At 42.4% G+C, this 212,328-nt stretch overlaps 8 protein-coding genes and 6 non-coding genes across 23 annotated transcripts; 6 read left to right on the top strand and 8 right to left on the bottom strand.

The window, feature by feature from the left end:
- Positions 1-5,183: 5,183 nt before the first annotated feature.
- Positions 5,184-30,046, top strand: LOC128301317 (protein spinster). 4 transcript variants are annotated; one of them, XM_053037726.1, is made up of 8 exons: positions 5,184-6,368; positions 23,151-23,508; positions 23,584-23,910; positions 24,737-24,998; positions 26,754-26,852; positions 26,932-27,226; positions 27,765-27,916; positions 28,251-30,046. In XM_053037726.1, exons 1-7 carry the CDS (start codon positions 5,975-5,977, stop codon positions 27,914-27,916), a joined length of 1,887 nt encoding a protein of 628 aa, XP_052893686.1. In that variant the 5' UTR covers positions 5,184-5,974; the 3' UTR covers positions 28,251-30,046. The 4 variants fall into 4 exon arrangements, with proteins under 4 accessions (XP_052893686.1, XP_052893687.1, XP_052893690.1 ...); XM_053037727.1 differs by lacking the exon at positions 24,737-24,998 and adding an exon at positions 24,067-24,328; XM_053037730.1 differs by lacking the exon at positions 27,765-27,916.
- A 3,967-nt stretch (positions 30,047-34,013) lies between these two features.
- On the top strand, positions 34,014-35,621 carry LOC128300746 (sugar transporter SWEET1-like). The gene is made up of 3 exons (XM_053036923.1): positions 34,014-34,910; positions 34,981-35,100; positions 35,172-35,621. Exons 1-3 carry the CDS (start codon positions 34,455-34,457, stop codon positions 35,280-35,282), a joined length of 687 nt encoding a protein of 228 aa, XP_052892883.1. The 5' UTR covers positions 34,014-34,454; the 3' UTR covers positions 35,283-35,621.
- On the bottom strand, positions 35,495-37,019 carry LOC128300747 (peptidoglycan-recognition protein SC2-like). The gene is made up of 2 exons (XM_053036924.1): positions 36,842-37,019; positions 35,495-36,778 (listed from the first exon to the last, which is right to left on the bottom strand). The coding sequence occupies exon 2, from the start codon at positions 36,656-36,658 to the stop codon at positions 36,092-36,094; it is 567 nt and encodes a 188-aa protein (XP_052892884.1). The 5' UTR covers positions 36,659-36,778; positions 36,842-37,019; the 3' UTR covers positions 35,495-36,091.
- Positions 37,020-39,120: 2,101 nt separating this feature from the next.
- LOC128301846 (peptidoglycan-recognition protein SC2-like) lies at positions 39,121-39,693 on the top strand. The gene has a single exon (XM_053038493.1). It carries the CDS (start codon positions 39,121-39,123, stop codon positions 39,685-39,687), a length of 567 nt encoding a protein of 188 aa, XP_052894453.1. The 3' UTR covers positions 39,688-39,693.
- A 1,349-nt stretch (positions 39,694-41,042) lies between these two features.
- Positions 41,043-47,528, bottom strand: LOC128303029 (protein spinster-like). Its single transcript, XM_053039882.1, has 5 exons — positions 47,520-47,528; positions 42,927-42,980; positions 42,818-42,847; positions 42,555-42,744; positions 41,043-42,298 (listed from the first exon to the last, which is right to left on the bottom strand). The coding sequence occupies exons 1-5, from the start codon at positions 47,526-47,528 to the stop codon at positions 42,168-42,170; spliced, it is 414 nt and encodes a 137-aa protein (XP_052895842.1). The 3' UTR covers positions 41,043-42,167.
- Positions 47,529-48,627: 1,099 nt separating this feature from the next.
- On the bottom strand, positions 48,628-93,976 carry LOC128305745 (serine/threonine-protein kinase mig-15). 6 transcript variants are annotated; one of them, XM_053043332.1, is made up of 18 exons: positions 93,608-93,976; positions 79,943-80,008; positions 66,669-67,113; positions 66,357-66,599; positions 66,170-66,281; positions 65,883-66,099; positions 65,538-65,768; positions 64,482-64,502; positions 62,613-63,016; positions 61,363-61,564; positions 57,122-58,183; positions 54,339-54,467; positions 52,207-52,995; positions 51,968-52,123; positions 51,628-51,798; positions 51,405-51,554; positions 51,114-51,323; positions 48,628-51,043 (listed from the first exon to the last, which is right to left on the bottom strand). In XM_053043332.1, the coding sequence occupies exons 1-18, from the start codon at positions 93,674-93,676 to the stop codon at positions 50,870-50,872; spliced, it is 4,851 nt and encodes a 1,616-aa protein (XP_052899292.1). In that variant the 5' UTR covers positions 93,677-93,976; the 3' UTR covers positions 48,628-50,869. The 6 variants fall into 6 exon arrangements, with proteins under 6 accessions (XP_052899292.1, XP_052899295.1, XP_052899293.1 ...); XM_053043335.1 differs by having other exon boundaries at positions 52,207-52,455; XM_053043333.1 differs by having other exon boundaries at positions 54,339-54,464.
- Positions 69,723-69,795, bottom strand: Trnav-aac (transfer RNA valine (anticodon AAC)). Its single transcript has one exon. It is a non-coding gene; the product is annotated as a tRNA-Val (tRNA).
- A 3,724-nt stretch (positions 93,977-97,700) lies between the features above and the next one.
- Positions 97,701-210,071, bottom strand: LOC128304718 (calcium uniporter protein, mitochondrial). 2 transcript variants are annotated; one of them, XR_008287423.1, is made up of 8 exons: positions 209,667-210,071; positions 182,796-183,027; positions 110,656-110,884; positions 105,109-105,214; positions 103,962-104,063; positions 103,687-103,890; positions 102,702-103,603; positions 97,701-101,239 (listed from the first exon to the last, which is right to left on the bottom strand). XR_008287423.1 is itself a non-coding variant. In XM_053041931.1 (7 exons), the coding sequence occupies exons 1-7, from the start codon at positions 209,811-209,813 to the stop codon at positions 103,304-103,306; spliced, it is 1,320 nt and encodes a 439-aa protein (XP_052897891.1). In that variant the 5' UTR covers positions 209,814-210,071; the 3' UTR covers positions 101,246-103,303. The 2 variants fall into 2 exon arrangements, 1 of the variants encoding a protein (XP_052897891.1); XM_053041931.1 differs by lacking the exon at positions 97,701-101,239 and having other exon boundaries at positions 101,246-103,603.
- Positions 175,847-181,706, top strand: LOC128304717 (protein javelin). The gene is made up of 3 exons (XM_053041929.1): positions 175,847-178,579; positions 179,489-179,968; positions 180,380-181,706. Exons 1-3 carry the CDS (start codon positions 177,508-177,510, stop codon positions 181,471-181,473), a joined length of 2,646 nt encoding a protein of 881 aa, XP_052897889.1. The 5' UTR covers positions 175,847-177,507; the 3' UTR covers positions 181,474-181,706.
- On the top strand, positions 184,419-184,491 carry Trnav-aac (transfer RNA valine (anticodon AAC)). Its single transcript has one exon. It is a non-coding gene; the product is annotated as a tRNA-Val (tRNA).
- Positions 184,824-184,895, bottom strand: Trnah-gug (transfer RNA histidin (anticodon GUG)). Its single transcript has one exon. It is a non-coding gene; the product is annotated as a tRNA-His (tRNA).
- Trnah-gug (transfer RNA histidin (anticodon GUG)) lies at positions 185,518-185,589 on the bottom strand. The gene has a single exon. It is a non-coding gene; the product is annotated as a tRNA-His (tRNA).
- Positions 185,990-186,062, bottom strand: Trnav-aac (transfer RNA valine (anticodon AAC)). The gene has a single exon. It is a non-coding gene; the product is annotated as a tRNA-Val (tRNA).
- Positions 189,410-189,481, top strand: Trnah-gug (transfer RNA histidin (anticodon GUG)). The gene has a single exon. It is a non-coding gene; the product is annotated as a tRNA-His (tRNA).
- Positions 210,072-212,328: the final 2,257 nt, after the last annotated feature.

The raw sequence follows: 212,328 nt of genomic DNA, 5'->3' as shown, positions 1-212,328 counted from the left end.
TTCAAATATCTATCTAATTTATTAATTACAATATTGTTTAGTATCTTAAATAATATTTAGTTATAAGTCTATGATATTATATTATAATATTTTTTCATTTTTTCTGTCGCGTGTTCTTTTAAATTTTTTTACATCTTTTCGTGAATATTTTTAATTTTATCATACAGGTTTATTTATTTTCTTTTTCTACGCTATTTTATACGCTGGTTTTTTCACGTTTTATGTTTCCGACTTTTCCTTTATAGTATAATATAAATTATTTTGCTTGCTTGCTATTCCTTTTGTCTATTGTTCTCATCTCTAAGTCATTACTATGTCTTTATTATTTTAAAGTTAGTATTATTAGTATTGGTATTATTTTTATTTTTCATTTAGTCGAATTTCTTCCCATTACCATCTTCCTTCGAACGATTGATTACGATCATTAGTGATGTAAGACTGTTGATGTAACACTGTACATATGGCGAGCAATACAAAAACTCAACCAAGAGACGGATAAAACGTTGTAAATTTCAGTAAATCAAAAAAGGAAACACAGTTTTAAGAAAACGTTTCATTAAACCTGTACATAGCGTGGTGCTGCAGCCACCTGGCAAGAAAGATACCCGTTACACTCCTAGAAAATCGAATCGAAACTAATGGATAGTATGTTTCCTAGACACCGCACGATGCCCCAAATGTACAGCAAAAGAGAGATCACAATAGTTTCCAATCCCCCGTATATAAGGCCGTACACAATACCACATAACTTGTAGCTAGCGTAAGTGCATCAAGCCGTATTGTTTAATCACATTGATGTAATCGCTTCAGAAAAAGAGATAACGAGATGGAAAAGTACCGTAATATGGTAGTGTTGTTTCTGACTTAAACAAAAGCATCACCCATTCAGTCACGAGTCAGTACTCCCAGTACTTGTGGAGCGCTGTCAAATGATTTGAAGTAGTTGAATTAGCTAAATTTTGCTGTTAGCTTGTGAAAATGTTTGTTTCAATTTACTTTCAAGAGAAACATTTGAGTGGTTTTAGAGAGCGTAAAACAAGGTGTTCCCTGCAACAGATCGTAAAACGATTCAAATTTCTTTAAGAAGCAAAACTAAAAGCAAGCACAAATGTCTGACTATACCGTCCCTTACGTTTCGAAGCAAAAAAAAACACAAAACAGGTCTGTTCAGTTGCAAAAGTTCCTACTACCGACTACCGAATCGTATTGAAATGCGGTTTCAAGTCAACTGGGTTTTTATCGGGGGGGGGGGGGGGGGGTAAATAGTAATGTCTGAACATATGCCCTGAGCATCAGAATGTAAGTTATGTTACTGCAAATGTAAGAAAAAGTAACAAAAAAACAACTATCTATATAGCTTAACACAGATGGAACTGGGGAGAACCATGAGTTCCGATAGGAACATATTAATTGTAGTTAAGCCAACATTTACTTACACACATCTTATTTGTTTGAACAAACGTTATTATATGTGTCCCTTAACATCGACAGACGAATTCAGCTGTTTGGTTGTAGTTAATGTTATAATTCAGTTTCTGGGTTGTATTTCCTAACTTCTCACTGTATTTATTACACAGTACAGTTCGCGAATTTATTTCGATTTGAGTGCTACGTATTTCCACCTTTTTGGATCCAACCTATTCCAATGTTCTTTTTCCATTTGTTTTGTAATTCCTTTTGTTTTTCTATGCTTTATAACTCAAATAGTAATTATATTTCTTATATTGGGTGTACAAGTAAGTTGGTATAATTTTTGTTTAATTTAAACAATTTAAGTCGTTTTTGTGAAAAAGTTGTTAATCACAGCTTTCAATCGACGGATTTGCTATCCGAAACCAAAAATTTCAAATAATGGATTTTAGACCAAAATGAATTCTTGTCTATAAGGTCCAACAGCAATTTTCGATTCTCTCGACTACAAAGATCCTTATATTAGTAATAGCGTTTGGATGCTATTCTAACCTGAGGTTTTTTATCTTTCTACTTGAATTTTCAACTTTTCTGCCAGTCGGTTTGAACCACTCAAGAGTCGTAAATTCACCAATACCCTCTTCACAATTTCACAATTTTCCTGGAATTCCGTTAGATATTCCGAAATATAATGATACAAAATTAGCAGCAAATGTCCATGGCACAGGAATATGACACACGAGATCTATCGTTTCTGTGCGATAGCTCTAGCTGTTGTTTAAACCCTGACAACTTACCTGGATACCCAATACTATTAATTGTTTGCTTTATTGCTGTATTGCTGATTTCTTTTCATACTTATATCCATGTTGTATGAATTTTCTCTTTTTCTTTAAACACTTTTCCTTCTTACACATCTCTTTGTGTTCGGAACAGTCATTCTTTCATCACTTTGTATTACTTTCCAAACAATTTGAATATACATGATAACTTTACATAAAACATAAAGGGATCACAGAAAATGGTACAAGAGCTTTACATGAACTTAAACGTAAGAGATGAAATAAATAACCATAAACGATGATAGTTCCGAGGCGATGGTATTTAAAAAACCCAAACTATAGAGCAAAACCAAACAAAGATGAAATCTAATTCGATAAACAATTAAAGCACAGCTATTAAACGCCACAGCGAAAATGTTATACACATGTAGAAGATGCTAAAATGGTTTGATTTTGAGAATAGTATTTTGAACCAAAATAGAGCAAATGCTTTTAAGATGCACCGGCGGCAGGTGTGGCTGAAGTGGATAGCAGGCGAAATGGCGCATGTTCATCTTTATGTAGTTAAAACAGCAATGAGCTAGAAACCGATTTTCATTCCCAATACTTTTAAACTTTATGTCTGTGCGATAGAGCTAAACCATAAAGAAGGATAGAATGCTACACCACGGCGTACACGCATTCCTCATACGGAATCAAACAATTAAATTAGACAAAACGTTAGTGCGAAAACTTTATTCCTTTAATTTTGTATCGAAATTTAAAATGTGAACAGTTGACATGTGACATAGTGCTGCAATTTATCCACTTTTGCATAGCGAATTAGATGAAAATCAGCAGGTAGTTTGATTACTTTCTGTTTCCTTTCTTGAGTGCGGTTTATTGTTAGTGATAGAGGCAATATCAAGTAAACAATATTTAGCGTAAATTCGTAACGGTAACGGTAGCAAATTACAGCTAGAATCTATTCATTATTGCCAAGGCTAGTAAAATAAGTAAGCTCTAGTTCAGACGGTGTAAAGTATAAACAGACAAACCAATCCAACAACTTTCTCCATTAGTCGACGAACTGTACATACAAAAATGTAGCTATGAAACTATGCCGAATAAGAAAGCGAACATAACAAGTGTTAAGAAAACCACTAAATCATAAGTAAAAACTTTCTAATAATCGATACGAGATAAAGAGGTCAAGAGATGAAGTTATAATCTGCTTCCATTAGCGCATTCGCAATTCTTTTTGCCACCTCGGAAGGGGAAGTTTAGGCGCTATACCAATCAGAAGTGCAGTAGAATCGTTCCGGCACGTTTATTCACCGTTAGCAAACTGATTCAAAAAGGAAATATAAACCATATAAGTATGCAAATTCTGCAAAGAAAGAAACAAAAACACACACTCATACACACATGATAAAGAAAGAAAAACATTTTAAAAATTGCCAATGCCTCGATGGGTAGGAAGCGAATGGTGGATGGATTATTCATATTTAACCAATTGGCGCCTAAACACAACAACATAATAAATAAATTGCTCTAAAAAATGGAACAAAAACACACACACACACACACACACATTCATCGGAGCGGATAAGTGGAGCAGATACTGTAAACTATTCCACACAAGTGCAGCACCGTAGCGATTATCGAATGTAATCAATTATATACTTGAACACAGCCGAAGCATGTTCGGGGTGAAGGATCTCTTTAGTTTGAACATTCGTTTCGTCATTATCAAAATGTGATACATTATTACGATTAGTCGTGCTGATGGGCGTGCAACCGTGCAACAGCAGCGGACGCGGATACAGAAGCTCGCATACTAGATACCATTACTTAACACTCTAGACAAATGAAACACGAAAAGTCGGTCGGAAAAATGGGGAAGGAGGATGAAAAGGAATGAAAAAAAACCGTATTCCAGGGTCCAGTAGAGCAGAGATCCTGCGAGTGAGGATAACGAAAATGTAAAGTGCATTGTAGTATATATGCGATGTGCGCCGTGTAAAGTGTTTTCCTTTCGATGGGAGAAAAAAGGCAGTCAAACATACTAACACACAAACACACACACATACGCACAGAACAACCACACTCATTGTAACAAGCAGCCGCGTGCGGGGAAATGGGCGAAAGGAGAGCAGCAAACCGTAATTTGCTGGAAACCAAAATCCAACATTTATCAAACTTTATTATAATAAACAGAGATATCGTAGTGGACAAATACGTTTGCTCGTTGTGCGGTGTTCAGTTACTGATATGATGATAAGATCGATTTGTGTTTGGGGCGTTTAAATTGTCAATCGATTGAATATTGTCTCGAAGACTCCAACAAGACACGAACTGCAGCATCTTGATCCGTATCAAGTAGAGCTACAGCTGTCGGAGATTGGATGTAGTGAATGAGAGCAACCATGAACCGAATATGCTGGACGGAAAAAGAAGGCAACTTTCTTAAATATTGCAAGGGGGTAAATTAACAATTATCTGTTGCAATTATAAAGAATTCTTTAACCGTTTTGTAAGCTATTCACTTGAATTGTGCAGCTTTTTGTATAGCGTAGCTTTCGAGCAGATGATCAGATTGTGAGCTTTCGAGCAGATGTGCGTCGCTTTACAATATTCAAGCACGTGCACACTGGGCTCATACATGTGTCTAAATTATTCCGTCAATATTTCGCCAGTAGTTTGTTTTGTTTACCAAAATCATTTCCTATACGAATGAATGTATTTCCTACACCACAATTCAACATTTAATCTTTTAAAGACATTGTCCAAAGTCATTATCCAAATCGATTGTTTGGTATTTGTATCTCAAACACTTTTTTGTCCTAGGGTTGTTGCATGTTGCATTCAATGTGCTTCGAGTGAACATCCGAACTACGCTGTTTAAACGTACGTGACGTACGACAAACACACGACACGGTTCCACCGGATTGTCGATCGCAGGCAAATCCGGATAACCGAGATTTTAAAGCGTGTGCACTTCTCGTGGCAGTAGGACGTGGTTGGGCGCGTTCCTTCCGCGTAAAAGAATTTCTGCAAGCCACCGATTCTGGACGTCCCGAAGTGCTACAGAAACGGCCAACAGAGCCGGCTTATTGACGAACACCAATCGCTACACCAGAACAAAAGTTTTTCGTACATACCAGTGCAATACATATCATTGTGCTCAACGCGGTTACCGAGTGTGCAGCACCAGCGGCCTGGTTTTTTCGCAAAGTGTTTGTGTGTTTACATGTGTGTTAGTTTGGTAAAAATAACCTGCAAAGGGTAGAATCTTTAGCGGTACCCGTCTTTAGCGAGCAATATCGTGCAACCGAGCAGGCAGGGTTGGAAAACGCGGACGGGCAAGAATTTCGATTTCCCGGCTTCTTCTCCCTGTGTTGCCTGCTACACCAACACCGCTCAAGCTTTTGCTGGCTAATTTTGCGCGTGCGGACGTGCGTGCGTGTGTGTGCGTTTGTGTGTTGTTTACATTGTGACGCGTAGTTAAGAAGAAAGTGCCGACGCTGCCGCGTGTAGGATAAAGCGAAGAGTAAGAGAGAGAGCAAAACAGCGAAGCATTTCGTGTAACAATATCGTACGATCGCCCGCTGGCCGTTTTTGCCACATAATCACTTTCCTTACGCACACGACGTATCGAGTCCCGGACCCCGGGGGCGTTAAGAGCGAAGAAAAGCATCACAGAGCTACCTTTCGTATCAGCAGTTGTAGCCGCCATCGCTCAACATCTTAGGTAGTGGAAAAGTACCGAATTTTGCGGTGCGGCGGTGTCTTACATTCGAATGCCTTCCAGTCAGGGTTATAGCAAAGTTGCATCGGAACCTCCGATCGAACCATTGGACGGAACAGTCAATATGCCTTCCGGAGGTAACACTAGTGCGGCATCTGCCATGATGGGGACAGTACCTTCCGGTGCGGGTAGTGGCATTCAGTCCAATCCGGCCGGGAAGATTCCAGCCACCAACTCACAGCAACGCCTAATGCCCACGGATTCCGATTCGGTAACATCGTCCATGGACGAAGGTGAACTGCAAGTGGCAAGGGGGAACCAGCACGATGAAGATACGGACACAACGACAACAGCAACCGGCACGATCGGTGCCAACGCGTGGTTCACGGTGCTCGTGCTATGCTTTGTCAACCTCATCAACTACATGGATCGGTTCACGATTGCGGGTAAGTGGCACCGTTTGTCCTCTCCTCTCATTACTTGCCTGTCTTACATTTCATTCTTATTTGCATGTCGATATAATGCTTGGATGGAAACCCGTATGGGGTCGTGCCGAGCCGCTTTTCGGTGACTCACGCAACTGCGGACGATGTGTCCCAGCAACAGGTTGCCCCGATGGGAAAGAGAAAACCTGCAGACGAACCGTGGATGGGCGCGTACCGCAATGCATTCAATTCTGCTTTGAAGTTAATTCCTACTCGGGGAATGCATCCCGAAGCGTATAATTAATGGGCGCAACATGCGGGACGATTTTTCGGGTGGTTCCCATTTTGTTCCAACTTTACTGCAATTTGCGAGGAATATTGGTGGTGGTGGGTCCCGTGGGTGGGTTGAATAGTGGTTGTGTGCATACATGAATGTATAAGTAACGACACCCAAAATTTTCCTTTTGTACACCTTCATACGACGGCGTATGTTTTATTGGCAAGAGTTCATTTCTCAAGATTATATGAGAATGTGGTGAAGAGGACAAAAATGTGCAAGGCGTACACCAAAAATATTGTCTTTCTTCGTGAGAAATCTGGGACTATGTAGGAGAAGCAAATCATGTAATCATTGTGATCTTCTCCGCAGTCTTATCTTCAACTCTCGGTATCTACAGGCATATTGTGTTCATAAAAAAAGAACCCTCAACAGCACATGCAGCAGAATCCAATCGGTTATCATCATTGAACCCCACACAGCCGATAACTTTTGTCAGTCACGCTATATTTCCAATTCTGAACCATCAATTCAATTCATCGCCCTTCTTTGGGTTTTTTTTATAGCAGTTGCATTGTGCGTTTATATTGGGACATCGGCTCTTAAGCACACTCATTTTTTCCAATTAATACCCCAACCGCAGAAGCCCTTTAAGACCTTTGGAAGCAATATCTCATCATAATTCCTTCTGCGTCCCACGTTAATTCCCACTGATGCTTCGGGCCCGGTACGCCCCGGTGCACTGCAACACGTTCTATACGTGGCTTAGTTCTTCGTATGGTGTGTGTTTTTTAGAGGAAAACCACATGCAATGTAATGTGCTTTTTCCCCCTTTTCGCCGTAATATATTATCCTCGCTGCGTGTCATAAGTTTCGCCCAGTTTGAAGGGAGAGTTCTTTTTTTTCTGCTCAAAATCCCCGGCAACACTGTTAGATTAAAATTCACCCCGTATGTGAGCGTAGGGTCAGGGAACAGACTATCGCTAAACAAATAACGATCCTGATTATGGGTATTATAATGAATGCGTTTATCTTCCACCGGGAACAGCAAGATCTCTGTTGGTTAAATTCGTTATCGAACGATTTGTTCCGACCAACGATCCTGACCCTCGCGTTTTAAGGTTCGTTGCGAGTGTTCCAGCCTGGGCGGGGATTTTGTTTGGAAAGGTGGTGTGTAAGTGCAATAAATTGATGCACAAACACGCACTAGGGCGCGATATATTTATTGGATAACGTGTCTTTTGTGTGCAATATGTTTCCCAATGTGAGTCGAATTGCAAGAGTAATGACTTTACATGACACGTTTGTCCCCCTCTCCGACCCTTCACCAGAATCAGAATCGAACTATAGTCTTATGAAATTGTGCACGCATCTGTGCGCCACGGTTGCTAGAGTTCAAATTCCCATTTGTCAGTCATAATTTTGTCAAATCGTCCCGAGGGCGTTCCGTTTTGATTGCGGTTGATTGAGTGTTGAGCGCTCACTCTCCACTGTGCGCCGTTTACTCTTTGCTTAAGATCGTTTATTGCGTGATGGCGATAAAGGTGTTTTTTCTTCCTTAATCTTTGGAGAGCACTCCAAAAGTTCAACGGTGAATTGCACTGTTTGTTTTCGTTCCATTCGGAAGGACGCGCGCGCGGACTCACTGTGGACACTTTGGAAAACTTTGGAATAAAATTTTAGCTTCCATTCTGATTACTTATAAATAAAATATCTCCAATTATTTTTTGTAGATATATTTAAATTATTTAAATAATTCCTCTGCTGTTTTGTATTTTGTTAGTATAGTAATGTGTAGGTTCTGTATTGCATCTTCAAACTGGTTAGCACTTCAGCTGCATCTAATTGGATTCACTTACATAGGCTTTCTTTGCCAAGTGCCCTTGAGATTCACTTCACTTTCTCCTACGAATGTATTCTCGTACAAAACCTTGGATTAATTAGTAGCAGCGCTAGAACGTTATCCTCCAGCACACTGGAACTCATCGTGTGACTTTTGGGACATGGAGAAGTCAGAGAAGTGTTTCACTCTCCGTTAAACTACAACTACACTACACATGCACCGTGAACTAAAACCCTCTTTATGTTTATATTATTTTAGCTTACATCCGTGGAAGCAAAGCATTGATGCAAATAATCGTGAATCATCTGCAGGAAAGATTAAGCGAAAAGCAAACGAATATAAAGAACATACTCACTGTGTCTACATGGTCCTCCGAATTTACCCTTGGCTGGAGGCGTACGTTATTGTCTGTGTTGGCGTACGAGATGACGCGATTGCATGTCCAATTAAGAAAGTTGTCTCCCAGTGCAAAACACACCGCGATATACGCATGGGGGATCATGGTTTACCGAGTGGGCCACACGCGAGCGCATTGTTTTGTATTCCCATTCTACCGCTTTATCGTGATCTGTTCCGGTGAAAAAAAGTGAAATGATTTCATTACTTATCCCGGAATGGCCTTGAGCATTTGGGCACACACACACACACACACACACAGTTGGTTTAGAAGGAAAGTTTGTCCTGCTATTTCATTCATTTTTACATTCCGGTCCCATGGGTTTTCTTGCCCATTTGCGTAATTATTTACCGGGAATACCTTTCACGGAATTGCAATGTGTTTGTCAAGTAGCCGGGGACAGAAATACCTTTTTTCCCTTTCGAAAATAAGGAAATTTTGCCAAAAAGGAAAAAAGTATCAAGTCCGAATACTAATTGGGCAGCGTCGAAATGTTGAAAAGTAAAAGCCCAATTTCACTTGACTAAACCCCGCGTCGTACTGTTGTTGTATCGGATTTAATTTCTCTCCCGGCTGTGATGGATAGAGTAGCACTATCCATTATTCGACTTCGATTTTCCGGTTGGTTTTATTTTGGAAAATCATCATCAAGAGGTTATTTTTGGGTGCTTTGGTTTTGGTTGAGCTGCTCCGGAGCATTGGATGTTTTCGCGTAGTTTAGCAGCCCGTTTTGTGTCCGATCGTCACTTTCTTTTCCGGGGCGACTATAGCTGCTATTAGCTGACGGAGCAGCCATGTCTCGTACGATACTTTTAGTTAGACACAGGCAGAAAGGTTCATTTGCTTACTGCAGGCAACGTGAAATGGCTTCAAACAGGTCTATGATTAGCTCTTGCTAAGTGCTAAAAAATGCATAAACTCTCTCTCTACCGTACCATGCGGGAGATGGCGTCTTTTGAATATCTTTCAATGTCACACGTTCCATCGCATAAAAATTCCATTTACCTACCGCCAAATGAATGCGGAGCAGCAGATGCACGTACCTCGGTATGGATGGTCGCCGTCGAATAAAAACAAGCAGCACCGTCACCGTTACCGTCATAGTCTGACTATTGCTGAGACTGCTTTCGGCAGCGACCTTGTCCGGAATACGGCTATTCCGCAAGGTTCGACAAGGTGCAAGTTTTTTTTTATTGCCATTTGTTGTTTTCACCCTGTTGCTTTTAAGGGTGTATGTCGACCGCGACACGTTTCACGTATGTGTCGGGTCTGGCTAGCGCCAACTTTGCGCGATGAGCTAGTAATGTTTTTCGGGGACTTTTTTATGGGACATGATGTATTTTTTTTTTCGGTGATAGCGTTGCGTGATGTGAATAGAGTGCGAATATTCATATGTTGACAAACCTGCTAATTGGATGGACTGGAAATATTTTAGCTTCGCTCGAAAGAGTTACGATGTCCATTAGACGAAGAATACCCAAGACGTAAGGGAAAAATAAGGAAGTGAAGTAGTACATCTTATCTTTTTTCTTCGTGGATTCCTCTCAGTCTCAAGAACTCTTGAGAACATTCGATCGTTCCGTATGTTTTCGTAATCAAATATACACCGCGCAAGGTGTTTGACTAACGATTTCTTCCACATTTACGCTACGTGGCGGAAGATTGGCCTCTCGCTACGAAAGCCATCGGTTTATGCATGTCCAACTCCAACTCCACCCGGCTATAGAAAGCCATCTTTATTTCTTCATCACCTGCAAAACCGACGTTTTTGAGACGAAGTCCTCAACTAAAGGGGTAACTTTTCTGCACAAGTTGCACCAACAGGCCCAACATGGCCACTGTTTGCTTTTGGCTTTTTCTTCCTCTCTGCCTCTAGATGGGTGGAATGTTACGCAAAAAGAAAAGAAGTAACGAAACAGAACAGACAACAAACGTTTTGGCTCCATTCGGCGTATGTAGGCAAGGTAAATAGAGGCGCAATTTTATGGGCGCAATCATGCGAACGGAGAGGAATGTTCGCGAACGCAATCGATGGAGATGTATGTGTCAATAATGGTCGTCGATCGGTCGTCCGGTGGTTTATGGAGTTGGAGCTTTATTTACGTATGGTCGGTGTTTCGTTTGCAACGTTTGATCGTACCGGGTGGAGCCGCAGGTGTAAAGGAATATCCATGAGGTTTAACTTATTCCACAAAAGTGTAACCAATAGTCACGATAAAGATTGGATCAAAACAACGCATTTCAAAGATCCCGCAATCAGCTTAATGTGACAGGGTTTGATCCCTTCGGTGAGGAACATCTTTCTATTCTTTCTATTTCTGTGATTCCCGAGCACAGGATCGCCCATCGAGAAACATAAATTTATCCTTCCGGACATTGGATTAAATGTGAATGTGAAGTGTGGGCATAAATTGGTTTCTATTCCTCTGGAACAACACCCACTGGTGGGGTAATAGCTTATCCATAACATCAGCTAGAGTTCCCGGTGTTGTTATCCTGTTTAAAATTCTTTCCTCAATATCCCAACATATAATGCTATGCTTTAATTTTACGGTTGTTTCGTTGTGCCTACTGGTTCTTAGAGAACCACCGGTGAAGGCATCGAAAACTGCAGCCCAAATGCATTCAGACGTAGGGACAGAGAGAGAGAGAGAGAGCGCGAGAACTGACACATCGCTGAGATCTTTCCATTCCCACTATCGTTGCTCGTGATGTGGGCGAGATGCATTTCGTACGATGCACCCGAACCACCCGGTGCAGAGGTGAACAGAACAGAAACATAAATTATCTCTAGTTTAAATTAAATTCTTCTCCCGCCTTAATTCTACGGGATCTTCGGCCGATCTATCGTGGGTGGCGGACAGCCGTGGTGTGGTGGCTAATGCATTTTTCCTCCTGCTGCTGTCAAGCTGTGGGTGCGAACCTCCGGGCGGCTTACCGCTTCCCAATCGTCGATCAATTTAAATCCTGTCTTGCTGTTAATCTATTCTTCTTCACATTTGGAGCGATATGGAATCCATCGCGACATAAACCATCGACCCCAAAGCCGGGTTTTCACCGTTGGCCTCATCTCATTACATCATGTCGTGGCGCATGTCGACTGTCACTCAACTGTTTCTGGGCTGTTTTTGCGCCTGTGGTCTATAGTTGTGTGGTGCATTATTTTTTACGCGCTTTCCTCACGTTTTGTAAGCTTGTTTGGAACACTAATCCCCTGGTGATATGTCTCGACAGGATCTTCTGCTGAGCAATGGTTTATTTGAACGTTTATTTTTATTTTACGATTTGAATTTGAAAGGTTTTGTTTGAGGTTGATTTAAACAACACAAAATAAACAACACTTGGAAGCAATTGTTGTTTGTTTTCTATGAAGAACTCGAAATTCCCTCCCATCAACAATCAATACATTATTTCTTGATTGTTCTTCAAATTAACTTAAGTTTATAGACTTCGATAAGTTTTATAAACACACCTAAAATGGAGTTGATAAATCGGCAATCGAAAATAACTCCCAATGAGCGAACCTAATCTTTTCCCATTTGATATCATGGTGCAATCATGGTGAACAAAAGGTGCATCGTTAGCATTTCTTTACAAACATCCAAATCGATCCTCACGGCGGGACGTCCGCAATAGATTCCCGCATTAACATTCCGACGACCATCGGGGGAATAATGTTTGACTGGTGTCACATTAATGGCATGCCAGAGAGTTGCAATTCCTAGACGTAGTACGGTATCGCGTTACGTGCGTGACAGCGCCCAGTCAAGTAGTAGGCGGATGGACAAATCTTTCTATTCTACCGATCGAACCGGAAAAAGGTTGAAACATTCCCAACGTCTAACCGTATATTGGTGCATATTTATTTAAGAGACGCGGACGCTACATTTCGACTGATCGTAGCTCCTATGTAACCGTATCAGCTTGACGTTGTTGAATACAATATTTACAATTCAATCGATCGCATCGTGCGGTGTTCAATTACTTGCACGGCATGAAGCAATCTGTGTCGAGGGGGCCCCTCGGCTCATTCGTCACGAGAGCTGTTGTTTCGATTTGGTAATTTATTTGTTGAATGTGTTTGTGTTTATGAAAACATCGATGCGATAGAACGCTGATTAAAGTTTGAACGCTGAACTGTTTGATGAAAAAAAAATCGCTGCATCAAACAAAAAAGTATCATGTTACTTTTATGAAAAAAATATTAAAATTATGTAAATTATGTTAATATTAACAGCAGTGCTTAGTGAATCTTTTGCTGAGAGTCATTCATATGAAGATATCAATATTTTAGTCATTCCATTTGAACATTCACAGAATCATAAGGATCATGAATCTACTCGCAAAGGATCACGAATATCTTAGGACTATTTTAGGCAATTTTCAAGTTAAACGTTTTAAGGATTCTTCTTCAAATAATTCTTCAACAAATAAGAGCCCAAAGATCTCCTCAATTATTTCATCCTGTGTGGTTTACAATCATTCATCGATAGTGTTTGGGGTGGCTCGATGGTGTATTAGTAATCGTCGCCAGTCTTCACAGGACAGGACCAGTCCAAAAATCCCAACTTAATAGAGATTCAAAGTCATGCATTCTGGACAAAAATTCATCCCGATCCATGAATTTAAATAAATAATAATTTAATTGTACGATATACTAATACTACGGTCAGCTTTTGTTGTAGTACTATTGCAAAAAAAGTTGCCCCATCATCGTAAGTTCAATTGCTGCCTCAGCAACGTATCACTTGCATCACACGACCATATGATTGCCAGGCAATTAAACGTTTGATAAGCGACAGGCGATCGCGCAAAGGAGAGTTGAAGGAGACGCGTTTTGTTTCGGTGTACTGTTCCTACCACACGCGGTATCATTCGCGCAATCGTTGCTGTCCATATCGGACGCGACACCGGGCACCGCAAACAACGTGTCTGCGTGTGTCGCAACGCAAGTCTTCGGTGCGACTGGCGCATTCTATTACGCGGCGTTTGATACGGTGAGCAACAATTAGCGATAATTATATCATCATCCACCACGGGTGCAACTCGACGCCGCGTAGAAACAATTTATAATAACACAAAAAAAAATGGACGGGGAGCGTAAAGGAGCCAAAACAAAGCTCCTCCGCACTAGGGGCGATGTGGTGTATTTCGATGCAGAAAAGGTTTATTTTTACACTCACACCGATCAAATACGATGATTGCAACACCCGATTGGAGATGCAAATATGCACGTTTCGCAGATAAGTTTCTTGGTGTTTTGTAATCCCACTGCACTGTTTTGAATCACATCCGGTGCGCCAATGCGTGTTCTGTACGCTCTCCGTTTGCGTATAAATACTCGCCAAAGCAGCACGGCCAAAAGACTGAGAGGGAAGTTGTGTTTGAACGGAAGGGTTTGCTTGGAGTTCTTTTTTTTTGTATGCTGTAAGGGTGTGGCTCATTGCCTCCCCCTCCATTGGAGATAACGTTAGGAACAACGGGTTTGGAGATGGGAAATGAAGTTGCGCCTCTCCCATAATCAGGGGGCATCGAGGCCCTACACTGTTCCGGTGTGCAATCAAACATCGTACGATACGTGACGTGGTAGTTTACACGAAACCAATCGGACTTTCAGTCGATTGCCACGCATTGTGTGCGACGTAAGCCGCGGGACATTCACCACTCTCTCCACCACTTGGAGGACACACAAGCAAGGCATTAATGAGCGCGCCGACACATTTCTTTTCGTGACTTCTGCTCGCGACTGTTCCCTTTTTGCCGTTCTTTCCGACACCGTGCGCATCCTGGACACAACCGGTCGACGTTTGGGGCTGCGAAAATGATGTGAGTCACGAGCTGCACTTGGATGGATGCAAACCGTGGAAGCTATTTTGGTATCGCTGAAGTTTTGGATAGATGTTTGTTTTTCGATTAATTTAAGATTTTGTGGGATTTCGCTTATTTCCTTCTAGTCCGTTATCATTTTTACATCTTCATCGTCGCCAAAAACTGTAATTTTCTTGTTCTTCATTACTTTTTCTCTTCTTTTCTTTCTTTGTTTATTTGAATTCTATTTTATAAGTTCATAAAACATTGTTTTTCTTTATATTTAATTTATTCTTTTAATTTTTAAATTTATTTAAATAAGCTCTTACGCTTATTATTATTTTCTTATTACTTACTGTTTTTTTTTTGTTTTCAAATACACTTTCCATCATAAAATTAATTTAATTTTCATTCTCATTTAACTTGTTATCAGCATTTCAAGTTTTGCTTCCTTTTATTACGCTTATATTCACTGTTTAAAATTTTATACTGACCGATGTTTTTTATAAAAAAGTTACAAGTTTTTTTTGATAATCGTAACATAAGTTTAACATTTGTTTTATTTGATCTTTTGAAAATTCAAATCAAAACATATCGCGATAGAGACCGTATAATTACAATAAACAAAACGGTTTTCTAACAGTTCGCTATCGAACAGTTTGTTATTCAATCGTGTTGCATGGCCCTATCATACGATTCATTCACCGTTTTCCCCGGCATCACATCAGCATGGCTCACGTGTTCCAAGTATTTGTCTATGACAAAGGTCTCCGCTCCACAGAGTCACGCCTGCGTACGCTCGTGTGCCACAGTTTGGTTCAGCATCGTACGATGTTTACGAAAACATTGAATCACGCGATGATTCGAACGGTTAGAATAAAGTATGGGATGTGCTGATGTGGTGACTAATGGATGTCTACGTTACATCAAGGATGTTGCCATTTGTTGCTGTGTTGACGCTAACCGAGGTGGTTATCAGGATCATCCGTACAAATGGGGTGCTGAGAGGTTAACAAGGAGTTCCGATTGTTCTAATGTGAATATTCTACTGATTGACCAACATTGCATCACATCAGCTAACTCTATCTCTCTGCTACAGAAAACTCTGTTCAAACCCCCACACGATTTGTATCATGTGTGTGCACCAAAATCTCTCTTTCCTCAGAACTGGTAACTATTTTTAAACGTCATTTGAAATGAACGCTCGCGAATAAGATGCAGAATGCTTCGCATCCATTCTGTGCATATCCTTTCCGGTCCCTGAAACTCTTTGAACCGCGCGAAAATCCGGCATGATCCGGTAATGTACGCAAGGCGATCGTATATTGGATCGCTTGAATGCTTCCTGTGCTGCAGCACCTACAGCATAGGCTTCGCCACATTCTTTAGGGGCAAGTTTGAGTAATTTTAACCCCACTCTCCGGCCGGTTTACCGGTTTATGCACGCTCTCGCTCTCCGTACATCAGTTGTGTGGCGCAACTTGGGGTTTTTACGCACTCTTAAGTCGGCAAGAGAGCCGCCCAGCGGGAAGAGAAAGACGCATCTGAGTTTGCAAACACTACGGCCGTGGAGCTGAAGGGATGGGAAAACCTGGGCGCGGAATCAACCGAAGGGAAACAGACAAACACAGACATACGCATACAACCACATGGGCCCAAACATCCCCCACAACTGTAGCTTCCGAAGTGGCGCGATCCGAAATCGACCAATCGGCGTACGATTAGCACGGAAAGCATGACGTCACTTTTTGGGGTCCGCGTCCGATGCGGCCTTCCCGGTGGCGGCCCTCTTGTAAGCAGTGATGCCGTCCGTTATTTCAAAGCAGGGCCGGTTTGTTAGTTGCTATTATTATCTTTGGCCGTGTTTAAATTGTCGGTATGCCATTATTTTGCTGTTGTTTTGGGTGTTTAAAATTGGTCCGCTTGCGAGTTTAGCTACACTTGTCTCTTGTGTTCATTCTCACACACGTATTCGCACACGCTTGTTTCTCAGTGTGCTTTACGTTTGATGATGGGAACACACTGAATGGGACGAAACCCGTTCGTTCCGAAAGGTCCACAACGCTCCGGAGATAATTTGTGTCGTGTTGGTGATGGCGCCGCCACCCTCAAACACTAGCACGGCGGACCGTGGGGTTGGTGTGTCATCACAACCGAGTAAAACACGTTTCACGTGCTGTGACGCCCGTCGTCATTACCTTTCGAGTTGGCAGAAGTAGTGACGTGTCTAACCGTGTGGTTGAGATATTCAAACCACAACAGAACTAAGCTCAAGTTTCGCTGATAAGAAGTGGGGGAGTCGAGGCGATGTTAAAATGTCTAACGCAATGTCTAACCAGTTTGTGTCAGTTCGAGTCTGTGGCACTTTTTTTCTATTTCTTATTTTATCATCATCATGCGGTAATTGTTGTACCAGATTTATGGATTAAAAGATTAGGGAGTGTTTGTGTTTCGTTCGCGTTTGTTAGAATCCGGAGCTGCGGAAAGTCAAACGTAAGTGTAATGATGATATATTGCGTTTGGGCAAACTTATATCACAATCAAGAGTTCAAGTGAGATAAGGTATTGCTGTATGTGCATGCAGGTTTTTTCGTAACTAAAATTATTTATCAGCCTAAAGGGGAGCTATACAGTCAACAAGATCTTAAAGATCGAGTACGTCTTAGCGCGTTATCTCAGAGCTTAAGATCTAGGGAATATCTGGTACAAATATCAAATCTATCCACAAGTCATTAAAGTTCCAGCTCATAGAGTAAACTACTCGGTAATAATTCCGGAAATCCTGGAAGACTTTAAATAATGTGGGCGAAATTGGTGACTAATGCCAACTGCTATGTTCCTACTTAATAACTATTTCCTCATTTACCTTTGAATGTGTATACTTTCTTGTGAAAATGCTGTGCATCCAACGATTGAGGCAGTTTAAATTGGGCATTTTGAAAAGAGCCAATCAAGATCACCTTTTTTTGTTGAGCTTCTGAGTGCACATCCTTTTCTTTAATAATTTCTACTTTTTGGGATTCCCAAATAACTTCAAGAGACCTTTGATGAGAACCTGTCAAAATGTTGTAAGGCTATGCTTGACTTTCTTTTCCCTTAGTTGAATAGATATCGGTTCTATCGTGTTGTTCTACATAAAAACAATAAGGCTAAGACAATTGTCCAAGTTTTTGCAAACTTTTAAAAAATTGGAATGCACCCAAATACTTTTTGTAACGATCAATCACACCAATGCGCCACAGCGCGTTACGTATTCGTTCACGCTTGGCGAGAAATGCGGTCGAGATTAGCGGTGGCGAAAGCGAAAGATGAAGTTATGTCAAATTTATGCTCGATCCATACGATGTGGGTCAGTCCATCTCGTACCGGTGGTAGCCATTTTGGCATTTAATTTCAGCTCCCTTTCGGTACGGTATGGCGCGAGCTAATAATAAAATGAACTTTATTCGCATCACCCTCCGCTTTCTCTCTCACACACACATGGTTTTTCCTATGCACCACGATTTTCGCACGATGCAACATGGCGCAAATGTGGAGATTATGTAAGCGCGTAAACTCCCGAACACCCGAAAACAAAAACACCTGATGAGACGCATGCCGTATCGTCGTTTGTTTGCGACATTAGAGAGTCATCTTTAAGGACAGTGCAACATATGCATTGAGAGTAAATTAGCAAATACTCTAGCTGGTAACGTCAGCCAGAGCAAACACCTTTCACTTGTAGCGATTTGTTGCAACTTTTCTTGCACTAGTGTGATATTAATTAGCCTCCGGTCGCAATAGTTGACTAGTGGACAGAACATTGCTCGGGTGCATTACATTACATTCTTCTCAAGGTGAGATAAGATTGTTGGCCTTTCGTGGCACCTACCCTGGACACTTAATGTAATGGCCTCCCTTCTTTAGATGGTTCCAAAGAGCCGACCGGAATGAAGATTACGAAAGCAAACAACTTGTGGGGACTCAACCATGCTGTAATGGAGTCACGGTCGTGGCATGTCTTTTGCAATGAATCAATCAAACGCAGGCCGTGGGTATGGCTACTTCAAATATCAATCCACACACTTGATTCACCGTTGCGTACTTAAGATGATCCCGCATCTCATGGAAGTAGTTACGTTACGAGGAAGTGGGAATAAATCATTTTATTAACACGCCAGCTGTAAAACATTGGAAAAAGGGTGTGCGATCCACTCTCCAAGAGCTTGCGGAGTCGTGACGGTGACAAGTGCTATTGATAGAGGCACACCGGGTTTTCCCTTATGCTGTTCATCCTAACAACTGTGTAGAGAGCATTAAATAACGAAATGTTGAAAGTTATCATGGCACCGGTTAATATGGATATCATGCACGCAAGCCATAAAGTCACGGGAAATGCTTCAAAAGATCAAGAATTAAGACCAAGGGGAAGATCTTTGGTTTGTACTCGATCAATCATCAGTAACGAGAACTCTTCGGTTATATCTTCCGGAGATCCGGACCACTGTGATGGATTCCAAACTGCAATTAACGGCTCCAACTTTGAAGATGCCTGTTTCTTCGTTACAGCCCGATGCATCTCATCGGGGTGGGTTTATTTTGGTTGGCCTCTTCTCCCTTCCTGAAATAGCGCTGGAAAATGGAAGCGAAAGGCTTTCAATATTTCTCAACACTTGCAGCCAAACAGAGGAGGCAGCTCAATAGTTATGATGTAATGTCACTCTTCGCTGGTGGGCTTTAAAAGCAAAGAGAAAAAAACGCTTCTTTCCCTTTCCTGGTCTGTTTGAAAATACACCAGAAATATGTGGGGTTCTTCGTGTCATATTTTTCACCTCCTCCAAATTGAAACCATCCGCTACTGGAGGTTTTTAAGTCAATAAATCGAATGCCGGTTTATGCCGGAACAGTTTGTTGTGTTGTGTTGTGGACATCGGTAAAAAAAAGATAAATATGTTCCATTCGACAGTGGCCCTTAGTGTCGATCGAAACGTCAATTTGAAGGAGATCGCTTCCGTGCGTTTGTTTAGATTGCGGCGGAGTGCATCTTTCACGGGGATGTGATGGAAACCAGCCGCAACTTTTGCTTACATTTTATTTCGCCTTCAACCTGTCTTCCTCCACGGACGCTCTCGTCACGTTTCATCTAAATAAAGTCAAATAATCCGTATCGGTTCTTCCGTTCCGAGTGTTCGAACACCTACCGTTTGTTTTACAATGAATGTGTTCTTTTCCGTGATGATTTTCGCCCTTTCTTTTACCAGTGTTCATGGTTATGCTTTATGGAAACGCATTTCTTTCAGCGTTGTGGCCGCTGCACGCCGTTGCATCCGTGGCGCACATGTGTCTCGATCACGCGATCTTGATCGTACCATGTGCTGAAACATTTCTTGTGATTTTTTTACACGCTTTGTTATGTTTTAACCCTACTTTTGCTTGCGTTCATCAATGAGGATAAAAAAAATGCGTCGCTCTGCTGCTAGCGTTAGAAAGAAGAGATGCCTTTCAAGGTCCTCTCGTATCGTATGATCGACCATGTTTGCAATCAACACACACACACCTTCATACATTTGGCGGACGTTTTGTTTATCTGCAATGCATTGGAATTAATTAAACGAATGACTCAGAAATAAACACACCCAGTCCCCACCACGCAACTAGCATCTCTGTAGTGTGGCTGGCAACGAACCAAAACGATCGTCTAACGCGCAATCATCATAAAAAGATTAATTCACACCCCGCGGACACCGGTGATCTTCAAAACTGGCCAAGGTCAAAATTTCCAATTTTTCGTGTGCCTCGCGAATTCGATCATAATTCAATTTGGTGGGACTTTTGTTCTAACCTCTCGCCGCATCTCGGCACATCCAATTTGCCAATTACTGCCAAATGGCGTGTGACGAACCAGAGTCGTTGTCGTCGGGTGGCCCTTTGGCAAATTGGACGACGGGTGTTCTTTCCACCGGGCGGAGGTGAATTGCTGGATCAATTAAATTGAAAAGACAAATTGCCGTGTCCATGGGTACATCATTCCACCGGCGAACGCCTTCTACTGTACTTCCTCCGTTTGAGTGTGTTGAATATTTGCCATGACTGTTTGCTCCTTCTATTAACGTGTATACGACACTTTCCCAGACCGTAATGTGCCAACGTGATCGACTTTGGTTGATACTGGGATCGACATTAGGTCAGCTGATACTTGTTTAAGAATTCCCCAACTATTTCCGGACACCGTTTGATGACCATATCTTGAGATCACCGCATATCTTGCAGGAAGGATCAGTACTAGTGATATACTTACTCTGAACTCTCGGGAGAACGATGAGGTCACATCTGTGTTAAAGCTTGTACCATGATAAAGCCAAGATCATGGCTGCAAGACTTGAGATCTTTATTAGGCTCATTGCCATTATTCGGATCAAATGACTCATTTTAAATGACAGATCAGTAGAACATGAGTTAAACTTTTCGTTTATTTACAAGTCATTAAAAAAATAACTTTTATTTTTCTTCACTTAAAGCCTAATTACAACGACTGTCTTCGACTATGGTTAAACTGCAACTGTTCTTCATTTCGGAGCACTTGTTGGCTGCTACCTGCTCCGGAATGCACGGGAATTGCTGGTGCACGGTTCCCACGGTGACGCAGTCACGTTGCGGATCGGGTGACTGGGTGTTTGATTTCTAAGCATGGCCGGTGTTGTCTATCGGCTGCCCTTGGGTCTGCAAACGTTGCTATTTTTCTGTTTCGTTGCCGGCCGGGAAGTTACTGTGTTCTAACTCATGCTTCCCGACATCTTCGCTACGAACGTGAGACTTTAGTTTGAAAAATTCTTCAACCGTAGTAATTACGTTTGTTTCCGTGGTGGTTAACAGAACAAGTTAACAGATAACGTTTTAAATGTGGTCCAAAGACAGAAACATGTTGGATTTAAGCTCCTGAAGGCAGGAAAGTAGCAAAAAAATCTCTGGAAAAAGAAAATGAAGTAAAAAAGGAAGAGTTGTCTAAGGTCGCAAAGAGGTCGCCAAAAAGATAAAAGAGGACTTAGAGTATATTAGAAAGAGGCAACCACCCCCCAACAGTCATGTTTCATATTCGTATTGCTGTTAATATTATCATCAACATTATTGTTTCACCATTCGCTAACGCCGTTCAAACCGCGTTCTTCACCGTAGATGATGCAACCGGTGTCATGCCACCGGCATTGCCTTGGCCATCCTTGTTTTTTGTTTTTTGGCTGCGCTTCGCAAAAGAAAGGAAATAAAAATAAACTATTCACGAAACTGTCACCGGTTCGTTCGGTACATGTGTCGGCGCAAGGTAGTGCGCCTTCCTTCGACAAAGTGTCAGCAGCAGGGAATGGTTTCGAACGTTACGCCGTTTGTGACTCTCGTGCAGAGGTTAGTCAGTCCTTCAAAGGTTCAAAGGCGTCTACGAGTGTTGTCTGTCCTTCCTGTTACATCGCGCGATCTGATCATCCGATCGTGAGGTGTTCTCGTTTTAGTTTTAAAGAAACGACGTAACTAAACACAAAAGTGCCATTTTATCTATAACGCTTCGAATAGTAAATACGTGGACAGAAAAAACCTTAAAACTAAATCAGAACTAAATATCTCTGGATTTTATATTTATTCTTTATCAACACAAGAACCTCAAGAGAACTGACATTTCTGGATCGCTTTCTTTAACATTTATTTACACGTGGCTGAATATTCAGTCCTGCGTACCGGGAAAGGATTGGTCCGGATGGGATTTTGGACCGTTCCTGTCGTGTGAAAATCGACGCCAATACCACCGGGGAACGTCCCCACTGTATAAAGCAGCAGATCGCCTAAGGTTAATGCGTAACAAAACGGGTGGAAAAGAAGTCCAAGAATCATGTGAAAAAAGGCACCAAAAATTGAATTCATTGTACCGTCAACCACAACTTCGAGTTATTTGCCATGCACTCGATCGTACGATGCATTTGATGGACATGAAAGGATGCGTATTGGAGTGTAGAGTTCAATGCACAGCATATTAAACGGCTGCTTAACCCTGTCCTGACCGCTGCAATGCTTAATTCGTACGAGAGTGTGCAAATTTGTTCCATTTACTGTAATGAGTTGTGCCAGTAAGCCTGCTTTTATTTCATTGAACTATTTTACGACTGGTTTTGTTGTAAAGATTTGGCTTTAAAGTCATCTTAAAATAGGGTTTTTTTTTATTTGCTACCTACGTGCGTCAGCGGAAGTAATGTGCCGAAAACAGCGCACTTTTCGGCGATTCGTTCCATTGTGGTTTCATCTTCTTTAGCTGGCGCATAGCGTGACGTACGCTGCAAGTCTCATGACGATCAAACTCTTCTTACATCCCGCGAGGTGCTTTCCATTAACACATCTCACTGTGGTTCCATTCGATATACCGATCGATGTGGAACCTTTTTTCGCGCTAACCCACTAAATAATGATGCTCTATCGCAGATGATTAACGCCATTGTTATGTGCTTTGCTTCGTTTCAGGTGTGCTGACAGAGATACAGGATCACTTTAATATCGGTGACGATGAGGGTGGCCTCCTGCAGACAGCGTTCGTGCTATCCTACATGATTTTTGCGCCAGTGTTCGGCTACCTGGGCGATCGGTACTCCCGGAAATGGATAATGGTGCTAGGCGTTTCGCTCTGGAGCACGACCACCCTGCTCGGGTCGTACATGCACCAGTTCGGATGGTTCATCACGTTCCGTGCGCTGGTCGGTATTGGGGAGGCATCTTACAGCACGATCGCGCCGACCATCATCTCCGATCTGTTCGTCGGTGAGATGCGCTCGAGGATGTTGGCACTGTTTTACTTCGCTATTCCGGTTGGATCGGGTTGCGGGTAAGAAATGACCCATGAAAAACTTTCCTGAAGTGCCTAATTCACCCAATGGTTCTTTTCCGTGTTTTCGCGCAGGTACATCGTTGGAGCTAAAATGGCAAGCCTTATGAACTCGTGGGTCTGGTCGCTGCGTGTAACGCCGGTGCTCGGTGCGATCGCGGTCGGCCTTATCATAATGCTGCGGGATCCACAGCGTGGTCAGAGTGAAGGTACCCATCACATGGAGGCGACTTCATACAAGGCGGATATCGCCGCGATCATTCGAAACCCTTCGTTCATGCTGTCGACGGCGGGCTTTACCTGTGTAGCGTTTGTGACTGGTGCGTTGGCCTGGTGGGGACCCAAATTTATTCATCTTGGTCTAATATCCCAACCGGGCAATGAACATATAACACTGAACGAGTAAGTATCAACCCCTACGTCTGCAGGGGTGAAGTTTACGGGGACACGCCTCGTTTCCCGATTTATTTTCTTTTTAGCATTTTAGCGCCGGGAAGAAGAAACTGTGACTCGCAAAGAATTACCATTACACGCACGTAACGCTATTTTTTCGCTCAGTGTATCGTTCCACTTTGGAATCGTAGCGATGCTGGCTGGTTTGATCGGTGTGCCGCTCGGCACATTGCTGTCGAACCGTTTGCGGGCCTACTACGACCATGCTGATCCGGTGATATGTGCTGCCGGACTGATCACCAGCTCACCGTTCGTTTACTTTGCACTGGTGGTGGTTAAGTACAGTGGCAGCTGGTGCTTTATACTGGTGTTCTTCGCCGAGGTGGCACTCAACATAACGTGGCCGATAGTGGCCGACATGCTGCTGGTAAGGAGCTCGGTGAACATAAGGATTGGAAAAGCCTTACCCCAAGAGTGCACGCGATAACGAACACGATGAAGATCGAGCCAATAGGTCCTCCGTTTGTTTTGTGGGTTGGGAAGTCATTCGATCCTTTTAAATGATAATTTAAATCACTTTGCTTGCCCTTTTTACAGTGTTTTCAAAATTAATCAAATTTTCCTTTTTCTTTCTGTTTCTTTTTGGCTCTCGTTCATGTATTTACGATGTTATTTACGATTATTTCCATCATCATGTATCCATCATGTGTTACCATTCCGTTTTGTTTGTCATATTTGCCACATATCGTAACGCGTGATCTTCGCGACTCCTGCCGTGACAATCTATGCTCCTGGCTAATGTAATGCGAAAATAACCCACCAAAAACAAAAAAAGGGTATCGTTCACATTCGGTGCCATTACGATGACGACCGGCATCATCGGTGTGCCGTTAGGATCGTACCTGTCCCAGCGCTTGAACGTGAAATCTGTGAAGGCCGACCCGTACATCTGTGCGGTCGGTTTGATGCTGAGCTCGCCGCTGCTGATCGGCGCGATGTTCATGGCGCCAGTGAATATATACGCGACGTACACGCTTATCTTTTTCGGCGAACTCGCCCTCAATCTCAATTGGGCGATCGTAGCGGACATTCTGCTGGTAAGAGACACAATCACCGCATTCTCCGTACTGTATCTGGTCATATCTGCTGCTATGTACATCTGTCACTAGCGTACTACTTTCGCTGCTATTAATATTGTTTCTCTCTGTCTCTGCACCTACAAACCGACAACACTACTACTACTACTACTACCACTACTAGCTGCGTGCGTCGCCTTAACGCTGCTTTTGTGTGTCCTTTTTGATCGTCGGTCGTCCCGTTTGCAGCACAAACACACACACACACTCACATGCACGCAGAACACTTTCGCTTCCCTTTTCCAAATCGAAACGTTGTATAAAATCGTTGGCATTGTAATATGTTGGTTGGTGATGGTTAAACGTATAACCTTTTTTTTAAGTTGTGTAAATATTAATCGAATTTAATCGGTAATGAAAACCATGCTGAAAAAGATTTAGGAAGAAAACACATTTAAATGGCTTTGAGTTCGCAAGAAATATTTTCTTGAACACTATCCGGCAATAATGTGCCTTATTTCGTGCCAGTTCGCAATAACAGTCACGTTTTGTATCTTTAATGGAAATCTAACGGCAGACAGTCGCCGGTGAAATTAGTTACTTCCGGGTTCTTTACCACCGACGATTTCTGTTTTTCTCCCCTAATAAGTTTTCCTGAATAATTCTTCCTCGAAGCAGTGTTGGTTGAATTTATTGCAGGGGAGTTGCATTAATTTCAAGGACTCCAGGCAACGTTCAATTTCCGGTTGAGCAAAGCTGCGTGTTGTTGTTCCTGTTTTGGTTCAACTACCAAAAACCGAAACCTTTAACCCTTTGTCTTTTCCATATATCTATTTGTATTTGATGTTTTATTAAGAAAAAATACTTCTATATTAAATTAACTTCTTCCTTTTTTGGTGAAAGTACTTTTATGTGTAAGTGTGGGTGTGCGTGTGTGCTTTACAATGTAGATTTGTTTGTGTGTGGTTTGTTGTAACGTTTCTTCATTAGAGCTTTAACTGCAAAAGTATAACCCCATTCTAATAATTTAATCATCTCTGAGAGCTTCCAAAACATTCGACGGCCTGATCCCACCGGGCATCCGGTTCAGGCAAGTGCTGTTTGTTGAAGTAATTGTACACGGCAACAGCCTAAAACGTACCTTTTGAGACATATTTTTGTATGTTTGACTATTGATTATTAAGAAAGGAATCTCTCCGACTCCTTCATTCTACGATCGTCCCTACTTGCCCAATTAAAACCGCTTTCAATCGTGGAACACTTCCGTCGTTAGCTCTGGTGCATAGATTGTCACGGAAGGAAGGAAAGATCTACGGTTTCCGTACGTGTTTTGGCTACATTTAGCAACATGTTCTTGTAACCGTGACGATGGCAAATCCACCACATAAAGCCATAGCGTGATTCGTTCTGTACATTTGTTTATATTGTTTTTTTTATAGTTTTGTTTTTGATTTTTACTTCGACCGTTGACAGAAGGTCGATGTTTACTTGCGTTTAAAAGTACCAATTGAAAACGGCAACGGGTTCGATCGTTGTCTGTTCTGCCGTTGTTTCACGCATTCTTCTCTCGAGTGCGTGTAGCGCCATCTGTGGGCCAGTAGTGCAAACATCAATGTCTCATGAGTTTGAATGCTTTTCGTCTCAAAACGGTTCGTTATCGTGAAGCTCTCAGATAGGCTTTTACTAATCCATTTTATGTTGACATTTATCATTTATCACTTATGTTTTGCAAATTGTACCAGGAATTGATGTGTTTGCTTTTACCTTATCCTACAGTATGTTGTTGTGCCAACGAGACGATCAACCGCGGAAGCTTTCCAGATTCTTATCTCCCATGCATTCGGTGATGCCGGCAGTCCATATTTCGTGGGTGTGGTAAGTGTTGCAGCCATCCAACAATAAAAAATGGAATCTAAATCGATAACTTTTCTCCTTGTGTTTCCCACCCTTGCAGATATCGGAAGCGATCAAACGAGTAATTCGTGTGAGTGCTGATGCATTATCAGTCGATACGTACATGAACCTCGAACCCACACAAACAATAGCCGTTCTGTCGCAGCTGGCCGAAAATTCCACCGTCGGGCTGCTCCAGTCCGTACCGGATGATGATCCACCGCTGATCAAGTTCCGTGCCCTGCAGTACGCATTATTTAGCACCTGCTTCGTGGAGATCCTTGGGGGTGTGTTCTTCCTGATTACAGCGATATACATCGATCGGGATAGGGCACGGGTAGAGGCTGTTGTACTAGGTAAGAAGAATGGTGTAACACGCCACTTAGACGGGGTTTGCTCCACGGTAAAGATTCACTCAATTTGTGCCGTTCCGCTGTCACATAACGCTTTCTTTTGCATTCGCTTGTTATTGCCAATTCTCACGCGGTTCTTTATTTTTAATTCTTTTCTTGAACTTTGCTTCTTCATATTCGCTTCCCGACGGGGATGTGGATGGGGATTCTCAAATTTTCATTACCGCCATATTCATGGATATGCTACATTGTGCTACAGGCTGTCAGCTAGAGCTAAGCGAAAGTTCCGCATCCGACGGTAATGGTACGGACGATGGACAACGTTCACCCATCGGTCCCGGTACGAGCGGTACCAATGCATTCTCGGCATCGCCCGTGGCCGCTTTCTAACGGCGGGAACAGACGAGTGAAGTTATCTAATTGGTGGTGTCCTTCGGTTCGTAACGTCCACTCGCTGCCCATCGTTTCCCTGAGTTCCGCTCATGTCCCCATGCAACTTATCTGTGATCCATGACCCACCAGCTTGACCCAACAGCCACAGAAGTAACGTTACGAATCGAAGACTGTTCGAAGGTGGTCGCGGTTGAAGAGAAGTCCAGTTCAAACACTTTGTACCTCAACTACGAACACATTCAGACAGTTATTACAGCGCCGACTAGATCATTTCCACTCTCCGTACTTCATGTGCTTTAGGTCAGTTTGCTCGTTTGTTTACAAATTGTCTGTACTGTATTTGATTGTTGTTTTTTTCACCATTGTGTTGATAATCGTATGTTCGTTTATTTAGTTAACGTGGTCGTGTAGACTTTTATCATATTTATTGTATTGCTATCGTGGTCCTCTTCATTTGGTCCTTTGTAGCATCTTTGTTCTTGAAAGGCTTGTATGTTTTTCTTTCTCGTTTTGCTTCTAACTGACTGATAGTCTTGTATGTATTACAACTCGTTTTGTTCCGTTTAAATGTGTCGTAGAATAGAACATACACACACAAATTACGTGTCTAACGATGCTTTTCTTTACATTGCAGATAACCAATCAAACAATACTTCAGAGCACCGATTAGGAGGATCGTTACCAAGCGTTCAAGAGGAAATCTAGAACTGTTTAAATCAAGAAATTGTATAATTTCTCATCGTGATAAAGCGATTGGGGTTTGCGTAATGGTTGCATTTCGACAGCTGTCACACCTAACGAGCAAAAGCTCTGGATCGGCATCCGCAAAGATACCTCGGTTCCTAACGTCCACATTGCCGATGTAGGTTTGATTATACCAAGTACAGAGAAGCAAAGCGAAAAACAGAACTGAACTCCAACTCTTTTCCAACGGACGAAGTGCCGGCTGTGGAATTCGACTTGATAAGTGTGTCAATACCAACACCTAGACCGTATTTAGATATATACATATATATATGATAAAGTTAAAGACCTTGGCATGGATGGGTTAGTTTCCGTTCCGTTGTTCGGAGTGCACCTTTCTCCAAACTTACTCACACGGAACTCACGCGTACTCACCAATGCCGGTTCGTATCATCACATTACGATCAGGTTAGATTAAGTCACCAAACTCATTTTTCTTCTTCCGGAAGATTTCTACCAGAAACGTAGTACGAGCGTAGATAATTTGTGGCGCTGAGCTATTATGCTAACCCAGGAAAATAGTTTGTTAATTTCTACCGAAGAATGTAAATAGCTCCACTCACCCAAATCGATCCTAATTCCCGCGTGTTATGTTTAGCAAGTAAGAGTAGTGAAAACCAATGAACGAAACTGTCGTATATTTGCTGTTCGTTAGTGATCCTATTATTTTCTCGAACCTCCTGTTAATGTGTTACAACATATTGCAAGGGCGTGTGAGTGTTAAGCGTGAATGTGCAACCGGTTAGGTCTTACAGTATGATAATGAAATTAAAATAGTGAACGCTCAGAAGAACATAAATCGCCAGTGCGCTATTCGGTGGGAGTTTCTAGGTGTGGCGGGTTATACGAAAGCAATAGTCTGTGAAAACAAATGATGGGGGCCATTTATTGTTGGAAAAGTTTTCTAACGATGCAATGTTTTAGGATAAGGGGTGACGTCCATTTCGGCTGTTGGTGATGATTATTCAAATTGAAAAGCGTTCGAAAGGGAAAAGCAACACAAAGCAAACGTTTTAAGCGTTAAATTTGACTGAAAATCAGAATAAGGAATAATACGTACGTGTGATAAAGGTGCTAAAATGGCTCTAAAGCTGCACAATGACACAATTTGGAAAGGGGGAACAGCGTTTTGGAGTGGCAGTTAATGAGGGTTTGCTACCAGAATGCGAACTCCATCTGTTACAAAAGACTGCCCGTTATGGTATATTTCCATATTGCTTCATCCATTTTTGCTAGCATTTTTCCCGGTGCTAGTGAGTGAAGATTTGATTAATCTTTTCTTCATTCATTTTTTTGTTAAATTAGTAAATTCTTGGTGTTTTTTTTTTTGTTTTGGCGTTAGCAAGAAAAGAAGTTATAATATGTTAGAATTTATACAAAACTATAGAACACTCAATCACTAATAGGGCGGGTTTGGATAAACCATTTACAGGCGTGAACTATCGTTAATTATTGGGAAACGGTAATTTTTCTAAGGTACAGAGGAAAGGCCGACAAACATTGTAAAACAAAAAGAAGACAACAAACAAACATTATTTATTATTAGATTCTCGTTAGCCTTTTTCTTGAACCAGAGAGGAGAATGGAAGATAGTATAGACACAATTGAAAAAGGAAGGAAAGTGGAGGATGACTTTATGCATCAGAATGAAAAAAAAAATAAAATAAAAAAACCAATAAAATAACCTCCACGTGTTCCACTGTTTGATAGTATGTGATATTTATTATGCTCTCACACTCCATGATATCATGCGAAAGCGGAACAGCTATACGCACGCTGGAGGGGATTTGATGTCACCTCTCATGATGTCATGCTCTCTTGTTATCCGAAATCAAAAATCGACTCGTTTGTATGGAATTTCGCATCAGCCGACAGTTCTGCTATACCGGTACTTCCCCTCTATGTTATTATCGTGTGCGTGCTTATCAGCACATGGAGAACCTTATGGAAAGAAGGCGTGGCATCGCTCTCACTTGCACTGGCGGTCGTTCTCACGAGTTTGGTTGTATGCGATAGCGGTGGTAGCCAATGTATTACAGGATCGTCTGTCACGCTCGCTGGAGGGGAATTGATGTTACCTCTCATGATGTCATGCTCTCTTGGTGTTGGAAATCGAAAATCGGCTCGTTTGTATGGAATTTCGCATCTGCCGACGGATTCACGCGTCCAAAAATTGCACCAGCGCTGCGTTTCATGTAACAAGAGAGCATCCAAATCAAGAGGTGGTATTCAACCGGATGACTACAGGGTGGTTGGAAACAAATGTAAGCACAATGGTTTTAAAAATTTGCATTATAATTTTGTGTAAAAATTTAAGTGAGAATGTAGCGAAATTAAGTGAAACTAATGGTATTATTTGTTGCATGTTTGTAGACTATGATGCGGTTGTTATTAGCTGCCGATAAATTCATTAAAGAATGCTGATAATGTTTGTGGTTCTATTCGTGTGGTTTTATTGAAATTTTATGTTTATTCACTGTTTTGACAATTGTCTCAACAATAAACGGTCTGAAAAATCGTGCAGAAGAAGATTTGATATTTTTAACATAGTTTTGTTATATTTTTATAACAAAACATTCAATATAAGTAAGAAAGATCACGATCATATGTGGGGTCTACATTGTTGAGGATAACAAACCATCCGCTCTTCAGTGGTGTTATTAGCCAACAAAACGTATATTCTTTTATTAGTATTATTAAAAACGTAAAGATAATAAAATAGTTAGCTGATACCGGATTGTAATAACCACCCTGTAACAGTTCTGCTATAACGGTACTTCTCCTGTATGTTTTGTCGTGTGCGTGCTTATCAGTACATGGGGAAAGTTAGGGAAAGAATACGCGTCATCTATCTCATTTGCACTAGCGCTCCTGGTCTCATTAGTCTGATTGTTAAGCTTTCCAGATTCTTATCTCCCATACATTCGGTGATGCCGGCAGTCCATGCCGGCAGTTTCGTGTGTGTGGTAAGTGTTGCAGCAAGCCAACAATAAAAAAAAGGAATCCAAATCGATATCTTTTCTCCTTCGGTTTCCCACCCGTGCAGATATCGGAAGCGATCAAACGAGTAATTCGTGTGAATGCTGAGTCACCAGTCCGTGCCGGATGATGATCCACCGCTGATCAAGTTTTAGGACCTGCAGTACGCATTATTTAGCAGCTGCTTCTTGGAGATCCTTGGGGGTGTGTTCTTCCTGATTACAGCGATATACATCGATCGGGATAGGGCACGGGTAGAGGCTGTTGTACTAGGTAAGAAGAATGGTGTAACACGCCACTTAGACGGGGTTTGCTCCACGGTAAAGATTCACTCAATTTGTGCCGTTCCGCTGTCACATAACGCTTTCTTTCGCATTCGCTTGTTATTGCCAATTCTCACGCGGTTCTTTGTTTTTATTTATTTTTTTTAACGTTTCACAGAAGTCACGTTACGAATCGAAGACTGATCGATGGTGGTCGCGGTTGAAGAGAAGTCCAATTCAAACACTTTGTACGTCAACTTTCAACTTCAACGTTCAACTTTCAACATTCAGACAGTTATTACAGCGCCTACTAGATTTCCAACCTCCTGATTTTCTCGAACCTCCTGTTAATGTGTTACAACATATTGCAAGGGCGTGTGAGTGTTAAGCGTGAATGTGCAACCGGTTAGGTCTTACAGTATGATAATGAAATTAAAATAGTGAACGCGCAGAAGAACATAAATCGCCAGTGCGCTATTAGGTGGGAGTTTCTAGATGGGGCGGGTTATACGAAAGCAGTAGTCTGTGAAAACAAATGATGGGGGCCATTTATTGCTGGAAAAGTTTTCTAACGATGCAATGTGTTAGGATAAGGGGTGACGTCCATTTCGGCTGTTGGTGATGATTATTCAAATTGAAAGTGTTCGAAAGGGAAAAGCAACACAAAGCAAACGTTTTAAGCGTTAAATTTGACTGAAAATCAGAATAAGGAATAATACGTATGTGTGATAAAGGTGCTAAAATGGCTCTAAACCATGTACAGGCGTGAACTATCGTTAATTATTGGGAAATTTTTCTAGGGTACAGAGGAAAGGCCGACAAACATTGTAAAACAAAAAGAAGACAACAAACAAACATTATTTATTATTAGATTCTCGTTAGCCGTTAATGGATTATTGTGGTTTTATTTAATTTTTAAGGTAATTCACTGTTTTGAAAATTGCGTCAACACTGAACGGTCTAAACAATCGTGCAAAGGAGAATTTGTTATTTTTTAATATATTTATGTTTTATTTTTGTAACGAAAGATCATGATCATGTGGGGTCTATATTGGGGGTTGGGGTTATTAGCCAATAAAACTTGTATTATTAAAAACGTAAAGATAATAAAATAATTAACTGACAACGGATTGTAATAACCACCCTGTAACAGTTCTTCTCCTCTATGTTATTATCGTGTGCGTGCTTATCAGCGCATGGAGAACCTTATGGAAAGAAGGCGTGTCATCTATCTCACTTGCACTAGCGGTCGTTCTCACGAGTTTGGTTGTATGCGATAGCGGTGGTAGCCAATGTATTACAGGATCGTCTGTCACGCTCGCTGGAGGGGAATTGATGTCACCTCTCATGCTGTCATGCTCTCTTGGTGTTGGAAATCGAAAATCGGTTCGTTTGTATGGAATTTCGCATCTGCCGACGGATTCACGCGTCCAAAAATTGCACCAGCGCTGCGTTTCATGTAACAAGAGAGCATCCAAATCAAGAGGTGGTATTCAACCGGATGACTACAGGGTGGTTGAAAACAAATGTTAGCACGACGATTTTAAAAATTTGCATTATAATTTTGTGTAAAAATTTAAGTGAGAATGTAGCGAAATTAAGTGAAACTAATGGTATTATTTGTTGCATATTTGTAGAATATCATGCGGTTGTTATTAGCTGCCGATAAATTCATTAAAGAATGCTGATAATGTCTGTGGTTCTATTCGTGTGGTTTTGTTGAAATTTTATGTTTATTCACTGTTTTGACAATTGTATCAACAATAAACGGTCTGAAAAATCGTGCAAAAGAAGATTTGATATTTTTTAACATAGTTTTTATAACTAAACAATCAATATAAGTAAGAAATATCACGATCATATGTGGGGTCTACATTGTTGAGGATAAAAAATCATCCGCTCCTTAGTGGTGTTATTAGCCAATAAAACTTATATTCTTTTACTAGTATTATTAAAAACGTAAAGATAATAAAATAGTTAGCTGATACCGGATTGTAATAACCACCCTGTAATAGTTCTGCTATAACGGTACTTCTCCTGTATGTTATTATCGTGTGCGTGCTTATCAGTACATGAGGAACCTTATGGGGAACGAATGCGTGTCATCTATCTCACTTGCACTAGCGATCGTACTCACGAGTTTGATTGTATGCGATAGTGGTGGGCAATGTATTAGAAGATCGTCTGTCACGCTCGCTGGAGGGGAATTGATGTCACCTCCTAAAAATCATGCTCTCTCGGTATCCGAAATCTGAAAAACGGCTTCCGATAGGAATGGTTCAATAGGATTTCATCGGTGTTTTCAAACGAAAAGTCCTTATGGATTGATTGTGCCTTTTCGTTTGACGTTTAGCTTTCGATGAACGTCTAACTGCTCATCAAAACGTATTTCTGTTTGTAAACAAACAGAATTCCCGAGCAGAAGGGGTGTAAAACGATTCTCTCCACGAATCCGGTCTGTAGAATTCAGATCAGTTGAAGGTGGTGTTAGCCGATTAACATACCCGTCGTCCCGCTGCAAATTCCGTTTGGGCCTTCTAGTCCACCGCGTTAAACAACTTCAAATCGTCAAATGTTCGAGGCCAACACTTCACTGAGGTGCGATTGGTTCCCTTCCAAAACAACCGGATCTTCTCGTGCTGTGGAAGTAAGCTGGAGATAATCTTGCCCGCTTATCAGACACCCTGCGGGTAGTTTGATTTAGAAACGAAAAGTAAAAAGTGGCAACGGTTTAATCTTCGACGTTCGTTAATCATTCACCAACCCCGTTAATCATTCAAACGACTCGTTACGTAAGATACTCCAAATACGATCGTTTGCTGATCCCCATTTCTTTGAGGAATTCGACCACGATGGATTCCATCGCCGTTGCGCTGCAACCGTACAAGGATACGGTCGGATTGACGGCGGCCATCGTAACGGTGGTGCAGTTCTTCAGTGGAGTGTTGGCCTTGAACGAAATTCGACGCCAGGGTAACACCAAGGGCTTTTCCGTGTTGCCCTTCCTTGGTTGCACCGTGTTCTGCCTGTTGAACATTCAGTTTGGCCAGATGCTGCGGGACGACGGTATGATTCGTGTAAACTTTATCGGACTGGCGCTGAATCTGCTGTACGTGTGTGGGTTCTATCTGTACACGGACGGACCGCGGAAGACGGCTGTTTGGGGTCAGATTGGGTTGGCCGGTGCGTTTACCGCTGGCGTCCTGTCGTACGTGCAGTACGAAGATCCGAAGCTGGTCGAATTCCGGTTCGGTGTCATTCTGACCGGATTGCTGTGGAGTTTAGTCGGTATGCCGCTGCTGGGATTGGTAAGAATGGTTGTGGAGAGAATCGAGAGAGTATTTAAGAATTACCTTATCATTTAATCCTTGTTTCCAGAGTGACATTCTGAAGAACAAAAGCACGGAAGGGCTTCCATTCCCGATCATCTTTCTCGGTGCAGTTGTTTCCTTCTGCTGGCTACTGTACGGTATCATTCTGCGCAGCAACTTCCTAGTGGTATGTATGCCGGGGCAAGTGCAATCATTTTCTACGCGAACATTTCTCTCACGCGTTACAACTCATTCAAGGTACAAAATTTGATGGCGCTTGCGCTGAGTGCGGTACAGCTGTCGCTGTTTATCATCTTCCCATCGGGTGCAGTCAAACCTCCGCCAAGTCCGGCCAAAAAGCGCAACTAAAGCAAATGACTAAGCTACAACGAAAGCTGAACGGACGACAATAATTCCATGCTCAAACAATACGTGATGTTGGTTGGTACAAGAAGACACACGAAGACAATAATAACTTTCGAATTAAATCTGCATCTAGTATGAATCTTAAAATTAGAATCTAAATTTAATGACAATAAGCAGACGGATTAGTGTTTACGAGAATGTTTATACGTGGAAAAGGAAACTATTGTTAGATTTAATTGCCTGTTAACTACTCTTTTCCATCGAAATGTAAGCAACTGTTCCATGCTAGTTGAAGCTATTTTGAAACTAAATAAAAGTCTAACAATTCCATCTTTATATTAACTTTAATCGCAATTGTTTTGGCAATTATTGTCCGATTGTTACTGTACTGGAGAAAAATTAGCAATTTCTACAATACTCCAATAGTCAAGGAGTTCCTCGCTTATACCACGAGCCATTGAACGACTTGAGTCTTTTGATATATTAAGGATTTTCCAATACTCTTATGAAGCTTCCTAACTTCATGGTGAGAAGAAGTTGAGCCTTTGATTCGATAGCAATAATAGGTAGTAAGGAAGATATTCGGACACTATCATTACAAGCGGTCTACATTTACGCCAGAGTCTTATCGTTCCTCATTAGGAATAAAATTCCCTGAGTCATGGTATTACTCTGTGAGTCGCTCCGAAACGTTAAGTGCATTACGTCTACGCAATGAAACTACTCGCCGTACGGTTTTGTAAAAGAGATATTTCTTACGCTATACTTTAATATTTATAAACAGATTTGACACAATTGCACACAACCAGTCTTTAGACGTTCGGGTTGAAGCGGGCCCAGTTGCGGATCTCGTTGAAGAAAGCGTTACCGGGGCAGGCAGTAGCGACGGCCTGTCGGTGCCCAATCAGCCAGTAGTTGTTGGCGATATGGCCGAGCGAGACACCGCAGCTGATCAGCTGCTGGGCAGCGTTGCGGGCGGCCGCATTCGGGATGCCGTTGGTGAACGTGCCCATCACACCCATACCGACCGAGCGATCGTTGTAGCCGGGTGCGTGCGCTCCCTGACGGCCCCAGCCGCGGCCCTCGTACGCCGCACCGTTCTCGCCGACCAGGAAGTTGTACCCGATGTCGGCCCAACCGTTGCCGTCCATGTGGAAGGACTGGATGTTGCGCATCTGCTGGGCGCAGGCCGCATCCGTGGTGCAGTGCGCACCGGCCGTGTGGTGCATCACGACCCACGGCGCCGGACGGATCGGCAGCTGGGAGGTGCTGGCACCGCGGGCTCCCCACTGGGCGCGGGTCACAATGCGCGGACACTGGGCCGACACGCCCGCCAGACAGATGGCGGCCAACACCAACACGGACGCGAACTTGTTCATCTTCTTGCCTGTGTAACTAGCAACTAACCCGGTGAGGAGGACTTCCAACGCTTCACTGTAGAAGGTGGGCGATGTCGGGCAGGTCTTATATACTCCGGTTCGGCGCCATTATCAGGAACGCTAATTGATCGCTTTTGTTAGTAGATTCCTTATCGTAATCGAACAGCCAAAAGCTCTACTCACGCGCTAATCATTCACGGGCGTTGTTAAAGGCGAATATTGAACCTATCTCCCGTGGCTCATTAACTTCTTCACTCAGGAGCTCCCTCTGCGACACGAGAGTAGTCTTCTTCGTCACGCCACCAAGCCCTACGCACGATAGGAATCGATGCGATAAGCAGCAAAGGTGGATTTTCCCAAAAAAAAATGCGTGTCTTACAACCGTGTGCCAGACACTTCCGATACGGCGTACAGGTGAGGATGTGCAATGCCTACCCCCCCCTTCTTCGTGCTAAGAATTCCAAAGTGGCGATCTAATCGGGAGAGCGACCCGCTCCAAAAAAATCCCCGCCGTGCGTGTGTGGGAAAAATAGATGTGGGATTCATTAAGCAAGTTCACCGTTAATGTTGCACGATAAGATAGTGGAAGATGCACCCAGAAAAAGGGACACTAACTAGCGGCTGCAGTTGCAAACCGATCTGCTGATCGTGTAGTTCGTGTAGCTACACATGTATGCAAACAGAGTTGTGTTTATTGGGATGTTCCCATTAGACAAGAGGTCCCCTTGTCGAATGGGGAACAACCGTTGCGTTGTACTTTCGCAGTGGATAGAGACACAGTGGACAGGAGTGGTAGAAGCGATCCCACAACGCGTATTCGTAATCTTTACCGCTTGAAGTAGTAAGCTAAAACTAATTGATCCCGACAGCAAATTGCTTTAAAACAATGAATACAATGAACGGCTTTATGGTGGTTCTGTAATGCTGTAAACCTCTCTGTGTAATTCACAGAACCAGTTGACCCAGTTCGTACCTATTTTAAGCTCAAATTAGTCTGTTAATAACTAAGTATAGACAAGGACCTGTCCTATGAGCTGTGGTCACCTTTACCTCACTCAGTTGTTGTGTAGTAGTTTCATACTTATCCAACTCCTAGCTCAATTATTTAACCTTGATTATTTTAACATTTTGAGAGGGATGTCCTCACTCGAACTGGTCCCTCTATTAAAATACTCTTTGTGATTTACTATCAAGCGGCTATAATGACGAGCTGTATGAGCTGTACGTAGGACTCACTGCCGTATAGCGGATAAGATTCCGCTGAGCTGGTCACGTAATGAGAATGACACCGAAGGACTCAGTCCCGTAAAGTCCTTTCAGATCGTCCACATAGACAGGAGACGAGAGGATTTGAGTGATGACGTTGAGGCGTCTACCAGAAAGTCCGGGATAGGTTTCGCTTCATGGTAAATCTCTCTTAGCACCACTGAATTGTTGCATACAGAGTCCACCCTGCAGCGAAGATTCATCCGAGCCATCCTATCCTGTTCGCTGTCGACTTCTTGGGCAAGACTCCAAAGAAGACGGACATTCCCACTTCCCTTCTTGCTTTATCGAAAGTCTCCCTTCCCAGGGTCGGGATATTCCATTCCCTTCTAACGGCCATGTCTCTTTATGTCTTATCCCTCGCTGCCTTAACGATGGACCACCCTTATATATCCCATCGCTATCGCTAGTGCCATCGGACTACAATAGTTCGTATCACCTGTTCGAACACAACAATGTTAGATTGAAGAATGGCACAAACGTAACATAGATCCAGTAGTAAATGGTCTTATTTAATCACGAAGCTTAAGGGTTTGATTGAAAGTCCTCCAAATAATGATAATACTCCGTCAACTCCTAAAGAGACTATAATAGCTCATTCTAATTATGCTATTCCTAAGCTCACCTATTGCGGAACTGAGTTCCATTTGTTTGTTGTCCAGTGCTATAAAGTCCAATCCACCACATAAAGGCTACCTACAATGGGTGTAATTATTAGGCCCCGATAATCGTTACTAACAGCGGTGAATGTGACCAGAAGTATACTTTACAAGTCGGTAGCATTTTCTTAACGACACATAAGCGATGAACCCTACGTCACTTACCGTTTCGTCCAATTGGCCCTCGGATTGGTTGCGCTATCTTATCGATAAATCCACCGACTCCGGTAGTCCTTGCGGGAGTCCGAACGGTTCCAATTCGTGTGTTTATGGCTAATCTGATCCAACCGGCTTTATCGTGCCGGCCACATACCGCTGTGACGTTGTATCGGGCGATTTCCGCACGGCACGCTCCAATTTTTGGGGTTCTTTGCAGGGGTAGCAAGATTCGAGCAACCCGGGGATGGATGGGTGGATGGGTGTCTGGTGCTACGGCGATAATGGATGAAGGCATGACTATAAAACCTTCCGACCTCGGTCAAGCAAGGCTACATTTCCACCGTAACAATTACGACGTCCAGAAGTGTTGCTGTAAAGATGAACAAGTTCGCGTCCGTGTTGGTGTTGGCCGCCATCTGTCTGGCGGGCGTGTCGGCCCAGTGTCCGCGCATTGTGACCCGCGCCCAGTGGGGAGCCCGCGGTGCCAGCACCTCCCAGCTGCCGATCCGTCCGGCGCCGTGGGTCGTGATGCACCACACGGCCGGTGCGCACTGCACCACGGATGCGGCCTGCGCCCAGCAGATGCGCAACATCCAGTCCTTCCACATGGACGGCAACGGTTGGGCCGACATCGGGTACAACTTCCTGGTCGGCGAGAACGGTGCGGCGTACGAGGGCCGCGGCTGGGGCCGTCAGGGAGCGCACGCACCCGGCTACAACGATCGCTCGGTCGGTATGGGTGTGATGGGCACGTTCACCAACGGCATCCCGAATGCGGCCGCCCGCAACGCTGCCCAGCAGCTGATCAGCTGCGGTGTCTCGCTCGGCCATATCGCCAACAACTACTGGCTGATTGGACACCGACAGGCCGTCGCAACTGCCTGCCCCGGTAACGCTTTCTTCAACGAGATCCGCAACTGGGCCCGCTTCAACCCGAACGTGTAAGAACGAGACTGGGAGAATACAACCAATGTTGGTGGCCTATTGTGAAATATAGATTTTTCTGTAAGAGCATAATCTGTCCTGTGATCAGTGGGTCAGTGATCGGAAAGAAAGCGTACCAGACATGATCAATCCCCTCCAATTGTTCCACACGAATTACTCGTTTGATCGCTTCCGATATCTGCACGGGTGGGAACCAGAAGGAGAAAAGATATCGATTTAGATTCCATTTTTTATTGTTGGCTTGCTGGTAATACTTACCACACCCACGAAACTGCCGGCATGGACTGCCGGCATCACCGAATGCATGGGAGATAAGAATCTGGAAAGCTTAACAATCAGACTAATGATACCAGGAGCACTAGTGCAAATGAAATAAATGACACGCATTCTTCCCCATAAGGTTCCCCTTGTACTGATAAGCACGCACACGATAATAACTTACAGGAGAAGTACCGTTATAGCAGAACTGTTACAGGGTGGTTATTACAATCCGGTATCAGCTAACTATTTTATTATCTTTACGTTTTTAATAATAATAGTAAAAGAATACAAATTTTATTGGCTAATAACACCACTAAAGAGCGGATGGTTTGTTATCCTTAACAATGTAGACCCCACGTATGATCGTGATCTTTCTTACTTATATTGAATGTTTAGTTATAAAAACAAAACAAAACTATGTTAAAAAATAACAAATCTTCTTTTGCACGATTTTTCAGACCGTTCATTGTTGAGACAATTGTCAAAATAGTGAATAATCTTAAAATTTCTATAAAACTACACGAATAGAACCACATACATATTAGCATTCTTTAATGAATTTATCGGCAGCTAATAACAACCGCATGATAGTCTACAAACATGCAGCAAATAATACCATGAGTTTCACTTAATTACGCTACATTCCCACTTAAAATTCCACACAAAATTATAATGCAAATTTTTAAAACCATTGTGCTAACATTTGTTGTCAACCACCCTGTAGTCATCCGGTTAAATATCACCTCTTGATTTGGATGCTCTCTTGTTACATGAATCGCAGCTCTGGTGCAATTTTTGGACGCGTGAATCTCAAACTTTTCGTTGCGCTGATGCGAAATTCCATACAAACGAGGCGATTTTCGATTTCTGACACCAAGAGAGCATGACAGCATGAGAGGTAACATCAATTCCCCTCCAGTGAGCGAACAGCTGTTCCGATCTTCTAATACATTGGCTACCACCGCTATCGCATACAACCAAACTCGTGAGAACGATCGCTAGTGCAAGTGAGATAGATGACACGCTTTCTTTCCATAAGGTTCTCCATGTTCTGATAAGCACGCACACGATAATAACTTACAGGAGAAGAACTGTTACAGGGTGGTTATTACAATCCGTTGTCAGTTAGTTATTTTATTATCTTTACGTTTTTAATAATACAAGTTTTATTGACTAATAACCCCACCCAATATAAACCCCACATGATCGTGATCTTTCGTTACAAAAATAAAACATAAATATATTAAAAAATAACAAATCCTCTTGCACGATTTTTTAGACCGTTCAGTGTTGACGCAATTTTCAAAACAGTGAATTACCTTAAAAATTAAATAAAACCACAATAATCCATTAACGGCTAACGAGAATCTAATAATAAATAATGTTTGTTTGTTGTCTTCTTTTTGTTTTTTCAATGTATATCTGCCATTCCTCTGTATCCTAGAAAAATTAACGTTTCCCAATAATTAACGATAGTTCACGCCTGTAAATGGTTTAGAGCCATTTTAGCACCTTTATCACACGTACGTATTATTCCTTATTCTGATTTTCAGTCAAATTTAACGCTTAAAACGTTTGCTTTGCGTTGCTTTTCCCTTTCGAACACTTTCAATTTGAATAATCATCACCAACAGCCGAAATGGACGTCACCCCTTATCCTAAAACATTGCATCGTTAGAAAACTTTTCCAGCAATAAATGGCCCCCATCATTTGTTTTCACAGACTATTGCTTTCGTATAACCCGCCCCACCTAGAAACTCCCACCGAATAGCGTACTGGCGATTTATGTTCTTCTGCGCGTCCACTATTTTAATTTCATTACAATACTGTAGGACCTAACCGGTTGCACATTCACGCTAAACACTCACACGCCCTTGCAATATGTTGTAACACATTAACAGGAGCTTCGAGAAAATCAGGAGGTTGGAAATCTAGTAGGCGCTGTAATAACTGTCTGAATGTTGAAAGTTGAACGTTGAAGTTGAAAGTTGACGTACAAAGTGTTTGAATTGGACTTCTCTTCAACCGCGACCACCATCGATCAGTCTTCGATTCGTAACGTTACTTCTGTGGCTGTTGGGTCAAGCTGGTGGGTCATGGATCACAGATAAGTTGCATGGGGACATGAGCGGAACTCAGGGAAAGGATGGGCAGCGAGTGGACGTTACGAACCGAAGGACACCACCAATTAGATAACTTCACTCGTCTGTTCCCGCCGTTAGAAAGCGGCCACGGGCGATGCCGAGAATGCATTGGTTCCGCTCGTACCGGGACCGATGGGTGAACGTTGTCCATCGTCCGTACCATTACCGTCGGATGCGGAACTTTCGCTTAGCTCTAGCTGACAGCCTGTAGCACAATGTAGCATATCCATGAATATGGCGGTAATGAAAATTTGAGAATCCCCATCCACATCCCCGTCGGGAAGCGAATATGAAGAAGCAAAGTTCAAGAAAAGAATTAAAAATAAAGAACCGCGTGAGAATTGGCAATAACAAGCGAATGCAAAAGAAAGCGTTATGTGACAGCGGAACGGCACAAATTGAGTGAATCTTTACCGTGGAGCAAACCCCGTCTAAGTGGCGTGTTACACCATTCTTCTTACCTAGTACAACAGCCTCTACCCGTGCCCTATCCCGATCGATGTATATCGCTGTAATCAGGAAGAACACACCCCCAAGGATCTCCACGAAGCAGGTGCTAAATAATGCGTACTGCAGGGCACGGAACTTGATCAGCGGTGGATCATCATCCGGTACGGACTGGAGCAGCCCGGTGGTAGAATTTTCGGCCAGCTGCGACAGACGCTATTGTTTGTGTGGGTTCGAGGTTCATGTACGTATCGACTGATAATGCATCAGCACTCACATGAATTACTCGTTTGATCGCTTCCGATATCTGCACGGGTGGGAACCAGAAGGAGAAAAGATATCGATTTAGATTCCATTTTTTATTGTTGGCTTGCTGCAACACTTACCACACCCACGAAATATGGACTGCCGGCATCACCGAATGCATGGGAGATAAGAATCTGGAAAGCTCAACAATCAGACTAATGAGACCAGGAGCACTAGTGCAAATGAAATAAATGACACGCATTCGTTCCCCATAAGGTTCTCCATGTGCTAATAAGCACGCACACGATAATAACTTACAGGAGAAGTACCGTTATAGCAGAACTGTTACAGGGTGGTTATTACAATCCGGTATCAGCTAACTATTTTATTATCTTTACGTTTTTAATAATAATAGTAAAAGAATACAAATTTTATTGGCTAATAACACCACTAAGGAGCGGATGGTTTTTTATCCTCAACAATGTAGACCCCACATGATCGTGATATTTCTTACTTATATTGAATGTTTTGTTATAAAAATATAACAAAACTATGTTAAAAAATAACAAATCTTCTTTTGCACGATTTTTCAGACCGTTTATTGTTGAGACAATTGTCAAAACAGTGAATAATCTTAAAATTTCAATAAAACCACACGAATAGAACCACAGACATTATCAGCATTCTTTAATGAATTTATCGGCAGCTAATAACAACCGCATCATAGTCTACAAATATGCAACAAATAATACCATTGGTTTCACTTAAATTCGCTACATTCTCACTTAAATTTTTACACAAAATTATAATGCACATTTTTAAAATCGTCGTGCTAACATTTGTTGTCAACCACCCTGTAGTCATCCGGTTAAATATCACCTCTTGATCTGGATGCTCTCTTGTTACATGAAACGCAGCTCTGGTGCAATTTTTGGACGCGTGAATCTCAAATTTTCCGTCGGCAGATGCGAAATTCCATACAAACGAGCCGATTTTCGATTTCCAACACCAAGAGAGCATGACATCATGAGAGGTAACATCAATTCCCCACCAGCGAGCGTGACAGACGATCCTCTAATACATTGGCTACCACCGGTATCGCATACAATCAAATCCGTGAGAACGATCGCTAGTGCAAGTAAGATAGATGACACGCTTTCTTTCCATAAGGTTCTCCATGTGCTGATAAGCACGCACACGATAATAACATTGAGGGGAAGTTATTTCTCTTTCCTGCACACGTGTAGGGGACACGTGTTTTTTTTGTTACCTCTTCATTGTGATGCTCTCCTGTTGTATAGGAACGCAAAAATGGTCTCCCTTTTGATGCGTAGCTCGCTGCCAATCTCTGCGTTTGTATGGCTCTCTCGTGTTACTGTTATCATTTCGGATTTAGAATTTTCGCATTTTGAAAATCGCAGCGGCGGATCTGTTTGAATCGTTGAGGTATGTTCAAAACGAAGAGTGCCTTTAGAATTTTTCCATGTAAGCTTACCCTAAAGTGTGATTCATTTCTTTCAAAATTATTTTCTCAAAAAATTGATTAAACTCCTTCTAAAACCATTAAAGAAAACAAAGAGTACTACCGACACAGCCACATCATGAGAAGCACCACATACAATACGATCGTTTATAACGTTTTTTTTAAATTATATTTCATAAAATCACATCTTTAGCAATCAAAAACCAAGAAAATGTGTACCTTTTGCTTAAAAAATTGGATGATAAAACATAAATACAAAGAAAAACCTTCTCAGGCGACACAATTCTACTTGTTGACATTGGGTTTATCATGTCATTCACAGTTCGCTTTTGATATAAAACAAAACTCACACACAAATACACGCAATCAACTCCATCGTAAAGTCGAACCATGAAGGTTCTAACGCGTTCTGGAGGCGTTCAACAGCAAGCGCCTATTTCGCGCACGACACAACTCGCGCGAGCGCATGCGCGCAATGTTCATAATTACACCCCAAGGATCACTACTCGTCGTCAATCGTCAGAGCGCTCAAGGATGTTTGGCGTCATGCGGGTCGGATCGGGTGAGTGTTTTGCGGCCCGTGCGTCGCGTCATACACAATGATTGGACCCCCGTTTGAAGTACTTAGTGTGTAAATATCAGCGGACTTAACAGCTCTTACGTCTTCAACCACAGCGCGCCACAGGGGAATAATGGCGACTACTAGAATTCGCTTGCAAGGGTGTTATCGGTCCGGACGTTCCACCAGGGCTGTTGTGTAATCTGCGCGGGAATCACCATCCCATTCGCTCGGTATGACGGCACCAAGTAGAAATTTTAGAACTCTCCTTAACGCACTCATCCCGTCTGCCAGCTGCGGCGGGGTGGTGTATCCAATAGAATGGGGACCGATTGAATCACAACACGCAGCAGAACCGTTTTGTCCGAAACCGGAGGTACTGCTCAAGTACAGCAAGGCACGCGCAAGGCATCGGCAGAGCATACGCAATTATCGACCTTTTCCGCCTCAAGTAGATGCCGACACACACGCGCGGGAATTAATGTTACCGGCACGATCGCAAGCTCGCAACAGACTGCACGCAACAGTCCACAGCATTCGCGCGTTCGGCGTTGGTTTGATCGCGCCTTGCTGTATGCCACCCCTTCCTGTGTCGGCGCGCCTCTGTATCACAGTGCCATTATCTTTACTTCCCCACTGTTTGACGGAAGTATGATACGCTTCGGCGGCATAGAACGCCTTGTATGTGATGACAGATAGCATGCACCATTTCAACCACTGTGTTAAACGATCAACTAATGGTGGCCTTAACAATCCACCCCTAGGAGAAAGTACTTGTGCATTGTAGCACTTAAACGCAACCCCCCCGGAATTAATGGGGTCAAATGGGAGCGATCTATATAATGTGAATTTTGGAGCCTATAATCTTAAACTGGTTTCTCACTCAGTTGTCTTAAAACGGTCGTTGACACGTACGACTGCTGCAACCCGGTTGGTGAAAGGGAAACCACTTTCTGCAATCATCCTTTTTGGGCCTTTTTTGGGGGTATGGGGGTTGGTTCTTTTCTTTTTCTCGCTTTTTGTTTTGCTTCGTAAGTCGGGCTTTCCGCTGTTGATATTGACTTTCTCCACTGGACATGGTTTGCGAATGTTGGGCTGCTGTCGGTTCTGTCTCACCCGAGGTTTGTTCTGACAGAGTGGTGTGATCGCGAACTGATCATCACACCTGTTGTTGTCGCCCCAAAATTTGGTATAAGAATTCTTTTGCGGTTGATCGTAGAAAGATTATCTATCGATGGAGTGGGTGATGTTCTAAATATAAGGTGGGATTCACTAGAAGATTTATGTTAGATATGTTAATGTTGATCGTGAAGGAAATACTTCAACATTAGAAGCTTTCCACGATCAAGCATTTAAAAGGAAGTGTGAAATATGTCTGCGGCTCTGGATATATTTCCTATGAGAACTGATTCGAGAACGATTCTTCATTCGAAAGGCATAATCCAATCACATGCTGGATTAAATGGACCCACGGGCAGCTATCGTTTTACCAATCGCAAAGTCCAGGTTGTGTGCATGCCATACACACAACGGAAGAAATACATATTCATAAAGGGACCTTTTCCCATCTTCCACACCTAGCACACGGGGATGATGAAGAAAAAAAGAAAACACATATTAGAGGAAAATCATATTCATAATCCCCAGGCCGCATGATTTGATTATCTCATATACTGTGTTAACAGTAATGGATTAATAAAACGTCGTCCGGAAATGTGTGTGGGATTGATTTTAATAGTACTTGCATGAATGTTAAAGGAATCTGTTGAGGATCACTTTTTACTGAAGATTCGTTCGAATTGCTCTTCTCAAAAGATCGCTAAAGAAACGCTAATGAGCGCAAAACTTACTAATCTTAGCTGGACTGCATTGGGTCCATTCAGAACAAATAATCTGCTTAGTTAACTTCATAGCTTTTGATAGAATAAATACTCACTGGAGCAAATAGGGGAATATCTGAATACACTTCCGTTACAAAGTAGCTTGCAAGTACATCCGATCGATTGATCAAAACCCAAGTGCAGTTTCGAGTCTAATCTCCATCGAGACCAAGGTCACAGTAGGGCGCGGTGTTTACCATGTAAATTAGTAACCATGTTCAACACAACCCCCACTACTCCCATGAGAAGGGCCGGTCGCCAACGGTTGAGTGGCAGTTTAAACTCGAACGTGTAGTAATGCAAAGAAGATGAATGTTCAACATTCAATATCAAATTAAATTAATCCCTGTAACGGTTGGCTCCTTTACAATCTGGATCTATTCATTCTCATTACGCTATAAGAACTAATTGACAAGTCTAGTCTAAGTCTTCCTCCTAAAACTCCAGATCATATCAGATTCCGATATGGCATCCGACTAGATGCCACAATCGGTCAATCTGCATTGCTTGAGATGTTTTAATTACTTTTCGCCTTTTTACTATAAAAAAACAATAATAAAAATATACGTACCATTAACTCAGCGTGTCGTTTCCAATATATCAGCTCTTCACGGTGCCCAGAAATTTGTACGATATGTGATGCGTCATTGTAGGTATTTCTGCTACTTGTGTCCTTGTGTCATCGTACCATGCGGCAAGTGTAGGCGAATCGAATCGTCGTGCACATATCGCTTCAGGACTTACATTTTTCTTGCCGATAGTTTTATTTCCCACTGCACTTCTGCCGCTGCTGTTCTATACACATATATACCTCATTCATCGTATCGTTCTCGCTTGTTTTATGCTTCCTGACCGCACACCACCATCATCATATGCTCTCCATATTCCCTACAGGCGGTTTTTTTTTCTTTTGTTCATGCCACATGTTTCCCAACCGTGCAACCCACACTCCTGTGTTCTAATTCGTCCTGTTTCGCTTCCTATTTCCACTATCGTCATGCTTACACATGGTTGCAGCACTCGCTCATCTTCATCATTCCATCATTTGTTTGTTTGCCTTCCCAAATCATCTTACTTGCTAATTGGGTTTTTTCCTAATTCAAAAAACAGAGAGATAGAGAGATAGAATGATGTTTGTGGATGCATTTTTGATTGTATGTGTGTTCGGTGTGTAGCTGTGTATGTATGTTTATGACTGTTGTTTTGTTTGTTTGTTTGTTTCTTACGTTCGTTTCTAATACGTGTTCTAATGTAGGCGAATGATTATGTGAATGATAACATGCACACACGCGCTCCTCCTCCCTTTGCCTTGGGGGGTAGGCAAATTCCATGTTTTTTTTTCTCTTACGTTTTCTTTTTTGTTCGTTTGTGTAGTGTTTCTGCTTATAAATTGGAAAATCGGAGCACAATGCCCACCGCATATGCACGTTCAATAACTTCCGCCCCACCCGCCCCGGCCAGGGCGGGCGGGTTTATAATGATAAAATAAACCCCGATCAAACTAGGACGCGATCGCGATCAAAGTACGGTTTCGTCTTGCTGTCCCATTCCTCTTACTGCCCGCTCTGTTGTCGTTCCTGCTCCTATGTACTACTACCTTCGGTCTTACTTGTTCTTACAGCTTCTAAAGTTTTTATCCCTTTCGTTACAACTTTCGGCGAGTTTTGCCACGCACAATGTGCGTTCCCCAACCCTGCATTAATGCTTTCTACACACTTTGTGTTTTACTACGACAGATCATCCATCATTCCACGGAGCACACGATACGATCTATACCTTACTACCTCTCCCTGCATAATGAAGGTGTGTACTACAATTTTCGAGTTCACTTTTCATTTACTTATGCTTTTTTTTTACTTTCTTGCAGCAAACTTTTTATACTTCGAGCTATATAAGTGAGAAAGGGGAAAAAAATAAAATACTATCTTCTGGATATCTTTATATATGTATATATATATATATATATAATAAGCATATGTATACTTAAACAAACGAAAAAAGAAAACATAAAGATGAGAAGCAAAAAACAAAAAGCCCTAAAATTGAAAACAAAAATAAACTATTCCTCTCTCTCTCTCTCTCTCTCTCTCGCTCTCCTCTGCGAACCTTATGGAGCGTGGTATACATTTCGCTTTCCAACGCTGTATAACTAGTTCCGGTGTTAGATTGTGACCATAGTCCGAACGACCTTTACTTTGCTTCCCTTTTTGCTCTTTGTTTGGTCACGAACAGATGGCAAGTGGCTTGTGTTTGTATGGGGGTTATAGTTCCTCTATACAAACGCCACCGTTCGTTGGCGCGCTGTTCGCGATCAAGCTATCACGCAATTTTCTTAACTAACAAATTTTCCTGTGTTGCGCACTATCTCGTTTGCAGACTTCAAAGTACGAGACATAACGGATGAACGAATGTTCAATGTGAAGGAAAATATATATGAAAAAAAAATCACAAATAATTAGTGAAACAAGTGTGAAAAAATGAAAAGAAAAAAATAGAACCCTTGCGCATACACACATACACACGTGCCTAAACAACTGTCCGTTATATCTATCCTCTCTCGGCTTTCATTAATGTACGTCACTAGTTTGCACTAATCTCAATTATGGGGTTACCGCAAAATTGTATCTGCCATACCATGATGATGAAAATGAAACCATTCATTTAGATACAAAACAAAACAAAAAACACACACACAAACACAAAATGCTATGGCGTGAATGATTGTTGCACGATAAGGATAGTGCTGGGAGTGAGTGGGAAAATCACACGGTTACGGACCACTCTGTACGAATTTTGTAATTAAAATTTGATTGTAACTTTGCTATCGGTCACTACAAATGTGGGTAAAAATGGAAAAGAGGATCTTGAAACGCTTGAAAGATTTGCTATACCAAATCAAACATGCCTTCATTTTTGCGCACCATTCCGTTTACACACACACCCTTGGTTGGTTGTGCACGATTCTGAAAACAAGGGATAGTATCATCTACACACTCGACCGATATCACGCTAGTAATTGCGAAAGAAAAAAAAAATAAACAAACGGAAAAATCCACTACTAGAACCTTTTCTTCGCCTTTCCATGATACCTGATACGTCGTCTGTCCCACACCTGTTTCAAATTTGCCTACCAACCCTCGCGTGCCGCGTGCTTTGTTGTGTATCCTGCCTATTTCGATATACCACTACACTCGGTCGCCAGGTAATGGTTGATTACCCGTTGCTAAAAATGCTAACCTGAATAATACAGATGACCGGGGGGAAAATGCCCAAAATCGATACACACACTGACACGTGGCACAACCCAGATGTAGGAATTACATGCATCGTATAGCGGGGGTGTTTTGTTGTCACAATCGTGCACCAATGGAGGCCCACACACAGCCAACAGCAATCTAACGGAGATGGGAATCGGGAGGGGAGAGATTCGGGAGCGAACGGGTTTGCGGATTACTGTAATACTGGGAAATGCGTTCATAAGATTTGCTGTTGCTGCTACTACTGCGCTAAGCAGATGGAGACAACAACGATCTTGATTAGGTGACGCTCATAATCTCACCCCTAATTTGCACAAAATGCGGTGCAAAACAGGGTGTGCGAGTGTGCCCCACATATCGGTGTGACATTCCGCTAATAATGTTACCTAACTTGGTTATCTATTCAGTATTCTACCTCTGCTATCTGCTGTTTCTCGCGTCGTCTATTATTCGCTTCTGCACTTATGCTTCTGTTTTTCTGATTTGTTTGTTCGGCTTGTTTGTTGGCCTTCGTACGGCTTTTAATAATTAGTTTACATAATGTGTTTGCTACTATTTCTAGAGTAAAAAGGTTTTCCTGGCTCACTGTACTTGATTATTACGGTTTTGTTGCTGCTAGCGTGTTTTGCTTCGATACTCGTGTCTTGCTTCTATTCCATTGTTTGTTTGTTGTTGTGTGTATGCGAGATGCTTTGGGGGACACAACACTTGTTGCATTCAAGGGGGGGGATTGTAAAAAGAATGTGTTTTTGCTTTGTTCTATATCTCGTCGTTTCGCTGCTAAACACACAACACGCAACATTTTATCGATTTCGGCTGTCACTCGTCCTGTTTTCCTGTACTCTCACACCGGGAAATGAGGGGGGCCACGCGGTGTATATGTATGTGTGTGTGTGTATGGAGTTTACCAATTGGCCATGCCCGGTTTGTTCAGCGTCATAAAGTAGATCTGACAGGACGAGCCGCCTTTGGCACTGCTGAAGAAAACCTTGTCGTTCCGCTCGCAAAGGAACTTGAGACGTTGCGCTTTTTTGTGCATAAACACACCGTCCAGGTGGCCGGTTTCTACTGAGCGAATCTGCAAATAAGACCAGCATTATTATGTATCACACGGCAACACAAACGTCTTGAGCACACGGCTTACTTACCTCGATTGCTTTGTTGCCCCAGCCCATTATTTGACCGGTACCGATGTACGCAACGGAGGTTGGCATTTCGCCCCACTGCAGCACGATGTTCTTCGATACGCGGCCCATCGTGTTGACGTAGACACCCTCGTTGTCGTAGCACAGCAACAGCTGCATACCGTTCGAGTTCGGCAGTGTTACGATACAATGTGGCGAAATTGGACCCTGAGTCTGAAAGGTGTAATATGGCAGAATGCGATTAAAACGGAAATGCCGGATGGTCCGTGGTCAAAATCTCCCGCGCGTACTTACATGCTTAGGAAGATAGATATCGTAAACGGTTGCCGAATCGAGATCGACCGCATGGAAACCTTCCGCCGACCCGTAGATGACCTTTAGCCGCGTCTGTTCCTCGACCGTCAGATCGACCAAAAGGGGCCGATGCATCAGTTCACCGAAGCTCTAAAAGAGTAAGAATGTTACCTTTCTTGTGGGTTTTTTTGCACCGGGAAGTAGATCCTCGACCGATGCTTACCTTAAATGCCATAAACTTATGGTAGGGCTTCGGGGCCCAGGCATAGATTTCGATCGAGTCTTTCAGAGCGATCACAAGGAATTTAATTCGCTCGTACTTGACGATCTTAAAGTGCACTGCACCCTGCAGATCACCGACATTGATCCAGCCGTTGCGACGTTCCACTTGTTGCTAAAAAATAATTCAAACCAAAGGACATTAGAACAATGGTGTTGAGAAGAAATGAGGTCGTTTTTAAACATTTCTTCTTCTCTTTCCAAATCGAAATGGAACATTGTAAATCAAATGGAAAAGATCCTAGAAATGATCCCAACTTTCTTTCTGAATTCTGGATACTTACATCCGTCAGTCCATCCGTGCGCAAGATCTTCGACTTGAGCCAGGACAGGTAATACACGCGGACACGATTCTTCTTGCCCGAGATGGTCACCAGAATGTTTTGTCCCTCGAGCACCTCCATCTGCTGGAACCGTCTACGAGATATCAGCTGGTAGACCTGAAGGAGAAGAGTTTGTTGAAGTTTTGATTAAAAATGGCCGGATTAGTGAAACACTTCAGTCAGCCCTAGACTTTTCTTACCTTGCCCTGTCCGGATCGATCCAGCAACATCAACCCATTCTCCGTACCGATCAGCAGGTTCACGCCCCACAGTGCCGCACAAAGGATCTCCGAATTGAAGCGCTTCTTGTACTTCCGAATTTCGGGCGTATCGCTTGCCGCATCATGTGACGTCGGTGTTACGTTCACGTTCACATGGCTTTCGCGGCGCGATGCGGCCGGCCCGCCTGACTGTGCGCCGAAGCCAAACGTGAGAAAGCTGCGCTGCTTCTGTTGCAGGGCCAGCGAAAATGGCGACACCGGTAGCGGTTGTTGTTGCGTTTGTTGTGCCGAACCCGGTGATGATTGTTGGTGGTGGTTGTTGGCGTTCCCATTAGCACCGGGAAGCAGATGCACCGGCATTGTTCCCATTGGCAGATGGTAATGTTGCAAAGGATGTTGTTGTTGTTGTTGTTGTTGGTGGTGATATTGTTGATGGTAGGGAGGAGGTAGTAAATGATTGTTATTGAGCAGTTTATGATTGACGACGACGACGCTACTACTACTATTACTACTACTGCTTAGGAGTCTAGTGTTAATCGAATGATTGGGACTGTTGTTGCGGGAGGACGACGAGTTCGACACGGTCGAATGGGGCGAAGCGTTCCCTTTACTGCCCGGTGTGCCACTGACCGGGCCAGCGGCGCTCAGGTTGTTGGTGGTGGTGTTGGTTGCGCCGTTCGTACTGTTTGGAGCTGGAAGGAAGGATTTGGAATGCATGCTACCAGGGACGAGGTTCGACTGTACGGAGGAATTAACCGCCGCCCGATACTTTTAGTTGGTTGGGCGCGTTTAGTAATACGAGATTGCGCGTGATGGTTTTGGTTTATTTTTACGTTAATTCCATTGTTAAATGGGGGAAGAGAAGGTTAAGTTATTTTATAATCATTCGTTTTGCATTTCAAAGCATTGCAAATTTGACGTTCACAAAAAAGGTACGCGGTTTTGTAGTGGTTGTGTGTGTCAGTAGCGGAAGTTGTAAAATAAAAGTAAAAGAAAACAAAATTAGTAAAATGTTTAATTTTAAGGTAAAAGAAACATATTAAGAGAATGAAAACAAAAGCAGGCAAAAAAAAGGCATAAAATGAGAACAAATAAAACCAACAACCAAAGGTTAAACAGAGCGTAAGAAGCAGATACATGACCAGTACCAAAAGGCATAACGCGCGTAATTGATTGTTTTAAAGACAAATGTTTGTATATTGAATGAAAATTATATTTTTTAAGTTTATTTTTTAAAGAAAATTTTAGTTACAGTAAATATACTGGCAAAGAAGAGAAAATTATTGATTTAGTATAGTGTTGGTAAATCTGATACAGATTCATTGGCCTGAATACAAGACCTTGAATCGCTAGTGTGAAGCTTTATGAATCATTTAGTATTGAATAATAAAAATGGAACTTTAATTTCGCTATAGCTTTGCAGATTTTTCAATACACGAATTATGATTCGAATTACGATTAACTGAAGATTCATATAGCAAAAAAAATGTTTCCAAAAGAGTTATGTAACACAAAACTACTGAAATCCATTATTTAATGTGGCATTTAAACATATCATAAATTTGCTGTTAAATAAGTGCTTCAAGCCGATAGAATACTCTAATATGTTAATGTAATAAGCGAATATTTTGATTATCCTAAACTAAAATAACATATAAAAACAATTGAAGGAACTTGATAGAAAAAAAACATATGCGCACACACACACACGGACCAACGCGAACCTGTAACCACCAACAACCTTGAAGAAACTATTGATGAAATCCGTGTGGAAATATCACCGTGGCAAATGAAAGCAGAATTACTGTAAGGAAAGCTGGATTGGGATAAAGCTCTTTGAGCTTTTGTGACAGCACTATCCAAAGCAGACAACAGTGGTGATTGTGAATGGCAGAAATTGAAACGTGAGGAATTGCACGGATATGAAGGATGTGTGTAGCCAGTGAGAACAGCTTCTTAAAGCAGGGAAGGATGTAATAATAATGCTGTCGGAAGCGGGAGTAGTTCGAATGTCTCATGTGCGCTTAAGAGTATTTGGGGAAAGAAAGCGTTCTGTGGAGATATGAAGCATCCACCATGTAATGTTGCTCCATGCGGCTCCTTACACTTACCTCCTCGCTGGCGGATTTGTCATGTCTCGGAGGTGTTGCCGGTGATGCTTGACTAAGTAGATCCGGCAGGACGCTGCTCGTTCGCTGCCCGGGCGTACCGAGGCTGCTGTTCTCCCCAGAGCGATTCTTCTGCGACCAAGCGTTAGTGTACCGGTGGCAAATGCATTAAAGCGTTTGAGATGTACGTATAAGCGTAAGATTTTTCATTCGTGTCGAAGTTTATGCAGCGGAACAATGGAAGAAAAGAAACAAAATCATTAGTGATCGATGTAGCTGTAAACCCGACCCAACATAAGATCGCACGGCATGTATGTATTACAGAACACCGATTGACACGTGTGTGATGGATAGAGAACAGTGGTGAACATAAACAAATATGCAAGTAACAGTAAGATCGTACTGAAACAAAACACGGAAAAACGGAATCGAAAATGGAACGTGATACTTTGGTATTGCAAAGGAATTGCAACGTAAGAGATTGAATTTTAGATACATTATTAATAATTGTATTATTATTTGTTATAATTATTAGGTTGTTACACAAGCGGCAGAGTGGGTGTAGTAGTAAAAGCAGGAATAAGGAAACAAAACAAACCCAGAGAGCAGGAAATGAGAAACAGACAGAAGGCGGATAGAATGAGGAGTAAGTAACGAAAGTATAAATGTTGAAAATGAGTAGAACACTTCCCATCGCTCATGGGGTGTTGTCTCTGGAGGGTGTCTCTCTGGTGTCACAAACTCGATTGGTTGCACAGCAAAGCGTTAGAAAAGTTAACTTAAGCCCTTTTTTATAAAAAACGGTATGTCTTTTTACTGTTTGTTTCCTTTTGTTGTGCAACAGTAGAAAATGAAACACAGACCCTATATACAGATATAAACGTGCTTTTTACACATGAAGTTAGAACATATGGTGCTGGATCAAAATCAAAATGTACACCGGAAAATAGTTACGATAGAGAAAAATAACGCCTCTCGTTACACCGTTTCAATGAAACAAAGTCTCTGTCTGAGAAACAAAGGTCACTATGATTTGCGATACTTAAAACTTAACAACACATCGACAAACGGATCGAGCATCGACGGAAACAGAGTGTCCCAGAGTAACGACTGCAATACAAATGGTGGAAGTTTGACGTAATATAACCCTTCGGAAATGATATACGACAGCAAGTTGAAATAAAATATCGAAAATTGCTTCCAATGTGTTGTTGTTGGCTAAGAGTGAAGTGCAAAAGTCGACGAATTGGCCACGGACGCCAGTGGCTAGTGTCGGCGAGAATGTAACCTAGTAAACAGGGTCCAGAATAATGTCTGACTGTCTGAGATTAGTACACTACAGCATCACAGATGGATTAGTACGAACAAAAACAGTACATAATACACATAATACGCACACATAACATAAACATAACATGATTAACACTGAGGTGAGCCCAAGTAAACGTTACACAAACATTCCGTTACACAACAGAGGTTTTGGGGTAGCAGCATGCAATTATTTACAATTTTGGCTTATTGACAATATACACAGATCACGCATCTGAACATCTTCTCGTACAACTGCATCTTCTTTATAATCATTATAGTTAATTCTCCTAATGTCTTATCTCAATATTGCGCAAATTTAACGAAGAAATAATAACTCTAACTAAGCTTTTCTCTAACTTAAATGTTTTCTCGTTTTTGGTGTTGAATTTTAAATCTTCGAGACATCTGTTCTGAAGTTAGTAAAATTGACCCTTTTTCCAGTTCTTATAAACTAACATAATGACAATAAAAATCCTTCATAGAGCGCTATTTTGTTTTAACAATTTTCATAACTTTATCAAACAAAACTGTCAAGTAAACATGTCTAACGAGTGAGTGTAAAGTTCTTTTATACATGATCTTCTATTAACTATACGAAACTTTCTCACACTTGCAAAACATTCAATTAATATCCATATTTCATGCGTTCTAGTAATGATGATTAACTAAGTATTATTCACCAATGATGCACGATGATGGAATGCTGTCAGAGAGAGAGAGAGAAAGGGAGCGAGAGAAAGTACGATAATGAAATGCTAAACGTTTCGGGTTAGAAACACTGGCACGGATATTAACTGCGGCTAGTAAGAGCGTACACATTGAACGTGTGTGTGGGGGAAGGATAAGAGCAAACGGGATGGAACGAAACAAAACGACTGCAGCGGCTAACAAGGAGTCATTTCTTGGCCCGGACGCACATTTCGGGGTGGTTGGCGTTGTGGTACTTGTGATGGGGGTAGTAAGGATTCGTTCCAATTTTACTTTTCTTTATTTTGCCGATAGTCCGTGAAGGCACACGTACACCATCAACACATGTCCAGCAGCAATGCAAGCAGAGAGGTTCGCATTGGCAGGGATATCTGAAGTTAGCTAGTTGATATATTTCGTGCAATATAACTGAGCTTAGGAATCGTCTGACAGTGCTTGAAACAATGAACGTTAAGAAAGAAACTTGAACTGAAACTTTTGAGCTGATGTCTTTGGCCACGACCGCCTCACACCAATTAGATTCCGTCTTGTTCCATCTTTCATGCTAAAATACTTTTAGGTCATTAAATAGGAACGATGCCAAATTATCCTTTTCTGCGCTTAACTTCCTTCTTTAATAGACTGTAACATCTACTCGCGACCTCTTCCACTCCTGTTTGCAAACTGCCCGAATCGAGGACATGTGAGAATAGCACACGTGCCCTCACACGTGACTGTCTGTGTGTCAGTATGTGTGAGTGTATCAATGTGTATTTGTGTGCTTTTACCTGTTGACCGTCAAGCAGCAACAGTTGCTGCGGCCGGTTCGGCGAATTACGTACGAAGATTACAGATTCGGTTTTTTCGCGCCGCGGACGCAAGAAGTCCATGTTGCGTGTGGTCACCTGCGACCCTGCCAGCGGACTCTGCTGTCGGCCGCTAGGATTCCCACCACCAACACCGCTGCCGCTACCACCCTCGCTTGCCGTTCCACCGCCAGCACTCTGCAGACCGGAGCGCGGTGGAGTTAGACGGGACGATGTGCGCCGCTCGTCATCACTGCCGGACGGATTGTTGAGCGAAAAGTTGGTCAAGATTGGCTCGAACTTGTGGCGACTGCTGCGCGAAAAGATGGCACTGGAGCGTTGCTGCTGCTGCTGTTGCAAACCCTGGCTGGCTCCTCCGCTGCCACCACCTCCCGGCGACATTGACTTAGCATCCGCAGACGCTTCGCCCAGTATCGCCGAGTGACGCTTGGACAGTGGGAAAAAGTCCGAATTTTCGCGCCGGAATGCACGGGCAAAGTTTAGCGGCAGTCGCGACGAATCCGATTCCTGGCGTTTGTGAGCTTGCTGCTGCTGCTGCTGCTGCTGGGACGATTGTTGCCCACCCAGGGCTCGCGAAGGCGAAGAAGCCTTATCCAGCTGTAACCGTTGGCGGGCAAAGATTTCATGCTTAACGTGTTCCTCCAGCCGGATCTTGTTGTTCATCTCCTCCACCTTGCGCTTCTCGGCGTACGCCAGATTCAGCGGTTGCTGCTGGTATGGTTGCTTCATCGCGCAGGAAGCGGTCGAGTTGGCAAGCTCCTTGCGGGTTTTGTTGTCGATCGCGTTCGTGCGCAGGCGCCCGTTCGAATCGGCCGGCGAGTTGGAGGAGGACGAAGACGTTTTGTCCGACATCGAGTGACGCTGGGCCGGTTTCGGGCGCTCGTTCGATGGGAAGAATCTTTCGAAATCCCAATCACGCAACAGCACGGCTTCATCGCTTTCGGAGTGGGTCGTTGAACCGGTCGACGCGGAAGATGAGGTGGTGGTCGTCCCAATCGATGAGGATGACTTATTGTCGAAGTTCTACGGCAGTTATATGAAAGGCGAATTGTTTGTTTTGTTTGTTCTTTTTTTTTTTGCAATTTTGGTAACGCTTTTGACTTAATGTTTGTGATGTGATGTTTAAATTTCGAAAATCCGATCGAAGGTATTTTCTAGTCCTACACATTTCAGACAAGCAGCGACAGGTGAAGTAGAGACAATCTACGAATCGGCTTCTCCATGTCGCTGTTATACAATACTTTTTCTTCCTGGGATGTGACTTTTATGAGATGGAACTAGCCGATACGGACCAACGGTACGAAGTGAATCATGATATCAATACGAACGATTGTGTGTGCTAAAGAGATGTGTGGAAGCATCATGAGACGGGATCGTCAAGGGTAAAATGATCAAGACAAATGGACAGAGAGAGAGAGAGATATAGCAAGAGGGATCGACTAATATGTATTACAACAATATCAATAACAAATGAACGATGAAGTATGCTGTATTACCGAGACCAAACAAATAAAACATTCAGTAGCTAAACAATGCACTGCCAATAATAACGTAGTCGAATTAGTCAACGCTAGTATAAACGAGAATATGAATCGATTTGGAGTACTGCGAGAGATCAGCCACAATTACTACTATATTCTGATTGTCTTTTGTATTTATTTCGTATTCTGCAACTTAAATCGCAATTTAGCTACTTTTATATGTGTGTGTGTTGCTAATCATAATAGAGGTACGGCATAATGTGATGATAACATTTGATCCGATTTTGCCTAATCTACAATGATGTGATAGGGAAAACATTCATCTCGAACTCGAACGGGCAAGACACTCCAAGCAACTGGAGCTCTTGTTACAATATAATCAGGCAGCAACAACAACGGCAACACAGGGCGAGCAATGCAACAGAGAGTTTAACGAATTTTAATATTTTGTGGATTGTGAAGAGAAAACAATAAATCGAACCAATCGTCAAACAGCGAGGTAAACAACAAACCACTACCATTTGTATCGCACTGTATGTATTTGATGGTACTGACATTATTGAGCATCTCCGATAAAAGGGGCTCCACAAAAAAGGGCATTAGAGGCATGGCGGCTGGTAGCAGTGGCGCGATGAGGCAGCAGCAGCAAGAGACAAGCATTAAACATTAACTGCACGCGATGGTGTGAAATTGATTCCGTTAAGCTGCGTTAAGCTTTTGTAGCGAAGAATTAATCAGTCACTGAGAGCACACGAATAATGTTTACCATTGCATTTTAATCAAATAGTGGCAAAACATGTCATTAAAAGCGATCGTTTGTTTTTTGGTTCTTTAGACGACCAAAAATGAAAAATCCACTGTGGTGTTCACGGTTAGTGAAGCACCTGAGATGTCCAGCGTTTTCCAATGTTATGATGCTACTCTAGACACTATGTGATGTGCTTATAGCTTTGCGTCATCGACACCGAACTCGTCGGTGGTTTAATGCTAAGCGGCACCGATCTTCAAACTACAGGATCTCGGTAACAAATCCCATCCCGAGGATCATCGTTCATTGCCTACTCCAGAGACTTTGCAGGACAGAGATGTCACACATGTCAGATCTTCAAGACTGTCAAACCTGAACAACCTGAGAAAAAGCTTTACAGTGTGTCAACCAATGGAGTTGCGCGGACTCTTTTCGCTTGCATTAAATTCACCAATACTGGAGAATGATGTTTCATAGAAAAATGGAAACACAGAGAGCGACATACGTGTGTTAACCAAACATATCTTCCTAAATAAATGATAAATGACGAGCCTAAAATAGAGAGACAACAGCAACCAAAAAAGCCCAAATAACCGAAAACGACAGCCCCCATAAACGAGTAGATTATAATATTTAAAAAAACAATTTAAAACACGGTGCTGTTTACCATAACCAACCAGATAAAAACTACTATCGGTAACAGAAACAAATGTCTAAAATTAACAGTTGGGGATGCTCTTAGTCAATGATCTTTTTATACATAATAGTGTAATGCAGTGGTGTAAATATAATAGGGCTATAACTTTGTACATCAGAACACGTGTATGCAGTAAACAATAGGAACGGATGCAACCTTAAACGGTACCATAAACCAAACTGAAACTATCTACCTGCTAATTTTAAACGGGAGAAAAAGAAAGAAATGTGAAATGAGATATCACAACGGGCAGAAACAACCTAGTAATCTTTTTATAAAAAAAAAACATTAGAGAAAGGTTATAAGAAAACCCAAAAAAAATGGAATAAACACAAAACTAAGAATAGTGCATGTAAACGGTATGCCAGAAGAAAAAACAGTCTATGCGTCGGCACAAGAACGTGAAATGATAAAAAAGAGTTTCAATTTACTAAACAGTTCACGGTTTGCAGTTCGAAATTTTTCCACTTTAGATTGAAAATCTAAACCACACACACACACACGTGGGGTGTGAAGGTTGGTTCGATTAGGTAGGAAGAGAAAAAAGAGAAAGAGAAAGCAACGTATCATCAGACAGATACCAACGCCGGAGTGTGTCGTAGTTATTGTATGCGTACTTTAATGAGTGATTTTTTGTTTTGTATCTAAAACTAAAACTTATTAAACGATAGAAGTAGCAGGAATAATGTAGGGGGGATTTAGCAAAATGAATGAAATACGAGCGAATGGATCCGAAACATAAATACTGCCGGTAACAGAAGATGAGGGTTTTTTTTTTTGGTTCTGATTATTGGTAGGAAACAAATTTATCGAATTGTTAACCGTTGTGACGTGGAACAAAGCAAAACGCGAAACAAAACAGAGCGTAAATGTAAGATAGAGAAAGCGGTTGGAAAAATTAAATTGTGTAACTTCTCGTCTATAACATTAGAAGAAACCCAAAATACGAAACTGTTCAAAACATGGGAAAATGAAGCAAATCAATGGTAGAGTAAAAAAACTCACACACAGATATTGATATTGAAAACAACAACAGAAAGACAGACAGTGAACTTGTTCTATATAGAACAGGAAAGAAGACAAAAAAAAACACATGATAACAGAGAGAATGAAAGTGCGCAAGAGGAAAACCGAAACATTACACGAGAATGCCGGAACGAAAAAACTAAACCAAAAACAACACAACGCAGAAACGTAGCGAAAAGGTAATATAAAAACCGTAAGTGAGAGATTGAATGAATATAGCGCATGGCGAAAAGGTGCATTGGTTACTTACCCGCTTGATGAGTGTCCCGTCGCCCTGTGCATCATCGTCGTCCGGCGTTGGTGGTAGCGGTCGGTTCGGAGGTCCACCACCGCCGCCGCCGCCGCCACCCGGAGGCGACAGGACACCGGCTCCACTGCCACCGCCCGCTGGCGTACTCGACGACGACTGATTGTTCTGGTCGGTTTCGGCGAGCACTCCCAGGCCACCCGTCCTATAGGAAAATTCGGGACTGAACATAACGGAAATCCAAACCAAACGAAAACAAAACGAAAGAAAAACCGGGAAGGACAGAGAGGCGAAAAACAAACCAAATGGGGGAAAAGAAAATGAGGTGGAACGGGTGGGCGAAAAGTGGACGAATTGAAAATGATAGATATGAGAGAGGGTAAAGATTTTGTTGATGGTGGATCCAGTAGTGTGGATGTGCGAATCGTGAGGCGTGAATGAATGATTGGGGGGGGGGGGGGGGGGGAAACAACAAATGAAATCGTGATCAAGTGTCCCGATAGGATATGTTGAAATGATAGATTTCCAGAGGTACAAAAATGAAAATTGAGTTGAAACATGATAGTAAACATAAAAAGGATCGAGAGAGGTGAAAAGACAGACGTAATAATGATAACTGGTTAGTGATGAGCGATGGTCGTAATGTTTCGTTGTAGTTGTTTATATTAACTGCGCTATAGTCAAATCAATGCACCGAATGAAATGTTTTTATGCAGTGAATGCATAAGCATTCAATATGTTTCCCAATATTCTGACATTTGTAAAATTTTGTTATAGCAGAATTTAAGGCGTTATTTACTCGACACATAGTCGAATGTATAGATAAAATTCTTCTGTCGAAAGGATATTGACTGCATGCTAATTTACGAAAAGAATCTTAAATAATTTAGTTACTAAACAGATCAAATAAATCAACATTAAGTTGCGAAAAGCAAAACGACATTTGCTCAACTCTTCAGTGCACTGATTTGACTACATCCTGCAGCATATGTCGGGCAAAATGTATGATTGTTTCTTTTGATTTTCGCCTTCTCTCCTAACACACGCTCATACAGCACAACACGCGACTGTGTGCCCATAAAGCAGTGATTTAATGGGACCAACACAGCATTTAAAAAAACTCCTAAACAATGCAGCATTAAAAATAAAGAAACACCGGAGCGCTCGTGTAACGCATCCTTTCCTCTATCGTAATGGTGCCGCCATCGTTCGGGGTTTTCGCACACACGGGTTAGTGGCATCGGTATACTTACAGTGGCATCGGTGGATCGCTGGCCAGAAGCGTGCCGTCGTTTCGTGTTCGGCCGTTCGGTTCCTCCGGTTCCGAGTCCGAGTCGGAGCTTTCGATCGGATCGAGCGGATTGATCGGTTGCGGATGATGGTTATTGTTATTGATGTTGCCGCTGCTGCCACCGCCACCACCATTGCTGCTGTTATTGTTGCCGTTCGGCGCGATGGCGGGTGCCTTGCCGACACCGCTAGCACCAACCCCACCTGCACTGACCTGTTGCTGCTGTGACGCTTGCTGACCAGGCACGGGCGGTCCGGGCTGGGGGCGATTGTTCCGTGGTGGCGCCTCCGGTTGCGCTTGCTGCGACTGCTGCGGGGGGGAGGAGACGCCCAGTTCGTTTAATTGTGCGGCCAACATGTCCAATTCCTTGTTTCGGTGCGTAAACCGGCGAAGGAATGTTTCGGGCGTGATGTGGGGTGTGGGTGTTTGTTGACGATGGACCGGGTGTGGTTTTATGATCAGGATGTTTAAGGAGCGGGTTTTTTTGTTGTTGGAAGGAATCATGTTTGTGTGACGCCACAATATCGTTTTTGTGCAGTGAGCAAATCGTAGTTGGGAATTGTCATTGTCATCATTTTGTTACCATCAAACAGGGGGGAGGGCCAAAATAAAACCGACGTACGTAAGAGAAAATTCGAATGAAGAACCATCGAGCAAACGTTTTTTTTTGTGCCATTATTGTATGTCAAGGTGCCGGGTGCATATGACACGCATAAGGGACATAAGGAACAAAATGGGATTTGTGGAAGAAAAATGAAACAAAAAGAAAAGTGTGTAGAGAAAAATCACCGATTAATATTGATTTGCGTGAGCTTGCGGTGCGCTATGGCGTGTTTAAAACAAAAAGGTACATATATTATTAGGAAACGAGTATATAAATCGAGCCGGAAGTTAAATAAGTATCCCGGTCGAAATATATTTCCTATTAAAAGCACATTGAAAACCATATTTTATTTCAAGCAAAACTTAAAGCATCATACGAGGCGTTTGGGATAACAGGCCCCACACAAACATTAGATTGCGCAAATATAAAACAAACTATAATTGCACATCCAGTCAAATAATGGTTTTAATATTATCACGATGCAGTTGGTTAATGTTTTTAGCGTTTCAGTACTCAGCGGTATAGTTAAACATGTTATCGGCATCGGAATTGTTACACACAGCATTAACAACATCACACGTAATAATTTTTGAGGGGGGACAGGTTAACATAAGAATTAAAATTAAGCGATCGAAACAAGAAGAAGGATTATATGAAATATAAATAAAGGATAATTAAAACATTTGGCATTGTTAAAGGACTTGTCTTCAGTTTTCAGAAGATGGAATGGAAGATTGATCAAACAAACAAGGAGAATATTGCAATTCTTAAACACACTTGTCTGTAGTTCGTTTTGCTCTAGGCGATTATTCGGCTTATCTCTTCGTTTTCTAGTATGGTCACATCATCAAAAATGTCTTTCGTCAAACGTTTCAATGGTTAAATTAGCTTTGCAAATTTTGTCTTTTTTGAATGAATGTAAAACATATGCGAATATTATCAAACCAGCTAGCAAAGCGTCTTGAGTCTATTGTACAATAAATAAAACAAGTCTAGCACAGTACATAACACTTAACACAAGGCGGCTAACTTGGAAGGCATGAAAGGTAAAGTCAGAAGGTCCGATAAATATGGCGTAAAAGCGTTTCACAAAAATAAACCTGGAAGCTTCACGACAAACAGATAGACAAACAAACAGCAGACAGTAACAACAGTACAAAGGATAGGACAGAAGCTTCAGACGAGGGATATTAATAGTAAAAGCAGAGAAATGCAATGAGTGCTTACCTCAGGTCGTCTCGGTGGCAGCTGCAGGTTTGAAGGTAGCACGGAATTAACCGCCATGTGCGCGATGTGATTGTAGTGACCCCATAAGACCAACAGATCAGATAGAAGGGAGCGATCCCACACCATCAGCATACGGAACAACGGATCATGCCGCGATCAACATCAACAACAACACGAACGCAGCATACACAGCAGCAACACAACATAGGGGCGCGGATGGGACGATCATCACCGTCAAATTAATCATATGTACAGTACGATGATTGTGGTTTCGATCGAATGCGTTTTTTTTTGGTGTGCATGTTTATGTGTACATTGGAAACGCGCGAAAGTGTGTTGAAATTTAAGAAACAAACAAACAAAGTTTAGTTACATTCAACATAACGTAAAGGTGTACCGTAACGGTAACGTTAAATCAAAAGCAGCGTGGAAAGAATTCCGGTTTTGTTTCGTTCGTTCGAGTAAAAGTGTGTGTGAGTTTGTGTATATATATAGTGTCCACATTGTTACAAATAATGTGTGTATCGGTAGGTGCAAAATGCATCATTATTCACAGTGCAATTGTGTGTGATAGAGGAATTTTGTACAGTGATTTGAAATAAAAAGGAAAATTAAATAGTTTGAAGCAGAAAATAATATGGAAAATATCCTATCTGTGTGAGTACGTGTCGGGCACGGATATATACAAAGATTCCTGTGTTCTAATTGAAAGTAAAGCGGACGGGAACGTAAGAAATATTGAACGTTCAGCTAATTAAATGAAACATTATCATAGTACACAAAGGCTAAGAAACGTGAAACAAGACAGTGAAATAATAAACATGAAAAAAAGAACGACTAACTTGAACACTACACAGACAGTAAACAACTATATAATGCTAGGCCTAGGCAGCGACATTGTAACATTGTGGTTAAAATAGTCCGAGATGTCAAGTCAGACGAGTCGCGCGTTTGCGTTTACGTTCAGTACGATCGTTTCTGTTTCGTTCACAGGTCTGGTCAAGCTCAAGTCGACATGAGTGCCATGCGCCACTCATGCATCGTCCCACTACTTACCACCGGTTTGAAGAAGTTTTGCTGATTGCGTGCCGGTTGTTGCGGCGTCTGTGACGATGGCTGTTGTGGCTGGGAGGACGAACCGCTGCCACTGCGCGGTGTCGGTGGCAGTGGTCGGTTTGCATTGCTGTTCGCCGGCGGATCCGGTACCACTATCAGACGCTGCGGTAGCTGTGGTCTGGATGGTGGACCCGGTTCCTCTACCGGTTGCGGTTTACTTCGTTCATCTCGCTACGATTTTTGGCGAGGCAGGGCAAACATTTGAAAGCAAAAATAAACGATTGCACGATCAGTACAGATTAAACGAACAGAGAGTACGTATATAGAGAGAGGCGTGTGTCTTACAGGTTGTGGTTTCTGATTTCGGTTCGGTGGCTGCTGCTGTTCAGGGTTCTGCATTCGACCCTCCTGTATCTGATGGAACGTACGTCGCAGCGTATCGTTGCCCGGTGCCTGAATGATCGAAGATGGTTCGCCAGCCGTTTGTCCGTCGTCGTCGTCATTTTCCGATCCGGAATAACGATAGTCGTCGCGTTCCTTCTCCTGCTTACGCTTCTTACACCTAAAAGAGGGACGATCACAACTTGTGTTAACTTGGCAACGCATCTTTAAATGAATAGCCGACGCATTACCTATCGATATGATCTTTAAGCTGTATTCTAACTTGTCTTTCTGTTGGTTGCTCTTTGATGAAAGGGTGCTTCAGTAACTGCTCCGTGTAAGGCCGTTGATGGTAATCTTTCACTAAAAATATAAATAATAGACACTACATTAGCAAAGGCACAATAGATGAATATCAACTTATCAGTATGAACTTACCCAGCACCGTGTCGATGAAGCTGTGGAATTTTTTCGACCACTTCTTCGACTTCATGCGCGGTGGTGGATTGCGCGGAATTAGAAAGAGCGCACGCATCGGATGAAGATCGCACAGCGGTGGCTGTGATTCTGCCATCTCGAGCGCGGTAATACCTAGTGACCAGAGATCGGACCGGTTGTCGTACGTTGCGTCCCGGTTTTCATCACAAGCTATGACTTCCGGTGCCATCCAGTAAGGAGTACCTGTTCAGCGGATGAATGGATTAATTAATTTACCGATCATCCCACCTCTGCTTGCTGTGCGAACTTTACCAATGAAAGTGTTCCGCCGGCCGATGGTTTTGTCCAGCTGGGCCGAGACACCGAAGTCGACCAGCTTGACCTCCGCGTTGTCGGTCAGCAGCACATTCTGCCCCTTAATGTCACGGTGTATCACCTTGTTCGTGTGCAGGTAGCTCAGACCGCGCAGAATCTCGCGACAGATGTACGCTATCCATTCCTCCTTCAGGCTCTGGCCCTTGGTCGACTTTACCAGATCGGTGACGGAACCGGCCCCGCAGTACTCCATCACCAGCCACAGCTGGTCGTCTTTGCCGGCGGGCGTCTTTTTGATAAATGCACCATAGTATGTGGCAATGTTGCGATGGTTGGAATATTTCTTTAATACGTTGATCTCTAGCTTGATCTCTTCCTCTTCCTCCTCGGTGACGTCCATCACCTTAATGGCAGCGAGTTGTCCAGTCTTTGTGTGGCGACCCTGTACGGATAAAGATAGAAAAGGGTTTGAATGTTAGCTAACGATCGGACACGGTACTTTAATACTACTGAAATCACTACAAAACGTAGGTGGCAATCGTTTACTTTTTATCACCAACATTCCACCACCAATGGACTCCACCCGCCGTGGCGGCATTCATCCACACTGCGGACGCTTCACAGGGTAACAAATTCACACCATTTTGGGGTTGCCCACAGCACGGCAAAAACAAAAATCTTGCTTCCCAAAATGATACCAAATTGGAATATTATCCAAGAGAGTGAAAAAAAAATGCAACCCAAACGATCCTAACCCGGGTGGGCGTTATGAGAAACCAACACTTGCCGTTCGGGCATGTTCCGCGGCACACGGTTCGATTGAAGCGCGCCGTGTATCGATCGGCCCACACCGTTGAGATCCCTTATGTCTCATTAGCGCCCTCCCATGCAGACCCAGCAGCGTGCCAGCAGCGGGCCAGCAGCAGATCGCAGAGACCGCAAATGGTTTGGATTTTTTGCTCGCCCACTCATAACTATTATTATCAACAGCCAAGCCAAGACCTGCGCTTCTATCGACAGCCGTGTGCTGCTGCTTGATCGATGAGCTCTAACGTGGTGGAGAGATTTTGGAGGTATTCAGGATCAACGGCCTACACACAGCTTCACGAGCAACAACTTCCAGCTGGCAAACATCAGAAGACTTGGTTTCAATGCCACCGGGAGGGCAAATTACACATGCGCCGATAGCTTTAACGACTGTGAAATATTGCAATCAATATCCTATATCAGTTAAATGTGGGCAGAGGTGAAACTCTTGATAGGATTCCTGTGAATTGACAGCGGACGGTGATTATTGACGGAGTTTCTACGATAGCAGAGCGTATTAGAAAACATATCAGCACTTTGTGATGTACAATAAAAATCAATGTCCCTTTAAATCTACATAATGCTCCAACTTTATCGGTGATGATTTCTGGAATTCTTCAACATCTTGAATTTTCTGGAAGTTCTGGAAAAAAACCTGATTCCTTCTAGAATTGGAAGAATCTTGGTCTATCAACAAACGGACCCATTATCACCCTTTTAACCTCTTGAAAGAGATCATCTTCTACCATGGAAAGGGAAGAAGGCCGGAAATTTTGGTTTCCAACATCCTCATCTAACAAGGCGCAAGAAGTGCAGTCTGTTTCTTGACGTTCGTTTCTCCGAGTGAAATACGCTTGCTTCCCTTTAAACAAGTGTTGGTAACATGGGCGGTAAAGCTCTTGTTCGCGAATGTATAACCTCGCCCATCATCTTCACCTAGAATTCTGGCCTAGAGAGACGACTGGGGCGCCTAAAATGCACATAGACGCCACAAAACGATGATGATGATGAGGATGGTAGCAGAGCATGCATGAGCACTTACTGCAGTATGTTACAGCCACCGAACGCGCGGGATGGAGAGAACGAATGCAGACAGATTGCAGGCGGCCACACCGGGGGCAAGAATGGTTCCCCCCGCCTAGTGCCAACGAAAATTCCATCCATTTCGCTTAAAGAGGAAACATTTAATTATGCGCGCTCGAGAGCGCACCGAGCTTAATTCAATTTACTTCAATATCAATTTTCGCGCTCGATTCTTGCTCGACCTCTTCCACTACCAGGCGAAAAAAGGGCCCCTCACCACCCGTGAAAGGAGGCGAATCCAGTGCAGGTCAACCAGTAGATCACGTGTGCCAATGGAAGGAACACCAGGCAAGGTAGAGGAGGCGGAATTGTTCGGAGGGAATCTACGAGCGCCAGGCAAGACGCGAATGGCGAACATGTCGACAGATGCACCGCATATATGCACCGGCACAGCAAGCGTAAATAGTTCGCGTAATGCATTTTAGCACTTTAGCGCTGTGGTTAAATCACTCCACCATCTCCTGCTCGGTAGCTGCTGTTGTTTACTTTGTATTTTCTCAGAAGAAAAGATTTTAAACTTTCTTTAACAAATTGCCAACTATTTGCTGACTAAGACAACGGCTATTTAAGCGTGATCTTAAGTTTTCATTGAAGAATGGTTTCTTCTTGTGTGATTAATATTTTTATTCGCCACTTTTATAGGCTCTCTACACATGGGCTCCTGAAATAAGGTCAGATATGGAAGTGTTGGGGGCCTTTCGGCAAAAAAACAGGCTTCAACAAAATCAAGCCTGTCGAAGGATACATACACTTTAAGCTCCCCTCGTAAGCCCACGCACGAACACTTGTTGCACACCAACGCGGAGGCGCGCGCGCTTGGCATTTCTCTCAGTGGGTGTCGTGCCACGGCGTCCTACGCAAAAATGTGCGCTAATTTGCATAATCGGTGGTGCTTAGAATGACGTACGTTGTAATGGTGCGCTGGTCGCAGCATGGGAAGGCTCGAAACAAATTACAATCTTTTTCCGTAGAGCTAAAAACGATATAACGGAGATAGTTTCATAGAAAATGACTACGATTTATCTCATTTCTATATCTCGATAACAGATAATAGAGAGAGAGATCTATATATTATATCTCCATATCTCATTTCTAACTGTCTTATACTTGGTTGGAGATAGGGGATGTGATTGATTAACGAAGGAAAAAAGTTTATTCGCATGTTTCCGCCCGGGATCGAACCGGGGGCCTTCCGCGTGTTAGGCGGATGTGATAACCACTACACCACGGAAACTGCTATACTAAGACGCACTTGCGCTTGCTATACTTTCCAAGAAATAAGGTCAAACCCAAACCCAATGCAATGCCGCGGATCAGGGTCTCCCCCCCACCTCAGCCACACTTTTGGGGTGGTGGAAGAAAAGCTTCAAGCACCACACATCCATCTATAAAAAGCAACAAATCCCACCCTTAAATCCCCAACCACTCCACAGCCCAGTCCACTGCACACCGCCCAGTTCATTCATGAGGCCGATCGGTTTCGGTAGTGAAAGGCCCCGCGGTCTGATGGACGGATGCCAAACAAGCGCGTGTTGTGCTGCTGGTGGTGGTGGTGGTGGCAGTGGTCGCTGGCAGACAAACATATTTCACGAACCATCGGCGTGGCGCCAGTCGGTGCAAAAGTGGAATGAGCATGACAAATATTTTCCGACAAAAATTGGGCTATTTGAGCGCGAAACGGTGCACGCCATTGGCAATGGCATCCTTACGCCATCCCTACGGACACTTGACAAGCACAAGGTTCTAATTTTGGACAGCCTTGAGGTGTCGTCACCCGATGCGAGATAGACAAAATTCTTTGAAAGGAAAATTAAGTGTTATTCTCTGGAGCAAGAAGGTGGCTTTATGGTCACAAGTAATTGATATTAGATGTTCTTTTCCTTTCCACACACACACAGGCACACGACGACGCGTAGGATGGTTGGCAAACAATGTTGAAATTCAACATTCGGCTTTGCGCAACTCCCAATAATAAAGTTACTTTAAATATCTCCCCCGTACACAAAAGGAAAAACCCGGCGTAAACATAAAAATGTACATTAATATCAAATAGTCATATATTCATAACATCCCAACCGAAAGTGCGTTATTTTAATGACTTCTTTCTTTTGCGCGGCTTCACCGGCAACAGGCACGAGAAAAGCACGACCGGCGCGGCGGCGCCGTGTTGTTGTCTGTTAGGCTTTTCCCGTTTCACTCTCTAATCACTTCGATAGTATTTTAATGAAGGTTTAATGTCCCTTAGAGAGGCACCCGCAAGGTTCCGCCGAGCCCGAGCACTCTTATTACCGGGCGTGCGAGTGCCAGCCGGCCGGCCGGTCCCCACCCCGCCGGGGGCCGGGTGGTATAATCGCAAGCACGGAGCAGCGAAAAAAAGCTGAATGCAACCTTCATCTTTTCGGGTTTGCACACGATGGTATATAATTTTATTAGCAATAGAAATGCGCATGCAATCGTCTTTCTTTCCGTGTGCGGGATGATGATGGCCGCACACAACAATTGCAACGGAGAGCACGGAGCAAGCAAGTTGTTGATTTTGATTTGGCGAGGCTGGAAAACAAAAGGCTGGAAAAGTGAAAACTTACAATTTGCTCTTCTTTTTTCCCAAACGCAACGCGCAAAGAGACGAAGACGGACGGTTCCCTGCATCACAACACAACAATTAGAGGTAGGCGGCAGTAAAACGGGTGGTCGGGGCAACAATAACAACAACCGCTTTGGGGGACGTGGCGTGGTGTGGCGCAATGGGAAACGATTCCATCGGGGAGATTTTCTTCTGCTTTATAATTAGAGTGACATTGAAAAGCAAAAGTCATTTGATGCAGGCATTGGCGCAGGAAGACGAACCAAATGTAGAGACTTTAACCTGCAGTTTCAGCTTCAGAGATTGCAGATGGATGGCCAGATATTGGATTAGATATTTTAGCTTTAGTTATAAAATAAAAACTTCAAGTTTTATTTCCATCCAACACGAATCAAACTCGATCATATCGAAGCACTTTGTTCCACATTATTCAAGTGTTCCAGTAAACAATCAGGGTCTTTCCCGCTGCATTGTAATTATTAAACGGGGAAATTCCCTCAAAATTAGAATGTAGCTCATCCTTTTTGTTTTCCAATGACTAAGAACTGCATCGAACTGCTGTCCCGCTTATCTGATGCGTGATTTCGTATTCCCTTTCTGCTCTTTGTTTCGCTATGACGACAACTGCTCGGTTTAGCTTTCACGCAAATTTCCCAACCTTCGGGATGGTTTTCATTTAAAAACGAATGCATTATTCAAGCGTCCAGTCCACAGCGACCGATCAAGGGTGTAGAAGGACCGGTATTGGTGGAGTGTCTTTTTGTTTGCATCTAACCGTGAGTGATAATTACTTTAAAAATCAAAACTTCCTATGACGCTATGGGATTTCCCCTTAGGTAAATACGGAACAGGTTTGAATATGTAATGCACAACGAGTTTTGAGTGTAAGTGAAAAGTAATAATTTCTTCAGAGGTAACACGCAAAAAAAAATGTGAAAAAGATTCATTGACAATTTTATTGTAACGATATTTTTTTGTGGAGTTGGACGAAACAAACTTTTGTGTGGTACTGCTTTCAACACCTTCAGATTGTCATCGAGAGATTAAAGATTTGTTTATAAGATATATAAGTTCAGTTTGTTTATATAATTATATAAGATTTTCAAATTAATCTTAACCGAGGATCTGCCATGTGCTCCTTTAGAAGCTTTAAAATATTGTTTTCAAGGCTTTCAATGCTAACGTTCCTGGACATCCCCAGATGCTCATTGCCGTTTAGTTCTCTAATGGCATTGAGCTGAGCAGATTCAGAACATCAGGTAACATAAAATTGATTTATGTGAGAAAAATATTTGTATTTGTAAAACTGAAATTTATCCCATACACTTAAATAATTTCCACACCGTCCAAAACATCCATTTCCACTTATTATTTATTGTGCGTGGCCCTTAATAACGCAGTAAAAAGACACATTTCAATTTTCAATCCTGTGCGTAACGTTAGATTAATCTTTTATGATGAAAACATGATTAAATAATAATTCATGTTCCCTGTTCTGCGTAACCGTAAATGTACGGCAAAACCAAAGGAGAAAAACCTTTCAGTCGCGCTAAGCAGGAGAATAATTAAATTCTCGAATAAATTTATTTCCCCTGCTCACGTACCACCGCTTTAGTGATTCGATTCGGTTTAAAAAGAAAGTAAACAAACGAGATAACTTTGTCGATTTGTAGCCAAAATAACATCTTCTTCGAAACCACTCCAAACGCCGTCGTATGACCTTCCCCAGGCCCATTTTCACCCAAGATTACCTCGGCGGATGGAGTGGAATCTAATGTTTGCCTCAGTTCCAAACCATCGTTTCTTCAAGATCTGTCGTCCCTGTCTCCACCACCACCGCATCTCGCCATTGTGTTTCATTGAAGGAAAATTTGTGAAAATTCGACATTTCAACTCCACTCTCTTGCCTAACGGCCCTCTCGGACACACACACACAGTGTAGGCGCAGAACAAAAAAAAGGCGGGTAAGAAGAAAAGCAGATGAAGCAGACCGCCGCCACCATCACGAGAGGCGTGAATAGCGTTTCCGATCATTATGCTTAATTTTATTCCGGACCCGAGGACGGGGGGGCCAGCAGGCCAGTAAAGGAAACTTTTTCGAGTGGAGAAAATCAGTTTTCATTTCAGTCCGCAACATACCTTTTGCTCGCAAAAGCATGGTCACACACAGAGGGCAAAAGCATACCAGCAGCGATCGCGATGTGGCCGAGTTTTGCATCGTCTTGTCCTCACACCTTCACCTAGCCGCGGGCGTTGTGGCTGCATGATTATTGGTCAAATTGAAAGGAAAGGAGAGAAGAAGACAAACAAAAAATAGCATAGGGGCACACCACCCAGCCAGACATTAGCGATAATGCCTCTGTTGGGGTGTGGCATACTGGCACTGACACTGAAGAAGATGAGCCTGGGCAATGCCGAGCTGGGAGCGCCATCGAACACATCGATTAGATGCAATTAGAAACATTAGTCGCTGACCCCATGAGGAACGTTTTCTTTCTCCTCCTTTTTTCCGTTGCTTTTTTTGCAAACAAAATAGGTGAGAAGCGAGATGATTTATACATGTTACGTCTTCACTTTCCGATGATGATGGAGAACGGTATCTTTAAGGTCACTGGAAATGGGTTTCACAAGCCGACACCACCCATCTCTTAATACACCTTGAGAAAGCTATTCAAAGTCATCATCTTAAGATTATTTCAGAACGTTAGAAATATATTGTGTTGTGTTGAGTAAGTAAAAGTGATACAACCATCGCCAGAAACGCGGTGAAAGAAGCGAATGAAACTTCCCAACAATTCTCCGAACCGAACCACAACCGACCAATTGACCCGACCCACCATGACCATCTTTTCATATGCGGATGGTATATCTCTATTGATTCAGTAATATTTGGTATCACATTTTGCCTAACGCTCTTCATTGGAGCAGCCAAACGAAGGCCAAGCGAGCGCCAGAGAGGACTGATGGTAACCTCTAGGGTCAATATTGTAATTGAATATATAAATTGAATCATTATTCTCGACGCGTAACAGACACCGAGCAAAGCATGGCTTGACGGGACCAGCAAAGTAAACCCGAAAATGAAACGATACAGGCACAAGTAATGTGATGATAATAATAATATTTTCCAATGTACAAATATAATTGTCGTTTGTCTGTTTACTGTTTCCTTAACTCTGTCTTAGGCTGTACTTAGTAAAGTAGAAATAGCACGACTGCGACATGTGGACAAACAGAGAACATTTATAGCTCTTTTGACACCTTGCTTGAGTTAACCTAATGCCGTAGTATTCTGGTTGGAATATTCACATCAAATAAGGTGTTTATCTACAGCAGCAGTGTCACAAATATGATTAAATTATACACATATACAAGTATATAAAATAGAAGTATATATTAAATACAAGTTACACACATTTTCATTCACATCAAGAGAGTTCTTAATCAGGCACATCTGCTATCTACGATCTGTCATCGCATGAATCATGATTTCACTATAGTACAGTCAAAGAAATAACAAGTTTGCGTGTTATATACACAGTACACACTAGAGGCAATTTAGTGCTGAAATCGTGCCGCTAATTGCAGCTCACCAACACACGCTGCACTCAACTGCATCGGGTCGGGTGCGCGATGAATCATATTAGTATCTTCCTCCCGGTGATGATCTTTGCTTGAGCTTTTTTCTTTCTCACACCATTCCGCTGCAAGGGCCAAACAGGGGGCTCTGTCTATATATTGTTTACCCATACCCATCGCGGGAGACACGTTTAAGCATGCAAAAATGGCTAGAGCTAATGCTTGCATTTTTATCGTCCCGTGAGAGACCGGCGCCATACCATCGATCGCCCTGTAACACAGCGGAGGAGATACGTTACCCCGTTGCGGGCGGAGAGGGCATCGATCGCAGAAATTAATAACGAAAAAAAAGGAAATCAAAATGCAAATAAAGAGGGCGCACAGAAACGGACGGATAAAATAGATTGGTCTCTCACAAATGCATGTTAATGAGCAGTTGTTGCTCGAGTCACTGTGTGCGCGGAGGAACCCACGAAGCTAATCTTTACCGAATGTGTTTTGGTTATTGGCTACTCAGCTCAAAGCAGACAAAGCTGCATGCAAATTATGATTCCTATTTCAATACCTCTTAAAGGGTCCCCCGTCTTAATTTAAAGTCCCTCTTTAAAGCGCATCAGCGACAAGCAAGACACATTGTTGAATTCTAACTGCTGTGGCCCATTTTCGGGGAAAACTAAAAGCAACACCGCATGTCAAGGTTACTCCCCGAAGCGATGCACAACTTAACACAAAAATCGGTGAATTCGGGTGACCTCCAGATGTCGAAACCCCCAAAAATCCCACGAAAGAAATCAAACCACTTTAATGGCAAACGAAGGTCGTGGTGTACCAGACGGCTTCATTTGTGCCAAAAATGCCAAACGAGTCCGACACCTTGCAAACTTTCGGCACTGCCCCGGGAGTGATCTAGCTCAGACCCTTGGAGAAATACAATGGCCGTTCGCTGAGTTCAAACAAGGGTTTCGGTGGAATGTTGGGGCTCCATTATGGGGCTCGGACTGACGTCCGAAACGCGTCTTATTCTAAGCACTCTGCTCTCTATCGTTGAGATTCACGGGGCCAATTGGCCAAACGGATGCATTTATTATAAAGTTTCGCTACCAAAACCGGTCCCAGACCAACACACGTTCTCTACTCCATCAGGGGAGTAGAGAATGTGTCTGCCTTCCTTCCCGTGGACGATGACAGGTCATCTTCTTTACATACACTCCCCATAACGGAGCCTGTCTTGCAGCTTTTAATGCTCAGCAGAAGTGGGAGGAATGTTGGATGGACCACGGTAGCGGCGCCTGACGTTTTCCAGTTTCTTGCTTAGAATGCTTCGATGCATATCTTTCCCGCTGGCGCAGCGCTCCGGTTCTGGACCGGGGATCGATCCGATCCGGACGCAACGGGACAAGGTTGGGCGGCTTTGCGATGATGAGGGCAAATATCACACACCCGCCACCGTGTTGCACTAATGCCTTCCAACAACGTTAATCCACACGTTAATAAATGCGAACCCGAAATGAGGGACCTGGGCCGAAGCAATAACTGGTTTGTTGTTTGGCGTCGCTGCTCCGGTTGCCGACCAGGTGGAAAATTGACCGCAAGAAGCATTCCCTTCGGTTTCGGAGAATATCGTACCGGCTGACCTTTCAGCGGGGTTCACCACAGCCGGCACGGAGTTCCATCACTTTACTGCCATAATGTATTCGGCCACGCGGAGTGCCGTAGATTGAGCATCGGGGTAGGTGTCTGGGAGCTCGTTAGAAAGGTATTTTAATGGTGCCTAACCGTACCTGGACATTGTGCACATGAAGCGTATTAGGAACGCACCGAAGAACGGGTGTACATTTAATTGCTGTTTGCGATGAAAACCATTGCATTTTATAGAATTCTACTTCTAAAAACAGCCATTTTATGACGTGGCATCTTCAAGGCATCGCAATAAACAGAATACAGTGAAGCTATAAGTGAACAAATCTTGGACTAAAACCTTACCTAATGGCTGTAAGAGATCTTCAAACATTCAAACCCCCTTCTACAGATAATTAGTTTTTAACGCAATCTCCAACAAAAACCCACGTTCTAAACCACCATTTCCTGGTGGCGGAAAAACAAACATACAGAGTCAAGGATGCGCCACTATTTCCATCCTCGTTTTTACTGCATCAAGGCGAACTCTGTTGGCTGTACTCTGGGATCATAAAAACGTAAATTATCGATACGGTAATTATCGTAAAAAATACGTGCACAAAAATAGAGATGCTCAAGGCGGTCGACCCCGCTACCGCACAGTGCCGAACTGCCGAACCCGGGAGAATTCAAACCACCAAGTTAAGAACCGCTTTCCGCCTCCCATTCCAAGCAGGCACTATATTGATGACGACACGGGCCAACAACTAGACAGACGTACATCTACAAAGCGCTGGGAACTCGTTTTTCCAGTACGAGGTAGTAAAGCGCTTGTGGGGGAACGCTATTCGAAACCGGGACCGGGGCAGGTTCGCTCCACAACGAAAATATCGACTAGCGATTGGGGAACACAGGAACGCCACCAACACGCAACAGTAGCTAGCGACCGGCCGTTGGCGTTGGCATCTCCGCACACTCTCGGTGCGCTCTGCCACATAGCCATCAGCGTCATCATCATCATCATCCGGCATCGAACGGACAACTCCATGCTGGAGCGTCGAAACCGGGCGAGACGACACACTCGGCGACCAAGTTCATTGTCCCGAGGTTCTTGTACGGGAGACCCCGCAGCAAAGAACGCAATCACACACACACACACACCGCTTCAATCGCGCATAAGCATTGAATGAGCCCCCACGTATACAGATAGCGACACGCGCGATGTTCGTTCCTGTGGAGGGGAGCTTTATCGTTCGGTTCTCTTCTTTTCGCTCAGTCTCGCCCTTCAAAGATCTGACCACAACATCATGCTTGCAGACAGTGCTGCTGCTGTGACGATGAACCAAGAGGACGACGACAGTTTGTTGTTGTTTTTTTTTGCCCAACTGCCTCCAGTGCGATGCTGTATGAACAACACAAAACCCCTTTGCAAGTTGCTATTGCTGTGGTGGAGCATATATCATGATTACAACAGACGAAAAAAAATTCACTCGAAATGCACAGAAGGGGTTGAAATTGAACGTTTCGTTTTTATTGAAAACAGTTCAATACTTTAAGGGGTTTGCTGGTGGTTTAAATGTCCATTGTGGTGAGTATTTACGTTCACAAAACGCTATCGCTTGCATCGTGTAGTTAGTATTGAACAGACATCTATTACAAACACGATACAACAAGACCTGGTGATGATGCAAGCTACCCCCATTAGCTAGATAACAACGAGGAAATATGATATCTTATCGAGGTTTGTAATGCACCAAACTCTTATCATAGCATGCATCTAAGATGGATCGGAATGGAGTTAACGCGGTTAATGTACTGCTGTTGTGGAAACATCAGACCCGCAATTTTACGAGGTGAATTCGGTATTTCATTTAGCTAATTTCTAAGTTGTATATATAACGAAGTTTTACAATGTCAATACTGAAAATGTCTGAAAATGTTTGCCTCGATGATCGGTTAAATACAACGAAGATCATTGATCAAATGTTATCTGGATCGGTCTCTTCCCTAACTAAGAAAATGTATCCACGTTTCAAACGTCTGACGTCTAATTATTATTTTCAAACGTCTGATAAAAAATCACTCAAGCTTATTTTTGTATAAATGAATAAAAAAAAGAAGGATAGTTGAATTTTTCAAAGAAAATTAGTGTCAGAATATATCTGTGATCAAACACCGGTGTAGCCTTGACTTGACTTGGTGTACTCGTTTTGGGTAATTCTAAAAGTTCATTATTCCGTTCCTGTTATATTGTCGAACTAATTTGTGTATTTCCTGAACTAGAAATCATGGAATTCTAGAAATTCATGAAAACACTTTCTGTAATAAATTCCTTTAAGTATGCATTTAAAGTAAATAAAGATGATGATGAACTTCTGTTATACATCTAAATTATAAAATATTATTTTGTTGAAATTACTTTAAAAAAAAAGCTCTCAACGACTGACCAAGATTTTCTCTGCTCGAAAAATCATTCATAATAATAATTTAGTTTTCGTTTCGATAAAAAAAACAGTTCTTCTGAGTTTGATTCTGGCAAGTAAGGCACCCAAGATACATTAGATCGTTATCCCAGTGTAGAAGATAGAAAGTTTAAATATGATTCACAAATTGATTCTTCGCTACAATGTTTGCAGTAACAATTTGCATCAAAACTCTAGATATCATGTCAATAACCTAACTGTTTTCCGTCCATTGCAATACTTCCCCAGACTAATACTGACTCATCGAACAATCGGTCAAAGCAAAAAACAAGCCGAAGAAACGCATAAACAATCCCGGGATGAGTCATGAGGCACTAGAAATGCACGGCTGCACGCACATCCGCCCAAGAGTGCAGCAGCAGCGAACACAGGGAAGGCATGTCATTCAACGGCATACAGATGCAATAGTGCAATGTAAATGTGAAGCAGCAGCAGCAGAATCGAGTTCATCAGGTTCATCTATCGATCATTTTCGGTTTTCGTATTGTGCCCCACTGTGGGGGTTTTGAAAACATTCATGTACATAACAATTCCCGCTCATCTGCTTTCTACGGTTTTCAAACAGTTCCATCCATACGGCGCTGAAATATGATCATGTTGGAGGCAGGATCGCAAGCGCATCCATTACGGAAAGGGCACTGGAAAGAATCAGCCCTTGCGCTGAAAAGGCAACGCAACACACTCGCTCCGTGGTCGGAATTTATATTTAGCACCGAACGAACACCGAATGTATTTTCACGTGCGCGCAGAACTCCGTTAAGAACTGTAAGAGACCCACGGACGGATGACGATGATGGCAACGGTCGGCTACAGCACTGACTGTGTGTCGTTGGAGACCGAAAGCAGGGCCGCCAATAAGCCTACTTACGCGCACCAATCTAAACAAACTGGCCTGCGCCGTAACACATCTTAATGGGCAGACGCCTCTCGGGGGCATTTTCTTGCACGAGTGCGCCCCAACTGTGCGCTTTGTGCGGAGAGAGATGTTTGTAAATAATCGTAACGCGCGGGGCCGTTTTTTTCTGTGGCGGTTTTCAACGCGCTTGTACCGGGAGAGTTGTTGTGCGTGGCTCATTACACCAAATTACAGCAGTGAAGAACAAACAAAAAAACCTTACCTTGTACACCTGTCCGTACGTTCCATTTCCGACGACTTCGATCAGCTCAAAGATTCCAGCAGGATCCTGTAACGAAAAGGAGAAAGGAACAAAGCTGTCAGTAAAGCAACATTTAACCATTTTAGCGATTTTATCACAACGACAAAGTTTCCCGGGCTTGGTTAGTTTGCTCACACAGAAGCTGAGCTCAATCCTCACCTCATCTGGTTGCAACAAAAGAGAATGCAATTTACACCGCAATTTCCTTCAGAAATTCCCCCCCCAAGGGGGTAGAAGAAAGAGTTCAGGGATTAGATTTTAAGTGCTTTGGCGAAGAACGGTACCAGGCGAGGAACGTGCCCGGAAGGTGGAACTGCCCATTTACATCTTTTCGCACCCCCGATTCTGCACGGGGAAAACTGGCAAAAGAGATTGGAACGAAGCGCGCAGCAGGCGGCACGAGGTGTCCATATTTTCATAAGATTTTCCTGCGGCCACAGTTCTTCTATCGATTTCGCTACACAACCATCACCACACATGCTGCTGCACACACCTGCATGCATATATGCTTGCGGTTTGGAAGAAAAATACACCGCTGACGCTACACGCTGCTTCCTATTCCGGCGCAAAGGAAATCGAACGTTGCGGTTTTATCGATGTAAAACGCGCTTAACTGCATGCTGTTGCATGTGTGTGTGTTTGGGGAAAACTAATATCAATTCGCAGCTTCACACCGCAACTACCACCTCCTCCTCCTGCTGGATGGTTTCTGCGTGTTCTAGAAGCGAATTATGTTTTGGTAACCTAGATCGGGCTCGGAGATCTCTGAATTCTCCCTGGCAGAGGAGCGCCCGGTGGTGGTGATGCTGCTGGGAGGGAAATTATGCCGATCGCTAGGCACAGGGGTGGGTGAGTGATGCTGCTGTATGAAAAATCAAATTTTCCAAACCCAACACATCAACCCGAACGTGGGGAACGCCTCGCTGTTGCCTTCACATGTAGATATCTATCTATCGAGACGCAATAGTTTGGGGAGGTCGCTATGGCAAGGCGGCGGGCACGTGGCATGAAGGCAGAAGGTTTCAATCAACGCTGCGGTTACCACCAGACTACGGCTTGGGTGAGCAAAGGGGATTCGTCGAAAGATGGACACCCATCTCCCCGAGGCACAACCGAGAGATGGTGGTGGGGCGGAGGAGCTAGGCGAGCGAAAATTGATAAGACCTAGTTTCTAAAGCGAAGCTGCGTCCGAAACAACTAGCACGCATAACGTGCGGACACACAGCATCATCCATGAATCATTACGCACCGTACTAGCGCGCATGGTAACGAATTGTGTGGCTGGTAATATTGGTACGCATTTCACGCCGTCTATGCACAACCGAACCGGATTTATAAAGATGAAGCCTGAACCTTTTTTTTGTATTCCGTTTTTTTTTTCTATAAAAGCTTTCGGTCTGTTGGCTGATATTCACCTCCCCCAGAAGCAATGAGTAATGGTAACAACTGCAACAGATGATTTGGCAAAACAGTCATTAGATTAGACCAACGAAGCAGTTGATAAGGAAGGATTATCTAAAGCTGGTTGTGGCGGAATACAAGACATTAGGACACAACAAGATTTATATTTTTTACTGTTTTGCAATTTTCCTTTTACAAAATTATATTAAAAGACTCAAAAAAAAGTTAAGTTCCGATCGTTTATCTAAATTAGATTGTGACAAATTGATTATATATTCAACGTTTAAATTATCTTCTGTTCCTATTACTCCTATTACGTTCTTATTACTTATTTTCCCAATATTTTGCCCCTTTGCTTGGTTTGGTATATGTTGACTCTTTGTTAACTTTAAACCATACATGGAGATCGACTTAAAATTTTCTTATAATTTACTTACTTATAATTTTCGAATTGTTTCTTAAAATTTGGCGTTTTTTTATTCCGGGACGATCTGTACCCTTTTTTTAACAAACATGCTAAGCTAAGCACATAATTTAGAGGATAAAAGAAGCTATAAATTATTTATAGCTTTATAGTACTTTGATGTAAAAAAATAAATAAAAAAACCCATGATCTAACATACAAAAAAAAATTAAAATCCACACAGAAATCTATCAAAATTAATAGCAAGCTGTGCAAAATTGTCAAACATTATAAATCAAATTTAAAAATGGATTTTACGACCAGGAAGTGACGAACAGATACACAGCTTTAACAATTTTACAACCCCCCGCAGGTCAATAAAGTAATTTAATTTCCTTTTATATGCTGTCGCTAGCCTTGGGTTTTGCCGGACATGCCCAAAAGCAGTGCCCAGAAAACAAAACCCCAGAGGGTGAAGGTTTAATACAGGCTGTTTAATACACCAATTAAATTGCGATTGACCTGCGGAAGAATAAAATCAAACGAACAATGTCGATTGCTCTGCCCAAAACAAGGTGTAATGGCCATCAAGCACACAAACACACACTCGCAATGCATTGGTCAAGGAGAGCTTTTCCTAAACGGGACCAATCTCCATGTCCATGTCCACAATAATATATCCACCTTACCCCGTGTACAACGCTTCAATTCAATCACAATAAAAAAGCAAGTGCGAATTCACATCCGAGGGCGGAGGTCACTCACGCTTACAGAAACAAAAAATAACCAGGAACAAATAATTCACCCTCGATTACGTGACCCACCTACAACACACTCCCACTCCGATGGCGGGTGCATATAATTCGGTATTGTTTTTCATGGCATTCCACGCGCCAGATCAAGCGCGAGGGATTGGTCACCCGAATTGTTCCATCTTGTCCAGTGTGTTGGTAGGTGCAGCACAACAGACACCCCGCCGCCGCACGTGAAGGTTTCAAGGTGAAATGCCATGATGCAATCGTGGCAAGGTGGGTGGGGGGAAACAAACAAAACAGTTGACCTCTTACGTTGCCGAACAAAAAACATTACGCGTACGTACGGGAGGAGTTGAGATAGATTTACGCGATCGGAAGACGCTTTTGGAGATTGTGGCCAAAACCGAATCGAATGAACATGGGCCATCCCACACGAGTATGCGATGTGGGGGCTATAATAAGGGATGGGTGTTATGGACTACCGAGGTTGGCCCCCGTTCCTGAAGGGGGGGTGTATTTTGGGGAGGACAGATCAAATTGTTAATGGGTGCTTGGGGCATTGAGGTCAATGACTATCATCAAGCTATTTGCATTACAACAAAGCCTCGAGGACCGTGGCCGGTGGAAAACCCATCACGAATCGGGGGCTTTCAACAATAAGCGATTGATTTGCTTAAGAAAAGAAGAGAAAGCTATCGAAAGTTATGCTTTTTACTAATTTTAAAAACAACCTAAACTGACTTCTCTGTTTAATTCCACCTAAAGCATCAATTAATTTGTCTATTTTCAGGAACAAGTTAATTTCTGGCCAAAATTACACAACACAACCGCTGCGTTGAAATCCCCAAAGGAGATGAAACCATTCCCTTCGGTAGCTTCCCTGGGCTACGATGGGCGCACTCCCGCATAATCACCCTGTCAATTTACTAAATCGATGGCCCGCGACGCATAAGAAATGCGTATCGAAGTGGGCACACCGATTAAAATATTCATAATCCCACCATCCCGTATCGCCATATCGGTGCGGTGTGCGGTGGAAAGAGATACAAAACCCCCACCCAGGCCGGGCCGGGTGTATTGTGCCGAAACAATTATAATCTTATCACTGTCCAATAAATCAATAATTAACCCAAAAGAAGACGTGCTGCTAACGTGGGACGGCCATGGGAGAAAACTCACCATCCGGGCGAAAAGGGCGAACGGGCAACTCTTTACATTTTGAACTCCCTTGCACGATGTAAGTGGGCTACATCACGATAAAAGCTGAAATTGACATCGTAAACTATCACTTAGCCGACCCATATCGTTTCCCCCTAGCAACACAAACTGAGAGGAACAAGGGATCTAATTTTCACCTCATCCAATAAGTGCCGCTTGAGCACCACGAAACGCCACTCTCGGCCCCTTTGAAACACCAGCCGCCAGATGATTCAACGGAGCGAGATGTTTCCTTCTAGTTCTACATCTTCATTCACGGTACAAGAAATGGGAAGACGTCTAATAGATCAACTCTAAAGAAGAGAGGGTCACCAATGAATCAGCATCACGCGCTGTTGTCGCGCTGCAAGCGATTTGTCTCGTCGAACCAAACGCGTTTCAAAGTTGCGTTTGTTTTGTTGCTTTTAATCCTTTGTCAGTTTGGTTTAGTTTTCTGTTTTTGTTTTGCTATTGCATTCCAATCCGCCAGCCAGTCACAGTTTATTAAACTTCGAGCAGCAGCCAGTGAGTCAACGTACAATGGTGACAATTTGTTTGGATTATCATTTAGCACACCGTTGGTGAATTGCACACTTATCGCAACCGTAAGCGATACAAACTCATAGAAAAATCATTACAAAAAAGAATCCGTAATTGTTTTTTTTTTGTATGTTCCCGGTGGCAACCACATCAGTCAGCTTGAGTATTATGAGAGGATTTGTTTGTTTTGAATTTACACATAAAATGATATCCAATGTAATAATTGTTTGAATTTTATTACCCTTCCGGGAATATACGAATTCCTGCTTCGGATCACGCGGATGTATCATACAACAGAAACCAAACAACGTGCCAGCTTCAAGTTTAAAGCATCCTCACGTTTCTTCCCACACGGGGAGAGCGGGGGGTATATAAAAGGGAAAAAGGGGAAGACTTTTTTTCATCTTTCGCCTCTTATCAGCTCACTACTTCACACTACACGCAGTTAGCCGCCGCTGCTGCTGGCATCGTCTTATCTCGTCGTGACTCTGTGACCGTGTGTACTCAACCACCACCCATCGTGTATCAACTCTGCGGGGTAGGACAAAAGCTGAATGCATTTTTTGTTGCTTGTGATTTTGTTTAATTCAAACAGCTCATGATATGATATGTGCTGGATCAAAGAACCACCATCCCTTCCCCTTCGGCTAGCTTAGCAAACGCGACGCGATTGAAGCCAAGAAAACAAATGGGCTTATTGTGGTTTAGCTCGCTGCATGAGTTCTAGAGGAAAAAATCTCAAACAGATGCTTGTTTTGTGAAAATGTCGCCGTCCATGATGACAGAGTCCAACCTTAGGCTGATTGTAAAAAAAAAACCTGGGGCGAATGATCATGTAGAGGTATTAATACCATGAACAGATTTTTTTATGAATGGGATAACTATGAGAAGTTAATTAACGATAATTATCTTATTTTAGCACCTACTTCACGTTAAAAATAGAGAATAATTACACGTGTGCAGCGAGTGTATTATAGTTTAATCGTACAAGACGAATATTCAATCTTTCATGATTCAAAACACACTAAAAATAAATTAAATTAATATAATTTTTTGTTACAATTTTTAAATAATAATAATCAACGGAATTTGTGGATCCACTCGTTCCGGAAAAAAACATGTATTAAAGGTATTCATTTAAATTATTTTTAATAATTATCAGAATTCTCTACATAATGCACTGATATTTATTTCTAGCTTTCTTTCTTCGTAGATCACAAAATATACCCTATTCTTTCTTCGTTAGAACGGCCTGGCCGTATCGACTAAAATATACCCCTTAAGGTGACGATAAAATGTAGAAACCGATTAAATAATTACTGTGCCCTTTTTGCACAATTCGTAACTCCGAAAAAGGGAGTTTCTTCCATTTATAAAACGTTCCTTCATTATTCAACAAATGAACCGCCACATACAACAATCCACTAGGTCCACAAAAGGTAGGAATTTCAAAACACTGTGTACGTGATTCATTCATTTCCAGTGATACTATTGATAGAAGCAAAAAAATAAAATCAAATGTGTTGCACGTAGCAAAATTCATTGTAACCCATTACATCGTTTATCCATTTTCCAGCAGCACGAAGCAATTGATTCTAACTGGAAAATAAATTACATAAAATCAAACTGCCCCTTCCGACACACACAAATACGTAACAGTGCGTGAACTCTATTGTGCATAAAACGGTGTGCGCGCTTCAAAGGCAAGGACGCGCGCGAAAAAATGCACAAGGCAATCACCCTTTCGCGCGATGCGTCCCAAAAATGGAGAAATACAAACAGGCCGCGACGTGACCGTGTCGGGGGGATGATGCGGGGAAGGAAGGTAGAAGAAAATTCCGCCAAGCGGCGCGACCTCTATCATTCGCAATCGAACAAATGGAAAGAACAACACAAAATCTGTCCGAACCGAACGAACTCACACTCGCACGGTCGACCTTGGGATGATAAATGGCGCAACAAACCCGATCGGTGCCGCGGCTCCTTTATTCGCACAAACCGTGCGCATCCGCCGCCGCATGTCTCCGAGAAAACACGTTGAATCACCCCTGAATCGATCAAGACGGGGTAAGAACCGTAGGAAACACTGACCGATCAGCAGAGAGGTGTGTTTTAATGTCAGGTCGGTCGGTGTTCTGCGATAAGCACCTGAAGCACTGAAGGTAGAACACGCATTGTTCAATATGTGAATGAAATTAGCGATTGCAGTGTAAATAAAAGGCCTATAATTGTATGGGTCGTATCTTTTTAATCGATACGAATGGAAATTTGACTTCAATATCTACACATTTCATAGAAAATCTTTGAAATGAAAGATGAAAAATATCGATTTCGTAACTAAAATAATCAAAATTTACTTCAAAATAATAAAAATGAAACTAAAAAAATCGATCAAGAAAATATAGGTTAAGAGCTATGAACAAGCCAATAAAGCAATGCCATCCCCGCTCAACGCGTAAGGCAACAGGAAAGCAATACTGAGCCATCAAGCATCCACCACCCCGCCAATCTAAAGGTACACACTCAATTGTTATGAAATTGTAGGCTTATTTATTTATTCACTTGCTTGCTGTTCTTCGATATTGGGCAGGATTTGTTTTCCCCGGGCCATAACCCTCCAGCAGCAGCGTCGGGATCGTAAATTTTGCACGAAACCCCCATGCGCCCGCTCACGTCACGACGTAATCCGCAAAGTGGAGCAATATAAGTGAAAAAAAACACACATTGCGAAAGAATAAAAACAATACCATTACGCACACGCGTTAAGTGTAACCAATGAGTGCAATCAATGAAAAGTTTCGAATTGTGATAATTTTATGGCTACAGTGACATAATTTTGTGTGGCATAGGTTGTAGGTTCCGATGAACGATCGGTCAAAGGAATGATTATCTGATGATTAGTGATTGGAAAAAAGTAAAACTAATAAAGACATAATAGATAAATCAATTAAAATAAAAATAAATAAAGAATACGTTAGAATGTTGTAATAAAAAGGAAACATTGTTGTAATAACTGATGATTGGTGATTGGAAAAAAGTAAAACTAATAAAGACATAATAGATAAATCAATTAAAATAAAACAAATAAAGAATACATTAAAATGTAATATTAAAAAGGAAACATTGTTGTAGCAAACACGATCACCAAAGAAATGAAAAAAACAAAAACAGTTACAACAAACGATTGAATAACATATGATGTACAGCAACGGAACAGATCGCACAGTAAACAGTATATTAATTTCGAAATAACATTCAACGACATGTCGCTAATTTTTGCTCGTTGCCGGGGCGGTCACGGTTCCGCTTCCTTTCCGCGCGTGAGAATTCGCGCACAAACACAATAAAAACGGAACTAAAACAGACCACCAGACCACACCGCACACAACGCCGCCCAGAGTGTGTTTTGTTTGGTTCATGTCGCATATGCGTATGTCATGGTTAAAATTAGTTCCACATCACGGCGATCGGACGCCTCTCGCTTGCCTAGACCGCGGGGGACCTCTTCGATGTTTGTTTTGGGTAAGGCAAAAGGGCACATAAAAAAATATAAATCTCACTCAAGTAGCGAAATCTCATCTCCCACAGCACGAAGCAACAGTCAGCTTCGTGATCGTGTCTACCCCGCCCCCTCCACCTTCCTTCTACAAATTGCCACCTTAAATAGAGGAAGAATGCTCCGAAATGGAACCTTGAGCTAGTGTTTAGAACAATGTGCCAACGCTTCTTTGCCATCGTTTGCTGCCGGGTGGAGTTCTCACCCCAATTCAACCCCAAAAAGAAAAAGGAAACGATAATAATTCGATCAATTGAAGTGGCGTTGTCTTCGTCTTTCGGTTTGAGCATGCTGAAAACACCAATTAGCCGGGGGTGGCATGAGTCAGAAGAAGTATCTTTTTCTGAAGGTCTTGGAGAAATCAACATGCCGGGGGAGGGATGTGATGAGCGCTGGTTGATTTTTTACATTAGAATGGTTTTGATGGCAGTGGTCGGCAACCACTTCGTCTTAGGTCATGGACCTATATGAGATATGTTGCTCTAATGCTACGCCTGGAGGACATGGAGTTCTTCTAGTGTGGTGTATTTATAGTGTTGGTTACCTTAAATTAGTGCTAAATTGTAGAATTTAATTAAGAGCACATTAAAAGTTCGTAAATCTTATATTATACTGAATTGTTCGTAATAGAAGATAGAAATATTTGTGATACAGTTTGACCCCCCGTTTGCATATCGAGATCAGGTTGTTGTTTGAAGATGTCTAAATTCTCATGTAATTTTAATGTGTTGCCGATGTTTCCTTGTTTAAATATTTTAATATTTCTCACATTACTTAGAACACTTTGCTTGGTTATTTTTTGCTGGGTTCAAAAACCGAACATTTAGGAACTTGTTTCATCTTTCTACAAAATAAATAAATAATTGAACATATCTTTAATGGACTACTATAAACCTCAACACATCCCTTAATTGTAAAAGTACCAATATTTCCAAATTGGCCCCTCACAACTAACGCAGTGTTTAATTTAAGATATTTCGCATCTCTGTTTTAAAAAAAGTTGCCGACCACTTGCCGTTTTGAGGGAAATTAAAGAAAAGCATTACGATGTATATTTTGCAAACAAGCAAAAGCCCAGCTAATTGATCATTCAAATGGAAGTATTTCGAACCAATGTTTGTTTGTCACATTCTCCAAACCTTTGCAACATCATACTTTGTTTGTAAAAATGGCATTCCACCCATAAGCCAATTTGAATGATAAATATGAGCTCATCTTCATTGTCAGCTGACTCAACAGTAATTAATCTACGGGCGGGTTTTTTTGTCGTTCCTTAATTGCACAGCCGTTATCTATGTTGTGCGAACTGAACAAAAAAAAACAGTGAGGGGGGAATAAAATTCCAAACATTTACAACAAAAATAAAAAACCCATATCCCCTCGTTAAACAATCTCGTCTTCAAATTATTCTCACTCGCTGAAAGAGGAATTATTTTTTTTGCTTCGTTTAATAAATCAAACCAATTGTATTTCATGGATAACGACACGCTCGCCCATCAAGAAGTTGGTGTGATCGGCGTGTTGTTGCACAGCGGCGATCCAAAATCCAAATAATTAACAAAAAAAAAAGAATGTTAAAAATATTCGCATTCGTTACAGCGCGTCCACAGATTTGACACCGGATTAAAAGGGTAACTAGCAGCAGCCGGAGAATACAAAACTATTTTAATGAAGAAAAACAAAAGTACAGTGCCGCGATTTGGTGTTTGTGTGAGTTATTTTTCCCTCAAAATCCCATGCCATCCCCCGTGTTATATATTGTGTGGTTTTTTTTTCAGCTTTTCATCTTCCACCTCCCTCCACACCTTATTAATCGATTCGCTGAGAAAAGCCGGTCGGTCTGGGAACCGAAAATGTCCATCCATTTGGGTTTGGAACGTACCGACCCGACCTACGGGCATAACTTTCCCGTCCATCGGTGGGACGTGGTGGTGGGAAAGTTTGCTCAAAGACTGAAGGAAAACAAAACAAAACAACACAAAAAAGCGTCGACATTAAAAACTATCTTATCGCATTTTCCCTGCAGCCACGAAATACCTTTTTTTTCTGCTCACCATGCGAGTCACCAAGTTTTCCGTCATTTTTCCACAGCCCCGGGTGGGTTGTTTGAACTCTTGGGAAAAAACGACCTCACTTTTCCGTTTGCAATTCTACCTCTCGGCCCACAGCCAGGGGTCAAAGGGAGCAGCCTCGAGCTGGAACCCGTTGTTTCGAATAGTTTCATAATAATTAGCAGGCACGAACTTCTCCCATCCCGAAGCAGTGCAACATCCCGCCGGGGGCAAGCAGAAGAACACATTTGGTCGGTGGTTGGGTAAGAAATGATGCTCACAAATCGAGGCAGAATCGGCGCTTGAAGAAGCAGTGTTGAGTACTTTTTTGGCCAAAGTTCCGTTTCTGAAAGGCTTCGCACTAACACACCTCACCTCCACATGGCTCTCGCGCGCGCGTAGCTTAATGATGGCGCGTGCGCGAGCGCATGATCTCATTTCCGGTGGGAAATTTTCCGCTTTCTACCTCGTTTTTTTATTTCGCTTCTACCACCACCGCTTTGAGTGCGGTTCCGATGAAGAGCGTGCGGTAAACAAAATCGACACACAAATGTGGAAACCTACCGTCCGATGGATGTACGAAAGCGTCACAACACAACAGAGGAGATATTGAGTCAGCAGAACACGGTAGGGTGGTGGTGGTGTGCATTTTATTTCTTATCACAACCATCCAGAGGGATTGTGGTGTGGTGTCGTCGCACGAGACGACGATCGGCAATAAAATGCCGTTTCGTGTTCGTTATTGACCATCGGAAGCCAATTCAAAACGATTTAAGGGGGTAGTATACCATCGAAGATTTAAACATTTGTTTTTCTTTTAAAAAAAATTATTAGAGGGTCTACTTTACCTTTAATTAATTTTGGAGCTCATGAAACACTCCATTCTCAAGTGTCAGACCGGAAAGTGAATTAATGTCTAAAGGACCAAAACTTCAAAATAACTTCATGTGTACAAAGTTGACGGACCTTAATAAACCTTATTCAATTTCCGCTAGTGTTCTTGAACACTATTTTGAACATTTACTTTTAACTTTCGTAGTTAATTCGAAGATAATGTCCAATTCATACTTATCATTATACAAAATCCCAAAAAAAGCATTCCTTCGAATTGGGCCACCACAGTGTACTACCCCCTTAAGGCTTTATCAGCAGTTTAAAATGCAGCTCGAAGGTTGATTTCTTCTACCCTTTTCCAAATTACACGTGCTTCACCCAATTTTAAAGCGTCTTGTAATGATAAAGCACTGATCCCCCGCCGTCCCATCAGTCACATGGACGCACATTTGGGATGAATTATTTGTCGTAGCATAAATAAACTCTTAAAAACACACGACGAAAATACCAACAAAAAAAAAAAGCGACAAAACGAAGGAATAACAACACATCGCTAAAGCATAAATTCATCTTTCCGCTTGTGCCGGACTCGTGTCACAGAACGCTCGTGTCTTCTCCTTAGCGGCCCCAGCTGTTGTTGGTGTCCGCGACACACGCATCATCCTCGCTTGCGCAAGCTTGGTGTGCGCGGCTTCATGTTTCGGGTGGTTTTTATTTTATTTCCCTGGGTTCGCGCGTTACGCCGGGTTTTAAACCACACCGACCGGGGGTCGCTTGTACCGTTTTGTTCGGTGTTTCATCTTCTAAAATGCACACACGATTTGCTTTCATTACCATCGGCCACAAATGATGTTCCGAGGGGGATTTGTATGTTTTTCTTCCCCCAGCAAACACCAAACCTCAACCCGCGCGCGATCATGGCGCGATCTTCTCGACAGTTTTTGCTTGCGTTTTCATTCGTAAACCCATAAATACACACACACACACAACCGATGTTTTATGTTATCCTTTTGCTTATGTTCAATTCATCCCTTTGCCCATTTTGCCCCGAAACGCAGTTGCATGTACGTGACGACATGTGTAAATCCGTTTGTGTCTTCTCGTTGCGAAGGAGAATAAGAATCGGAATGGATTGCTTTGGAATAAGGACTTGTGTCGCAACTTGTGTAGCTACTTTGCCTTCAGAAATATGTCGAAAAACAAACAGAAAAAAGGCAAAGGAGAACGAATTGGAACAAACCAAATGGAAGCTAGAAGTTAGCGCAGAGGCGGAAAGATTCATGGGTTTTAGCATTCGTTTGCTTGTACGTTTTCCAAACAGACGTTGATGGGTGCATAAAACGAGCGTACGATTGATGCAAAAGAGTTTGTGGAGACACATTTATCAAACGTAATGTTTTACCAGTAACATCAGACGAACATGATCCAAAAAAGAGGAGAAAGGGTTCCGTATACATCTTTGTCCACACAAATCCAAGAGATAATTCAAAAATATTAAACCAAACTTCGTGAAGTAAAGGTTTCAATATTATAACAATCCCACACGAACCTCAATAATGAATTTTAAAGATTTAGTGCAACTTAAATACTCTTTATTTTGGCTCTAAAGGAAAAAAATGCATTAAAGTGACTTGGATTTGTTTTACAATTATCACCAAATCGATAAAATAGTCTGAGAAACGAAAATCTATTTTAAAACTAGGTCTTATACTCGCAGATACTTTAGACAAAGTATTACGATGATTTTTATACGTGTCATTGGAGGTTCTGTTATCAAAATACTGCTGAAATTGAACGGTCGTCTCCTCACATAAATACGTCCGTCTAACGAAGTTCTAATCTAAAGACTCCGCTTTTATTCATGCACACACATAGAGGCATCGTCAATTAAAAGAAAGTCGCCTTCAAAATTCATAAACAAAATGAATTAATGAAATGGTTTAAAAGTGTACCACGTGCTGCTCCCCCTCAACAACGGCCAATTACCAATCCAATCTCACTTGAAGTCGCTCCGATGACGCCATCGTCTTCGACCACACTAAAAACCCCACCGAGGTGGGTCTCCAAATTCCACGAGTTCTCAAACGAAACCGCACAAACGGTGTTCAACAGGACGGAACGCAACCCGCCGGGAGGAGTTCAAGGTCATTAAATCAACAGTGGACAATTTCCGGTTCCGGTTTCACAGTTGGACACACACAACGGCCGGGTCTCGAACCGATCAAGTGTGAAAATAGCACCATGACTGCAAATGAAGCGTGCCACTTCTTAAGGGTATTCCTGAGGGCAAGAGTGACCACGCTTTGATAGACCTTATGCCCGGAAGCAGTTCCGGTCAAATTGTTGATCCAGTAACGTGCTTGGTCAGAACTTATGCCCGATGGATAGTAGAACGTGTGAAACAATAAAACTACATTCTTGAACGAATTAGCTGCCTGTGACTTTATCGTTGGCAAAAAGATATAAAAACTTCCCTCTGCACCTCGAGAGCGAAGAGAACCGCAAAAAGTAACGCACACAAAATACGTATACGTGCGAAAGAAGAACTGTCACATTCTGACAAGAGAGTTGGAGTATTGCCCTTCACCCCACCGGCACACTCTTTCTTGCTGGCGTTTTTTTTTTTTGACAGTAGGGATCCAACCACACCTTAAAAAATCAGGGGAGCATGAGGGCATAGGAAACGACACATACACGCGCACATATACATGCACGTGCGCGCATCCACGGGGACGACGATGCATTTGTGATGATGTGATTTTAATATGTGCTGACCAATCTGGTCTATGGATGCACATAGGAAGCGATGGTGCATCACGCCGACTGCAACAACATGCACGCCTCCCCCTCTTCCCCTCCCTATCCCAACAACCCCTCCCTACCACTTACCTTTAGTGCGTTCAGATCGATATCATCCAGCGAACAGTTCACGGACGGAGCCAGCATTTGGTGCGCCATTTTGACGTCTACCACACTCTACACACACACACACACTCCCCTCTTCCCCCACTCGTTAATATCTACCGTCTCTTTTACTCGCGCGCGCTCTCCACCCTTCTGTAGGCGAAGGGGAGAGTATTGTGCGTCTGTCAAAAATGCTGCGCCTACTACGCGTTGCTGCCTCCCGCGGCGGTCCCGCTTGACAGATGTACTGACGTACTGTCAGGCAGAAAAGAAACCGAAACAAAAACGGCAAACGCGCACACACTTTCCTCTAACAATTGGGTTTATCTCACGCACTTTGTTTCACATTCGCTGTATTCCGTTGTGCTGTACAGAAGGGAAGAAGAAACAAATCAAATAAGTAACAAAATAAAAAAAACACGTTTTTATGATGCGACAAAGCCAGTGTAACAAATGCATCTTCTATTGGTTTCACGAACGAATGCGTTGTGTTTGTGTACGCACACACTGATAATGATCGCTAAGGAAACGATTTTTTTTGCTGCAAAAAAAAACCGCACGCACTTTGCACACAACACTCCTTCTTCGACGCATACACGCAAACACAATCAACCGGCTACGATATTTCACCAACCCACGGCACACACACACACTCAACGTAGAGGTTCGCTGCTGACGACAAAAGGACCTTTTAGGTTTCGGTAGTATATTTCTTTCGCACACAAGCGCGCACGTGTACACGCTTTCGCTTTAGTATCCTGAAACAACACCCCTCCCTCACATGCGCAACCCGATGTATGTGTGGTTGTGTCAGCAATGATTGTTGCGGAAGTAAAATGCCGGAAGCGAAATGCACCTTGAAATTCATCCAGGAGTAACATTTTGAAGATAAAAGATAATACACAAACATACATTCTTGACAATTTACGATTAAAGGGAATCATAATATTCAATTAAACAAAAAAAGCACACACTTTAAGTAAACAAAATGTACCAATATTCTAAACGTGTGTTGATATTACAGAAGGACAAAAAAATATGCGCAACTACACACGCATACCAGAGTATGCACTGAAGTAAAGTACACAACTCTTGTGATGATGACAGTCATTGGGTGTTGAAACGATTCGTTTGTTTTATTTTGCGTATCATTTTAATAACACAATTTTGTTTACTTAACAACACTTCCATTTCATGATTTCGTTACACTACAGTCACTACACTTATACCATCCTGTGACGAAAGACGGCAAAGTTCTTATTCCCTGTCACACCAACCGTGAATCACCAAGGCAACACAACACACCAGAGCACACGATCGCGATCAAGCAAACAATAGAACAATCACGCTCGAGAAAAGCGGTGTGACACTTTGCGGGTGGAAGACAACTAGAACAGATATTCAAAAATTCGTTACAACCGGAACTACCTTCAATTAGTCCAGGGTAAATGTTGCCGGTGGACAACTCGCGGATGTTCAATCGATAATGAAAGAACGTTTTAGGCAAGGACTGATGAAAACATTCACATGGTCGGAGAGAATGAGTAAGAAAGAGAGAGAGAGCGTTGAAACGGTGCGCACCTGAGAGGGCGAAACCGAGAGAAATTTCGCCAAGATGAGACATGATTTGCGATGATGAAATACAAGAGATGTAGCAGAAAGGCGACTCGCAACCACCTACACACACACACACTGCGAAGACGAGATTTAGCACAATGCGTGCACACACACACGCACAAACCGTACGAAGCAACGTTCGTATTGTGGTGTTTTCTTCCCGGTAAACACGCTACATCACTAAATGTTGCGAACAATAGTAAATTCAAGTTGAATTAAAGGAAAATATCCAAACTTTTATTTACCCCACGCGTGCTATGGGGAAAAACTTCCATTGAAAAGAAAAGGAAAACTATTTTCCTCGCAAAGGCTGCATCAGCAAAGAGATTCTGTCAGTGTGTGCGTATGTGTGTGACAGACTGAAGAAGGCAAAGAATTTAACATTATTTTCCACTTGCCAAGCAAAACCTAATTATCGGAACATGAAATACGCACACACACACACATATAGATAAATCTTTATGCACGCACAATGCAACAAAAGAACCAAAAAAAACACAGGGCTAGGAACATCAAAAACGCATTACGATACGATTGATACGAATGTGTGTGCGTGTGGCAGAGAGTGATCCGCGATAGCGCAACTCAAATGAGCAGGTTAACTTTGATTGAAAAGAATCATCTGCCCTCTCTCTTTCTTGCACGCGCTCAGCCACGCTGCTCTCTGTAGTTCTTTATTCTAACTTCACCGTTTCGCATCGTTCGTGCTCACTCTACCGAACGGAATTCTTCCATGTTCAAGAGCAAACACCCATCGTATCACACCACTACACACACGCGCACGCAATACACGACAAGGGGCGACGGCGAAACTTTTGTCTCGTCACATTCGTTTTCTTTAGCACACCAAGTAGGAAAATATTTTCGCACGGATATTACATTTAAAACTAAATTATTCCAATATACTACTTATGAGCAATGTGGCCACATTTTAAATCACTCTCCCGCCACCCCACACACACACAATGGCGCGTTTCGTTTTGCGGTGAGCTACGCACACACACCGGAGCTGGCTCAAGACTGAAGAGACGAAAACGACAAAGGGAGACAGGAGGGTTTGATAGAAAGAACATGTTTTTCGCAGTTTTCTAAGCTAATAAGGACATCGAAAAGGTTTGAAACATGGATCCAATATTCAAGAGGTATTGAATAGGAGTTTCCACAATAGTAAATTACACTAGACACTCCGTTTGGTAGAATAAAAGATCAATTTTAAACACCCAAACACACACGCACGCACATACGCAATCTAAGCTGAGATGGGGTTTGTGTGGACACACATCGAATCCTTTTCGTACGCTATTTTGTCTACGTCGATTATTCGCACCCGTGTGCCAGAGAGGGCCAAAAGGATCGAAAAGAAAGAAAAATCTTCCACCGATTGCAGCACACCACACACAAAAGCCGAAAAAATACTGTATGTGCAAACGCACACCCGCACGCACGAAACTACAACGCGGTACTAGTGCATTATGAACGTTGCGAACAAATAGAATATTACACACAGCACAGTATGTTTCGTACGCGGAATATAACAATTACGGAGCATAATTTGCTCAGCACTATTCTGTGTGCACCGTTATTACACCGCATGAGAAATCGACATCTTTTCTTTAGCTCGTTTTCCTTACGCACCCACTAACACTCACCGACTGCTTGCTCTCGACTGAATCCGTATGCGGATCAGGTCATCTCATCGTTTGCGATCGGAAGCCATTTTTCAGAGTGACATGCGGAGCGGGTTCGATCAGGGCGCGTTTTGAGAGAGTGATTTTTTGATGTTTGTAATTGACAGTTTGTAGTTTGACAGCAAGGGAAAAATAATTAATTTCTTTTTGCAACTGGATATTAATAGTTAGACAATTTGGTGGAAAGGATAGCATTTTCTTAATATTTCTGCGATGTTGTCGTGAAATGTAGCTAAAATTACATTAAAATTGTTTCATATGAATATGATACGATGCAGCGCCTGCGCTGCTTAAACGCTGTTTAGAGGGTACGGAATCATTGTGCCTTACACGTTTCATACTGGGTCCTGCTTAATCAATGAGGACCACAAAGTATTTTCCAACAAGTGTGCAAAACGCTTTCTACGCTCAGCAATCAATGTAAAACAAAAAATATTTTATCTTAAAAGCACAATTAGCGCAATGAAAACAAGACATCACGTGTGTGCCCATCTCCACCATATTCTCACGAACCACTGCTGTCATTTCTCTCTCTCTTTTTCGCGGTTTGTTGTGAAATGTCCAATTGCGTTTAGAATGGGAGAATTCAGAGGTACAATTCAAAATGACGGTTTTTATTGCAGATTCCGCAAACTACAGTCAGTTATGAGTGTTATTGGTGTTTTGGGCTCAAACGCGTCATATGATATAATACAATCATATAAAAGGATTGCGTACAGTCATCATTATGCTCGTTGGTGTTATGACACATGGTTTATTTTATTTTTGTTTTTATTTTCATTGAGATAGCATTTTCTTCCACAACGGTAGGTAACATAATCGAAACTCTTTTCAATTAAACACAACTCAAACTTCTTCGTAGTGCCCGGTAGATTATTCACGGGTCAGAGACTCAGGAAACAGGGGAATTAAAACACCCGTATCAACGGAAACTGTGCGGCATTATTTCCAATGTCTTGCAAAAGACGAACATCCTTTAACACACACACACAGACAGATGACTGCGTAAAGTTAATCGTGTCCGAAACAGGTGGCTCATTCTAATTTGAAATTTCGAGAAAACTAAATCACCCAACCACCCGATTTCTTGTCACACGTATTTGGGAAACAGTGTGCAATCACAGCGTGCCACACACCCACCAGCAGAGATTTTGTTTTTAGTTGAAAGCACGTTTTTTTTCTTCTTTACGCGTTTAAGACGTTAAATCCACCCTTCTGGGGTTGTTTAGCGGGTTCCAAAAGAAAGGAAATGGTAAATAGCAACGGTTAATAGTGTGTAGTTTGTTGTGTTTCGTTATTCATACTATAAGTTTTCTCAGTAGGGTTAATGTTTCTCTTGCAACAACGACACACGATTTGATCGTCTGTGTTGCTTTCCTTTCTTTTAGTAAGATCACTCTTTCGTACGCTAGCCTACGTGGGTAAGGAGAGGACAAAAAAAAACAAGAGAGGCCCTTGTGGCCTTTCAAACGTGTTTAGTAGGATTGTGCGCACACTTTCACGCTGTGAACGATCGTTGGAAACGAAATTTTGCCTATAAGTTTGCAAACGCAATATATCCGAAATTCACTTTCAACGATCGCATCGGTAGTCAATAATTTTCACCATTCTGTCACTACCTCACTAATGGCTTCCTTTCCTTCCTTGTGCGGTGAGAACCTTTAGCCAATATTAGTTATACTACCGGCATTAATTATATGTACAAACAAATGTCCTTTCGTCAGCCATTTTCACCCTCATCGGCGATAATCCAATAAACGGTTAAACAAATGGCAAACGCGCACGGTTAACGCATAGTTAAACCGACACGACTTAAAACCGGGCCCTGCCTCATTCACTAGAGAGGGGCAGTATTGATTAGCGAATGAGTTTCTGCGTTGTAAGAGATTGCTTGCAATTGTTGCTTCTTTTAAGTCATCCGCCGCGCGTCGTCACATAAAAGGTAAGGTTGAAGGAAGTTGCGAAACACGCGCTGGTCAGGTTACTTTGTCCTATCGCTTATCTGTTAAATTTGTTAGTTCCTCTAGTGTTTCTGGCTTTGCCTGGTTTAACGGTTGAAATCGTGTGTGCGTTTTTGTTATGTACCTCACTTCCCCCTTCGTTCACTGCTGTTGCTTCGCTCGGTTGCTTATTAATACTTTGCGGATATATTTTAAATTGAACTTTTCACCTTACGGGCAAATACTTGTTACATCTCTTTCCACTGTCACACTCTATCATACTGTGGTGTCTTCTTTTGTATTTGTATTTTGTTTGCTGACTATTTTCGCTTCATTCATCTGATTTGCAATCTGATTTCCATTTTGTTCTCCTTAAGCACAGTTTCGGCTAAATCAATTCGCTTGTTTTCTGTTTGTGTCTTGCTTGTTCATGTTCCTTTTGCATATTCATCTTCATTTTTAGTAGTAAATTATATTATTCAGTTATTATACACAACAGCTTTGCCTTCGTTTCGTTGCATATTAGTTTTTCATCTTTTTTTCTTTGCCTTTGTTTTTGCAAATATTGTAAGACTACCTTCTTTCCCAGTGAACCGTGTTACTTCTTCTTGAGAATAGGTAGTTTGGTTTCAACATTTCTCAACCGCTCCCCATTTGTTCTATTATTTTTCTTCCTTTTTTCTATTCTACTATCGCTGGTTTTGCTAAATCTTATTTAATCTCCCATTAAAGGTAGTAATGACTGCGTGCGTGGGTAAAGTGGAAAACCCGCACCCGGTTGTTATTCACTAGCTTCTAAAGTTTAGAGATAGGGACAAAGAGACGGATAACCATTTTTGTTCGTGATTTTCCTTCTCGCCAAGAGGTAAGAGAGTGAATGGGGTACGTGCTTGTAGTTTTCATGTTTCATCTGCTGCTTTCTTCTCGATCGATTCTCTTATTTCGTTTCTGGTTTTTGCTTGGTTTTTGCTGCTTATATTGGCACTTTTGATAGAAAGGGTTGTTTAGTTAAACGGGTTACACTATCGTTGTTTAATACTCGCTTGTTGCGTAGGATGCCGAATGTGGGTAAGTTTTTGAACAAAGGGTAAGAACAGTAAGGGGCGGTTTCGTGCCGCATTCAATAGTATGTTGGTGAAATTGGAAGAAGAATTATCAGTTAACCAGTGATTCAGTTCGATTTTAGCTAGCTACAAAAACCTGGGAGCACCGGGGAAAAAGGCAAAATGCGTTAAAGCGAAAGTTACAAGGTACGAACATTCCCTCAACAAACAGCTACAAACAATCGAAGGGGACTCCGAACCGGAAAGATATGTGGTGCTAAAGGTGTGAAGAACGGATGTGTAGGCCAAGGACTAATTGGAGCTCGACAAGTGAGTGTAAAGTGCTACAGATACCGCCTGGTACAGAGATGCCGATAAGAGAGCAGAAACGTTACCAGGACCAGGGCGCTAGTCAACAGTACGCAGCTAGAGATTGTTTTCTGTGCTTTTTTTTATAAGCTATATAGGTTTAATAACATGGGTAAAGAGTGTTTGGAGAAAGCTTTGAGGTTTAACTATTTCATATACGCGATTCGAACTATTAAGAGTGAAGAGAGATAGTGAAAGATAAGCCTAATTCTCTAACCAGCAAGTGGATTGCCCGCTTGGACAGATAGAGGAAGTCCCAGCGCCTCCATGTCCCAGCTGCTAGGGATGGCTGATTATAAGGTAGGGTTTCTTTTTTAAAAATGGCTCTAAAAAGGATTTATCAAACGTTGGTGGTGGAACGTGAAGGTTTTCCCACCACCAATCGTGAAACGATCACTACAGTTCGGTTGGTCACAGCTTTAACGATAGATTCTGCATGTGCTTGTGCGTGCTGTTTTGACTTATGTTTGTTTTCACTCGCTTCGAAGGTAGTTTTAGTTATTTTTCTATCCAAGATTTTCGTTCGATTTTGTCTAGTGGAACTGTGTGTGTGTTTTTTTTTGCACTTGTTTTTCACACGCTTAAGAGAGTGTTTTGCTTCTATACTCGTCCTCTCTCGTCGAAGTTTCTGTAAGCTTAAACCTTGAAGATTTAAGTTACGCGTTGAAAGATTACTAACTCTAATACTGCTATAGCTATCCGAGGCATAGAAGAAGGGAGATTTTTTGTTTTGTTTGTTTGTTTGTTTTCGTTTCATTCGCATTCGTTAAATACAGCTTAAAGATTGTTAAAGCCTTCTGGAGGCGTATGAAAGCTTACCGTGTATTAGCAGTGTTTCGCTCCATTTCCATTTGCTGCGAGTTTGTATGGGAAAGCTCGATGTTTTAGATTTAGATAAAGCAGTGCCATGAATTTCGCCGCCAGAATCGCTACGTAGGAGGTTTGCTTACTATTATGCGCCTAAAACAAAACGAGAAACAACAAACAAGTTCATCAACGGGGTAACTTTTGCTTCGGGCACAATCTAGATTCCTTTCCGTTTCTATTCGTCGGATTTTTTGTTTGCTCTCGCACGGAAGGCAAGACGCTAAGATTAGTGTTAGTGATGAAGGTTTTGCGTATGACGGTCCGTTTCGCTAGAAAAGTGGTTTAATATTAATTGGCCTTAGCCTGTTTAGTTTGTAGCAGACCCCTTTTTTTCCGATTATTCACCGTGCGATATCAAATTGTCGCCATTTTGTGTTGTGCTTCATGTTACTTCAAAAGTATTACGTTAACTGTAGTTCTGTTCACAACTGTAAATCCACTCCCGCTTTCTCTCGCGCCTGTTTTTCATTTTTCTTCCTTACACAACCGTACACTTCCCCTTTCTTTAATTATTTTCTTACGGTTACTAATTTTCCAAATGGTAACTTAATGATTTTCTTCAAGTATTTTTAACTTTTGCTCGGTATTCGTATTAGCAAATCGGGCAAATAGTGATTCAATTCTCAATTAACCACTAGCCTAATGTACACGCCATATGTTCAACAATATGTAACAATTCTAACTCGTTTTTATGAGAACAAATCAATCAGTACAACACAGTACAAAGGTTAAAGTAGATAGGCGTGAGTGTTCGCGCAAAGTTTATGTATAGTTTTCTTTTTAAAAACAAAGGCACCAATAATGCTGAATATGTATTTGTATAGCTCGATTATTACCCTAAACCGATTAGAGACAGAAAGTTAAGTGTATCACCTTACTCCAAAAAAACAAAACCAAACATAAATGATACCTGTCCACCACGGAGAGTAACACCAAACAGAAACGTAAACTATAAAACTAAAATTAAATGGTCGCTTTATTAAAACCCCAATAATAAACTAGGAAAAAAACATACATGTTAAAAGCGTTTACACTTTTCTAACACACTGCGAAATCGTCTGTCGGATGTTGAATTGTAAGTGCCGCCCTCAGATCTTTCCATTCCACCTGAATCTCGCACGTGTGCGTTGCAAAATGGCGTTTCTTAAAACAATAAACTCAATACAAAACAAATGACATTCGGCTCTAGGGTGAGATTCATTAAACTGAGGCACTATTATAACCATTCGGTAAACAAACACACATACAAATACACACACACACACACACACACATCAACTAACTAACAACATTCGATTCGTGATAGGAAAATGCACATTGCACGCCTCTCCGATGCTGCACGAAACCCTGTGTGTGCGCTGTTGCATTTGTGGGGAGAACGTTTGTGAGGTAATAGTTTGAAGTATAAGTTAACACTGAGGGTACACTTTATAAGCCTTGCTCCAACAAATATATAAAAAAAAAAACACAATGAGTAATGTAATAAAACGAAACAATGTTACGGTGTAACACCGTCAGCTCCGTGTAACGGTCAGAAACGTAACACGAACAGTACCTTTTAATGTGGTGATGTGTGCGATAAGTACTGACCCTCCAAACACAGAAGGTTGTGCGCGCGTTTTGATTGTGAGGCATTAAGTAGTAGTTGTGGCAAGGGCACCTTTTAGGCACTCGAACCGAAGCATTATACCATTCTTTTCCCAATACGCGCATTGTATTACGGCCACGCGGAAAGTCCTTATGCGGCCGAGGATAGGAAAGCACTCTCGCTAGCGCTGTTTTTGATTCGATGGCGGGAAAAAGCTTACATCGAATCACTATTACAGTACACACCTCGTGGTTTTTTTTGCGTGGCCCGCCATATTCATACACGCTTTTGTGCGCTTTTTAATGGGTTCCGTGGGGTTTTAATCGATTTTCCCAGCGCTTTTGTTACCTTGTTTCGTGATTTTTAAAATTGATTGTTGCTTATCCGAGCTGTTTACAACCATTATCGCGCCCCATTCCGAGCTATTCTTTTGCTCTTTTAACTCTTGGTTTTAACATTACTGCGTCCGCATCAAAAAAGACTTCTCGCTTCGCTTCTACGATAGTCCCACGCACACACACACACACACACATCATACAAGCAACTTTATGTGGTCCGAAGTATGCCTTTTAGTGTTTACTCTTGAGCGCACCACCGGCCGCATCGACCACGGGTTGCATTTCAAGCGTGGCCTTTAGCTGTTGCTTTTTCGCCAATGCAATTTCGCTCGCGCTAAACGTTTTGGTCTTTGGCGGTGGTGCCGGCAGATGCATGTACAGTGGATCACGCAGCCGGCGCAGATCGTGCTCGATTTCGGCTATTTGTCGCTTAATGTCGTTGTATTCGGCCAGATTAACGCCCGCCTTCTTTGCTGCCTTGTGAAGCGTGATCAGGTGCTGACGATCTTTCACGTCCGGTAAGAGATATTCCTAAAAATTTACACAAAAAAGCGCCATGATAAATATTGCTGCTACACGTCAAGTTGCCTTCAGTTCCTCAAGGTTTCACCCACCTGCTTGGTAAGGACGAAGTAAGCGTACGCAGCCATTGCCGTACCGTACGTGACGAAGTACGTCACCGGTTCCATAATATCCCAGGAGTATTCCCACCAGGTTAGCCGGGCGAGCACACCGAACTGTACCGACATCAGACCCAATCCGACCCAGGTTAGGGCATTCGTCTTTCGTGCCGCCTTCTGGTCCAATTCGTTCTTTTTCTGCAAGAAGCAAAAGCAATAAATTAGTACCGCTAGGCCTTTTCGCGTGCGCCTGGACACCGTGTACTCACCGCTTCCAATGGGCCAAGCTTCTCGTTCAGCTGCTCCAGCTTGCCGTTAAGTTCTCGCTCCTTTTGAACCTGATGTTCGCCCACGTGCAGTGCTTCGTACAGCTGCGGGAAAGCAAACGTTAGAATTGGCTATTTTTTGTTTCGCTTTTATTGTTCAAACTAATAATAAAGGAATTGCCAATCCCTACTCAAACATTTCAGAGTTCCTGAGGGACCGAGGTTTAATTTGTTCGATGGAAGCGATTAATTAGTGGAAACGATTAAAATGCGATATCCTTACTTTCAGCGAAGGAACGGTTGGTAAACTAGTGTTCGTTGGCCCCAGGGTACCAATTCGATTGGCAATTCCCCCGCCTAACGTTTGTGTCCCGGTTGGGTTGGGTTTACACAGTTCAGCTGTCAAATTAGATCGAACCTTTTAAAACGAGCCACGATTCGAAACGAGCGCGTGAAGAAGGGGTCTTGAAAAGTTGAGTGAGGTTTAAAATATGTTTTAAATGGTTTAATTTCAAATTACGCTTAAAAGACTTTCCCACGCATATGAGACTACTTTTGCTCTTTTGATACTGTTAGGCTCATTGTGTACTTGCTACAAAGGCCGTATCACCGAGAATACAAAATGAACTGTTTCTAGACCAACAGTAAAGGACCAGAACATCCTTTACTTTCAGTAAAATATAAAATTCCTTTAAGATCTTGAAGATTTTGAACTTGATGCATAGAATTCCTGTTTTATTTCATCACTAGCACTTGAATAGCTTCCAAGTCAATAAGACACTTTGAAGCTTCTTTTAACTCTTCCAACTCCAATAAATCCATTTCTACTGCTGCTTAAGCAGCGAGGGAAATTGAATAAAAAAATACGATCCACAATTCTATACCACAACAAAATGCAATACCACTGTTCATGCTATTAAATGGAACAAGGTAACAACAACAGACATTCGAGCAATAGAACAGGAGAAATTACTCAGTTCCGTTTATTTATTGCCATCAAAACCTTCCATTATGTTTTGGTTTTTCGCTTCCTTGCCACAACGATGGATTGCATTTATGACATGAATTTTCCATTCATTTGTGTCCGCTGTGGAAAAGCAGTGGAAAATAAATAATAAAATGAAATTCCCTCCCGAAAGACGGTTCTTACCTGTGCCACGAGTGCCTGTACGTCGCCTAGTCTAGTGATTTCTTCTGAGGTAATTTTTTCACGTTTCGGTGGCTTAACGTAGTATTGTCTGTCGTTCAGATGCAGCCTGCAATGAGGGGATAAAAGATTGAAAGAGAAAGAGAGAAAGAGAGATAAGGTTAAAGTTTCGCAAGTAGTATAATTTAATATCCACATCGATACCCATCGATGAGATAGCTATTTTTTTCGTACTTTAGCTTCTCTTTGTGACACTTTAAACTAAACGGATTAAGTTGTTCATCCATCCGTAATCCGCCAGATTGATCTCAAAACAGAGCGTAAGATAAACAAACGGTGGCGGGATGATCAACGCACCCCGTCCCCATGCACCCACACCCGAATGGGGCTAGCGAATGAAACGCATTAATCCTTGTTCAACAAAATTCTATCAAAACGTGAGCAGCATTCAATGTGAGTGTGGCGCGGTACGGCACAGCTGCACTCAAGCACACCGATCCGAAATTCATTTTTAAATACTTCCTCCGTGAACAACCGGGCGCCTCCATTGGAAAGCTCGAACGCGCTTTTTCACGCTACAACTCCACACACACTCACACATTACCAAAAAAATGATTAAAAAAACATACACACACACACAAACACTAATCGACCCTTCTCACACAAAATTTCCTATCTAGTTTCGATGGGAATACCAGGTGCGATGTCGGTTTTTTTTGCTCTCCTCCTTCGGTTACGGAAACTTTTCATTCTCCTTCTAACCGCAACACCGAAACGGAAAGCGTTTGCAAATGGGATGGGAACACGCTTTTCGCTGCGGAAGGAAATCCGTTCATTCACCGGCTCTAAGGCACACCGTTGCCGCAATGAAGCGGAGAATGGGAAATTTTCACGTGGAGGAAAATTATTTAGAATGTGCTTTTCCTTACGTGTTCTTGCTCAACAAACAGGATGCGTCGTGTGTTTTGAGGGTTTCGGAAGTTTAACGAAGATGTTAGATCAAACGGAAGCATGCGTCGATGCGGAATTTCCACCCTTTCTATCCAGATAAATTTGCTTCAAGGATGAAGGGGGAACCGGTTGGAATTTATGGAAGTGTACTAATATCTAAAGCACCATAAAAGCATTAAGCACGATTGGATTGCATTCTAGTCAACATTTTCCGACTTCCTTTCCTTGTAGTTCAATTTATTGAATTTTCCGACACACTAAATCGATCTTCGTGTGTGCAGAATTCTCGAAAAGCATCTCATCCATCCGAAAGCTTCCGAAAATTTACGCTAAGAAAGCTGTGGTTGGCTTTACAAACGACGCTCATTAAAGCATTCCCTTCAATACGGGGAACACATTTACATTCAGCTTCTCGATCTCCGTCACACCCCGTTCGGTGAGTAATTACTGTGCGACGTGTGGTTTGAAGATGCATTGACTTCGACCATCACACGCCCACTTGATCTCGCTTGCACACCCATACGAACCGAACCGGACGAATCGGAAAGATTTACGATGCAATTTTAAGCACCCGTATCTTCGGCTACGGTGCAAATTTATTTCACGCCTGGATTTCTTTTTCCGACCGGCCAAGGATGTGCTTTTCTATACCGAAGCAAACGTGGGAAATAAACACATAAATTGCCCCCGGTTGGGTTGTGTGTAATCGCTGCAGAAGTGGAAAGCTTTCCACCGAACGATCCTATTTTGGGGATGAATCGTCCTCAAGGAGGATTGCAATCGATCAAGCCGGGCTGGGATTAATGGCACGGAAAGTGTGAAACAGTGGACTGTGGATGGCAAAAGCATTGAAGTGAAAGATTAGCCAGTGCGGTTGACAGCTAATTAATGTAATGCTTGGCCGGAGTGTATTCGATTGAAACTGGCTCGAAAGGAGATATTTGGTCAATAATGTGGAGAGCGAGAGAACAAAAAAAGGGGATTCGAAGTGGATGCTGTCACTTGTCGCTGGGAGATTATGATGGATGATGTTGCTAGTGACTGTGAACCACAGCCACTTACCCTGATGAAAGCATTGTTTGTTTTGATAACTTGTTGTGATTTTGTGTGCGCTGTTGCTTGCTATCTAATCTGTTATCTGCTGCAGTGTCCGTCACAAAAAAATAATTTATTACTCTGAATCTCTATTATGTAGCATTAGAGATTCGTGAACTTGTAGAGTTAAATTTTTAAATATTTTTGAATAGCTGAAACATAATATTCCATACCCTCTGGGATGAATGTTTATTTTGTCAAGTACTGCTACTACTTAATTGAAATTTTTAAACTAACAAGAATTTTTCAGTAACATACACGAAGTATTTACTAGAATTATCTTTTGCTTTAGCGCCACTTCTAAATCTTTGTCAATTCACAAATTGTTGCGGGCGAAGATTCGATTGAACCCAGCAATAATGGTACGTTAAGTTTACGCTAGGTGGCGCTCGCAGCTACTAAGGGATCGTGCTAGGTGATTGATTATTCGAGAACGATTGCAGAATGCAAAATGAATATTTGAGGATTTATGAATGTTCTGGGATACATGAATTATACACGAATATTATAGGATATAAACATGAATTTCCTGATATTAAAGAGGATCGCGAGATAACGAAGACTTCATGAATCTCCAGAGATTAGGACTTTTCAGACATTTAAGAATCTCCAAAGAGTGATGAGCCTTGAGAGATTAAGTAAATTTTTGTAGAGTCTTGATTCGAATGACTCTTTTCCATAGTTTCTTTAAGCACAGCACTATAAGGTTTAAATATATTAAAAGTTTACATTCACTTTATTAATTGTTATGAACACATTGTTATACATCAACCCATACAACAGATTTAGCTTTCAACCTATCAGTTAATATTTATCCTAATATACTTTTGATCATATTGAACAAAAAAGTTAGTTACTAGTCCCGAATAAATGTATCGAAAACACAAGTCGGTGTTGCGATGTTATTGACAGCCGGGACCTGTATTGGGCGAACGATTCCACATTCCAGGAACACCAATCATTGGGATTATTAATTACATCCTGCGTACGCAGCTGTCCACACACGCCCGAGGTCGTGGGAAAAGCGATAAATTATAACAATCAAACCCACGACCGCAACCCCGTTACGCTCGCAGAAGCGTTCAGCGTTGCCAAAACGAAGGAAAAAAACATCAAACACTGGTTAGGGTTCATAAAGGAAACAAAAAACGAAAATACATACACTGAAACGTGCTTCCCACGGGGAGAAAACAAATTTCAGCTACTCGATGGAACGTACACGATAAGAAACAGGGCCCATTTTCGGATCCCGCGGACAATGGAACATTCATGAAAAAGGAAAATCTAAAGCAAAACTCATGGAAATTTCCCCGATAATCCGGACCGAGTGGTTATGGGCGATGATTTTGCCAAGAGGTGGATAAATATATTCTCGTGAGTGAAATAGCCACCCACCCACGTCCAAGTGTGTCCCACCAGTCGGCACTGTAAGCACTGGTTTTCATCTCGAACGCTCACGAACTGGCGGATTTTTCCAACCCCAGACCGGAATGAAATTAATCCACGGTGGTAGGATGGAAGGAATCGCCCCCTGAGAATGTGCACCATATACCGGATAAAACCAACTAACCATCGGGTCCAATCAAAAAACCAATCTGATTTTGACTTTCACTTCCAACCGATTGCACCGGTCGGGCGGGCGGGCGGGCGGTCGGGCCAGGTGTTATGGTGGGAGATTATTCAGATGTGGACCGGAGCAGGGACGGAGGAGCATGCGGTGCGGCGGTACACGGTTTAGTTATCCGAGTCCGGTCCGGTGGATGCCGATGGATCGATGGATTTCCTTCAGCGGTTAGGTGGGAAAATCTAACCCCCAGAGGATGTCGGGATGAGTAAAATGAGCAGACAATTTTCTCACCGCACCGTTTGCCGACAATGGACGTGCCACGATTTGCCTTTTTGCAGGCACGGACACGAAGAAAAGGCAGTATTTCAGAATCGACCGAGGATCAGTGGCAATGGGCAGGGTTGCTAATATTAAATTTAGCATACGGATAAGAAATCACACAGAAAGTGACAGTTTTCGTTTCGGGCACGATTTCGCAGATAAAAAAATGGACAAATGGTTGATAGTGTGGTGAGTTTACGCCATGTTATCAATTCAATTGGTTTTGACAGAAGGTTGCGGAATATGTCGTGAAGCCCTTGCCCTGGTTTAGATGTGAGATTTTTTTTTGTGTATAATCATTCGGGCATTCTTCTGATAATACGGCAAAAGAGTCGTCATTGTCAAGGAATAAACAATAAATATGAATATTCCAACAGTTTCAACATTTATGCTCCACAAGTTCATATTGTCCAACGGGGATTTTTGTAGAATAAGAATATGTTTACACTTACACACTTTATATCCTTTTCGATCTGGAAGTTTCGATCTGGAATCTTTTACACAATTTCTCACATCTATTCATTAAGGGTTATCCTAAATAAGATCTTACCATAATCATATCGTTTGATATGATTAATTAATTAATAATTAGTAATAAATAATTTAGTTCATTAGTACAATTCGCAACAACATCCAGATTATTTCAGGAACAATAGTGCAAAATCGGAATCAATCTGGAAGAACCTAACCCAAACGAAACCGGATGAAGCAGGGAAATCGGGAAGCGATTTGTTAAATAAATAATATGGTTTGTCTATGACGTCTCCTATAGTTCTATTACCACTTTAACATCGTTAATGCGACACCTTAAACTGATGCCTTCCCCAAAAACCCTTTGCATTTCGTGCATGCAATCGGCTACGAATAATGGGGCTCATGTTCCGTTTGGAATAATTCTGCTTAATGAAGAAATCCTTCCTGTACCCCATCTACTGCATCACACCGGCACATCGATGGTAATGAAAGTTTTCTAATTTAATTGCAATTCCTCAACGTCAACTATCTTAAGGCAAAACCCACTTGCGTCTTACCGCTGTTCTTAGCTGCCCCGTCAGCGGAAGCAACCGTGACAGTGAAGGAGAAATCGGTTTGCGATCGGTTGTGCGAACTGTTGAATATAGATGACGTTGCGGATTTGCTGTAAAGTGAGCTTTGCCTTACGTTTCCGTCCGATGCTGTTCGGAACAAATCGTACTTGATGTAAAAAGTATGTTTCAAGAAATGGAGCGAGGAGAAGAAGCTATAGAACAAGCGTTTTAGCTTCTTGAGGGTAACTTAGCATTGCACTGGCAAGAAAACAGTGAAGACAAGGGTACAGCGTGACGCCTCGAACCATGTAACCGAGAAAGAAACCGATAAGGACCGTCGTCATGTTGGAAAAAGGGAAATTTAATCAACAAAGTGCATCTTCTCTCCGTAATCATTCAGAAGAAAGGCTTTAGCTACTTCAAGTTTTCTAGCGGACAGTGGGCAACTCACTTGTCACAATCAAACGATTTCTTTAATAATGGTGTGCGGTCTTCAAATACAAACCACCGGAACCTAATTTTATTCCACCTACCATTATGAAACCTGGCGCCCGGTTACAGAGCTTTGTAAAGTATAATTCCACTCACCAAAACTCGTCGTCCATCAGGTTCTCGATGGAGCAAGCGGCCGCTATCCGGACTCCCTCACGGTTAAGAATGGCTGCCCGGTCGATGCCACGGTCCTCCATCTTCAGCATGTCGAGAAAGTCGCCTACACAGTGCGTTACCGGTCGCAGCGTGAACTGGCAGCGTTCGTTCCGCGAGGGCAGTGGTACGGTGACGTGGGGCAATCCGCGATAGTACCGAACGCTTACTTCTGCAAAGGAGAGCAAAAACGGGGAAAAAGAGAAAAACAATGTAGTCAATCGAACACGCACTACGCGTCGCTTCCGAGGGCGCACTCGGAAAGGACATGTTCGGAAATCTGAAAGCTGTAAGAGTGTGTAACTGTTTGATTTTATGACAATTTTTATACCAACACATCAGATTTTGTAGTTGTATGGAGTCGTTTAGGACATTTTGTTAATACAAAGATATTTGGCTCGAAAAAACACTTTAGACTAACAACAAAAAATAATTATTAAATATAAAACTTTTAAGAAACCCCAATTTGTTGAGAAAAAGAGCAAAAACGAGAAACAGTATAAGTATAAGACAGTATAAGATATACAATAAATATAACGGAGGTAAAATTAAACTGCCAAACAAAGTAAAAAAAGAGGAATAAAAAATATTTAAATTTTTGAATCCAAACTAATAAGAAAATATTAAACAGAAAACCTTTAACTAAACCCCAATTTGTTAAGTAAAAAGAGCAAACAACAAGAAACAAAATAGAATAAGATATAGAATTATAATAACAGAAATTAAATCAAACCGCCAAACAAAGTAAAGAAATAGAAGGACTACATAAATTTATGAAACATCAAAATTGTTATAAGTTAGGAGAAACAACAAAGAGCAGATATTATTTCCATGGATTCTTGAAGCATTCCAATCCAAATAACAATGCTTTTTGGCTAATCAAAGGTATGACCCATTCACACGTTCTCGAATGGTTCATTTTCACCTTTGTGATCCCATTGAGTGTGAAATACAATGAGAGAAAGAAAATAAAACAACATTTCCACAGCATGTTCTCCACACACATGTTTTCTCCTTCCTTCTTAGCGTGGCAGCAACACACAGTCCCCCCAGCCGTTCGCCAAAAGGACCCGCCGAAAGTTGTTCCTGGGGGTTGTTCGTATTTGTTTAAATCCCATTTTCCGTACACTTCCTGCTGTCATTCTCGGTTGAGTTTGTGGGAATGAATAGAAAACCCGCCACACTGAAGTGGAAAATTCTATCCACCTGAAGAATGTGCCCTGACGGCTCCGAGCGGCGTCTCTCCGTGACATGAGTCATTTTTCATTTTTCCACCATTTGTCCTGTACATTCCTTTGCTTTCGCTCACCATTTGCCGGTACGGGACCGTTACAGGTGCAGGGGTTTCCTTGTGCCGTTTGGCGGTGTTTCGTGCCACGGCAGGATATCAACATTGTGGCATTTTTATTTCTTTTATCGGCCAATCTAATCTCGTGGCTATTCGGCTGATTAACCCGCCACAGGACGGATGGGATTTCTTGCCCGGGCATGCGAACAGCGGCCTCCCAAGGTGCACGATAGACGAAGGACACCAGTCAGGAGTGGAAACTTTTCAACCCCTCCCCAAAAAAGGTCCCGACGGTTACGGAGCAAACATACGCGCGGTCGCAAATAAAATGAAAAAAAGCTCAGTGACTTGGGTGTTTCTGAAGCATTTATTTTGTGCTTCACTCTGTACACCTCGACCATCGGGCCGGCCGTTCGAACGGGACCGAAAGTATACAACAAACAACGAAGAAATAAAGCATATTTCCAAAGCAACACGGTCCGAATTCTTTGCCGTTTTGAGTTGCTTTTCCAAGTGCGGTTAAAACTTTCAGCATTTGATCGGAGAGATTATCCCGCAACAGGAACCGTTTGTTGGCTTTCGTCCACTTGCCAAGGCAGAGGTTTGGTTTATAAATTATGAGTTACAGGACATAAATTTTGTAGTTTTAACGATGTTACGATAGGCAAACGGTGGTTGGCAATTGATGCTGACCCAATGACCCGTGCGGAACTAGGTCCCTTAATAAAATGGGTCCTTTTGATACGCCAAAAAGGACCGAAAGTATATGAATGCAATTACTCAGCAGATAAGCAGGATTACGGGTTTCGTAAGCTGGTGGCGCTTGTAGTAAATCACGCTTGCACAATCAGGAGTTAATTAGTGTTTATCAAGTAACTCGAGGGAGTTGATGAGAGATCTTTCATCGTGGCATAAAGCGCTTTAAGATTACAGATTTTTTTGTGGTCAGTACACCACCAGTTAATTAAGGAATGATGTTTTTACGGAAACATTTAAATAGACATGAAGACAATAATGATAGAAAACCATAACATAAAAAAATATGAAAACATAAATCAACTATTTAATATCAATATAAAACATTTTTGAAATGAAGAACTAAATAGAAAAATGATTTCAAAACATCCGAGAAATATCAAGAATCGCACGAATGTCAGTAAAAAACATCAATAACAATCAATAAATAATAATACATTAAACACAAATATTGACAAAATATAACCGAAAGTCAAAATAAAAAAAAAACTAAAACTAAACAATAAAACTAATAGAAATAGAAATAGGCAAAATAAACAATAATATGTCATAGCCGTTCTTGTCGAAACATGAAAAAAGATAGAACAAAATATTCCACACGACATAACACTAAGCCACGCAACAATTTTAAGGATAACATCGAAGTGCTGTAAAACCAATTTTTACGACACTAACTTTCTGCTCTGTTTCTTTCTTCAATTATCCTTCGTTAATCGATTTTTAGCTAGCACGACCATGCTTCAAGCATCGGAAAAACTCCCAAGCCAAGCTCAGACGGAAAATATGCTCACGATAAAGTAAAAAAAAGACGAAAGGTTCCTGATGCAGATGATGCTGAATCAATTAAAGGCTTCCGAAAATAGATGAAGCAAAATCCGGACTCCACCAACCGAAACAAAAACCTTTAGACACACTCTCACACCGATACGGTACACACACACACACTCACACAAAGCTATCAAAAAGAGGAAGGTATTGGTTGGATTTTTTCTCTTCTCGAAGTGATGCTCAAGGCGCTTGGCGAAGGTGTACGAGAAAAAGGAACAGCGTCCGACACCAGGCATAGCAAGCAGCTACCACCAGGTGTTTAAGCTTAATACGACATAAAAAAGCTAAGCAACCGCATAAAGTCGATGCGCGACTGCATCGACTGTTTGGGCGCGAAGGTGCGCCCAGGTGGGCGTTGGCGTGTAAAACATCACCGTCGACAACGACCACTACCCACTGGAGGGGGGAGAAGCCCTTTGCAGAACACCTTCATTTTTCCACGTTTACCATCCCACCGATGAAGGATTTTCCAGCCCACGAGAAACTCCCGCTGGTGGGAAGGAGACGGTATGATCTAAAATATAAAAAAGCGCCTGCGGGAACTGGAGCTTGTAGGTTCTTCGGTGAGCATGTCATGTTTTCCGGTTATGGCCACGATGGTTATGTTACGGCACGAACGCTCGGAGGCACTGGTGAAACGAGCGACACTCGGTGAGTGAAAGAGAAAGCAAGATACGAAGGATTTTCTTGGGGCGCTTTCCACGATCGAGAATAAATACACTATCGAGCCAGGGGAGAGAAGGTCAGACGGGAAGGATGTAAATATCAACTTTGGCTAAGCTTAAGAACCTACTCGGGGACAGGTGGGAAAATTGACGCTCCATGCTGGGTACAGCAGGAAGTGTACTTCAACACCCAACAAGCCGTCGCTGGCACCGAGCCGCCGAAGCTCGTATGTTAATTGTTCAGGGCCACAGTGTGGTACCAAGGATGATGGTTGGTTAAAATTGGAAAAGCATGACGATCGAAGCTGCTCACCGAGAGCAAGACAGAGCGCACGGAACATGCCCATATGTGCACGGGAGAAAGGCAGATATGTTCAATTATTAAATTAGAAAGTATGACACACACACACACACATGGCATGGTGATGAAAGCATGAAGTTCCGCCGCATTGGGAAGATGGGTGGCAGTACTTGTCGATAAGGGTCGCACAGTTTTAATGAAATTGTTTTCTACATGTTATGTCGAAAGAACGGCAGTGTGTGTGTTCGGTGTGTATGAAGAGATGTAATAAAATGCTCGAACCCACGAGCGGAGACCGCACAGGCTGGCAAAAACTAATCGGATAAACATTCGGTAAATAATACATTTAGTTTACGTGCCGGTTTTGAAACGAGCTGATGAAATCACATACTTCCATTATTTTACATCCCCGAACACGTTTTCGCTAAGGGCGAATGGTTTTTTGGATTGCAGCGTTGCAGTAATTAACGCAAGCAGAAGTTATATTGTTAAACATGATGACGGAATGCATTTAAACAGCACCAACTTTATATAAATAGGAAAAGCAATTTAAGCAATGAGTGACTAATGCTTGAAACGGAACGATTTAAGCATGTAAATTATTAAAAATACACATAAATACAATCTACCAACACATTGAACATAATAAGTGGAAAGGAAAATTAGTTATAAACATTGGAATAAATCAAAAGAAAAGATATGAAAACAAATACAAACAAAGCACATCAGGGAGGAAAGAAAAAAATGTATAAAATATTTGTGGATTCGATAGTCAACAAACGGCTAAATAAACAAATAAATATAAAAGATTAAAAAAGTAAGTTAAAAGGAAGAAGAAAAGTTATAATACAATAAACAAAAACACTGTAAAAGTAAACAAGCACAAACGAGAAAAATTTAAACGAATACCAAAACAAAGCAGCAAATAAACACATATTTATTTACAAATTTATTATTTTTTTATTTTAAATAGAACTTGGGAATTGATTGAATTGAAATATTAAAATTTTACTAAAACAACAAAACGTTTATTTAAAATTCAAGAAGAAGTAGATTACAGGGCGACAAAATTAAAGAACAATTTGTCTACGAATGGAAAATAAATTAACATGAAAAATAACAGTAATAAGGCAAGCCAAACAAATGTATAAATATGCATAAAAAGTGAAAAAAAACGAATCCCAAATCAGATAAGAAAATGAAAAATAAATTTAAACATCAATTTAAAATTGTTTCAACTTTAACAACATAGAAAACCATAAATAAAACACTAACTGGATAAAAAATTAATGCAATGTTGCAGGAACAGAAACAATTGAGGAAGAAAATTATACATTATAACATCGACAAATGTTCATGAGAAATAAATTTCAAAATGAATAAAATAAATGAAACTCATAGGAATAATTACTAAAAACAAATAATAAAACTATTACTGATATCGAAATAAATGAGAAAAACTTATTTAACATAATTGTAAACAATTTCACATTGAAAAGCAGCCAACAATTTAATTTTCGTATAGATTTCCCTATTGTTTGCCGTTCTTGTTATACCGTTAGACCAGTAGCATTGATAAGCCATAATCAAAATGGCAAATTTCCCGCTAATGATTCAATCCCTTCCAATACTTCCGCTCTAACGGGTTATCGATATTGATCAGCTGGAGTTGGCAGTGCTCTTCCTCAGTGCAAACACTGCACAACAATTCCCCTTTTCCCCCGTGCCGCTGATGCTATTGCACTAACGGCCAATTGGCAATCGGAGCAACGGATGGTTTTACTCCCGAAATCAAATCACCTCTCGGTGCAGTCGGAAAATGCATCCACAACCAGCAAGGAAGAAGCGAGAGATATGTTTGTTTTCGAAGAAGGTGCAAAAACGCAACCGGCCCTAAATGCACATCTATTAAAACATTATCGGGCTGCGCTCATTACCCGTGTGCCGTTTTACTTCAAATTGGAGGTGCGAGGGTGTTTTCCTTGCCACGGGGAAGGCACGACAAGACGGGCAAGGTGTGTGTGGCCGTTGCACAAAAATGGGTATTTACTAAACGCATCTCCAGGGCCGGGAAGAGGTGTGTGGGTGCATGCATTCATAATGTTCCTCCCCGGATTACTGGAGGTGTACTTTCTGTGTTGCATGCAACGAAGGAAACGAAGGAACAGAGCATAGCAAACAGATAGCAAAAAATAAAACAGGGTGAAATGGAAATAGCACCACAAGGTCTGAAAGAAGTTTCCAATAGCGAGGTGCAAAAAATAAGGGAGATAGAGTATTCACTTCTTGTGAAACACTGCCGCCTCAGCTGCTTCTGGTCCTCCGCCACTGCGGTGCATTCGTGCCAGTAGACCGATACCAATCTCGCCCATTCGCAGCAGTAGGGCACTGGTGTTTATTTGATGTTTCGGCCATAACAACAGTGAACGAGATGTGCATGCTGCATGCATGCACACAACACCCTCCAAAACATACCCAACACACCCAACAGCGGCAGCGTCTTCCACGTCGGCTGTCGGTTGCATCGGTTGCCCGGTTTTGTGCAGGCGATAACGAGCATCTTGCTTCGCACACACCGTGTGTGCATTGTGCAGTAATGCTGATATTATCTAGTTATGATGCATCGGTATGAGCATTTGCACGGGGCCAGACATAAGCCACGAATGTGTGTATCGCTCGTTGGCATTGGTGGTACGGGTGGTACGGGCTTTGCTGTTTGATAAGAACGAAACGGGAAAGGAAGTATAACTGGACTGAAAGTGCATTGATTGAATATTTTCTACGCGAGCGATGGATAACGTACTGCAGCATGTGAGCATGTCTTCATATTGTTTATTAAAATATTACCACGCAATATAACAAATCCTCCATTTTAATGCTGGTTCACGCTGTCAAACAAGTTTTAATAAATTTTGTTTTAAATTAATATTGACAGATAAACGAAGTTTCGCTGTTCGCAAACTGTCATTGCTTATTAAACAAGCAACTTCCGGGCAAATGTGTTGAGCGTCTTGAGCGACAAAAAAACAATTAATAGTTGAGATACTCCGCTAAAGCTTTAGATTACGCGCGGCTTCCGGGCGAGGCCCGAGATGAATCGTTTCTGCCGTCAAAAGATAGTCCCGTGTTTGCAGCATACCTTTCTACGCTTCAGGTGGGGGGCAAAAACAATAGCGCAATAGGAATGTGCAATCGCTGTCTGAGTGTCTTTTCTGCCAAAAGCAAACCGGAAAGTACACTCGAAGGGCGGAAGAGTCCTTGAGCGAATGGAATGAAAGTTTTGTGCCTGCTTGAAGGACTAGGACACTGAGAATTGATTCTTCCGAAGGTGCAGAAACACGGCGACAAACAACAATGGGTGATATGGGTGTTCCGAAGAGAAGTTTATTAAATTTGCGGCTCGTTTAAGTACTATTTTTCCCTAACAATGCGATTACTCAGAAATGTATGAAATGCAACATTTAATAATAATTTTATTGGAACTCTTGAGAATGTAGCTTACGGACATAATCCCTTTCCAAAATCGTTGAATGCTGTCCCACATCCGAAAGGGTGGATAACCACAAACATTTGATTTGGAAGATTGCTTCTACAACAGCAACTGCATCCGGCCCTTGCGGGCCGAAATATCTATCTAGGTTTTACGGTATTTTCACCCTGCTAAAGTACTGCCCGAGCTCCTGCAGCAGAACCACTCGGCTACGGGACAGAAATTCGATAGTCCGGAACGCAACGGTAATGCTTCATATTCTCGCCACCGTACCCACACCGGTAACGGACTCTCGGACTCTCATTCATGAAAGGGCCCTCCCTCCTTTCCCTGATGTGGCTAACTAATCTGCTCGGAAGGGTATTTTTTTACGATCGGAATGTACCGTTCTTTGCTTCTGCTTGCTGCATGCATCCCATCGAGCTGTGTAGAGCCGAGAGCATAATGCACACGTCATTGGCACAAATGGTAATGCCGGTGGCCTGGAGCCCGCCAGCCTGGCCGGTAGTGTTGTGTGACGTGCGTGTCTGCACCAGATTGCAGCAATCTAAAATTGTTGCCAAATAGTTCCAATGGCACCGGAGAATGGTGGGGCGAGAGAATGTTTTCTTAGCTCGCAAATTTCTAGATTGTTGGTATGAAGAATGTTTTCGGGGTATAATTTAGGTTTTGGGATAGTCTTTACCTTGATGACTTATTTTTTTATAGTTCTTTACCATGTTTATATTTTATAAGGACAATGATTTTTATTATCTGACAAAATGGTTGAAATTATTAATTTTTGTATTCAAGAATGCATATCGGGCATTTATTTGCAACAAACAATTCGAGATATTATAGAGTTCTGAAAATTGTTCGATTTGTTCTAAGAAAAGAAAGAGTAGTCCAAGAGTTCATCATGTTAAAGAAAACTAAACGTTGATAACTTTGAAAACTTTGATAAAAAGTTGTCAAGTAAACAGTTTCTTTCCCAACGACGCCATTATTCAATTTTCCTAGGAAAATACTACACAAAATGTATTTCTTATCCACGCCCCGCTCTGACAGTAATGCAGTTGCATCACACATTATCGCACAGCAGACCGGAAGCCATATTTCGCCTGACAAACCAATTCCAGAAGTCCATTTCTCAATAAGCTCGCCAGCAAGCTGAATGCCTAATTTATCTATCTGTCGCGTCCTGTGTTGTGCAAAAGTCACAAGCGGGTGGAAAAAGCACCAGCACCAGTACCCTCGGAGATAACAGCAGTACTGCAGCAGCAAAATCCACTCACCAGCGAGCATGGGAGTGCAGCAGATACACATTTTTCATCCCGGCATGTGCAGCACAGCACACAAGAAAACATTAACGGAAGAAGAAACCAGCAGCTTTTGGCTTATCCGTCTTTAGCTGTTACTGCGACCGGCAACTTCCTCGCCGTACATCATTATTCTTGCACTGCACGGGACAATACAACACACAGAGAAAAAAATACGAAGGATGCATCTAACCTAAAAGCTCGTCTGTTACGTTGCATTACCTTTAGAAGTGCAGGGCGTTGAGATGTGTAACCCTGAGGATGGGTATTTTTTTGTATCGTTGGTTCTTGCTGGTTGGGTGGAAGATTTACTTAGTTTATTTTTAGGGGGAGTTGGAAGGAACGTGTAATCCCTCTCGGTATATTGAATGGATAGAAAAGTTGAAGTATCGTTTTTTTAGAGATATAAAAATAAAATATAATAGACCACATGTAATTAAAAGCTGGCTTCATGAACTTCAACTTTAACAGGACAAATCGATATGTCATTAAAATTGAACATTATGCCAGAGTAATCTATTTGCATAAAACATTGCATACACTTGTGCACGGTGACGAGCGTTAATTAAATCATTTCCACGAAGCATCCAGGGTGGAAATGGTTGAAGCATCATTAAAACTATCCTTATATCGTAACACTCACATCCATCGCGGACAATAGGCTAGCGTGACCCGTAATTACACACCCATGGTGGGCCTCTAAACGTGGGAAAATGATTGACCACATAATACTGGCTCTGTTCCGCGATTGATTGGTGTTTGAAGATTGATCAGCTATCGTTAGTACGTTAGTGATTGTGAGCGGTTGTAATTAAACCACAATTTACTGGATCCGGTAGCATAATTATCTTCAAAAGAGGAAAATAATTGGAGTATTCTATTTACATCTTACAGGATATTCTAACTGTTGATATTCTTTTGTTTTTAGCTACTTCAGATTCTAACTTTAAATAAATGTTTTTTTTTTCGGAAAAGAACTATTATCACTAGTACCACGATTATCAAAACAACTTCCACGTACTAAAGCTTCATCAAATTGTCAAATGCACAGCTGCTTAAGGTTTTCCACATGCTTACAACAAAGAACGTGAAATGGCCGTCGTAAAATAGTTAAATAGCTTCCCCGCAGATGAATGGAAAAAAAAAACTGTACGGCTTCCCATCCCTTTAACTATTCCAGATCAAGCGCCCACGCAACAACTGGCCCCTCGTAACAACTACCAAACAGAGGCTCAAGGGTTATCTTGCTAGGAGCGGCCTGCCTACTAAAAGACTCCCCGGTGGGATGGACGGAAGCGAGCGCTTCCCACCGACCACCGAAGACAACTCACGAAGTCAGCAAACATGCCCGAAAGCCTCTAGGAGTTGTTGGGAGCACGGACAGGAGAACACGTATACACACACACACACGCAGGGCACAAGTGCAACCCTAGTATGCCGGGTCCAATTTTTACGGTACCCACCATTATCCCTTCGGTTAGGGATACTCGCTGAGTCGGTCGGTACTCTTTCGCTGAGGGAATGGAAAAAAGCTGGTTGGCCAACCCCGAAGCAAAACCAGAAGTAGGTCCTTTTGGTTCTACCGGGTTTGCTTTTGTTTATGGCGTTTCCGTCTGTTTTCTTGGAGGTTCTTGTGCCTTTGTTCCTACCGAATATAAGGGGATGTTGGGCTGTCGAGTCGAAATAAAACAAAAAAAAATACTAAACACACACACACACACCCAAACCCACATCAGGATATAAAGGAGGCTCTTATCATGTTTAGGCTGTGTACAGTGCACTTTTCCGGCGTTTTTCTTCCTGCTTCGGGGTGGTCTTAAGGGTGGGTGGTCAGCTTAGCACGGGAAGATCATCATGAGGGGTTTCTTTTTCCACCAACAAAGGGCTTCGGTCCGGTGCGATTTGTGTTAAGCGAAGCTGGTTTGCAGCTGCTGGAATGAGACAACCCCTAAAAAGGGGGGAAACTAATCTATAGGAAGCGACAAAAAAATAAATCACATCCAAGTCATCAAACCAGGAGGAACTACCACTGGAACCGATTTGGACGAATTTTCATTACGTATGTTCACCAGTTTTGTGGCTAGTCTGGTACCGGATCGGAAGCTTGTGGGTTCCCTGCCCCCCATTAAATCAACACAAACTTCGATGACAACTGAAATTAGGTTTTCTGCTATTCCGAACCACCATCACCACCGTCGGTCTCGAGCTCGAGCACGATGGGAAAACAGGGTTTGTATTACGTAAATTTATGGCACGTGTAAGGAACAATAACATAACTTTGTTCGCTGACGCTGTCGCCGGATAGGTTGCAGTTAGTGAGGGAAAAGGCACCGGCGGTACAGAGAATAATTGAAGTGTGGAACTTTTGAAAAAATACAATAATGCAATGTGCCACAGGGAGTGGAACGGTATTAAAAGCAGGACATGCGACCGGTCCGTTGTTGTTTAAAACTTTGCCAACCAGATGTACCGGTATCCGCTAAAGTTGTTCATTTGCGTGTCATTTGCAATCCGTGACAATTTGTGATCGGTACTAGAATTTCCAGGGAGGAAGCGAAAGCATCTGTTGCATCATTGTTGGGCAAGATAATTCGCTTGTTGAGAGGAAACAGCGGGAAGGAAACTTTGCGTAATGAAACAATTTTCACAGCGAGATGTGTCGCTGAAACTCTCAAATCACTGTAAATAAATGGACAGCAATAATTATATTTTAAATCGATTGTAAAAGAAGAAATTGTTTCCATCCTGCCTTTGACGTACGCAAGTTTAAGGGGGTGGTGTACTTTGAATGTTTGTTTTATGATATTTTCTTGGCTTAACAAATCTTTTAAAAGAGTCATCGTCGGAAGCTTTACAAGAAATTCATGTTCGTTTCGGAGCCGAAAGATGTGATAGTGTCGCATTGCTTGGAGTAAGAATTATAATTAATTTAATTAATTATAATTTCATAGAATTATAATTTCCAAAGTGAAGGATAGTGATTATTAAACAGATAAGCTTGAGGGATTAAGTACACTTCCTTGATGTACCCCAGACATTCTAACTCTGTAAGATCTAGCGACTAGCTAAGATTTGAACCAAGACAAGAGTGGTTCATCGGAGCCAAGTTTGTAAAATTTTGGTACTTATTGGTTTACGGAGACTACAGTCAAAGACTACCTTGACGAGCTTTTTGTGATCTTCATCGATCAGCAAGTTTCAGATGCCACTCTGCCAGAACTTTTATAAGCTGTAGACAGAAAATGGTACAGCATCAGTATTTTTTCTGTGCCTTGCATTTAAAATTGTAATACCTTAAAAACCATTCTTTTTTGGGCCTCCAGAGTGTACGATCCCCTTAAGACGTGGCGTAAGCTCCTGATAACATATAGCTTTTCGATTTTCGATGCCAAAAATTGATGAAAAAAAAAAACCGAATCCACACGGATGGATAAAAACACCATTATAAAGTCACACACCACATTAAAGCGCTTCGTCCAAGACGGGTTCTTTCCGTAGCGATCCTTTTCTAATAATACTCTCGACAAGTTCAAAACCCCTGTAAAATGGATTCCTTAACCCTCCCCAAACAGCTTTCCGCACACGCCCTAAGGATTTCCGGCACGTCGTTTGTTTCCGTCCAAGCACATAACGACGTCGGAAGATAAAACGGGAACGGGGTTTTTTTTTGTTGCTGCCGTTCATTTCCCGTTTCCTTCTGGCCAGAGCCAGAGCCCGAGGGCAAATAGGTTATCATTGATCCGGACGGCCGGAAGCACCCGGGAAGCCGGGTTTCGATGTGGAAAACTGTGGAACGTTTGGAAAATAGAGAGCTGATAGGCCCTGAAGTGTACTGAACCACCCGGATCCGTTTTGCCCAGTCGACCCGACTCGGGCGAAGCTTGTTAAATACGATGATGTTACAGATTTTCGTGTAAATCCCTCGTTGGCGTGGAATGTTTGTTTTTTGCCGATCCCCCGTGCGGTGACACGACACGATCGCAGCAAGGATGAGACAAACTAATTAACAGGGTGAGCGAGTTGACCGGTTTGCTGTTGCGCCCGATGGAGTCGATGCTAAGTCGGGATTAATTGTTCCCACTTAATAAGATTAAATGCCTACAAGGGTAACACATCAGACCGCGAAGGGGGGTGTTGTTTGCCATCAATCAAAAATAATGTTCTATATTAAAGTATCGCTGCTAGCTCGTTGGTTTTATTATGTTCTAATTAAATCAAGAACAACAAAAAAACACCCAAAATTAATCAATTCTTATCCCCAAAAACACTCACTCAACATTATTTCTTAGTTAATTGGTCGGCCGACTAATGTCGACAATGGTAGCAAATCGGTTTTAATTAAATAATAACGGTCGGTAAGCTACAAATGGTTGCTAAAGAAGCGTTCTTTCTTGTTGCAAAGCTGTGTGGTTTGCAATACCGAATAGTTTCCCACTCCTCGGTATGTTTTGTCTCCCGAGCAGGCCAACTTTCGTCGCAATGCCGGTGCTGCAGCAGGTGCTGGCCAGACCACAAAGTTAACCACCGAAAGACCGACGTACGAAACAAACTCCATCGAACAACCAGCGGGAAAGGAACTAATTAAGAACTTTTCAAGCAGCCAACGAGCAGGATCTCGTCCGCTGTCAACGGAATCGGTGTCGGCTTGTTTAGTTCTGGAAGGCGGCAAGCAAGTGCTGTCCATCTGGCAACACTTTTCACCAAAAGACAATTGCCCTTCCGAAAGCCCACCGCCCGGGCAATGATGGATGGATGGCGCAAAACAAATCCTGTTCAATGTCGATCCCAGCCCATCATCCGCAAAGGATAGCATCGGTGTCCGTTTTGCGCACCAGGATAGAACATCCTCCGACACCGTCCCGGAATGTTCGGCATCCCATTCAGCAAAGAATTACGACACGGTTTGAGCATCCACTCTGATGGACAGGCAAATTTCCGCATTGTCCTCACCATAAATCAACAACCTCGAAAGTGATGCCTGAAGAGCCTTGTTCCTGCTGGTTGGTCGTAACATCCTGTGGTTTTGCGGTTTCGAGAGCGTCTTTTGATGAAGATGTGCTACGGCAAGTGGTTGAAGGCACTACCGGGCACCGAGCGATCCGTTCCGAGGCCGGTTCAGCAAAGTTGTTTTGCAAAACAGCGTCAAAGAGTGAGACATTGTGATTTTTACCTTGAGCATGATTGGATTTCGGTCGGGTATGGAGTCTACGAGGTACTCGAGCTTTTTGGGCGAGAGTTTCGGATCACACAAGATGGATCGATTAATTAAGATTGAGCTTTGCAGCGCGGCGAATGGAGCGGCGATAAGCGAATTATTGTGCTTGAATTCAGCGATTCGCTGGTTTTGGCAAGTTAACGCAGAGCCCTGGCTGGAAGAAATGAGGTAAGCATATTGTGTTGGAATTTTGAACTGCAACCGCTCAATCACTCAATCATAAACAAAAGAGTCCTTGAGCATGCAATTCGGTAATTTTGGGCGTCTCCTTGAGGTTGAATTTAAGTTGTTAATATTTAAAATGACATACATAACCACAGGATGTTCGAAGATTCTAGTGTTATTGATTGATTTCTCCAATCTTCTTGCTTTCTTTTTCTCTTTCTCTTTTTCTTATCGCTCTATTTACTCTTTTTTGTGACTTTTCAATTTCCTCTTCTATTTGTTTCCTATCTTTTTGTTCTTCCGGTTTAGTTATACTCGTTTGTTCCTGCAGTTTTCTTAATTTCTTCTTATCGTTATAGTGTTTTGTTTAGGGCTACTTTAGATTTATTAATTTTTATCATGGTACAGCCCGCGAGGCAAACAATATGATCAAATAATAATCATAATAATAAGAAGAAGAATTTCTCTATTCTTTGTTGAAAAATAACATTTCAAAAGAGTTAGCAATACGGTCAGGTCGTTCTTAAAGAAATAAAAAAAAACATTTCAAAAGAGTTTGGTGTCAGGTTATTCAAACCCTGTTCAAGCAATTTCCTTGGGAAGCAACTTCAACTCGATAATAAAACAATTTTATAATGGCTTTTGCATTTATGCAACGTTTAGCGAAACAAATGACGAAAGTTTCCTATTTTATCATGCATTTCACGTAAAAATATACATGTATTTAAGACGAATCCCTCAGTTTCTTCGCCAAGAATTCACCAGGAAACACTTGTCCCATAAATACGCCCACTTCCTCTACGGCGAGAAAGCTAACCCGGTGAGGAATAGCGAACCACCTACACCATCAGTGACTTAGACCGAAAGTTCCCAACATGCTCAAAACCCATCTTTCTACCTTTGCGACGCTTACCAACAAATGAATTTCGTGTAAATTTGCCATCACTGATTGACTTTCGCGCTAATGTACCCCGGCGCCCTAACCGTGCCCGGGCCTCCCGTCGAGATCTACTGCCGCAGCATGAACTGCTAATCATTGCCGGTTGTAAGATGAGCGTAAAACATCACCATCACCATCAGCTGAGCGATGTCGGCGATGATGGAAAAGGCGGCCACATTTGTTCGCATTGTCGCTAGAGCCTCGTTGCGTCGGAATCGAAAATTACCGGCCGCTGCCGAGTGAAGGGAATCGCTACCGCCACCGTTTGTCTTGCGCCCTATATGGATGCGGGATGCGCTTTCGCGAGCATTTATGATGCGATGTGAAGCGTTTGAGTGGTGCCGCTTATGTTGGAGCACTTTTGGAAGTGTTCGGGGTGGCCTTATGCTGTTGAAGCGCGGCAAGGTACAGAGGTTGAGTGTGGGGAATGGCTTTTTGCTGGTAAATATTAGTAGCATAATGTGGCACCCAGTTTTCGAGTGCTGTGACTTAAGTATTGACTGTTATTGAATTATGGTATTTATTATCAATTTTTTTAATCTTTCAAATGCTCTTCAAGAGATGCAGTTTTGTTCAGATCAAAATCGCTATACAAATTTTAGTTGGAGGCGACGCATAACGTTTCCATGGTAACATTATTTCCAACACCCATGGATCATTTTTTTGTGTGCAACATTTTTGATTTCACATCTCTTCTTTAAACTCCTTTCTTTCAACGCCTTCTATGATCCCCCTCTATGAGCCAACAATTTATTTTTCGATGTATACTTTGGTTTTACCAAATGGACGGGCAATTTGAGAATTTTTTTAATTGTTGTCCTTGGGTATTAGCGCGATTTCTAACAGTTTGCGTTCGGATTCTTTACAAAATTTTCAAAAAGATTTTAAATTTTGGTCGGTGATACAGTGTGAACGGTTTCGTGTCGCTACCATCAAGCCACTGGGCCGCCCCAACGCTTTCAAGTGCCAAGTGAGCGCAGGACTCGCTATCCTGATTAATATATATAATATATATATATCAAGGACGACCAGAAATGGTCATTGAATCCACGAATATAGCACTATAGAAAATAATACCATGTTTTACAACAACTTATAAAGGTATTTAATAAGCTGTTTTACTGCTTGATTCGCTGCATTTTTTTATGTTTTTTACTAACAGAATTGAGAGAGTGTTTCAGAAGCAGTTGCTTTTGTTGTTGTGCTATGTTGCAGAAAAACTCATGTGTAACCAGTGGTACCTGAATGGGAATACCTACGTGACCTTAGACATATGCAATCAGTTGTAAGATTCCAATTGTGAAAGTCGTCGACTTTCGATGAAATAATGTGCAGTGCGTACGAAAAGCAGGATAAGGGGTAGGGGTATGATGTGACGCAAGATTCTTAAGAACTGCTTAAGTGTAATTTGGAGTACTCATGTTAAAATGATATGTCACCGCATATGAGCATCACAGTCCAGGTGGGAGCTGAGCGCAAACAGGACGTGTCGTATATTTTTACGATACATTTCATTCGTGATAACTGACCAAGGTTCTGGACTATTCAACTACAATGACCAAATTCTAAAACACGATGCAAGATGTCCAGATCAGACAAATGGCTATCTCAGACTAAGAGACGAAGCCGCTAAGGCACAATGTCTGTGAAAACCTAAAATAACAAGAATTGCTCTATGTGGCTTGGAATATGCTTTGCCGAATAGTTTTTTTTTATGGGAGCCAAGGTTACATCCAAGCCAAGGCATCTCGGGAGATGTGAAATTTGACAAATTTTTAAACTAAATGAAATAAAATTAACAACATCCACCAATTGGGAAGAAACCCTCTTTTTAAATATCTTTGAGTTTACGCACACAACGGAATTCTGTTGCATAGCCCTGTAACCGGGCCGATTAGCTAGTATGATGTAAATTGAAAGATTACACAACGTACAATACCATATTTATATTATGTTTAGTAAGTTATCTTGTCTGACACCAAAATCTAAGGAAATTTTAAGATTGTACCACTAGAATATTTGCAAAAGATCCTGAAAATCTGGCTTGTAATAAAATCTCTTTAATTTGGGATAAATAGTGCTTTTTTATGAAGATAGTATATGTTCAAGTAATAAATAAAGATAACGTTCAATAAAATGCACAACCATAACTTCAGGGCATTTCCCATAAAAGCATAGATAAGATTGTGTTTTCCCAAAATACACTTGGCAAAATCTTCCACAAATTTCGCGATGCCCCTTCAGGGGGTTAGATCCGCTTCGCAAACCTGTACAGTCAGTTTCGTGCCGTGCGTCGTGATTGCATGAGGTAAAATATGCACAATTCATGAGCACTTTCTTCGTCGGAGATTTTAGCCAAACACCGCCAAACGAACAAATTTTCGGTGAAAGAGAAGAGCCTTCGAGTGTTTCGCGGAGGGATTCGCGAAAATTTTGCCCCGAACCGGGCAACAGGGCGGGAAAAATATGAGCACTGAAATAACAAATTGCAGCACGAAATCGCACTGGATGGACACGATCACGTGGCTTTTAGCGCGGTTTGGCGAGAAGTAAATAATTGTTTTCATTTTCCCCATTATCATTAGGGATGGTAATTTCGATCACTTTGATCGCACTGGTTCGATCGAAACGGATGCGAGTGTGGGTTAAGATAAATGGGAGTGATTGGTGGGTGGAAAGCTATTGAAGCATTTGGACGAGAAAGAAGTTAAACGACGAAACATAGATTAAATCATTGAACAGAGGGGGCGCTAGCATCAATGATTTAATGTACCGAGGGTAAGTTCAATTTCATACACCATTACCGATCGAAAGGTGAATTTGAAGATCATGGTGGATGATGCTTTTTTGCAGCGAATATAGTGAAAATAATCACTCGATCCTCTCCGAATGCTGATGGTGCATCAGTTCCCTTTTTGGTGACCCATATAAACCACACTCGAACACTGCAGGTGATGGTGGTGATGGCGCTGCTGCACGTGGATTGATTTCCGGACACCATCGCAACCATCGTTTACAAGTCAATAAAAGCCTGATTGCATACCAGCGAATTGCCATGTGGCGAGATGCAAATCACAAACGGATACATAGTTGCGGCAGAAAGAAAAGCACTCTCAAAACTCAACAAGCCTGATCGGGGCCAGCACAGGAATAGCAAAACAGCACACACCCACTGCAGATCTGCATCCTCGCATGCGCTTGCCCCACTGCAGATCTGCATGTCTCGTATCGCACCGTACCGGGGAAGAAAAATGGTAGCGAAAAAGGTATCCGCTAGATTCATAAATTAAACGATCGAATAGGTGCAAGTCCGAAACCATTGACGGTAAGTCTGATGCATTTCCAGACGAGAATCGTGTCGTTGGTGGAAGATGAAAGAAAAAATCGGAGCAGCTGAGTGTTAGAGGTACCGTGTTAATGATACTCCACCGAACGGAATCCATTTGGTTAGGTGCGACTATGATGAAGAAGCTTTTACTAAACGGCACTTAGGTGTCTGTCTAATGGATAAGTCTGTGGAACATTAGGAATTAGACAATCGTACATTGAATAATTAATCTTTACTTTTCACTGCGGAGTTTTCTTAAGAACCATTACTTAATTTCAGGAAAATTACTTCAAAACCAGGTATTATTTAAATCAAAACAAACTGAAACATGAAACCATAAACATCAAGAACATAGGCATGACCATGCACATTACACATTAATCAATGTTTTCATTTTCTTCTTTTATCTTTTATCTTCTCCTGTTTTTCTTCTTTTTTTCTTTTTTCATATTTCTTCTCGCTTTATTTGGTTTATTTGTACACTTTGTTCCTTTGCTTTTTTTTCTTCCCTTCTTGCTAATTATATCTCTACAGTTTTTTTCAACTTTTTAATTTTTTTTCAATTCACTTTTTCAATTCTACTTCTATTTCTATTTCTGTTCATTCTACTTATTCTTTTCTACATCTTGACTTTTATTTTTTGTACTTCTTTTATAACTTTTCTTCTTTCTCCATTTCTATTTGCTCTTTTTCACAACTGTTCATGGCCTACCAAGAGCATAATTTTAGATGAAACGTAGAAATTACAACAATAGCGCCAGAAAACCCTCTATACACTTATCAATTCGCATTCGACCAGCTGAGCGTCGTTTTCCTTCTCAATACGCGCATCGCACACGCTAATCTGGCCGATTCGCTAAAGTTTGACATGCGAAAGCTCCCGATCGACGGATGGATGGAAAATGCGCCAGTGAGTGAACGGAGTGAAGTTAGGGTAGTAAAACACAAGCGTAAGCCTCAAGAGCAAAAGAGAGCAGGCATGACGAAACAACCCGAAAGGAAAGGCGCAAATGGCGTCGTCGAGTGCCGGGCGGCGGATGGCCGTCTGCCGTGACGGAGGAACGCTTTCGCACCACTAGCGTCGCGGGACCACCGGTCCGAAAACCGGGCTGGTGCTGCCGATGCGCGGTTTTAGTATATGTTTACTATTCGATTCGATCGGTTCTCCCAACGCCGTGTGTTGCCGCGTCGCGTCGAGTCGAGTCGGTTGCTTCGGTGCACGTGCACAGATCGGCAATTTGAAATTGCAGTTTCGGGAGCTGAAAGTCACCGTTTCCAAGTGTTTCCGTGCTAGGGGGTTGTGGTGTGATTAACAGTGTGTGTGTGGCTGTGGTACGTACGTACGATCGGGTGATTAAAGCGCATTTTGGGGAAAATTCCCCAAAATCTGACAGTGTGCATTGTTGTGGGAAAAAAACATCATTTAGACAGTGCAGTACCGTGAAAGCTTCTGGAGGAACAGTTTCTGAGTGTAGATTATGCAGACAAAATCGATCAGTTGTAACGGGTGAAAATAAATAAATTAGAAACAGTGTAAGTGAAGCAATGCGCATGTGAAAATAAACAATTAATGGACTGGACTGTCAAGAAGTGCACGAATAATAAAAGTACGCCATCGGGTGTGATACATTTATGATCAATTAAATCGTTCCGGACATCGCTAGGATTCTGATTAAATTCTCTGTGAGTAATAATAAAAAAAAATATTTTTGTTTCATTCATTTAAATTATCTGATTACGCAATCTATAAAATTGATACTAAGATGGTGACAGTAAAGCTAATGTAGTTTAAGTTAAATTTGCCAAATTTGCATTATCGGGGCGATGTTCTGCTGACTTTATTTGAAAATTTAAAGAACGAGTAAGAAGTAAAAGATTTAGAGAGGAACTGCACCGATTGAATTGTTTTATTGATAATGGTCTGATAATGAACACGGAAATTAAATTTGGTAAACAGAAATTATCAATAGCTTTGACCCTACTTGTAGAGGCCACCCAACAGGCTAAGCTACAGAATGAAGAATATTAAAAAGGTTCTAATTCCAAGTACACTATTAAGACACACTTTTTGAACTCATGAGTGATAAAATTTAACAGTTTTAAAATCCATTTTTATATACACAACTCGCTGAGATTATTGGCTGAGAACATAATCGCTGAGATTATGTTCAAAATTTTTTTATTTCTAATTGGGCCACAATAAGATGGCTGACAAGTTTTCCAACCCTTGTGTTGATACAAAATATCAAACAAATTTGCTGTTTTGGTACAGTTTCCATACATGCCCTAATCTCGCTTTCTAATACAATTTAGCAGACATTACGTATTATTATATTCATGGAAACAAGGAATGCTAAATTGATTCCTTACCTAATCTACACCGATTCAGTGCTGGTAAAAAGCAATCAGCATCATGTTTGCAATCGACCATCAAAAAGGACACATAAATTAAAGCTCCTATGAAAATATGCAAAGAACAACCTTCCAAAGGTTAACAGTTCGCCGAAGGATCACCTTCAAAAGTCTACCATAAACCTTTAGCAAAAGAGACAGAGGAGAAAAAAATCAATTTAAACCTTAAAACAAAACAATACGAAAGGACGCACCCGAGTTTCCATAAACATAAGATCAAACCAACCAGAGTGGTAACGGAAGAAAATTTAACGACCAAAATAAAAACATAACAAAAACACATTAAATGCACATCAAATCACTCTTGTTGGGAAGGTGTGCGTTCGTCGTCGTACGCACCGTGCTCATCCGTCCAGATCCGTCACACGCTGACCCAATTACTGGTTGGGTGACTGACTGGCTGGCCGGGCAGAGCGTGTTTCTTTCGTCCAAATTTCCTCGCCCTTCGCCATAGCCACCCTGCTGCGGCTCGTTTTTCTTGCTTCTACCCTTACCAATAACACACGCTGTAATTACCTTGTGGCGTGTTGTTTTCCCTGGGCAGGAATAAAACCGTCGCGCCAAAGTGCCAAACGATATTTCCAATCAAACGGAATCTTCTGTCTTAAAAGTCGCTTATTTTCTTATGCAACTTTTCTATGTAAATGTATGCGTCTTTTTATCAGGAAGGAAAGAGCAAGGGAAGGTGCTTTTTTGCGTTCAATTCCTTGTCCGCGTGTGTGTGTTTTTTTTTTGTTCGTTGGATTGTGTTGTTTAATTCGACGAGCAGTGCAAGCTTGCACTGTGCCGGGTAAGGAGGTTCCATCTATTTTTTTTTTCGAAGGAGAAAACCTAAGAAACATTGAGGGCCTTCGTTTGATTCCGTTTCTGCCTACAATTCGACGCACTTCACTGACCAAACGCAACGCAATGTCGAAACGGTAGTTGTGGGCTTTTCTTGTATGTCTTCTTCCTTTCTTTCTCCCTCCCTCTCTGTATCTCTCTCTCACACATCGATTTGCTCTTTTTCTCTCTGTTACATATCGATCATTTTCTTCGTTCGGCCACGCAATGCTTCGCCAACCAGCCGGTATGTGTTTTCCGTTCTCTGCCTGTATGACTCCTGGCGAGCATAATTAATACATGTGCCGTTCAATTAGCTGTATTTTGCTTCTTCTTGTGGGCCGATTTTAGCGTGTGTTGTTTTTTTTTTCGCTTCCTTCCTCTTGTGATTTCTTCCTTCACCAATATGGCACACTGAAGGGAAATCGCTGATTTGCCGGAGGATGCACTACTATCGTCCAACCATCCAGTAAGGAGGAAAGTTTTGAGTAGTTGAGGTAGGTTCCCGCCCACAAAAGCACTAACTAAGGGTGGCCACTAAGGGTTTTTTGCACGAGTTACTCCCAAAGTTTGGGTATGTAGGTGTGTGTGTTTTTAAATTTAAATGCCAAAAAAGAGGTGACCCGGAAGAGGTACACAGTGTATTATTCCAGGAAACCCGGGGAAATATCGGAAAACGAGAGAGTTAAAGCCAACCGGCACAAACGTACAGTACTCTACATATATTAACTAAGAGAAGCGACCCGGGTGAAAAAAAACAGAACCAACCCGTTTTTGGCAAACGTTTGCTTCCAGTGGCAGTCTCCCATGAGGCAAACGAAAAAAAAAGGATGTTGAGCAGCATAAAAAAAAACGGAACAGCCTCAAAACCAACCAAAACTGCCGTGGTGATCTTTTTTTCACTCTCGTGTGGGGTTGCATTTACAACTCAAGCGCTCCATTGCACGGAATAAGTTGTACTTTTACGGTCGACACAGTGTCTAGTAGCAGGGCGTTGCTGCAGCATTTGGCGTTGGGCTTAGCTGTAGTAGCTTGCTCATTTTTCTTGCTCGCTCTTTTTTGTGTTTTATGCTACAGAAACGGTGGAGATTTATGGTTTTTATGCAAAATAATAATAGTTTCTGCAAACTGCATAGAAGAACTTTAACAAGAATTATGTTACGGTTTTGTATTGGAAAAAGGATATATGCTATAAGGAATATGGCCAATTATTTTTTGAGGACTTTTTTATATTTTAAAACTTAAATAGATATTTAAGTTTAATAATTTGTGTGTTGTGTTGTTTGTCTAAAAACTATTCGCAATAAATTTAACAATACTATCCGTGTGCAGTGTAAACTTTCTATATATCAAAATTACTATACACCTTACTAAACGTTACTAAAGTTCTGAAACGTTTTTAGAAACGATCAAGAGCCATGGTATTATACTATACTTCTCTGATAATGTGGCACGACGAAGCAAATCGAATGTAGAAGCAAATCTTTGTGAGTAGGGTTGTCCGGTGTCATTCTTGTGACATATACTATTATGATCATACAACTACTCATAGAATTCGCGATACAAGCGACACGCTTGTATTTAGCTGAGCTTTGAAGCAATTTTATACCAAGATCATATTTCAGAGATTTATATGAGAACAGAGTTTTCCATTTCAGGATTTTGGAGAACATAACCATCGTTGAGACGTGATGAAGTTGCCATTAATTCAACTATGTGTTGACTCGCATTCAAATTCCATTTTGAAATAAATGAAAATTTCTTGAGAAAGAAGTAACGATTTGAAAATTTCATATTTGACAACTTCAATTTGATAAGAATATTAAACTTAATCTAATTTCACCTCTTGTATTCATAAAGTCCTGTAAATGTTGTTTCAATTAATCCAACCCAATTAATAACTAAAATAGTCGTAACATTAAAGCTTGATATCATGAATAGTCGTTAATTTTAAACCAATATTTGTGCAATCAAGACGATAATTTGCTATTGAAAACTGCACACACCGGACATGACACTTAGGCCTCCCATAAACAATCAAACTTGTATTACCTTGTATTAATTGAGCAGGATGGAAATGTGGCTGAACGGGACAATTTACTCACTTTTCCGCCCCTGTTGTTGGTTTTGTTCTATAAAATTAAATTTCATGCCAAACCAACTTCACCAACCATTGATTTCATTTGCTGAAGGTCAGGGCACGTGTCCCGCTCTTCTTTTTCAATAAAAAACACACACACACAACACCCCGGATCACCCTCGGTGAGTGTGGTTCACAGCGAAGCAATAATTCGCGTTATGACTTCATTCAAAGGTTTATTGCTTTATTTGAAACTTTTAAACCATTTACGACCGTGCTTCCCTTTTACGCAGCGCGGACCATATTTTGCCATTCGTTCGTTCCCAACGCAAGGTGAAACATTTTGTAACCTTAGTGCAAGGTCGCGCGAAAAGCTGTCTGCCCGGGGGAGCAAACAGAAACAGCAAAAGGAAATGCACTTTTGTTTAGCCAAAAGAGAAAAAAAAATTACAAAACCCCGAACCATGCAGGATGTGGCGTTAAATTGGCTTTTCATGGATGATCGTTGGCGAGCGTCGCACACGGTTAGCATGTTTCCAATCGAACGTTACCGGCGATCGGATTGAAAGCGGTGCAAAACTGCGAACCGAAGCATAGCGCGTTCATCAAACATGCACAAAAACCTCACGAAATGATGTGTGGCCGTCATAAACCGTTTTTGATTCATCCTTTATGCTGGCTTTGTTGGTATGAAATATACTTGTGCGCTGGCTGGTTCCGATGAAGAATGTGGCCACGTTTGCTGTAACTGTTGTTTTATGGTCATTAAAATATTTATGATTTCAGCAAACGGTGGGTACGAATGGGTGGCATTTATGCATACGCACGCATCCTAAACCTATCGATCGGTAACAAAATATGAACTTTATTAAATGTTTCACATGTTCTACTGATGGACTGTTTATATCCCTTGACAAAAAAAGCTGACTTGTCAGAGGGTTGAGTTTAATGTTTTGCTATACATAATATGCACAATATGTTATATTAAAATATGCTTCTTTGAGTAATAAATCACTACGAGAGCACTCCAATTGTTCACACAATTAAACATTAACGAATACACTTTAAACACAAAAGTAAAAGTTTTCTTATCCTATTTACAGGTGGCACACCCTTCAGCGAACAAGCACCATTCGGTTTCGGCGGGTTTTTCTAACCCACCCGCACCGCACCCGGCCGCACACCACCTCGACCCGGGCACAGCCAACGCCGGGCCCGACCACGGAAACTCCAACGAGACGGCACGGGAAAGAGCGCGCGGCTCTTTACACTCGCGTGCAAAACGTGCAAAATTCGGAGAAAACACAAAAAACCGTACCGGCTCCACTTTGGGCTATCGTGGTTCAAGCGGCGACCACTCTTCAACATAGGTTCTGGCCAGAGTAACTCCCTCTGCCATGGAGGAGCTGGAGTGGGAAATCTACGCGGCTCACAGAATAAAAGTCGACGCAGGTACGTTAACGGGCAACGTCCGGGGTGGATGGGGTGAAAGGATAAGGATTTTCTTCCGCTTATCCGACACGGTTAGTTTGGGGCTTGGGACGCGATCAAGTGTTTCCGTTTCCCAATTCCTTAAGGAGGTAGAAAAAGTTGGTATATGGATATACTTGTCGGTGAGGTGGGGAGTGTTGCGTCGGGAATGAAATGTATCGAAGAGTAAAATGTTTACTGCATCATCTTGGCGTGACATCTGAGGTAGTGTTGGTCCGAACTCATTTTTTTGTTTCAAAACTTCAATATTTTTATATTTCCTTTTTATTTTATCTAAAAATTTTGCCATGTGGATGGTCTAAAAAAATCTACACACTAACTTTTACAATGTTTTTCTAATTACAAAATCAGCATAACTAGGGAAGGCTTCCGAAGTCCATACCATTTGTCAGTATCAGTTTGTCATATCAGTTTGACAGGACCGGTCCAAAATATCATCCTGACCAATCCTCCGTACGCAGGATCTCGACTTCTTATCCGACTACGTATAAATAAAGAAAGTCAGAAATGGCCGGCTTAGACCTCTTGAGGTTGTAGTGCTAAAAAAGAAGATGAGGAGGATTTGTTAATACAAATTCCCCTAAATCGTCAGCAAAAATTCCACATAACAGGAATCAAGACGAAAAATCAGGAGAAGACTCAAGATACGTATCAAGCGTTTTAATTTGATTCATAAAAAAATCGTGGATCCAATATAAATTTGGTCCAATTCCTCTGAAGCCAGCTATGGAGTTACTACTTAAGAAAAATAAGGAAAGCATCGACTTCAATAGTCGATTATACCGAGTAAATAGTAAAATCGGTAAGAAAAAAAGGAAAATACTATGCCCATTCAGGTTCGATAAATTTATAACTTTATTTCGGAAAACCCAATACAGAAGTCTAAATCAAAATGGGAGAAAGAAATAATTTCTAAATATTCTGCCTGCTCTCCCAACTGTTTTTTTTTTCATTTCGCCATGCCTGGCTATCAACCACACAGTATTAAACGCTAGGCTAGCCGTTTAACGTTTATCCAGTGATCCTTCATCGAAGCACGAAAAAAAGCACTCCCTTTCTCGACTCCGGAAACACCGGAAACACATAGCTTTTCACCACCACCACCCGCAAAGTAATGAAGGTGTTTTCTTATTTTGTTGCTTGTTGCGTCTTGCGGTGGAACAGTTATTTTCTTCCAACGTGCGTGCGCGATGTAAGGAGGGTTCGGTCGGAGGCGAACCGGTCCAAGGGATTATCGAAAGGTTGCCGCACATTTTCCGATGAATATTTTATTCCACTCGATTGTCAACCACCCGAATGGTTGAAGGCTGGCTAGTGAATTTGAAGGCATGAAAACTCCCCCGTTTGTAATAACATGTTGTACGGTTGGGTGCACCTCCCCGTGGTAGCAAATGGGGAATCGGATTAGTACAGCTTTTCAGGTGGTAATGCCACCCGTGGTGGTAGTGACCTTCCTCATGTAGAATGTACGGTTTTAGCCAATATATTTCCCCGGGTGGATGATAAAGGACGACGATAGGAACTAAGAACACGAAAATCATTTTTTTCTGTTGTGCTGCGCAAGCAGTTAATCGAATGCTTTTTTATGTGCTTCTAAATGATAAATCCCTACGGGATGTTGCGTTGAGACAATGAATTATGACTGTTATACGCATTGCTGTATTTATTGTTCGAGGGAAAATGAATTGTGTTTACGAGCCTGGCTGCTTAAATGCCGAGGCGAAACATACTGTGACGTAATATAATACATAAATGTTATTGTTTCTTTGTAAAAGAGGCACAATTTATAAAAAAACTAAATATTAAAAATTACTTCCTTTCATTAATAGAAACTATTAATAATTGCCCATCATAGCATGATTCACTTTGCTGCCATTTTGCTCCGTTACAATCTATTTACCGTCGCGCATTCCGACTGTTGGTAAATAGAAAATGAAGCGATTATATTTATTCACAAATTAATACCGATTGAAAACTCGGTATCGGGGTCTTTACAAGATAATTGATGCACACCCTCTATAACCCACTCGGCCCGTAATCACACATTACCAAGCATAATGGCCAACCGGATTCATCAATTAATCGTGGCCAATCAACTCCATACACGCGGATCAATAGGAAAGCGCAAACCGATTATTGCCAATGTATGCCACCCACCCAACCAAACAACATCGCCGAACGGCGCATCTCACCGAGCAAAACTGTATTACAACTTCGCATCTGTCCGGGCATCTCGGGCTGTTGTAATGTGGGGCTTTCGCTTCGTTTACAGTTCCCCAGTCTGGGCATGCCGATTATTAGCTCGTTGGTTTTTTTTTGTTGCTCATTCCTTTTACTCTCCGCACACGGTTTTACACCTTCTTTCATTTTCATCATCCGGGACCGTGAAAAATGGTTGAGGCAGGTGGATGTGCAGCAACCGGCCGACCGGCGTGTGTGTGTGTGTGGTGTTGCTCTGATTGCTAATTAAACTACCGATGGAAACATTTCGTTTCGCTCTCTCACACAATCCCCCCACCCCTTCCCCCCTCCCCACAAACACACGCGAGGACAGTTGGTGGCGCCGGCTTTTGTGCTACCGCAACGCCACGCTATATGCGCTGCACTGATGATCTTCGCCCCGATTTATTAAATCAACTCACGTGCCAATTCTGACGCTCACGCTCTTTTTTTTCGGTTACCATTTTTGGCCCTTTCCCTGCACGCAAAGCGAAGCAAAACGGTGGCAGCCGCTGGGTGTGTGATAAAAGCTTCTTGTTTTCTTCATTCCGTTTCGCTATACTTGAGTTTGACCGGTGAGTGTGTGTTTTTTTTTCGTTTCGGTCCCGGTGGACACCTGGGCAAGGTTTTACTTTCCGCCCAGCGTGGAAAATACAGAAAGCGCGCGAGCTTCGTTAATCAGCTTCCAAGTGTGTGCATCCGGCGCTCGTAAGGGATAAAGTGGTTATTAGTCAACACGGCGCAAAGTGCATCGCCGGGCACGAATACACCCCCGCCTGGGCTCACTTTGTTGTCTCGTTATGCCGACCGGTAAATGCCCGGTGTGCTTCGAATGGCACACATTAGTAGCCGGCTCACGATTGCTCTCGCGTGGGACGCGTTTTTGGTCGTTGTTCATTTTTGTCAAATTTTCGTCACCTCCTAATGGGAGCGAAAAAAGCGAAGTGGGGGAAAGAATAATAAAGTGGAAAAACTGAGCAGCCCAAGCAAAATTAACAACAAAACTGTGAAGGATTTGTTTTTTTTGTATTACAAATTGGTCTAACAAATAGTGTTTTACCGTTTGGTGCTTTTCTAGGCTTTAAAATGGAGTGATTTTGTTGCAGGGGACCACAAATTGATAGTATTTTCAAGATTGTTTGCTAGTACATCTTTAATAGTAGATGTACGCTGTGTATGACAGCTGTAATAATATATTACTGTTGATTTAGCGTTGTATGACAGTTAAAGGTTTTTATGCTAAGTCACTATATAACAGTTATATCGAGATGTCACTATTGTTAAGAATGTATAACAAAATACCTCACTCAGTATCCAGATGCCAAGGTATATATTGTTTGCAAGAAACTACCAAGTGCTCCGTATAACAGTTATACTAGGATATTACTATTGTTAAGTCTCTATATAAAATAATGTAATGGTTCGATTTTGCATTTTAGATTTCAAGATTAGGATTGTTTTAAAGTACATCTGCTGCTGAGTGTTCTGTATACCAGTAGTATTTGAATATTACTATTACGAAGACGCGATTGTTCATGATGTCTATACTAAAATTGTTCGCTAATAGGTTTACCACTAAATGTTCTGTATAACAGTTGTACTACTACATCTCTATTACTAAGGCGTTGTATAACAAAACTCCGTATTCAATATCCAAATTTAAAGATCAAGATTTTTGGCTATCACGTTTCTTCTCTTAGTGCCATTAGTAAGACTCTTTATAACAAAACATCTTTTCTTTGAGTATTTCACCCGTACATGATTTGTTCGCCTAATAACAAAGTTTAATGTTATGATGTAATCAAAACAGCTACAATAGCTATACATTTTAGGTTTCACAAAAGGTACCTAATAATAGCTTTTCGACGGTTTAGACGGCTATCGTTTCCCAATTCCAGCATTAGACGGGGGTTCACCATCTACCCAATAATGTTCAAAAGATTAGAGTCAAATATCTTTCAAAACATTTACTGTGTTTACTTCATTCACACCTTTTGTCATGAAGAAAGTAAAATGCTAAAAGCACTTACACGCGCTCTGGTGAAAAATTGCCCCTAAGGGCTGCCAATGATGCCCTGGAGGGCGCTGACAAATTCGTCACCCATCTAGACGCTTACTGTCTTCAATTATTATGCACAAACCGTACATGCGTCACACCGAGCCCCGACTTAACGCTGCCGAACTGGAAAACTACGCACGTAACACTCACACACAGCAGCGATGAAGAAATAAAAACGTACTTCCTTTTTCCACCGTGCGGCCATTGTGTGTGCGGCGACGATCGCGCACGCAAAAGAAATAAAAGTAAGAGCGACGGTTGGTCATAATTATACTAATAACACCTTATTCTTGATGGTGGCTTTCACACCGGACCACCGGTCCGGCATCGGATTTGTCGTAACAGAAATAGGTCGCCGCGCGTACACGAGAGCGCACAAGGTGAGAGACCAACTTCACGCTTCTTCATCATACAACCTGCGTTCGCAGCCGCTTTCTTTCGGGTTGTGCTTTTTTCGTTAACATGCAACCGGCACCTGAAAACGGAAAGCGCAAAAATACATTTCCATCACTTTATAACACCACAACGGTCTGGACAAAAAAAAACACAACAACATACCAAGCCAAGCCAGCGAAAATTTGTCAGCGTCGAAAGATATCGTCACATTTTGGGGTTTCTTTTTCTGACCTCTGCACGGTGTGGACATTGTGTTTCCTACATTATGGATCTGTATGACAATGGCTGGTGAGAAGTCTATCGGGCAGATCAGGAAGGCTTTTTTAGCTTTTAAGCCATCAACATGTAAAATTAAATAGTACAATAGCAGGCCAACAGAAGGAACTGTGACCCTGTAATCTGCCGATAGTGAAGGAAAGAAAGATGTGATAAAAATCGTAAACTTCCATCCCATATCGGTGTCAAGAAAGTGATAGAGATAGTTTTGCATCGCAGACTATAATTAGTTACGAGCAACAACAGGGATCGACTAATCGATGAAGACTTAGAACAAATAGAAAATCGTTCAACGGGTACGAACAAACTTTCGTTAAAAGTGTTGTAAAAGTCGTCGAAATTAACATCCCATAACGCTTCTTAATAATGTGCCCAAATGTAGAAACTATTCTTCTAACAGGACAGCGACAAAGGCATTATTGCTAACGATGTTGACCTAAATAAGGTTCTGCAAAGATAGACCCGATCTCGAACTCATCGAACTGTGAAACAGAACCAAAGCAAACTACTTCCAGCACGCATGGTCCGTAAGTGGTACTTAGGGAAACTTCGCGATACTACTTCCCGACAGCACGTAGTAAGATTTGCTTGCCATCCGAACTTTTCACGTATGTTAAGCATATTACGAGCGAATTCGAGTACCAAATTCAAGCTCCGATAAGTTTCGAACCCCAAGCTCTGTGAGAACAATGTACGAAACGGCACCATATGTACGCTTACCACCACAAACCGTACAACACATACGCACATTCTGCCAATTAGTGCACGTTTCGAGATCGACGACTACCACGTACAGGGGCACAGAGCAGAAGCAGGATCGGCAATAAATGTAATGTTCGGATCGTTGACGCTGTAGTCAAAGGCACCGTATGGTGGCGAGTAGTAACCAGCATGCATGTACAATTTGAGCAGAGAACCGAACGGAGTTTTGCTATGATATGCACTAATTGACAATTATTTAAATGCAATCTTGACTACAGCCCGACATCGGAGCGGTACTGCATCGATGCACACGGCCGCTACAAGATGTGATTCTGGCAAAGGCGTGCTGTAAAGGAGGACGCATCATGTTAAATTTATCGTTTCGCTTGAAATAAGCCATCATACTGACTGGCTGCTTGACATTACACGTTCAACGTGTCCAAAAAGCTCTGTGATTAAAGCAAACAGTACAAAAACCGGCGATCCAATTTGCCAAACAAGAACAAGCATTGACCGATCATTCTGATGGCTTTAACTTCGCTCGATTCGTTTCCTGTGGGCAGCCAAAATGTAAATCTCATTTCACGAAGCTTAACAACGCCGAACGGGCAACGGGAGCAGCAAGCAATGTGAAATGAATAATGACTGACAAATAAAACATCCAGCATCCAGCACCAGCGGGGATGAAAACACTGCCAATTACACGTACCAAGGGTGTGAAAATGCTCGCAGTTATTGATAGTTTGATTTTTCCCACCTACCCTAGTGTGTATGCGTGAATCACTAGCCGGCAGCCCCGAGGGCAAGAGTGGAACGGAATAAAAGCAGATAATCATTACTCATCATCACTACCCGGCTTCCGTCGCTTTTCGAGTTTCATAATGCGCAAAGAAAGCGGATGTAATCTTCACACCACATGATGCCACCGTAGCGAACACCGTGCTGGGGATGCGTTTGGGTGATCGGAGTGACCATTATCAGAATGATAAGCGACAACTGCGTGCGATGCCACAGGGCGATTGGTACAATTCGCTACCATTTTTCAGGTCATTCATTGGCTCGGGAATGGACCTCAGAGACCGTGCTTCATACGTCATAAGTTCAGCACTGCCTGGAGGTGTCGTAATTCAAAAGGAATATATCATCTCTCTTTACTCATTTTGCTTCCCTGCGGCTAGCTGAAGGTATGCAACCCGCACCACACTGATGAACACACCAGCGAGCTATCGGACCGAAACTCACCACAATATCGAAAGAGCGCCTAAATGTAGGCAACTCAATGTACACGCGATGTGCACTGTCAGCAGATCGAATTGATTCGAATGGCGGTGATAGATTTTTTTGTGTTATTTACCATTACGAAACATTTTCATAACGATGCAACTTTGTTTTTTCTCTTCGGTGTTGAATAGGTGGAAATATAATTTAGTAGTCAAACGCAGGTGCGCATAACGAAGTACGCTTACGTTCTTCAAACTATCCCAGTGAGTAAAGCGCACTGTTGGAGTGGTGTGTTGAAGTCATTCGACGTCCCGACTAGTTTTTCAGGATGCTATCGATTGGTTTCGCTTTGGGATGCTTTTACATATGATTCATACCTGTAAAGAAAGAGAGAAAAACGGGAACTTTAGTGACATTGTAGTACGTGTCGGAAAGCAGAAGGTTGAACTTTTTCGCACTGAGAGCGAAACTTTACCTCTCCTCAAGTAAGGTAAAATAGTTTTTATCGCAATAAATTCAACAGACCGGGAGGGGGGTTTTTCCATCGTCTAATGTGAACTAAAAAGTAGTTTCATTTCTTATCACGAAGAAAAGTTTAACGGTTGAAACGACGGAACATTTCCCTTGCATGCAGAATGGTGTCCTTGTCGGTGTGTTAAGTAGTGTCTTCTGGTGGAACGTTTTTGTCCGCTTTTAAGCATCCGTACACCATGCTGCAGGACGGTTTGACTCATAAGCTAACAATTACCTGTTTTTTTTTCTCGAAAAGCTATCTAATAAACCCAGCGAGATGAAATATTGCGGGTCAGGTGCATGCGCAATTGCTCTCCCAATTACCAGCAAGAAATATGTCAATTGAGAGCGTCGGCTGTGCTGTAAAACGATGATTGACAGCGATCAACACAGCTAAACAGGCCAAAAGTGGCATGAAAAATTCAATTTTTCCTCACATGATTGATTTTCCTTGCGATTTGACAGCGTATATAGGGCGGGTACGATCCGGACTATATAAGGAAAGGGTCGATAAGCAATCACACACACGGGGGATAAGGATAAATCTGGCTGGGGAAAGGAATTAGCTTCCCGCTTCTTCTTCGCTTCTGCTTGCTCGACAGTTTCTCTTGCGGATTATCTACCATTTGATTGAAACAGCTCGTGACTGGAGAGTTCCTACCGCTATCCGCTGCTCAAGGTGTAGTAGCTCATCATCGTGCTGCGTTCCGCTTCAAAACTGAGTGTCCGATAAGCTGTCGGCGCTGTTGGCAGCTTAATTGAGGCACTTCCGGGCCACAGATTCTGATGGAAGCGTGCCACACACTTAGAACCGGGGTTGGTTCCATCGCTGATAAACCACGTCCCATCACCGTTGGGTGAAAAGCGTCATACGTGGTGTGTTCTGTTCCCTCGGGTGGCCATGGTTCTCGAGCCTCATCGAATTGAGTTTCGCAAAGTTTTACCCATGTGCGTTGTGACGATGTTGGAACAACCGTGGAAAGCTTTCCAGCTGGTGGGGCACGTCTGCCTAGAGACCTTGCTTCCGCGTGTAAGGAACCGACCGTGTGATTGCGTTGCTCAGTGCTGAGGTTTCCGCGTGCCAGGAAAATAAAGAAGTGAACAAAAATGGCGAACAAAAAGCGAACTGGCTTACATGTTCTCGGTGGTAAAGCGAAAAGAACCAACATACATTCTATTGTTTCAGCAATGTTTTAGAAGTGCAAAAAGTTAGATCACGACCCGCAGAATGGTATGCCCGTGTTGGTGAATTAGATCACGAGCGTGTGATAAGATTACAGTAGAGTAGAGCTATTATTTTTCTTCCTGCTGGGAGAAAAACCAAGATGTGCCCTTTGAAAGAAAGTAATGGTACTGAGGCACTTTAAATTAACTCATTTGCATGATAAAAACCAAGCACAATGAGAACCACAAAGTGCCTTCAAGAAGTAAGCATAACGAATCTTTGAATACTAATCTTAACCAAAAGAAAAAAAACAATTTCAACGCTTTAATTAATTTTTAAATATTTCCATTCTGAGCACAACTTTTGGTACATAATTTGCTAACAGGAGTTCATCCGTTTCGTACAACCATTAACAAGATGCACGAAATCAACCTTTTCGTCACTCGTGTAGAGTATTTAATTAATTCTTCGAAGAATTTCACCGTAAGCAAAAGGTGCACATACTTCCGTTTCCGCTATTTTGTGTTTTTTGTTATTTGCACACCGTTTTTTTGTGTTTCGTACAATTGTGCAGAGAAACGGATAAAAGAAGTCCAAAAAAAAAACTCCCAACAAGAATTTTCATTAAATCCCAGTTTGTACGTGGAAAGGATTATGGGATATGGTACGTTGTTCTGGAGATCCTAGCTGGGGAGCAGGAAGCAATGGGAAGAGATTTTTTCTGACATTTTCAACGAAATGCTTCACTTTATCCTTACCAACCAACACGTCTATCAATTACGCCGAGTCCTAATTGGTAATGCTTGAAAAACTTCGCCGTAGTGGCATGTGGAGATCTAATTCCCCAAGAAAACCAGTCACTGTTAGAAATCACCCCGAAGTACACAGTGTGGATAGATTTTATCATACACTTTTTTTTAAAACAATGACCCAGTATGCGCTCTCTGCACTCTATATGTATATGCGCGGTGCCAAAAAATAATGTTTAATTAATTGCACACGAGCAACTTCATTGGATGAAAGACGCTTTGAGGACCGACCATTTTTGGTCGCCCAAGAAAGCTCCGGCTCGGTTTGGGAAAAAAATGTTGGCAAAACATTTTCCTCCCGTTTAAACTGCATTTTGTTTCTAATTCGCTCTGTTTTTTTTTTTCGCATTCGCATGTGCGCCGGAAGTTCATCGGAGAAAGATGGACGAACGATAGCCGAATGAAAGTAGAACGATCACATAAATTGTTCTGGTCTCTGGCTGGTCGTCGTTTCGGGGCAGAAGCACTCCCTGCAGATGCACCGAACGATGGACGTGATATCATAAATTCTCTTTTCTCCTTTTCCATTTCACACACCCACACACACATGAAACGAGGGAAAAAAGAAAATGCTAAAGCGTACAGTCTGACCCTGCAAATTTCGACCAGCAATACCTTCGGGCAAAAGAAATGCTTGAGGTTGTTCGGAAGACAAAGCGTGAAAGTGCGCCAAAGCATGGGCTGCCGTTAAATATGAGAGATAGTGTAGTACCGCCCAGGGTCAGCACTGCTATACAGTGCCCTCCTGGAAAAAGTCGGTCAAAAGCCACATCGAACATGGCCCGCTAGCATTTAAGGTGATATTATCGAGTGAGAAAAAAAAAAAAACAGAGCAGGAAGCTTCCACCATCGAGCGTGAATGAAGGAAAGTTATGGTTGCGGACACATACACCCAACCCACCCACGACGAGCGGGTGAGGAGTCGGCCGAACATCATCCCAGATTTATGATTCAATTAAACTAATAGTTTTAGCACAATAGACAACATTCCCATACGCACACACGAACGGCCGGTGAAAGGGAGATGTCCCCGCACCATTCATTGTGCTGATAGCCGTTTATTGCATTTTTATTTTCTTTATCGGATGAATTTATAGTTGCCCCAAACACAACGGGGCAACAGGGCTGTGTAACCTACTGATCCCTATAGCGCTCGAAAGCGACGACAAAACTGTCATTGTTACATACTCCGCAACACAAACACGTTTTTACACATCATTTGTCTCGCCTATTGCATACATTTAGGCGCCGAGATGAGCAAAACTTTAATTTTTAATTAACTCACATTACACACATGGTAATAAACACGACATAACGTTTTGTTTGATTGCACCCTGATGTGCTGTTTGCCCGGAAATGCCCTCAGATAAAAGAACGTATTGGTTTAACAATAGTGAAACAATGGTAAAAGCGGAAATTAAAAATGACACCTGCAAAAACAAACCTGGTGAGAACACGTCTTTGTTTGGTAGCACAATCGGCTACCCGTCGTGTTCATACGTTCCATTTTGTTCGATCATCTTCAAGTCAGAACGAAGGCCCTTTGGTCGGAAGATTCACCAACAGCACATATCGGGACCGTTGCATCTGTGATGCACCCTTATCGATAGCGTGTATGTCGTTGTGGTTTGTGAGGTGCATTCGGAACAACCGCAAACTCCCAACTGCGGTTCTGCTCTTGACGGCATCTACCTGATCCCGGAGGTCACGAACTACTACATCATGTTATTCTCGGTTCTCCCTCATGGTTTGAAGGGCTTTGCTACCGATAATACACAACGGTGGAGGGGAAAACATCTTGACAGCATTTGTTCATCGTCTTTCCATTGTTCTACATAGTGGTTCATCGTTTCATCTCGCTGGTACCACCTTGCTGCCGGGGTGGGAAAAAAACAATCCACACATTGTGTGTCAGGGGCACACTAGACGTCATCAAAGGGAGATGCGAACAGATTTATAAAAAAAGAAATATAAATAAATAAAACATAAATTTCCGAGAGTTTCGAAGACTTCTGAAGATTATTTGTTAATTTCTGTTAAATTGTTAAAGACCGATTAAAGATAGTCTATTCTTTTTATGCATTTATTTTGATTCATATATCTGCTTACGATTCATGAGTTTGAATCAGACTGCGAGATCAAGTACTGTCAGCCTTGGATTCCAATGGTCAATTGATGAATCTTTAGAGATTGATGAATCCTCAAATATTTATTCATTTTCGTAGCATAAAGTTTCCGAGTCACTGATTCGGTTTAAAGACTCTTTTAAATTAATGACTCTGAGTCGGAACTCAAAAATAAATTAAACGCTTAAAAAAAATCTTATGTACCCATTTTGCACCAGCAATTCAATTTTTGCGAATTGTACCCCTCGGTTTGTCCTGTAACTAATCCATTTATTATTCTATTGCCAACATAATAGCATCCCTTGCTTTACTTGTGGCAAACCACAATGGGTCCGGTTAAACAAGCGGAAAAGCACCAAATAAAGCAATGAAAACGGCCCCGTGGTGCAAGTTTTAGCAACAGATGCGGGCTGATCGCGTGCATCGTGTGTGAGGTGAGGTGAAAAACATCACCCAGCCCCCGAAGCATATTTTTCAATCGCTACCAAGCCGAGCGAATGAATTACCGGCAACGTGCCTTAGGCCGGAAAAAACCCCCCAGCCGACAAAAGGGTACTTACACGAGAGGATTAAACGGGGCAATGCAGGGGACAAAATTAGTTCTCTTGGCTATTGACTGCCAGTTTTTGGTCCAACCGTCCAGGCTATTTCCTTTCCTGTTTACGGTGAAGACGGCTGTTTTTTTTTTTGCTGCATCTAGAAAAGGAACCACACCGTTGACGAGAAAACTCTTGACAAGGTGGTGGAAAAATAACGTTTCATTTTGTGGGGAAGTCTGTTGGTTGTAGGCACCGTTTCCTTCCAGGATGATCGTACCCGTTCTGATACCCAGGCTTTCGATCATGTTAGGTTGCCACAAAAGCACCATGCCTCTGATGTGAACGTACAGCAGCGAAACAAAATTTGAACCGAGTCGGTGCCGGTGCCGAGTTGGGATGTGAGTGTGCTTTGCATTATCCTCAACAAAAACCAATATTTACCAATGCATCGTTCGCAACGGAAGTGAAAAGCTCCCGAGCCCGGCCCGATGCTTAACGGGACGGGACACCAAACAAGGTTTGCTTGGGCTCGTGATGTCGACCCCAGGTTGCAAGTGCAGCAAGATGCAATGGTTCCTTCCGACACACATCCTACCACCCCGTGTTGGGAAGCGTAGCGGAAGGAACTTTTGTCGTGCAAATAAGCACCCCGGTATGTGGAATCGACGTGTGTTCTTTGCACCAGCAGTACAAGTGTACTACTAATAGTGCACACTCGTGCCACACATTGCTTGTGGCATTGGAGACCGAGTACGAACTGACCTCCCCTAAGAGGAAAGCGAAACACACGTGGCCGGAACACGTATCACCCACGTGTGGATGGTTTTGTGAAAGGAAGCCATCGATTCTCATCCTGGAGGAACCGGGCTCGTACGCATTCGGTGCGGGCAATTGATTCCAATCGGTTCGCTGCGCTTGAACGATACTTTCCGGTACGCTACCACCAGTGGCGCTCAGTGTTGACAGTTGGGGATGACAAAAGTAAAGCTGGATCAGAATCGCTCGCCGAAAAGCTCGTTCGAAAAACAGATGAATCGATTGATCTGCTTTATAATCCTTGGTGGGTAAAACATGTTTGGATAATAGTTATTGTTTTATAAAGCAGTTATTGTGCTAGGTTCTTTCGTTTGGTTGAAATTGTTGAAAAAACCAGAGGACATTCTGGGCATCGACGCGAACCAGAGTAAAAATGTGATGTTAGACATTAAATTTATGTCTTGTTTAATCCAACTCCCAACTCCAAGCACACCAATAAACATCAGCTAACGAAAGGAACTCATAAAAAAGGGGATTTTTAAATAATCAAATCAAAGCAATATCATTAACAGACATGTCCCTGCGCCGGTCGGGAAAAGCCATTACAGTTGCCGTATTTGATACTATCGTCTACTGCTGCTGTTGCTGCTGCTGTTGCTTAAATTATAATTAATTAATCTTTATCCATCCTCATTTCGTTCGCAGGTAATTTGATGTTAAGACAAAGCACCAGCCGTAACCGAGCGTAGCATATAATAGGCATGCCCGAAAGTTTGTCCCCGCGCCTGTTACCGATCCGTGCGAGGACCGGTCAGTAAGTTGTCGTTAAAATTAAGCTAATGGAGTAAACGGCACCGGGGTACCGGGTATCCTTTAGCCCAGGAATGCCCGAAAAAGACACATCGCGGTCGCATGTTTGCGCAAAAGGATGGGGTCCCCATCTGGTGGTGTGCGTTTCGGGTCGATCCGCCATTATGGCGTCTCGGCGCGGAGAGGACTCAGCGAGCGTAATATCTAGCGTCGTCGGTGTGCCGCGCCACAGCGGGAAGGATGCACAGAGTTCATAAAATTTAAATGTGCTCGGTGCTGTTTCAGCGAGTCTTTCCCAACCAGCGTCAAGCTATTTCCTGCCAGTAGGAGAAAATGTTGTGCCTGTAATGCTTGTAACGCGGGCACCACAACCGGAAGTACTGGGCGGATGGTTCGGGAATCGGTTTACCGGCACCGAAGCCTGCCAAGGTCCAAGCATTCAGCCTAGGCGGCGCTGCAAAAACAGCTGTGCGACGAAACCGATGGACTGGTATTTACATTTTATTTCCATTTCGGTTGCCTTTGCGCACTCTGTGTGTGTGTGTGTGTGTCCTATTTTTGACACCGCACACTCGAAGACGGTTGCCGTTTTGCCGACTCGATGTTCATTACCGATGGGATGGTACGTAAATTTATTGCAATATTATGTATAATTTCCTACCACTCCTGGCGACTTCGGGAATGTGTTAAATATGGGTGATTTTTCTTTTCCACTTATCAGAGACTCCCGCGAGGCAGGATTTCGCGATAAATTTTATGGTTCTTCTGTTTCGGTGCCCGTGCTACGCGGGTGTGGGAAAAAAAAACAACAATCCGCTTACACCGCAGCACACACACCATTGACATCCAGGCAGCAGTGACATATTGAATTAAAAAATGGAAAACAAGCGAAACCGACACGTCAAAACAATTTTCCAAGGGCAGGTCAGGTTGAAGCATATGCGAAAAACCAAAAAAACAAAACAACGAAGATAAAACAAAGCAAACGAACGCTGTGCACTGGCTGGAAATGGTAAATGTGTCAGCATAAATTTGATCACATTTTCTCCGCCCAATGATCGTGTGGCTGGTGGCGCCGCTCTGCCTTTCGGACACTTCGGAACCGGGCTCGTCAAACCCGTACTGTTACTCGTACTTACCATCCACCGGGGCAAAACCCGGGGAGCTTGGTGGAAGCGAAAAACAACAGTTTTTGGGCAAAGTTTTTTTTTTGTTTCATCTATTACACGCCTCTGAAAACCGAAAGTTGACATGAAGGCAACCACTTACGGAAAGCAAAAGTGAAAAGTGCTTTACGGAACGTGGTGCCACCACCGGGTTCGAGCGCTTCAGGAACTTCAATTAAATTGAGCCATCCTCTGGCACGACACGCCGGTGGTTTCCCGGTTTTTTGCCAACCCATTATTCATCGCTGCACAGCGCAAGTGTTGAGTTATTTTGCGTGTCGCTTGGTATTTAGACGCACGACGCAAGCCGTAGCGAAGTGCTAATAATTGGATTGATTAACAGCTTTACAGCAGGATTAGTTTTCTTTTTTTTCTGCCTGGTTGTTGTTGCAGGGAAAGGAGAAGGTTTGATTTTAGATTGGGGTTTAGTTTTGCGATAGTTGATTAAGTGGCAGTGCGAAATCAAAATCGGCCAATCGATCAAACATTCGATTGACAGCAACTAAGTGAAAGACAGTTACGTATTGCAGGCTTTTTAAATGGAACTTTAGTGGTTTTGCGGGCGAATGTTAGATTGGTATCGTTTGGATTACGCAGCCAGATCGATTCATGCATCTGAAAGATATCCAGATGTCAATAAGACATTGCTTTTTTAACCAATGCTTCATAATTTGTCACAAACTGCTTGTTTTTGCGTTTGTTAAACTATTATTAGGTGCAGGGCCACGAGAGTTGACAAAATGCTGACTAATTTGTCAAGTGACAAAATCAGCTTGTCAACTACAAAAAACCACTATACCGTTGCCGCGCACACAATTGTACTCTTTGACAAAATAAATTGACAAGAATATCTACATGATCGAAGGAGCTTTCGACAGTTGTTACCAAAAAAATAACTGATTTCATAATTTTATTATTTGTGTAAACATTAAGAGACTTGAGGAATAACGATAAAATATAAATTATAGTTAGTACAAAAATCAAGCATATGTACTTTAAATGCAAAATACAATATTATTTTCCGATAAAAAAAAAACAATATTAACATAATGCCCTCATTAGCAAGCGGTGCAAAATTTTGTCTGTATTTTGTCAGAATTTTGTCAACTTTTTGTCGTGGATTTTCTACAAAATGAAGTTTGACAAAAGCTCACAAAAAGTGACAAAAGCTTCGTTTTGACAAATTTGTCAGCTCTAGTGGCCCTGCACCTATTGATTTGATTTATTTTGAGCACGTTTAAGTACCCAGAAAATATGAAATTTAAAGCTTGTAATGTAAGCTTTTTTATCGATGCGAAAGTAAACTTCTTGTGTTGAATATTCTGAAGAAAATTCCTCATTATCCGGCGATTACGGGGTCGATTTATTGAAGAATTCTTTCTCCTTTTAAGGTTTTTGGGATGTCAGAACTTTATTGAGGATTCCTAAAAAAACACGGTTTAACATTAACAACCATCATGGGGCAAGTACGTAGTTATTCATGTACGGACCCCCAACTCTAATTGAAATGCACCGGCAGGTGTTGTACATTCACTACTTCCGACAATATCATTGATCATACACACGCGCATTTCATTTATCACCAAGAGCATAAGATAAGCTTTCAAACGCTTTCTAATTGATGAAATATGTATAAGATTGCGCATGATCGTCGACGTATCGGGGGAAAAAAAGTGTTTACTGCGCCAAAGCCTTACTATCACCATTCGAAAATGTACTTTAGTTACAGCTCATAAATCTGCCACACGCCTCCGTCACATCACTCATCGTGTGCGCGCGTTCAATGTTCTTTCAAAATGACGTGGAACTAAAACAACACATAAATAGAAATAAAAAATCGAATCCAAGCGGCGCTTCTGCCAACGCTTCCGATAACGAGCGGTACCTGTTCCGTTCGGAACCCTTACGAACGAGATGCAGATGAACTGCATCCATCCATCCATCACACACACCCCGCCAAGGCCTGCTGTGGTGAATGGTGGCGAAAAACGAATCAGATCGTAAGCACGTTAGTTACTGTTTTCCAGTGGCACCACTAACGATGAGTTTTACCTGTGTGCATATATGTTTTCTTTCATGCAGGCAATGTTATGCCCGTGCATGAATTTTGCGTGTCCATAGGAAGTTTTTAAGCGCTCCACGGTGTGAGCTTTCACTTTCATCACGGGCTAACCGTGGAAGTGTGAAGCATAAAGAAGGTGAAGACGGTTTTTTTGTTTGACCATTGCAGTTACGCTTGTTTGTTCGGCTGTCATATTTTATGGGGCTTGTTCGACGATAGCAAAAGGCATGATAAAGGGTCACAAACAACGAACTTCTTTAAAAGATGAAACAATAGAAAAAATAAAATAGGTGTTAATTTATGTTTTATGAGAAATAAACAGAAGAATACTTCGTAACAGCAGATAGCTTTGGGGTCATGGTCATTTGATGTATAATGTAATTTTTAAGCTCTTTTGACAATTATCTAAACGTACGATTCAAATATAAGAAAAAGGAAAAACAACTTGTCAACAGGCACTTTCAAGCTTTCACCCGCGGAAATGTGACACCAGCCAGCAGCAGCAGCAGGATACATTATTTTCACAATTTGCAATCAGTTCATAGTGGTTGGTTTAGAACAATGTACCTAATTACGACGAGGCATGCGGTAGACACAAAACGGAAAAGAATATGCGTTTGATAAGGAAAAGAAAACGAAAACATACTAGCAAAATTGTCAACCCCAAGTAGCAAATGGTTGCGAAGAATGCAGAAGTAATCCTGCCATTTTCCACTTAACAGCGGCAAAACAATTCCCGCCCTTCGAGGCACAGCGCAATGGAAGCGGAAAGGTACCGTGTTCGGTGGTGGCGTACGCAGCGGAAAAGCACAATAAGCATAATTTCTAGCGCGTTGCAAAAAGAAAAGCGTTAATTAAGGACGCGTCAAAGATGGGAAACGAAAACAAAAGAAAGGCAATGGGGTTTTCCTTCCATTCAAACCTTAACACCTAGCGGAACAGATTGTTGAGAAGGATTTTTGTAATCATTGATTCATTTCTGGGCCAAAAAATGGCAATCAAAACGATAGCTTTTTGACCTAGCTGTGCTCCTACAATTTAATTGAATGCTAAGAAAAAACTAAACCTTTAAATAAAATATATTTTTGAAGCAGCTTCGAAGAACTTCCATCACTCGAGAAATAGCGAAACGGGGAAAACCTTTCAAGCATTCCCAGTGAAAATAGAACCAAAATTACAGCCATTCATTCTCGACATCATCCGTCCTAACGAGCTGAACACCACAAGAGTGGCCCAGCAACCAATCCTCTAATTGATACAAACCACTTGAAGCATTTCGCTTTCCAGGGTTTCACTGTGTGCATCAACCAAAGGAGAAAACTTTACCAGCAAGCAAAAGAAAAGGACGAACCCGGGAAAAACTTTTACGCCACCGGAGAATTCGACTCTAGAGCACTAGCGCCGCTATTCGTTAGCTAAAGGTGAAGGCGATATAAATTTGTCCGGAATAGGGTCATTTAGAACAGGTTAGCTTTTTTCACCTTTTTCTTCATCCACTTGGTACGCTTCCATCAACATTCTTGGTGGAGAAAATAAATATTACGTGCAGTGTAACGTGTGCGAATGCTTGCGTGACAAACGCACGGGCAGGGGAGTTCATTTGCGGGTAAACGAGATTCACCACGATAGAGTTCGGATCGAACGGTTGAATTTGTTCGTGCGAGCGAAATAGAAACGATCAGCTCACGTGTGAAATTCCGATTCATCCTCAATGGTTTCCCATTTATCAGAAGCTTTCGGGGTGCTTTCTGACATGGCAGCAAAGCCAACGCGCGCCATGATGGATAGTAAATCACCCGGAATTATTGTAATACTAATGATGCTTTCTTCCGGTGTCCCTAGAGACAAATTCTGACTTAATCCGTCATCGTTTCGACGGTGTTCATGTCTGGTTATCATACAGTAACACTAATCATCTGACACAAGTAACGTCACGTCACTTCCTTTTCATTATTTGTAATATACACTTTTTATTAAAGCAGCTAGTAAAACTACCCTTTTCAAAGAAAACAATGTTGCCAATCATGAAAAATTTCTTGGCGCAAACAATCTTGCACTTTCGTAAATTTCTACTCGCCATTAGATGACATCATATACACATCATCATGCACACACGCTTGCGGTGATGGATCGATGTTTTTCGATGGAAAAACAAGAATACGATGATTGATAATTGCCATGATGTAAACGAGACGTCGAAATAAGATTATGCTGCTGCTATACGGCGTTAGCTCTGCGGAGCGCCCAAATTAAATGCCGCGATATGTTGCCGTGAACATTTCAAAAAGGGGCCCCATCACACGGCAGAGAAAGAGCAAAAGAGAAAGATTGCAACATTTAGGTCTGTAGCAATAATGTTCACATACCGATCGTGTAATAGAAAATTGATCGTAGGAATGTCTACCGAAGGAGAATTCGGTTGAATTGGTACACTTTCTCCACCAACGAGGCACGGTAAAATTTTATAAATTAATTTAACACTCTTTTTTAACTGAATATTAAAAATTATTTACGCTCTTCTTACACTCTTGTAAGATTGTTTTAAAATTTGAATATAAAAACAATCAAACAAGGCAATAAATACACCGGCAGGTTAAGTTTCCTTCATTAACCATTCATCCGGAAGGGTTTGTTTTTGTGTGGCCCTGACAAAAATTAGCATCTAATGAACACCTTTCTAGACCCGGGGGCAAAAAAAATAAACACACGGGTGCTTGATTTGACGAACGCAACGTATCGTCGTTTGTTGCAGATCGAAGTTCCTAACCAAAAAAGCTCCTTTTCCTGCCAAACCTTTTGTCTGCATTTCCCACCAAAACAAATCGCACAAATGCGACCCCTGCGGTTCTTAACGATGACGGACCCGCCATAAACCGGGTAAGCTGATTTGCAGGCCAACGATTGCTAGTCGCCATGAAATCGATCGATTGCTGGTGGCATTGATTTTTCCGTGAAGAAAAGTGACCGAACCGAACAAGAAAACCTCAATCATAGTGAGATGCTTATTGGCCGGCGGAGCAGCTCTCAGTTAACACTAGCCCGACATTAACAAACGGAATTTGTAAATTACATTTTTTACGACCAGACATTTACTGCTGAGTACAGCGTTTTATCTAAAGCTTCATAATGGATATCGTTTTATTTTCTATATTTTGAAGGAAAACACGTTATTACTGAGATTAGATTAATGTCCACAGCATCGCAAGGACCGTAAACCGCAAAAGGGACGCAATAAAATGCGGCTGAACGGTCTCATTACACGATTCGGAGGGACTTGTATCCGGCAAGCTCCAAAAAAGACATAAAAAATTGAGATAATTAATTTAATTTTGTAATTGAATTTTAACTAAACAATTTTCCTTCTTTACTTACCACTCACTTTCTTTGATTTTTCAACAACTATTAAAGCAAACCCAATTCGTTTCCAAAGTTTGTCTCGGACACAATCCACTTGAAACTTTTCCTCATTAGGCGGGATGGCGATGGAAAAATGACGCTCGTAAACCACGATGAAATATCGTGGCCAATTCGTTCGCCTGGCCAGTACTTAACTAAGGACTGCATTCCATCAAAGGCCACCCATATTTTATGCAATCCCCGGCTTTGCGCACCCTAAATACTTGCAGCCACAAACGAGCAACGACTCTCTCGATCGTTAAGCAGGGCCGAAAGGGCTTCTGGTGGGCTGTATCGAACGGGAGAAAATAGCAACTCTATGGTGAATATGAAAAATGCATACACTTTTCCAAACTGATGATGAACGCCCCCACACCGTCCAATGGTGCAGCAAACACACACACACCCCGAACGAGGGTGAGTTAGACAAAAATTGCGATACAAAGCATCACCACTACAACCGACATCCAATGGAGCTGCAGCGCTGGCCTGCAAAACGCTCGGCTTGTTTATAAATTATTCAACATCTAATTAAAACCAGCGAGCCCTTAATTACTGCCGGTGCCGCATCGGGGCCCTTACACTACGCGGCCGTACACCACACTTTTTCTTTTAGTCATCGCTCACCAACACACTGTGGTGCCGAGGCTGCGCTTTTCTACCGCTATAAAAGTATTCCACTTTCCGTCTTTCTCGTCCGTGGTAGTAATATGCACGCTTCGTTGCATTAAATATTGGTCACCAGCAGAGCTTTTAAACTGAATCCACCTGGCAGGGGGGAGCAGTAGCAGCGATACGCGAGTTCTAGCCCACTCGGTAGCCGGTGACGGTGGATAAACACATCACAAACAAAGCAGGCCGAAACGAATGCGACACGTTTGGCACCGGAAGTGTATCCAAGTGTCTTTTATGGTGCCGTAGTGCGTACATCGGCCGGGAAGAATAACACAACGTGCGTGATTTGTCTCTCTTTGTGTCGTATTGTCCAAAATGGCCAGTGTCAAGTTCACGGTCTGATGATTCTTTTCCACCAGAGTTCGCTTCCGAGTTTTCCGCGCACCGTAATAGAATACGCTCGGGTATCAATTACTTCTTCAAACACTCGATTTTGTTTTGAGGAAGGAAGAGTGATCTCCCGTGATCTTTGATTGTTTTGATTGTAAAGTACATCTCACGTAGCTTACCAACATGACGCAGGGGTTTTTTTGTCCATTTGCTCTAACGCCGGTGTCTTATCTTATGTGGACGGGCTGGGAATCTCATTACTCGGACCGGACAAGCTCCGAGGTATGACCTAGACACGTTTTATCGCAGTACTTTACCACCCGACCAGACTAGACCTTGCATGATGTTGAGAGAGCTATACCGTACCTGGGGGAAGAGAAGAAACAGGTGATATCTCATTAGTCGTCGCTCGCAACCATCATAGAAGCTGGTGAGGGACAAAACCTCACGATACATGAGAAATAGCCAATAATTACATCTAGGCGACCGTATCCGGTGGAAGTGGATAAGATTCGATTGTGATAAGGTTGTAACCGGGGACACACAGGGACAGACAGAACACACATGTATCTGAGCTTCACCATCACACACGTGTGATGGATGAGTGTTACGCTTCTCGCAAGATGAAACCTTCACGTCAAACAAAGTTTGCTCTTGACAAAAAAAAGCTCCTATTACCGCATGTTACACTACTTGAACTTCAGGGGGTTCAAACCAGATCATGTTGGAAAGTTGGTGCTATTTCTAGATTATTTTCAAATTTTAAAACTCAAATTCTATAGGGTTTTGTAGTTCCAAGAATTGCAATTGATATTATGTAAAATATATTTTCAATTCTCTAAATTGTATATTAAAAAAGCCTTGAGAAGAAATATTCCACAACTCCTTCCACATATTCTAATTCCAGTTGAAAAAAATCTAGTAATGGTAATAGGACATTCGATATCAACTGGTAAAGTTGGAGTAATATCTGAACTTTCTTCAAGTTAAACTAGAATTTGTCGATTCAAAATAAGGACTCGGTCAGTTGACACAATGAAAGCTTTCAGTATAGCTTTCCCATTTTCCATGATGACGAAATGTACTTCCCAATAAATTTTCTTATTGAAACATTCACCAGCTGAGGCTCGTTACCCAGCACTACACAAGAACTTTATCAAACACCACCAACCACTAACGATCATAATCGTTATATTCCAGAAATCATTTTATCTGTTCCTTTTTTGAGCTTTTCTTTGTCTACCGTTATCAATATCAAAAAAAATCACAACCAAAGTTGTGAGCATGTTTGCATTCCGGTCGCCACAAATATTTTCCCCGTCATAATTTGTGGCCAGCGAGAGACGAACAAAGAAAGCAACCCCCCGCAGAACAGTAGCCTTAAAACTATGCCATCAAAAATTCGTTCAGCGTACTTTTGGGCGCAGGCTTTCAGGAGTAAAGAAGACCGCCACAAATATGGATGGAAGTGCTGGAAGGGTTCAAGCTTCGGCAAAATGACACAGTGAGCGAAATGGAGACATTTCCCCGGGGCATTATGCGAAACCGGTTAGAAAACAACGGCAGACAACAGAGAGAACAGGGTGACGCGTAAAAAAATTGGGGTGAGAAAATGGTCTGTTTTCGAACGAGTTAAAAACAGAACGCTTTTGTCCAGCGGTAAGTGGCAATGGGGTGGTGGGATGGGAGGAGGGGAGGAGACTTTTCCACTGCATTTCCGGTTCGCGCATCACGATGGTCCCGTTTAAATGCCGCTTTACCCAATTTATCTTTAGCCTAGTGTTCGTGAGTTTGCTTTTTCCCTTTTCGCTCTGTGTAGAATAAATGAATGCTTTTCTCCATGGTTGTTTTTCCTCCTCTTCTTTTCTATCGGAAAATAATACCCGATCTATTACCTCACAACAAAACAGAAACACAAACACAAGCGCGTGTGTTTTGCACCGGTGACCGGTAGAAATAGGGGTGCTGGCAATAGAACAAAATAATAATAACGATAATGGAGAGTGTGTAGTGGACCGTATCGTATAAAGCAATGCGAGTTTTTCAGCCTGTGTCTCTCGCACACGAGCCGGAGTATGTTGGTACTCAATGTCCCGGCGTGTTCTCCCTTAGCGCATCCATCCACGTTCCAACACCGGGCCGGGTCGGTCAGGATTGGTAAACATGCAATTGAATTAAATTAAAGTTGTATTCAATTTTTGCCACCCGAACGACGACGGCGTAGAGTGTTTCACTGCATACATACACACACACCACACGTACAAAGATTTCAATGGCACACACGGACATTTTATCCGCAGCCTCTAACGCCATTGGAACGTTGTTGTTTTTTTTTTTTGGGGGCCATCTCACTTTGGCAGGCGCGAAAGATTCGAATGGCGCACATTCCCCAATACGATTTGGCAATGGCAGTGTTGGCTCGCTGCACGAGGAACAGAGTAAAACCCTTTTTGCATATTGCACCGGTCGCATTGTTAAAACGCAGTAGTGCAGTAGTGGCCGCTTGAAGTGCAGTCGGGGAGTGCGTGCGTCCGAGGAAATGCGGTAATAATTCAACACGGCAGAGTTGGATTCGAGTGGGACAACCTATTATGAATTGATTTCCATAAGCACTTGGAAGGGGTAAAACAAGCGCCAGAGCGCCATTGCGAACTGACCGGGAAATCGTAGAATATTTACATATTTCGGTCATTTATATATGAGCAAAAGTCCAAAAACCATGTTGATGCAGTGAAGGTGCACACTGCTCAGCAGGGCAAACCGCAGTTGAATGAATCAATGCAGCTTTCGTATTTCGGTTCTATTGTTTGCACATCATTGTTTTATTAAGACAAAAGCTACAGTGAGCGAAATTGCTATAAGAACATGATCGTTTTCAACTTTAAAAAATACAAAATATTATATTTAAGTAGCACATATTGGTTCGTTTGTTTGTGTTGTCAGAATCGGAATAATAAAAGACTTTTATTCTTTAATAGATTTCAAGCAATAAAAAGCCTTTACCTTTAGCAAAATCTTCATATTTATTAATTCTTAAATATTTAAAGAACATTTATCTTCCGCTTGATTATTTTGGCTCTCATTTTAAAAATGCTTCTAATTTATTTAAGATATAGAGAGAGAGATGAAATTTCAATAAATTGAAAACTGCTTTAGATACATTTCTTATTGCAGTGAAATATCAGGAAGTACCTGTGGAGTCATTTCATCCTTCTGGAACTTATTCATGGTGGAAACTTCTTATAGGCAAAGTATTTTTAACATCCACACTTGCAATGCTATCAATATCTATTTCGTAAGTAGAGAAGTTTATGAAAAGATTTAAATTAATATTGAACAAAGTCCAGAAATTGGGACGAGTTGTACATTTACGCCTCCACCAAATTCAGTTAAACTTGAAAAGAATACCGAAATTATTTCACAGGAACATGATTAATCATTCATGTTCAAATTCGTCCAGGATTTCTCTCCCAACATCTCAAAGTTTTGCTCTAAATTAAGACATCATTAATCAAACAGCGTAATTTTTAAATAACCAATAAAAATTTTATAAAGTTAGTAGAATAATTGAACCCTTACATACAGTTCTACCACTGTAAGTTCTTGTTCGTAAGCGAAATTCAAGATTTAATTTTAAAATCTAAAACCAACCATCACTATGATTGAATTGTTTCGAAAACTCATGAATCATCATGTGTCGTAAACAACATGATCATGCACGAACCCCGCGCGCACTTTGGCTCAGGTCTATTCATACCATACGGAAGGCAGCAATTATGTCGTTCTGCATCGTGTGGCTCTATGGCTTTATGACGTTATACGGCACCGACACTTCAGGGTGTTTTATGAGAATTTTACGATATGCCGATGCAGTACGGCAAACCCCAACCTACTGCACTATCGCCACTGCAATGGGTGGCGCATCTGTTTCGAATGCTGACATGTGTCATCCGACTGTCAACGGGGTTTGAGCATTACGCGACCCTGGCACTGTTAAAAGCACTGTTAAAATCGCAAAGTTTTCGCAACCAGCTGGAGTTGAAGTTTAAAAACAAAACCACAAGAAACTCGCGCATCAACGCTGTTATTACATATCTATTTGGCATCCAAAAGATGCTGACTCGTACAGTACTGGACAGGCGCGCTGGGGTGTTACAGAAACCGGAGATTATCACAATCTTACCCCGGGTGTGGTAAATATTTGCATTCTGATACGGGAAACCTTCGCCGCAGTGTGTGCCGTACGACAATTTGCGCTCAATATGTACAGCCGTATTGTGTGGCGTAAGTGTCTTCCCTCAACAACGGCCAGAGATATGGTGGTATGGTTTTTGCTTTTAGACCGTGATTTCCGAGCCGTGGTGTAAAATATAACACCGTATTCCAGGTTGGGCCGTAAAATAGCGCACCAAACGCGAAACAAAATCTAAATGATTTCTGCCCCACATATTTGGCAAACGAGGCGAATTTTGCGTTGTTGGAATGTTTCGCCGATTGAAACGTGCCCTTTTTGTGACCCCGGGAGCTATTTCAATAGTTTTATATGGCTGCTGTACGCCACGACCTCAGTCCACCGACTCCAGTTTTCCTATTTTTTTGAGGTATTTCCTCCCCAACAAAAAACCGACATCGTATATAATGTTGCTTGCTCAGCGCCATGCGAATGGATGAAGCTTGAAAAACAGGTGATAAATCGTCTTACAGCTGTACACACTGAAAACACATGGCTGTCTGAAAGCATTTACCTTGCCAAAGGGGCTTTAAATTGATTTTAACGACATTTTAAAAGCGTTTACTGGCTGGTGGTGAAACAAGCCGACGGGTGTCACTTTTTTTTCAAACCAAAAATGATCATGAATTGTTTTACATTCACTTTTACGCTGACATATTCCCATTCTTACAACTACTTCCGTGCGAAATATTCCTTCCACCCTCGAATAATTCGTTTGTAAATTTTATTCACCTTACAGTTTGCTACCCTGGCGTCTAAAGAAAGTCGTAAATTGTGTCTCAATTCCTACCCTTGTTCTCTTACCGCCCTAAAGAACGGTGGGTTCTTTGTAGCGTTTTCGGAAGCATTTGGTGCCTTTGAACTAGCATCAAGCACCTCTAGGTTAGGTTTTCCCAATTTTCCAGCGCTTCATGTTCTGAAAGCTTCCAATTCCCATCGCTTCCATACACGCCAAAGTGGTTTGCCGTACAGTCGAACGAGTGCTACCCCACCGTTCGTCGCAATGCTCATGCATCGGAAAATGAGCTTTTCTTCCGCTTCATCAAACGTTTTCCCTCCATTCCCCCGACACTCCCCACACTTTGAGGAAGCAGACGTTACGAAGGGCAAGAGCTGACTGACTCACGTGACCCGGGGGATATCAGCTACTTCCACATCTGGAACAGTTTACGGGCACCGTCTCGAATGTCCGGAAGAAACAGACAGACAGACACGCCACGGAGAGAGCATCTTGTGTTCTTGCTGCTCGTTTGCTAAATTTCGCCACATGACAACCAGCGCTTGGGAGAGAAGTTTTAAGTTTTGTCCTCCCGGTTCCTCTGGTAGACTACTCCCGCCACGATTGCTACACATTATGTGATGGTATTAGATGTTTATCGCAATTCTCGAACCACGGCACGACACTGGTACCAAATCATCTTATCAAAGCGTGTAAGGCAAGACTACAACGTCTAGCAGAGCAAACTAGATAAGGAGCTATTTTTTCACCACGGATGTGGATGTTTTGTATGCATGGGGGTGTTTTGAAGTTGGTTGAGTATTCAAACAAACCTGCAAAGTGAGGTATTCTGATGCAATCTCTCACATAGCAGCGAAAACAAGCTGTATATTTGTATGCTTTGGTTACATAAATGCATACGAGCTCATATTAATGCTGTTTATTAAGGTGTTTATCACTTTGCGTGATCTCCAGCGGCATCGCTAGTGAATTGAGTGATCGAACGCGCCATCTCTGTTATAGCAGATCCGTTCTAATGAACGATTCTGCGACGGTGACTGTGTGAACGAAGCGAGGAGAAAAACACAACATATGAAAATACACATACGAGAACCATTCTATTGATTCTACTGCAACGGAAACAACACATGACCGTCATCACCACCTGACGGCGAAGTTCCTAAAGGTGAATGATAGAGGGGTTGACTAATGGAGAACTGGATAACATACGAGAACCCTTGGCTTCAACACATTAGAATTAATGAATCGAAATTTTAAATATTCTTTTCATAAATAATTATATGAAATTTAAGTAGAAAAAAATATAATACATAATTTAAAATTTTAATACAAAAAGTACGTTGAAATCATGACATTTTAAGTTGACCTTTTCATCATCTAGAATAATTTGAAGAAAAAAGTATTTTTATAGATTTTATTAAAATAACAGTACAGCAATATTAAATGTCACGCACACATTTGTGGATAAGAATAACAAATTCAAACAAATTATTCTGTAACATAACAGGGTGTTCAATTTTTCCAAGACCCACATGCAAAGCGTAATTTTGCCTGTCCTCCAATTGCAACCCCTAAACTTGAGGCAGAACACGCATAGAGAGAACCATAGGAAAATTACCCCTCTAGAGAGAGAGAAAGAGAGGGCTATCCCTTTCTAAAATGAGGAAAAGAAAAAGCAAAAAATAAAATGTTCCCACAACCCGCCGACACAAAAACCACCCGCCTAAATGACCGCTTGAAAAAAAAAACAGTGCGCGAGAGAAAGACACGCTAACGTGTCTAACAAAAGAGAGAGACAACCCTTCCACGGGCACCACCAGAGTGTGCGTGTGTGCGCGATCGAGGGCTTTAAGCTGTGCCCGCGCGCAACGCGTAAACGCGGCACCATCAGTACCGGATCAGCATTGCGCGAACACAGTCCGTTCGTCGTCGGCGGAGTCGTCGGAGTAGCACCGAAACAAACGCACGCACTCACAAACGCCGTATCGGCAAACGTATTTGCATTTCGGTCCACTGTTGAGCGGTGGTCGAGATCGCGCGAGTGGCATCACTAATTATCCGGCGCATTTAACCGTACCCACAACAAAGGGAAACTGGATCGCACAAGGATCGGAAGGGAAAACAAATCCGAATTCGGCGGGCGAGGGTGGCAGAGTACCGAGGAAGGGTGCGAGGGGGGCACAAGAAAAGGAAAATCTATCGTGCAGGCGTGTATGTGAAAGTGAGTAATACATCGGCAACATAAAAAAACGGCCATCTTCATAGTACAGGTGTTTGCGCCAGTGATGAGACAAGCCCTTTTCCTGGCTAATTGGAAGATTGCTAATTTTCACCACGCGATCGTGCCCGGTGTTTAGGTGTGCGCAGTAGAGAAAAAGAGTAGCAAAAAAAAAAATATTCCAACCCGTCAATGCAAAAAAGGGAAAAGGAATGGAGTTTTCCCGGGCCCGAGCAGTGCGAGTGAGTGTACCGGTGTGAAGAACGCGTGTCCTGTGGTTTTTCGGTGGATACGCGCGGTCACTGTACGCAGCTGTGCATTGTCCGGCGTGTCCAACAGCTGGTACTGCAAGCAGCAAGAAGCAAACGGTGAAAGAAAAGCAAACGATAACAGCACAAAAAACGCCCCTCCACACGGTCGAGAGAGGAAGTGCATTGCTCTGGTGCAGTGGTGCGTGAAAAATACAACGGCGGGTCCCGCGTGCGCTTTCCGTGCGCGACGACCCAATGGAAAACACAGCGAAGTCAACGATGTTCCGATCCAGCGCCAGAACACGAACAAAAAGTAAACAACGAAGTGGACACAAAAGGGTGTTTCCTTCGTGTGGGTGCGTGTATGTGTGTAGTGAGTGAAAGGAGAAGTGTTCCTCGTTCAAAACGAAAGCGGCCTGTGTGCGGGAACGGGGGTGGCCAATTTGTTCAGCTGTTGTGAATGCATTTTCAGGTGCATTGCGTGTGTGTGTATGGGTGTGCATACGAGCGGTCTCCGACTGGACAGTACAAGCGTTGCGTGTCGAAGTAACGGAAAAGCAGGCGGAAAAGCTTTGATTTTCCCTTTCACAACGCCGACAACGCATTTTATGCAATTTTCCGTGCTTTGTTGCTAATATTTGTAATTATTCGTAGTTATTTAAGGCAGCTGAAACGCGGGGAGATGTACAGATGGGAATGAAAAGATGTTTGACGAATATCTGGTACAATCTTGGAATCAATACATCGACAAATAATGAAGTTACAGCCCAAAGTTTAAGCTCATTTACACAATTTCAGAGTTATTTTAAGAAATTTTCTGAGAATTCTTGAGTTTTTTAAAAACTGAGATCTCATTGACTTTGAAGTTTTCTTATAGCTAGCATATAAAGAGAGCTTTAAGGCTTAATTTCAGCGATATTACATTAAATTAAATTAAATTTGTTAAATTTGTTTAAATACATTAAATTTGTTCCAACAAATAACGAAGATACAGCCCTTAGATGAAGCTCATCACCAGAGTCCTTTTCTAGAGTTCCTGGGTTATTCTGAGGATTTTTCGAAAACCTGAAAACTGGTAGACCTACAGTCATCTTTCATCACGCGTTCTTAACTTAAAACATTAGCACAACGAAGAGTTTTACTATTTAATATGTCTTTGCTTGTTACAACCCACAATATTGATATAATATAGTTAAACAAATTACTCGCAATCCGTATCTTCAAGTACTTATATTCAAGATTCTTTAAGTCTTATTTTAAAATCGAAGCTTTGCGAAGGTTTTTGACGAAACAAAGTTGGGATTGGGATTCTTAAAGATCCATTTTTTCTTTATTTAAATCACCCTTAACACAATATTTGTTGCGATTTCGCAAAACTCACAGCAATGACGATTTCATCGAGTTTTGGAGAATAAATTTCCCCGTTAAGGTAAAATGCATATATGCAAACCCCCAGTAAAATCAAACCATTGCTCGGAAAACAACCCTCCGATGCAGTAAAAAAGGGACTGTAATTTTGTTTCACTAGTTCCTGGTGCAACGTAACATTCTATGCTCTCATTCGTGCCAGCGAAACTTCTGCTTGTTAGGCACCATCAACAGAAGCGCAAAATGATAACTTAGTTCATTAAAACTCGACTGGCAAAAAAAAAACTGGCGTTTTTTCAATGATCACTGTGTGCAAAACCAAAGTTCAGTTTCTCCGGGCACAGTTTTCCACAAAACCACAGTCCGGGATTTTTAATTCTTCAAATCCACACCGGTGTGTGGTGCGTGTGTTTGCCAGTAGCGAGTGGTTTCCATCGAGTTTTCTATCGACCACCCATTGGGTGCTACTCGGATGCAAAAAAAAACTGCTGAGGGTTGGAAAATTTTCCAACAAGAAAAAAAAAACGGTTAAAACAAATAAAATAGAAAAAAAAAATGCCAGGGAGAGAGCTAATGCAAACGACACGGTCACGGCGGCCGCGAATCGGAAAATGTGGTGCAAATCAAGGGCGATTGTGACACACCGTCGCACAATGGAGTGGAGACAAAAAAAATCGCCAGCGGAGAGTAAAAATTGCACATCGACCCACAGCTGGAAAAAATGGAAAATAAAACAAAACAAAATATAAAAAGGAAAATGAAATTTCAATCGTGGTTCAAAAGAGGATCGTTAATGGAAAATTAATTTCTGACACATAAAACTGAATGTGTTAAGCGTTAATAATATTGATGATATATCTATCGAAGTTCACCACTTAATAAACCACAAACGAAAACTCCCACCCCCCAGGGTTAGTGTCTTTGCCGGTGTGGCGAAGAACGCGCGAGGTTGTGCTGGTAATTAATGAACTTTTCCAGCGCGGTAAACCACCTTTAAAAGAACACGGCCCGTGGTGTTGCACCCTGCAACCGGCAGCGTGTAAAACAGCTTGCCGCACATGCTGTGTTACTCTCTTCTGCTGCCAAGTGCCCCATTCCGTCGTCGGTTTGTTGCGTGTGGTGGACCAAAAACACCCAACGCCCTGCGCGCATTAGATTTTTTCCGTGTCTTTATGCGTGTTCGTCCATTTCAATATTTGCTCACGAAACGATGCACTGCGTGTTTCTTTTTTTTTCGGTTGTGTGTGCACTTTTGTGGGAGCTTTCCACTGTGGGGTGGTTTAATCGCATCACCCACCATCACACCGGCGCGGATGATTCGACGAGATTCAATGCCAATGGCGATGTGGAAAACTGAATTAATCCACCGTGCAATAAATAAACAAAGCAACAAAAAAAGCGTTGCATATACAAACAACCCACACACAACTAATTGGACGCTACCATTCCGTGGTTAGTTGGCGGAATTTGGAGCGTTTGGTTGTTCTGAAACCGCGTTTGGAAAAAAAGGGCAGCACACGCGAAACACTATGCGTTTGGTTGGCTTTGGTGGTATTTTGGTTGATTTTGTGTGTGTGTGTGTATTCGGAGGCTTTTCCACAAAAGGAAAAAAAATCTGGGGAATGTTTGTTGCATCCGTGAAATGTGAACCGCCGGGATTTTTGCTTTTATGGTGGATTTGAGTTTCAAATTGATTAGAAGCGCCACCGGTGGGGACTCAACGAAATTAAATAAAAGCAACAAAAAAATAAACCCCCCCCTTCTCGGCATGACTTGACGAACATTCTAACCGTCAAACATTGCGATACCTATTGATTAACGGAAACCATTTGCCGCTTTTAATTGCTTTCGGCACGGAAAACCTCAACGATTCTGAGCTCACCATCGGAAAGCTATGGAACGCAACGAAAAAAAAAAAACAAAACCCGAAGCTTAGAAACAGTTATAAAGAGCATATTAAGCATGACTGTTTCTGTTAAAGTCATCAGCGTCAAGTTGAAGTGAACTGTTTCTCACCGATACATCGATACAGCGGGGCTGTGCACAATTTAAACCGCGCACAGAAATTCATCATCACCGTCATTAAAACCGTTTTGCCGTGTGGCAAAAAAAATCGGCAATGAATTGCGTTCAGAAACTTCCAGCATATTATTGCTTGCTTTCGACATTAGGAAGGTCCGGTCCGTCCCGCTTCCTAATCCTTTCGTTGCATGCGTGGAATCCCCTTTCGATGCGCCACCTCACGCAACTGCACACAATCACGTTTTGCAAGTTTCGGTTGGTAACGTTTGGGTCATTTTTCATTACCTTGCAGGTTTGTTTTTTGTTATATTATTTGTATTCTTAACCTCTCCTAACAAAACCGGCGTCGTAAAGGTTTATGATCACGTTCCATGTGTCGCGGACGAATGGGGGATTTGACGTGAGCTTTACTTCCGTGTGGCTAGCTTGGGGAGGGTTTTCGGGTTTTTGGTTGAAAAAAGGTGATTGGCGACGAAGTGTCACCATTTGTTGCACAATGCTTGAAGCGTGTTTTTAAAGCAGGTCCAGAGTTCTGTTTTTTTTGCACGCTGAAGTGCACGCATGTCCGTGCGCATCAAGTGTAAAGTCTTTTGTTAGGCGTCGGTAAAAACGGAAAGGTTGTGATTGTTGATCCGCTTTGCTGAAATGATTAACGATAAAAAGGTTATCAACAAAGCGTTTAATGAGCATTTGAAGACCACTCGAAGATCGTTGTGGCCCGATAGCGGCCATTTTGTGACATTTAACTATTCGAATGTTTATTGAGCAATGACAAAACAATAAAGTTAAGTTACGATCTTTTACGGAGGAACATTTTATCTTGAGCAAAATTGTGTGAAGAATTGAGTTAAAAAGACATTATTAGTCAACTATAATATTCAAAATGTGATGGCAGAGTTTAAGTTTTAACGTAAAATAAATCATTTTTATTCCAATCATGACATTCAGGCACACTTTCTCCCTGGAGTAAATGAAAATATTTTAACAAGAACAAACTTAAATTGCACATCACGCCTTATTTCAGAGCTTTTGTCGAAGCAAATAAAGTCTATATCAAACAATAGACCGCAACTTTCTGCTTTTATAATCTTGCACGGTTTTTTTTTCGACAAAATGATGCACACGGAAGAAAAAAAAACACATTTATTAAGCACGTGTCGCGAAACGTCCAACGTGCATGGGTCGTTTCAAGTAAATTACCATAAAAACGTGACCATCGATCAACATCGAATCGACAGCAACGACAGCAAAACAAAAACGGTCTACAGGCCATGTGATCTTACTGTGGCTTATTATTTCGAACACAGTGCATTAAATGGAATTGATATTATGGAAGAGATCATGACGATCGACGGGCAGTGGAAAAAAAAGTTTTCGAATTAAAAGTTCGTTTTTAATGTCCAATTTGCTGGATATGAACTTTTTTTCAGGATGTCTTATGACGAATAGTGAAACCTTATCGTGGTTAGAGGCACCTGGCAGGTCTGGCCATCTGTAGAAAATGATTGATCATTATCTAACTACATGGAATAGGATAAATCATCATGTCATTATGTAACTGGAGGAATATGTAGGACATTCATTAGGTCTTTATAAGAAGAAAAGGAGAAATTGCCGAGGACCATACCAGTTCAGTTCAGAAAAATAAAATAAGACTCAATAAATTCCCCCGACTTTAATGCTTGGTGTACAGTTTACTTTAATACCTGTCGCCAAACAATTCAATTTTCCCTGCTATATTCACAATCAATAACGATGCTCTGTACCCCATGATTTCCATTCATTGCTTTCTCGCATGATCAATAAAGCATAGGGGATTGGTCCCGAAATTTCTGCTGGGGAAAAAAATACGAACAGCGGTTTGGTTTGTACAGTCCAGTCCTCTGTCGAAACATTCCCCCATCGTGTGCGGTCCATAAGTACCCCTTTGGGGGGCGAGCGGTTGTTCCCATTTGAACCGTTTACCAATCGCTTTACATGCGGGCAAAATCCGGTACCACCATTTTCCACCCGAAACTGCATAGCGAATAAGTTCCGAATTTCGATTCGGACCGTTTTGGTTTTTTTTTGCTTCATTCTCGTGGTTATTATTGCGACCGTATTCCACCATCGTTACATGCTCAATGTTACGGCTCACCGGGCACAACATCGAAAGCGACTCATCGGGTGCGGTGCGTACCGGACGGATGCCTACTTTTTGGTGATGAATTGAGCAAGTTAAAACGAACGAAAAACGAATCGCCAGTCCAGTCATCGATCGGTGTCGTGAAATTGATTGGATTGACTTCACCATTCTGGTCGCGTATTACATTAAGGTCCGCTCGGGACGTGGTTGAAGCACCGCCGTGCTGTGGTCAGTTCTTTCGGCTAGCAAGTTAAACCTCACGCATGCCGCAACATTTGCAATTGTTTAAAGCTTTTAATGCTTCTCAATGTGAAAAAAAAAACAATAATAAAATCTAACACCCAACAGTAACACAGCACAAGAAGATTATTAACACATTGCCTTCTTAGCACACGGTACGGGTGGTGCGAGGTTGTTTACTTCTGTGCTTAATTTTCTTTCCATTCCTGGAAAACTCTGAATAACAACCAAAACAAAAAATGCCTCACACTTCCTCCCCGAAGAAAAAAAGTGTCCAAAGTCGCGTAAATTACTTTCCCTTTCCGTTCGTCATAAATATCGGATTAAATGCGCGCAGTCGCGCAAAACACATCGAAACAAAACCGAAAGACCAGTGCCACCAGATGGGTCGCCGTCCAGCAGTGTGTATTTTTGGTTGGAACACTAAGACATTGGGAGTACTCTCGCAGACCCACCCGGTTCAGAATATGGACGTGGGAGTCTTAAAGTTCGTCTCCCTGGATGAGGTTTACCGGGGTCGCTGCCCATCGGTTGGGCAAAAGTTTTGCAAATGTTGAATTGAGCTGTCCCGCTGTCCATGCATCTCGACGGTGGTGCCACAAACCACCAGGACACTGCCAGGAAGTTGCTGTGATTATGGGTGCAATTGTAAAGATACTTTCGTTTTTTATTTCTCCCTCAAAAAAAAAAACACAAAATGAAAACAAAAAGAAACGATAGCAAATGTTGCCGGATATCATTTTAGAACTTCGCTTCGGCAAACTTTTTGGTCACCCAGGAAACGGGAGTCCCCGGACACACGATTCCGAGTGTGGGAGGGGGACACAATATTATTCGTCTCTGTACTGGGGGTGGGATCGAAAGGGACCTCAAAAAAGTGGTCTTCTCCTACCGCTGCACGGAAGCGAACGGAGGCCTCGTCGTAATCAGCTTTAACGAGCCGTACTCTGTCTCGCTGGGCGCTGGGACGAACCTGCCGTTCGTCTACCGAAACATAAATTATCACCCATTTGCTTCCAGCAGTTGGTCCCACGAGACCGTTTTATTACAGTCCACACTAAAAGTTGCGTAGAATGTGGAAGAGTGTCGTCCCTTTTTCATATCACGGAGTCATCGTGCACTGAAGGGCATGGAAAGCACTTTGTTAAAAATAGATACACAAATGGAAGGTTGGAAGGACCCCGAACCCGATGTGCACGGTCCGCTGATGATTGTTGGAAACCGTAAACTTTACCGAGTGAAAAGAATCAACATTTTAACAAAGTCCCACCAAACCATCTGCGTGGTCTGCGGGGAAAGGGAGTAGACGCGCAGGAGAAAATGTTCAGACGAGCAACGGATTTGTACCCAGCCATAGTAGTGAAGACGGATGAAGAATGTCACGAGCGATAATTATTACGATCATCGTCCGATATTATTTGCACAACTTTCCAACCCCCAAACGGCAGGGGTCCAGCAGGGGTGTTTTCTGTGTGTTTGATCAGGCCATTTGCATAGTGGTGGACTCCACTCCTGCACGGCTTGATGATTAGTGTAATTAACGCAAGCGCTTGCAAACTGATCAGTGATCGGACGTCGTGCGCACGAGAGTTTCCTTCGGTTCGTGACCGATTGATTACCGCAAAAGCGAGGTTACTGTCGTCAAGGGCAACCGCGTAAGATTGGAGGTCGTTCCGGTGAGATGTGGGTCAGGTTAAACTGTCCGGGGGCAGGGCGTTCACGTCGATAAGTGACCAACGCTCGGGTGAAAGTTCCATCGCTTCACCCCCACCCAAGAAACTTTTGCTTGTCCGTTTATTTTTACTTCTTGCTGGAATGCATTCGAAGCTCTGCGTCAAACAAAACATCACGACACCGACCGACCGGGACCGACGATGCTTGCGGAAACACGAGAAGATAAAAAAAAAAACGATGACACCAAACGTAAACATTTGAATCAAACCAAACAAACCATTTAGCATGCACCATCCAAACCGCACCCCAATCCTGAAGGGGTGGCACTACAGTACCGGCGTTTGAATATGAAGATTTCATATTTTTTACATTGCACTTTTACACCCTCCGGTTGGAGGTGGAAAATAAGAATAGAGATGACTGTTTTAATATGCATTTCATGTTTGCTCTATTTCTTTTCCATTCTTGTTTTTTTTGGCAAGTGTCTGCTAACTTTAGAGGAAGCAGATAAAGGATACAAACAACAGTGGCGCGGAATGTCGCCAGAGATGATAATTTCTGACTCGTCGTCGTGTGATGACGTACGTCACCGGGTCGTTAACTTCTCTTTTTTTCTGAAAAAAATGGATGGTCTAAATTGAGCGTTATGCTAATATTTACATTCCATCACAAATCATGTGACCTGGAAAATCTAACTTGTTATCTACAGCAGCTCTATCAATCTCCCTACTAAATCTCCGTTTTATTCTGCCTTAAAACAGTTTCTTCAAATGTTCATCCGGCGTAAAGATTAAAGGATAAAGGTTTAGATTTACTTAGTCGATGTCAACAAAGAGCATTTTGGAACAAAAATATTTATTTAATATAAAATTAAATTATAAATTAAAAATTTAATGCAAAGAGTAAATTAGCAAAAATACATATTACATCGGTTTGTTGTATCTGCATTATCAGAACAGACCATTATTTTGTCGTTTTTGCCTTTGATTTTATTTATTTATTTAATTTGTCACATAATTTTTGAAAGTTATTTTTCTTTATTTTTTCGTTAGAACGGCCTGGCCGTATCGACTTATTTTATACAACACGTAGCTGGATAGTTAATCCTTGCTACGGGGGATTGAAATTTAACTTAAAATTAATCAAAACAACAAAAAATCCAGATAAAAGCTTCAACACTAATATTCATGAATGCCTCAAAATTTCATCGAACCCAAACCAAAGGCTACGAATTCATTTAACATCATTTAAATTCATGCTCATATTGAAAGTCAAATTCTTTCACCAGGCTACCCCCATCGGCGACTAAAAATCCATATTTGATCACCACTCCTACCTGCAATACAACCTTCCGCCGCCCAATTAATATTGCCACCAGCTAGTGCTTGCCCATGTACACGCACAGCTAACTTCGTTTGTTGGTAAATTCTTCGCGCAATGAAGATGATCATTAAAGCCTATTTACATTGCCCGTGGCAGACAAGCCTAGCAAAACCCGCCATATACCGACGGTCAACAGCCCTACCAACAGCCGTGTTGCGAAAGGAAAGCCTACCAGTTTTAGTTCCTTGGCGGCTGTTCCTTAGCCATTCCTTTCGAGATCGCGTGCCACCCAAGTGCAACGATACAAACACACAACGGGGATGTGTTCGCGTCCAAAAATCACGCCAACTGTGTGATTAGGCCCGGGCGCGTGCCATGATGAAATACCGTTTCGATAAAACTAAAGCACCATTTTCGTTTTCCACCAGCAGAAACGGAAACAATTGCAAGCGCATAAAGCTCACCCCGACCGACCGCCGGCATGAAGGGCCGCCCCCCCCCCCCCCCCCCCTCTCTCCTTGATTTTATACGGCGAACGTTTTCGAGGACGTTCCTGTTCGGTGATTTCGATGCCATAGACCTGCCAACCGCTTTCATGGCGTTATTTGGTGGTGACGTTTCGTTTCATTACGATGGCGGAAGCATGCAATTTGATGCTCGTGAGGCATTCGTGTACCGTCGGAAGTGGATGTCATGGGGTTAATCGTAGCTAGTGGTTGCTGACAGTGGTTTGGCAAGTCCAGAGCGAGGGTTCTATTGGTCGGGGACACCGTGCCTTGAAGTTTTCAGGTGGAAGGTCATTGGAAGGCGTATTTTGGGAGGCGCAAAAGCATGAGCGCGGCATATCAAATGGGGCGCGCGAGAGGTAATTTGCATGTGCATGAAACTATGGGCTGTAAAAGGCACTAGGAGATGATGATTCATACGAGTTTTGTTCGAGCTGTCTGTCAGCTTAATTGGTAGACTGTATGTCACAAATCGAGCTCGTACGTTCACTGTGTGTAACGTTACAATCAAAACATACACTGTTATTTTGAAAACTCTGGACTATTTACTGGGAGCTCTGAACAAGTTGAAGGCCTTCGGACTTCAACTCATCAAGAACTTTACAATGACGATTCAAATGAGATTCGGTCCATGACCATAGACGTATCAAACTGAAACTCCAAGCTGGATGACTGGAATTATGTTTGATATCACTGCTAGAGAGTGATATTACTTAACCGATATAATTTAACCGATCATAACATTTCAATTTTATATCGTAAAATATTAATATCTACCAGCCCATTATATAATTATATTTCATGACTAAGATTAATTTCACAGAGCATTGCACATTTTTGCATTTCTCATTCTAATTCCTTATCATTCGTAACTCTCCCGGAAAAACAGAAATTCCGACTCAGCATCGAACTACGTGGACCGCGTGCGCATCCGTGACTCGTCCAACTCGTTCGGAGGGCCGGGCCGAGGATCCGGGTGGCGTCAGAAGTCCCTGTCGAATATAGATCTACCGACGAGCTACCGTGGCATCGCCGGCGGCATCGGCGGGGGCATCACTGGCGGTGGCTTGGGTGCTGGTCAGTTTCGCTACCGCGACTATGACTCAGGACTGTACGATCTATATTCGCGCATAGACAGCCGCCGGGAGGAGTACGAAGATCTGTACGGCGTCAATCCGAAGGCGGCACGGGCTAACGGTGGCGGTGGAGGCAGTGGCAACAGCGGTCTCAGTTCATCGGCTGGCGCAACCGGGGCGGCCGCAGCAGCAGCAGCATCCGGCACTGGAGCACCCGCAGGGGGAAAGTCCGGCGGTAAGAAGCGACACCACCGCAGCCAGGAGGTGATCGCGTACGATAAGTCGTCCGAGCACGGTGGACACCATCACCATCATCACCATCATCACGGTTCGCAGCAGCAGCTGCAGCAAGCTGGACAGCAGCAGCAGCAGCAACAACATCAGCAGTTCTACAACGCTGACACCGGGGAAGCTTGCAGCCTGCGCCGTACCCGTAGCCTCGCCGTGATACGCGAGGAGTCGTACAACGATCTACATCTCCCCGGACGTGGCGGCGCTAGAAGATCTCAGCTAATTCCGAGAGCGAAGCTGATCGATAGGAATTTTTTCAAGGAACGGTAAGCATTCCATTTCTCTTCCTGAGAACCCACGTAGTAGACACACTCTCACTGAACCTTCATCTTTGTGCAGTTTTAGCTACATCTACGACGACAACGGAGACGTACCGGAGACACCGGAAAGTGACGCCAACGGGTACACGCTAGCTCGTCGGTTCTCTTCATCCGCACAACCGGCGAACGGTGGCCAGCAACAACCATTCCCATGGCACACGGACAAGAGCGATCTTGACTCGATCGATTCATCCATCTTCAAGCACTCGCTGCACCAGCAGAACAGCTTCGACGGTAGCCGTCGTAATTCCATCCGCAGCGATTCGACCAAATTTGTCTCCAAGGTCGAAGTGCACAGCCAGTACTCTGGCGTGTCCGGTGGTAGCAAATCAGATACAGGCGTCGATGCCGACCTTAAGCTACTGGATGATCTTTCCTTAAGAGAGGAGCCCACGCGCGTAATCGGCACCAAGTCCATCGCGACGCTCGACACAGTGCGGAAGCGTAACGGGCCAAATAAGTTTGGACCGCGGGACGAAGACGAAAGCGGAATTACGATCATTGAAATCAAGGACAGCCAGGTGTCGCATAAGAGTTCGAGCGTTATCTCGTACGACTCCATCTATCTGTCGTCGGAAAGCGACGAGAAGGAGCTGCTGGATGAGCAACCATCGACACCGACCGAGGACCCACAAAGACGGCGTGGCAAAGAGGCACTGATTGAGGCTCAGTTTGAAGAATACGAAGAATTGTTCCACGAGGTTGACGATCTTGAAAGTACGGAAAGTACGATCGATACCCTGTACGGGCAGGTGACAAAGCCGAAGCCAAAAATAGTTGGAGTGGAGCCGAAGAAGATCCATCCGAACGATTCATTGCGACGGTACACCAAACACAACACGGGACGCAGTACGATCGAACGACTGTCAATCATCTCGAACCTGAAGTTGAGGCAAGAGTTCGGCACCGGGAACGACCCACCATCTCCGGGGAATCCGATCAGCAGAAAGGACAAGGCACTGCAGGCGGTCGACAGTGATTATCAGTACAACTCACTGCCCGATGCGGACGTCTGCAAGATTCTCCGAAATTCCGAGCGCATCGATGCGAAACTGAGACGCATTGCCGATAGCGAACACAACGGTGACGCGGCGAGTCGCAAACGTGAGTTTGACTCACTGCCACGCCTTAACAAAGCGAACCTCAACCTAACGCGACCTCCGTCCGACGAGGACACATCGCTGGAGGAGTCGGATAAGGGTGCTCCCTCGATCGAGGTGGTCGAAACGCCCACGAAAGAGGTACAGGGCAAGGTATACCTGCAGGATCTCGGTGTAGAGCTTGACTACGAAAATTCTGTCGTTGCTGGTAACAGTGATCAGGAAAGTGACATCACCATCGTTGCACCGCAGGAAAATTTGGAGATACCGACACCGGCAATCGTCGTGACACCGGCGGCAGAAGGAAAATTGGCCCATTCGTCTGTTATCTACTCTACCTTTGCGAGCACCGTCGGCAAACAAACGACCAGTAAGATCCACTTTGAAAGTAAGGAGCGTCAGAAGCCGGAACCGGACGCACTGCGTGAGGTGCGCACGAAGCTCAAGCCCATTCCGGTACAGCCCAAGGTACCGTTGGCACTAGCACCCACCGTCAAGCTCGGCGGAAGGAAAGTGATCGTTGATGAAGTTGCCGCCAAGGCGGTACAACGTGAAAAGGAGTTAGAAAAGGTGCAAGTGCCGTTGGCAAAGACCGGCTCCGAACAGATTGGTGCGATCGTGCCAAAGAAACCGCAATCCGACGTACAGAAGGAAGAGGCGTCCCCTATCGGGATACCGATTGCGAACGCGAAAGCACCTGTCAACGATCAGGCAGATCTTCCACGGACGGAAGAAAAGCAGGGCAGTCCCAAGGTAGATCATTCAAGTCTGTTCAAGGAAACGAATCCGTTCAAGGAACAGGCCCGTCGGGAAATAAAGCATCGCGTAAACGATCGTCCACTGTTTAAAGGTGTGCGGCGCTTCAACAGCACCGAGAATATCTTCACCTCGACGCCGATCATCGTCACCAAGACCTTCAACAACTGCATTAAAACGAACGAGGTGAAGACGAAATCGTTCGACTCGTTGATCGTGGAAAACAATCAGTGCGATACCGGTAACAAGGCAAAAATGCCACGACCACAGGTGATACAGATAGTGGATTCGAAGCAGCAGGCATCAGCACCGCCGTCCGTTGCGAACGGTGCCGACACGATGCGCAAGACATCCAAGAACGGCCAACAGACGCAGCGCGAGTTCCTGCATAAGGTGGACTCCGTGCGCAGCTACTGGTCGAAGATGCTGGACGAGGTGGAACAGCTCGAATCGGAGGGCGACGCCATCCGGACGGAGGAAGCGTTGCTGAATGCAAAAAACGAGCTGCTGACGAGCAGCGTAGCCGCGTCTGTGGCCGCTGCTCCGGTGGGCTCTACCGCGCCCTACCAGCAATCGCTGTCAAAAAACGGTAACGCCGAGCGGAAGTCCAGCATCGGCTCGGCGACATCGGAAGCATCGGACAGCTCCAGGAACACCGGTTCCACCAAGACGGCCTCGAGCGGCCAGCAGCGTCAGTCGGCGGCCGGCCGGAACAAGTACTCCACCTACCAGCTCGAACCGGAGGACGACGTGGAGGACGAGCTGCGCTTTCAGAGCTTCAGCCCGACGGTCGAGATAATCGAGCTGGACGGGCACAAGCAGGCCGCACTGGTGAAGCCGAAGAACGCGAAGGAGCTCGACTTCGACCACGTGCGCTACAAGGTGATGAAGTCGGAGATGTTTCAAAAAAACTTGCTGGTAAACCATCGGAAAGCGGCTCAGTTCGATGGTTTAATGCAGTACCTACAGGATTACAGCTTTCAGGAGCTGCTTGCTCACAACAACGTTGTAATCATCGAGCCGGTCCGCACGAAGATCGAGAAAATCTCGGAAAAGCCGCCCCAGGCACCGGCGGCCGTCTGTCGGATCACGAACGGTGCGTTGGGGGCACCACCCGGTGGCAAACGTCCGGCCGGTGCGACGACCGCGTCCGGCATCAAGAAGCACTTCTTCTACCATCCGATCCGGGTAAACAAGGAGCTGCTGGACGAGGAACTGCCCAGCCCGGACACGGTGCGCAATGTGCGCAAATTGTTCGAGGGCACATTGCGGCTTGGAACGGCCGCCAAACAGGCATACGAAGAAGCGAAGGCGAACGGAACGGCAGGTACGTTTGTCAGCCGAAATTCGGTTGGCTTCTTGTACAATATTCTATATCCGAGCAGGGGTAGCAATGTCTTCCAATGTACTATATACGAGCTGACCAAACACCCCAAACGACAAAGTGCCCCCAACGACTAAGGGTGAATTTCGAGTGGAATTCATGGCTTCACAAGCGCCTTCACAACGGCTTCATAGCAGAAATTGTGAAGAAGTTTTTGAGAGTGTGTGCGTGAGGTTCATCCTGTCTCGAGTGCGTTTATCCCAAATAACAAAATTTTTCTTTCCCAATTAATCGTTCGTTGACATTTGCCAACGATACAATAACACAAACACATTGTTTTTTTTATTATTTTATTTAAAATTTTTTAATCATCAAATCCAACTTGTCATGCCAGTCCCATCTCGACACAGCTGGCCACGCACACACCCTCATATTCGGGTGGCTCGAGCAAATTTCATGCAGATTTTTACAGGGGAACTCACAAAATTCATCCTTCGATGAACGAATTGTCGTTTGGGACCCTTCCCATACCAACTCTGAAGATCTTATTTCGTCGGGGCCAAAGCTCAAAGGAGGAAAGAAGGAATGGCGATACCTTGGTCTTGTCTTGTTAGCTCCACTTGGTCACTAGCCCCTCTACCATCCCTCCCGCCTCATCCCTTCTGCAACAAACATCTAACCTCACGTATCTTCTCTTCTCTTCTTCTTCACATTCTCTCCCTCACTTGTGATCCCCGAAACATATACCCCAACTCTTCCCAAACCCCTCTAATTCCATCTGTATCTCCTGTGTTCTTCTACTTTATTCCCGCTCCTACTCCCGAACCTTCAAACCTCAAACACGTCCTCCGTCCATTCCTCAACAAAAAAAACCTCTCTACACGAACGCACCCCCACCCCAATTGTCCGTAGGCATCCGCAAATGGGACTCTGCCAGCCTGTCGAGCGGTGTATCGTCCAGCGGTGACCTAAGCTCCCCGTGCGACTGTGGCGAGAATGAGCCGGGCGCCGCTGGTACGGCGGTAGCAGCCAGCATGGAAACGCACCTGGCCGGTGAGCTGGAGTCGCACTACGTCAGCCAGGACGTGCTGGAGAAGATACGCGAGTGCGGTTCAACCGTCACCTACTACGGTGGCCGCGTGCTGGACAAGCGCACCGAGCACATCAGCACGATGACCCGCGCCATTATGCGGGAGATACGCGGCCAGGATCGGCAGTGTGGCGTGTGCCAACCGCACGGTTGCCTCCGGCACACCGTCGATGATGACGAGGATGATGTGGAGGTGGGCGAGGTGGACGAGGAGGATGAACAGGACGAACACGGCGGGCATGCACACGGTTGCCCCGGTAGTCTGCGGAGGCCGATGTCTGGCGAACGGGAAGGTGGATTAGGTAACGCAGCGTAACGCAGTGTAACTCTGTTGCGCGTAGTCTTCTCATCAACCCCATCACTAGTCTAGACAGACGTGGGGCACGTTTTTGTTGTAGCTTTGTGTAATGTCTAAAACCGAAATGTGCGTGTGCTTTGTTTTATTGAGGCTTAGTTCCATCTGGTTGTGCTTCATTCTGATGTAGTTTAGATCACGTACCATTCATACCTCCAACCGTCACGTTCGTTGTAAAATGACTGACGGAGATCCTAGACCACATGTAGACCTCCTCTGTACCTCCCAAACATAGAACCACTGATAAAACATGAGGATCCTTCCCAATGCATTTGTCACTAACAGCAAGTGTGCGACACTCCTCAGCCAGTTCAAGCTGTATTAAGATTTTCCTCTGTATTCTATCCTCCTTCTACAGGTGTTAAATTCAAGCTGGTCAAATCGAATAGCTGTAGCAGCCGGCTAGAACTAGCCGGAACCGGCAAAACACCGCCGGATCTACTGCGACCGAACGGACGCATGCGCGGTCGTCATATCCTCCCGGAGGAAAACTCCACCCGCTGCACGGCCGAGGCGACAATCGAGGAGCCGGAGGAGAGTGTACGAGATATGGTCAGTAGGCTGGAGAGTGGGAACGCTACGCTTACCGCACGCACCACCAACAAACCACGCATCATCGAGTCGCGATGTATTGAGAAGTACGAACCCGAACCGGCCATCACGATCAACAACCAGACGACGGCGGAAGGTGCGCTCGCTAGTGACCGGAAGTCGCCCAGCGGGCTGGAACCAGTCACCGTCAACAATCACATCAACGTTGTGCAACCGGTGCCACAGCCACCACCGATTCCGGGTCCACTAGTGATACCACCGCTACTGAGGGGAGGCCCAGCAAAAACGCTGCCGGTTTGTGAGATACCAACGGCAACGGCATCTCCCACGACCGTTGCCACCTCCATGGAACGTCCGCCCAAAGTTTGCCGCAACAAAAATGTGGATCTTGCGTTTGCGGCCACCATGAAGCAGCTGGTCGGCTTGAATGGCAGCGGCACGGTAAGACAACCGTCCGCAGTCAAGAAGTCCCCATCGCAGGCATCGGTCACCATGGAGTCGAACGACCAGCAGCAGTCACCACCGGAGAGTGCACCAACGAGTGCCGCTTCCGTGACCAAAACGGTCACCTTTAACTTCACCAACGGGTCGTCCGAAACGGCCACCAACGGGAGCGAGGAGTCGCACCATACGAATGGGGCGCCAACGCACACGGTGGACCACAGCGAGAATCTGCGACCGAGCGCCATTGCCGAGCAGCGTAAGGCGGACGAGCTGACGTCCCCGAAGCTGGTCAACTGGAGCAGTATTGGACGGTTTGACGAGCGGCAGTACTTCGCCAACGACCGGAAGCTGATCGAGAAGCGCAAATACGACGACATGGAGTTCGAGGAGTTTGAGGTGCTCGATCCAAATGCTCCCCCCTCTTCGGAGCATTACGATAGTCTCAACAGCAAGTAAAGGCACACGGGTCGGGATAAGGCGATATTACACGCAAGTATTTCAAATCTCCATGAAAAAAACGAAGCTCGAAAAACGTAACCAAAAAACAAATGGATGCCGAAGATTCGAAAGCAAAAGCAAATGCCACACCAGATGCACACGTTTGGGCCATGTAGTCAGTACGCTTATTCTTATCGCCGTATTTCTAACAAAACTTAGCATAACTGAACGAAAGAGGCAAGAGAGAGAGAGAGAGAGAGAGAGACCTTTCCCGATCCTATCCCCCAACTACCTTTAACATAACTCCCATTTTATGGCCAATGCGCGCACTTTTAACCAATGTGTACTACCGGGATCCTTTCCCCCGATTTTGATAGTTTTACGCAGTTTTAATCGTTCCTCAACGCGAGATGTCTATTTTAATCACCCAATTCCGCCCTCAATTCCTATGTATATACTGTGTATTTTTTTACCATTTTCATACGACGCACGCATCTTACGGCAAAGTGTGGCAATGCTGGATGGACACCATCATTCAAAAAAAAAAAACAAAAAAAAACAAAGCAGTGAACCTTAAACCAACGAAAGCAAATGGCCGATTGTTACAGGCCTGTAGCTTGTAATTTATTTTGCAATTTAAAATAGCACAACCTAACCATCGCCCCTCCAAATAATGCTGGTTGAAGGCAAGTTTTACAGCCTGCCAAAGCTGTGCCGACCAAAAAGCAGCTGACCAACGATTTTGTTATGTACCGAAGTATCGAAAGCCACAGACAACCGCGGGCTAGACGAATATCCCAAACAATACAGTGTAGATGTGTAGCGAAACTACCTAGTAACATGTTATTAAACGAAAGTAATCTGGAAATAAAATACATTTATGGTTAAACCAATGGCTGTGTCGTGGAAGTTTTATTTCCCTCTCGCTAATCCTTTTTTCGATTTGTTAATTAAAGCATTACTCTGAAGGAAAGATTGAACCAGCCCGGTAAAACACATCTTGCAGCAAAAGTAAACAGTCGCATAATTGACTCTATTGACCGTGGAAATAAGATATCCTGCTGAGCAATGCAAATGAACGTGCCGTTTTATGCCGCTCATCCGGATATGACGCAACGGACGGTAAAAAAAGGCACTAACTAATTTAACTGAGCATCATCTTGATACTTCATAATCTTAGCTCTAAGATTTAATAAACCCCCCCATACACTTCACATGCTTTCCATCGGTTTGTATTTCATTCGCATCACGATCGGGCGCCGGAGACGAACCCCGGTGTTAATTTGCATTTTGACGCCTAAAGTGCTGCAATCATGCTGCAGCGCTACGGTATTGCCTACCTTCGGGAGCATTGCTGGTGGTCGTGCTGGATGCACTGCTACTACTGCTGCTGTGTCTTCTGCTCATCGTATCACTGCTGGTGTCGCGTTTGCTGGAAGTGTTGCTATATCCGCGACAGGCTACGCTCTCGATGATGCTGGGTTTTCGGGTACTTTTGTTGCTTCGATTGCTGCATCCGCTCGCTTCTGTCGCGGTGGAGAATCGGCGACTAGCGCACACAATCAGTGCCTCCTGGAACGAGAACGGTAACGTACGAACAAGGGTTAATAACCGTTTGTTTAAAAATAAATAAAAATACTTAAATATATATAAAATAAATATCTAAAAATCGAACATCTTTACATCAAACTATTCTAAAACGAAAGCCAACTTGCCAACAGAACTCTACCGTTCGCAACACATTCAATAAGCCTTACATTGCACGCTCCAAGCGTTACGAATTTAAATACCTAGAGTGCAGTTTATCTTCCTTTCTATCGGGTTTCACATCATCGCATTAAATCAGGAATACCTAACTCCACCGTTCGGGAAGCAGAGCACCAGAGAATAACCAACATTCAACATCCGCTTTCGTAAGGATCGTAAGGAACACCGATTCAACTTCCAAACCTGGTGGTTATGGTAAATTGTGGTAAAGTTAGAGCTCACCTAGGAATACCAACCTCATTTCCGTCCATCTGCAGAAATGCTCTGCCGGGCAACTAAGTACAGCGAAGTGTGCTTACGGTGGACGTTCCTTCACTACCAGCAATTCCGTGCGGTTAGTCATAGCGGAAGTGCTTTCCGAAGACACTTCAGCGTTCTGATAACAAAGGATATTTGGATTGACCAGAACCGGATCGGCACAAAAATAACCAGCAAAACGATTGTTTGTTCTATTCGCATCCGTGGATTTATGTTGCCAATAAAGTAGATGCCCATAAACTTGCCGATGTTTCTGTTTTATTTCAACAATTAATGTTTGCTTAAGCAAGTTCTACAAATCAGTGAATCTGAAGATTGCTTCGAAACCGAACTGACATCATAATTATCGTCCAGCTTGGTAAATAGTAACGCCGTAGCACAACTTCTGCCGTATCATTAACACTGTTGTATTAAGAACGCATTACCTAATGTATGACGATAATTATAATTTATCAAACAATCGTTGTTAACTCATGCACACAAAGCAGAACATTGAAAAATGCTCCACATGAATCCCGGGTGCTTATCGAGCTAACCTACCCTACAGCTCTCTCTCTCTGACCGCTTAATGAAAGCTATTTTCTTGACCTCCAGCCATTATACACGCGAAAGGGTCGGAAAGGGATATTAAATATTTATCATAATTACCCAATCTACGGTCGACACACATCGGTGAGTCCCTCTCCAAAACAACCACAACGCCCGGGTTGTGATTAATGTGGGGGGCTTTTGTTTAGTTGGTAGAAAGGACACTCACTGAACCATTTCAAGAGGTTCAACGTGGCAATGGCACCTTTCCGATTCGAATCCCCCCATTTCGGTGATGTTGACGTTGGCTTAGGCTCCGAACACACAGGTGGATTAGTGCGTTTTGACCCACATTGGGAAAGGTGAAGGGTATTATTGGAACACGAATTTGTTGACCGCCCAATCAATCGGTTTCCGTGGTGTAGTGGTTATCACATCCGCCTAACACGCGGAAGGCCCCCGGTTCGATCCCGGGCGGAAACAATGGGAACTATTTTGTACAATTTTATTCAACACAGTGCAAACGCATTTAAACAACAGTCTTATTTACAAAATATGCATGCAAATCATAAAACTAAAACTAAGACTTAAGAAAAACTTATATCCTCTGGATTCACCATTTTTGGTTCAACTCTGGATAACCGTTTTTAGTAAGCCTGATTTATACCCTTTTGGTTCGTTAAAATGTTGGAAGTTGAAGAAGAAAAAGCATTTGAATTTACACGTAAACTGAAGAGTGCCCAGCGACAAAAAATATTACACATCTTCCGTGACAGTGTTTTTCGTTCAACAACTTGTGAGGTTGCTGGCAACACTGCCGTGACCAGGATTCGAACCTGGGTTACTACGGCCACAACGTAGGGTCCTAACCACTAGACGATCACGGCTTTCGATGTTACGGTGAAAAGCAGTCAATTCAACGCTTTTTTGTGGAGCAAACTGGACAGAAATTGGGGTTGTGATTAATCCATGTCGATGTGATAGCAAACCCACACACAGGCGAACAACGAAACAAATGACACAGCAAAAACACATTCAATGCACAGCGGTTCAAGATATGACAAAATGCAAGAAACTCATGAAATTGTAACGCCCATGCAAATTCAATTCGACAGTTTTTAGGTGCCGTACTGATCCATCCACATCACATCACACTTATCAAGTGGCAGCAATTTTCGGTAAACTTTATTCATACCTTTTGGTTCACCAGACGGTTGAATGCTGAAGGTTTAAAGATTCTTTTTAGTATTTATTATTTTAAGGAAAAGAAAATGAATTTTCAAAAGGTCTCCAGAAATAGACTCAAAGCCTTTATACGTTTAAAAATCAACCACGAATTATAGATAGCAAACTGTTGTGAACAGGATGGGAAACAAATCTGTCCACATTCTAAAACTTCATTAACTTAGACTAATAAACATCAACGAAGAAAGGCAACTAAAAAAATAATTACACATCTTCCGTGACAGTGTTTTTTTCTCCATCAACTTGTGAGGTTGCTGGCAACACTGCCGTGACCAGGATTCGAACCTGGGTTACTACGGCCACAACGTAGGGTCCTAACCACTAGACGATCACGGCTTTCGATGTTACGGTGAAAAGCAGTCAACTCAACGCCTTTTTGTGGAGCAAACTGTACAAAAATTGGGCCTGAAATTGCTCCATTCGATCGCTCCACACCGAGCGCAGTGAAAGTACGGCGAACGGGAAGCTCGAAAGACATGAGATTGAACGGTGCATTCGCCCCACCAAGCGAACGATTGTGAACGGTGCATTCGCCCCACCCAAAAGCTAAACCTCGGAAAACCAGAGATTGGAAGAGATGCTGATGAAATGTTGGAGCTATAATGACAAAATAACCCCAAATAAGCATTTATTTAGCTTACAATACTTTAATTTGAGACACTGGTCACAAAAAAATTGGATCGTCTTGTCGACATTTAACTGGAGCTTTTTCCATTAGAAGTAAAAAAAACTGTATTGTTTAAGCCCGGGATCGAACCGGGGGCCTTCCGCGTGTTAGGCGGATGTGATAACCACTACACCACGGAAACTATTAAGATATTACTCTAAATTGAAGTATCAAAGATTAATTTAAAACAAACATATTAATGTATAACTTTCTTCATTCCATTTCCTAACTCTTCTAATATTTCATTTATGGATCGTTGTGTATTTTGCAATGAAGTAATATCTTTATAAAATTACAAACCACATATTTATCTATTTAACTGCTTTAGACATAAATATGAATCGTAGAACTTTTTGACAAATGAGCCTTGACCCAACAGAAGACAAGTTGTCTTTATTTATTTAGTGCTATCTGAAACTAACAACTATTAACGGTGCAGGCATAATATCATTCCATAGCAGCCACGACGTTGATTCGTCAACTGTCGTAAAAGTGATAAACAACAGAATGATATAAACACAACTCCACGGGTATGTACCTAATCCACATTATCCATCCCTCCCCCTCCCTTTATTCGCGTACCTTTATCATACCGCCCCAAAGATGGACGGATGACGCGTCGCTGCAAAACACGTAAAATGCCGCCAGAAATCAGTCGGCTGGCAAAATGTTACCGACGCCACACCGGCAGAATATAAATGACAGTGCCAAAGTGGCTTAAGCGCACCACTAGGAGGGCAACTTTTCCCTACCATTGGTCAACAGAAACATAAAACAACAGTTCTCAACCGTGCGCCATCAAACTCTACATTTATCTTAGTAATCCATCGTGTTGTAGATTTTTTTCCCGTTCTCTGTCGTACTTTATCCGTCTATATGCAGGCGCGATGGCCACTTGCTGTCAACATCCATCACCCATCGATCGTACACTACCCGCGTGCAAACGTACACGAAATGTGGTGCGCGTTCTTTCGAGCAGAAAGAATGGGATTTGTTTTGCTTAATTCGATTCGATTTCACTTGGGTTTGAAGAAGTATTTCCGATGTGCAGCTGCGAGGAAGCGATTGCAAAAGGGATACAAAGCTTTTCTGATTGTTTTTCAACACCTCCGATAAATATCTCGTCGGTTTGTCTTGTTTCGCAAGGGAGAGATTTGCTGGATCCTATTCTTCGTGGAAGTAAAACAATTCTATTGGTGATTAAGTGCACTGGAAGGATAAACAGTATAAGAAATGAAGGATTCAATCAATATCTTCGAGTTTCCTATTTCGTCTTGGTCAAATATGAGAAAGAAATCTGCAGATATTAGCACAAATGTTTCAAAACGAAAGAGAAATATAACAGTGTGGAATAGAACAATAATCAAAATAGACATTCACTAGGATGTCGGGGATTTAAACTCGACTGGTAAAGTAGGAACCATTTCTGCACTACAGGGTATTCCATTTCATCCAGCATATTAGGATCTTTTACTAGATTCATTTAACATAGAATTGAAATTTATCGAAATAGATCTGGAGCTTCCTGAATCTTGTTCAAATGAAGTTTTAAACTTTCTAAACCGACACACTGGAACCTGTTTTAAATAGAATAAAAATGTGCAGATATAGATCTGGAATATAAAAGATAATAAACTACAATCAACATAAAAAAACCCAGTATGTCCAAATAGAAATACAGCTTATCGAAACAGATATGGTATTCTTCGCAGTGGTGTTGCTTTATGACTTGATCTAAGCTATAAAAAAGGATTTTACGAATTCTTCACACAAATATGGTAATGTAAATTTTCGATTGTGTCAGCTTCCCTTAAAAATCAGCTTTATTTCTTGATCCAGAAAATGGGAAGGGAGATCTTCTAGATCTTGGCATATTCTAGCCCTTTTTTAATACAATCACAATATCAAAGATTGTAAAAACTGCAATAGGAATATAATACTAATTCATAGAAATAAAAAAATAACATGCCAAATGCCATTTGAAGTTTAAATATAAACAACATAGTGCTATGATTTTTAAAGCATGTACACCAGCAGCAACTTAAACCATTCTGGTTGTTCACTGCACTAAGTGAGCATGGCAAATATTGACCGCCGAAATTAATTTGAACAACCGCTTTAAAGAGAACCTTGAGTAAACTTTGTTGGGGCATGTTTAGAATACGCTTAGCAATGATATTTAAGGCCGAGCGAAGAATCACTTAGAACCCCACTAGAACCGATCTCTAACGGTTCGGTGGGAAAAGAAAGCATAATGGAAAATCAATGCACAATTTCACCAGCACCTTGGAGCGAAACATTTACCGATCGATGTTAAGGAGATGTTGCTCTGCGAACCGATGTAAACGTGTGGTACGTTGTCGCTTTCACTGCCACCGCGAAACAAGTACAGTGAAGCTTTGCAGTATGAAGAAGAGAATTTTCCCCAAAGAAACACATCGCGTTCTAGTTTGTCCACAGGAAAATGGCAAACACACACCCACACAGAAAGAAGCAAATCATTCAGCTTATCCCATTGTGATCCCCAAACACGTACAAATTATGAAATCCTTCAAGCTCGTTTCACTTAGGGCAAAGCTCGATTCACCATCTTTGCACGATCTTTCCCATTGCGAATCATCGTCTAAAGCAGGAGGAGTGTAATCTTGAACTTCTCGGGCTAACCGTGGCAGGTACGGTTGTTCGGCAGTGCGTCCATTTATGCGTCCCAAGCCAGTATGCAGCACACGTGCCACTGTATTAGACCGATAAACTTTTGCTACATTTAACGCACCCGCTTTATGGCGGTTGCAGAGCCGGAGGAATAAAAGTACTGAAGGGGATGCAAAATCGTCTTGCCGAACTTTTGCTTATCTAACGCATTTACCTACCAGCCGGAAGATTATGCAGGCGCACTGAAACAATTGAAGGGCGGACGGTTAAATTTAGCATTTTAAACAGTATGTGCGTGTTGGACAATAATCCGCACAAGTACTGCTATCGGGCCACCTATCGAGCGGCAATCATTGGAGACGTTAAGCGCCTTCAATAATTCATTTTTATTGCGCACATTTAGCGCCAACATAGCATACGCATCCGTAAGCAAAGCATCGCATTGCTGTGCAACGTTATGCTGTCGGGGTCCGGTCGCACCGGTACCCATAATAGACAGCCAAACGACATGCGTTGCATACGAAAAACATCGCGAATGAACGTGGCCCCCTGAAAGTATACACTGGCGGTGGAATGAATCAGCTAACATCGCGGTAACGATGCGATAAGGGGGTGAGTAAGCGAGCTCAAGCAAAACCGCGGACGGTAAAATGGGAAAAAACGGAAAAATGGAAGGGCAGTGTTCGGTGAGAGTCGACATCGATGGGAGAGAAGTCTGTTTTGCGTGACCGGTATCAGCTTTCTTCTGAGCGTATTGTGTAGAGGGGCTGACGCGAACCGTACTATCTGCGCCAAATAATCGCACAACAAATCGACAACAACCATCCACCTTCAGTAGCCGTGATCGTCTAGTGGTTAGGACCCTACGTTGTGGCCGTAGTAACCCAGGTTCGAATCCTGGTCACGGCAGTGTTGCCAGCAACCTCACAAGTTGATGAACACACTGTCACGGATGAAGAAGTGGAGGCGGGAATCATTTTTATGCGTCGTAACCTTAACAAACTACCTTATTATTTTGCATAACGTTTCTTGAATTTAGCACCGTTCATGGAAAGACTATGCTCAATAGCGTATCGGCTGTATATCAACTGCGTCTTGTTAAGTCGATTAACGGAAGACTTGATTTTAAATTAATTAAACTTGTTTTTGAACTTGAAACTCAATTTTTGTTACTTATTTTGGCTTGTAAACCATTACAATAACTGCAAGCTCCATGTATTATATTGTTAATCTGATATTTAGCTAATAATAATATACAGAATGAAGCGAAAAATATTGCACTCAAAAATAAGACGCTGATTTCATTTACAATCGATGCCTCCTTCAAGACACTGTTTATGTTTCACTCTGCACTGTTACACTCGAGAGCATCTTAAAGCACTAGACATACTCCCGTAGGCTTGCTTCTATAAAAAGAATGGACTAAAAACTTTCCTAAAAATAGATCCACAACTCATCAAATACACGAAATTGAATGCGATTGCAGGGGTTTGTATCTCGTTCCTATCACTGCGAGTAGAAAAAAAACACAGTAAAACGAAAAGGCAAACAACCGGTGGATAGACTTGGTTGAGGTAAAAATAATGCCGATTTAATGAAATCATTTATAATGCCAGATGTTTTGAGAAATGTGTGCGTGTGTGATTAATTATTTAATCATGAACAAATCCGCCAACGATAAATTATTGAGTTGGCCTGTCCAGTGGTTAATTTAAATGGCGAAAAAAGGTCAGCAGCTCAGAAAAATGTGCGTCTTAAACGTTTACAAAACGTATTCAATAGAAATTAACATCACGAAGGTCACGAAAATCTCATAAATATATGATATTAACACATTAAATTAATGCAACAATAAAATAACTAACAACCAACCCAAATCACATGCGAAAACATTAAATCTCAATGTTTCTTAAAATACGTTGTTCTGGAGAGATTTCATCATTAAATTGATTTATTTTTACAGATGTGAAGCACTTGATTTTTAGATAAAATTTCGCTTTTGACACTTCAATCACAGACATTTTGTCCTAAATGTAAATCTTCAATGTCCGGCTCGTCAATTGGTTCTCTCTACCAGGTTAGATGAGAATACTTTTTAATTTTTGGTTTACAATTATTTATGACGCGAGGCTCTCTCGTATCGCAAATTCTGATCTTTTGAACCTCTCCCATTAACAGCTTGTGAAAATTTCTTTTTTTTTGTAGTTATTAATTGTTCTTTAATGTACACTTGTATATATGTATTTATACTAACTAGTTCAAATATTTTCAAACCAAGAATTGAGAAGTTGATATGTTAATATACACTAACTAATCATCATGTCCAACCACTTACACATTTGAATGACATTCACGTCTGGCACAAACTTTGTTTTTCTAATAACGCTCAGCAGCAACAACAGTCCGATCAGTTTCCTCTCGATATGCTTCCGAAAAAAACACCCACGCCCCTAATGTTTCGTCACCGCCCTTACCATCTGGGGACAGTGATGTCTGCAAAGTTCCGGTTGGTCTTGCGTTGGCGCCATCAGCGCCCCAACTGTATGACGTACGCAACGGAAGCAAGTCCGCCAGGACCACGGGAGGGGACGAGACAAATCATAAAACATTCTTTGCCATTTTGCCCAAAAGCCAATGATCAAAGCGTGCGCGTGTGTACTATGACTCGCGGAGGGGCCCAAAATGTAATTTCTCTTCGCTCGCGCAAGCTCTCGCGATATTGAAAGCTTTTATTGAAGGGGGACGTACCGTGGCAGCACTTTTTTTGGAGCCAATTCGCTTCGACACATAGTGACAGATTCATTAGAGTGGAATAACATTATGATGATGGGTTGATGGTGAAAATGTAGCTGTAGTTGGTCGAATTGGGCATGAGCTTCTCCTCGGTTTATCAAAATTGATGGGCAGCAATAAAAAAAAACAATGGAATAAAATTGACATTTCAGCTATAATTTACAAATTTCATTCATTTCGCGACTCGCCGAACCTGAAGAAACTAAATTACGGGCGATAAAACGATATAATGTCCAATGTTGTATCACCCCGCCGCCCACCGTATGTGTCGGCAAAGTCCAATGTCCGTGATAGCGAGAAAAGATTCTCCCGATTGCACACACCATTAGGAGTGACTTCTCGGTCTCAGTCCCTCGGACTAGCCAAAAGCTCCGTGACATACGGGGAAGAACGTGCATGAAAGCGAAATACATAAAACAAATTACGGTCACTAATCCGGGCGTAATCATGATTAAAACTAGTCACGCTTTCACCCGCACGCTGAAGGGCGCACACGTATAGTGCAGGAATGCCGTAAAGGGTAAAGACAGCCCGTACCGTGCCCTGGCATGTGTGTGCGAATACCATCGAAAGGATGCTATTTAAACCAGCACGCTTCTGTGCGTAGTTCGCAAGTGGCGCTATATCCAGCCATATTTCGGGTCGATTTTGTCGAATTTCGGTGAACAGAGAAATAAAAACAAATTTGCAAGATGAAAGCCTTCCTGAAAGCCCTAGGAGGAATGAAGCAGTTTAGGCGACAAAAAGAAGAGAGAAAAAAAAACGACGGAACCATCTTCCGCTAGGGTGACTGCCGGTGACACAATCTTTGATCTTTGCGCACGGAGCTTTGACGTTGGTAGCGTGGAACATATGCTCTGCTTGGTATGCAACCCAGAAGGCACTTTACTCATAAATTATAGGATTACATTTGCTTTTACTGCAAAATTGTTATCGAAAATAGTATTACCCACCAGACTCGGGGAAATTTTTCACCCCAATTCCACTTTCAGTACAGAGAAAATGTCATTAAAATAAAATAAAATACCAATAAATAGCACACAAACAAGCAAATCTATGCTGTTGTAGCTTTTAGGAAATATCTCAATCAAAACGTATATACGCCTGAAGAATTATCTCGTGTTGTAAAGATAGCATGCTATCAACAGTACGTCCCAATAATCTCGTCCCACAGTGCTCTTTCGTCTATATTTTATTGATCGTCAATTAGGTGTCGAGAGGGTTGATCTATCGACATTCTCTATAAACATTTAAACAGTACACAGCTTGCAATCGGCTTTCGTTTTTAATGGAAAATCGTCAGCCCTTCACCGTTTTAAGTGCTGGTTCTTGCGATCAATAACATCAACATAACGCTTATCATTATCACACATTCTTCCCTACATTTAGGTATGACCCGTATCATATCGATCGTGTTGAGATAAATGCTTATCAATCTGTTTCTTCCGCTGACAGTTATTCATCAATCGCGTACCATAAATATTACATATGATTAGATATAGACATGTAGGTTGTTGTTGTAAAAACGGATCTTTTTGAGGGTGTGACGGTCCTACGGTGGACTGGCCCGTTGATAGTAATCAATCAATAATAGCCATACAAGAAACGATACTCTTGATCGATACCCCTCGATAACCTTGGTAGGATACAGTGTGCCAATACGGGAATAGATATAGAAATAGAACACACCGTACCTATTTACTCCACAAAACAGGAGAATTTTTTTCCCTTGGGATAAAGTTTTTCAAGCTAAAAATGAAGATTTACGGTTTTAGAAGCTTCATAGATCACATTTTTGAGGAATCTCAAAGAAAGTCGTCTGCTGGGTAGACGAAAGATTCTTAAATTCCTTGGTCGTCAAGCGCGGTATGTTTAAACCGGTAATATAAACATGCCAAAAGGCTCACCACAAGTATGTTATACTTTAGTAGAGGCGGTAGTATGCTGAAGTCATGGGAAAAACAAACAATACGAACCCTTTAGCACGCAACACAACACAAAACATAACACAAACATCAGCAGATTCGCTTGCTTCGCAAACAGGACACATTCCAGTGAAGGAAAAGAAAAGATTACACCACAAACTGTTGAGAAGAGTTTATTCTCTCGTGTAGTTGCTGTTTTTGTTTTTTTTTTTTTAATAATTTTAATTATTTAAAAAAAATAGTACATCAGCTTTGATGTAGCAAGGACTATAACACGTTCAATTAACAATTTTCTTTTTTATTTAACAATTAACAATTGATTTAACTAAATTTTACATAAATACATATTAAATATTGTTTTTCTTCACAAATAAAATATATTATTGCTTTTTTAAAAATTGTAAATAGTCAACAATATTAAGGTGTGCTCACTTCAGCACTAAGTAAAAAATCCTTCGTTGATGTTACCGACAGATTCACAGCAAAACTGTCGTTAAAATATACACACCCGGATCTGTGTGAAATTGAATTCTACAATCTTATCCCGGCAGTAAACCAAAGTTGGTCTTTTTTTCTCTCATTCCATGATTTATGCGAATTGGTGGGAAGGAGGAGAACAAAAATCAATCTACTTCTAATGCTTCGAACAGGAAGAGCTTACACCAGGGGTAATATATCCTTTTGATAGGTCGACATGGTATAAATCTGGTGCTCCATCTCCGATGTGAGGTGGCAAAGAGCAAACGCATGTGTCCCGTCTAACTGGCTTCGGTACTCCGTTATCGGATTGGGTAAGGTAATAAGCGGAACCGAAAAATTCCAAACTGATCGATAGATTCAAATCGTAGGTTTTTTTTTCAATCGTACTAAATTTACTCTTATGCAGTAGGAAGAATATTTAGAGTACTGTCAAAACTGATTCATTTTAAAGTGATATAAAAACAAACTATAGAATTGTACCTAATTTATCATTATTATATAATTATTATTATATTATATATAATTTTTTGTTATTATTATATATTATAATTATATTATTATTATACTATCTTTTATTTTGCAAACTAAATCGCTTGGAATAGATATTCAAAGTATTTGCCTGAACCGAACAAATGCCCAAATACGTAACGATATTTGTAATTCAGCTTACTGCAAATAGCGTCTAGAATTTCCCATTGCTCCGAAATTTGAACACGACGACCTCGTTAAAGTAAACATCCATCCACTTGGTGGAAGAACGTGCCCGGTAAGCCTCCATCAATGAAAGGGTATTACCCGGTAAACGCCCACATTGGAACTGATTTGTACGATGGCTTAAAACAAACTCGCTCTCGCTCCTCCCATTCGCAAGACCAAAATTACCTAGCGCCTGGTCTATTAGTAAACAGAAGGCGCCAACATTCGGGACGCCACACTCTACCGACCACTTATAAACTGACACTCGATTTCACCGCCCATCAAAAGGTCGCACAGATGCTGCACGAGGGGGGGGCAAACAAAACCCCCCGGCATTCAACCCCATAATATGCTCGGGTTCCATCATTATCCTGGGGATTCTGCTGGAAATGAACTTTTCCACGTCGAGTCGAGTTTTCCAAACGCGGCAGAATAGTGCGTGTTGAACCCGGCCCGGCCCAAAGAACGTACCGCTGCCGTAAGAAAAGCCTACGACAGTGTCTACGCCCAGCAGTTACCGGCCCGGCTCGAAAAGGTGTACCAGTTTGCCGCACGCACATGGCGGAGGTCTGTGAAAAATAGCATTATTTATTTTTTCTATTTTAAAGAAAAACAACTTTACCTGCCAACCGTCGATCGTTGCGCGTTGCAGGCAATGAATAAATTTAAATATTTGAATATCAATCGCTTTTTTCCGGAGAGCCGGTGAGAATGGGGCAAAGTTTCGAATGGGTCAGCCCCGGTTCTTCGTATGCGGGGAGGTGGAGAGAGTGATGAAGCTTTGTTTGATCAAATGAATCCCCACATCGGAAGTTGTTTGCAAGGGTTCGGAGAAAATTTGCTCGTTGCCCTTCTGTTGTGCTCCTGAAGATTTCATCACCGAACCGCAGCCGCAGCTCGTGGCAACGCACGCAAGGGTGTTGTGTGAGAGAACTTTGCATTAATTACGATCTTCTGGCTAATTGGACAAGAATTGAAATTTACTACGTGTAACCGATCACCGAGCGCGAGGCCGAAACGGAAACGCAAGCGATAGGGTTAGCTCGTACAACTTTGACGGCACAGAAAGCCTTTAATTTATGATAAAGAATATTGCTAAGGATTATCTGCACAGCTACTCCCAGCGGCACATTTTCGGTGGAAAATTTCCATGGAGGCGCCTGGTACTCGGTAAAAAAAATCGATATCAGCGAAGATTAGATATTAAATTGACATTGTTTCTTGCTCATATAATATAAAACGTTACATGTATAGAATAGTCAATATCATTCTAGTTCGTTTTGGGACGAAACTCTGTGTGGTTCATGATTATTTATATCTAACGGAGAATTAAAGAAGGTCGCTTCCGATTCGATTAACTTCGTTTCAATAATTCACACCTTCGAACGAGGAAAAACCTTTAAAAAATCAATTTGCCTTTTGTGAAGATAGCAGCAGACCGAAAGGCAGCTCACCTCATTAATGCCGGATTACTGAATTCGGAGGACAAAATTTGCTTCGAAACAATCTCTGATTTCTCCGCCATTAGGTTGGGGTGGAAAAGATCACAACAAATCCCATTCCTCTCTCTTCGCATACTTTCTTCGTTTGCCAAATGAGATGGAAATTATTTTTCGTAAATTGCACGTTTGCAAGGAATATCATCGTTGAGATGAAATGCTAGACAAAAAAATGAAAATCCTTCAGGCGGTGCTACCGCAACACCCCGCATCCCTTTAACCATTTGGCAGACTTGGCCTGAAGAAAAAAAAAGATGAACCTGTATATAGACAAAAATCAGCTAACGAGAGGAGAGTATCAGTTTTGAGGTGAAGCATAGCTAGAAGCATTGACAGCCGTCCCTTTGGCTAGACAGTTTTAGCACCTGTGCTGTTTTTCTTTTCCATCTTTTCCATTTTCATACTTGATTTGTTTCTCTGACGGGGAGGGGTTGTTATTTTTATGAGCGGCAATGTGGTTCACAAACTTTCCACCATCTCGAGGATCCATTCTTCGAAAACGGTTCTGGGTGAGGCGGGACAAAAAAAAACCTTGGCATATATTTCTTAGAAATTGCCTCACACACACTCTCTCTCGTTCTGAACGGTGAAACACATTACACGTACGCTTTCCCATTGTGCGATGTACTGATTTTGTCTTCCACTGTTTAGGCTTGACTTTCTGGTGACGGTTCTGTTATTTTTTGGCGTTGTTTTATGCATTCTTTTCATTTTCAACGGGTCGGTCGGCTAGCTCTAACCGGGTGATCTGATCTCTGTAGGCGGGTCCCCAGTCGGCGCGATTACGACGGCACAATCGTCATAAAAACTGGCGAGCATCATCGTTCGCTTTTATGGATTTTAGCGACGTGAACGCAAATGTTTGATCGAGGTTTGCGTGGCCGCCCGTCGAAAATGCTTTCATTTTCTACCAGATACAAATCTATCACCATAAATCTGGCCCGGTGAAAATAAAATCGGTGGGTGGCCACGGAGCAAGGTTCCGTGAAGATGGTATTAGAGACATACGCAAATATAATCTTTCCCAACCAATAATAAAACCCGCTTGGCGTTTCATAAGCGCAAAGAATATCCCAAAAAGTGGTTAATTTTTAATCATCATCATCGAGTTGTTCAATCCACCATTAAACCTGCCGAGAGGGACAAAATCACTTAAACCGGTACAGGGCGTGCTGTGTTCCACGTGCTGCTGTGCACGAAGACCGGAGCCGAGGCTTGGGCGCGTGTGCAAAACCTCCAAAAACCGCCATCTCAAAACCGGGGCCTGCTGCCGGGCAATAAAACGATCCTGCTAGACTTTATGTCTGCACTGTCAAGGACCTTCGGCCAACAAACTCAAGGACGGGCAGGTTCTCCCATCTGCCGGAGCTGCTAGGCGAGAAGGCGCTTTAAGGCACCCCACACGGTGCCGCCGCACCGAGAGAGCGCCTCCGGTTTTCGAATTATCTTGGCTTCTGTTTCTTTGCCTTTATGGTAATGAAATCCCCGGTTGGAGAATTCCGCACTCGTACTGGTAGGTGGGCCGACCGAAACCAAACGACCATGCATCGAATAAAAGACTTCATTCGGTGCCAGAAACGTGTCACCAACCGGGGCCGACAGCTAAACAACCTAGCAACCGATCGGTTAGAAACCGTAATCTTCAACCTAATGCCCACTAAACCACGCCAGCGAAGGAGAGTGTATAAAATGCGGAAGGGCATAAACGAAGGGAAAAATGAAAGCTAAATGGCACGATGCGAGTGTAGATGGACGCTTGCTCTGCGTCGTGTGCGTTGGTTTTGGATTTGTTCCACTAACTTTTGACATCGACAAGGACGAGTCGAATTTTTGCAGCTCAAATTGTTTGGAGAGTTATGCCGGCCGAACTAAACCGGCCGAAGAAAAGAATGCTACGCTGCTAGATATTTCCCCGCCGGGAAAACTATTCGGAGAGAAACACATTGCCCGTTTCGGAGAAAAACCGGAGCATCCTTACAACCGTTCTGCCATTTTTAGGGTTCAAAGCGAAACGGAGATTGGAGAACATCCAACCAGCGCGCTGGAGTGTGTGTGTGTCACAGGTCACAAACCAATGTCAAAAAGAATGCGCGTAAACGACAACGTTACGATGCCAGAAAACTGAAAAGCTCTCGATATAGAATGTTTAACCTCTCTTAAGGGCTCTTATCGTTCGCTGGGTTTTTTTTTTATTTTCGAAGTCGGCACACGCTTCAAAGAAATAACGAAACAAAGTCGAAATGTGTTTGTGGAAGTTTGGTAATAAAAAGCCCCCTCACCCCCAAGCCCGAAAAGGTTTAACAGGAAAAGTTTCCTTTATGGTCAAGAATTTTGCGAAATTCTTCATCTATCGACAGATAGGGTAAACACACACTCGACCAGCAATAGCAATAAACTGAAACAAAGGACAACACATATGAAGTGTGAATTACACACAACATATTTTGTTAGAAAACTCTTATTGTTGCAAAGTTTCGGATATTCTCAGTAGATCTTTAACAGCCTCGTTTATAATCAGAGACGTTCAAAATTTATTACTGGTCTTTACTTCGTTTGCAACAGGAATAGGACGCGATCCTCAAAATGCAGTCCTTTTTATTGCATTGCTGGTGGCGCCCTCTCCCGTCATTTGTTCCAAGCTCCGATCCTCCAGATGGGCAGGTTGTGTCAACAAATTTGACACTTATCTTCCATAATGTGTCTCACTTGTTGCAATGTTACTTAAAAATTGATTTTAATATATCCCTAAATATTGATAAATTAGCAAAATGTTGTATAGCTGGAATGATACTTATAAAAAATTAATTTGAAAGTGAGATACTAAAAACATATTCGAAAATACAATCGATAATCCAGTTTCAAAATCTGGAGAAGAATGCTAATCATTATACCCTAAAATAAGTCCATTGAGCTAATTAATCACCATGAGAATGCGCATACGGTTTAGTAATCGATGTCCAGGAGATCTCTCAAATTTAAGAACAGAATAGCTTGTAATTTAGATTAAATCTCCCTAATTCTTGACAAGAAAAATGTTAGAAATAGGATTCCGGTTCCGGAGCTTCACAATGTCCCTGAATTGGAATTCCCAATAACTGGAATTCGTACTTTAATCCGCATATCCAAGGATTTTAAAGATTCAATCTTCCAAGAGTCCTAGTATTATAGTGTATATTTTGGGAAATTTTTAAACAAAACTCTAACAGATTATTAAATGTCAATAAGAGCATTAATTGTCTGTGGACTGCTACAACTCCACTGAGAATTTTTCACAGTCGTACAAAATATAGATCCACTGGCTTCGTCTCTTTGATTTTTATAGTGCATATCTTCATTTAAAGTTCCTTCATTAGCCTCCTCGTGAACTATTTTGATTTAAAAATACACCTCAAACTTTGCACTAACATCTCTGGACAAGTTGACAATGATAAAATCAGCAAAATAGTACACAATAAAAACAATAAACACTGTGTAAAAATTGTAACATCATACTGATCATCAGCCAACCGTATGACGAGAAGGTTTTCTTCAAAAACATTGTAACGCTACAATATCTTCAGACAATACTGACAGCCCAATTATGAGATGTAGTTTATGATCCCTGGTAGGTGTCGGGAGCGAAGCTCCATGGCGTTCCCTGCGCCTAGACATTGCTATCCGGGTGAACTGCCACCGTACGCAGCAACGCTTTTCTACCGTTGCAAAACTGCAATCTCTGCAGGATGTGCTGTGCGGACAGAAACAACACAGCCCGGATGGGGTATAAATAACAGCGAGTCACTGCGATGTCTCGCTGGGGCATGGCAGAGTAACGATTCTTTGTGCCCGTCTACAGCGAGTGTTTGTCACACGTTCGTGGATATCATCCCGTCAGACCTGCTGAACTCCGAACGAACAATCAAGCCAGTGATGATGGTACAGGATGATGAATCGTGTGCAGCATGAGGCAGGTTTTGTATTTCAACTGATGTTTGTAGTGTGCATAGATTTTATTTGTGTACGTGCACTAACATCATTCTCACAGATGGCAACAATAATTACAATAGGCATACAGTTGTTGCCTGTTTGCCCTCTGCTTCCATAGCATCCCGCATCATCTTCTGTCATTGCAGCTCCAATTCAACCTGTTTGGCTAGCAACAAAACAAAAAAGATATCCAAAACAACACTCAACTTGCAGAAAAATGAATAAAAATACACTAATCCAATCATGTTCGGTTCTTCCATAAATCAGTTTTACCCTGATCCCCATCCTGAGCGAGACGCGCATAAAAACCGATCATGTTTTGGCTTCGATTGCACGTTCTGATTGGCCAGAATTAAATTACCCTGCATTGCCATACCCTCGCTGAACGACGGTGAGCCGGAATACAATTGGAAACAGCACCGGCGAAAAAAGTTGTCCTCCACATTTGTGCGGGCAAATGGTTGTGCCTGCTAAAATGCTTGGCCTCGGGCTCTTCCGTTGCATATTGAAACTGACCGGTGGTGCACAGTAGCCATAGACAACTGCAATTGCAGAGCGAATCCACACAATGGCAGCAGGGATGAAAATAAACTGCTCATTAATATTCAATCAATTTGATGCATCCCTTAGTCCATTAATTCATTGGGGCTAATTATGCTGCCGATAACACCCGAGACAGAGTGCTACTTTTAGCGGGTCTAATGAAAAATAGTGTAACGAGCGAAAAGGTGATAAATGATGAATTTAAACGATCTATGCAACAACCACAAAATTATCGCGGACAAATAATGCAACAATAATTAACTGGACAGGAAAAGCTTTGCGATAAATTAGCAAACAATTAAAAGGGTGGTGACTTCTTCCACACGACAAAATGGGTACCAACCAACCGAATATAACAACCGGAACATTTTCCACAACGTAGTTCGTGATCATTCGCTCCTCCGTAGGTAGAAGAACAAAAAGATAATCGAAAAAGTTGTAAAAAAATTATCAAAACCGTGAAAAAACGCTCTATGGCATGTGTAAAAGCTTTGGACACGCATCTTATATATATTGAGTCGAGATTTGAACCATGGTCGTGTGTGATAAAGTGCTGTGCATTACCTGATTTTGCTATTTGCCTCACCAGATCACTTCAGCTGAAACTCGCTCTACCCTGCAGGAGTCTCCTGATCAAGTTGTAAAGTTGAAGTCATTCTTAGATTCTTGTTAATATGTTATAATGCAGAGCTTTCTTAAATATCAGACAGACAACTTGGCTTAAAATCGTTTGCACCTAGAAAAACCTCAAAAAAATAGTTGAATGATTCCACTTCTACTTTAACACCTTACAATTCAATTAAAAAATAAATTAAAATTGGCTCCAATTGTACGAATTTCAGTAAAAAATTTGGAAAATTTAACTTACTCAATCACTGTTTTATTATTCTTTTTTTTCGGTACAACAACCTCAAGAGGTCTAGAGGCCTGACATATAAGGCATTCTATGACTTTTATTTATTTTTTATTTATGTAAGGGGGATTTGTCCAGATGTGATTTTGGACCGGTACTGTGGAGTGGAGACCGGTGCCGCTACCGAATGCATCAAAGGACCGCCCCAATCACTGTTTACACATGTACCATTATTAAAAATTCTACAATCCCTCAGCCACACTATTACCATAACATAATGCGATTTTTGCGATGCATAGACTTAATAGAACACATGTTTTTCCTTTGATATTTTGTTTGTTTGTTCTCACCATAGAAACTAAATAAAATAAATTAAAACAACAAACAAATAGAACCCAAGCCGCCCCAAAATATTGCACCACATAACAAATTCGTTCGATTTCTTGTACATATGAATATTTATGATTGAGATCTGTTTGTTCTGTGCGCCGTTTTTGCTTTCCCAAACATTTAACTGACGTTGGAAGGACAAAATAAAGCAAAACAGATCTTCAAACCGGTGCCAGACAAACGGCGATTTTTTCTTAACAAAAACATGACAAAAAAATCAAAACCAGCACAGCAACTCAAACAAATATCCGGATGTTGTAGAAGCAGGGAGAAGTAGAATAAGAAAAAAGGTGTTTTTCTTTGGCTGTCACTTACACCCATATTATGCTAGACAAGAGCAGCGATGGCGCTACATTTACATGCCATACCCTGGTGATGTGTCCCAGTAACGAACACCGGTGCGTAAGCGTTGTAAAAGCTCACGTTGGTTTTGCTATTTTTTGACGGGCCCATGTGTGCCCGCCGTTTGTCAGTTGGGAGTGTTGTAACATTGTGACTGGTGGAAAATATAGCAAGGAAGCCACACAAGGAAACAACTTACCCTCAAAAAAATAAAAGCTCAATAGAAACCTGCAGCGACCCAGGTGTACGCGGTGGTACACATTCTTTCCATACCATACCGGTAATAGGGAAGAGGAAATTGATTTTCCATTCAGATATGACAGAAACACATTGTAGTAATCAACTTTTCCGCTGTGAGCGCACAAGTGTTTCTGTACCGGCACCGGACAGATTCCGGCCGAATAATGAACGTATTGATTCGAATATTCCCAGTCACTGGTCACAGCATTCCCAGTTTTCTCATTAACATCCAATCAAATGACGGTATTCCGTTGCTGTCATCGAACGATTTTGGATGGCCGTAAAGAAAGGACTAAAACGGCGATACGAGGGATATTGGGTTGATTTATACCCAGTCCTCAATTCCTTTTTTTTCTCGTTGGGGGTGGAGGACGAGGCTCCGATTTATCGTGCCCATCTTCATCGTGTGCGGTTCACTCAAAATGGACCAATTTTCCATTTTACCAATCGACACTAATTCACCCCAAGGTTGACCCCTATAGCGTTTGGGCCAGTGGTCGTCCACCTCCTGGCAGGCAACAAAGGTGCACACGGCTAAGGACGATTGTCGGGGTTTTATGTGTGCATGGCATGTTGAATTTACGACAAAACACGTCACCCCGTTCCATCATTCCCTTTCAATCGTACGTCTTCCGTACGCTCACTGACAAAATTTAGGACATTTCGATGAATCAATCGATGCCACTCTGAAGTGCTTTTCGTCCGAGGGGCTAAAATACATCCGAAGCAGCGTTTCGTGTTTCGTATGAATAATTTATGATTTATTGACCAACGGATAGATCGAGCACTGGTATGCCCCGTCCGGGGTCTGCCACGGTCATGTGGAGATGTGTCTCGTCCGCAGGACCACGATTACCAATACCCATCTGCATTGATAGTAGGACGTTTGGTTAGGACGATCGCTTTAGGTCTAGTTTCGGGGGAAATGCGATTCGCTCCTCTACCGAATCCGGTTCTGGGTCAACAACGGAACCGAGCCGGTAAGGACGAGAGCGCTGCGATGAACTTAAATGCACAGATACATCTGCAAAATTCGGATCTTCGTTCTGCATCGGAATGAGCTTTTTTTCGCTCGAAATCTTCCCAAGTTTCCTCGTATTTATTTCGCTTATCGTAAAGTGTCTAGTTTTCAATCGTTTTTTGCTTCTATTCTGGTACAATGGAAGGCTTTTTTTTGTTCTTCTTCCAATACATGCAATGCAAACACTGTAAGCCATTTTCGTTCGATTTTAAAAAGCATACCACGAAAAACAAACATCCAGCGGTTGGTAACGTTCCAAAGAAATGAAATTGGTGCTGTTTTTTTGGACAACTTTTTTAATGGTTTTATGCCTCAAACCTTTTTTTTGCTTGTTGGCCGCCGAGAGCCCTGCTCCTCGAACTGCAATTCCAAAAAAGCCCGAAACAAGAAATAATGCTGCAACTAACAACTGTCACAACTACGCGTAACTAAAACCATAATTCGCGAGACGAGACGGAAAACAAAACCGCGCGCACCAAACCCAGCAGACCTTTCGACGGTGGCGCCGTCCAAAGGATGGCCGCGGAAAAATGTGAAAAGAAAAACCGTTCGACAGGTGCACCAACCCGTAAACAATATTCCAAGGCCAGCAGACGGTCGACGCCATTTAGACAGCACGGATTCAAACCGCCGACCGAATCGACTAACTTTCGGTTCCTTCGTAGGGAAAGGTTATGATATTTATGCGACAAGACCGGGCACCTGTCAGCGTTTATTGGTGCCATTTTGGGTAGGGCACAACAAGAGCTCGAAATCAAATCGAATGAAACGTATTGTTGTAGCTGTTGTTGCTGCCGAAAGTCTGATTAGTGGACGTTGCTTCTAGCCATGCACGTCCCGTTTTATTCTGCCTCTACTATAGCACACCATCATTCATGCTGAAGAAGATTTAGCAGCGTTAAATTAAAGTAAGCAAACAAATATGCTAACCATTTTTGTTGATTTATTGATAAACGGATCATGCGGTTCAAGAGGGCCGACCCGAACGATGGACGATGTTTGATTTATTTACTTTCCACCGGCACCACCGGCACAGCCGTGGCGTTCGGGCATCGTTGTGATTGAAGGTTGACGCATGTGGAAACATGTGCTCGGATATGGTTGTATAATGTTCGTTGATAAACACCGGGGCTTGCTGTTGCCAGTGCATGAACCTGTGGCATCGGCGGCATCGACAGCTCTCCCGGCGGAAACAAACCAAATCGGCACGACACACGCATGAAGATAACACGATTGTATGTTTTTCTTTCGACCTGTTCCGGCACACGGCGGCGCGGCGCTTTCGGTGTGGTTGTCGTTGTTTGGCGTAACGATTTTGGCAGTGTGCTGATAAGAAGCATTCATGTGCAAACTTTCCGATGTGATTTTATTTGTTGTGTACTGTCGAGAATCCAATCTTCAGCCACACAATGCGCTGGGATGGAGTTTTATTTATTCAACCACGGTGCTGGTAAGAGCATAGACATGCTTAACCTGCTGCTGGGCTGCTGTGACATAATCGATTTTTATTTCGAAAACACTAAAAAAACACATTATCAACTCTGATTAAGGAACGTAAAGAGCGTGTTGGAGTCCATATCATTGTCCTGCATCGAGCCATAAAGATGCCACTTAAGATTTAAGAATATTAAAAACAATCTTAATTAATATTTGTAATTGTTTTCTATGGCAAAGTGAACAATTCTGGTAAATTAAAATTCAAAAAATAAAAAGCTGAATAAAATCAAAATAAACCGATTTATGGAAAATTAAAAATAACAAATAAAAAAAATAACATTTTCGAAGTCTTCCATCGCTGTTTTAGGAATATTAGTACGAGTTTATACCGTAATTTAGTTGTTACATCAAAATTTTGTTTGGCAGTAGGTTCTTCTTCGCATAGTTTATATGAAAGTATCAATAATAATGCAACGTTAGATAGATTGATCAATAATATTTTAGTTATATTGGTCATGGAGAAATCGTTGAAACCATTATCGATCCAAAATGAGAAATAGCATTTGCTTTATATATGTCACAAGTAGAATCACTGCTTTCTGCAGTTCCCGAAGGTTTCCGATTGGTGGAGTCTTATCTTCTGCTGCAGAAACTTTACTCTTGGCATCAGGAACTCATCAGGAGTTCTTCAGAAGTGTAGTCTTCCACGTACTTCGTTAGAAGCTCTGTTCATTCATGATAAGTTTAGTTCTCTGATTACATTGACCTGAGCAACTTCTGAACATTCTACAGCAGGCCAAAGCCATGTGTGTAGCAAACGAAAACGTGTTCCAGTAACCTAAATCCTTTTCATTCGAGATATTGTTTGTTGAAATGTGTATTATTATGGCGTTTTGCTCGGCATGCGAAAAAATCCTTAAAAACGATTGAATATGTTTCCAAAGAACAATATTACATTCCTGAATTCCTGATTTCGTAAGATGAAATCTAACTCGAAATCCTTCGTAATTTTCAACAAAACAAAATTGCAAGATCACACCCAACCATTTCTAATGAATTAAAAAAAATCATCTCAAGGAAGTTTGCACATTCAACAGACAAGTTCATATTCAATTGACATTACAAAACGATTCAAATGTCTAAACTCTCGGAATTCATAAAGCGTATTGTATTGTGAAGGATCATGTCTAGTGCTTCACGGACAAGGTTTTGATAGCAGCAATTGGTGATGAAATCACGAACATTTAGAATTAAAAAAGGATTTGTTTGATGTTTTTGATCTAATATAATATAATATAATTTTTTATTTTGTCTTCTTCGCCGGATCACAAATAAATCATAATATCTGTATCCTAAAATCTAACTTTCACTTCTAGGGATTACCAGGAAGTCTAAATCAATCAGCCGACATCTGGACTCATACTGAGGTAGAGAGGAGGACAGCGCACCTATAGTTTTACCTACAGCAAACCTGGTGAACGATCTCTGCAACCGTTCAATACGATCAGTATGAATCTTCGCTAAGGGTGCTGATAAACCGGAGATCATGAATCGAATCTCATCTGGACTGGTTCATGGTACTGATTTTCTTGATTCGCCCTCTATAGTTCTCCAAATATAATCGGGGGAAGGACCTCTGAGTTGTGTACTTCACCATTGTTTACTTACATTTTCAAAGGGAGCATTTTGTTGTTGTTTTTATTTCTCTTTATCGATGTTGATCGCTGCACAAAATAATTAAATTTTTCTAATTAACAGAGCTAGACGGAACCAATTCAATTTAACATGTTTGCAAACTACATAAACAAAAAGCCATTTAAACTTTACGTTCAAATAGTTTAAAAACCATATCTTCAACTTCCAAAACAACCTTAACACAAAATTCAACTAAAAGAATAAAAAAAAAACCATCGCGCAAACTCAACAAGAAAAGCAAGAACTTTTCCGTTCTTTCGAAAGCACTCCCTACTTTCGCAATTGAAGTAACAATAAAAAATTCTATTACAATACCAAATGTGTCCCTCAAGTACAAATTATGTTCAAATACCCTCCCGGTAATCATTTTCCGGCAGTGGAAAATGAATTTGAACAACAACAAAAAATCTTCCATCTCGTCGAACAACGGGCAAATGTAAACTGGCAAAGAAAAGCTACCTAACAATAGCAAACTGTCACTCAAATTGTGCGAAAGTGTATGTGCAAAGGAAAGGAATAAAAAAAAAACAAACCCACCACCCCACACTCATCGAACATCGGGTGCGTGGGGCTGAAATTTGGTTCCAAAAAGCAGAAACCCAACAAAACAAAACATTGTTTCGCTTTTCGTCCTACACCTTTTCACGCACGGGGATAAGAAGAAGGTGCGTAACATGGGTCGATGGTACACGCAAAAACGGTACGATGGAATGCTAATTTCCATGACGTAAACACGAGGATCGGTGTATGGATGGGGGGGGGGCATAACTTTCGGTCTCTTCTTTCCGCTGAGATGGAGGCTGAAAAGTTTTAACAAACCCAACCAGCATAAAGCCAGGAAAACGGAACATGTTTATGGAAAATCGACAGATGAGAACCGCATCCAAACGACCACCAACCACCCACCCACCCCCAGGCAACAAACATACTACGAACGTGTGTCGTGTGCGGTTTTTGTGCTGTAATTAACGAAAATGCGATCTATTTTTAAATTAAAAAAAACCCGCGTGTTTGCTCTCGGTGCTGCAAACGGGCGTTCAATGTTTTTATATACAATTTGTTCGGTGTGTTTACTACTTGTGCAACCGAAACCGTAGTACATTAAGTGTGCGGAAGATAACACTCGAGACAAAACACAGCTTATAAAGTATTAACATTATCCACATTAAGCATACATTCAGCGAAACAACAACAAAAATACAATGTTGCAAGTCTCGCGTTTAAACTTACTGCCGAATACCTTCCACTACTACCCAGTAACCGGTACAGGACAGTTCGTTTCAACGCATTAAAATTTAAAAATAAACCCCACAGCAAATTTTAATTCAACAGGAGCAAACACGGAACAGGAAAAGAAACCTCCCCCCACCCTTTCGTCGCTCACCCAGACAATCGGCGTAAGACGTGCATAACGTGAACCCTGCAAACGACGACAACAGGTGCCTTTTACTTCGGCCACGGCCAGAAACCACTTCCATTCAAACGACACGACAAACATGAAACGATACGACAGCCCGGGTTGAATGAAATGGAAAATGGATCAAATGTCCTCTTCTTCGCCTTTTTTTAGCCTTGGCGCTCGGGTAAAGCACAACAGCGGTGTCGGTTTTCCACCAAACGATTTCATTCGCTTCGCCGTACTGTTTGTTGTTTCGTTGACTGTCGTTTTGTAAAATGAACCGCTTGACATCTCCACTTTCCTTTCAAGCCCGTGTGCGGGACATGCCCTGTGGATGATTTTCTACCGCGACACACTTCACACACTGCCCCTGCCCCTTGTTTTCATGTTATGATCTCTAAGAACAGTGTTTATAAAAATTGCATTCTCAAATGCAACTACAACCCTTGGCAGCCTTGGCTAGACGACGCATGATGTGGGGGGGTATTTCTTCACCGCCATTGTGTTCTACCCAAGCGATATGACGTCATAACCATGCGCTGATTATCTGGCAGCCACTCCTTAGCCGAATGCTACCGAGTCTAGGGCGAGTGGGCTCAGCTGACTCATTTTGATAAATATATGGGATTTAGATCGGCGTTGTGGAATGCTAACAGAAGCCAGACGTTTCATAATAGGTTGGAAGATTAACTACTTCTGCTTTACCGTTCTTGTTCTTGAATTTCGTAACAGTTTTTGATATAAATTAACATCTAGAATGGTACAGACATTGAAATGAGAATTATTTTTTATGAGAATTTACACTTTCTTCATGATTAAATGGTTAGACTTAGTAAGATAAAGGATATTATATTGAAATAATATTGCAATTATAATGGGAAGCCATAGTTTTATTTCCAAGTTGGATTCCTCACCCTTTACGAAGAAATATTCTTTTATTATTTACTTAACTTTCCGGTCTTTACATCCGGAATATTCTGCTCTCTGAAGTATTGGTTCTGAATTACACGTAGTCGAGTGTCGTTGTCTAAGAATCTTACATTCCGACCTTTCATGAAGACGCATCAATGCCATCACAGGTCGGTATTTGTTAGTAGGACTACATGTCACCTTCATTGAGCTTTGATTTATGCATCAGCTACATAAATTTTTAATTTTTTCTCATAGCTTTTGAGTATAAATATCTCTCCTTGGCGTATCGATCTACTAGGTCATGTTTACCATTTCTGATTGCTAAGACTTAATTTACCAGTATTTGGAAAGTTAGTCCTTGCTACAGGGGGATTGGTCCGGTCCGGTCGTGTTAAGACCGGCGCCGATGCTATCACCACCCCACAGGATCGCCTTTTTTAAGTTTAAGCATATTTTGGAGGCTAATTTACGTTTTTGTAATGCTTTATAAAAGCAAAGATTTAGGGATTTTTGCCTCTACTTCAAGATGCAAGATAGAAGATGCCAAGAAGCAAGATAAAAAATCAACTCCTTGAAGAATTGGGACTTAATATTAGTCTACCTTTTCCTTATATCTAGTGTTTGGTGAATCTGTTTCAGATTCATGAATATGAATGAATCCTTCTGAATCTTTATTTCATAGATTCATCGATCCTTAAAGATTCGTGAATCATCCAAGATTGTTGACCTTCAAAGAGCTTCTCCGTATCTCTCCTCTGGATTTCAGTTGTCAAAAATGGTACAGGCCAAGGGACTTAAGAACCTTTTGAGAATCGACTCCTGAGATTTGAATGACTTCTCGCTAAAGATGCATATAAATAATTCTTCTCAAAAGACTCGTTAAGCACAACACTGATAACTTACCTTCCGCAACGATTGGTTCCTAGCTAAGCTGTTGAACAAGGCGGCCATTCCTCTGTGCCCGACTGGCCGCATTGCGTCGGCCCTGGCAAACAGCATGTGACAGGTGAGCCGATAGGCTCCGTTGGATGCAACCTTAGGTGCTGCCATTTCTCGTTTCAATACCGTGTGCCGTTTTTATTTTCACTCTAATTTTCACACTATGCCCAAAAACCCGAAACGTTTGAACGGACGATTTTTTTTATCGCAAAAATCACAAAATCAACGAATCAAAATTAAAATAAAAAACAATCACACGCACGTCGCACGCACACACGTAGGTTCGGGCAAACAAAACACGTTAAAAACAAAAACACTCACAAACACTTGTTAAATGCACTTTAAAGTATGCTCAAACCCAACACAACACGACACACACATACACACGCACCACGTACACTGGAGTGGAGCTTTAAAAAAAAGAAGAACGAGATAAAAACAACGAAAACAAGAGTTTGAAATGCACGCTTTGATAGATAAACAACAATAACACTGGGCCTATATGTGGTGCACTCATCACAGTAGCATCGGATTTGTTTTTGTTAGCTTTTTTCACTCTTTTGACGCATTACGTACGCACCAGTGGGGTAACTAATTAGCACAATAGTATTAACAATATTGACACACAGAATCGGGGACACTGTATTAGTGCACCTGGTTGTATAAAATAACACTTCAAACAAACAAAACAACTCACAAAAAAACAATAGTGTTGCACAAATTTCTCTCTCTCTCTTGCTCTCTAGCACTTTTTCTCTCACTTTTGGCCTGCCTTTTCAATTCGCGTTAGGTTACGCATTTTTTCCATCTTCTTCTTCTCTTGAGCCTCTCGCTAACGCACCATTTGGAGCTCCAGGCGAAGGTGGTTCTGCTTCAAACAAAAAAAAAACGCACACACGTACACAGAGCCGGAAATCAGGGACAAATTTTGGCACACCATCTTCACATGCACCGAGCCCGGCACATCCGCACACACGCGCACAACATGGAGCCCATCTCGGACGATGATCTTGGCCGTTTCAATAGCTATCGTTGCGTTTTATTTTTGGGACCGATGATCGCGCGCGCACTGGCTATTGTGTGTGGAATGGAGCAACCAGAGCACACAACTACACACGTTCGAAGCGAACAAAACCGGTCCGGCAACGTATTGCTGCAGCTCCACACAACCGGCAGGACGCGATGTCGTGGGTCTTAACGGGAAATGATTTTTCTTTTCGACTGGGATTGATCACAACGCACACTTTGATAATTACAGCCTACTTTAACGTATAAAAAAAACGCACAATCTATGTTCGGTAGCATAAGTGTTAAAATATTTCCTTCTCGTGCTTTATTTCGGTGGTCGCTGACAGAACAGTGTTCCAGCTAGCGAGTAACACACAGACCGGCGTTTTTTTCTTTCATTCCCCGGGCATTGGATACTTTGACCCGTGCCGCAAAAAGGTTTCGCTGGATGCTGTTTCCTATTGGAACACTACAAACTTATGCCTCATGCAACAACGTGGAGCAAAACACGTACCGCCACCACCAATAGCGACACAATTTTGGGGCGGTGTGTTGCAAGAAGACACGCAATGACTCACTGGTTGGAATAGCACATGGAAAAGAACCCAACATAGCAAAAGAGGGGGGTTTATTTTCAGACTACTTTGACACTTCGCCGTTTCATACACACACACTTTACGCACCTACAGCTGCTGGAACCGTGGGGGGCACCCCAAAACACACACACGCACACACCCGGTCGGTTTTTGTCGGGCAGAAAGACACAGTAGGACGACAGTTACGGGAAGGAAGAGACACACGCGGAAGGGATGTGTGCGTACTTGGGGCTTTTTTTCCTTCTTTCGAAGCTATTTCCTTAAGAAAATCACAGCCCGACAGCGGACGACCTTTACTTCCGCAGCACAAACGGCACAGCGCGAACTGTTCGTGTTGGAGCTGATCAGCTAAATAAAATCCACCCGAAACGCAAGCATACCGAGCAGCACACATCCAGCGAGAGAAAACAATGAGCGGCGTGTGACTCTTTGTGTTTTGTCTCGCTTTGTCGTTCGACATTCCAGAACTGGGTTTTCATTCGTGCCGTTCCACTTGCTCCGACGTGTGCGAGCGGCATACGCATTCGAGAACTAGCGCTCCGTGAATGTGTAGTGATGGCGCGCATGACGCAAACGTCAAACATTGACAGCCGGGACGTTTGCACGCAAGTTGTGATGGAGAATGTTGCGTGCGAGGAAATAAAAGACAGGGAAAGCCACGTGGATTGTTTTTTAAATAAACACGTTAATTAATGTATAATAAATAGGGGATAAATGAATGACTATTTAGCAAATAAATTGATGAAAGCAGAGAGCAACTTCAAGTTTTCTCAATAATGTTACGAGTTCTCACCAACTGAAGATTTATAAGGTAGCTATTAACATGGCTTGAGGCATGGGTAGGAAATTTATTATCAAACACTAATCACATATCATTACGCTATGAGAGATTTTGGAATAAGATAAGACTTACCGGAAATATTCGTCTACGCCAAAAGAATAAATGACTCTTTATGCAGGCTCCTACCGGTGTCTTGCAACCGAAGAATAATTTTTGGAAGAGCCAGTTCAGATCAAGCGAA

Source organism: Anopheles moucheti, chromosome 3 (genome assembly GCF_943734755.1).
Source record: "Anopheles moucheti chromosome 3, idAnoMoucSN_F20_07, whole genome shotgun sequence".
NCBI classification, from domain to species: Eukaryota; Metazoa; Arthropoda; class Insecta; order Diptera; family Culicidae; genus Anopheles; species Anopheles moucheti.
This window is presented reverse-complemented; position numbering and strand designations above follow the sequence as displayed.

What these genes read in the sequence shown, in the direction of transcription:
- LOC128301846 (XM_053038493.1), top strand. Translation starts at nt 39,121, where the DNA reads ATGAACAAGTTCGCGTCCGTGTTGGTGTTGGCCGCCATCTGTCTGGCG.
- LOC128303029 (XM_053039882.1), bottom strand. An exon ending in GTCCATATTTCGTGGGTGTG is followed by an intron (nt 42,848 to 42,926) that starts GTAAGTGTTGCA and finishes CCACCCGTGCAG; the next exon opens with ATATCGGAAGCGATCAAACG. An exon ending in CGATCAAACGAGTAATTCAT is followed by an intron (nt 42,745 to 42,817) that starts GTGAGTGCTGAT and finishes CGTCTGTCGCAG; the next exon opens with CTGGCCGAAAATTCTACCAC.
- LOC128305745 (XM_053043332.1), bottom strand. Translation starts at nt 93,676, where the DNA reads ATGGCGCACCAAATGCTGGCTCCGTCCGTGAACTGTTCGCTGGATGAT. An exon ending in CCGGCGGAACACTTTCATTG is followed by an intron (nt 66,600 to 66,668) that starts GTAAAGTTCGCA and finishes TCCGCTGAACAG; the next exon opens with GTACTCCTTACTGGATGGCA. An exon ending in CTTAAAGATCATATCGATAG is followed by an intron (nt 66,100 to 66,169) that starts GTAATGCGTCGG and finishes TCCCTCTTTTAG; the next exon opens with GTGTAAGAAGCGTAAGCAGG.
- LOC128304718 (XM_053041931.1), bottom strand. Translation starts at nt 209,813, where the DNA reads ATGGCAGCACCTAAGGTTGCATCCAACGGAGCCTATCGGCTCACCTGT. An exon ending in CACCAGCAATGCTCCCGAAG is followed by an intron (nt 110,885 to 182,795) that starts GTAGGCAATACC and finishes TCTCCTTTGCAG; the next exon opens with AAGTAAGCGTTCGGTACTAT. An exon ending in CTGATGGACGACGAGTTTTG is followed by an intron (nt 105,215 to 110,655) that starts GTGAGTGGAATT and finishes CCCTCATTGCAG; the next exon opens with GCTGCATCTGAACGACAGAC.
- LOC128300746 (XM_053036923.1), top strand. Translation starts at nt 34,455, where the DNA reads ATGGATTCCATCGCCGTTGCGCTGCAACCGTACAAGGATACGGTCGGA. An exon ending in GTATGCCGCTGCTGGGATTG is followed by an intron (nt 34,911 to 34,980) that starts GTAAGAATGGTT and finishes CCTTGTTTCCAG; the next exon opens with AGTGACATTCTGAAGAACAA. An exon ending in TGCGCAGCAACTTCCTAGTG is followed by an intron (nt 35,101 to 35,171) that starts GTATGTATGCCG and finishes AACTCATTCAAG; the next exon opens with GTACAAAATTTGATGGCGCT.
- LOC128300747 (XM_053036924.1), bottom strand. Translation starts at nt 36,658, where the DNA reads ATGAACAAGTTCGCGTCCGTGTTGGTGTTGGCCGCCATCTGTCTGGCG.
- LOC128304717 (XM_053041929.1), top strand. Translation starts at nt 177,508, where the DNA reads ATGCCACGACCACAGGTGATACAGATAGTGGATTCGAAGCAGCAGGCA. An exon ending in GAAGGCGAACGGAACGGCAG is followed by an intron (nt 178,580 to 179,488) that starts GTACGTTTGTCA and finishes AATTGTCCGTAG; the next exon opens with GCATCCGCAAATGGGACTCT. An exon ending in CGAACGGGAAGGTGGATTAG is followed by an intron (nt 179,969 to 180,379) that starts GTAACGCAGCGT and finishes CTCCTTCTACAG; the next exon opens with GTGTTAAATTCAAGCTGGTC.
- LOC128301317 (XM_053037726.1), top strand. Translation starts at nt 5,975, where the DNA reads ATGCCTTCCAGTCAGGGTTATAGCAAAGTTGCATCGGAACCTCCGATC. An exon ending in GAACATATAACACTGAACGA is followed by an intron (nt 23,911 to 24,736) that starts GTAAGTATCAAC and finishes AAACAAAAAAAG; the next exon opens with GGTATCGTTCACATTCGGTG. An exon ending in TCGTAGCGGACATTCTGCTG is followed by an intron (nt 24,999 to 26,753) that starts GTAAGAGACACA and finishes CTTATCCTACAG; the next exon opens with TATGTTGTTGTGCCAACGAG.